The sequence below is a fragment of the Brienomyrus brachyistius genome, chromosome 22, assembly GCF_023856365.1.
Source record: "Brienomyrus brachyistius isolate T26 chromosome 22, BBRACH_0.4, whole genome shotgun sequence".
Lineage (NCBI taxonomy): Eukaryota > Metazoa > Chordata > Actinopteri > Osteoglossiformes > Mormyridae > Brienomyrus > Brienomyrus brachyistius.
The window spans coordinates 13786274-14049761 of NC_064554.1; the positions used below are offsets into that span (position 1 = coordinate 13786274).

General features: G+C 41.2%; 11 protein-coding genes across 30 annotated transcripts; 3 read left to right on the forward strand and 8 right to left on the reverse strand.

Moving 5' to 3' along the window:
* Positions 1–37864: 37864 nt before the first annotated feature.
* On the forward strand, positions 37865–61788 carry LOC125717923 (collagen alpha-1(I) chain-like). The gene is made up of 51 exons (XM_048991295.1): positions 37865–38094; positions 40051–40239; positions 40605–40627; positions 40863–40898; positions 41133–41234; positions 41636–41704; positions 41967–42011; positions 42218–42271; positions 42598–42651; positions 42997–43050; positions 44865–44918; positions 45005–45058; positions 45149–45193; positions 46010–46063; positions 46311–46355; positions 46635–46688; positions 47174–47272; positions 47361–47405; positions 47508–47606; positions 47756–47809; positions 48118–48225; positions 48560–48613; positions 48918–49016; positions 49412–49465; positions 49702–49800; positions 50058–50111; positions 50836–50889; positions 51131–51184; positions 51337–51390; positions 51982–52026; positions 52116–52214; positions 52583–52690; positions 52809–52916; positions 53239–53292; positions 53413–53466; positions 54382–54489; positions 54751–54804; positions 54942–54995; positions 55780–55941; positions 56105–56212; positions 56756–56863; positions 57495–57548; positions 57679–57786; positions 58156–58209; positions 58317–58424; positions 58777–58830; positions 59097–59204; positions 59290–59572; positions 59992–60182; positions 60287–60529; positions 61254–61788. The coding sequence occupies exons 1-51, from the start codon at positions 38013–38015 to the stop codon at positions 61398–61400; spliced, it is 4353 nt and encodes a 1450-aa protein (XP_048847252.1). The 5' UTR covers positions 37865–38012; the 3' UTR covers positions 61401–61788.
* A 4569-nt stretch (positions 61789–66357) lies between these two features.
* Positions 66358–85944, reverse strand: ifnphi1 (interferon phi 1). Of its 16 annotated transcripts, XM_048990483.1 has the most exons (7): positions 85890–85944; positions 84478–84549; positions 67618–67705; positions 67417–67494; positions 67158–67307; positions 66975–67052; positions 66358–66580 (listed from the first exon to the last, which is right to left on the reverse strand). In XM_048990483.1, the coding sequence occupies exons 3-7, from the start codon at positions 67618–67620 to the stop codon at positions 66488–66490; spliced, it is 402 nt and encodes a 133-aa protein (XP_048846440.1). In that variant the 5' UTR covers positions 67621–67705; positions 84478–84549; positions 85890–85944; the 3' UTR covers positions 66358–66487. The 16 variants fall into 16 exon arrangements, with proteins under 16 accessions (XP_048846440.1, XP_048846432.1, XP_048846435.1 ...); XM_048990475.1 differs by lacking the exons at positions 67618–67705; positions 84478–84549; positions 85890–85944 and adding exons at positions 81354–81441; positions 82757–82858; XM_048990478.1 differs by lacking the exons at positions 67417–67494; positions 67618–67705; positions 84478–84549; positions 85890–85944 and adding exons at positions 74276–74353; positions 81354–81441; positions 82757–82858.
* Positions 85945–85991: 47 nt separating this feature from the next.
* Positions 85992–105115, forward strand: LOC125717484 (rho GTPase-activating protein 27-like). Of its 2 annotated transcripts, XM_048990464.1 has the most exons (17): positions 85992–86218; positions 88787–89705; positions 93299–93604; positions 94867–95043; positions 96392–96505; positions 97734–97796; positions 98905–98972; positions 99107–99194; positions 99609–99710; positions 99977–100075; positions 100303–100396; positions 100820–100945; positions 101481–101579; positions 101865–101942; positions 102394–102528; positions 102658–102763; positions 103192–105115. In XM_048990464.1, the coding sequence occupies exons 2-17, from the start codon at positions 88854–88856 to the stop codon at positions 103364–103366; spliced, it is 2682 nt and encodes an 893-aa protein (XP_048846421.1). In that variant the 5' UTR covers positions 85992–86218; positions 88787–88853; the 3' UTR covers positions 103367–105115. The 2 variants fall into 2 exon arrangements, with proteins under 2 accessions (XP_048846421.1, XP_048846422.1); XM_048990465.1 differs by lacking the exon at positions 96392–96505.
* Positions 105116–106383: 1268 nt separating this feature from the next.
* On the reverse strand, positions 106384–123052 carry LOC125718447 (serine/threonine-protein kinase WNK4-like). The gene is made up of 17 exons (XM_048992303.1): positions 123041–123052; positions 122066–122311; positions 116810–116982; positions 115004–115224; positions 114342–114499; positions 114062–114150; positions 113054–113273; positions 112131–112485; positions 110872–110990; positions 110692–110765; positions 110352–110427; positions 110000–110116; positions 109488–109661; positions 108258–108695; positions 107452–107840; positions 106967–107166; positions 106384–106439 (listed from the first exon to the last, which is right to left on the reverse strand). Exons 1-17 carry the CDS (start codon positions 123050–123052, stop codon positions 106384–106386), a joined length of 3117 nt encoding a protein of 1038 aa, XP_048848260.1.
* An 889-nt stretch (positions 123053–123941) lies between these two features.
* On the reverse strand, positions 123942–138325 carry LOC125717487 (interferon a3-like). The gene is made up of 5 exons (XM_048990468.1): positions 138101–138325; positions 137935–138018; positions 137458–137610; positions 124577–124666; positions 123942–124161 (listed from the first exon to the last, which is right to left on the reverse strand). Exons 1-5 carry the CDS (start codon positions 138236–138238, stop codon positions 124063–124065), a joined length of 564 nt encoding a protein of 187 aa, XP_048846425.1. The 5' UTR covers positions 138239–138325; the 3' UTR covers positions 123942–124062.
* Positions 129531–134467, forward strand: LOC125717486 (protein LSM12 homolog A-like). The gene is made up of 5 exons (XM_048990467.1): positions 129531–129691; positions 130754–130887; positions 131260–131369; positions 131752–131878; positions 133251–134467. Exons 1-5 carry the CDS (start codon positions 129565–129567, stop codon positions 133341–133343), a joined length of 591 nt encoding a protein of 196 aa, XP_048846424.1. The 5' UTR covers positions 129531–129564; the 3' UTR covers positions 133344–134467.
* A 1064-nt stretch (positions 138326–139389) lies between the features above and the next one.
* On the reverse strand, positions 139390–144559 carry rdm1 (RAD52 motif containing 1). Its single transcript, XM_048990466.1, has 7 exons — positions 144325–144559; positions 143960–144139; positions 143295–143420; positions 142769–142931; positions 141270–141362; positions 140336–140415; positions 139390–139829 (listed from the first exon to the last, which is right to left on the reverse strand). Exons 1-7 carry the CDS (start codon positions 144427–144429, stop codon positions 139764–139766), a joined length of 813 nt encoding a protein of 270 aa, XP_048846423.1. The 5' UTR covers positions 144430–144559; the 3' UTR covers positions 139390–139763.
* Positions 144560–146511: 1952 nt separating this feature from the next.
* Positions 146512–153903, reverse strand: gh1 (growth hormone 1). The gene is made up of 5 exons (XM_048990487.1): positions 153816–153903; positions 148518–148657; positions 148266–148379; positions 147820–147981; positions 146512–146966 (listed from the first exon to the last, which is right to left on the reverse strand). Exons 2-5 carry the CDS (start codon positions 148617–148619, stop codon positions 146769–146771), a joined length of 576 nt encoding a protein of 191 aa, XP_048846444.1. The 5' UTR covers positions 148620–148657; positions 153816–153903; the 3' UTR covers positions 146512–146768.
* Positions 153904–155566: 1663 nt separating this feature from the next.
* Positions 155567–184016, reverse strand: scn4ab (sodium channel, voltage-gated, type IV, alpha, b). Its single transcript, XM_048990313.1, has 26 exons — positions 183731–184016; positions 180964–181276; positions 179777–179895; positions 179377–179466; positions 178289–178417; positions 176844–176935; positions 176486–176722; positions 176331–176394; positions 175952–176093; positions 175354–175554; positions 174981–175124; positions 174796–174904; positions 173739–173977; positions 173175–173348; positions 172606–172962; positions 170905–171348; positions 166218–166335; positions 165812–165966; positions 165426–165599; positions 163427–163549; positions 162772–163053; positions 162503–162556; positions 162162–162299; positions 161067–161171; positions 160386–160656; positions 155567–158919 (listed from the first exon to the last, which is right to left on the reverse strand). Exons 1-26 carry the CDS (start codon positions 183835–183837, stop codon positions 157793–157795), a joined length of 5508 nt encoding a protein of 1835 aa, XP_048846270.1. The 5' UTR covers positions 183838–184016; the 3' UTR covers positions 155567–157792.
* Positions 184017–196994: 12978 nt separating this feature from the next.
* Positions 196995–203276, reverse strand: myl4 (myosin, light chain 4, alkali; atrial, embryonic). Of its 3 annotated transcripts, XM_048990317.1 has the most exons (8): positions 202930–203276; positions 202322–202482; positions 200987–201251; positions 198836–198863; positions 198518–198667; positions 197958–198131; positions 197150–197227; positions 197001–197053 (listed from the first exon to the last, which is right to left on the reverse strand). In XM_048990317.1, the coding sequence occupies exons 3-8, from the start codon at positions 201095–201097 to the stop codon at positions 197025–197027; spliced, it is 570 nt and encodes a 189-aa protein (XP_048846274.1). In that variant the 5' UTR covers positions 201098–201251; positions 202322–202482; positions 202930–203276; the 3' UTR covers positions 197001–197024. The 3 variants fall into 3 exon arrangements, with proteins under 3 accessions (XP_048846273.1, XP_048846274.1, XP_048846275.1); XM_048990316.1 differs by lacking the exon at positions 202930–203276 and having other exon boundaries at positions 196995–197053; positions 202322–202833; XM_048990318.1 differs by lacking the exon at positions 202930–203276 and having other exon boundaries at positions 202284–202833.
* Positions 203277–207793: 4517 nt separating this feature from the next.
* Positions 207794–243110, reverse strand: kansl1b (KAT8 regulatory NSL complex subunit 1b). 2 transcript variants are annotated; one of them, XM_048990315.1, is made up of 16 exons: positions 243094–243110; positions 241402–241501; positions 228769–230149; positions 218185–218326; positions 217128–217217; positions 215788–215885; positions 215378–215555; positions 214930–215095; positions 213700–213888; positions 213023–213211; positions 212749–212900; positions 211845–211963; positions 211636–211693; positions 209505–209617; positions 209124–209376; positions 207794–208757 (listed from the first exon to the last, which is right to left on the reverse strand). In XM_048990315.1, the coding sequence occupies exons 3-16, from the start codon at positions 230061–230063 to the stop codon at positions 208539–208541; spliced, it is 3261 nt and encodes a 1086-aa protein (XP_048846272.1). In that variant the 5' UTR covers positions 230064–230149; positions 241402–241501; positions 243094–243110; the 3' UTR covers positions 207794–208538. The 2 variants fall into 2 exon arrangements, with proteins under 2 accessions (XP_048846272.1, XP_048846271.1); XM_048990314.1 differs by lacking the exons at positions 241402–241501; positions 243094–243110 and adding an exon at positions 238354–238869.
* Positions 243111–263488: the final 20378 nt, after the last annotated feature.

The following is a 263488-nucleotide window of genomic DNA, read 5'->3' on the forward strand; positions in this document are numbered from 1 at the left end:
GTTTTATTAAGGTTTTTTACTGTTCATAATGCTTCAAAAGTTGTTTTAATACTTTTTTTTTCCAGAATTTAAGACCCCTCCTGGGAACATTCTGCAATTTTGTATCATTGTGACAGTCACTAGTTACTTCAGACATACTGCGAGAACATAATTTGTAAATTAAAAGTATCAAAAAACATGCAAACTGTTTTAATCCTGAAAGAGGCTTTTCTTGCAGCCGCTCAGCTGAGCTGAAATGCCCTTGCAGGGCACAAAAAAACGTTTTTTTCCAATGCGAATTATTCTTCTTTTTTGGTAATAGTGGTGAAATGTCTTCGCTAAGAACAATCTTTCATCAAATGCGCTGCCAGGGCGCCATCGCTTCGTGATGCTCTTCTCCTGCTCCTCCTGAACTGAGGACTGACCCACACAGTTGTGTCCTTCGCATGTGTTTGTCTGAAGCATTCCTCCCCTCTGGGTGGCCAGAAAGACAATAGTGTACAGCGGGGGTGAAAAAAAATACCTTTTATCTCTGGGGATGGAACGAGAGTCGCTGGCTTGTGTGTCTCTCTGCTGGTGTGTGTGTCTCTCTGCTGGTGTGTGTGTCTCTCTGCTGGTGTGTGTGTCTCTCTGCTGGTGTGTGTGTCTGTTGGAATGATCTGTCCCGGTTTCTCAGGGCCGCCTCTGGTGCTGCGAGATGAGAGCGGAACCCTGGTAGGTCTTCAGATCCATGGTGCATCTGCCAGTTTGGACACCCATCCGAACCCTGGACTGTGTCTCCTCTACAATGAACTTTTGAAGAACATACTATAATATTAAGCTAATAATTATAATAATCATCTTCGATCCGTCCATGCATCCATCCATCCATCCATGCATCCATTCATCCATCCATCCATGCTTCCATCCATACCCACTTGTTTTATACACGGCTGATGTTGTATTGATCACAATTGTACGGCTTGTACTTAGGTAGCGTGATAAAGCAGAATATGTAACAACAGGATACACATTTAAACTTCACATACACAGCTCTGTTTGGGCAGAATTTCTTCTATAGGACTGAAACTTTTTGTTCAGCGAGAAATGTGATAGAAACCTGTTTATGCAATGGAAGTGGAACATTCAAGGAACACTTTATTTGTAGCATAAGCATTTAAATCTCTGAAAATGTGTTTATAAAATGTGCTCTGTTGTGCTGAAGTCTTCAGAGGGCTGTTCTCCAGAGTGCAGGCTTTTTTCCCCTCATAGCTGGGATTTTGTTTCATATCATAATGTTTTAATGAGGCTGCTTTTTTCTGTGAGCAAGGCCTCCGGAATGGTGGGTAGTTTTCTTGCCGTGCGCAACGACAGTTTCAAGTTTGATTCGGGCCCCAATAACTGTCTGCGTAGGGTAGCTTGTGCTTCTTGTGTTTGATATTTGCTGCATGTCGAGGGTCGAATCTGATAAATTGGTGTTTCCCTGTGTATGCAAGTTGCTGTGCGATGGATTTGTCTGCTGGTTCTGTTCAGTGCTGCCTACCTTAAGAACTGTGTGTTAAAACTGGGTAGATCAATTAGTTTTTCGTTGCACAAATCAGTGATTTTGGTTTTCCATGTTGTATGATCCATCCATCCATCCATCCATCCATTTTCCAAACCGCTTATCCTACTGGGTCGCGACGGGTCCGGAGCCTATCCCTGAAGCAATGGGCACGAGGCAGGGAACAACCCAGGATGGGGGGGCAGCCAATCGCAGGGCACACTCACACACCATTCACTCACACAGGCATTCCTATGGGCAATTTAGTAACTCCAATTAGCCTCAGCATGTTTTTGGACTGTGGGGGGAAACCGGAGTACCCGGAGGAAACCCCACGACGACATGGGGAGAACATGCAAACTCCACACACATGTGACCCAGGCGGAGACTGGAACCCGGGTCCCAGAGGTGTGAGGCAACAGTGCTAACCACTGCACCACCATGCCGCCCCATGCAGTGCTAACCACTGCACCACCATGCCGCCCCTGTTGTATGATTCTTTGGCATATTTTGATAGATTCTGGCCTTTCTGATTATGGGAACAATGTCATCTCTGCAGTGAGGAGCAGAGGACTGTTTGTTGATGGAAATAAAACCCGTTACTTTGCTTTCATTTCTGAGGTCTAGAATGCTTAAAAAAACTAAATGTTTCTTTATTTCTCATTCTCCTATCCCGATCTGACAATTTTTGTCCTCCTCTTGGCCTTATTCACTCTAAAGATCCTTTTATATTATGTTTTACCATATGAGGCAGCTTAAGAGGTTCCAGGTCTCTCCTGCTGTCCTCAAGACCTACTCGGCTGCCGTAGAGAGCATCCTGACCATGAGCATCATATCGTGGTTCGGGAGCCGCTCTGCCCTGGACCGGAAAGCCCTGCAGAAGGTGGGTAGAGCAGCTGCGTGCTGCATCAGGTCTGCCTGGCCCTCGCTACAAGACATTTACAACAGCCGCTGTAGGAGCAGAGCAACAAAAATCTCCATGGATCCCTCCCACCCTAATAACCCCTGTTTTGCCTGCTGAATTCAGGCTAACGCTTCCGCAGCCTATGTAGTAATAATAATCATAATTTCTGCGTGGCTAAAGCTGTGTGAATGGATGGCCAGTGTTGACTTTTTGCCAGCTCTGCTTATTAAAAGTGTTTACCTCGAAAGCTTGCTATGCAACGGACTCTGTCAGCGAAGCAGTATTGTAGTGTTGAAATTCAGAATAACAGACCTCATGACTTTCTAGCCTAGGTGGCATGCAAGCAGCTGAGGGGCAACACTGCTGATTTAACACGAAATTTATCTGTGAGTCAGGCATTTGTTTGTCTTTGATGGTATTTTACGGGGAAATCCCTTGGGGTTTCCCCACAGGTAGCTGACAGCCTCTTGTGCAGACTCTGCACTTTTAGGCTCCTCACCCCTAAGCCTGACTGACCATAAACTGAAAACATGCTTCGTTGCTGGTTACTCCTTACCCCCTGTATTGCTTATTACCTAGAAAGGCTTAAATTGGGGGCATTTATGAAAACATGTGACCAGCAAACTGTGTTCTGGACTTGTTTGATCTCTCATTGTATTATTTCGAGCCCGCAAGTTTAAATTATCTAAATTACCTATGTGTAAATGACCTACTGTAGCTCCCAGATCCGTTACAGCACAGACCGCCTTTCAGCCATTTTCATTTTATGGTCTATGCAGTATGACATGTGGTTTAATTACGCAATGAACAAATGCATTGTAGAAGACCTTTTATCAAACTTTTATCATCGACTGGAGATGTGTGTGTGTGTGTGTGTGTGTGTGTGTGTGTGTGTGTTTTTCCATAAGTGCAGACATATTAAATAAAAGTTGAATTATTTTTTCAGTGGCTGCACCATAAAGTTTATTTGCAGTGATAGTGGACTTTTAATATACGTTTAAATTAAATGCTTTATATATTTAAATTGAATATATATTTTCATAAGTCAGGTTTGCCAATTACTTTTCTTGTGTAGGTTTTTCACGCGGCACATTACATAATCAAGCTTTTTAAGTTGACTCATACTCAACAATCTTCAGGTTTTAATGAATGATTTCCTCATTTTGAGTTATGTCTATGCACATATTGTCTATATTTTATTCACAGGTTTACAATAAACAGGCCCAAAAATATTTTATTAATATATTAATATGGTCTTTCCTGTGCTTTTATAGGCTTCCTCCAGGTACTCCAGTTTCAATCATAGCTTACAGACATGCAGTGCAGTTGGGTGAACTGGAATGTACGTATTTTATGCAGTAGGATCTCATGTTGATGCATGTTGATGTGATAGATCAGGGTTCTGCAGTTTGTTTCATCATCCAGTCTGGGTGACGTTCCCCACCAAATGTCTTTCCAGGAAGGTCCTCGGCTGTGGGTTGGTGTGTGAGATCGAGAACAGAGGGGCTGCACTCTTTATGTCCTCTATAGAAAGTCGGGTAGAAATATTCCATTTTGTCACATTATTGTTCAAATCTTAGCCATTCCCAAACCAGCCAAGGCAACCCTTTCCCTGGTCGCAGTGCATCTCAAATGATTTTGGCTACTAGAGGATAAGAGCTGTTTGTCTGTGACTTCTCTCCTCGTGCTAAAGATAATAATTTTGCAGTGAGCAGGGTCTTCGTTAAGTAGTCATTTATTTAGTGTCTGCCATATTACTTTCAAAAGAGCAGTTTGCAATTATATGACACCAGGAGGCACAGGCAACGTGTTCATTGCTGTTTTCTACAACCTTGGTGGGGGGGCGGGGGCGTGGGGGGGGGGGGGGAATTTAAAGCTAGACTTTAGTGGATCTCTAGGAAACACCATCTCTTTGCTCATTTATACCCACCCCATGCTGCGTTTTGGCTCCTCATCAAAGAAGACCAGGACTCAGGATTATAAAGCTAAAATGTCCAGTACACCTACTGCAGTTGCTCCTTGATCTTCCCATTTATGAAACTTCCGTAGAAGAAAAGAGCATGTATAGTGGAAATGATGAGGGGCCCTATTTGACATGAACCCAAACTCATTAGTGCTTGTGTAAATAACCCCCCACCCCTTCCCCGTTAAAACAAACAGGTCTTTGAAGTAGCAGAGCATGTGAAAGTGTAGTATATTTTAAAATACACCATTTGAATGTTAAAATGACAGTTTTAAAACCCAGAACATAAAGTTTATTAAGTAGAATATTGTAGGATTCCAGCTCCAAGTCTGGAAGATGCAGCTCCAATCAGATATGTATAGTACCAACGTATGGTAACAAAACTGGCTAAAACTGTAGTTTGCTGCTTGTTGTGGTTTAATTAAATTCAACAACTTCATTCTGTTTGTCTGAAAAGTACAATGTCATCTTCTCTGACATCTTTTAACTAAGAGCAAAATTTAAATGTTTCAAGGAAATGGCTAAAATGACCATGAACGACTTGTCTAAGGCTGACGCAGTAGCCAAGGCTGAAAGTGTAGGGTGGCCACACACATACAGACACACACCGGGAAAAAATACAATTCATAAGTTCGCCTGAACTGCACTTGAGCCTTTTGCTTAGGAAGACGGAAGGTAAGAAGGGATTGTGGAAGAAAGTCAAAAAATCCTGAAGAAACCCCCATGAAAACAGAATGAGGATCTGTATCCTTTGCCATTACTTAGTGTGAGAGACTATTCTATGTCAGGTGTTTCTCATTATGAAAAAGTCTTGGATTTCTCTCCGTATTTCCACTCTCAGGCTGATTTTTCAAGGCAGACATTCCCAGACTTTCAGAATACGAGGAACTCGAGGACCTTGTTGGTATCGTCGTACGTAAAGCTGCATGTGACTGTCCGCTGCTGTCTGCCCTCACATACGTTCACTGGGCGCATTGAGGAGCTCGGGCTGGTCGGCCTGCTTCTCACGCCCCCCCCCCCCCCCCCCCCCCCATTCTTGTGTGCTGCTCTTCACCAGGCCTGTTTTGATGGCTTGGAAAAAATGCCCATCTGCGTTTGTCATTTAACTTCAACTCTCTTTGTAGAATACAGAAAATGGACCCAACACAAGGAGACTGAAAGAAATTAAATGAAATATTTTACTATTCAGTTATGTCTGTAGCGGTATCTTTACTAGTGAGACTGAATTAACTAAATCAATGTTTAAAAAATATATAAAATATGTTTACATTTTAATTATGACTATATGACTAATTATAGAAAATAATTCTGCCTGTGACAACAGAGATATGAGTTTTTATCATGTTTCAAATAGACATAACCAAGCAAATGAACTAGTCACATCTAAACACTAAGCCACTAGCTAACTAAATGACTAATTTTTGAATATGAACTTATTAATGAATTGCTGTGAACACTCTAAATGATTATTTGCTGCGACGCTAGTATGAATATTTACAAAGTTAATGAACAATTTCATGTATTTAAGGTTAAAGTGGCAGTTGCTTTTTTGTAGTTGTTTTGTTATATTCATGAAGTAAATCATTTGTGAAAGCCAGACATTCTGAAATTTCAGGTACAAGTTTGTGTCTGGCTCACCATTGTAACTGAAAATGTGACTCTCAGAACCATCTTTCACTACATACATTGATGAGGACGAAACACTGTGATGTGAGGGACCCGTCTAATGGCCTGAAACAGTTATGACCGACTCATAATTACAATTGTTCCTGTAGGGATGCATTTTCGAAACAACTGAAATGCAGTTTGCATGAGCCCCGATCTGTAGGTATGATATTCTTACATAATCATTATATTAAACTACAGATTTAAAGCAATAAATTAAGATAATTCACAATCAAAATGTGTTATATGTAGGGTACGTGCTTTTCCTTAAGATATGACATACACTACAAAAAGGAGACGATATCTTTGTGCCTTGCATTGTGTATTTTTCTCCCGTGAGTGCCATTGGGTGCTTCTCTGGCGGCCTACAAAGCGTGTCATTGCCCCCTCTCTGCTTGCGCCCTGGCAGGTCGGCAAATACAACACAAGGTGGAACAGCAGCCCACTGCAATCTGTGTGGGGCAAAATGGCACGGTCATTTTCCAGACCCTCTCATTTGGATTTTATTTCGGGAGCTTTACTGGGCCGGCTCCTCGCGCTGAGGCGCAGGGCATTTACATTGTGTTATTTTCAACTTCTTAACCACAGTCTAGGCCACGCAAAAGAGTGGAAAAAGGGAAAGAAAATGTTGTTTTTTCTTTGTAATTTAATGTCAAAATCAAGGCCTCTGACTGCTCCATCTGTACGGCAAGACCATACTCACACGTAACCCAGATTCAGCATGAGAATATGAGCTATATTTCAAGCGTAGAGGCAAAGGGTTAAGTTTCAGGAGCAGTTCTGCTGATGTTAAAAAATGCAATGGCTGCAGCTTCCAGAAAACTGGGGAGAGAGTGGCAGACGCACTTTATTGCTTTAGCAGCTTTTTTCAGTGTCTTTCTCATAGTATCTGTACTATTCATACTCGAGCTTACTTAGACATCCCTACTTCTATTATACATCTTTTTACGCTAAATATTTTTCTTCTGATGTGAGTATTTGATAGCTATCCATGTACAAATTACTCTGTATTCACGTGATATGCCACAGGCATGACATGGGAGGGGAAAAAAAATGCTAGTTATGGAAATCTATTTTTAAGGGTTTTTCTGTGATTTGCACAATTTAGCAGTCGGAGACCAGGCCAGATATCAGAGCTTTACTCTGATTTAATCTTGCAGTAATGAATCAAAGTAATGAAGCGTTTAAAATGTATTTATTTATTTTTTTTTTGTACAGACTCCACATTTTTCTAACTTTGATGTTCTGGGCTATGCCTTCAACATTTCTTCTAACATCAGCAGCGACAGAGAGCAAACGTAGATGTAGTTCTATGCTTAGAATGTCTCCCCAACCCTGCCCAGGAGATCTTAGGATGTCTGTTTATGTATGTACATGTTCTCTATCTTCCCCGAGTTCAGTAGGATGGTCTGTCATTCATTACCTAAAGTCCTTTATACAGATTCCTGGGTCGGCCCATCGGAATACCTGCCTCTAGCATATCAAAGCTTAGTACAACTATTCCAAATGGTAGTCTGTAGTACATAGGGCCCCTGGCCTGAAATCTGCGGATCTTACAAGATACGCCCAGCAAAAGAGATGACACCAGCTAAAAGGGCCATTTCACCATGGACCACTCTTGTATAAACTAATTTTTTATACAGTTGTAATGCTTAGAGAGACAGCTAATGAAATCATAAACACAATTTGAGGCAAAGCAATGTTTTGTCACCCTTTATGGTGGTCATACATTCTAGTAAAAATTATATTTCCTAATTCGTTCGACTTCAGATATTAAATATTACAGATTCCCTTCATTGCTTCTTCGTTTCTGGCATTGTTTACATTTAACAAAAAAGGAGATCTGAACATTTAGGCATTTTAAGGCACTATGGCGTAACGCACACTTGCAGGTTAACAATTATTGTGTTTTTGCAAGTTAGATTAAACCCTTAGGCAGTTGTAAGATTGGCTCCAGGCAGGATGACTAACACTATGGCATGGAACAGGGATAGGAGGGGTGGATAGGGACTTTATTTGGGGATGGGAGCGGAGGTGGGTTTGACAAAAGCAGCGGGTAGCAATGAAAACAAAAGACAGCTGTTTCGGCATCAGCACGGGGAAATACTACACAAGAAAACAAAATGGACGCTGGGTCAGTGCAGGGCTAAGGTTGGGGTGTGGGGCTGTGAATCAGCTTCAGGACAAGTTTACTGGGGACAAGAGCAAACAACACTCAATCTTACTGGATAACGAGCAGGTGAATAGAGTGGGATAGCTTAAGAGAGGCCCAGGGAAATACGATGTTCTAGCCAGGCTATTGGCTGTGAAGTCCTCCATTGTTCCTCAAAAGCATTTGCATGTCCATTTCACGTCTTGCTGAGTCAATTCACTTTCACTTTTTCTGGAAAATATTTCTGCGTTAGTTTGGCGCCCCATCCTGTGATGTTCCCTGCCTTGCGCCCATAGCCTCTGGCATACGTTCTTGACCCCCCACGACCCTGAATAGGACAAGCCGTTTCTGAAAATGGATGGATAGATGGATTTCTGTGCAAATCCTGAGATGTCTGGTCACCCTTTAAATTATGCTACTTTCATAATCATTATTCCCAAAATAGCCAGTGGTGGCCTAATGGTTAGGGAGGGACACTTGTAATTGAAAGCTTGCTGGTTCAAATTCCTGACCAGCAAAGTACCACTGAGGTACCCTGAGCAAGGTACTGTCCCAAGCACTGCTCTGGGGGCACTGAATTAGCTGCCCCCTGCTATGTCGCATATGGGTTAAATGCAGAGGACATATTTTGCTTTTGTGTACTATAGTATTTCATCATTTTTAAGTCTTTTGATTTATTAAATGATCACCATGGCAGAAGGCCAAATATGTCTCCTTCTACAGATTGTATCTCCTGGTGACAGTCTCCATAGCAACAGGTCAACTGGGTTTCCTTCTACAGACTGTATCTCATGGTGATGATCTCCATGGCAGCAGGCCGACTGGGTCTCCTTCCTCAGACTGTATCTCATCGTGACAGTCTCCATAGCAACAGATCGATTACTCGTAGGTCTTCTTCCACAGACTGTATCTCATGGTGATGGTATCCATGGCAGCAGGCCGACTGGGTCTCCTTCCACAGACTGTATCTCATGGTGACAGTCTCCATAGCAACAGCTGGAATGGTTTGGCTAGAGTCCCTTTGTTTACCTTTAAATATTTAACTCACATACAGCAGGCAACCATTGATCTAACCCACATGAGGGGACTCATATGGACCAATGCAAAGCTGGGGGGGTCTAATATTATATACATTTTTATTTTGATACCTGCTTTGTGTGCATGCTGCTGACAATTTGTTCGACATTATTATGTATTATGTGTGCGATCAAATTTTTGTAATGGTCTGAGGCAAATTAACCACAGACGTCATACTTTTTCACTCTCTAAATAAATTTTTCCCGAACTATATATTTTTTTTTCAGCCAGATGACAACTTGAAGTGAATAAGGACATTTTGTACTCAGGCACAATGTAATGTTTCATATCAAAGCTTTATTTTTAACACATGTGGACAGTCCCTGGACTCTCTTGGGTGTCCATTCATGTCGTCCATGAATTTCTGCGAGTGTCCGTGCATGCGTGCTACCGGCAGGTGCATTTTCGGCAGTCGTGGCAATGCGTCCTCAAGTCGTCCTCGTTGGGGCGGTCCTGGCATCCCTTTCCCCTGGGTTCCCCCTGCTGCAGGCCTCAGGCCGGACCTCCGGCAGGGCAGAGGCGAGTGCTGGAGGCGGTGCCGCCCATCGCACAATCCAGGCTGCAGATGGAGTTCTGGGAGCCTATTCCAAGCTCCTCATGGAGGAACCTCTTCTGGGGCAGTTTCCTACTGCTCCATCCAGCATCCGTCTCAGTTCGGTTCGGTTCGGATGCACTGCATGCTGACGCGTCGCAAATGGTCAAAACAAAAAAAAAAAACACTGCACCAGTTTGTGCCAATCCGGTCCGCGGGGCCACAGACAGTCCACATTTCTGCTCCCTCGTGGCTCCTGGTAGGACTGCCTGGCAAAAAACACGGGCCGGCCGTGGGTCTCTGGTTTGGGATTCGGGAAACACTGCACTAGACCGTCAACCTCTAGCAACCATGTGCCCAGAATTGTGTTACAGTCCCCCCAGTCAGAGTTATAGTCGTCACTTATTTTGGATGGCAAGAAACAAGTGTTGTGGAGAAAAGGATGCCTGTCCTACATTGTAAGTCTTTCATTATCAATTTTCATCTGTTTCGAAGCTTGTGGTTTGAGGTCAGGGATCCTTAATTATAGTAAAATGGCAGCAAATGAGTCCCTCACGATTAAAACTATACGTAATGTGTGCATCTCTGTGTGTTGCACATAAAATACTTACCTTTCAACTTCTGCTTTCAGATTTGTTTGCTTTTGACCCAAACAGCATCGATTCACAAAGACACTCGGTTTGCACATCCCCCTTTTCATCGGGACATACTGCGGGTGAATATTCAAGGTGTCGTTATAAACACTGCTGTCCACATTTTCTAAGTCTTAGACCCTTAAGATCAGCTGTATTAAATTCTTTAAAATTTGGGGAAAAAGATAGAAAGGGCCAAATATTGTGAATTTAGCAAAATTACTTTGCATTCTTAAAATACTGTAAAATGCTGTAAAATACTGTAAAATATATTGTAAGAAATGAATTTTAGGATGGGAAACGGCCTGATCAATTAAAATAGTCCTTAAAGTTTTTTGCGTCCAAACCATTTAACCCTAAACTGCAGGAAGCGCAAATGGCCCTTTGCTGTCTTCAGAAATACAGTCACTGCAATAAAAACACCTGAACTGAAGATAATATTTCTTTGGAATCAGCTCTGGATCTTCTTCTGGGGCCGGAATTTGTCTTTCATCCAGGTTTGTAAATATCAGTCAGAGCCTTGGAAGCAAGTATGGAAAATAATCCCACACTCAGAAACGTGAGGATGTTTCTTTACCACACTTTTATTAGACTTTTTTCTATTCTGCCATTTTCTCTGTTTTATTTTAAAAACCTGCATTATATGGTACTTTTATATTTGTCTCTTGGCTTTTATTCTTGTATGTTGTTGCTTTAAATAACTAATGCAGCACATCTAAAACTTAATGCATCAATCAATACCTGGACCTGCGAGTCAGATGGTTTGAACATTTGCCTTATTAAACTATATAAATGCATTATAAAATGTTTATACCGTGACCTATATATGAGTTTCCTTTTGTGATCCTGGTGGCCTAGAAGGTATTCGGACTTTTAGTTCTGAATGACATTTTAATTAATTAGCCAATTAGCTTAATGGAGTATTTAACAATTCTTACTGAGTAATAAGTTAGCGATGTGTTAAATTAACTTAATGGATAATAGTACCTATTTAGCTCTTAGAGTGAAAGCAATTGAAATAAATACTTCATTAAAATATAAGCATTAATTAACTGAAATTTTGAACAATTAATTTAATGACAATTCTCCTCTGTTGCACCATATTTAATAAGTTCACTTAAATAAATCAGAATTTTTAAGTTTAAAAAGCTAGAATGTGTTAGACTGCGGTGGGCAACGCCGGCCAACCGTAGCCCAGATAAAGTTACGGAAAACTGGAAGGGATTGGTTAGAATGTATGGTATGACAGTAAAAGCCTTCGACTTGGTAAGTGGTAACACAAATCCCTTATGTGCACTACGCTTGATCTTAGCCAAAAACGCCAAGAAGCGCTATATATAAACAGCAAAAATAACGTCAGAGTGTGCAATATTAAAGCTGCTGTCCACAGCTTATACCTACAGATCTGCAGAAGGCCTGGAGGAAAGATGAGGGGAAACGGAGACTGTCGCAGTAATGCAACGACTCCTACAGGGCTTTAGATAAACAAAGGCATTCAGAACTGGTACATCCATCATGGCCTGAAGGGCGTCTTTGCTCACACAACAGCTGTTATATCAGTTAAAGCATCTGGAGATTAACGTGGCACATGAAATGGTATTCTCTCTCTTTCCAGTATGAGGTGTCCACAGGAAGCCAAGTGTGCTGATGGGACCTGAGTTTGAAATTTTGAGGCTGGGTAGTAGGCGAGCGAGACAATGGCATGTGAAAAAGGAGTAAAGAAGTAAAAGAAAATAGTTTTACGGGCCTGATTCTTTTTTTTGGCAGGGGAACGGAGTACATTAGTAATAGGGAAAGATGCAGATATGGGATGGAAGGAATCCCATTTGGGTTGTATTGTATGGGTTTGCAATTGGAAGACACAGCAGTGTTTCTTGGGCCAGATGTAGCGGTGATTTGTTTCATTTGGGATATCAATATTGACCACCAATCTTCCTACTTTCAAAATCTGAAATTAAACAAAAAACTTAATTTTATCTTTTATTCATGGCTAAATATTTTCTTTTCTCACAATCAGAATTGGGAATCGGATCAATGCTTTCATGAAATGGATGGATGTCGGTTAACAATTTAATCGTGACATTATCATTAGCTGCGATTGCTGTCGTTAGGGAACCCTGCTATTTGTGGTGATGGATTCCTATTGGTGGGTGTGACGTAGACTTCAGACTCCACATTTAAAGGGGAGGCTCAAAGTTACATAAGATAGCTTAAAAAAACGAGGGGGGGGGTGGTATTATTAGAAACATCTGGGTCCGCGTCGTCAGCGTACGACTTAACAGACCGGAGCGGTAACAGGCTGTAATTTCCGTCAGCCGACTTTCTGCAGGTAATGGAAATTACAGACCTCTCCGAAAGGCGGTCTCCAAGCGTTCGAAGCTAAGTGTACATTTTTGCACGGTGATTAATGGCATATTAGAAATTCCAGAAGCTGCACATTCCTTTTGCTGTGGACTACGGCAAAGGCAGAAGGAATATTTTTCTTATATATCACTTGAAATTTTTGCATTACCATTTGTTTTGATGGTGTTTATCATTTATAAATCAAAAGAAAATTACACGCTAATTAGCGGAGCACCTTTGCACAGCCACTAATCCAGTCCCTGGTTATTGTATATTCTGTAGACCCAAATGGATTTGCTGTCAAACTGAAAATTACTCCGTGAATTGCAGTAAAGTGATAATCCTAGAAAATGTGTATAAAGGTGCAAATCACATCCCAGAAATGCAGTCGGATCTGGTCTCCTCAGCATCTGGTCATGTGGTCCAGCTACTGGAGAGCCGGGTATTTAGAGAGGGGAACGAAGCAGATGATTGAATGCGTAGATGAAGTCATGCAGACACATGGATCCACCCTCGAATGTCCCAAGCTGGATGCCCAGGTCCACCTGGTGATCCATGAGCACAGGATCTGATCGCACTAAGTGGAGTGCAAAAGATTAGGCTGAAATAGTATGGACTTTATCGAGAAATACGTTGATAATACAGAAGTTGTGGGAATAGACCACATAAAGAAAGGGTCCAAAGAAAGTAATATATGTCGAAATTTGAAAGATACGAGGCATGGAATATATATAACCATGAGAAAGATCTGAGCTGGTCAACCCTAAATCATGACTTGACACATCTAGGGAGAATCCATCCAACTGTGAAGGTCTGATGTTTTCAGGCAGGATCTAAGTGAGCAGTATCATATTCAGCTGTGAGTTTGATAAGAAGGCTATTTATGGAGATGAGGCCAGAACTAATTTTGTTTCAGGTGTAGACGACACCTGCGCTGCTCAAGCCGTCGTGACGTAATGAGCGGCCAGTTCTTCTGCATTGTATGACGCCATCATTTTTCACTATATTACCCAGAATGCACTATCCATGCATTTCTAATACACTCGGGATTAATGCCAGATGCATCTCATTGCAGCCTCATCAGTAAAACACACACGGTCAATAATGCATGTTCATTTGACAAAGGGCTTAAGAGTATAATCCGAGCTCCTGATAACACCTGCTGCAGCACTTTCAGGGTAGGCAGGCACCAGAGGAGCAGTGCTGAGGACCTGCTGAGAAGCAGCAAGCTGCAGTTGTAGGGCAATGCTGATCATTTCCTCAGAGAGAATGGCATCTCTCTGGCAGGTGACACCTACATCTGGATCTCCTTTCCTTTCGAGTGACTCATCAGGTAGCACTAAGCTCTCAGAGGGTTTCGGAATTTCATTGTTCTGCTTATGTTTGCATAGATCGTCTCTGGGTTCCCCAGATTTCTCTCACAAAGGAAAGCATGTGTGTGTGTGTGCGTGTGTGTGTGTGTGGGCGGGTACATCCATCCTTATGGGGACACAGTTTCCCCATAACGTGATAAATATCTGTTTTTTTCCCTTATGGGGAAAATGGTTTCCTGGTCCCCATAAGGGAAAACTCTATTTTATAAAAATCAGTGACTGCTATGAAAAAACTAAAAATGCAAAAACTCTTATATTTTGCTTGGTTACTTATGATTATGGTTAAGGTTGGGTGGGGGTTAAGGTTGTCATAGTTAGCGTTAGCATTTTTCCCATAGAAGTGACTGAGCGGGCCCTATAAGGACAGGTATACCCTACGTGTGTGTGTGTGTGCGCCTAATAGACGGTTCTCTGCAGTGTCCCATACCATCCCTTATGGGTCACAGATTAGCGTCTGTGTCAGTGTCAGCACAGTCGAGAGGGCGTACACTCATCACTTAGTTCCTCATCACCTCCATATCGAGTGTTTTAAGCACAAGTGTTTAGCAAAGGAAACTATATAATTATGATCAACTTTTGAAAACAATTAAAATTATTAAAAGGCTGTCTGAGTAATATTTCGAACAGGCTGCTGACCCCCCTAATGCGAAGCCCCCAGCTTGGATAATGGACTAAGTTTATTTAACACTTTGCCCCCTTCAAGTGAAACAAAGAATTTACAGGCATTTAAATGCCCCAACTATAAATTCTTACTCTTACTGACTGTTTAAAGTCCAGCTGGTTCTCTCTCTTTTGGGTGTTTCACTGACTTTAACCACTGGCAAACCAGACAGAAATCTATTTAGCTATAATTCAAATGGATTTAGGGAATGATTTCTTATTACGCTGAAAGAGTAATTACAAGGTCCCTAAAGGTTTTACTGAGGTGCGGGGAAGACAGGGTGCCAGTCAGTGCTGTCAGGGAGAAGACGGCCGCTGCTTAACACGCGGGTGGCAGAGGCTCTCCTGAGCACTTGTGATGTGGATTCTGAACTCCATCCCTACCCAGGCAGCTGAGTGGTCAAAACAGCAGTGAAAGTCTGACCTAAATGGAAAAGAATGCAACAGTGTCTTATACCCCCCCCCCCCCCCCATTTAATTCAAACAGTATGTGCTCCTGGTAACTTTCCACTTCCAAAAAAAAAATGAAATCAAATAAAAAAATAAATATATAAAAAACTGTTTTGTATATTACTGTATTTTAGGTAAATCCCCTCATTTCCGCTTTTCCTAATTTCCACTCTTTCCATCTCTGTTGTTCTTACTTCCTCATCCCTAAAGCTACAGCCATCACATTATATTATCTTGTATATCTCACTGCTACATTTCCTCTGAATTATTTTGCCATGCCCCCCCCCCCACCCCAAGCATGGAAAGCAAATAGACAAAAGCAAAAATAAATTAAGAAAAACTGAAGTAAAAATGACCTTTGTGAATCGTTATTATCAGCATTATTATAAGTCATTTCTTCCCTCCTGGTTTTTACATAAATTAAAAGTTTGCATGTACTACTAAAATGACTTACTGTTTTATTAGCAAAATAATCTTATTTTTGCATTATTTAAACTTCCGTTAGTTAGTTAGTTTAGTTGTGCTGGGTAGTGCTCTGCAGTTCGCGTCCTGTGCTTTGATTACCAGTGTTTACGCTCTTAGAAGGGCCAGTTAGCTAGTGGTAGAGATAACTGCACTTTATAATGCATTCCTGCATTTACACTAAGAGCTCTCTTGCGATAAAAAAAAAATAAAATTGTAAGAACAAATATGACACTATTATCAGTTGCAAGAATTTCTGGGGGTTCACTGGCGAAAGACTTTCAGAGACTTTATAAACTTTGCAAGAACATCAAAAATTATTAAATATATGGTGACCACACTACAGACAAAATAAACACTATTTCTGTTAATATCAACAGCCATAAACAGAGGAAAACGGTGTTATCCTTAAATATAGTTGCATGTATCTTCTGCAAGAATTCAGCGTATGTAATAATTCCTAAATGATGTCAAACAAAACATATATATATATATATATATATATATATATATATATATATATATATATATATATATATATATATATATATATATAGATAGATGGGCCCTTAATTTGCCATGTGACCTATTTTGCACTAGAATTACAACTGTATCTTAGTAGAAAAGACATCCTGACTTTGTATGGGGGGGTGGGACATATTTTTTCGCAGTAGAAATTGGCGACTACTGTGTATCACTCAGACAGGAAACTAAAATTGGCAAATTCAAAACAGATTTCAGATTGGTCCTCTTTACCCCAGTCTTCATATTCACCGATGTATGCAAAGTGGCCGCAGTTGCGGAGGAATGTTGACTCAGGAAGGAATTCAGAAACAGCAGCAATCAAACCTGATTTTAAGCGTAATCTGGGAGTCAGAACAATGAAACAGCAGCTGCCTCGTGAAATCATTCAGAAAAGTCGAACGCGCCTGTGATGAAACTACGATTTTCACGTGGTTTGCCTGAGAATGAAAGTGCTGTCTGTACTTCTAGGTCTGATCATTCAAGATTGTAGCAAATTCTTTTACGCATTTTCTGCACCCCTCTGTTCTGTAGAATAGCTAAAAAGTTCAGTTTAACAGTCTTCTTTTTAGCATATGAGAACTCCAGATATATTCTTTGGCTAGACAAATTTCTTACAAAGAAGAAAAAGAAGATGGCATCAGATTGAGACAGTTCATCTCCGTTCTCTTAACCTATTCGCTAAGCTAATTTTTTTCACGTCAGGCCTGGAAATCTCATTAGCTTCCTGCCGCGATGCTACGTTCAGTCGTAAGATCTCAGGGCTAGAGAGAAGCACTCGATAATGAGAAAGCACAAGAAAGAGAACCGTGGCCTGGGTGTGATTCTTTTCCAGAATTTATGTGTGCATCTTTCCGGTGACCCCTGGCATTCCTGCAAGCTGCGCAAGCAACTCCTCCAGGGGAGTCGGAGGTCGTTATGGAGACTTCTCAGCTTCCATTCCGGCCTTTGCTTCAGCTAAAAAGTTCACATGGAAAGAATTCAGCCCTAGAGGTGCAGTGCTGCGAAATGGTAAAATGTAACTACACCAGGTGACACGCAACTCGCTATACAAAAACTGTGCGAGTGTTCTAAACGTTCATTCTCTGTTGTTAGTCATGCAGTCAGCTGCCGAGTTGATTTTTATTCTCTCGATATGCTGAAAAAATCCGCCTTTAACTTTTATGGATATCAACAAATCAAAAGCGGGCCCATCTTCGGTATTGCACTGCATCACGATCCGTGATGTCACTAAGTACAGTCCACACTGACCAACCTGACTCCATGATTTGGCTGCCATCCAAGCAGTCCGTGAAATACAATGCTGCAAATAGTCCTATTTGCTATAAATTTATAATATAGAAATTATCTTTACGCCTCCCTCCAACTTGCTCTTTGTGGAGTAAGTTGACCACAATGCAAAGCAGAAGAAGCAGACAATCTTTCAAATTCCCTTTCGCGTGTGAAGACTGCATTCATACAATAGACAAAGTCTGAAATTAAAATGCAGTTGCTTAGCATATACTGCTCAGCGTTTGTTTCATTCGCATGTTGTTTGTTTACATCCATTAGTTGTTTATAAAAAAACAAAATCTGCAAAGAAATGCATCAAAAAGTAAATAACATTTTAATCACTATACAAAGCTTTTTCCAAAGTTCCCCTTTGTGCATGATACATATATTATAGCACTTATGCTTACACTGTAGTGGTCCGATATTTGAAGCCTAGCCACTAGTATTTTAGCCCTGATGCCAATCTTCCATCATAAAAGAATAAAGTCAAGTCTCAGGTACGCAGCCCCTGGTCGCTTCAATAACTAGAAATTCCCTTGGAATCCTGTTAGCCTGACATTCAATTTGCTTAGTTTATTTAAAAGCTATAAACCAAATTCATTTTTCCAACCTATACTGATGCACAAGGACAAACAGTAAAAAAAAGACATTGCTTGCAAATTTTGAAAAGTTCACGACTCCTCTGTAGTCATGGATACTGCACATCACATTCCTTCCTGGGATTTGTCGATTACGGCTTCAAAGCGCCATCCATTGCACAATGTACAAGACAAAAGAATAGTGTACTACTAAATCAGTTTACTGTGCTGGCTCACATACTTGTTTATTGTTTCCAAGAATAAAAAATATGATAGAAGAAGATGGCTGGGAGCTATGGCACAGGAACAGGCCAGAAAAACTGGAGTTAATTCACAGCCTAAGTATCCAGTTCCATAGCATCCACATGTCAGCGCCCTGCTGAACTTTCTCAGCTCGTGATTTGTGATCTTTTTTAATGTTTTTTTTTTAATCTTAAGTTTAAGAGTTAAGTTTTCTAGGTTCTCCTCCCACAGTTCAAAATTACTACCACGGTTAAAGTAACTCCGTGTCTATAAGTTACCCCTTTGCGTCTGTGTCCTCTGACCTCTGCCTCCTCTGCCTCGTCTGTCTCCTCTGCCTCGTCTGCCTCGTCTGTGTCCTCTGACCTCTGCCTCGTCTGCCTCCTCTTCCTCCTCTGCCTCCTCTGCCTCGTCTGTGCGTCTGTGTCCTCTGACCTCCTACGCTGCCTGGGACGGACTCCAGACTCACCACAAACCTGAACTGGGTGGAAGCGGTTGTAGAAGACAGATGGGTAGATGTTATATTAAGTTAATCTTAGCTTCCTCTATGTAATCTACTGGTTTGCATTTGTAAATGCAATTATAGTTACTGGTGGCCAAATTTACATATTATTTTCTGGGCGAACTCTAGCTGAAGTAAGCTATCGCCACATCATGGCGGTTGGGGGTGCAGGCCGGCTGTAATCTGGAATAACCACGTAAAAATTGTTGGAGTGAAGTGAAGCGTCTCGGATTTTAGTCGATTATATGGAAACCGCAACGGTATTGAGGAAAATGATGAACTAGCCAGTAAGCTAACTAATGCTAGCAAAATCAGCCAATGGTAAACCTCCTTATGTACTGATGATTATGATATGCTTGAGTAATCGGTGTTTGTAAAGGTTCATAATTTATTAGGTTTAGGGTAAGTACTGGAAGATGGATGGAGAGATATATCCAGAGTTGCCAATACTCAAGAAATCTTACGCCAAATCTATATTGTTTCATTATAAACCTAAAAGTAGCTATATTAAAAGCAGTGGGGTAGTTTGCAAACCCTACAGACTATTTGCAAGGTAATAAAACTGTTATACATATAAGTAAATGTGTATGCAGACTAGTATCGGACTGAAAATCTCACTCCAGCCAGCTGACCAAAGTTGGCAGCCCTGTGCACGTAGCATGGAGTTTGTCCATGTCAATGTTCACGAACAAATCAGCTGGGAGAAGATACAGCTACTTCTTTGGCTCCTTTGATGTGGATTCGCTCTTTCCAGGTCCACCAGACAAGCAGACGTGAGCGTGGCGCACGGTGTGAAGCACGATTCACCAGACGTGCTGTGCTAATTAGCGATGGTACTGTGTTATCATGCCATGCAGCACTGCCTGAATGGGAGGTGAATGAACATGCAGGATTTCGCGGGGTTAACAGAGTGAGTGCCACACTGCATAAGCGTTTGTGGTATCTATGTTTTCAAGGTTGCTTGTTAGTTTTGTCTGTACGTCATTATTTGAATTGTTCGGGTGAACTCCAATATTCCATAAATTATAAAAATAACTACTTATAATGTTGTGCAAGTACTCAGTACTCATTACTTAAAGTACCTAAAATGGAGGCCTGACTTTTCAGTGTTAGGCCTCTGGAATGTCTTTCTGAATATTGCCAAACATTAAAAAAAGGCAAAATAAAGAACAATTTTTTGCAAAGTTAGCCCCAAATACGTGTTACTTGCATGAAGATGGCATTGTTTAAAAAAAACGTTGGGATAGGCAACAGAACACACTGCGGATTGGTCCTGGCTGGGAAGGTGAAGTAGCCAATGGGAGTTCTGGCATACGCTGTAATTTCAGTAGGCACGTGCGGCTCTATTCCCTGATGTGTAGAGTCTGAATCAAAGAATGTGTCAGTGTAATCCTCCAGCAGTCAGAGTAGTACTTCTCTTATTTTGAAAATAACAGGGAAGTGATGTCACTGAGAATCCTATATTGTAGTGTACAACATGTCTAGAAGGAGGATAGTAATCTTTCTGGAGACCTCTGCTATTCTTGAAATGTTTAATTGAAGTTTAAAATTTCAGTTGCCTTATGTCATGTAACCAAACAACCTGTTAGGAGTCTGCATTTTGTACACATAATTCCTCAACATCCTGTCTGTCCTACATTTGCATGCAGACCTTCTAGTAAAAAACAAGCATAACATTTTAATAAATGTAAGAACTTTAAGATTCGTAGAGTTTCTAGTAAGACAAAAAGAGAAAAGACAATTGATTTGTTGAAAATTGAACTTTGCAGGTAAGTCACTTAATCCAAATCTTCTGTCTTTATTGTTTCCAAGTGACAATAATAATAATAATAATAATAATAATAATAATAATAATAATGAAAAATATCTGATGTTCAAATCTTTCTTTTCAGAAGCTCTGGTGTTAAAAAATAGTTTGCAGAAACTCTAAGGGCATTCTCACCATTTTGAGATGAGCATTTATATAACTTTACATCAGACCAGGAGCAGCCAAGGCTCCCTGCCCCCCCCCCCCCCCCCCCCCCCATTTGGGTGGAGGCTCCTGCTCCTATGCAGATTGTGCAGCCTGCAGTCAGGTACGATTCCTACTCTAAACTTGGGTCTTTGTCTCGCCTAAGCTGGACGGCTGACTGTTGTGTTTCTCTGCCCTGAATCTCACACACACACACACACACACACACACACACACACAGATTTGTAATTAAATCTTTGTGGGGATTTTCCATTCATTTCTATGGGGAGACTCTAATCACAACATGACAACCTTAAACTTGTTTGCCCAGCCCAGAGAAATGGTCCCCACAAGGGAAACATGAACTGGTTTTTATTTCACTGTGGGACACACACACACACATACACACACACACACATACACACACACACACACACACATACATACACACACACACACACCATACACACATACATACACAAACACACACATATACACACACACACACACACACACACACACCATACACACATACACACACATACACACACACACATGCGTGCACACTTTTCATTCTCAATCACACACATAAACATTTTAAAGGCTGGTAAAAAATGGTCTGCATTACCCATTTTTTCACAAATAATTCGTTTCCAAAATTTATGTATTTTCCAGTATGACACGTAAGATGGGTGGTTCACCTACTGGACAGCAGCAGTTCATGGCAGGAAAGTAGCAGCCTGTTTTCAGCTTAAAAAAACAATACAAACAGATCCATTGTGTCCCAGCTCTTAGCCCTCCTGCTGCACACCAGAGGACAATCAATGGCTATCAGAGTCAGCAGACACTCATAGGTAAGAAAAAATGGTATTTTAGGATGCTGTATTTTGGAGAGGAACTAAATAAGAATAAACTGAATTGAATAGATTGAAAACTTTTTATGCTCCACCAGAATAACTGTGTCATTCCAGCTACTCCTAGTCCTTTCGTCCACGTCAAATATTTTCGTGGGCTAAATGCGATCAGTCAGGCCTCTCCTCCCCTTCTCCTCTGCTTATGTTGTACCTGGCAGCGACTTACAGTTCCCTCTAATGACAGGGAAGAATTCACTCATAGTTTCCATTCCCTCTCTCTCCCGCTATCCTTCATACAGTGTCTTAACGGGAGGAGGAGTTGGCCAATGACAGGTAGCCAAGTTGCCAGGAAGCCTCTCTCTCTCCTCCTCAGTGACACAGAAGAATGAGAAGGTGAGAGGAGAGAGGAAATATCTGAGCTACTGTAGGTTTGCTAAAGTCAAAATGGTACCAGTGCCTATCCACAAATACAAATGCTCCACTGAAATGCTCCACTGAAAAACTGCACTGAAATGCCCCACTGAAATGCTCCACTGAAATGCCCCACTGAAATGCTCCACTGAAAAACTGCACTGAAATGCCCCACTGAAATGCTCCACTGAAATGCCCCACTGAAATGCCCCACTGAAATGCTCCACTGAAATGCTCCACTGAAATGCCCCACTGAAATGCTCCACTGAAAAACTGCACTGAAATGCTCCACCGAAATGCTCCACTGCTGACCCCACTCTTGCATTTTCCATCAATATTCATGACTAGGTTCCATCATTCTGCTTTTTTTCAGCAATCCCTTCTCTAACTTTCTCAACAAATCATGCCCTTGAGGCATCTGAAGTTACAGCAGAGACATTCACTGGTATTGTACTGTAGCAGATTTGGCTTACGGCCTTCCTTTGCTTGGTGGATGCTGTAGGAGATCCTTCTCGACCCATACGGAATGCAAGTCCTCACAGAGGTACAGTACCAGTTGTTTCCCCTCTGCCTCAATTTTCACCTTTGTGATCCAGGTTACTTGTGACACGTCTATTCAGATCTAATAGACGAAGTTTAACGGCACAATGTGTCTCTGCTTCTGGGCATGTGGGGTGACTTATTGCTCAGGGGTCTGTGTCCTTAACCCCCCCCCCCCCCCCCCCCCACATCGTCTGCCGTGTGACCTCACAAACCTGCAAGCTGCCCGCACACACCAGCAGAGGAGGCAACATGGGCAAATGCCACATCACTCTGCAATCCGTCCTTCTGAATTTTCTGGAATAGGTGAGACCTGTGTCTCACCCCCCCCCCCTTTTGTTCCTGTCAAACAACAATGTGTTAGTGTTTAATAACATATTCAATACCCCCCCCCCCCCCCCCCCCCCCGTCACCCTACCCCATAAAACCAAAATGGCTCCTTCTAAATGTGGATAGTGACTGTGGCGGGGGACAGTAACGGCAAACCCTCAAACAGGAAGAGGGTGAGGAGCACTTGGCTGCTGGAGGTTATGCTCAGTCTGGAGACAGCGCACAGACAGCCATAATAAAATGATTGCAGCTTGCAGTTGGTTGGTACACTGCTGCCGGCACCCGGATGGGGAGCATCCACCCTGTAATTGAACTTTTTTGCAGATGGGAGTTGGTCCTTTCATTTCAAACCACTGCTTTGTGCACGCTGTGGATGAGGCCAGCACTGCAAGGCTTTATTATAGGGACCCTTGGGTGCGGATTGCATGGCAAGGCTTTGCCGGTTCCCTAGTCCTGCCTTAGATGCTGCTTATTAGTGAAGCCTGTGTTTGTTTGTGGAATGGAGTTTGAGCTTGGATGAAGGTGGGTAGGTCTATGGGCACCTTGACTCAGCCTCTAGTGAAGATGGGGGGGGGGGGGGGGGTTTCGGTTTATCCCACACAAAAATCAGGTCATTAAGTTCACGCCAAACCCCATAAAGGTTCATAAATTCCCCAGGTTCTATTTAGCTGTGTCTACAAAGGATGTAGTTTTGAAATCTGAATCTGGGCAGAGCAGTGAGGGAGAAGAAATATCACCAGCTCCTGCTGGTTTCGATCAGGGTCCCGATGAAACACGTTGTGCTTTGTCTCTCCGGTGTCTTTAGCAATTCAGATAGACAATGAAAAGGAGTGAGGTTATTGTCAATCTCATGCCTCGTATTGAGTCGTCATTTTTTCCTTCCACTTAAAAAATTAATCATTGCTGAAAATTAAATCTTTATGCATTTTTATAAAAGTGCACAAATAATCCAGAAAAATCATCTCCACAAATGTAACATGAACTAGGTTTTCATCCCTCCTGACGTGAAATATCAGACACAGGAATTCAGCAATGACATCCCTACCTGGGTCGTGTAAATTGTAACTAGTGATATTAGATACAATATATTAGATACAATGTATGCAGTATTAAGCGATGTGTATTACTTCAAAGATACATTGTATCCAGTTATCAGTGCACTGAAGTGGCACAGCAGCTGGTGATGCTTTTGGCAAACCTCCAAATGTATCACGTATGTCAGTGATTTTCCAGTAAAGGCCTGTTTTTTATTAGCGTCTCCATTCTAGCTGGATGCAAACAAATGGCCTGCATGCCTGTGAGCGGCACCACCCTGGCTTCACTCCTACGCTCCTATAATTTCACATCGCAGGAGTAGTACTTTCCCACATCCAGCCCATTCATGTTGCCAGCCTGGAGTCTTTACAAAGGGGAATCCCTTTAAGTTGTCATCAGGACCCCAAATTGTTATGCATTGCTATTCCTAGACTGAAATTCGGCTATTCCAGCATTGGCTTAAGGTAATGAACTGGCTTACGTAGGCACAGATATAAAACCGCTCAAATCAAAGTAACGACCGAGCATCAGTCAATACTTAAACTTTATACATAAAACGAATGAATCTTATGTTGAAAAAAGTCAAATATAAAATCGGAATTGTCGATATCCATGGTATTGATTTAGAAAACCACCTATTTTGGCTAAGTGGTATGGAAGATGAATGGATGGATGGATCTATGGATGGACTGGTGATTTAGTGATCTCCTTTCTGACATACTTATGCTTTTAAAAAAAAAAAGGATTGTTTTTTAACAAATGGCTTAATTTAAACACAAACATGTAGCATGTTTGGATATCGTGTTTGTGTGACTCATTCAACACATCTGCATAGTTATTCATCAAACAATATAATCGTTTACAGTCCAAACTGGGGAATCTCATTCCATTAAATATGTCTCTTTCTCTTCAATTTTTTACTGCTTCACATATTAAGGAAATTCCGAGATATCTGAAATCTACATCGAAATCAAGTAATTTCACTGGTGGACTCACAGACAGCTACCATACGGTTCTTAGAGTCGATGAAATAGCACGTCTGAACTAAAGGAGCCAGAACTGGAAGTTACTTTGGACTGGAGTGCAGCAGCGGGGAGAGTAAACGCAAAAGGCCAAGCATCAGATACATCCAACAGGTCTCAGCTCTGAAAGAAGGATGAGTCTGACTGCAGCTTCCAGGTGCACAGAAGCAGATGAAGATGGATGGATCCATCTGCAGTCTTCCTGTTAGATCCCACTGCTTCTAAACTTCTTGAAAATTCCTTTCGGTGTTTTCGAACTGTATTCTTATATATAAAAACTTTCTCGTTATAATTTTTAATTTTGACTTTCAAATTGACTTACAGTCAAGCCTTTACTCACTGTGGGCTGTTGCATCCCGGCACAGCGAAGTCGCGCAGGTCACACTGCATCCTTGACGCAGGAAGGGCAGGAATTATGCTCCTTGATCAAAGTGTTACTATAATTTTTACTACAACTTTTTATGAAATAGTCTTACCTCATCTGTCTGGGCAAGTTGCTAAATGGTTTTCTCTGAGAAACATTTCAGCATTTCGCAGTGTGGTAAATATGTGTCATCGTTGGTTAAACATTAAGCTCCGCAGGAACTGGCAGTGTGACCAGCTCTGTGTCTCTCTATATGCTGCAACGTTGGAAGATCATGCAATATATTCTTATGCTGAAGATTTGCAGACACGCATTACCCAGGCACTTTGGTCAGAAGTCAGGTTTATTTGTTGACAGATTTTGCCGTAGGTCACCTGAAATTTTATCTTTTGCATTTTTGAATTAATTATCCATCCATCCATCCATCCATCCATCCATCCATCCATCCATCCATCCATCCATCCATTATCTAACAGCTTATCATATTCTAAAAGGTAAGCTAAAGCGTGCTAAGCTAAGCTAATTCTTACTGGACAGGTTCAAATTAACGCCCGCATTTTTCGTAGGGCAGACTAGACTGCTACAGTGCTTTACACTGAAGGAAAATAAATTACCAGCAGAACTTCCATAAAATATGATTGCAGATGCACTCTCCAGTTGCAGAGGACCATGGGATGCAGGATGCAAATTAATACCAGTAAAGGTTTTATCTTGTGCTAGTGTATAGAACAACTTAGCCTGTTATTTTGGCTGTGTTTTCCTCGGTCTACCTCAGAGAGTGTGTTTTAAACTGCCGATGTCCGTGCTGACATAGTTATATCTGTTGTGTTTTTGTGTGTGGTAACTGCCTGCTTGACCTCCCTTGCCACCATTGACTGAGTGTAAACTGCAAGCAGTGGAATAAACCTTCACGCCACAGAACGTATGCAGTGCTGCAAACTGCAAGCACTGGAATAAAACCACCACCCCACAGAGCGTATGCAGTGCTGCAAATGACAAGCACTGGAATAAAACCACCACCCCACAGAGCGTATGCAGTGCTGCAAATGACAAGCACTGGAATAAAACCCCCACCCCACAGAGCGTATGCAGTGCTGCAAACGACAAGCACTGGAATAAAACCCCCACCCCACAGAGCATATGCAGTGCTGCAACGACAAGCACTGGGATAAACCTCCATACCACAAAGTGTATGCAGTGCTGCAAACTGCAAGCACTGAGATGAACCTCTTGCAGTGCTGCCACCATCCGATGCAATGACCATCACTCTCAGGCCAGCTGGCAGCCCAGTACATTCCTCCCTCCTGTTAAAACCAGTTATACCTCTTTGTAATTAGCTCATGACCAAAAGTGGTTAAGCCTTGCACTACGTTTCTTGTGCTCTTTTGAATTTTCTGCACAGCACAATCTATAGTTATTTTGGCCTCTGATGCCATTCTTACTTATTTTACTTCAAACCTGTTTAGAACATTCTTTGTGCTTTAGGGAATGGCATTAAAGTAGATTATGTTAAAGAGGTATTTCTAACATTTTTAAACATAAAAATATCAATATAAATTTCTGTATATTCAGAATAAGTGAACAATTTTAGTTTTTCCCGTATTGCAAATAAAAGTTTGTTGCTGACAGTTTCATCAGTGTCACTCTTGTTCACTAACAGCTACAAAGCACTATCACACTGCATACACTTTTTTTTTCTTTTTTAGAAAGTTTTCAATTCAGGAATCTTTATTTGTAATTAATATTCTATTGTGCGTGAGCCAGGTAATGAACCGACTGCTAGCACTTAATTTATTGTCATTTTGGGCAGATCACGGTTTCGGTTCCAGCTTTGTGCGAATCCTCCTTGAGTAATGATTCGCAGCTGGCTCGCATTTCTGGGGCTAATTGGAAGAGTTTAAGATGAGCTGTCCCGAGGGGTTCGCATACAGGGGAATAGGTTTACCTCTGGGGATTTCAGTTTGCTACCAGCTGTATACGTTTTGTTTTGTTTTCTGTTTTGTTTTCTGTTTTGTTTTGTTTTGTTTTGTTTTGTTTTGTTTTGTTTTGTTTTGTTTTGTTTTGTTTCGTTTCGTTTCGTTTCGTTTCGTTTCCTCGTTGATTTTATTTGGCCATTCTTCCTTTTCTCTTTCTTCCTGATATTCATTTATCTACATCTGGGGTCTATATGGTGTTTTGGTCTGAGTTCATGGGGTATAAATCGCGCTTTGCTTCTGCTGGTTGGGTGTCTTCCTGGTAGGCATTTGCAGTATATCTGGAACAGGTGTGCTTGCACAAAGCCAGAAGAGCGTTCTGCGGAGCTGCTCTGGGATCAGATGCGATGGGATCACACAATGTTTCTCTTTTCATCTCCCTCAAAGGGATCCTGCAAAGTGTCTCATAATACATAATTTTATTGTGTATTAATAACAGGCATTTGGCGTCCCTATTTAGAAGCTTAGATATACTTTATCACATCCCAACCTGTAATTTGTCTGGAACATAAAACAAAACAAAAATGGCTGCTGCTCTAGGCCAAGAGCCTGTGCTTCCGTCATGCTGCCAAACTGCGAAGCTGCAGTCTTCGTAGCTGCATTATTATTAGTAATCTACAGCTGCCAAATGAAGTGCTTTTATTTAGTTATTTTCATGCTTAAAATTGCATTATTGAACCAGAGAACAGCTAAGACAATCTGGACATCGGAGAAAGATGGAAATTTGAGGCCCAGAAAGTAAAAATCCGTCAGAATATTACTCTACGTTACTAGCAATCAAATTCAGGTGAATGACGCCCAGCCCCAGGGACAATTGCGCCTTGCGCTCATGTTACACATATTTTTATTACTGTTGTCCACCTTTGTTCAAATGCAGAGGTGGACAGTTCAGGTCCAGAAAGTACAAATCCAGACCAAGATTTTGTTTCGACCAACGAACTGAGTACTCTCTGACTGAACCTTTATACTCAGCTGGTTGGGGTGAAACAAAATCTGGGTCTGGATTTATACTTTCTGGATCTGAAATTTCCACTTCTGGTCCCTTGCATTGTGGGAACAGTTCCAAGATCATTGTGACTGAATTAAATAAATAATGGTGCTGTCATGCCGATACTAAACTAACATTAGGGATTCCAAGGGGCATGTTAAAAATGTTATAAAAATGTATCGTAAATTCATGAGGGAATTGTTCAGTGTGGCACATCTCACCACCCCCCTCGACTGTTTTTATGCCACAGTGGGGAGGGGGGGAGGGGTCTCCCTCAGGCAGATGCTGACTGGTATGATACCTCCAGGGACTCCAGGCCAAACAAAGTTCCGCCTAAGTTTAACCATTCTTGTGCAGTGAAACATGACGAGTTTAAATATGTCTGAGTATAAAAGTTTATTTAGACTGCAGAACCTGTGTCCCAGTCAGGAGCCCCAAGCTTGCCCAGCTCAGAACGAAGCGTTTAGGCTTTGTTTGTTTTCTTGAATATGTGTTTCCATAATAATTATCCATTTTTACAGTATTTTCAAAGAACTTCGGTTAAGACTTGAGAATATAAGCCTTGAGCGGAAGTTCAAGATGTGTTGAAGCCATCTTCAGTCACTGCAACAGTCACCAAACTTTCTTTGCATATTCACTCACTGCAGCTACTTCATATATACTGATGGAGTGTCATGTGACACCGGTCACATGATGTGGTCACATGTTACCTTTTAGACTAGCACACAATACAAAGAGTGCATCCTGTCAAACATGTGAGACCTGGAATAATAAAAGGAAATAATATGTCATATAAATATCTTATAAAACTGACAAATCAAGAAACAACGCAAAGTTAACGCAATGGCAATTATGGTGAGCCATAAACCCTGTGATGTTTATCTTATACAACCATAAGACTGAATGTAATTTATGTTATTATTCTGTTCTGCTGTGCACAAGCCAGCTAATGAACTGACTGCTAGCCGATGTGATTTATTTAGTTCTACGGATTTTCAAAAATGCAAGTTCACAAAGAAATATTTGTAATTTGGCTAAACTTTATCTATGATTATGACTGACTATGACAAATGTACATGACATCTGTTAGCACTGGCAAATTATATAATTGAAAAAGGACTAGGAACCTTGGTTTCAATTATCGGCATATATCACCTCTTACTTTTCACCATCCTAACTGTTGCCCTCAGGCACTTCCCCCCCCCCCCACCAACACTTCAGAAAAGTTTGTCATTAAAATAAAAAAAACTTACTGTGCTCAGTACCAAAGTGCAAAACCTCCTAAAGGTGAAGTGTAACTGAGAACAGCACTGCCACTTAAAGGACAGAGCCCAGGGGCAGATGCTGGGGATTTAATGTGTGATTATTAGCCTTCAGTAGCGCTCCCGCGGCCCCCCCACCCCCATTTTTCCTCTGATACCCAAACCGCTTATTTCAGCGCACATGTGGCACCACGGACTTCAAACGTTCCAGTTCCGTTCATAAAACAGGCTTTAAAAGAAGCCTCTGAAACAGTCATTCTGTGTTCATTACCATATTCTTACAGGGCTGTAAAAACATAAAGCAGGGGCCGTCAGACAGTGAAAGTAGCGCCGCCCTGCTGTCCGCTCAGTGTAACAGCGCTTCAGTCTTTGTAAGACCACATATACCCACCCATCTTCCAACTGCATTCCGCTTGCGGGGCCATGCGGAGTGGGCAGGGGGCACCGAATCATATTCCGGGCACCGTAGGGCACAGGGCTGGGGCACACCTTGGATGGCACGCCAGGCTTCTGCAGAGCTCATACAAACACACACAATATGAGATGCAGACCCCAATTAGCCTGCCTGTATACATAATACACTCTGTTTAACAGTTTTTGAACACGGTGCTAACTCTGCTGTGTACAGTATGTATGTGGAGCAGTATCCCTCCCCCCCCCCAGGGACTGCTGTATTGTGCCCGAGATCCCGGCATCCTCCTCAGTAAGATATGCAACTGGAAGAGTCCATTCTTTAGAATGGGGGAGTGAATGATGAAGGAAAAAAAGATAAACAGATTCAGAGTGCTTTAAATTGCGTTTCAGGAAAGCTAGTACTCAAAACAACTAAGCTTTGTGCTGTTTATATGCATCAAAACAAAACAGGTCTTGATGAATTATAACATAATAAATCACAATTACAATCAACTCCAAACATTACCTAACCAGCTTATTGAACATAAAAGGAGATACAGATTGTCTCTGACATCTTTAATTGTCCTCAAATTGGCGAGCAGATCATCGCAGTCAATTGTTTTTTAATGCAGTGAAATCCTTCTTCATTCTCTGGGGAAAAATCTGCGTTCCGCACGCAGTACAAACGACACGCTGTCGTCTAATGTAGCTCCACCCAAACCACGAGGCTGAACTCTATGAGACACTGACCACAAAGCCCTGGATTCCAAAGGCTCTTGTTAAACCAGCAACACAGTAAATTACCAGTTCTATTTAAATACTGCCGTCCGTCCACTGGGCCCCGTGGCCCTGTCCACTTTGATGGTCCCTCATACAACTGCCTGTAGCCAGGGTCCGTCCTCTGCCTCTCTGCACGGAACAGTTGAAATTGAAGTGAAGAGTGCGAGCATGTGATTTCCATGAAGAGAAAGGAGGGTGCTGAGATATCGTTACATTCTGTTGGCACGGCGAACAGGAACATTTCGCAGAACTCCCCCCATCACCCTGCTGGGACGCCACGTATTGCAGTAACGGTGTATTTTCCACATTCAAGTCGGTAACAAAAAAAAACTTTTCCAAGACATTTCTGCTATGTTTATAATAGTCCCCACATAAATATGCATTGTCTGGTTTTTTTAGTCACTAATTAGAACCATAAGAGATTCATTCACACTAGATCTACATACACTTGTCAATATTCATGGAACGAACAGACGACACACCCTTACTTGGTAAAACTCTGTTATGGCAAAAAAAATTCCAGTTATGTTCCATTACTAATTCTGACAATCATCAAATAGCTCTCAGTCACCACTCCTACTGCAGCTTGTGCCACATTTTTTACTGCCTCTGTTTCTTTTGCAGTTTTCATGTTCATAAGGTCAAAGAAAGAAATGCAATGTCACCTTCATGACCTCCGGGTGCGGGCTTGCGATTGTACTCACCTGTACGCGCCATTCATCTGAAAATATACGACGCTGATGACGTTCAGCATATCTCAGCCCTAGAAAACGGCAGTGAACAGTGAAACAGCCGAGGATCTAGTGATTGAGCCATTTAAAAATACGGCTACAGGTAGCAGCATTTCATTAATTGCGCATTATGGAAGTCAAAGGCAGGACGATAGACAATGAAGTTCTGCAATCTCTGTTAAGTCACATTGCTTGTAGGCAATTTCTACCGCATTTTGGGACATATTAAGTACAATGTAATTGAAAAATCTCCCCTAATTACGGGTTACTAATTCGGGAGCAAAGTTATGTTTGCAGAGATGCTGCTTGTCCTTGTGCCCGAGGTTAATTTAGTTAGTTGTCAGTTCTGAAAGGTAGGGCGGAAAGGCCCTTTCAAATTACACAAGGCAAACAGTTATTAATAGATGTGTCTTTTTACGTTACTTCTATGTCAAATGTTTAATAACTTCATGTACTGTATTGGTCACCTTCCTGTCTATATTTGATATTTGTTTAGTACATTTGTCATATGGTGTCATATGGAGTTAGTGTCAAGACTGAGCTTGAATAATATATCTACCCAAAACACACACGCACACACACACACACACACACACACACACAAGGTCTCTCTGAATCACACCACACTAACATACTACTACTTGAGCAATTACCAATTAAAGCACTAAACCAAATGTAATTCACAATAGAAAGCAGCTATTGAGCTGCATACAAAGCGGAAGACAGGAAATTGAGCTGTTAAAATAGGAAGCCAAAGAACCAAACCATTTTTTCTCAAGCAGGTATTATAAAGCAGGGATTGAGGCCTGTAAGGTTCGCAGTTATAACCATCATAATCTAGGATTGCTTGGCACTTTGATCACATGTTTCCAGGATTGGGGAACTGACCTGTAGGGGGGGCAACAATGGGCAGGCGCGGTGTTGCAGGCTCAACCTGAGAACTGGTAAGCAGGGGTAATGTCGTAGTAGGTGGACATTAGTGTATAGCAGTGATAGCATGGCGGGGGGGGGGCAGCAGATGCCGTGAGGCAGGAGATGGATCGTGCAGGGGAGTAGCTGAGATAGATTGCAATACGGGTATCAAGCCAGCCAGAGAAGTGCAGACACTCTAACACGGTCACGGGGTAACGGGACGCGGATGTCAGGGGTGGATTCCCTGCACGGAGGGGGAAGCGTCAAATATGCACGGGGACTGGAAGTGGGACAAGTCGGAAATGAGCGTGAGTGGAGCAATCGGAAGCCAATGGAAGAGCAGCTCGGTGACAAGAATGCGTGGCTGAGGGCCAATCAGCGACAGGCGGACGGTAGCCGGCCCGGTCCCCAGCTGAGGGCCAGTCAGCGACAGGCGGACGGTAGCCGGCCCGGTCCCCAGCTGAGGCCAGACAGAAAGGCCTGCCGGGCCCCTCGTGCCCCCTGAAAAGAACCTGTTAGATATGCTTCATATTGAAAAAGAGCACCTCAAAATGTATCCAATGCAGCTATCAAACTCATTAAACTCAACCGCCCATATGAATAATATGCGATAGCATGGTCTGAAGCAGATGCAATCGTGTGTGATGGCAACAGTATTATCCATTCAGACATTAATCGACCATCTGCTTATCATGGTCAGGGTCACTGGCAAGCTGTTGTTATAATAATAATAATAATAATAATAATAATAATAATAATGGGGTTGCTGCACACTTTTGAGCAGGGATAACACTTTACTTATGTGTATCTATTTTTTTATACACCCATTAACATTTAGCTGCTTGATAAACGCACTTAAATGATTAGCATTGCTGCTGTGGGTGATGATATAGAATGTGATTCGGGCTGGACGAACCATTTAAGGCCCTGCATCACAACGAGCGCTATACTCACTGAAGCTTTCAACCTCGCATACGCTCTGGCTCTTAAAATGAAGAAACCAGCTGCTGAAATTGTTGCATGGCACCAAACGAATATTAACTGTAGCTTGCGGCGTTCTGAAAGGGCCAACACCTGTTTCCTTAAAGGGCACAGCTGATGGATAACTCAGGCTGATCTTTATTGCCCCTTTTTTTTCTTCATCGCGCATTTTCTTGACCACCGTTCTTGGTAACGCTCCAGTTGCAGCCCTGACAACAAATGTGTTACCCTGTATTTGAACAATACAGTATTATTTAATGAAAAATAAATGCAATATCTTTTATTTCAATATATTTTTTTAATTATTCAAAAGCTAACTAAAGGCACGTTCAGGATAACAATAATACTAATATTTTGATTCACCCATCTTCCAGTTATTATTTCTGGCCATGCCAGCCAGTGCAGGGCATAAGGCTAGAGTATACCCTGGCAACACCCAGTCCAGCGCAGGGCACAAGGCTACAGTATACCCTGGATACACCCTGTCCATCACAGGGCACAAGGCTAGAGTATACCCTGGATACACCTAGTCCGACCCTAGGCACAAGGCTAGAGTATACCCTGGATACACCCGGTCCGACCCTAGGCACAAGGCTAGAGTATACCCTGGATACACCCGGTCCGACCCTAGGCACAAGGCTAGAGTATACCCTGGATACACCCAGTCCAGCGCAGGGCACAAGGCTAGAGTATACCCTGGATACACCCAGTCCGACCCTAGGCACAAGGCTAGAGTATACCCTGGTTACACCCGGTCCGACCCTAGGCACAAGGCTAGAGTATACCCTGGATACACCCAGTCCGACCCTGGGCACAAGGCTAGAGTATACCCTGGATACACCCAGTCCGACCCTAGGCACAAGGTTAGAGTATACCCTGGATACACCCAGTCCGACCATGGGCACAAGGCTAGAGTATACCCTGGATACACCCAGTGCGACCCTGGGCACAAGGCTAGAGTATACCCTGGATACACCCTGTCCGACCCTGGGCACAAGGCTAGAGTATACCCTGGATACACCCAGTCCGACCCTGGGCATAAGGCTAGAATATACCTTGGATACATCCAGTCCAGCACAGGGCACAAGGCTAGAGTATACCCTGGATACACCCTGTCCGACCCTGGGCACAAGGCTAGAGTATACCTTGGATACATCCAGTCCAGCGCAGGGCACTAGGCTAGAGTATACCCTGGATACACCCTGTCCGACCCTGGGCACAAGGCTAGAGTATACCCTGGATACACCCAGTCCATCACAGGGCATAAGGCTAGAGTATACCCTGGATACATCCAGTCCATCGCAGGGCATAAGGCTAGAGTATACCCTGGATACACCCAGTCCGACCCTGGGCACAAGGCTAGAGTGTACCCTGGATACACCCAGTCCATCACAGGGCACAAAGCTAGAGTATACCCTGGCTACACCCAGTCCATCACAGGGCATAAGGCTAAAGTATACCCTGGATACATCCAGTCCATCGCAGGGCACAAGGCTAGAGTATACCCTGGATACACCCAGTCCGACCCTGGGCACAAGGCTAGAGTATACCCTGGATACACCCAGTCCAGCGCAGGGCACAAGGCTAGAGTATACCCTGGATACACCCTGTCCGACCCTGGGCACAAGGCTAGAGTATACCCTGGATACACCCAGTCCATCACAGGGCATAAGGCTAGAGTATACCCTGGATACATCCAGTCCATCGCAGGGCATAAGGCTAGAGTATACCCTGGATACACCCAGTCCGACCCTGGGCACAAGGCTAGAGTGTACCCTGGATACACCCAGTCCATCACAGGGCACAAAGCTAGAGTATACCCTGGCTACACCCAGTCCATCACAGGGCATAAGGCTAGAGTATACCCTGGATACATCCAGTCCATCGCAGGGCACAAGGCTAGAGTATACCCTGGACACATCCAGTCCATCGCAGGGCACAAGGCTAGAGTATACCCTGGATACACCCAGTCCAGCGCAGGGCACAAAGCTAGAGTGTACCCTGGCTACACCCAGTGCATCACAGGGCACAAGGCTAGAGTATACCCTGGATACACCCAGTCCGACCCTGGGCACAAGGCTAGAGTATACCCTGGATATATCCAGTCCAGCGCAGGGCACAAAGCTAGAGTATACCCTGGATACACCCAGTCCAATGCAGGGCACAAGGCTACTGTATACCCTGGATACACCCAGTCCAGCGCAGGGCACAAAGCTAGAGTATACCCTGGATACACCCAGTCCAATGCAGGGCATAAGGCTAGAGTATACCCTGGATACACCCAGCCCAATGCAGGGCACAAGGCTAGAGTATACCCTGGATACCCCCAGTCCAATGCAGGGCACAAGGCTAGAGTATACCCTGGATACACCCAGTCCAATGCAGGGCATAAGGCTAGAGTATACCCTGGATACACCCAGTCCAATGCAGGGCACAAGGCTAGAGTATATCCTGGATACACCCAGTCCATCGCAGGGCACCTGCATGCACATACCCATACACTATGAGCAATTTTAATGAGCAAGTGCCAAATAGCCTAACTGATTGCAATTGTTGGGGGATATACTCAGAGGAAGCTACTGCATGGGGAGAAGCTGCAGGTTCACACGGAAAGGAGGTGGGATGTGAACCCAGAGCCCTGGAGTCCTGAGGCAATAGTACCCCCTAGGCCTGCCTCATAAGGACCATATGTTTTAAATATGAAGATACTGGAAGCATTCGTTTCTGTGGAAACGAATCTGTGAAGCAAACTTTATATATCTGAAATAGGCCGACTCGACTTGTACATGCGTCGTCTCTGTCTTTATATTGAAAATGCAGTTCCCTATTAATATCTTAGGTATTCATATTATTCGCGAGTCTTTCGGTTTCCGTTACTTCTCTTCATGGATTGAAATATTTCATAGCGGTAAAGCACCAAGATTAAACGCGACGCTCCTTGTGCATCAGTGATCTCCGTCATCATGAAAGGTAGCGATGTCCCCAGATGACTTTCAGATGGACCTTCCAAGCCCAGTCCTACTGCCCGTCAATTTAATGACCACCGCGCGTCTTCATACAACCCTATATATATGTATTGATATACCGAAAATAAATAATCCACCGCTAGTCTAATTTCACTCAAGGGAATGTTTTTTTAATTCGAAATATAAACTATAAGCTAAAGAGGTACTGCGCCTTTTTCAGCTACCGAATTCCCCTTACTGCCATTCGCTCAAAAAAAATTAAAGACAGATATGTTGGACCTCATACAGGCATGCAGAGTTGAAAAATGAAGGAAAGAGGAAGAGAAAGGAGCACGGCAACGTGTCTGCATCCAATGGTTTCTGAGACGCTGCCAAATGTGCCCTTTATTTCCATTAAGGTGGAAACCGAGAAGCTCTCGATTTGGCGAAGTAGTTTCCTACGTGTTATTATAAACGTAGGATAATTCACGTTAACCCTTTACTTTTGTCCACGAGGCAGGGAAACTTCTGTAGACAGAACGCAAATGAACTCGTCACAAAGAATACATCGAATAATCTACATCTAACTAATGTTAATTTCACAAAAAAGTCAGTGATCCATGCCTCGCGAATTAATTTAATTCGTCACAGCTCACAATCTGAATTATTGTACCGATTGCTTTCTTTATATAATCGACAATGAACAGAAATTAATCTGGAATTAATCGATGGGAAATTGAATGGAAAATAATTCATTTCGCTAAACAAGTTATATTTTATACAGGTGTCCCAATCTCTTTCACTTGCTTCGGTTTCTTCACATCACTGTCGGTCCACCTGCAGTAAGGTACTTAAAGCTGGTCTGTATTAGTGGCAAGTAGTAATTTTAACGTAAATCAGCGCATTGAAATTCCGTCGTAGGATATTTTTGGACCGTTTTTATTTAATAATTTGGAAATAAATTTTAGAAAAGGTAAGTTTAAAGGCTTCGAAGTATTAAGTTGAACAAACCTCTCGGTCTGGCTAATGGAGATGCCGCATCACGTGGGAGATTTGGAAGAACAATCTGAGCTGCCGTAATGCTCCATAAGTGCACAAAATTACTACACAAACTCACCAGTAAAATTTATCTCTAACTGCCAATAATTTTGAAAATATTGATAGAATAGAAATAAGAAATTATATATTTTAAAAGTCTTAAATGTATTGCGGAATAAATCTTCAATGAAAGTGCACTTGAGAGTATATTTCCAGAATATAACTAACCATATTCGTAGTTTGGGTTTAATTATAACCCACAAATGTACAATATCTACCCAAAATATAAGCTAAATGCGCGTCCCCTTGCCAAAGGATTTTAGCAGTGGGTATAGGCCCAGTTGTCTGTCTAAACTTTTTTTTTTTTTTGGAATCTCCGCCTTTTTTCTTGACTTTTCATCCCAGTAAATAAATAAATAAGACAAACTTCAGAAACTGACGAATGAGGGGCTTTTCAGACACGTACACGCGTGTTATTAGGTCCACCCAGGACCTCCCCGAAAACTTGGGAATATAAAAGCCAGAGTTACTACTTAGTTTAGGCAGTAGGGAGTTTCTCCTGGGGTCTGGATTGGAGATACGGAAGACCGGACCCTGCCTTGTATGACTGGAGTCTAAAGGAACAAAAAAACTTTCCCCTCGCCTCAAAGAGTCTACATGTCTAATATTTAGACATGTTCAGCTTTGTGGATATTCGGCTAGCTCTCTTGCTGGCTTCAACGGTGCTTCTGGCAAGATGTCAAGGCGAGGATGATCGTAAGTAAAGCGTCCTAGGCTGTAATTGTAATGAAATAGTAAATTGTGATTTTCAGCTACCAGTGGCTAAATACTACCCAAACACACGTGAGACCAAGTGTTAAATCGCTGAACCACAGAGGGTGAAGTGTGCGGCTTGTCATTACCATGCAGGGAAAGCATTCATTTTCGAATGTACAGCATATAATATCCAAATACAGCTTCAGTCATTGTGTGTAATTTGACATTAGCATTAGTTTGTCAATGAAAATATTTTTGGGGGGAAAAGCCGGTATCGTTTGAAATGCTTATAATTTTATTTTCCGTTTGATGTCCCAATAAATGATATTTAACAAATGAAAAAAAAAACAACGAGAAACTTTAAAAATTCCCCGAAACGTTAGAAACAAGAAAATAAAAAAGTTTTGTGCAGCAACTTCGCGGTGATAGAATAGCATGTGATATAATTAATGCATTTCTAAAGCGCACGAGGAGTAAGGTTCACAAAAAAAGCACAGCACGAGGAACCGAAATGGATAGTGAAGAGTGCTTATCGGATAGAGATAAATAAATGAATGCAAAATTCAATTTGGCGCAATTATAATCTGAATTTGCTTAATGTTGAATTAACGCAAAGTTTTTTTATCACCCTATTTGAATGTTTGGTTATTTTTCATGTGTCCTTTATATATTTAAATATATTATCTAATATCTCATTTTTGGAAAGAAATATTTAGGCCTTAGGCAAACTCATTAATCAATTAGAAATTCCACAATAAGAAAAATATTTTTGAATTTAATTCCACTGCTTAGATACACAGATAGCAGTCAGAAACCGAACGAAGACGTTATGAAGCTCTCCTAAAATGGATTGCTCTCAGTGGAGTCTCTGGAGTATAAAAAGTATATATTTAAGATGCATTCAAGGAAATTGTTAAGGCATTACTTCATTCAAATACTTTGAGTCGGAACCGAGGAACATCACACGGACTTATATCGCCACCATGTGGTTTGATGTGGAGCTGCAAGGTGATTTATGTAAATACAGCCGCACCTGTGTCCCCGCCCTCATTTTTACGTTAACTAATGGGAAACATATGTAGAGTACAGACTTCTCTCCATGGAAAATCTGAGTTGCCAGGTTACCCGTTTTCAATTATTTCACAACTAAACCACAAAGGACGTGGAACTTTTTTCTGCAACTCAAGTATGCAGACGACTTATGGCGGTACACCATGCTGGACGGGAAGATTAGTTACACCAGGGAATACTTACACTGCAGATATTTTCACCCTGATGACTGCTTACTATTCCTCGCCGCACATCCATTTACATTTACAGCATTTGGCAGACGCCAAACATCCCCAACTGAATGATCATGAAATTCATTAACTGATGATTTATCTAGTAATAATTTCTATCATTAAATAATGTAATTGGTGATAAATTATCATGCTACTGGTAGATCCACAGACCACAGTATGTTAATTTGCATAATGCCGATATAAAATGTATCATTATTTCAAGTAATATTTTTGTTATATAAATATATTTGTTTGGAGCTACGCTGATACATGGATTACCTTTGAACAATATACCATCCATCCATCCATCCATCCATCTCCTAACCTCTTAGAAGACCACAGAATAGTAATTTGTAGGTTATATGTCACATATACACATGATGAAATATTAATATAGAGATTATATTTGACATTTATTCTAATTGGGAATGTTTTGCTCTGCTTTTCTTTTTAGCTGTTATGAAATGAACAAATTGTATGAATTTTGCAATATAATGTCGCCTGCTTCAGCGTCTGTAGTTCATGGTTTATAAGGCCTGTTCCCTTAAGCAACAAAAAAAACACAATGCAGAGCAGCATAGATGTCATAGATGCTTCACTGAAAATTAAGACGTTTGTCGACGGCGCTGATTAAAGGTCATTTACGGCCCTTCTTTGCACGCTCTGCCTCCAGGCCCAGCTGGTAGCTGCACGTTGGACGGCCAGTTGTACAACGACAAGGACGTATGGAAACCGGAGCCCTGCCAGATCTGCGTGTGCGACAGCGGCACCGTCATGTGCGATGACGTCATCTGTGAAGATACATCTGACTGCCCCAATCCGGAAATCCCCTTCGGGGAATGTTGCCCCATCTGCCCCGATGGTACATTTTGGATCGTTTTAACGTCTACATAGTTTTCCCACTATGGCCTCCAGGCAAAGTTATTGGTGCCCACAAATTGCTTGCAGTTTTTTAAGCAATGGGAACATAACCAGTATTCAGCTGGTTAGATTAAGTGGATGGCAGCCTAGGCCTTTAGCATGCATTAATAACCGAGAGAGAGAATTTAAATACAGAAATTAAATGCTAAACTGAATCAGAAAGTCATAAATGGACTTTAATTGTATCATAGATGCCAATGGCTCTGAACATTTCATTATATAAAATACCAAATGAATATCTCATCTGTCATATATGTGCTTTGCTGTAGCCTGACTTGTAAAGTACTGCATCATTGTCTGTTGCAGGCCCACAGGGACCTCAGATTCAGGTAATTTCTTTAATCTTTGAGGGACGTCTTACGTGCTATAGCACAAAAGGATATGTTACATACTGTGCGAAAATTAGCATGCGTAAGAAATACTAAAAGATCTTAGAATTTAATGGAGGTATAAAGAATGACTATTAGTGGGTTTTGCCCTGAGAAGGTCAGGAATGATTGATTTAACGAAATATGCCCACCTAACATCTTCTGAGTTATTGTCTTTCTTATTTCCCCAACTCAGGGCCCCAAAGGCGACCGAGGTGCCAAAGGGGACAGGGTGGGTTGTCATTCATTATTTATGCTGCTTTGCAGACTGGATGTCTATACTAACACTGCCGTATGAGCTGGTAAAAATTAGACTGAAGTCTTCAGAAGTGTCTTCGGTTGTTTTTTTGTGAGTTTGACACTCCATTCTGCTTGTGCAACGAATATCTCTGCGATCCTGTGATTGGTGTCTAGAACGTATATTTATTGCTGGTTTCCATTATATGATGTTTTTTGCATTTTGTAGGGTCTTCCTGGGCTGCCTGGTAATAACGGCATTCCTGGCGAACCCGGTCGTCGCGGCGAACCCGGCCCCCCCGGCCTCCCCGGACCTCCTGGCCTTGGTGGAGTAAGTAGACCCAGAAACCCCTTTCTCAGGTTCCCTACACCTGGAACGCAGGCGCAGAGACGTTATATTTCATGAAGCACGTGCCCAGCCGCTCAGAGGCCTGTGCGCCGCTTCAACACGGTTCAGCACCGTCAGTCTGGACAGCGGTCAGAGATTTATTGTGGTCTTTCAGCAATGGATAAGAACACGTCTCACACAAGAAATACTTTCTATTTGCATACTCTTCCATAGAACTTTATTGCCTTTTACGGAGCTAGAATTATTATCGTATGTATGAGTTGTTTTGATGTTATACTCGACGCCGTGATATTCCTGCAAAATCTCGGAGAAGACAGCTCACCACATTATGACTGACCTTACCAGACACTAACCCTGTGTTTTCTTTCTCTTCTTCACTACAGAACCTTGCTCCTCAAATGTCTTTTGGATATGATGAGAAATCTGCAGGAGTGTCTGTCCCAGGACCGATGGTGCGGATCTTGCCGCTGTGTCTCTCAGGAATGCAGATCAGGAAAACACCGCAGCCACAGTTTACCAAATATCTCTAGAACATCTTCAAAGACTTTCCAAACATCTAACCCACATGGGAGTCATACAGAAAACTTTTATGATCGTCTCCGGAAATATCAATTGCGTTTGAATAGATATCGATTTGTCAGTAGGTTGTAGATTGAACTACGGCTGATTGCTGATCTGAGAATGTGGAAAATAAACAGATCTCTTTTTTGACAGGGTCCAATGGGTCCCCGTGGTCCTCCTGGCCCCCCTGGTTCTAGCGTAAGTGCCCCCCCCTCCGAGAGTTTATCACTTTGCCTAAGTTTCCTAAGTTGTGTAAAGGTGACTTTCACTGTTGCCCACAATGAGTGGCATATCAGCAACGTGTAACTTTGGGCCGCGTGCCTGTCAGTCAGTTGTTTTTCCAGTCATTACTTCTACGAATTTCCGTGATTAACTGCGGGTCTCTGTTCTTCGTCTCTTTTTAGGGACCTCAAGGTTTTACCGGCCCCCCCGGTGAGCCCGGTGAAGCTGGCTCTCCTGTGAGTACCCCCTTCCCAGAAGACTCTCGTCCAGTCAGACATCACCAAGCTACTTGAGATGCCTGCATTCGCAAATAAGACACATCAAGCTGAATAAATCCCGCCAGGCTAAAACACGACCACAAAACAGATTGTGGCTGAGCAGACATAGGTTAGATGGGCTTAACCTTTGCCACATAACAACAGTCCAGCCATTTTTACAGTCCTTCCTGTCAACAGCTCCCCGATCTTGCTTCTGAGCATTGTACACAAACATAACCGCTGCCATGTCTGCACCACCATGCACACAAACACATATACGCTCACATTTTGCACATCTCTTGTAGGGTCCCATGGGTGCACGTGGGGCAGCTGGTCCACCAGGAAAGAACGGAGATGATGTAAGTAGCCAGTTTTTCCTACCAGTTCAAGCATATTAACATATATGAACTGATGTCACTGTGCAAGTAATAATTATTAGCAATAGCTAACAATAGGATCTGTTTAAGTGACAGCCCATTGCTAATTTGGTTAATAATTAGTCAAGTGCTAGAGAAGCAATGTTATTAAAGCAATTAAAAATGAAATATATGTAAATAGGTTCATTTAAATTATGATACATGCTACTTACCTAGCATTCCAGCCTGCACACTCTAAGCTTCCTCCATAAGGAGGAATGCTGTAGGCCATTTTCCATTATCTTTATAACTGTTTAACTGCCCCCCCCCCCCACCCCCAACCCTCAGGGTGAGTCTGGCAAGCCTGGCCGTCCTGGAGAGCGAGGTCCATCTGGCCCACAGGTGAGAAAAAATGTTTTTAAAGTCCTGTATCATGTGGCTGTTCGTCGGCATTTAGTACTTTGACTCTCGTCTTCTAACGAAACGGTTAATCCCATGATGAGTAAGATGATTATCACCCGTCATTAAGCCGGGCCCTTTAACGCAGAGCCCACCCACCCACCTAACCACAAATCGTTCAGTGCATTTATAAAAGTAGTTAACAAGCCAGATAAAGAAGACGTTTATACTTTTACAAGAACTGAAAACATCCAATCAGCTATACTGGGTCATTTCCTTTATTCCATTAAATAAACAAACTTTTTCAAAAGTGAGAAAAATGTCTCAAAAACAAAGGAGAAAAAATAGGCACAAAATCACTTTATCAAAAGGCAGCGAATATTTTTTCATCTGCGATAAAAATTTTATTTTAGGACGGTCCTCACAATACTTGGAATTATAAATATGAAAGATAATATAGATTAAATTAGATTATTTTTCATTTAATATATATTTTTATTGTTAATAGTTGTTATAATAAGCACTGCAGTGTCATCTATGATCTTTGAAAAGGACTTACTGGGATTTCACAGTGCCAGTACTGGTTCCTTGAAAACTAAATGAATTGTGAGAATATGTCAGTTAATGATCAGTTACTGAATGAAATGTTGATTGTATGTAAATATAATTGTTCGACATGTTGATTTTATGGAAATGGCTTTGGGATTTTATTGTCTTATATGCAGTACTCAGAAAGCAAAACAGATACATAATATGTAAGGTAAATGGATAATGATGAAATAAAACAAAGCAAATGTACTACAGATATGGAATAAAATTCTGCTTTTCATTTTTCATGATGCTCTTTAAAAATCTATTTTTGATAGATTTGGCAGGTGAGGACTGGGTATCCAGTAGATGATATTTCAAATTCTTGGAAGAACTGTTTTGCAATTCTTTGCGTAGGACGCGGTGAAGTTGGAGAACAGAAAATTGACAGCTTGCCAAAGAACATATTTTTTTCTAAATCTTTTATAATATCATGTGAGAAAAGTGGGAAGCTAGAGAAAGAGCCTTTGTGGTTTTATTGCATAATTTCTATAATTATAGCTATTTTCTAAATTACAGTAAAGGTTCATTGTTATTAACATTGTTACAATAAGTGGCAGTTTTATTGGATCAATTGATTTTTATCTGCACCGTATCTGTCTGTATTACTTCAATAATAAATACGAACTGAAAGTTCTTTAAAAGTCATTGGATGCATTTTATCCAATAAGACGTTACAGTACTCAGTCTGCTGTCATGTTACAATGGAGCCTGAATGTCATAATATCATGTGAAAGGCTTCCTGCAAGAAAGCATTTCTGGACAAAAAGCTGTAATGATTTCTGCACTCAGATGAACTGTTATGGTCAGCATGCGCAGGAGGGGAGGGCGACCAGTTAACACTGGATTTTTCCTTACTGGCTTTTTTTTGCCCTCCTTTGCTGTCTTCTGGCTTTTTTTTGCTGTGTAAGTTTATGTAAAACGGGGCAAATTTATCTGAAAGGGCTCTTCATAAAAATCAATCTGAATGCTTACGCATCAGCTTCACACCACCCTGTGGTGAAAATAGGAAATCATTTTAATTTAGAATTTAATAGTAATACGTGTTACACTCTTGTCCAAAGTGACAATTATTTTTTGAATAATTAATGCATCAAAACAGTGTAAGTACCTTGAGTGATGGTATCGCCGCATGTGTCAAGATAGAAGTCTGTCTCAATGCACAAAGTGCTGCCCTGCAGAAATATTATCACCTGATTCACAATGGAATCCTTTACTTCTCCCCTCAGGGTGCTCGTGGCTTCCCAGGAACCCCAGGTCTCCCTGGCATCAAGGGACACAGAGTAAGTGACTGGGGGCCCCATCCAGAGAGGAACCTGCAGCCAGCAATCCGACCACCTTGTAACGCTGCTCGCTTTGTGCCTTTTAGGGTTTCAGCGGTCTAGATGGAGCTAAGGGTGAGACTGGCCCTGCTGGACCCAAGGTATGTGGGGGGACCATGCAGCTTGTGTCGGCAGCCCTGTTTGCCATGTTCTGCTGTGTTGTGACGCTCTCACGTGCGAACCGTCCACAGGGCGAGCCTGGTGCAGCTGGCGAGAACGGAACTCCTGGCGCAATGGTGAGTGATGGACAGCGGTCCTGCTCAGATAACTTCAGGCTTGAGGGTATCTTACCTCCATCGTAGGGTGCCTCTCATAGTGGGCAGCCGGCTTAGATCCTCAGGGCGCTATGGTAACCAGCAGCCTGAGGTTAACCATGAGCAGTCACCTTGGCTGATGTCTGAGATGATGTCTGCTGGTCTTCAGCCTTTCCTAACTGGCTCAATCCTCTTGAATTATAGAGGAGAATTATGATGGAATTTATAGTCATTCCACAAATATTTAAAAAAGAATTCCAGCCGTCTAAACATTTACTACATTACTAACTGAATTAAACAATGGACTGGAATCCAATCAAGGGCTGCCCCCCCCCCCCGCTCTGCGCCCTGTGCTGCCTGGAGAAGCTCCCCCCCCCCCGGTCCCCCCTCCATGATCCTCTAGTGGCAATTTGGTTGAACGTCAGGCGGTGGGTGGGCCTTTATATGCTTAGACTGGCATCTCATCCGGCTGTTCCCCTTTCACGTGCCCCGTGCATTCTGGGATGGATTTCAAACTCAGTGCAGCTCTGTAGAGGATTAGCAGTTGGAGGATGGATGGATGGATGGATGGATGGATGGATGGATGGATGGATGGATGGATGAAAGATTTACTTATATACATAGGGATACAAATTGTACGATAATCATTGCAAATAATTACTAGTAGTTTCCTTTCTGTCAGAAACTAATAAAAATGCTAGTAGATTGGCCGGATTTTTCCGGGGAATTGCCATCTGACGGTGATGACTTGTGCAGCCTCTAATCACCCTAATCGCCTCCTTTTCCTTACTTTCCTAGGGTCCTCGTGGTCTCCCTGGTGAGAGAGGCCGTGCTGGTCCTCCTGGTACCGCTGTAAGTGCCACCATGATCCATGTTAATCCGTACGAAGCAGAGTAAACCTTCACGTTCTCGCTAATGATCTTAACGATGGCTGGGCTGCGAGGTCGCCGTCGTTGACCCCGTCTCAGTAGAAGTTTTCGATTGTGTGACAGAGAGGTGCAGGGAAATACGCGCGTATCAGGGTTGTCCTTGTAATTGTTTAGGTGACCTATAATTTTTTCCCTTTGCCTAATTTAACTGCTTTCCCCTTCTGCCGTAGGGTGCCCGCGGCAACGATGGGGCAGCTGGAGCCGCTGGTCCTCCTGTGAGTATTCCAGATAGACGCCTGACCTACTCATGACCAATCAGAAACGTCGCAGGAAATCCCATTAGAATTGCTCATTGGCGACGTCAATGTCTGCAAACCCCCATCAGACGGAAGGGTGACATTAAACATTAGAGAAGTAGAAGATGCGGAATCTGTATAGAATACAACCCTTCGGTTTAGATAATAACAATTGGAGAGGAACAGGACTGAGCAGGTTACAGCATGAAAGGTTTACCCGGGATTTCCGGCTAATGGTTTCACTTTTTTGTGCTTCAGGGACCAACTGGGCCTGCTGGTCCCCCTGGATTCCCCGGTGGTCCTGGAGTTAAGGTGAGTGGTTTCTCATCACAGCTACATCACACTGGAGATGGATTCTTGGAAAGCATTTCCAGTTTAAGTCACCCGGCGACCAATTAGTCAGTTACTTTTCAATTTACTATAGATTGACATAAACTTTATTGGGGGGGGGGGGGGGGGAATCCTTTGAAATATCAGGTTCTACTGAGACTTGAACTTAGATTGTCTTGAGCAGCGGTGGGCGATCTCCAGTGTGTGTGTAGGTTTTTGAGATAACCGTTAGGTCAGCGGTTCAAACCCACATGTGAGGACTCTTTAGCCAATCAGTCCTCTAATTAGTAATCTAATTGGGGGGTTTCCGGCGAAATCTCGTATATGCAACGGCCTTTTCTGGATGGGATTGCCCACTTCTGGTCTAGAGTGTTATACCATTACACCACAGAAGCACATGACTGCATAACACAGAGTGTCAAAACACAGTGGTTTCATTTTCACTTTGCTTATACTCCTGCCTGTAGGGTGAGTTAGGACCTCAGGGAGCCCGCGGTGCAGACGGACCCCAAGGAGCTCGCGGTGAGCCCGGCAACCCTGGACCCGCCGGAGCTGCTGGGCCTTCAGTGAGTCACAGTCTTTGCAAATATTGCAAGTCATTGTTCTGTATCCGGTGCGACTTAGACCTAAATCTGCTTTGCTTGTCATCGACAGGGAAATCCTGGTGCTGATGGTGCCTCTGGTGCTAAGGGCGCCCCTGTAAGTGTGATGCTCCTATGGTAGTGATCGCTTACGATTCGGCATTTTTTTTCTTATTGGGGAAGAAACGCATTAAATGAAAACTCGTTCTGGGTTCTGCAGGGCCCTGCTGGTATTGCTGGTGCTCCCGGCTTCCCTGGACCCCGTGGTCCTTCTGGGCCCCAGGGTGCTGCAGGAGTTCCTGGTCCAAAGGGTAACACTGTACGTAGCCGACGGTTCGCCTAGCTTCTTCTAAGTTTCGTCTTGGTGATTTAAAAAAAAAAAAAAAAAGATGCAAGTTTACTTGTTGAAATCATTCCAAATTCGTGTTAATATTCTGTCTTTCGTGCTGCTTGACCTTTCCATTGCAGGGCGAGGCTGGTGCTCCTGGTGTGAAGGGAGAGGCCGGTGCTAAAGGAGAGGGTGTAAGTAGGCGGCGTGCACTTACACCTACGTTATGATCGAAACACACTTAGCATCTGTCATAGCTTCTCGGAACCAGCGATTTCGACATTCAAGGCATTTGACAAAATCTCATTATAAAAACTGCCAAAAAAAGTCAAAATGTTCTAGAATGTTTCAGAGGACATATATGAAGGACATGTTGATGAGTTTCATTGTTTTTGTTCATTTCTTAATGTTTAATTTAACCATGTTGGTGATGCATGTATCTTGGTTAATGTGATGATGCCGTTCAGAGCCAATAGTGACCATTTGTTGTGTCCTTCTCAAGGGCCCCCCTGGAGTCCAGGGCCCGCCTGGCCCTTCTGGAGAGGAGGGAAAGCGAGGCCCCCGTGGGGAGGCTGGTGCCATTGGAGCTCGTGGACCCACTGGCGAGCGTGTATGTCTCTCCTTCTTTCCATTTTCTTTTCCCTCATGCTCATTCTCTGTAATTATTATCACTCTTGCATGCTTATGGTTTACCGTCTAGAACCAGACATGCCAGTTTCAAAATAGCTTTTCATAGCACATTTGTAACGCAACACTGCAATCATTTATATTTGTACTATTTATTTAAGTCACAACACAGCGTAAGATTAGCTCAGTTTCACTAGCGACCTGCCATAAAGCAGCTGATTGATATCATTTCCACGAGTATTCAAAATGAGCGGATTTAGTGAACGGATTCCAAAAGAGGTTTTTGCAGTATGAAGAAAATGTTCCTTCATCGGCAGGGTGCTCCTGGCGGCCGTGGTTTCCCTGGTGCTGATGGATCCGCTGGACCTAAGGTTTGTTAATTGCTTCCGTGAAAAAGGCACAGAGAATGGATGATTTACGTAGATTATCCTGTGTGGTAGGGCAGTGCCCCCTATTAGCCATTTTGAAGAATGGTTTGCCGTGAGCCAGCGAATTTGTTTTAGTTATTTTTGTCGTTAATTTGAGCCAGGGTACTTCAACTAGGATGCAATCCATTTAATTAATTTCTTTTGATTGCAATATGTACAAGTACTTACTTTTAATTTATGGTACTGATTTGCATAGCCTGCACACAGATTCTCCTCATCACTGATCCCATCTCTACCTGCCGTATAGGGTGTCCCCGGTGAGCGAGGACCTGCCGGACTTGTGGGCCCCAAGGGTGCCGCAGGTGAACCCGGTCGGAATGGTGAGCCTGGCATGCCAGGATCCAAGGTGAGGGACGTGTCTCTCTCAGATTTTGCCCTCCACTGGCTGTTATTTATAAGCTAGAGATTTATTTCTCTGCGATGCAAACTGTGTATGGAACTGTGACTCAGACACAAGGGGAATCAAAAGTTATATCGTCACGCGACGATATATCCATGTAATTAAAACCAGAAATATAAAGTACAAATATGCTGTAAGATATTTTTGCTGTCCAAATGAATTGATCTAAATTGAACATTTTAGCTACGGTCAGCAGCAAGAACTTTCAGTAGCATTTCATGAATTCTACGACCTGCAAACGCGGCCTTTGTCGTATGTCCATTTAGCTTTTCTTATGTCACTGTGGCCGCAGATCGTCGTATCTAATGTCGGCCTCCCTCTCCCGCCTCTCCTTACTCTAGGGTATGACTGGCAGCCCGGGCAGCCCTGGTCCTGATGGCAAGTCTGGTGCTCCTGTAAGTACCAGACATCTCACTCACTCCTTGGTTCTAGAGTCCTGATTGAATGTTGAAGAGCAACTACTGTAACTATAGTTAGAATGGTTTTCCTGTTACATGCATGTTATTTAGGACATGAGAGTCACTAAACGAATAACCAGTGGATACTGAAGTGGTTGAGGCTCCTTATAGAAGATGTAGCTATGAATCAAGTGTATTAAGGGTTCAGGGAAACTTGCTATTTCCACCTTAAGGGTCCTGCTGGGCAAGATGGCCGCCCTGGTCCTCCTGGCTCTGTTGGAGCTAGAGGTCAGCCTGGAGTCATGGGATTCCCTGGACCAAAGGGTGCTGCTGTAAGTAGCGAAGAAGTCGTATGAAATAAAAATGATGTGTATGAACCATTTAGTTGGAATGAAATACAGTTACGCTACTTGGGATGAAGACAGTCATGCGTAAGTGTATTAGACTTACGAGGAACAGGTGGTGGCCATTCTAATGTTACTACTGACTGACTGCTGTGCGAACTTACTGGGAGTCACTACATGTAGTTGCCACAAGGGGGCAGCATAGTAATCTGTTAGGCTGAGATGTAGCTTCCTCTCCTGTGCAGGGTGAGCCTGGCAAGCCTGGAGAAAAAGGTGTGATGGGACCGATTGGCGCTACTGTAAGTATTGGTGTCACACATGTGGCATTCTGATCACCTACCTATGCTGAAAATGCAGAATTAAGATCTGAACATGTAAGATATTTCACTGAGGAGAAAAGAAAGCGTACAAATCCAGAAAGTTCCAAAAAGCAGAACATGAATGCGCCGCACGTTGACCCCTACGTGAAATCCAAATGAATGAAGTGATATGTACGCACACAGACTTATTTAATGTCAATATTTTGTGAACGATACAGTATAACAGCTATTTACATAGCATTTACAATGAATTAGGTATTATAAGTAATTTAGAGATGATTTACGTATACAGGAGGATGTGTGTAGGTTATATGCAAGTACGACGCCATTTAATATAAGAGACTTCAGCACTCGTGGATTGTGGCATCTGCAGGGGGTCCTGGAATGATCATAAAGTCCATGACGACTGTATTTGCTTATTTTAAATATTTCAGTATCTGATTAGTTTTATTCAGAATTGCATGTTTTCGCACAGAGATATACATCTCGTACTGTTGCAGAATATAGCTTCGATATTTTTATCATATATGATATGATACGATATTTTATTTAATATTCATATCTCATATTTTCATAATAAGTAAAATATTCATAATATATCATATAAATATTTTAATCACAGGCATGAAAAGAAAACATTAAAAACTGTCTGTATTCATATTTCAGTATATTTTGTTTATGCATCAATTCCTTCTCAACGCAGGGGGCTCCTGGAAAAGATGGCGATGTTGGTGCTCCTGGTGCTCCTGGCCCTGTTGTAAGTTCTTCAGTGATGTCCTCAACATAACAGGCTCAAAAAAGTGAACATACCTGTAAAAAATAAAGCCTCTGTTCTCAAGTTAGAGGTATTTAGCATTGTAGCTTTGGTATTTATGGTAATCCGTGTTAAATGCTTTCGTTTCATTTGACAAGATTATGTAATCGTAGTAGAACATGTGACTCTGCTATATAAAGCCATTAAAAACATCTGTCTTTGTTGCCCATCCTCCATATTTTAGGGACCTGCTGGTGAGAGGGGTGAGCAGGGCCCTAGTGGTCCCCCTGGATTCCAGGTGAGCTATTTCCACCACATTATGTGATTTATTTAATACCACAGCTTATCTTGTCTAGTTAACAATGTGCAGGCATTTTTTGCATATACTCTCAATGTTCTCCCTCCATTTTGGCCTCAGGTGCTAATTGGTCCTTTTCCTGCCTTTCATAGGGTCTTCCTGGACCTCAAGGTGCCTCTGGTGAGCCCGGCAAGCCTGGTGAGCAGGTAAGGCTAGTGATGCACGGCTTTGCGTGAGGGTCATCTCACCGCTGAACGTCCTACTTCGGTTATATTCTGACAATGGACCTTGAATAATGAATAACTGAACTGAATTGAATTGCATTAAATGATTACAAGGCAAAGGGTGAGTATAGATTTAACGTCATCATTCAGGGAATAACAAATTACTCTTTGGTTACTCCCAAGCCTGATCTTGGATGGGTCATGTTTGAACTCCCTTAGCATGTTGTAAATACTGAGTAATAAGATCCAGCTTTTCGTTTATGACCTTTCTGATCTTGAAGAACAAAGCCTTTGTCAGTATGAATTGCAAAGGAAAACAATATTCTTCTTTGGATTCCATTATTATAGTTTTGCTAATAAAACCCAAATAAGTGCCCATTGTAACTTTATATCCAGTATGATTGGATTAGTCCCTGACTATTCTGCTGTACATTATGCAATACTTTGTAGATACAGATAAATGCTGATGAAGCTCTGAAGTTCATTAACAACCGCAGCAGTTGCAGGTCGGCCAGGAAGCATGTTAACCTAAGTTTATCATCTTGACTAATAACATTTCTGTCCATCTTACAGGGTACTCCTGGTGATGCAGGCGCCCCGGGAGTTGCTGGATCTAGGGTAGGAAGCTGTTTTTCACTGTCTCGCACCCTCCATACTGGGACTTCCTCCTGTGATCGCTGACCTTTCACTTCTCTTGACCATTGAAGGGTGATAGAGGTTTCCCTGGTGAGCGTGGTGCCCCTGGGGCTACTGGTCCTGTAGGTGCCCGTGGATCTCCCGGCTCCCCTGGTAACGATGGTGCCAAGGTAAGGAATGGAACAAATTAATCCAGAGATGAGCATCTTCAGATACATTGCACTGTTTGGGCAACTTTCAGATACACTGCACTGTTTGGGCAACTTTGAGTTCATGATGTTTCCCTATGGCTTCTTCAGCTGCCAGGAGAGAAATGCAGCCATGCAAGCATCTAGGGGCCTAAGGCTTCACTACCTTTTGTAGCATAATTTCAGAATGTCTTCTCAATGACACTATCATTGCAGTTACATTGTACAGAGAAAAGGGATTATGTCATTGTAATTTATTTCTCTTGAACCACATATTGGCAAGTATACGTATTGGTATTGTGAACTCTTCCTCTTGTCCTCATTTTGTGCCATTTCTCCCCCCTCCATAGGGTGAAACTGGTGCTCTAGGGGCTCCAGGAGCCCAAGGTCCTCCTGGTCTCCAGGGCATGCCTGGAGAGCGTGGCGCTGCTGGTCTGCCAGGCCTTAAGGGTGACAGAGTAAGGAGTTTCCTCAGAGCGTGCCTTCACAACCAACACGTCCAACGGGCAGCCATTTTGACACTCTTTCCTTCACGCTCAGGCCAATTTAACGTCATCATTTTGTCTTTCCTGTTAGGGTGATCACGGTGCCAAGGGCACAGATGGTGCCCCTGGTAAGGATGGCATTCGCGGTATGACCGGCCCCATTGGTCCTCCCGGCCCTGCTGGTGCTCCTGGCGACAAAGTAATTGCCCTGAAATAGAAGTTAAATTCCAAGAAGAAAAAAAGACATTTTCTTAATGTACCCCAAAATACTCTAAGGTTCCAAAATATCTGCTGGACCATAGGTATGCGTATTAAATGTAGAGATGAACTATCATCTGGACACACAATTAATTATATCTATACAAGTTTGAACATCTTTATAAAGGTTATTAATTTCTGTCTAGTCTTAATAATCTTATTACAATAGGTTGATTGTGAGTAGTCCTAAATAACGAATTAGTCATAGGATTAGTATTATAAAACTCGAACTAATCTGGTTCTTCCTCTACCTTTGTGTCCAGGGTGAGACTGGTCCTGCTGGTCCTCTTGGTCCTACTGGTGCCCGCGGTCCTCCTGTGAGTACCTGTCTCCGCTGTCATCACAAGCCTCGCGGGTTTGCATGCTTATGTCCGAGACCCAGTGTGTGACGTTGGATTCGTGACCCAACTGACCGACGGCACTTCCTTCTCCGCTAGGGTGAGCGTGGCGAGACTGGTGCTGTTGGACCTGCTGGATTCGCTGGACCTCCTGTGAGTGAGAGAAAAATAAAAAACAAATCATCTTGTTTCACATGTTTAGATGCGTTTCTGGAGACAGGTTACTGAAATGCGTAACTGCTTGCTGGATCACTAACGATACTTTGACACATTAACCCCCACGACCCTGTAGTGATCAAGGGTTTAAAGGTGAAAGGATGAACAAAATAATTAATGGAATGAGTCCATTAAGTGCTTTAAAACAGATTTACAAGTGAGCCGTACATGCTGCAGTACAGCAAACACGCAGCACGTTAAACTTACATCAATTCAAAACCCAGAGATCACTGTCTTTGATCAGACAACACATATGGTCATAAACGTACAATTTGTAAAATTCCATGCATCCATCATCCAGATGCTTATCCAGTACTGGGTCATAAGGGAACCTGGAGCCTTTACTGGTCAGCACAGGAATTCCAGAAACAAAATTCCATTCGGTTGCGGGGCTTATATAATCACACTCGATGGGCAACTTAGAGACACAAGTCTTTTGGCCTGTGGGAGGGAATCCAAGCAACAGGAGAACGTGCAAATTCTGATCACATACAGGGAGGAATCACACAGCGGCTTTGCTACAGTCTACTTTAAATCACCGGCCAGAGTGGCGCTTATAATTATGTTTATTAATTATGCATTTTCATATGGCAATTTTCACAACTATGTTGCCCTCACAAAAAGCACGCACAACGATCTGCTTTCGTAAACAGCTGCTTGTCAATATTTAATTGTAGTTATTTAATAATTCAGGGCTGAAACAATAGAAAAATAGAAAAACATTGTAGCTACTTTCCAGGTCAAGTGCTCTTGTTTGTGTTTGACTGCAAACAATGATAAATAAGATGTTTACAAGCAGTTTCTTATGAAGGAACCCAGAGTGACTCTTTCGATCTTCTCTGTCCCCCACAGGGTGCTGACGGTACACCTGGTGCTAAGGGAGAGACCGGTGACAGTGGTGCTAAAGGTGAAGCTGGTACACCCGGACCTCCTGGACCTACTGGTGCCCCTGGACCCCAGGTACTGTTTTCATACCTAATAATCAGAGGTGGAAAATCCAGGTTCAGAAGGTACAGATCCAAACCAAGATTTTGTTTCAGCCAACCAGTTGAATGTCCTGTGACTGTGACTTTTTATATGCAAGTAATTGGTTGAAACAAAATCTTGGTCTGGACTTTTACTCTCAGGACCTAGACTATCCACATCTGGTATTAATATTCTCCAATTTTTACACCCCTTAATAGAATTATGATCTATATTGCAAACGATTGATTCCAACAGGGTGCTGTTGGTTCTACTGGACCGAAAGGTACCCGTGGAGCTGCCGGACCTCCTGTAAGTATTCATCTTCCAGAAAAATATCAGACACAATGTAGCGTAACTGTGGGTTCGGTTAGTATTATGCACTTAATCATCAGTTGTACCAATCAGTGTGAATGGCGTGATGCAGATTCTTCTCTCTGACTCGGTAGGGTGCTACCGGATTCCCTGGTGCTGCTGGCAGAGTTGGACCTCCCGGCCCTTCTGTAAGTATGCTTTTCTTTTTCCCTGCTAGTTACACCCCAGCTGTACTCTTCCATTCGTAACTAAGCACCTGTCCGCCTCTAATACTTCATTTTCACACCATAAATACAGTTTGCAAAACTCAAAGTCTAACAAGAGGCTTGGTGACAGAAGAATTTATATCCGACCTGCATGACATACAGGCATTCAGTGTACAGTACTAGTTCTTAAATACTGCTGTATTGCTCCCATATGTTATAAGCCAATGGTTCTGAACCCTTTTTACACCGTGGACCCAATTTTCACCATGCCAGCTCGGTCGCGACCCTATATCAAGTATAGGTTTAATTAACGCTACGGTCAAGCGCTTAGTGCGCTCTGCAATTTACGCCAATCAATGCCTATGGCACAAATCTGATTGGATGCGCCAGCGAATTTTAAATTAAGCTTCTGTGGTTTGGCTTCTTGGATTGGTTGACTGGTCACCAGTTTAATAGAGGGTTTAATCTACAGGATTTTTGGTTGATTTAATGCACATATTTTGATTTAAATAGTAAAGCGTTTTGTTAGATAAATGCTTATTGTGTATTTATAACTGGTTATCCTCATAACAGGACTCACTTATCCATAATACCTAACTGGCTTCATTCCATAAACTCCCCAAAGAATCTGCCAAAGAATTTAACAGGCTTTGAATTACCATGGTTACATGTATAAGGAGCATGTAACTTACGAATAACAGAAGTAGCCGAGTACCAGCCCCATGTACTTCTCAGCATTTACTCCCCATTCCGTTGTGTGACTCAGGGTAACCCCGGCCCTCCTGGTCCTTCTGGGCCTCCTGGAAAGGAGGGACAGAAGGGTGTCCGCGGTGAAACTGGGCCTGCTGGTCGCACTGGTGAAGTCGGTGCCGCCGGTGCCCCCGGGACTCCCGGTGAGAAAGGTGCCCCCGGTGCTGATGGCCCCTCTGTGAGTCCCGTTTAATTCTGTCGTTTTGCCCACGATCGTTTAAACTGCATTTATTCGTATGAAATGTAGTTATTCTGTAAATTGACGGGCATAATAAATGTCTTTTATGTGTGTGAGACGAGTGGAACGGTGCCGTTTCACCCGTGCCGTGTGTCTGTCGCAGGGCTCTTCTGGCATTCCCGGGCCTCAGGGTATCGCTGGACAGCGGGGCATCGTCGGCCTCCCCGGACAGAGAGGCGAGCGCGGATTCCCCGGCCTCTCTGGCCCGTCCGTGAGTAGTCAGCCAAAATCAGCAATTACAGCTACTGAGGGGAGCTAAAAGTACCTTTGGCTACTAGAAGTAGCTAATTATTCAACGATTATTTAAATTGGTACAGTTGATCCCTGCCTGCCGATTGGTTGGCGCCTAGTCCTGGGTTATTTCCTACCTTGTGCCCATAGTTTCCAGGACAGGTTCCGGACCCCCACGACCCTGCATAGCACAAGCGGGTATAGAAGATGAATAAATAAATAAATTGATCACTTGCAGGCTATTCTATTTTTAGATCCCTTGCTATGCTGCTATTCTTGCTTTAGAATCAACCTGTTACATGCAATCTGGAGGAGAAGGAGCAGAATTATAAATATCTGGTAGCAAACGAGTGTTTTTGCATCCTTTACCCCAAATTGTAAGTATGGCATTAAAAGCAATATTGCTGAGGGATGATTTTTCCCCGTCTGTCGTTATATTTTACCCACTAAATGTTATGGTGAAACAGAACCAATCTCTGTCTAGGCTTGAGTCTAATCTGTGGTGTTGTGGCCCCAACATTAGGGAGAGCCTGGAAAGCAGGGACCCAACGGACCGTCTGGTGAACGTGGACCTCCCGGACCCATGGGCCCACCTGGGCAGTCTGGTGCTCCCGGTGAACCTGGCCGTGAGGTAAGTAAATGTGCAGATATCTGCTAAGGGGTAAAGGCCTTATCTCTCTCTGGCAGTAGCACCAGAACCACATTTGTTCGAATGCTAAAGTCTGACAAGGGAGCTGGGAGGAGCAGAAACATGGACCGACTGTGGGTCCTGGAGGACCGGAGTGGGAAACACTCCTATAGAGGGCTGTGTACTAACTATCCATTTAAGCTGCTGCTTATCAAAACAGAGACTTCAATTTATATCTGTATTGACTTTATTTAGCAGATACTTTGGTGAAAAGTGATCTACAAGTGAGGCACACATTACAAACATAAGTGCCATCAAGGAGTCAACTAGCCCTGGGTGCAGTTTGGCTGAGCTTTCAAAGTTTGCTCAGGTGCAGGTGTAATCAGCACTGGAGCAGGAACTACAGTACCCAACAACATCTATCAAAGCAAGAACCTAAAAAGACTACAATTAAATGACCAGAAAGTGCAACATTAATTTACCCTGAATGTATGATATTGCTTTCTGGCGTCAGATTTTAATTTGCTAAGTGATTCTGTAACATTGGCTCACATTCATGTGCTTTAAGGGCGACTAGCTGAAAGTGTCACAGCCAACCTTTTCCAAACCTGACTAAAGTCTCCCACGCTTACAGGGTACTCCTGGTAATGAGGGTCCTGCTGGTCGTGATGGTGCTGCCGGTGCCAAGGTAACATTTTCCTCCTAATCCGAGTCAATCCTATTTCCTGTTGCGAGTACTTACGGACTTTTTGGCAGATTGCTGTTGGCGCTGTTTCTCAGCAGGCGCCTCCCTTTTTTCCCGCTTTTCCACTTCACAGGGAGACCGTGGTGAGACTGGTTCTGCTGGTCCAAATGGTCCCCCTGGTCCTCCTGGGGCCCCTGGTCCTGTTGGCCCCGCTGGAAAGACCGGTGATCGTGGAGAGACTGTAAGTGTTGTAATCTGTCATGTGGCCCATTGTTTGATTCCAGATTAATGGATTCATTGCAACAGTGTGTCCATTTTATGATAATGGAATTGTTTTGACAAATATTGGTTATAGATTGCACGCAGAATACAAAATACAAAAATGTGCAAAGAGTATCTAAGAAGACCTATGTGACATTGATGAAAACAACTAACAAATTGTGTATTAATGTTACATTGATGAAAACAAATAATCTCTGAATGTTACATTGTTGAAAACAAATTGCCAATGAATGTTACATTCACAAAAACTAACAAATTGAATGTTAAATTGATGCATTTGACGCATTGATGCAACACTGACCTCTCCCTCTTCCTGTTCGTGCCTTAGGGACCTGCTGGCGTTGCTGGTGCCCTTGGCCCTCCAGGACCTCGTGGCCCTGCTGTAAGTGCATTTCGGTATCCTCTTAAAATACATGCAATACACATATATACTACATATAAGGTAGGTCTGGTAATCCACAATGAACAATTTTCACTCCTATAATCCAGGGCCCGCTTGGTGCTCGTGGTGACAAGGGTGAGACTGGAGAAGCTGGTGAGAGAGGCATGAAGGGCCACAGAGGCTTTACTGGTCTGCAGGGACCCCCTGGACCGTCTGTGAGTAAATGTTACATTGTATAGTGTTGTGTATTTGTTTATAACGATCTTTGTTATTATTATGACTTATGACATAACATATAGTGTGGTCCTTCCCAGCATTATAATTTTTTGTCATTTTCGGACAATATGGCAACATGTAAATGAACGGCGATTTCTTCTTATAACAGGTGCGGTGACCAGATCAGTAGAGGTGTCTGAATGTTAATAGTGTCAATAGTAAATGAACACGATTTGCCTACTTACAGGCTGGGTAGGACTGTACTGAACATACAGGGTAATTATGGAGTGTATTGTACTGCTTCAGTTCTGGCTGTAGTCTGATGAGATTCTGTGACATTTCTCACAACAGGGACCCTCTGGTGACCAAGGACCCGCTGGAGCTTCTGGCCCTGCTGGAGCCAGAGTACGTATGCAAACATGCTCACTTCTTACAGGGTATAATCACACCATTGCAGAACTGCACATATTGTAATTAAAGATTATGGTTATATTTGAAGCTTGATAACTTTGGACGTGAAAGTCAGAGAGACATGCCTGATAGCTACATTGTTAAAATTCACTGATAAACCATCTGAACATTAAAAATGCATCATGTCTGCCACTCCAGTGATTATCTATGATCTGGAGAATTCGATTTCTGAGAGGTACAAACCTGTATCCCCCTCCTAGGGTCCCGCTGGCAGTGCTGGCTCTCCTGGTAAAGATGGCATGAACGGTCTGCCCGGACCTATGGGACCTCCTGGACCTCGTGGTCGTACTGGTGAAATTGGACCTGCTGTAAGTCACCTAACTTGACCCCGTATTGAATTAAGACTTTTGCTATGGTTTTACTCTTCAACTTGTCTTCCTCCCACCACTTCAGGGTCCTCCTGGACCTCCTGGGCCCTCTGGACCTCCTGGAGCACCTGGTGGCGGATTCGACATGGGCTTTATTAGCCAGCCAGCCCAGGAGAAGGCACCAGATCCCTTCCGTCTCTACCGTGCTGATGATGCCAATGTGATGCGTGACCGCGACCTGGAAGTGGATACCACCCTCAAGTCCTTGAGCCAGCAGATTGAAAACATCCGCAGCCCTGATGGCACCAAGAAGAACCCTGCTCGCACCTGCCGTGACCTGAAGATGTGCCATCCTGACTGGAAGAGCGGTATGTAGCCAACTCGCAATGGTCTACTCTTACTTAACACTCATGGGAGATTTACTTGCACAAAAATGTTCAGAGCGCAGATGGATAAATGTTTGTTTCAGGGAGATAACCAATCAAATTGTAGCAGAGTCTGGATCCAAGCAACTAGAGGAGGTGGGACAAACCAATCAGATGTCTTGGTCCCTCCTCCTCTTGTTGCTTGGACCCACCTCCTCTACAATCTGATAGGTTATCTCTCTGGACCAATCACTGTTCCTCTACCCTCATAAAATTTTTGTCTAAGTAAAACTCCCACAAGCTTACTTACAGTAACAGAGTAATGTAACATATCATCAAAGTCTCACTGTTTCTGTAACTTTCTGTGCTCTAGAATGTGTACCCCCTGATTTGCACTAACAATTAGCTGCTTCCTTCCCTAGGTGAATACTGGATTGACCCTGACCAGGGCTGTCCTCAAGATGCCATTAAAGTGTACTGCAACATGGAGACTGGCGAGACCTGCGTCTACCCAACTGAGGCTGAGGTGCCCAAGAAGAACTGGTACACAAGCAAGAACGCCAAGGAGAAGAAGCACGTCTGGTTCGGCGAGGCAATGACTGATGGCTTCCAGGTGAATGGAGATTTCTGTAATATCTACCTTAAGGATGGACAATTAAATATTTTAATGAACTGTGATGTTCTAACACACTTTTCTTGCTCCTTCTCCTCTGACAGTTCGAGTACGGAGGCCAAGACTCCAACGTCGAGGATGTCAACATTCAGCTGACCTTCCTGCGCCTGATGTCCACTGAAGCCTCCCAGAACATCACATACCACTGCAAAAACAGCATTGCCTACATGGACCAGCAGGCTGGGAACCTGAAGAAGGCCCTCCTCCTGCAAGGATCTAACGAGATCGAGATCAGAGCTGAGGGCAATAGTCGCTTCACGTACAGCGTCGCTGAGGACGGCTGCACGGTGAGTCCTCACGTCCTCACTCAAAGCTGAAAGGCTTTGTAGTGTTTTTCTGTGATTAATCATAGACGTTCCTCTGCCAACAGTTTTGTGTGTCTAGTAATAGTAAACTGTAGTGGCTCTGTGTACAAAATGCTTAATTGGACCGTCACAACAATAGCCGGTAGCGAATCTCTTCAAGAAGAAGGTGCATTGTTTCATCTGAGGAAGTGGAGATAAAAAAAAACAAAGCAGGCAAGTCTAGTGTTTTAACAAAAGAAAACAAAGGAAAAGAAAAGCTTTGTGACAGAAAATCATTTCAGACCAAACCATGAGTTCTATACCATTAACATCCTGATTTACAATCAATCAAACAGGCTTGTATAATATGGCATCTACAGCCACCTAACAAGCTGAATAAATATGCATTTATCCATTATCCAGGGTGGCACCAGCACTGCATAAATGTTTTATATAGTTAACGTCATTGTCGAAAAGTGTCAGCCTTCGTACTTAATGTGAATATTTATGGTTTCTTATCAAGTTTTTTTAATTAATTGGTTAAAAACTAAAGTCCTGGGTCTGACAAGCAAAATATTGGAGAATCACATGATTCACAGCAAACATTCTGACTGTGATGCTGGGTGGCTTAAGTTAGATCCTATGTCCAAAATGGGTACTAAAACAGCCAAACAGTTATAGCCAATGGTACTTAAGCTAATCTTCATTTTTCTCTCTCCTCCTAAAGTCACACACTGGCACATGGGGCAAGACAGTCATTGACTACAAGACAACGAAAACATCGCGCCTGCCTGTTATTGACATCGCTCCTATGGACGTTGGTGCACCCAACCAGGAATTTGGCATTGAAATTGGCCCGGTTTGCTTCTTGTAAAAAAACAATTGTGGACTTGAAATTGTTTTTTTTTTTTCCTAGCAGTTGTCTCTCTAAAAACTTTCCTATGCATTAAGAAAACGTAAACTCCATTTGGCCACAAATGGTCCACTTGCTTAAAACTGCACTTATGAAGACGGTGTTTGTGTGTTGTCAGTTTTGGGGGAAATGGGACCACTATTTTTTTACCAACATCTTACATCAAAGATACCAAAGACTCATTCGTGTCGCCCGGAACAAGAAAATAATATATACGTGTAAAGTGTAAAATTCCCCTGGAGAAAAATAAACAGGTGATTTTTGCAGTTTTTCATACCAGTGTGGAAGGACAAAAAAAACCAAATGCTTTGTACCGTTTACAGGTATTAAATAAATTTGAAAAATGACAGTGAAGTGTCTTGTTGTTTTAACCAAAATAAGAGTGACCAAATATATATTTTAAATACAGTGAATAACAGTGAGACAGAGGTTTGTTTTCATTTTATAATCTTATGGCTACCTCAGATAAGAAATTCACATGACCCAGTGTAACTCCACGCTAGGCTATGTGCAATTTCTTCGTGGGGTCCTGTTAGTGGTGTATAATAGCCGGCTACCTTTTAATAAGATGTTGTCACAGACACTTACAGGACCTTTGGTGCTAAACAAAATGGCTTACTGTCCCAAGCGAAACAGATGTTTGTTTTCCTTGCGAAGTGTCGGTTTCAGCTCTACAGATGTTTTTTTTTTTCCGTAAACACGAAGCATACATTCTTGTCTGGTGTAGATTAAGCAGGTGGATTTGTTTTTAAAAAAATTCGGGCCCCCATCTTGCCACATTTTTGTTGCCCCTTTTGCTTTTAGCGAGACGTCATCGTCGTCCTTCTTGTCTTGCCTTTCTGCAAAGATTTTAAGAAGCAAGAGAAATTTGAATTTTAAAATGAGAGAAACAGACACACTTTCTTGGGGGTGGGTGGGATAAAGGGTTATCTGTGCCTATTTTGTATATGTATAATAATTTGAGATGTTTTTAATTATTTGAATGCTGAAATAAAGCATGTTAAATGATCGACTTAATTTTGTGAGATCTTGACTTTCCTGACTGACCTTCCACTGGATTTATTTGAAGCAAAATCTAATCTACATAGTTTAATTTAAAAAAAGGCTGAAGAAGGAATGCTTTCGGGGTGGTGGGGTACATTATTTATTTAAAACTGTATAACCAAATGTAAACAAAGCATTTTATTCAAAATAAACTTATCGGTTTTCACATGTCAATTTAAATCTAAAAACTAGCATCCCATTCTTGCTTATTCAGGACCAAAACTATGGATACCAAACAAGAATGTTGTGATTTATTTACATTTCTCACAGCATTTTAACAAGTTAATATTATGTGTTGGTAAATTTCTTTGACAACGCTAAACATCCTGCAGTGTTTTCAGATCGTAGTGTGATTTATGATTGTCAAGTAAATGAAACCTTGCATGAAACATACAAATGAAAGAAGGTCTTGGGCAGCGTTACAGTTTAACTTGCTGGTTTTTACTTGCAGGTGTGAATATTATATGGTAAAATGATATATACACACAAAATAATAAATGAATAAAAACACACTGTTCCTGAAAAAGGTTTATCAGGTTTTGTGTATGAGCTGTAAATCTTGATAAAAGCTGTGGCCAGTCTTATCCAGAAAGGGTCCACTTGCATGTGTGTGTTGGGGGGGGGGGGAGTTGTTTGTTTTGTAGTGGATGATGCAATAGCAATAGCCGTGCACCATACTCTGTAATACCTGGAATGTAGCAGAACGTATGTCAGAACGTATGTCAGGATGCTCTTCCTGGACTACAGATCTGCTTTCAACACCATCCGCCTGGGCAAGCTGATGGAGAAGCTGACAGACCTCGGCGTCCCAACTCCCACCTGTAATTGGATTCTGAACTTCCTGACAGATAGACCACAGGTGGTGAGAATGGGAGGACGCGTGTCTGCTGAGCTTACAGTCAGCACTGGATCCCCACAGGGGGGGCTGCCTCAGTCCAAAACTCTTCACCCTGTACACCTATGACTGTGTCTCCACCCAGGGCAACTCTGTCGTCATTAAATACGCTGATGACACCACTATCCTGGGGCTCATCAAGGGGGGGGGGGGGACCAGTTGGGGTACAGGACCCTGGTACATAACATTCTTGTCTATGGAGAGGAGAATGACCTCGTCCTCAATATAGACAAGACCAAAGAAATAATACTGGACTTCAGGAAGAACCCTCCCCCTCCACAGCCTCTTATCATCGAAGGGACTGAGGTGGAGAGGGCCGACAGCCACAGATTCCTGGGACTGCAGGTTACATCAGACCTGAGCTGGACTCCTAACACCACAGCCACAGTGAAAAAAGCCCAGCAAAGGCCTTATTTCATTAGGCTGCTCAGGAAAGCCGGCCTGAACCATCACCCTCTCACTCAGGCCTACAGAGGACTGATAGAGAGCATCCTCACCGCAGGCATCACTGTCTGGTACAGGAACACCACACAGGCCGAGAGGAAGGCTCTGCAAAGAGTCACGAAGACTGCAGAGAGGATCATAGGGATAAAACTCCCTTCCATGGACTCTATATACGCACAGGGCTGTCGGAGAAGAGCAGAGGGAATTATCTACAGTCAGACTGATGGCAAAACAAAACAGATGAACATGTAAAATAATAAACCTACACTACCTCACTTCACTGGTCTAAGTTACATGCAAATTATCGATTATGTCTCAGTGTTATAACATTTTGTTAACTATCTCTTTATAATGTACTGCAATTAAAAATTAAAATCATCACTGCAATTAAAATCATTATCTGTGAAATAGGATGAATGTGCAATATCCTATCTGCAACAGGATAAGATGTGCAATATTCTAAATGTGCAATATTATAAATGGGCAACATCTGCTTTCTATGCAGCTATGCAATAATTTGCAGTACTTATTGTATTTAAAGAGTTATTTCATAGTTTGTTCTCGATTAGTACTTATATTTAAATTTCTTTCCCTTGTGTAGATATTACCATCTTTTTCTGTAAATAAGTGTTCTGTTTAGGGCGTCCCTCTTGGTATATTCTGCCACAACATGTGGGGCAGTTCTGCAAACTGAGGTGAGTTTCCCAAACATGAGCATTATCCATTAATCATTTGGAGATAGAGTTGGACACCGGGATTGACTTAATGATGGGCTGGGCAGCTCAAGTACAATAAAATGCCCCATCCATTCGTCCATCCCTCCATCATCCATCCATCCATCCATCCACCCACCCGTCCATCCATCCATCCATCCATCTATCCACCCACTCGTCCATCCATCCATCCATCGATCCATTCATCCATCCATCCATCCATCCACCCGTCCATCCATCGATCCATCCATCCATCCACCCGTCCATCCATCCATCAATCCATCCATCCATCTATACACCCATCCATCCATCCATCCACCCACCCATCCATCCATCCATCCATCCATCCATCCACCCAACTATCCATCCATTTTCTGTGCATGCTTGTCTTCTTCGGGGGTACAAGCTGTATCCTGGAGACTACAGGCACAAAGCAGGGAACAACCCAGGATGAGGCACCAGCCTGTCAAAGGGGGAAGCTGGAGTGTGTGGAGGAAACCACAAGACAACACAAGGAGAACATGCAAACTCCACACACTGAACCATGATGGAGACTTGAACCCGGGTCTCAGGAGTGTGAGACAACAATGCTAACCACTGCCCCAAAATGCTGCCCAATTAGATGCTCTATATTTTGTTGTCATATGTTTTGTCAAGGGGCAGTAATTGGGGACCTACTTACAAGGACCTACTTACAAGGGGGGGGGGCATGGCTACCTCATAAATCTACCCCTAGTTCTATGGATAATTCTCATTGTCATTATTGATTAAATCTGTTGTAAGTTCTTCAAATAAATGATCAGCTACAATTCAATAATGATGTACGAACGAAACTATTACATAAGTATTGTCTTTGTTTTACTTCAGAAAATCTACTAATTGATTTATTAGAATTATTATTACCAATATCTATTATGTAGATAATGATTTTGTACACTATAGAGATGGTTAACAAAATGATAGAAAACTGAAACGTAATCAATAATTTGCTTGTAACTATGACCAAAGTTTGTGGTTAATACATTAAGAGTTGGTTCTTCATTAATCGAGTATAATTGTATATTATTGTTATATTTATTTGTGCATGCATTTCTCAATTGGGCACAGTCAAAACATTTTTTGCTCTTTCATGACCATCGCAGCATTTTATTGGTTATGTTGAATAAAATTGCAGTGAACAAAAATCGAGAGGATGTATTTGTCCCAGAATATAAACTAGACTCTTGAACTGCTATCACCTTATGTCAGTGGTGACCAGGGAAAGCCAGATTGTTAACTGACAGTTCTTTTGCTGGCAGTCGTTGCAAAATCGGACACGCAAAAAATACATATATACAATATCTTCAACCGTCTGTAATAAACATAAAAGGAACCAAGGAGTAATTCAGTATCACACCATTTGTTCATTCTTGGTCTTGTTTCAGTGCTTTGGCTATGTGGCATTTTCAGCAACACTGGTCTCTCCTACTGTGCCTGCAAATCTAATAATCATTTACTATGTCCTACCTTCATCTATATTTTTTGTTAATTTGAACAGAAAGATAAGTTATCTATTACTTATTTTTCAAAATATACACCTTTATAAATGTGTTTTACTATGCATTAGGAATGTCACAAAAAATATTAGGAATTTAAGTAAATTTCACTGAAAAATGAGGCATCATTAAAGATGATTTATTCCAGTAAATGTTAAAATACAAAAAGTAAAAAGCTGTCATATGAACAAACTGCATTATCACATAAACAGTACGTCATCATATAAATAAATGAATAAATAAATAAATGAATGAATGAATAAATAAATAAATAAATAAATCTTCCAGCGGCTTGTCCAGCACATCGCTGTGGATAACAATCAATAACCAAGATAAAATTCTTTTATATCATCCATGAATACGTCAGTTTATATCTTGATCGCTTTGCAATTGCTTTGATGTCCCCTGAGGTTTTCCTCACATTTTGATTGAAGAAGCAAGAAGGTCTAGATGTTCCAGGTGACGTTCCACTGCTTTTCTTACGAGTTCCCAAGACTGTGCGCTGTGCTTCTGAAAATGAAAGTAGGGATACAGTTTAAGGGCGAAATTCAAGTGCAACTGCATCTTGTAAGAGAGGAAAACATTTTCTTTATCCATAACCCAAACTACACACACTGCTGGGCCAAAAATGGGCCGAACCCAAAGCTGCAGAATATTAAGCGTTAGTGGCCTCAACCACTCAATTAGCAACTGTGCCACCGTGGACATTGTGTTGACCCAGTGCATTGTTAAAGCAAAAACTAAAGAAGAAGAGAACCACCAACAGCAAGATGGATGGACTCAGTCATCACAACAATGAATATGCCATTGGGAACCAAATGTCCAAGACAGAAATCAGGACAGTCTGCATGAGTGCCATGTAAATGGTCACTGGGACCCCCGACTCAACATAATATAATCTCACCATTTCCTTTAAAACAGTCTTGTGCAGCGTCCTGAAGTATGTCTTCAGTTTCCACTCATGCTTAGAGTTTGACGAAACCTGAAAACAAAAATAAATCTGTAAGCACAGTAACATTTCGGGGACGTGTACAAAGTTCGATTTACATTTTTTTAAATGTAGTCATTAACTATATAAGCAACTTACACATCTGTGCAGTTCGTGCGACTGCCGGTGAAGAACAACCTTGAAATGTTCCAGCTCTGTTTTGTTCCATGTGACCGTTTCCATATTGTCACTGAAAAGATCTCTTATTTTATCCATGGTGTGAGATAAGAAAGCAATTTTCCGATCCGTCTGTCAAGAAAATAAAGAAGCGCATGAGTTTCTAATAACGACGCAAATATGAAAACATATACAAATTCCTTTGGTTTATGAAGTTTTTTTTTTAAATATATAAACATACCTTTTCACTAAGTAGGGCCAACCGATAGGCTGTGCTGGGGAAGGGGACAGGCATTGTGTCTGTAGTATAATCTCCGCCCTGCAAAACAAGCAATCCAATAAACTGTACACATCTTTTCACATGGTGAATTACAGAGATATCTGCATTAAATCTTCATAAAATATACAAATGCATATACATATACACTCGGCGATAACTTACCATCCGCTTGAGCAGAGACAATGATTCGCTGTTGACATCTCTGAATCGGTGCCGAATCCACCCGCATCCCAAACAGACGCTTTGCAGACTACAAAATACAAACGTAAAGTAAATAGCTTTTCGTAGGTCCATGTTGTCGCTTTCAAACGATTATGTGGCTCCAGAGAGTTCGTCGCTGTTAATTGGCACTTCATGTTGTACTGCTGTCAGTCTTATACTGTTAGTTTGAAAAGCGAAAACGCAGCACGAAAATTCCAATGTACAAGATAAGGCGGCCAACAAGTGCAGCAAACTAAGTACAAAATGTAATGCTATGTTGCATTAAATACATGGAAATTTATGCGAAAGACACATTTAAGTATTGATGAGATATAATAAAGGGCATGGTGCAGTGGTTAGCACTGTTGCCTCACACCTCTGGGACCCGGGTTCGAATCTCCGCCTGGAGATTGTGGAGTTTGCATGTTCTCCCCATGTCGTCGTGGGGTTTCCTCCGGTTTCCCCCCACAGTCCAAAAACATGTTGAGGCTAATTGGACTTGCTGAATTGCCCGTAGGAATGCATGAATGGTGTGTGAATGTGCCCTGCGATGGGCTGGCCCCCCATCCTGGGTTGTTCCCAGCCTCGTGCCCATTGCTTCCGGGATAGGCTCCGGACCCCCCGCGACCCAATAGGATAAGCGGTTTGGAAAATGGATGGGTGGATGGAGATATAATAAAGAGACTTGGGAACAACCTGCTCCTGGAAGCAGGGAGTCGGAGCTACGACATCACGTGGCCGAAGACGTCAGATTGGACACAGGTTTCGTTCTGTCGACTCTGTGCAACAGTTACAACAGTGAGAGTGGGCTGGATTTTTGCCGTTTCAGTTACATAAAACACCTTTTGATTCACTATGGAAAATGGCTCCGAATTATTAACTCGAGAGCACGAATTACAACGAGATATTTTTTTCCACCAGGACACCTCCGTACATTTTCTTTTCGATTTCGTTTTCGAATTACAACTTCCGGTGTCGTTGGTGATGCAACGTGTTTCCCCAGGTGGGAAACACTGTAGTCTTATCCACCTATTGCATGTATGCAGCAATATTTATTGCATAATTATCATCTTTTTGATTTCTTTTTCATTTTCGAATTGCAACTTCCGGTGTCGTTGGTGATGCAACGTGTTTTCCCAGCTGGAAAACACCGTAGTCTTATCCACCTATTCTGCAGCACTGAAATTTGACATCATAATAACATTCAGCGTACCTGTAACAGGATGAAAATAAGTTACCCCATAATAGGTGTACCTGTATGCATGTCTGTGTATATATATATATATATATATATATATATATATATATATATATATATATATATATATATATATATATATATACACTGAACAAAAATATAAACGCAACACTTTTGTTTTTGCTCCCATTTTTCATGAGATGGACTTAAAGATCTACAATTCATTCCAGATACACAATATTACCATTTCTCTCAAACATTTCTCACAAATCAGTCTAAATGTGTGATAGTGAGCACTTCTGCTTTGCTGAGATAATCCATCCCACCTCACAGGTGTGCCACATCAAGATGCTGATCTGACATCATGGGTAGTGCACAGGTGTACCTTATACTGCCCACAATAAAAGGCCACCCTGGAATGTGCAGTTTTGTCTCACAGCAAAATGCCACAGATGCCACAAGCATTGAGGGAGCGTGCAATTGGCATGCGGACAGCAGGAATGTCAACCAGATCTGTTGCTCGTGCATTGAATGTTCATTTCTCAACCATAAGCCGTCTCCAAAGGCGTTTCAGAGAATATGGCAGTACATCCAACCGGCCTCACAACCGCAGACCATGTGTAACCACACCAGCCCAGGACCTCCACATCCAGCAGGTTCACCTCCAAGATCGTCTGAGACCAGCCACTCAGACAGATAATGCACGGCCCCATGTTGCAAGGATCTGTACACAGTTCTTGGAAGCTGAAAATGTCCCAGTTCTTGCATAGCCAGCATACTCACCGGACATGTCACCCGTTGAGCATGTTTGGGATGTGCTTGACCGGCGTATACGACAGCGTGTACCAGTTCCCACTAATATCCAACAACTTCGCACAGCCATTGAAGAGGAGTGGACCAACATTCCACAGGCCACAATTGACAATCTGATAAACTCTATGCGAAGAAGATGTGTTGCATTGCATGAGGCAAATGGTGGTCACACCAGATACTGACCGGTTCTGAGTCCCCAGACCCCCAATAAAGCAAAAAACTGCACATTCCAGGGTGGCCTTTTATTGTGGGCAGTATAAGGTACACCTGTGCACTACCCATGATGTCAGATCAGCATCTTGATGTGGCACACCTGTGAGGTGGGATGGATTATCTCAGCAAAGCAGAAGTGCTCACTATCACACATTTAGACTGATTTGTGAGAAATGTTTGAGAGAAATGGTAATATTGTGTATCTGGAATGAATTGTAGATCTTTAAGTCCATCTCATGAAAAATGGGAGCAGAAACAAGAGTGTTGCGTTTATATTTTTGTTCAGTATATATATAGAGTTGTTTTTTTACCTCGCCTCAATCCCATCGTCCTCCGCAAACCTTGCTACTGGTCCGTATAAGTTGTACATTTTCATTGTTAACACTACATTGTGAATTGAGCCTTCTGGTACAATTGGTATTATATATAGTGTAAATATGAAGAGCATACTTATGATTTTGCATGGCCCTTCCCAGTTTTCCTTGCATCCTTCCCAGTTTTCCTTGCGTCCTTCCCAGTTTGCTCGTTCCCCTGTGTTACGTAACTCCCGTACCCGCACCTTCACCATCCAGAAAACCTGGGTTATTTATACAGTACAAGGCAATATTATAATACAAAAAAAAACGCATTTAATTATATTTTTAAATAGTTCTTTAATATAGCAGAATAAAAACGTTTCTCTGCCTGCAAACATGTTAAAGACCGTCAAATTCTCGTGACTTTTGCTCTCATTTCTCAGTTAAAATTTGAGCAAATATCGCTGATTCAGACTGTAGAATAGCAAGTCAACTGTCAAGAATCAGAATGCTTTGAGTGCAACGCGACGCTTATTAGACAGTGACTTATGGGGAAACACGATAAACTAAGATTGATCAGTTACAGGATTGTTGTGTGTAATGAAAACTTCGGTGCATTACATTTGTATCCAGTAGGTGGGAGTAAAGCATTGAACTGCAAAAAGAGGTACTCCACGCAGCGTTTTAAGGTTCATCTGAAAGAGCAGCTCAAACAAAACCTTCCGGTGTCGTTGGTGATGCAACGTGTTTCCCCAGGTGGGAAACACTGTAGTCTTATCCACCTATTGCATGTACGCAGCAATATTTATTGCATAATTATCATCTAATCCAAACCTATACACAAGCCTAAAAGTTGGAACTTTGCGTATTTATGTCATATTTGGTGAAAAATCAATTTAACGTGCTTTGAATGTATTGCTGGGGCGGCATGGTGGTGCAGTGGTTAGCACTGTTGCCTCACGCCTCTGGGACCCGGGTTCGAGTCTCCGCCTGGGTTACACGTGTGTGGAGTTTGCATGTTCTCCGCATGTCGTCGTGGGGTTTCCACCGGGTCCCCCCACAGTCTAAAAACATGCTAAATTATCCGTAGGTATGGATGCATGTATACGTGAGTGAATGGTGTGTGAGTGTGCCCTGCGATTGGCTGGCCCCTATCCTGGGTTGTTCTCTGCCTCGTGCTTCTGGGATAGGCTCCGCACCCCCCGCAACCCAGTAGGATAAGCGGTTTGGAAAATGGATGGGTAGATGAATATATCGCTTGTGTGGTCGAATATGTTGCTAGCTGATCAGTCTATATCCGACCATTTCAAAAAGTACTGTATCATCAAAGTAATGCAGAATAGTACTACTACAATGGAAAAACCATTGTAAATTGGCCACCTATATACCACGGTTTACTACATAGAATTACAATGTATTTTACGTAATGTTTACCATAGTGTTGTAATAATGCAGCACTGAAATTAGACTTCATTATTACATTCAGTGTACCGTACCTGAAATATATGTCTGTTTTGGCTTAGTGAAGAAAACATTTTAGCAGTTTATCAGCCACATGCATCAAAGCAGTGAAACCATTTACCAATATAAGTGTTTCCATGGCAAAAACTGAAGGAAACATTTTTATCAAAACACATTCACCAGAAATAAAACTGTTCATATTAAACTGTGCCTTTATTTGAAATGGCGGAGAAATGCTACCCCATAATTACTGATTTCTCCCTGTTGCTAAGGTGAAATTCTCAGATTCCATCACCAGATACATTACAAGTGAAATGATCGGAGTCCAGTGTTTACAATGCCGTAACATTTTTGTATGCGAACTATATTATGCGTGCTTCTTGGTAATACCGTGAATACTACAGGAAATACCATAGTACAGTGACAGTAACAGTGAGAAGAAATCTGAATATCGTGAGGTTCTTTGGCGGTTGAAGAGTTTGACCGCTATATTTTGAAATACATAAACAACCTGCTGATTCATTATTGAAAGTGGCTCTGGAAATGGCGAGAGGCGATCCTCGAATGTTTGGACATGGTGTGAGTTGATGACTATATGGCAAAATATGAAATGAGTTATCATTATCATTATTATTAGTTCATCGGCTGGTTCAATGGGCCAATTCTTGCCTGCCACGAGGCTGGGTTTCCATTCCCTTATTGTAAATTTCTTTGGATACATTCATCTGCCAAATAAATACTTCGAATATAATAAATTTGAATATAATACGTTATATTCGTATTGTTTATCCTTATTGCACTGGTCTGGCTCGCATTGTTCCAAACATCTGTCATATGGAAATAATGCATCCTTGATACGTATTATTTACCTTGAATAATATTGCAATGAACCAAAATCATCAAAAGAAGGCGGAGTTGTCCCAGAATATGAACTTGACTCCCGAACTACAAACTGCTATCACCTTAGTTCAGTGGTGACCAGCGAAGGCCAGATTGTTAATCGACAGTTCTTTTGCTGGCAATTGCGGCAAAATTGCACACGCAAAATAAATTGTACAATTTCTTCAACCATCTGTAATAAACATAAAAGGAACCAAGGAGTAATTCAGTATCACACCATTTGTTCATTCTTGGTCTTGTTTCAGTGCTTTGGCTATGTGGCATTTTCAGCAACACTGGTCTCTCCTACTGTGCCTGCAAATCTAATAATCATTTACTATGTCCTACCTTCATCTATATTTTTTGTTAATTTGAACAGAAAGATAAGTTATCTATTACTTATTTTTCAAAATATACACCTTTATAAATGTGTTTTACTATGCATTAGGAATGTCACAAAAAATATTAGGAATTTAAGTAAATTTCACTGAAAAATGAGGCATCGTTAAAGATGATTTATTCCAGGAAATGTTAAAATACAAAAAGTAAAAAGCTGTCATATGAACAAACTGCATTATCACATAAACAGTACGTCATCATATAAATAAATGAATAAATAAATAAATGAATAAATAAATAAATGAATGAATAAATAAATGAATGAATAAATAAATAAATAAATAAATAAATCATTCTTCCAGCGGCTTGTCCAGCACATCGCTGTGGATAACAATAAATAACCAAGATAAAATTCTTTTATATCATCCATGAATACGTCAGTTTATATCTTGATCGCTTTGCAATTGCTTTGATGTCCTCTGAGGTTTTCCTCACATTTTGATTGAAGACGCAAGAAGGTCTAGATGTTCCAGGTGACGTTCCACTGCTTTTCTTACGAGTTCCCAAGACTGTGCACTGTGCTTCTGAGAATAAAAGTAGGGACACAGTTTAAGGGCGAAATTCAAGTGCAACTGCATCTTGTAAGAGAGGAAAACATTTTCTTTATCCATAACCCAAACTACACACACTGCTGGGCCAAAAATGGGCCGAACCCAAAGCTGCAGAATATTAAGCGTTAGTGGCCTCAACCACTCAATTAGCAACTGTGCCACCGTGGACATTGTGTTGACCCAGTGCATTGTTAAAGCAAAAACTAAAGAAGAAGAGAACCACCAACAGCAAGATGGATGGACTCAGTCATCACAACAATGAATATGCCATTGGGAACCAAATGTCCAAGACAGAAATCAGGACAGTCTGCATGAGTGCCATGTAAATGGTCACTGGGACCCCCGACTCAACATAATATAATCTCACCATTTCCTTTAAAACAGTCTTGTGCAGCGTCCTGAAGTATGTCTTCAGTTTCCACTCATGCTTAGAGTTTGACGAAACCTGAAAACAAAAATAAATCTGTAAGCACAGTAACATTTCGGGGACGTGTACAAAGTTCGATTTACATTTTTTTAAATGTAGTCATTAACTATATAAGCAACTTACACATCTGTGCAGTTCGTGCGACTGCCGGTGAAGAACAACCTTGAAATGTTCCAGCTCTGTTTTGTTCCATGTGACCGTTTCCATATTGTCACTGAAAAGATCTCTTATTTTATCCATGGTGTGAGATAAGAAAGCAATTTTCCGATCCGTCTGTCAAGAAAATAAAGAAGCGCATGAGTTTCTAATAACGACGCAAATATGAAAACATATACAAATTCCTTTGGTTTATGAAGTTTTTTTTTTAAATATATAAACATACCTTTTCACTAAGTAGGGCCAACCGATAGGCTGTGCTGGGGAAGGGGACAGGCATTGTGTCTGTAGTATAATCTCCGCCCTGCAAAACAAGCAATCCAATAAACTGTACACATCTTTTCACATGGTGAATTACAGAGATATCTGCATTAAATCTTCATAAAATATACAAATGCATATACATATACACTCGGCGATAACTTACCATCCGCTTGAGCAGAGACAATGATTCGCTGTTGACATCTCTGAATCGGTGCCGAATCCACCCGCATCCCAAACAGACGCTTTGCAGACTACAAAATACAAACGTAAAGTAAATAGCTTTTCGTAGGTCCATGTTGTCGCTTTCAAACGATTATGTGGCTCCAGAGAGTTCGTCGCTGTTAATTGGCACTTCATGTTGTACTGCTGTCAGTCTTATACTGTTAGTTTGAAAAGCGAAAACGCAGCACGAAAATTCCAATGTACAAGATAAGGCGGCCAACAAGTGCAGCAAACTAAGTACAAAATGTAATGCTATGTTGCATTAAATACATGGAAATTTATGCGAAAGACACATTTAAGTATTGATGAGATATAATAAAGGGCATGGTGCAGTGGTTAGCACTGTTGCCTCACACCTCTGGGACCCGGGTTCGAATCTCCGCCTGGAGATTGTGGAGTTTGCATGTTCTCCCCATGTCGTCGTGGGGTTTCCTCCGGTTTCCCCCCACAGTCCAAAAACATGTTGAGGCTAATTGGACTTGCTGAATTGCCCGTAGGAATGCATGAATGGTGTGTGAATGTGCCCTGCGATGGGCTGGCCCCCCATCCTGGGTTGTTCCCAGCCTCGTGCCCATTGCTTCCGGGATAGGCTCCGGACCCCCCGCGACCCAATAGGATAAGCGGTTTGGAAAATGGATGGATGGATGGAGATATAATAAAGAGACTTGGGAACAACCTGCTCCTGGAAGCAGGGAGTCGGAGCTACGACATCACGTGGCCGAAGACGTCAGATTGGACACAGGTTTCGTTCTGTCGACTCTGTGCAACAGTTACAACAGTGAGAGTGGGCTGGATTTTTGCCGTTTCAGTTACATAAAACACCTTTTGATTCACTATGGAAAATGGCTCCGAATTATTAACTCGAGAGCACGAATTACAACGAGATATTTTTTTCCACCAGGACACCTCCGTACATTTTCTTTTCGATTTCGTTTTCGAATTACAACTTCCGGTGTCGTTGGTGATGCAACGTGTTTCCCCAGGTGGGAAACACTGTAGTCTTATCCACCTATTGCATGTATGCAGCAATATTTATTGCATAATTATCATCTTTTTGATTTCTTTTTCATTTTCGAATTGCAACTTCCGGTGTCGTTGGTGATGCAACGTGTTTTCCCAGCTGGAAAACACCGTAGTCTTATCCACCTATTCTGCAGCACTGAAATTTGACATCATAATAACATTCAGCGTACCTGTAACAGGATGAAAATAAGTTACCCCATAATAGGTGTACCTGTATGCATGTCTGTGTGTATATATATATATATATATATATATATATATATATATATATATATATATATATATATATATATATATACACTGAACAAAAATATAAACGCAACACTTTTGTTTTTGCTCCCATTTTTCATGAGATGGACTTAAAGATCTACAATTCATTCCAGATACACAATATTACCATTTCTCTCAAACATTTCTCACAAATCAGTCTAAATGTGTGATAGTGAGCACTTCTGCTTTGCTGAGATAATCCATCCCACCTCACAGGTGTGCCACATCAAGATGCTGATCTGACATCATGGGTAGTGCACAGGTGTACCTTATACTGCCCACAATAAAAGGCCACCCTGGAATGTGCAGTTTTGTCTCACAGCAAAATGCCACAGATGCCACAAGCATTGAGGGAGCGTGCAATTGGCATGCGGACAGCAGGAATGTCAACCAGATCTGTTGCTCGTGCATTGAATGTTCATTTCTCAACCATAAGCCGTCTCCAAAGGCGTTTCAGAGAATATGGCAGTACATCCAACCGGCCTCACAACCGCAGACCACGTGTAACCACACCAGCCCAGGACCTCCACATCCAGCAGGTTCACCTCCAAGATCGTCTGAGACCAGCCACTCAGACAGATAATGCACGGCCCCATGTTGCAAGGATCTGTACACAGTTCTTGGAAGCTGAAAATGTCCCAGTTCTTGCATAGCCAGCATACTCACCGGACATGTCACCCGTTGAGCATGTTTGGGATGTGCTTGACCGGCGTATACGACAGCGTGTACCAGTTCCCACTAATATCCAACAACTTCGCACAGCCATTGAAGAGGAGTGGACCAACATTCCACAGGCCACAATTGACAATCTGATAAACTCTATGCGAAGAAGATGTGTTGCATTGCATGAGGCAAATGGTGGTCACACCAGATACTGACCGGTTCTGAGTCCCCAGACCCCCAATAAAGCAAAAAACTGCACATTCCAGGGTGGCCTTTTATTGTGGGCAGTATAAGGTACACCTGTGCACTACCCATGATGTCAGATCAGCATCTTGATGTGGCACACCTGTGAGGTGGGATGGATTATCTCAGCAAAGCAGAAGTGCTCACTATCACACATTTAGACTGATTTGTGAGAAATGTTTGAGAGAAATGGTAATATTGTGTATCTGGAATGAATTGTAGATCTTTAAGTCCATCTCATGAAAAATGGGAGCAGAAACAAGAGTGTTGCGTTTATATTTTTGTTCAGTATATATATAGAGTTGTTTTTTTACCTCGCCTCAATCCCATCGTCCTCCGCAAACCTTGCTACTGGTCCGTATAAGTTGTACATTTTCATTGTTAACACTACATTGTGAATTGAGCCTTCTGGTACAATTGGTATTATATATAGTGTAAATATGAAGAGCATACTTATGATTTTGCATGGCCCTTCCCAGTTTTCCTTGCATCCTTCCCAGTTTTCCTTGCGTCCTTCCCAGTTTGCTCGTTCCCCTGTGTTACGTAACTCCCGTACCCGCACCTTCACCATCCAGAAAACCTGGGTTATTTATACAGTACAAGGCAATATTATAATACAAAAAAAAACGCATTTAATTATATTTTTAAATAGTTCTTTAATATAGCAGAATAAAAACGTTTCTCTGCCTGCAAACATGTTAAAGACCGTCAAATTCTCGTGACTTTTGCTCTCATTTCTCAGTTAAAATTTGAGCAAATATCGCTGATTCAGACTGTAGAATAGCAAGTCAACTGTCAAGAATCAGAATGCTTTGAGTGTAACGCGACGCTTATTAGACAGTGACTTATGGGGAAACACGATAAACTAAGATTGATCAGTTACAGGATTGTTGTGTGTAATGAAAACTTCGGTGCATTACATTTGTATCCAGTAGGTGGGAGTAAAGCATTGAACTGCAAAAAGAGGTACACCACGCAGCGTTTTAAGGTTCATCTGAAAGAGCAGCTCAAACAAAACCTTCCGGTGTCGTTGGTGATGCAACGTGTTTCCCCAGGTGGGAAACACTGTAGTCTTATCCACCTATTGCATGTACGCAGCAATATTTATTGCATAATTATCATCTAATCCAAACCTATACACAAGCCTAAAAGTTGGAACTTTGCGTATTTATGTCATATTTGGTGAAAAATCAATTTAACGTGCTTTGAATGTATTGCTGGGGCGGCATGGTGGTGCAGTGGTTAGCACTGTTGCCTCACGCCTCTGGGACCCGGGTTCGAGTCTCCGCCTGGGTTACACGTGTGTGGAGTTTGCATGTTCTCCGCATGTCGTCGTGGGGTTTCCACCGGGTCCCCCCACAGTCTAAAAACATGCTAAATTATCCGTAGGTATGGATGCATGTATACGTGAGTGAATGGTGTGTGAGTGTGCCCTGCGATTGGCTGGCCCCTATCCTGGGTTGTTCTCTGCCTCGTGCTTCTGGGATAGGCTCCGCACCCCCCGCAACCCAGTAGGATAAGCGGTTTGGAAAATGGATGGGTAGATGAATATATCGCTTGTGTGGTCGAATATGTTGCTAGCTGATCAGTCTATATCCGACCATTTCAAAAAGTACTGTATCATCAAAGTAATGCAGAATAGTACTACTACAATGGAAAAACCATTGTAAATTGGCCACCTATATACCACGGTTTACTACATAGAATTACAATGTATTTTACGTAATGTTTACCATAGTGTTGTAATAATGCAGCACTGAAATTAGACTTCATTATTACATTCAGTGTACCGTACCTGAAATATATGTCTGTTTTGGCTTAGTGAAGAAAACATTTTAGCAGTTTATCAGCCACATGCATCAAAGCAGTGAAACCATTTACCAATATAAGTGTTTCCATGGCAAAAACTGAAGGAAACATTTTTATCAAAACACATTCACCAGAAATAAAACTGTTCATATTAAACTGTGCCTTTATTTGAAATGGCGGAGAAATGCTACCCCATAATTACTGATTTCTCCCTGTTGCTAAGGTGAAATTCTCAGATTCCATCACCAGATACATTACAAGTGAAATGATCGGAGTCCAGTGTTTACAATGCCGTAACATTTTTGTATGCGAACTATATTATGCGTGCTTCTTGGTAATACCGTGAATACTACAGGAAATACCATAGTACAGTGACAGTAACAGTGAGAAGAAATCTGAATATCGTGAGGTTCTTTGGCGGTTGAAGAGTTTGACCGCTATATTTTGAAATACATAAACAACCTGCTGATTCATTATTGAAAGTGGCTCTGGAAATGGCGAGAGGCGATCCTCGAATGTTTGGACATGGTGTGAGTTGATGACTATATGGCAAAATATGAAATGAGTTATCATTATCATTATTATTAGTTCATCGGCTGGTTCAATGGGCCAATTCTTGCCTGCCACGAGGCTGGGTTTCCATTCCCTTATTGTAAATTTCTTTGGATACATTCATCTGCCAAATAAATACTTCGAATATAATAAATTTGAATATAATACGTTATATTCGTATTGTTTATCCTTATTGCACTGGTCTGGCTCGCATTGTTCCAAACATCTGTCATATGGAAATAATGCATCCTTGATACGTATTATTTACCTTGAATAATATTGCAATGAACCAAAATCATCAAAAGAAGGCGGAGTTGTCCCAGAATATGAACTTGACTCCCGAACTACAAACTGCTATCACCTTAGTTCAGTGGTGACCAGCGAAGGCCAGATTGTTAATCGACAGTTCTTTTGCTGGCAATTGCGGCAAAATTGCACACGCAAAATAAATTGTACAATTTCTTCAACCATCTGTAATAAACATAAAAGGAACCAAGGAGTAATTCAGTATCACACCATTTGTTCATTCTTGGTCTTGTTTCAGTGCTTTGGCTATGTGGCATTTTCAGCAACACTGGTCTCTCCTACTGTGCCTGCAAATCTAATAATCATTTACTATGTCCTACCTTCATCTATATTTTTTGTTAATTTGAACAGAAAGATAAGTTATCTATTACTTATTTTTCAAAATATACACCTTTATAAATGTGTTTTACTATGCATTAGGAATGTCACAAAAAATATTAGGAATTTAAGTAAATTTCACTGAAAAATGAGGCATCGTTAAAGATGATTTATTCCAGGAAATGTTAAAATACAAAAAGTAAAAAGCTGTCATATGAACAAACTGCATTATCACATAAACAGTACGTCATCATATAAATAAATGAATAAATAAATAAATAAATAAATAAATAAATAAATAAATAAATGAATAAATAAATAAATGAATGAATAAATAAATAAATAAATAAATAAATAAATAAATAATTCTTCCAGCGGCTTGTCCAGCACATCGCTGTGGATAACAATAAATAACCAAGATAAAATTCTTTTATATCATCCATGAATACGTCAGTTTATATCTTGATCGCTTTGCAATTGCTTTGATGTCCTCTGAGGTTTTCCTCACATTTTGATTGAAGACGCAAGAAGGTCTAGATGTTCCAGGTGACGTTCCACTGCTTTTCTTACGAGTTCCCAAGACTGTGCACTGTGCTTCTGAGAATAAAAGTAGGGACACAGTTTAAGGGCGAAATTCAAGTGCAACTGCATCTTGTAAGAGAGGAAAACATTTTCTTTATCCATAACCCAAACTACACACACTGCTGGGCCAAAAATGGGCCGAACCCAAAGCTGCAGAATATTAAGCGTTAGTGGCCTCAACCACTCAATTAGCAACTGTGCCACCGTGGACATTGTGTTGACCCAGTGCATTGTTAAAGCAAAAACTAAAGAAGAAGAGAACCACCAACAGCAAGATGGATGGACTCAGTCATCACAACAATGAATATGCCATTGGGAACCAAATGTCCAAGACAGAAATCAGGACAGTCTGCATGAGTGCCATGTAAATGGTCACTGGGACCCCCGACTCAACATAATATAATCTCACCATTTCCTTTAAAACAGTCTTGTGCAGCGTCCTGAAGTATGTCTTCAGTTTCCACTCATGCTTAGAGTTTGACGAAACCTGAAAACAAAAATAAATCTGTAAGCACAGTAACATTTCGGGGACGTGTACAAAGTTCGATTTACATTTTTTTAAATGTAGTCATTAACTATATAAGCAACTTACACATCTGTGCAGTTCGTGCGACTGCCGGTGAAGAACAACCTTGAAATGTTCCAGCTCTGTTTTGTTCCATGTGACCGTTTCCATATTGTCACTGAAAAGATCTCTTATTTTATCCATGGTGTGAGATAAGAAAGCAATTTTCCGATCCGTCTGTCAAGAAAATAAAGAAGCGCATGAGTTTCTAATAACGACGCAAATATGAAAACATATACAAATTCCTTTGGTTTATGAAGTTTTTTTTTTAAATATATAAACATACCTTTTCACTAAGTAGGGCCAACCGATAGGCTGTGCTGGGGAAGGGGACAGGCATTGTGTCTGTAGTATAATCTCCGCCCTGCAAAACAAGCAATCCAATAAACTGTACACATCTTTTCACATGGTGAATTACAGAGATATCTGCATTAAATCTTCATAAAATATGCAAATGCATATACATATACACTCGGCGATAACTTACCATCCGCTTGAGCAGAGACAATGATTCGCTGTTGACATCTCTGAATCGGTGCCGAATCCACCCGCATCCCAAACAGACGCTTTGCAGACTACAAAATACAAACGTAAAGTAAATAGCTTTTCGTAGGTCCATGTTGTCGCTTTCAAACGATTATGTGGCTCCAGAGAGTTCGTCGCTGTTAATTGGCACTTCATGTTGTACTGCTGTCAGTCTTATACTGTTAGTTTGAAAAGCGAAAACGCAGCACGAAAATTCCAATGTACAAGATAAGGCGGCCAACAAGTGCAGCAAACTAAGTACAAAATGTAATGCTATGTTGCATTAAATACATGGAAATTTATGCGAAAGACACATTTAAGTATTGATGAGATATAATAAAGGGCATGGTGCAGTGGTTAGCACTGTTGCCTCACACCTCTGGGACCCGGGTTCGAATCTCCGCCTGGAGATTGTGGAGTTTGCATGTTCTCCCCATGTCGTCGTGGGGTTTCCTCCGGTTTCCCCCCACAGTCCAAAAACATGCTGAGGCTAATTGGACTTGCTGAATTGCCCGTAGGAATGCATGAATGGTGTGTGAATGTGCCCTGCGATGGGCTGGCCCCCCATCCTGGGTTGTTCCCAGCCTCGTGCCCATTGCTTCCGGGATAGGCTCCGGACCCCCCGCGACCCAATAGGATAAGCGGTTTGGAAAATGGATGGATGGATGGAGATATAATAAAGAGACTTGGGAACAACCTGCTCCTGGAAGCAGGGAGTCGGAGCTACGACATCACGTGGCCGAAGACGTCAGATTGGACACAGGTTTCGTTCTGTCGACTCTGTGCAACAGTTACAACAGTGAGAGTGGGCTGGATTTTTGCCGTTTCAGTTACATAAAACACCTTTTGATTCACTATGGAAAATGGCTCCGAATTATTAACTCGAGAGCACGAATTACAACGAGATATTTTTTTCCACCAGGACACCTCCGTACATTTTCTTTTCGATTTCGTTTTCGAATTACAACTTCCGGTGTCGTTGGTGATGCAACGTGTTTCCCCAGGTGGGAAACACTGTAGTCTTATCCACCTATTGCATGTATGCAGCAATATTTATTGCATAATTATCATCTTTTTGATTTCTTTTTCATTTTCGAATTGCAACTTCCGGTGTCGTTGGTGATGCAACGTGTTTTCCCAGCTGGAAAACACCGTAGTCTTATCCACCTATTCTGCAGCACTGAAATTTGACATCATAATAACATTCAGCGTACCTGTAACAGGATGAAAATAAGTTACCCCATAATAGGTGTACCTGTATGCATGTCTGTGTGTATGTATATATATATATATATATATATATATATATATATATATATATATATATATATATATATATATATATATATATAGTTGTTTTTTTACCTCGCCTCAATCCCATCGTCCTCCGCAAACCTTGCTACTGGTCCGTATAAGTTGTACATTTTCATTGTTAACACTACATTGTGAATTGAGCCTTCTGGTACAATTGGTATTATATATAGTGTAAATATGAAGAGCATACTTATGATTTTGCATGGCCCTTCCCAGTTTTCCTTGCATCCTTCCCAGTTTTCCTTGCGTCCTTCCCAGTTTGCTCGTTCCCCTGTGTTACGTAACTCCCGTACCCGCACCTTCACCATCCAGAAAACCTGGGTTATTTATACAGTACAAGGCAATATTATAATACAAAAAACAACGCATTTAATTATATTTTTAAATAGTTCTTTAATATAGCAAAATAAAAACGTTTCTCTGCCTGCAAACATGTCAAATTCTCGTGACTTTTGCTCTCATTTCTCAGTTAAAATTTGAGCAAATATCGCTGATTCAGACTGTAGAATAGCAAGTCAACTGTCAAGAATCAGAATGCTTTGAGTGTAACGCGACGCTTATTAGACAGTGACTTATGGGGAAACACGATAAACTAAGATTGATCAGTTACAGGATTGTTGTGTGTAATGAAAACTTCGGTGCATTACATTTGTATCCAGTAGGTGGGAGTAAAGCATTGAACTGCAAAAAGAGGTACTCCACGCAGCGTTTTAAGGTTCATCTGAAAGAGCAGCTCAAACAAAACCAGGGAATGAAATATACTTTCCCCTTTTTCAAATCCTTCGTATTGTTCATTTAATGCATTATTTAGGTTTTAATCTATAGATTACTGATCCATTATACAAATGTGTCTATTCAGACAAATTACCTCTAGTAGTATGATCTATTGCAGTAGGATTCTAGAAGAATGGTGATACAATGACTGTTATAACCAATACACACCCATGAATACTTCATGTTTGCTACCTTAAAATTAGCTTTTGCACACACTTCATCTAATACAAACACATTATGTAATAGTGAGTATAATACACATTTTATGAAAGCAATCCCCGGTGATCTCATTTATGCTCCTCTGACCCTAGAGCGCTGCATGGTCAGACACCTAAGTCCACGTATATTGCTAATCTTCTCCATCGTCACACAGCCAGTCGGGTTCTCGGTGGCCTGTACTCCGAAGCGGGGCTGCTGGCTTATCGGGGTAACTGGTCGGATTTAAGGTAGTCTGGGCAAAATGTAGGCGAACGAATATGAAGCCCATTTAGACTGTGGCACCTTAAATCCGACGAGTTACCCCAGTAAGCCAGTACAGGCCACAGGTCTGGTCAACAAGACCTTCTAGTCGCCCCCCCCCCCCGGATCGTGCTTTCCAGTCAGCTGCACCGAGACTCTGAAACACTCTTCCACTAGCTTTCTGAGTCCGTTGACTCTTTTAAAATGCATCTTGGGACTTTAAGAAGGTCTTTGAATAGAGCTCAGTAAATGCTGCCTGAGCCAGGTTTTCTAATATATTTTACATGCTTTTTCTTACTCATCTTTTTTCATATTTCCTTTGTTATGCTCATTTTTAATTTTTACGTACAGCACTTTGTGACTTGTGTCTGTGAAAAGTGCTTTATAAATAAATTTTACTTACTTACCTAATATCATGTATATACACACCCATACTACACAGAACAATGGATTTATTCTGCATTGAAGGCAACAGATTACTTGCAGCAGCGAACTAGCATGGCTAGTCGGTCGGCCTGAAATCCTCTGCAGACCCTCACTTTGGCACAGATGTGGAGTTCCTTCCCGGGCAGGAAATGAGGTAGATCCACGCAGCGTCTGTGTCCTTTTTGCTGTATGAGAGAGAGAGGCTGAGAGGGCAGTTCTGCAACAATGGGTGTGCCCAAATTAAGAATCTCTGCCGCCCCATCCATCAATGAAGGTGCAGTTCTCATCTAATCCGATGAACATTAAGAAGTTTTCTTAAAAACAGCGATAACAGTACCTAAAATGTTTTGCTAATGCATAGGAAATCATATACAAGGAAATGTGTGTGGATATTTCTATGCAACATCCTCTTCATTCTGCTTTGAAGTGATCAGCAGAGGTCCATGCAGACTGCAACATGTTTTAAGACCCGAGAGAGCTGGTGAAAGAGTGCGCTCATCTAGTTTACAAGCATCCCCTCCTCACTTTTTACACCATTTCGCATTGGGACACCAGTCCCAATACTAAAAACACAAGTACAGAGGACAGCAAAAAAAACCCCAGATATTGGCCTTTCCTTCACCCCAGATGCCAAGGATATATCGCCTGCCTCCTCGCTGAACGAGACCAGTTGAGTGACTCATTGAGTCCCAAGTTCATTCTTGGAAGGCAGGTCAGCAAGACCTGTCTTGCCAAGACCGCAAGTGAGGTGTTTGTGTTCTTGGTATTGAGATTCACTCCGGGATGCCAGCCCATGGCAGGTCATTCACTCAGTTTTGCACTATGGGCCACATGTAGGACAGCAGCTCACCTATCTGCATGTGTTCTTATGGCACTCGTCTCAGGCATTCGCATTGGGTTGTACTGATTGTTCAATCACTACAAAGTTTTAGCACGGCAGGGTGTGAATTGATTGCTGGAGTTTATTAATAGGGTCTGGGTTATCACTCCTGGCAATTGACAATATTTTCTCCTTGAGCTAACAGTAAATGTCCCTTCACTGAGCCCTTGGAGAATTTATCGGCAGGCTAAATTAGATAATATGCATGTATGGTCAAAGAAATTTGGAATGTCCTTTGAATCTGTTTATGAGAGCATTTGTGTTTTGTGTTGTGGTGAAAATGATAGCTGGCCAAAAGGAACTGGAAAGCTTGCTAATGTGCTTTGGGTTTAGTGTTCGCTTTGTATCATTTGGATGTCCTACACAATTTCTGTAAATTTGCCTTGTACATAATGTAGCCTTCCAGTATTTTCACTACACACAAACTAAGCCAGGAAACATGCTAAAACTGAAAATATTAATTTAATCCCATAGAACCAGAACCATGCAATCTTCCCTAATTAAGAGCAAGTGACAGTTTAAGCGTAATGATAATGACTGATTCCAATGATAATAATAATAATAATAATAATAATAGATGGAAATCTTGTTGGAAACCAGTATTGCACCAGTATCTGGCCTCAGAGCTACCTCATCTCCTCTCACCTTTGGCTTCTCCCCTTTGCTGATTCTTCCAGTCCCTCTGTTCGTTGTTCTGTGTCTGGTGGAACAGGAAATGCGTGCAGATAGAGGCAGGCGTGTTGAAACTGGTGAACACACAATTCTCGCGTACACAGAGTCACACCCAGCGGCTCCGGGCTTCTCACAGCGGAGCAAGAATCCTGCAGAGGAAACAAGCACCATAGGAAGCAGGAGAGGGACGGCGGGCCTTAGAGAAAAGGAAGAAAAGCGAAATAGAATGACCAGCTACTGCATTATGAGACTGTGACGGTGGAAGGAATGGAATGTTGGGTGATCATACCGTTTCTGTCCAGGTAAACATGGTTTCTGTTTTTTTAAGCTGTTGCCTGAAAAAGGCCACTGAACTATGTATTGCGTTAGGTACTCTGGACTCTGTTCCTTATATATCATCGGACTATTTTCCCTGAGTTTGGTTTGAATTGTTTTTCTGGGCAATGTTCTTTGGCGGGAAAGTTGTCCTTCCCTTTCTACGTATGTTGCCGGCTGAGATCGTTTGTGCCTGTTAAATGGGGAGTCAGTTAGGGGTGAGAGGCAAAGCTAATTTGTTCTTAGTCAAAAGGTGCCCTCGCATAGTCCGGAAGTGGCCGAGTGCTCATTCCTGTCGGCACCGTCTTGTCCGAGCCGTGTGCAGCCTTTCATACACACCAGGTGTATTTACATTGCCGATCTGCAATCTTTTCTAAACCAGACAGTACATGTTTTGGGTAAAGCGGAGAATAGTTAAAAGATCAAAAATTCCTGAAACTGCCCTCGGGAGGTGGGGCTAGAGAGCGACACTGTCGACATTCCAGTCTGGGGAAAAGTTAGACATAGAACTGCTGAAAATATCTGTTATAGAGTCGTCACACTAATAAGAAATGAATTCTGTTCGGCATCGAGGTGACATCCTTGGACTTTTTCGTAAAGAGATTTTTTTTCGTATTATTAAATGAAGAAAATGAAAATTAAATCTCAAGTGCAATTGCTGAATTAATGCTTCTGTATCTGTATGTATTTACATATACACATATATGTGGTAAGATTCTGAAATTAAACACATACTAGGTAAATTGACACACAACATACCACTGTTTTGTGTAGAAATATTGGGCTGTCGTGTCCGTTCCCCGAGGGGGGGGGGGGCTTTCTGTACAAACGGATGCAGAATCGGAAAAGGATGCAAAGTCTTTGTTTTTATAAAGTCTATATTATGTTTTTTTTTTTTTAAATCACGTTACTTTTATAGTTTCGCTTGCTGCTAAATTAACCGAAATATCCCAAAGAAAAACAAGGAATAATTTATAACTAATGTCTGTTATGTTACATTCTTGTGGCATCTCCCTAAAACAGCACATTTGTTGAATTGACTTCTGGTCAATGTTAAGGACCATAAGATGACTGAGGCTGAAACAGAGGAATTAGATTTTGATTATTTAGGCTACATGTGACCAGCCCGTGCTTGAAATAAATCTGGTACGACCAAGACTGCAGTGTATGTGAATTTTCTGAATATTGTTATTTGGTCATATAGTAAAAATCTCCCTCCGGTCTTTCAAGTAATATCTCGTGCTGTAGTGTTTGTCCTTTTAAAATATACCTCTGCAGCACAGCCCTAGACAACTGTTAACACTATAATAAAGTTTTTAAAAAGTGAATCTGTTTCTATAACTGTCCACCTCAGACCAGCACATGATACAAACTCTGGTCATTCTATGTCAAATGTGAGCTCATGCCACAGTTCTGCAGGAAACGCAACCATCAAACTAAAAAGAAATGAAAACTCCAAGCCAAGTGAGAAATGGTGGACTTACGTCATGGGGAGCCCTGAACATATATTATCATCACTTATTTCCAAACGAAGAATGTTATTTTATTAATTCTTGCCATATTAAAATACGTTTATCAAAACTGCTAACTTAACCAGGTTGAATGAAGAAATGTCTAGTTCCACTCAGCTGTTTTCAGGATTCCGTACACAGCACAACAACGTCACCTTACATTAATGCTATGTTAAATAATGCTATGTTAAATAATGCTATGTTATGTTAATGCTATTAAAGTCACTCTGGCAAAATAACAACGTCCAAAAGCGCCACTTTTTAGCTTAATATGCTTTGCTTTTTCAAAGCATCTGAAAATGACTCAGTTCTCCATTGTCTAACCAATACATGCTTCGTACTGTAATTGTTGCGAGTTTAGTGGTATTCTGAGTTTAAGCTCTTTTCTGGAAATTTTGCTATATCAGGGATTCTCCCTAGCTGGCATGGATGGTAGACTCACAGGATTACGATGTCCGTCACCATGCAAGTGAGCATACAAGATGCGCACTTCAGCACACAACTTAATCTTTCTTATTTGTCAGATTATGGGATTGTTTACAGGAGAGGATGTTATGAGGGATTATGAGACCGCATGAAACGGAGGGGTGGGGGAAAGGATTAAGTCAAGGTTAGGGGGCAGGGCTGACATTCAGCGTCCACTTCTCAAATGTCAGGAGCTCGGGGACGAGCGGCAGGGTGTGTAGATTATGGAGAATCGCACAATTCAAACTTTAGTTTAAAATGCTATTGACTTACATGGTGTGAAAATAACCCTTTTAGATATTCTTAGGCAAGTAATGTTTACCTGTTTACCTGAACATGCCCACTGCTGCAAGAGTAGAAACGCTTACAGGTACAGGCTGGGATGTATTGGTGAGAGACAGCATGAAACATTCCTGTTGTTCCTGTTTCCACAGTCGCCTCCAGGCTATGGGTGTGGGCTGAGACACCTGTCAGGGTTGCGATGTTTAAAGAAAGGAATGCTCAAGGTACAGAGCTGACCTGTTTTGCTTTGAACATTGACCACATTTTCTTTTTCCCCCCCCGTCACATTTTTTTCAGCTCCGCCCCCTTAGCCGTAACTGGCTTCGTGTGAGGGTCTTTGGGTTGGCAGGTCGCCACGACAACCATGACCAACAAAGGGCTGGTGCTGGTCGAGTTTGAATATGAGTACATGGGTCGTGACGGCGGCCTGGTGTCCATCAAACCCAATGAGCGCTATGTCCTCCTAGCCAAGACTAATGACCACTGGTGGCACGTTTGCAAGGACGAACATGCCAAGCCCTTCTACATCCCTGCCAAGTACGTCAAGGAGCTGCCATCACATCTACCATCTCCGCTGGACTTCATAGAGTCTATGAACCCTGAGTCGACCCAACACAGGGGCGAAAAAAGGGCCACAGATACAGCTGAAGACAAACATCACGAGGTTGCCATCAGGCTGCAGTCACCGTCCCAGTCCAAGAAGACGGAGAACCGGATGTCCACCTTCGGCATCCCCCTGGACATGCACAACCAAGAATTCCGACGGGGTGGACTTCCGGATTCCTTTCTTGCCCTACACTCTCAGGAACCCGCGACAAAATCAACCTCTAGTAAAAATACCACCCAGAACACGAAGACACAGACTCCTAGTGTTTTTGACTGTCAGCTTCCCACTGAAGATTTGCCACATTTTCCACTTTTACTTCGTGAGCCAAGCTTCCGTCCAGCAGATCCAATAAAAAGACAGATAAAGGCAAAGCCAGTAGCCCCCCCAGAGGTGCATGAATCGGTGAAAAAACTCAGTGGATCCCAGGAGGATCTGAAGGAGCCCTCATCTCTTCATCCCAAGCAACCACTGGAAACTGACAATATCTATGAATCCATATTGGATGTCGGTCTACAGGACAAGGAAACGCCAGTGTCCGGAATAGCTCCGGTTCCGATTCCAGGAGCAGCAGCTCAGTCCCTTCCAACATCTGCTCACACTCCGTCACAGGTACAAAAATATCCTACCATTCAGGTCACTCCCCAAATACATCTGTAAAAATAATACCATAACTTAACTGACACGCAATGAACTATAAAAAATTTACAGGGGTGAAAGTTTTCCAGTTGTATACTTCTTAAAATGCCATTGTGTGCTTTTATACCAACTGCTTCCTGACGAAATCGATTCAAAACTGCTTGCGTTACTTAAAAGCAATCAGCATGCTAAAATCATACTGAGTGAAACGAAATATATATTTTAACGGTCAAAAAAACATTGAAAAATGTATAAAACTTTAATTAATTCAGAATAACTTATAGAAAATACCTAAGCATTTAAAAACAGTAATGCAATATATAAATGCAATATATCTATAAAAGAAAATCTAATGTCGTGATATGAAAAAGTTCATATCTTTAAGATGATACAGGTTTCTATAACAGAGAAAAATTCAAACTAAATGAAGATGTATATTTTGAGTTTTTTACATTTATTAGATGTGAGGAAAATTAATTCCCAAATCTCAAATGTTTAAATACATTTGCTCATATGGCGGCAGGGTTAGGTAGTTAGGCGGCAACTTATTTGGTCATTTTTATCGGTACTTATTTTTTGTTTAAGTCACTAAAACAAGTCTGGGGCTCTCAAATACTGTGAAGCGGTGTGTAACCTGTGTGGGATACACTGAATGTGTAAATAGAGATTATTATCAGGACGGCAACTTGTGTCAGCAATTATCATTGTGTCATTGTTGCCGTTGTTGCATTATTCCTCTGCGGCTGCAAAATGGTTTCCACTAAGTCTTCATATGTGGTTCAGCAGAATATGTCGCTTAATGTAATACGTGCTGTCACAGAGGTGTCTGTTTATAATACCGCTAGCGCTGACACAAAGTACGTAAACGAGGGGTCACCGAGTTTAAAAATGTGAATCAGTAGGATATACTTTGCTGGATGATTGCTTTTCAAGGTCTTATATTAAGACTAAATGTAGTGCCCAATAATAACGTATTCACAATTTATTAAAGGACAGTGATCCATGTTTTTTTTTTTCCCCAGCAGCTGCTTGGCGTATGAACTTTAATTAATAGCGACGGCGCAAGACTTTTCAGCTTGAAAGACAGGTTTAGTAAGAAAAGTAAAAGTCTGAGTTTAGAATATAAAGACAGCTGGCATTTTATCAAATGCAAGATAACATCCTACATAAAATAATCATGTCGATGTAAACCTCGGTTTTTTTTATTTGTATAAATATACCTTTTTATATAGCACTCTCTTGATAAATGCCCTTTGTTATACTGTATCCTATAATGGGATTATAGCCAGAACTACTGGAATTCTATCACCCTCTAGAAATACTGCAGTGAGTAATATATTTATGTCATGTCTTTCCTGATGATGAAGGGCCAAAATATATTTGGTAACGTGAAGAATCACTTTCGGTACAATCGGTAATGGTTTTATAGATCGGCGGTGTCCTCAGATTTGCATACTCGTCCGATGGCCAAAGTTTAATATCGACCTATTTCCGATATGTTCATTGGCTACAAGCCCAGATATTAAGTCAACTGGCACGGGGCTCAACAAGGAGGTTTTTTGGTGTTTTATTTTGCCTTTTGTGCAAATATGTTTCTGTCATGACTTTGCAACATAGATTTCCGAACAATAATCGGGAAATGAGGACATTAAAACGTCTGAGAAGAACAGGTTAGGTTATAAAAACGCTGGAACACTGTCTTGCTGTTTTATTGTTATACAGCACTCATAAAGTAATAATAGTTCCTAACATGAATAGGATATAGTATTTACAGCCCGGTATGAGTAACAATGAGTGCAGCTACTCTATAATGCGTTTCTCAGAATTCTGTACAAAAGCACAAGAACTGGTCTCACCTCTCTGCCTTATATACGCAAATTTTTTTAAACGTGAACTATCTTCTGTTTGGACTTCAGGCCTTGGTTGTTGCGCTACCATACATATGTATGAATACATTATATGAGTCTCCGCCTCCCCATAAAAAAATATTTAAATAACAACAATAACTCAGGTAAAAAGTAAGACAGTAAGGACCAAATTTGACTCTTGTTGGTCGGGTTTATAGATTAATTCTTGAAGTATTCTTTCTAAACATTGGAACCTCTTTTGCATTTACAGATCCTGTACTTAATTGTGTTTTAGTTTATATTCCTGTTTCCTGTAGGTTTCTTGTATGTTTTGGTGTCAGATTATTGAGTATTTTAGGGGGCTCTGTAATGATGATAAATGGCAGGGACTGTGTTGTCTTAGCCTGTGCTAGATGGCTTATTTTCTGCTACCTGAGAGAAAGCCTGTTTATAAATTTAACCATGTTGAACTCACTCATCACACAGTTCTAGAATTCAAATGTAGTATTTCACCAGACAACATTTTCTAAAAGCAGTGTGACAAGCCATGCCAGTTTCCTGGTGTAAATACTACCAGCAGAAATGTTCTGTAGCAATGAATGGGCTTGCAGTTGATAATAGATTTACGCAGTTCATGACTGGCGATGTGATATTATTGTGCCTGTTTTCAATTACAATTCAGCTTAGCTCAAATAAATAGACGTGAAATGTTCTTACACAATCCACTTATGCGTTAAGCCAATGTTTATGATGTACTGCTGTACAGAATCTGAGAACTGGGAAAGTTTGTGAAAGATTAAGTTATTTAGCCATTTGGTTAACTACTCCAGCAGTTAACCCGGAAATACAGAGTTAATTTTTCTCAAAAAGTAATATTGCATAAAAGTAAGTACTACAATGGAGACACCAGAATTAAGGAGGAATACAAGTCGATTGATAGTTGGTGTCTGTTCCACAGACAATTAAAAACTTAATATAATTGCATGATATACAGGATCATGCATAATAATACAGGCAAATGGTGAGCTACGACGTTTTTGGTTTAAGTGAAGGGCAATTATTTTGACAAGTTTGGTAGGAGTAAGGAGACTCGGGGACTTCCTCATGGAAAGTATGTAGTACATAAGTCCCCATGCACAACACACAAACTATAAGCTTTGCAACATCAGGTTTTGCTGATTTGACTGGGACCTGCTTGGCGGAAACTGAAAAATATCAGATGCTATCTCATATTTTAATAACAAACCTTGTGCGTGGAACTTTAACCATCGTGACTCTCAGATCAGGCTGGGATCTGACATCCTGGAGCAAGACGGCCTACATTCCAATCATTCCATAGATCTTAATGACATTACAGATCAATAAAAGAGTTTATGGTCAGTAGAAAGTTACATTGCAACCAGACGGTCAGGTTCGTGTGCCTGTTGTCATTCAGCTGAGCTCTATCGCAGCACATGACTAAACACAAGATTAAGTGACGTTTGGGGACGGGAAGCTTGCTGTTCATGTGCAGTTCTGCAGGCCTACTCCTGCCTTGTCGTGCTTTGCCGTGCTGGGGAAAAAATGGGTTGCTACTGTATAACCAACAGATTATTTTGAAGACCTGATTAGGTCTATATTATGTTTACATCAGCGATCTTTAATGGCAAACTAATGTGACAGGAGAAATATTGAGTGTGGATCTCCGTTGATGGCAATAACCCGTATTTTCTTTTACAGACAGAGAATGACGTCCCCAGTGCCTTTCTTTATCCCAGTGTAAACGAACCCAAAAATAATCTTCCACAAGCAACGGTGAATTCATCTAACAACAACCAGGAGACAGATCAGGCCACCGGGGTTGGTGCTTGCAGTTCTCCCAAAGTACAGGAACCTGTACAGGAAGCTCCTTCTGCAACTACCGGCACTGCAACTAACCCAAAGCTGGAGCCGGACGATACCACTGGGCGCCATTATTCCCAGAACCCGCCGACAGGGAGCGCAGTCTGGCCTGTGAAGGCAGCGGAGCCCCAGGATGATGTCCCAGTAAGTCCTTCCTTCATTCCCTGAATGTTGGATAATAGCTGGTATACAGACAGTCGCCGGGTTAAAAACAACTAATAGGTCTGATTACGAACGGACTGCCATAAAGAGTAATATATAAATATTTCGGTTTATAATGTTTGTGACGCTTGTGAAAACATCGCTCGTCAGATCGATTTACGGTACAGCACCGTATGTAGTTACTTTTATTATCACTGTATAATAATAATTATAATAATAATAATAATTATTATGATAATAATAATATGTAGTGCGTCACATAGTTTCCGCCTTAGTTACACATTTGACTTGAAGACAGACCTATGGAATGGACCTAATTCCTAACGTTGAAACCGCCTGAACTTTAGCATTAAGGAAAGCGAAATACGTGAGAATGCATGTATCCCGTGAGAATGTCCAGTGTATCCCACACTGGACTGCAAATCCCTGCACGGGTTTAACAGAAAAAGGGTTTTTGCCTCTTCTAAACGTAGCCTGAGACCCGATCTTTAGACTTTATTATAATGCGAGCGTCAATTTAAGTAAAAATGTGTATCTAGAAATTCGACAAAGCCACCCTGCCTGAATAAATCTAGCTACATCTGAGAACAGGTGATTATGGCAGGGTGAAGGACTTGCAGCTCTACTCACCTGATATTGTGAAAACTCAGTAACTTAATATGCTGCCATGTCTACTGCAAATCATAAAAAATATAAACAAAAAAAAATTATGCTGCTGTAGAGTGAATTAGGCAGAATGAGTCAGAATAATTAAAGGGCTACTTTTAAATAGTCTTAGATGCAGAAGAAAAAGTATTGTAGACAGTTCGACTAAAACAATTCATAATCATATATCCAAGTAAAAAAACAAAACACAAATAAAAAAATAAAAAACAGAATAATGACTATAAAGTGGAATAATTTGCGTTGATAGATTTGCAGTGAACTTTTAGTAACACAATCATGAAAATAACTGCTGCAAAAAGAGAGGTTCAGACTCCAAATTAACTGGGGGTGGGGGGGGGGGACGTAAGCGCGACATGTGATGATAGATTAACCAATAGGCTTTCACTCTGCATTCCCACGTCTAAAATTTCTGTCCATCTATTAGCAAAGTGGTACCATCCAACAAGAAGCCCTGGCCATATATACCATTCAAACACTGGGCAATAATAGTTATAACATAAATATGAAGAATAGTTTTAGTTTATACAGGTACCTACAGTATCGTGACTTCTCCATGTCTGCTTTGGTTCATGCTGCAGCCTCCGCTCCCTGAAGAAGACTATCCTAATGACTGCCAGGACGGCTGGGGGCCGCTGGTCTTTCCTGAGGACTTCCAACCCACCATCCCTCGGGCCACTGTGGATTTTAACACGCTGTCAGGCAGGCGACACGCATATGGGAAGACAGCGCTCACAGGCGAGGCTAAGCAGGAGCAGGTAGCGAGTCCTGCTGCACGGGGCACACGCCGTAGCCATGACTCCTGGGCGGCTTTGGTTTTACTACGCTTATCTGAAGTGTTATACAAGTGAGGAAGGCGTGGTATCGGAAAGGAGGGCCGCCAGTATTCAGTGCCCTAAAGTGGTCAGGTTAAGGGCCTTGTTCATGGGCTCAATGGTAATGTTATGCAGGGCTGTGCTCTTCGTCATTCTGTTGTCAGTAGGCATACTGCCATACTGAGCTGCCATGCTGTGACGCCATCTCAGTCAAACAATGAAACTGTCCTCCCATTGGTTGAACTTCAACCAATCACATCACTGGCCCTATTGGTTTTTCACTTAGCCGTCAATCGAGACTCTTGCTTAAGTCCAGCCTGGAAAACTTGATCACACAATGGCGGGAAGTCAAGCTGGGTGGGCCAATTGTTTCTAACCCGTTTTTATATTTTGGCTCTCAGGCTCTCAGCCTTGTTGTTCCTGTCCTTTTTTAAGGCTGGAATACTGAAAAAGATACTGGGGAATGAAGGAAATGAATAAATTACCAGCTCCGCCCACTGACTTCAGCCAAACATTTAGATCAGGCTTCCCCAGTTCCAGGTGCTGGAGGGCCAGCCTGCAACACAGCAGATTTCCCTGCTCAAACACGCCTTATTCCGCTCAGCAGCTGACTGCCAGGTTTGTGTGGTGTGTTTGAGCAGGGAAATCTGCTGTGCTGCAGGCCGGCCTACCAGGGTGGCAGTGGGAGAGCCCTGATTTGGTGCGTGTTGCATACATCCCAGAGGAATATATAGTACAATTAAAAGAAAGAAAATGCATGAGGGATGCTCTGAAATAATTCCCCCATGGGGGGGGAATAAATAAATAAACAAACAAGTGAAGAAACAAACAAATAAATAAGTAAATCATCCATGAAAATATACCGTCCACCAGACCATCTCACCTAATGTGTTCTGTGCAATTGTTACTCGCATAAAGCTAAATCTGCCAACTACACCAGGGTACCCATCTCTCTTTGGACTGGACCGAAATTCAGACTGTGCAGTCATCCCCCACCCCCTTGTTCCAATAAACCTTCTCATCTCTCCCACCCCTGCACCCCTTGAAATATTTCTACCACTTGCCTACCACATGTATGTGTGTGTGCGTAGATGTGTGCTGTAAGACGTTATCACATTAATGATATCATGCTTTTTTAAAGTTAAGTGCAAGCTTCATAAAACACAGCGATGGCTGTCGTCACCAGGCACGTGCGTGTTCCCAGCAAATTTTAGATTATGGTTAAGTTCTGGTTCCTTTTGGCTATTGTGGTTTAATTTGGCCTGTGGTTGGTCCGTTACACCCTCCTCAGCTGCCTGCACCATCCGGCCAGCCGAAAATGGGCTTTACCGTCGAAGGCGGAGTCTCTGTCATGAAGAACTGGAGGCACAGTCTGTCTAACTTCAGCGGAAATCTGGATGATATAGTGAGTGGCCTGTAGGGGGCAGCAGCAGGTTGAAAAAAAACGATGCTGAAAAATTCACATTACTACTTAAGGCTGGGGCGGGCGAACGTATCTGCAAAGGGCCCGGCGTGTTTGCAGGTCCTTGGGATAACTTTGGAATGAAGCTGTTCAAACCCCAGCTGTGAAGACTCTTCAGCCAATCAGTCCTCTAATTAGTAATCTAATTAGGGAATTGCAGCGAAAAGCCGCGCACACAGCGGCCCTTTCTGGATAAGACTGCCAACCCCTGACTTAAGGAGAGTTGTGTAATCTTTCTGATTATCCCAAGAAATAACCATGACCTGGATGACTGAGAATGTTTACAGACAATCTTTCAGATTTTCTGCATAAAAAAAATGCTAGTGTTGTGAATGAACTGCGAAAGCATTACTGTCTTTACAAAATGTCCATAACAGTTTAAGTATGAATGAAGTTAAATGGCCCTCAGTCTGCTCATGAACAATCCCGGATGTGATACAGCTGTAAGCAGCTTGGCTCATGCTGGCCAAACGACTGCTGGTGTCGTCGTGCCTAAAAGAAGCATGAAGTACCGCCTTTGTGTGGACTGAGAGCTGAAAGGCTGGAGATCACCGGGGGGGGGGTTAGCAGCAGGGGCGTCATTAGGCCTATTTTATGGGGGATTTAAGCCCCATAAAATGTTTTTTACCCCCTTCAAGTAAATGTGTATTTACTGGCTTAAGTTATGAATAGCTTTTTATATTATATATGTTTGATTTTTTAATTTAGTTTTTATACTTATATTCAATTCAATTTTCATTTGAAATCCAGATTAGTTTTAATTAGTTTTCATTGTACTTTTGTTTGTTTTTGTTAGTTTTTAATATATTTCTGTTTAGTGATATATGTTAGTTTCAGTTTCAGCTTTGGTTTGGAACTCCTCAGAAATGGCCGGCCCAGTGGTTCCAGTTTGGTTATGCGGTCGCCAAGCATCCTTTACCGTATTTTATTTACATACCGTATTTTATTTGCACAAAGCAAACAGGTGACCAGCGATGCAGGCCACAGGATAGGGAAACAGCTGCTCGTTTCCATTTCCCTTGTAAATAAATTACACACAGCAACATCTTGGCCCATCCTGCAGGACGCTACCAGACGACAATGACCGCGGACTCGGACGGGCCTCTGGGCCGCGGTCGGTCCTTCCTGCGATTCCTGGCTTGCTGACCTGTCACTTCCTCTCTTTTGTCAGAGCTTTTCATCAGCTCCCAAGAGAAGAACCTCAGACTGCTCAGGTGAAGAAACACATCACCATGTAAGAGAATCCCCAAGATTCTGTGTTTGATCCATTATTCTGCTTATATTCCTATTTTTTGGCTCTTAGAAAATTTTGACATGTAATTGCTGTCACTGCTATTAAAATACACTGTCATACACTGCGAACTCAAGCTGCTACACCCACACGTTGGTGAACTCAGGTCTAATTCACCATCTCTGATTACAATAGACACTGAACATACATTTAATGCAGTTTTAGCAATATTGCACCTCACCCAATGTTGCACATTACCATTTATTGCACATTGCCCAATATTGCACATCACCATTTATTGCACATCACCCAATATTGCACATTGCCATATTTTGAACAATATATAATTCTTCTTAAATCCTGTATGTCCTTTGCACATTGGATTGCTTTCTTTTTTACTGCACTAAGTTTATGTTTAGACTGCGATCTCTGAGCTTTGTTTGTCTGAGCTGAGCTTTTTTCTCTGTCTATATACTTGTATTTGGTGGAGATGAAAATAAACTTCACTTTGACTGACTTTGAAGATGGTCACCTAATGCATTTGTTACAGAAGCAATTAAACCATATCTAGTATCTTGGTGCCAGAATATATGTTTACATACAGTACTGTGCACAAGTTTTAGGTAGTTAAAGAAATATTATCAGTATATTTATTAACAAGAAAAGCTCAATTTAACATTAAAATATGATGTCACAATGAAGGCTAAAAAGAATTTCTTCTGCTCTCCAAAAAGTTACTGATATCTAGTTGGATGGCTAGATGATCACCGCTTCAGTTCCCAAACCTCTCTCTTCAACCATTGCACGTCCTCATCAAATTTCAACACCATCTGATTGGATCTTCAAAAACACAAAAGTGCCCTAATTCTCGACAGATCCACCTCTGCAAACCTGGAAATTGTACACTTTAACCATAAACTTGAATATGAAAAATAGCTTCTAATTTTGTTGCAAGACCTTATGAACTTTTCGATATATCACTGACTAAGAGTTCAAACTTATATTTTAAACAATATCCCCACCTGGGAATGTATATATTTTTAATTTGAGACTAGCATTGCTGTGTATCTGACAGATTAACATATTGGATAATATTTGCTATTTTCTTTAGAGCCATGTTTTGGAGAAGGCAGGGATTGTCAACAAGACCAAGATCTCTGAAAATGGAAAAAGACTGAGGTATTTCTGATTTTTTTTGCTCTCCTTGCTACTCTTAGAAGCAACAGAGCTGAAGTGAACTGGTTTGTCAATGAAACATTTAGAATAGAACGTGATCCTTGACTATGAACTAACTGCATGTGCTTCATCTGCAGAAAAAGCTGGTCCCAATCCTGGACAGTACTCCACGGGGGCATCCTAACATTTCACAAGGACCCCAAGTCTACCCCAGCGGGAGCAATTGTAAAACAACTGATCTTACCTATCACTTGGTTCCTAAAAAAAAGAACCTATAATTACATGCCGCTACTGATCGTTAAACATATAGACAAGTTAATGCACAGATTTGTCTAATCGCAAAGTTTATTTGTTGTCAACTTAAAGCAGAGGTAGGCAACCCTGATCCTGGAGTGCTGGTGTCGAGCAGGTTTTCCATCCTACCTGATGAGTTACTCTGCCTGAGGTCAGTTTTGGCTCATCAGAGACCAGGTAGGATGGAAAACCTGCTGGATACCGGCACTCCAGGATCAGGATTGCCTACCCCTGACTCCCTGACTTAAAGTAAGATTGTTTGTTTAATAATTTAAAGGATGTTTACCTTTCTTACCTCAAGGCTCTGCCATCAGCGCTGTAAATCCTAATGTTCTGCATTCGTAGAATAAAAGCACTCAGATCATCCCAGAGTACACAGTCGAGCTACGGGGAGCTACTATCACCTGGGCGACCAAAGACAAATCCAGCAAGAAGAACGTTTTGGAGGTATGAGACTGTGATTTTCCGACTGAAAAACTCACGAGAAACGTCTCTGGAGAAATCCAACTTCTCACCAGAGAACTGCAAGTCCTAGAAAACAGAAAGGATGACGTGCTTCGTTTTACACCGAGTTATAAGCCATGGAAACTCCTTAGCACTGAAACTTTACTGTATAAGAACAATAAAAACAACTCATGGGTTATTGTCTGAGCTTGTGCATTAATTGTATATGTCTGGTTCTGAGAAAGTTGAATTTACTACTGTTTCCCCAGCTAAAAACAAGGCAGGGTTCCGAGTACCTTATGCAGTATGACACACTCAGTATCATCACTGATTGGTACGGCACCATTCTGGATACCATTCATCAGTTGGTGAGTCTCTAACCAAGTACTTTTAAACTTAACGTAGAAATATTCTTCCACTGGGCTACAAATTGGATTCCTGAACTTGCTTAGCCTTGTCAAACGTATATTTTTGGATTGATATATAAGCCAGTAACAGACTTGTGTAGATTGTATTATGTTTTGCGATGTAAAATCCAGCTTTTGCTCTAGCATGGACTCTCATGCATTGATCTAATATGCGACTTCTTCTCTAGGATCGGAACGATCAGAGTGATGAAGAGGAAGATGAACACGATGAGAAGGTGCCAGGTCACGGAGACAAAGACGACAAGGACAAGAAGAAGAGCTGTATGTTGAACTGGCTTCAAACGATCATCAATCAGTTTAATTTCATATCGAATATATTTTTGCGAACAAGTTGCGAAGGACTTTTGCGTTATATTTTCCAGAAAACAAAACAGTCATCTTCTGCTTGCAGCGTGTCTAGTGCTTCATACGACATTCCAGATTAGAAAGTTAAAATATCTAATTGAAATTGTTTGCAGTTTTATGGACATACAGTTTTGACTTATCGGAATAGCAGTAGTAGTATAGGGTTTGAAGATTCCGATATTTCGGCAATCACAACTACATGCATCTGACACAACATGCTAACAAAAAAGTAACAAGAAAGGCAGGGTACTCCGATTCTGGCTGTCATATACTGTAAAACGTCTGCTCCTGCACAGTTCCTGCAATTGTGCGACACGTTATGTACCACTTTGTTCACAGATGGCAGGCACAGCACGCCTGGCTCCGGTACCGACTCAGAGCAGGGCAGGGTGCGGAACAAACTGCGCAGGTTCCTGCAAAGGAGACCAACGCTGCAGTCTGTCAAAGAGAAAGGCTACATCCAAGGTAGCGCCCCCTGCTGACAGGTCCTCCTCTCTGCACTAAACAGCTGTACGGTGTCATTAAATCACATTACATATATTTCATTAGTTATCAGATTTTTTACTATATTCAGTGAAACCATGGTTGACATTGTAGATTGTATGTTGATAATACTTTATCTTAGAAACTTTATTTATTTATTTTTTCACTTCATGATTTTATTTACTTCTAGCATAACTCAACTGTTGTCTCACACCTCTGGGACGCGGGTTCGAGTCTCCGCCTGGGTCACATGTGTGTGGAGTTTGCATGTTCTCCCCATGTCGTCGTGGGGTTTCCTCTGAGTACTCCTGTGTTACAATTTTACTGATTTATACTACGCAAGACATGAAGAAACACTGTTCTCAAATATGCAAGAGTATATATAAGTATATATATATAAGTATATTTTTAAAGCTTATGCTGGGGTTGTTGTGTTGTAGCTGTAGGTCTGTAGGTCAAGCAAAAGAAACTCAGCTAAAAATTGTGCATAAACGTCTTATTTCTGGTTCACCCGCAGAGAATGTGTTTGGCTGTTCTCTGGAAAACTTGTGTGGCCGGGAGAAATCCACTGTTCCGTCCTTCGTGAATAAGTGCATCAAGTCTGTGGAGAAAAGAGGTCAGTCAGTCTTTTTTTAATGCATTTATTTGTTCTTATATGTTTTAGCAAGCCCTGCTATAAAGACTCGAAAGAAAGGTGTCTGTCTTTTTCCTTTTTGAAATAGAAATTTAGAAAATGATCAAATGAAACTTTGTTTCAATATATTGAAACAATTGATAGAAGCTTTGTTTCAATCAATCTGATTCAACTAGCCTTTATTTAATGTGTGATATAATGCTAGCATTTTTGTATCCATAATGTTTTTCCATCACTGAGTTACATTTAGAGTTGTCTTGGGAACAGGTCTGGATACCGACGGCATCTATCGAGTCAATGGTAACTTGGCTGTTATTCAGAAATTACGCTACAAAGTGGATCATGGTGAGAAGCACTTCAGCCCTCGAATGTTCACTTTACAATTAACTGTAATTTACATGTAATCTGAAATGTAACATTTAAATTTAATCGCATTTAAATGTATGGGCGGGTCCCTTGAAAGTGACTCTGAAAAGACCTCCAACAATCATTTTTATGGGCCCACATAACCATTGGTCTGCTGGGAAAGTGCGAGTCCAGTCATGACACTTGCTTTATCTGTACAAATTCTCGATCCAGAAAGTAAACAAAAAAAAACTGACAGTTGACTATAGATTGGCCATTTTGAACAAACTGTCGCAGAAATGAACTATACAGTACAAATGCAGGATCATCAGAATGTAAATGATACATCGTAACACTGCTTTTTATACTTTTGTCCCTTTTGCTTGAGAACTGCCATCATGCAGCAGTGCTTATCTGCTAATGTTCCTTGTTGTGCCTGTCCATCCCTCAGAGGAAGACCTGGACCTGGATGACGGACAGTGGGAGGAGATCCACGTCATCACCGGCGCCCTGAAACTCTTTTTCCGGGAGCTTCCAGAACCTCTTTTTCCTTTCAGTCACTTCAACAAATTCATAGTAGCCATCAGTGAGGGTTTCTCTTTACGTTGCCTAGGCCTGCCCTGTGTGGCTCCCCGTCCACATCATATCTCCAGTTTACCAGTTTAGTGTGGACTTGCTAAGGTGGGTTTTGTGTCTGTTTCTTTCCCCGCTACAGACAATACTGACTATTCCCTGAAGATGAGCAGCATTTGTGAGCTGGTGAGGTCTGTGCCACAGCCGAACTATGACACCATGAAAGTCCTCTTCGGCCACTTACACAAGTGAGTGCTTTGGTTCACAGGCGTTTTCATGGCCTTCATAGGCTGTGAGGACATCTACACACTGCTGAATATGCAGTTACATGTTCAACTTTGGGGAATGTATCAGTCCCTCTGGTGAGGTTTGTCCACAAATTCTTCCATGTAATTTACCCAGAGAAAGAGTCTAATTTTATTTTAGATACTGAAGAAATTGAATATCTGACAATTTTGTACTTCCTAGATAGATGGATGGATTGATGGATATAAACCATACAGTCATATATAAATACTTTATGTATCCCCTTGGGGATGTTTGCAGCATAATCATAAAGAATACTGGCCATATTTGTATATATGTGTATATATGTATATTTGCAAATACAATATTCCAGGCGTCTTACAGTTATTTATCGCTGAGTTTTTCGGTTGTTCCATATCTTGTTTAACAGAGTGATCCAGTTTGGAGAAAAGAACCGCATGTCAGCCCAGAGCCTGGCCATTGTCTTTGGACCTACGTTGCTCAGACCTGAGGTGGAATCAGCCAACCTCACCATGTACATGATCTTCCAGACGCAGATAGTGGAGTTCATGCTCAAAGAGACTGATAAGATCTTCCAGGCATGATAACTGGCGCGTCTGATGAAGGCGTCCCAAGGACAGATGCAGAGTGGGGGGGTTGCCGCTGTCCCATGTGCCTCCCTGAAAGCCATATGGACATATAATTCGTCTGTCTATGCTATGAAGAATGGGATGGGTTGTGGACAATAGCTACCTACAAATGCAACGTGTTCTGATTTTCCCGAGTTCAGCACGTCCCTAGGTCAGTGAGGGAGGGGCTTGCATCTCACTTCATTAACCAATCACAGTCTTCACTGCATTAATTAAAACTAGCGTTTTCTGGTAAGCGGCAAGGTGCACAGCTTCATAAAGTACCCATGTCATTGTGCATGCCCTTTGTTAAGGGACATATAGATGCAGAAAAGCTTCCATGCAAAGGCTGTACAGAGCAATGTAAGGGTGCAATTTATTTCATGATGATGATGACGACAACAACCAGCAGTTAAGCACCTTTCGCAAAGGCCCACAAACATGTGGTTAGTCCACCAGCCTTGACCTGCTGAGCCACACACTGTCCCTGGCTTGCTTACTGGAAGCCTTGAATTAAAAAATATGAAGCCTAACATGGTGACATCATACAACGAAGCCTGTGATTGGTTAAAGAAGTGAAACAGAAGCCCCTCCCCTGTTGACCCAGGAGGTGCATTGAAACTAGGGAAGATCAGCACGCCCTGCGAATGCATTCCCTGTTTTCTTGATATTTTTGTCTTCCCTCAGAAATGTAATATCTCATAGAAGATTATTATTAATGAAAGCTTGCGTGCAATACTATTTAGTTTTCTCTTCTGTAAGGTCGTAATGAATTGCATACAGATTAACTCATAGGAAATTGGTATTGTGCCAAGTACTTACAGCCAAAATGGAATTTCGTTTATGTTATGTGGCCATTTGACTTTTATGAGTAGTGTGCTAACAAAAGGGGGTTTCAGTGCTTATTGTATTACTTGAAGGAATTGTACATGTTTTTCAGGTAAACCATGTGACCATTACTGCAATCATTGTATTTGTTTGACATAAAATTTTTATTGTAATTTTCTGAAAAATCTGGTTATCTTCATATTATTAAACAGGGAATATAATATTTTGATTGACTTTTGTACAGCCATTAAACTGGATTATTTTACTTACATGATTACTGTGGCTTCCAGTGAACGGAGACACACATTTCAAATTAGCCTTATTAACCCTACAACTTAAAATTAAAGCATGTATTAAGAGAGTTAGTCAGTGTTGTATATGGAAGACTGTAAGAACAAGAATGCCTTAGACTTCATATGCAAATTGGGAAAAATTGTAATCCAATGTAATGTCAGAACTGAGATGCAGTAAAGATTACTGAGCTTCCAGGAGAAATTTCAGTACTTATGCATTTTGGACTAATTTCCCATTGAACTGGTTAATTAACTGAACAATGACATCAGTCAGAAAAATTAAGCGTAAGGACAAATGTGAGAAACAGATAATGTGAGACCTCAGTCGTAGGAGTCCCTGCTGTCAGTGGTCTTTTTTGAAACTCAGGGAAAATTAGTAGCAAATCCAATGAAACCACATGCATATCTGTCTACACCAAAACTCCTACTATACATTGTCATACAGCAAGTTGTGAAAGTTGACAATGAGTAAGGGTGGTGACAGTTCAAATATTTGTTGCTATATTGTATTCTGAGTTTAAGAATAAACCTCAAATGTACAGTTATTTTTGCTGCCTAAATCTACGGTTAAATACTAACACAATAAACTAGCTCTGTCATCTACTGTCGAATCAGTTTCTTGGTGTCACAAGTACGTACAAGGACCACTGAAATTTTTTTTATTAATTTAAAAACACACTGTTCCATTAGCACACAACAACCAATACAATAAGTTTTCTTAAGTGAGCTTTTGCATCTGTTTCTGACTAAACTGTGCATAGCAGTGGTGGACTGTTTGAGGGACGGGGGCGAAAAACTACAAAGGGCACCTACTGCAGGACATGCACACTCTCCCAGCTAACAGAATGGCACACTGCGTGGGGTGAAATAGTCATCATCCCCGATTATGGTTATTCAATGCCTTGTCAACTATAGAGGTAACCTAGATATAACAATTTCTTGTACATAAGAACACCAACAGGATACATTGTTTCATTTGATTATCTGACAAATACAGGATGCTGCATCTCATAGTGGGCTATCAGAGATCCCATCTCCATCCCAAGGGCACTTGATCATGTATGCTCACTTGGAAGGGTAACCCAGAGGGCACTTCATGGAGTTTTTCCACTAGAAAGGCACCCATAGCGCACCACAAGTTTACCCAGTTAAAAGGGCACCTTACAGTATATGGCACTGCATTGCATTTTCTCCACTGGAGGGTCATCCATTAGGATAATTCCCCACAGTCTCCCGCATGGACGGACACCCAGTATAGCACTGCATCGCATTTAATCCACTAGAAGGGCACCCTTTGGGACACTTAATCATGTGCAGGTGCCACAGAGGACACTTCATAATGGCACCTGTTTCCACTGGAAGGGCCCTCATAAGGGCCGTGTAGACCACTGTAAGGCCACAGTCTAGGGCACTTCATCACATTCTCTTGCTCTATAGGGAACATCATCCCACATTAAGGGAGCATCAAAGACGGCACAAAATCAGGTGAAGGGCCACTAATAGCAACATTTTTGTTATTAACAAGAGCACATTAGCAACATTTTTTCAGCCGTGGGGGGAGCAAAGAGGCACCCTGAGTCCACCAGTGGTCTGCAGTCCACTGACAGTAAAAAAAAACACTTAGGTCAGGAGTCCCCTTTTTGGACTGGTGAACCCCAACCTTCTGGGGAACAAGGGGGATGTTGTGTGATCAAAGGAGGGAGCCACACAAGTCGAGATGATCTAGGCGAAAGTTGCTCACTAGAAAAGGCAGAAGGGAAGTACAACAAACATTTAACACTGGAATTACAAAGGACAGGAATCTGTGTGTGTGACGAGGCGATCTGAACGATGTGGTTTAGCTTTGAGGTCCCACGCTCACCGTTTTGAAGGTCACTCCTTCGCTTGGCCTTTCTTGTTTTTCGGCGCAGTCCCTGATGATGTACCACCTTATCATGCCAAACAGTGGTATACAGTAGACAGTAATTAGCATATGTTTCATACATACAGGTGCCAGTCAACGCCCTTGTGGCAGTCCTGGTAAACTTCACTATCAGTGTTGGGGTAATGTAATCCATTACAGACAGAAGCGGAAAGTTCAGGTCCAGAAAGTACAAATCCAGACCAAGCTTTGTTTCAACCACCCAGTTAAGTTCTCTGGGACTGTGACCCTTTACGCTCAGCTGCTTGGTTGAAATAAATCCCTGGTCTGGATTTGTACTTTCAGGACCTGAGCTTTCCACCTTTGTCTTTAATGGATTACAACTTTCCCAACACTGTTTACTATCCAGGTTCACTCTGTCGCAGACAGTGAAATGTTATGAGTTTGCTAAGTCTGGACCCACTCAGAAGGTAATGGGTTGAGCAGTTGGGCTGCACTGTGATCCAAGGCTGCAAATCTCTCTTATCTCATAATTCTTTTTATGCAGTGTGTTCTGTAAAGGATGGTGGTAACTGAAACAAAAGAGATGCCTACCAGTGGGTGGTATAACATCAAGTCTCAGGAAGCTGTTTTTGAGGGATGAGATGTAGGCTTTTAACAAGCGCCTTTGGTGGTTGGATAGCATCATAGCGGGGGAAACAATGCCTGCTGGGGGCACCTTTCCCATACTCTGATAGAGTTCCTCAATCTCTTGTTTCTGGGTAGCTTGCAGTTCCTGAACCTCTAACTGGTGTCTGAAAACAGGCATTAAGATTGATAGAAAAAAAAAGTGAAATAGGTTGGGTTTCAGAAAACTTGTACAATACTAACGTACACTGCAGTCCATTTTTTTGATTTAGTTACTTGGACATTCTATTCTGTTAAAAAAAAGTGGCTCAAAGCACGTCCCAAAGCAATCCAACAGCTCCATCTAGTGGGGCCAAAAAATACAGCAAATGGTTCATTTGGTCATAACCACAGAAGACATATATATATATATACACACACCAATAAAAAGGAGTGGATTTCTAAGTACTCGCCTGCTCCGAAGTTCCTCCAGCTCCTCCCAGATCTCTTCGTCCTCAGTCTCTGTCTCATCACTGCTCTGGTAGGAGCTGCCAGGATAGTTTGTCCAAAGCTGCTGCAAGGTGACATTGTGCTGGACGCTTTCATCATAGCCGCCCTCTGCATGGCCCTCTCCTCTTCCTTCATCGCACCGGCTCCTCTGCTCTGACTCTGCTACGTCACCTTCATTTATTTGCTCTCCTGCTTCCGTCATCCCTCTCACTGTGGCGGAATATTCCAAATTGCTCCTGGATATCTGACCAGAGAGCATCACCCCAGTATTCAGGCTCGCCTCTGAATCCTGTTGCTCTTCTTCGCAGTTCTTCGTCTGACTGGCCCGGGACGCGGCGCTTTCAGGAATCACCTGTGGAAACATCATAAAAGTTGGTGGACTTCTAGCGTGTTTATGTTAAATAGGTATATAGGTACGTATCCTCAGACTTAGCGTAAAAGCATTTTGCAAAAGCAGACAAACCATATGCTATTGTAGTACATAACAGCCAGACAAACGTAAAATGATTGGCTCTTTGATCCACTGATAGTCTGAGAGTGTGAGTTTTGCCAACACTGGGTTTTGCTTCAAAATCTAGCCCTCGATTCCAAATCCAGGCCTTGTTTTCAGTTCTCCCAGGTAGATAATTTAATCATTACTCATTCTAATTGACTGGAGGCTTCACACCTCCCAGGTAAAGAAAGGCTTGAAAATGAGCAGGACTCCGACCTTGAGGACCTTGGTTTAATAGCCCTACAATAATATGACGCCACAACATTGTTTGCTCACCGAACGATGCTCGTTGATTGGAGAAGAACCAGAAGAACAGATTTTGGATGGGCAGCTCGAGTCACTCTCCGGGTCTTCAGTCAGGGCTGATGATGGAAGAGAATCTTCTTGTGGAGTAAAGTGAGATGAAGAAGGGATGGTGGCACTTGAGAAGACAGGTTTTATTGAGGAAAAGGCAGCTAGGTCAAAGGAACGTGGGGAAGGAGGTATGGAGACGGTCTCCATCAGGTTTGCTGGAATGTCTGTGGAGCCGCCAGTCTGGGAGTCCTGGACAGCAGTACGGAGGTGGGATTGGGTATCTAAGGGCTGTTGCTGGAGGTCTGCAAGCTGGCTTGGGGGACTCCTGGGGTAGCGGTGGGACTCCCCAGTTATCATGCGTGTGCCTCTACCCGTCACGACGTAACACTGCTGGGGCCGGACGTGGCCGGCCAGCCGGGGCTGAAAAGTGGGGGGCGATAACGGCCCCGACAGATGTGGGCTTGGATGGGTACTGGAGGGGGTATCTAGCGGGGTGGCATGGTTAGGCGGCGACTGACACAGCTGGGTATGCCCTGACAAAGGAGAACACACCATAGAAATAACATCAGAATAACTCTGTACAGACAAAAAGGATTTTAAGTATTTATATATAAATATACTTTATTTATTATAATTTATTTATATATAAATGTAATTTATTGTAGGCCTTGGAACCTGAAATACATTAGGCGACCTTTTTGGGTATCTCTTACCAGGCAAGGATGGAGAGAAGCTGGCTCGAACTGGAACATGACTGTGCAAATAAGGCTAGAGAACATAACAGCAGTCAGACACACAGTGCAGGATCTACCTGTGGCATTGAGACAGTAACCAATCTCAGGATATGTTTGATGTTTTATCTGCTTTTATGATCCATGTACTAGTTGGTATATAATTTCACCCACAATTATTCAAATCCGGATACTTCACAAGATTACAATACATTTATTGTTGTCCGGATATGCATAAATGTTACACTACATTTTGCAGGGCATTGTGGGATTTTTTCTACGTAATAGGATATGTTTTCTTTTCATGTTTGGATATCGCAACAAAACGGCTGAAACGATAAATATTGCAGTGTCCACCATTAAAAGGCCTTTCTAGGCATGCTAGTTAAATTCGGAATTCCCGCTTAAATGAGCGAGACTTGTCGAAATAATCCTGCTTCCTGGAATACCCCCCTGGAAAAGAGGAAAGACTTAAGGTTACCTGAAGGGCAGACAGAGCTCGGGACTCTTTCACAGGCAGCTTACGGGAGATGCCTGCTGGGTGATCCAGGCCGGAGGGCTTTCCTCTCATGAGGGCCTCGGCCTTCCTGATGATGTCACACAGGTTGAGGATGAACCCATCCCATTCTGCTGGGAGTATGAACTTATTGTTGACCTGTGAACCATGAAGGGGGAACATACAGCAACAAAGGGCTTGAAAAATTAGATACTGGGTGGTGAAAATAGTTAATCTGACAGTACATGCGCACTGTTGGTGATATTTGACATTATTTTTACTTAATTATATAAAAATCGGCAATTTTTTTTTTCTTAGGAGCTGTACAAAATCAACTTTTTTAACCTTCAACACTCAATGTCTGAAAGAAGACAAATTTATACTCAAACTGTGTACATTATTTGATACAATTTTATAATTATTTTAGTATATAACCATGGTAATATAGCAACATGTTGTTTTCAGGTTTCCGAATCCAGTCCCATGTGGCGGCTCACCATGACAGCGGCGATGTCCTCGGGACTGTCCCCGTCAAGGTCAAATTTAAAGGTCACCATTGTTCTGTTGTGAGTCTGTAACTGGCATTCTGCCACGCGGTCCTCTTTGTCCGACAGCTGTGGACCAAGAGAGACTCAGCCCTCCAGTGACAGTCACCTTTCATGCTCAGAATTTAGGTGGGAAATTAAGTGTTCATTTTCAATAGCAAAATGTTTAAAAATCAAACTGTTGTTAAAAACAAACAAAAAAAAAATCACATAACCCTGAACAGTATAAGCAGTTGAAAGATGGATGATTAGAAAGGAATTTATTAATTAGCTGTAACAGGCAGTATTATGGACGGATACCCACCCTGGTGATGCGTAGCTGAGGCAGGTTCCTTCTTCGGAAGGTCTTGACTTCCTTTAGGACTCCTTCATGCCCGTCACTGAGCATCGGGTTTCATTTCAGAATCAGAATCAGATATGTTATTATTTTAAAGACATCGAAACATACCACCTTTGTTAAGGACTGGAAATGTACCAGGTGGCTGTAAGTCATTTAATAATTCAAGTTACAGGCAGGTTTCGCTGCAGTTTAGTAGGGTATACACTCTATACTTATGCTAGGCCCGTGTGTGTGTGTGTGTGGGGGGGTTATGTGATCACTGAAAAATAAAAAATATATATATATAAATGATGATGACTGATACCTGTCAACGGGAGAGGAAAGACCACTGCTTGATCCAGACTGACTGTACTCAGTATTACGGGACTCTGCGACACTCTAGGGATTTACAAAATACGGTATGGAGAGATCGCAGCAATACAGCTCAATATAAAACAGAAACGTCCGACTAAGGAAACAAAACTGAAATAACAAAGACACCCACCAGGGGGTAGCAAAGGGCTGGGATTTGTAGCGTTTGCTTGGGTGGAGCGGGACTTGGTGGAGACTGTTGAGTGAGAATTCCTTCAGAAGAGCTCAGATAGCCGTCTGTCTCACATTCAGCTGCCATGAAAACAGACACAGTGACCACATCACTGATGGAAAAATAAAGAGCTGCTTTAACATTGTAAGTAATAATAATAATTAGTGTCGCTGCATTGCTTTATTTTGCACGACTAAGATGCTCTATGAACATGTCGGAATTTACCGCAGTTACCCATTGCCGCAGGTGCTTTCATCCATACATACAATCTCATTTCGTTTAATTCCTGCGAAAGGCGTTATGATTGGCTAAGGATTCTTTCGTTTTTTGAGCTAGACTGATACAACCACATCAAAGGAGTTTGCTATTTCCAGTACGTTAGCGGGTAATATAGGAAGACGGTTACACTCGGTATGCCACAAGTTAAACCACAACACGTTTAAAACAGAAACTGACGGGCAAATGCTAATTTGGTTACTTCTTTTCTCTTTCCAGTTTGTCTGACCTAATTTAATCATTTAATGATGCCAAAATTAAAAAAAAATTTATGGGATTTTTCTTTTTTTTTTTCATTTTCAGGCTGAATGAAATTTAATTTTCCATTTTTCTCTTACAGTCTAAAATAATAAAAGCACCTGTTTAACAGAATAGTTTATGCCCAAAAGTATGTGACATAGGAATTTGCCATATTATATATGTTTATATCTGTGTGTGTATATATATATATATATATATATATATATATATATATATATATATATATATATATATATATATATATATATATATATGTGTGTGTGTGTGTGTGTGTCTGCCGCCATATATGTTCGGTTCGGTGCTCATTACATCCCTGCTACAGTCCTGTTCAGGACTATAGTTAAGAGCATGTTCTGTCCCCGTAAACGAGCCTCCTCGCCCTTCGCCTCTCTCGCGACGCCTCGGTCCGTCTGGCGCCGTGATATAGTACCGTGTTGCCCGGCACCAGCGGTATTTCAGACTTTTGCTCGGCCTCACCCAGTGAACTCCGCTAAAAAGAGGCCTTGACTAACTTTGCCGGCGATAACTACCCCATCGCACAAAACACTAGGGAGCCTCCAGTCATGTTACTGTGTCTTCTGTTAATCACATTTCATTCTAGGGGAAAAAGTTAGGGCTCTGCTGCGATGTCTGTTTACACTCTGCTCCGCTGTGTAGCTGAAAATACCCAGTTATGCTCTTACAGGTGAGGGGGGAGCAGCTGAGGTACCGACTGGGTTCATGTGGACATGAATCAGGCTCCTTGGGTAACGAGCAGAGGAGCGGACACATGTGGGAGTCTGCAGACCTGTCAGAGAGGGGAGGGGTGGGACCAGACGTGGTGAGGATGGGCCAGACCAGAGACTGAGCGGGGCTCTCAGAAGCCGGACTGGGACACTTAGCGGCTGATATGTCTTGCTCCTGCTCTTCTTCCCTCTCCAGCATTGTCTTCCTCGGCCCACGCAGTTTGTTCCTCTGTCGCTTGATGGCCATCACCCGGTCACGGATGGATCTGGCCACGCGTTTGTAGTCGACCTCGGACACGAATCCTGAGACCACCTGTGCAGACGTGGCCCAGATGTTAGTAAGATCTCTGATCCAGGAGAAACAGGAGATGGTACTGCACCCTTAAATTCATTTACTGAGAAATAGATTCCTCTAATGAATTCTGGAGAAGATTCAATATCTACTTACACTTCTAATGTACTACATGTTCTATTTGTACCTGTGAGGGTACAATTATTTGTCAGTGGGGCTTGTACCCTCAATGGTCTGCCAAGAGTAGCCTAGCTATAAGTAGATGTACCTGTTAGTCTAAAGGTCTAAGGTGGACTTTGAGGAACATTTCTGTACCACTGAGGGTGTCATATAGTTTGTATCTTGGGGAACAAAACCAGGGCTGAACCCCTTTTTATGACAGTGTACCTCCAATACTTCAGTGTAGCTAAATAAACAAATAAATGTAATAAATGTTCCTGTCAAAATGTCCAGTTTCCAGTCTTTAAAATGTCAGTTCAACGTAACTAATTCCTACACCTCCTCCTATTGTCCGTTCTGCGCCGTCAGATGGCGCCACGCTCCTCCACCGAGGACCTTCTCACATGAGTGACTTCAGGGGAGACCTCACCATCTCTTGCGCTACTTGCTCAGGCACGTCCTTGTAGAGATCGAAGAGGAACTCGATGGCGTTGCTCTCGCGGTTCTTCCCATGCAGCTTCCGGGGGTCGTCCATGCGGAGCCACAGCTTAAGGCTGCACTTCAGCGTGTCGTCCTCCTCCGCCAGCTCCACATGCACGCCGGCGTGCTCCTGGAAGAACCGGTGCTCCAGAAGGTCCTGGATGGTGTACCTGGGTGGGGTGACATGACAAGGGTCATGAATGTGAGTAACAGGGCACACAGAGCAGGAACTGTGAGATACGTACAGTCATACATGAAAGGGTGAAACAAGACGTCATGCCCCCCCCCCATACAGAGTAATACTCATACTCATTAAAATTAGCCAAAACTACACTTCCTGATTATTTTTTCTTGTGTTGTGCTTTTCAAGTTTCCCTGACTTCTTCGGATATGAAGATAATCGTTGTCTGCTGTTGTATTGTCTTTATTAATTTTATATCTGATTTTTCTCATGTATTCAAACTTCATACTTGTACCTTAGATTCACTACATGGACAAAAGTATTGGGGCACATCCATAGGCAGAAATTATGAGGAAGGTGTGTGGGGGGGGTGTTGTAAAACCAACCTATACAACCCACTGGACCCCTTTAAATGGGTGGAGACTGCAACCCCTCCAATGCTCAACCCAAAGTTAAATGGTTTCAGGTATTTCATTCAGACCCATTGCCACAGGCGTATAAAATCAAGCACCCAGCCATGCGGCCAGGATTGCAGTCAGTTGTGAAAGAATGGGCTGAGAGTGGTACTGTAACAGGATGCCGCCTTTGCAGTAAGTCAGTTTGTGAAATTTCTTCCCAGGTAGATATTTCGTGGTCAACTGTAAGTGGTATTATTGCAAAGTGGAAGCACTTGGGAATAACAGAATCACAAAAGCATGGGGCTCAGAATCAACAAATGGACACTTTATAAAAGTGAACACTGTATAACACTGAGATGGCAATGCATGCAAAAATCACCTCTCAGTTTTGTTCATCCGTATGCATCCTTCAATGATCTCCTGAAGCTCAGGGACTTTAACTTTGAAAAAGCTGTCCGGCTTGATTCCCTAAGCACATCATTAACAAGAAAACACTGCATGGACAGCTGGACTGATACATGCTTTGATCCTAATAACATAAAACACATAAAACAGAAAATGCAGATGCATCTCTTTCTTGCTAACTTTCGGTTTGAAATTAATCTTCAGCTGTATAACAGAACGAACAGACCAACTTTTCCTCGGAAGTTCACACTCACGTTGGTGACCTTGCGGTAGATCTGGGCTGCATTCCGGCACTCAGAGTAGGGGTATTCTGACGTGGTCATCTCCAGGATGCACATGCCGAAGGCATAGATGTCCACTGCCTCGTCATACTTTTCCTCATACATTTCTGGGGCCATGAACTCAGGAGTTCCTTAATTGGGGGGGGGCGGCATAATTTCATAGCACAGCTAGAGCTACTGAGAAGAGATGCCCTGACGCAAATCTCTCCAAAGCATTTGGAATTCAAACATCAGTGGTCACTCAATTCAGTTGAAACCACCAAACTAATGTTGTATTACAATGTAGATCTTTCTGTACCAACTAAGTGTCCGCTAAGTATGATTTCACAGAGGTCTTTTGTAGTGATGGCCAAATCAAGTTTCATGAACCATTTGCTGTATTTTCTGACCCCACTAGATGGTGCTCTCTGTTCAAAAAAGGGCTCAAAGCAAACCAACAGTGCCATCTAGTGGGGTCAAAAAATACAGCAAATGGTTCATGAAGCTTCACTTGGCCGTCACTAGTATTTGTACCTTACTGTGCAAGGAGTTATGGAAGATGGATGGTTTTAAAGAGAGCCTTAAATGCAAATATTCACTCATTTTCTGAGTGCAGTATTTGCTGATTTGTGGCAGGGGGCATAGCGCGATCTTACCGATGACGCTCTTAGCAAAAGACGTGCTCTTGAGGGTGGCCAGTCCAAGGTCCCCGATCTTCACAGAGCCGGTGGGGCCGGTGATGAAGATGTTGTCGCACTTGAGGTCGCGGTGGATGATCGGGGGGCTGCGACTGTGCAGGAAGTGCAGGCCCCTCAGAATCTGGCAGCTCCAGCGCTGCAGGAGCTTCAACTTCATCTCCTTAAAGCGCTTCAGGTACCTTCAGGGTTCACCAGTTTATGCCAGTTAAAGGCCATATTTGGAATTCACCTAAAGAAACTCGGGCAGAACTACAGTGCTACACATTGGTAGTCTGTCGCTAACAGACAGAATCATGTCAAAGAGGACACTCTGATTGGACTTTGATTGCACTTAAGCATGGAGTCCTTGCTGTTTGACGATTCGTCAGTTTCCTATAATCAAGCATGTGTCACTAATATTAACATGTAGCAGCTGAAGAAGTCTTTGGGTCAAGGGAACAAACCAGTTAAAGCACAACAAGAACTGAACTATTCAACCAAGCACAGGGGCCTTTCAGTTTAAAAAAAAAAAAACGTCAGTGAAGCAACTCAAAGGCTCCGCCTTTTTGTGGATTATCGGGTCACCCTATGAGCAGGCGGATCGGAAATACAGTTAATAATAATAATAATAATAATAATAATAATACATTTTATTTAAAAGCGCCTTTCAAGACACTCAAGGGCACTGTACACAACAAATGATAAAACAAACATAAAAGCAGATAATTAACATAATCCTTAAAAAACAATCCAAAATAAGAAGACAGATTCAAAAAATGGTTATATGGAATAAGCAGTTTTAAACAAGTGAGTTTTGAGTCTAGATTTAAACAGAGGAAGAGAAGTAATGTTTGTAATGTCGGGAGGAAGCGAATTCCAGAGCCGGGGAGCAGAGCAGCAGAAAGCCCTGCTCCCCATAGTGGCAAGACGGTGGGAAGGGACAGAGAGAAGAAGAGAGGAAGAGGATCTGAGGCAGCGAGATGGAATGGCGACCTGAACCAAATCAGACAAATATGGAGGGGAGAGGTGGTGTATGGCCTTAAATGTATACAGAAGGATTTTGAAATTGATGCGATATTTAACTGGTAGCCAGTGAAGCTGCTGCAGAACAGGAGTGATGCGGTGGATAGAAGGGGTCCTGGTGATAATGCGAGCAGCAGAGTTCTGGACAAGTTGGAGCTTATTGATGGATTTTTGAGTAAGACCAAATAAGAGTGAATTACAGTAATCGATACGGGAAGTGACAAGACTATGGACAAGAATGGCGGTGGCGTGTGGGGTGAGAGAAGAACGGAGACGATTAATGTTGCGCAGATGAAAATATGCAGACCGAGTGATATTATTGATATGTGAATTAAAAGATAAAGTGCTATCTAGTATGACACCAAGGCTTTTCACATATGGGGACGGGGAAACCAAAGAGTCATCTATGGCAATGGGAAAACAATTAGTTTAGGATATTGTTGATTTGGAGCCTACTAGAAGAAACTCTGTTTTAGTACTATTAAGTTTAAGAAAGTTTGAAGAAAACCATGATTTAAGTTCAGCTAAACAGAGGCTAAGGGAAGGTGGAAGAAGAGTGGAATCAGGTTTAGTAGACAAATAAAGCTGGAGCAGTTCAGCAGCTCCAAAGGTTCTGCGGTTTAGTGTAACTCGGAAATGGACGAATTTCCCTGAAGGCCCCTAGACTGACATTGCTAGCACCCTAGGATAGCCGTTACATTAATCTGCCCCAGGTGTAACCGAGCAGTGAGACGGTGTCACGTGACGAGCAGAAGGACGGACGTTTTTAGGGTTCCTGAGGTCATGAGTTCGGTGACCAGGATGATGCACTTATGGCCGTTGACCGTGGACTTCCAGGAGTCGTGGAATCGTACGATATTGGGGTGCTGCAGACCCTTCAGCATCACAGCCTCCTCGCTGAAGCGCTGCCTCTCAGTTTTCGTCAGCTTCTGTGTCTGCCGTGAGAAAGGGGGGGGGGGGGTGGCCAGAAAGCCGTTGATACACACATCATGCTTGGGGGCTAAACTGTGTGTGGCGCAGTGAGCTAAACCTCTGGACCTGTGACCACAAGGTCGCTAGGTCGAGCCAGGCCTCGGCACGCCTGAGGGTCCCTGAGCAAGGCCCTTAACCCCCAGCTCCCTGGGAACTGCTATGGGTGGCTCGTGCTCATGGAGAGCACGATAAGGGATATGAAAAGAAGATTTTCCCCCAGGGATCAATAGAGTATCAATCAAACAGGGACAATTCTAGCATTTGATCTTCATTCTCCCCTGTCTACATTTTCCAAGAGGAAGGTTAGGAAATGTTTATGAAAATACAGGACAAATTGAAGTGTAATTATATTACAGTGGAACAGCGGACACTCATGTCTGTGTTTTTACACCTCTCTGGGTACGCTGGCTTCCCCACTACTGTCCAAAAACAGGCTGACTGGTGTTATCAAACTGCCCGTAGGTGTGTGTGAGTGAATGGTGTGTGAGTGTGCCCTGTGATGGGTTGGTGCCCCATCCTGGTTTGTTCCCTGCCTTGCACCCATAGCCTCCAGAATAGGCTCCAGACCCCCCCCCCCCACAACCCTGAATAGGACAAGCAGTTACAGAAAATGGATGGATGTATAATTCAGTTGAGGGTTCGCGTTCACAGCATGGACTGGGGGGGGGGGGGGGGGAACAGAGCACTGCGTTGTCAACGATGTTTCATTTCCGCAATGTTTCATCACCATCCCAGCCCTAATGGAGCAGTGGCTGATTAAGCCCAACCGCTCATAAACAGGGACAGCTGGGCAGATTCTAGAGAAGCAGACTGAGGAAGTGAGAGGCCTGCCTGGTAACACCATCGATAGCGGATTCACGCTTGCCAGCCTGTTGGTTTACCATTTTCACGTAGATGGTATCCCCCCGTCTTGTTGTACGTTGATTATAATACTCTGCCTTTATTTAGAACGGTACTCGTCTTTGACTTGTTCTTTCCATACGCTCAGTCTCACTTTCGAAACTAGTTACAAGTTACATAGTCATAACAGATGAATATTGTGTCACGCCATGTCACACAAAGGTTACATTCACCAAATACATCAGTCTCAGTAGAGTCCCTAAACCTGGAAAAGAAAACCCAATAACTTATCAAATGCTTTATGTTCTCCCCGTTTCAGAAATACATCACATATATGTAGCATGTTCTTTTATCCAGTGTAATAAAAGTGCAGTTGACAGAGCATCCGCACCAGCTGAGACACACTGGACTCCTTCGCTATGTATATACAGTGCCAGTCAAAAGTTTGGACGCGCCAAGCTGCTTACAAAGGAGAGTCATAGACTGTCGTATCATGTGACCTGGCCACCTGACCGCAAACACAGAAGAAATTTATGTTGAAGGAGTTTGACCAGAGAGTGAAGGAAAAGCAGCCAATGAGACCTCAGCATAGATGTGGGACCTCCTTCAGGACGGCTGAAAAAGCATCTCAGGAGGCCACCTCATGGAACTGATATAGAGACGACAGTACGGTCAGCGAGTCCTTGGAGCGATTGGGGTTAAGGGCCTTGTTCAAGGGCCCAATGGTGGGATCACTCTGCCGACTCAGGGATTTGAACCGGCAACCTTCTGAGTCCCAACCCACAGAGCTGCCCCCCCAACAAATGAATTTTTTTTTTTTATTCCATATAAGTTGTTTTATATTTTTGATGTCCTTATTCTAAAACGCAAAGAACAGTACAAATAAACCTTTCTGTGGGTAGGTGTGTCCAGTCTTTTGACTGGCACTGTTTAATTTCATAACAGCCTAGAGAGCATGTTCCTAAAGTGATAAATATGACAATACCTAGTGGCTTCCAGAGAAATGAATGGTTGGTATAAGAACTGATAAAAGTATTACAGCATCTTCTATTGTCAGTCATAAGGCATTATAGTGCCGTTATAATGCTTCATAAGCTCCAGTGAAGCTCTCATCTATAATGCACTATAGATTAGATGGCTAGTTTCCTTCTTTGACAAGCGTAGGATAAACGTAGGACGAACAAAGGGATGGTCACGCAAAAACAAAGTCATAAAGTGGATTCAGTGGTCATGGTGTATGTTGGCACCAACGGCATAGGAAAGGGCAGGAGGGGAGAGACGGAAAGCCCCAATAAATATTCAAAGTGGGGGCTGTAAAAGGCCTCTCATTTGCGGTCTGTACTTAAACGATAGGAGTATTAGAAACAAAATTCATGATTTGGAGGCTTTAATGTCATCAGACACTTACGACATTATAGGAATAACTGAAACATGGATGAGCGACAATGATGGTGAAGAATATAATATGGATGGTTATACGTTGTTCCATAGAGACCGGATAGGCAGGAAGGGAGGTGGTGTTGCAGTATATTTAAAGGAGAACTTGCAGGCAAGGGAGCTCACTGATAAACATAAAAGTACAGAAGCTGTATGGGTAAAACTAGATGATAAAAACTCAAATGGCCTAATTGTCGGTGTTTGTTATAGAGCATCTAATGTAGCTGCAGAGGAAAGCAGAATGTTATATGACGATATCAGGATTATGAGTAACAAAAATGATGTGGTGGTTATGGGTGATTTTAATTTACCTGGGATTCAGTGGGACACAGTCTCTGGCTCTTCTGTAAATGAACTTGAGATGGAGGAATTAGTGCACAATTGTTTTTTTACTCAGTTTGTTAATACCTCTACCAGGGGAGAAGCCCTTCTTTATCTTGTTTTCTCTAATAACCAGGATAGGATTGGAAAATTTGAGGTTTTAGAACCACTGGACGGTAGTGATCATAGCATGGTTAAATTTGAGGTTAATTTTAGTGTCCGAAGCGCAAAGTCCAAAACAAAAGTATACAGTGTTAGGAAGGCTAACTTTAATGGTATGAGACTGAAACTAGAAACTGTAAACTGGATGGAGTTAAATAGCATAACGGTTGAAGAGGCATGGGAATTTTTTAAAAGCACATTGTTGCAAGTACAAGAGGGCTTTATACCTGTTTCCAGCTAAACTAAATCTAGGAAACTACAACCAAGGTGGTTTACTAAGGAAATTAAGAATAAAGTCAGGAGGAAAAGGGCTCTGTTCCACAAATGGAAATTAACTAATGATTTAAAAACTAAGCAAGAGTATCCAAGTCTACAGCTTGAGTTAAAAACAACATTAGACTCTCCAAGAGGAATGTAGAAAGAAAAATTGCATTGGAGGATAAGTATGACAATAAAAGTTTCTTCCAATATTTTAAACTCCAAAGGAGCTCCAAAAGTTGAAATCACTAATTTACAGGTTAGTAAGGGCTTTATATAGATTATATAATTCCTTGGTAAGATTATATAGATTATATAATTTCTTGGTAAGATTATATAGATTATATAATTCCTTCCACTTAGAATATTGTGTGCAGGTTTGGTCACCATACCTTAATAAGGACATTGCTGCCTTGGAAAAGGTGCAACGTAGGGCTACGAGAATGATTCCTGGTCTTAGGGGGATGTCTTATGAGGAGAGGTTAGCTGAGCTGAATCTGTTGAGCCTCGAGCAAAGGAGACTAAGGGGGGACATGATCCAGGTATATAAGTCTCTAAACAGGTCTGGATGCTGTTCAGCCAAATGGCTACTTCAGTATTAGTTTAAATGCTAGAACTTGTGGCTATAGGTAGAAATTAGCGGGAGAACATTTTAAAATGAATTTGAGAAAACCCTTCTTTACACAGCGTGTAGTTAGAGTATGGAATAGTCTTCCTGTTAGTGTAGCACAAGCTAAAACCCTGGGTTCCTTTGAATCAGAGATGGATAAGATTTTAACAACTCTGAGCTATTAGTTAAGTTCTCCCCAAACGAGCCTGATGGGCCGAATGGCCTCCTCTCGTCTGTACATTTCTTATGTTCTTATCTTCTTACTCAAGTAGTTAGGCCATATAGGGGAACTCGTTATGGGAAAGAAAATGGATTTCAGACAGTTTGGCTCTAAGCCAAGCCTCATATCACTTACACATATATTTTAATTATAAACTGAATACCCCATGTATTAAGAAGTTTGACAGGTCTTGAGAAAAGACACTCCTGTGAGACACTTATTAGGAGGGAATCTGTAATAAATCAAAAAGTAATAGAGGCAGCAGTCATTTTTTATAAATGACCAAGACATGAGAAAGGAAAAGACTAAGACCAAGGTCACAGGTGAAGCAAAGTTCTAGTGTATAAAAGGGGAGGATCCCCCCCCCCCCCCAAGGTTTCAGCTTGGTTATCTGAAGTGTCTGTGCACAACAAATAAAGATCAGATAACTTTAACTTGCCTTTGGGGGGGGGGGGGGGGCTCAGCCTGACATCAGGGCGGAGGAGGGGAGGGGGAGGGGAGGGGGGGGGCACCGGGGGGCCCACCCCTCTTTTCTCAGGGGGCCCAGCCTGCCTATCTAAGCCCCTGGGTACTAGCATGGCTGCTACGATGAGCTAATCTTAATTCATACAGTATGAATTCAGTGTCTGTTTCATCTGGGTACATGTTGCTATGATAGTAGAGGAATATCAAGAATAAATTCGGCACCAGTCAAAAGTCTGGACAGACCTGCTGAAAATCATTTGTTTTTCAACAAGATAATGATCCCAAGCACACCTTGGTGTTATGCAGTAAATATTATCCTGTGAACAAGGGAGGAAATGGAGAGCTGAGACAGATAAGCTGCCCCCCCCCCACAATCCCCCGACATAAACCCTATACAGCTGCTTTGGAATGAGTTGGATCGTGGAGTAAGAGCAAGTCGCTGCGATATTTGTTATGTATTACGTCATTGCCTCAAGGCCTTTTGCTATAAAGCTAAAATAGAGACAAATGCATTAAAAGCAATTGTGTCCGCACTTTTGACTGGTGCTGTATATATGAAAACATACTTCTCTTACAAAATACTGCATTCATACTGAACATATAGATACCGTATCTTTTCCAGAAACATATTCTCAGTTTCACGAAAAGCAGTATATGTTTTTATTCCGATTATTAAAAATCAAAGCACCGGGTAATTTTGATTCTGGTGTAAGATTGCACCTTAAATCCATACCTGCAACTCACACCATGCCACCTCCACCGAAGTCTCTGTATCTAAGCCCCTATAAACAGTCTTGAACGACCCTCTGCCAATTTCGATGTTGAATTTAAGATACCTGCCATCAGGTGAGGTCGCCACTGCATTGGTCTCTAATTCATCCGTTTCTTCTTGTTCCCCGGCCGGCGATAAAACAGGATTTCTGCCGGTTATTTCGTCCTCCGAGTCTGAATTAATATCGGTTTTGTTCGCATCCGGCTCCTTCGCAGGCCATTTTTTTAGAAGGTGGAGGTGGTGAGGGCTTGGATGGAGTTTCACACTGATTCTTGTCCTCGGACATAAATCGGGAGAAGAAAGTGACTGGGATCCGTTATTTTCCTCTGTCATAGTTCCGGATTAAATATTTTCCTTTAAGGCAGGTGCGTGCAGCTCCATTGCGGTTATTTCATTTCATTTGAATACATTTCTACAGCTATCCTGCACTGGACGCGCGGTTGGAAGTTGAATGGATGGCTGGCCAGATGGATAATTCCTTATCAAGGGAGCAGAACGCCACCCTCTCCTTAGTAACACTTTATCAGGCAAGAACAGCTTGTTGACCAGTCAAGTTGTTAGTAGTGAAGTTCCTTAGGTTACCTTTTCCGAAACTTAATTATGATGTGTAATTGACCTGGTTTAAGTTTCCGATCTTTCTTGGTGAATAACGAAGGACGCTGGCAAAGAACGAGACTCGCGCGGGTTTAATTAAACTAAACCCTTCGTTATTTCAGAATTAACGCACAAACTTTAGTTGTACTTAGCTGGTTCCTCCCCAGCCGACGCGTGAGAAAAGCACAGACTGTCGATAATAGGAACATCGATCCCACGTTTTTCAATGGTGAAATATATCGCGGGGCTGGAGAATACCCAGGGCATCTTGGGGAACATGACACAGTGCCAGCCGTAAATACTTGCAATAATCTGTTATAAATAGCGTGTATTGTGTTGTACTTGTAATGCCATGTTCGTGTAAATATGTTGCTTCTGGTAATTATGGTGCTTGGTGGATGAGGGCTAACCTGGAGGATGTGATATGCAATAACACAGTTGATCGCTAGAGTTTTTGTGAGATTTACTCCACATCCAGTGGCCTGGCTAGATCTGATATTGCATTGGTTATAGAGGTGAAGAAACCGATCACCGAGATGTCCTAAGAGATTGACAATAGGTGCAATGAGAGCTGAGCTTAATATTATAAGAATCTATCTTAAGTGCTTAACTGCTTAGTGTTGCTAAGCTTTTGGAAAATTCACTACTAGTTAGCAGATTTTGGTAACCGTATTTATTTGTAACACACAGGAAGGGTCAGTATTGGGAATGAGCGATTTTATTATCTATTATTATGAACTATTATTGTATTTTAGGATCTTTTAGTATTAATGGGACTCCATATAGATTAATTGTTATGAAAACCAAAATATTTTATTGCCAACAATCATTTATTAGAAAATGTGCATGTTACCGGAACAGATGCCAATAGACAAATAAATAATTAAAACAATTTGCACGTGATAATATTAATGAAAAAAATACATTTTAAATAATCAAATAGATGCAACTTAAAATTCAGTATGTTGCATGTCTGGTTTCGCATTATATGTAGTTACTAATCCGAAAATAGGTTTAAAAAATACGTTAAAAAATATATAAATATCTCTTGTATAGCATATAATTGAAAATACAAATAAATAAAATAAATAAATAAATAGGCACATAATATCAAAATTCAATACGCTGCATATCTGGTTTCACATTATATGTTACTAATCCGAAAATAAGTTTTAAACATACGTATAAAATATAGATCTCTTGTATAGCGTATAATCGAAAATGCAAATAAATAAATAAATAAATAGATAGATAAATAGGCACATCATTTAAAATTCAGTATGCTGTATATTTGGCGTCACATTCCATGCACTCTGGAGTGTCCATTGGTCATGATTTATCTGTTGTAGAACGAAGAGTTCCCCCTATCGGCGATATTGACTGCTGCCGAAGAACTTGCTCAGATATTCTAGATGACGTAGCATCTCCATCCGCACAATTTCCCACGCGCAGCGGCTGTGTTCCTAGAAAAAACATCGCATACAAACCAAGGGTTTCACTTTAGATACATATGTGTCTTTATATATGTTTGCTTATTTATTTATTTAACAAAAAAACTTATATCTAATATACGTTATGTGATGCCCGGCCAGTCCGCTCCTCGTGTGTGCCACGCCCCCTGATTACCCACGTGTTCTTTCCCGATTGTACCCAGCTGTGTCCGATTATTTTCAATCAGTCCTGTGTATTTCAGTCCGTGTCTTACCTGAGTCCTTTGTCTGTCATTGATGTCAGTTGCCGTCCTATGTTCCCTGCCCCGGATCTCCTAATTAAACTCCCGTTCGTCCCGTATCCTGCCTGTTGCCTGATTTTTGATCACTCTCTGAGCCGTCCAAGCCGCGATCGCCCCTCGCTCGTCTCCTGGGCGTGACACGTTACCTTATCTTCCAGAATACCGTTCAGCTTTTCGAAATATATCTTCAGGTTGGCATACTTCGTTTCAGAAGAACCGGACAATTGTTCTCCAACCTTTTAAAGACAATAAAGGAAAATATTGATTGCGGTTGGTATTTAAACCTTTAGAAATTACTAGCAAGAAGCGTTATTTATTACTTACGCAAATTTGTAATTTTTTAACGGTCTGATGTATCATATTTTGAAAGAGATGAAGTTCACCACGGTCCCAAGTCGTAGAAGACAGGTTCTTCTCAAAAATATTTTCCACGCTCTTCAGAGCCTCGTAAGCCATGGACAATCGAGTGCTCTCATTCTGTAATACATATACCAGAAAACTGTAACGCAAACCAAGCAATGAATCTGGTAGTATCCGCGTATGTGCCCGTTTTTAGAGTTTTAGTGTCATGGTCCGTGACTGCTGTCTGCACACGGAACAATGAAACTCTTGGTTGAAAGAACGTTCACAGCGTCAAAGAAGAAAAGAAACTGCAAAACTACTGCTAATAATTGACCTAATAATAAATTGCTATAACTCACCGGTGTTTCATCAAAATTGTACACGGTGTCATCCAACATCTGTCCGGGATTCTCGTTGATGCACTCAGACGGAAATCTACCGCCCTGTGGGGTAAAACTCAATTGTTTTATACTGTAAAAGACAATAACCCCCCACCATGTATGCCCAAATAAACACGATGATTACCATTCTTTCCAGCAACTTTTTGGTCTCCTCATTCCGTATCCCCAGTATGTTTTTCGTCCGCGTGCATGACATGCGTCTGCAAGAGCTATAGTCTAATAATGACATAATCAGATAGACTCCCAGTAGTTTCATCATCTTGTTTTCAGCAAGTAGGCACAAAACTTAATCGAAATGCAAAGGGCTTGCTTACTTGCACTGTTCTTGCATAGTGTTCGGTGTACCTCCCGGGTTTATAAAGAGATAAGTTTCCAATATTATGAACTTCGAATTCCCCTTTGTGGTTTAAGTATAGCGAAAATTGGTTTTCATTCTACGATTGGTTTTCATTCAATTTTTCTCACCGAACACTTATTTTTCCTGAAATACAATTCATAAAAACTAAATTTCGGGCGCCCAGTGTTTTTACTTATTGTACTTACGTTTTATTGTATGAAGTAATGTTTTATATTTTAATACAATTGGCGCCTTAAGGCAAATAGCCATGACCTTTAAAACCATAATCAGTTAATGGTTGTGAATTAAAAATACATCCATAGATACATTGTGTAGATGCCCGATTGTCGTTAAAAAATGTTTATGTGATTTTGTAAATTTAAGTAATATCTTCTTGAAACAATCGGTCATTTAATAAGAGCTATTTGTCTATATCATGCTTCATTCTGATAACTTTCTAATCATTATAAAACAAAAACCCATCAATTGATTCAATACTTTCACTGTTTATAATTTCAGAACTTCAGCTAGAAACTACTCGTATTCTCATATAGGCTACATCCTTTCTGACAATCATTGATATGATATGTAAAACATGTAATTGTGAAATATAAAATATGTGTGTCTGTTTGTGCGTATATAAGTTGAGTAGATCTATATAGCGCTGTTTTATATCTTCAATATAACAAAATCACGAATTATAATATAATTATAATTACGAAATATTTATTCTCCCTGCAGCTCTGAATTTCCTTGCTATTGTTTTACTCACATCATATTGTAACCCAGGGACGTCAATAGGATTGAAAGACAAAGGGGGCTTATCCCCCAGAGTTGTAGGAAGGAATTAATGTGTATAGAGGGCTGAAATTTTTTTCACCAAACCTAAACGGGCTTTTTAAATTTTATTATCTCATGTACGGCAATTATGCTGTTATCTGGATTCCCTGCCTTTGGTTTCCTTAGTCTTTAGGATGTCTACCTTTTTTTTTAATTACAGTCTAAATGAGTCCATGGGTTTTTTTTAACAGCCTACATGTTGGGGTTGTGATCCTTAAAAACATGCCAGCAAATATATCTAACAATGCATTTAATAATATTAAATGTGAAACATAATATCTAAAGATATGTAGCTTCACGACTCTTCTTTCTTCTTGCTTGGCGTCTTTCCAAATAAAGTTTTTCATTGCTGCCTACCACTGTTTAACCATTTCTGTGTACAACTGAAGACAGACTACCAGCATTGAACAAAAGATACATAATGATGCGGTACAATCATTAGTTTATTCACTGGTAGTTTAGTTCCTAGAAAAATCTGACCGAACAAAAGAAGCATGAATATTTCTCAAAGATTTTTTTCTCCCAAATAAGGATATATCCTTATTTGAATTCAGGTTCCTGTATTTTGTAAATTCCTCGTGTTTTAACATGTTTTAATACACTTTTTTTCTAGATATATATTTTAAAATCTTGGTTGTTCATTTAGAATGGGAATGACAAACAGAATATTGGTTTCAAATAGTATAATTTTTATATTCACGAATGAAACATCAGCATAAAGTATCCAAATCCATAGTTGGGAAGGCATTTATGAGATACACATGGATCAAGGAATTTACATTCTTGTATTCTCTTACATTTAATATATTTGAAACGCAACAAACTGGAAGAACTGAGGAGGCGTACTAATTTGGTCTGTTCTCTTCGGTATGTACTTTCAAATATGTATTTTCTTACATATTTGAAAGTCCAAACAGTCAATCAAAATTTGTAAAAAAAAAAAAAAAAAAAAAAAAAAATTAAATCCCGACCCCCCGACCCACCCCCTCCAAAAAAAAGGACGAGAACCAATTTTTTTTTTTAAGTGGCCTAAGCTGCGACGTTATCGATTCTGTTTTCGGCACTGGAGAAATTAGGAAAATAGATTTACAATTTATTATTCCTGCATAAACATTCTCTTGCTCATTTCATTTCACTGACTTCGTTTCTAATTGCATTTTGGCTGTTCTTAATCTAAGAGAGAGAGAGAGCCTGTGTCGTGTGTGTTATTTGACGGGGCACATGGTAAACGACGGCGGAGAGAAGTAAACGTTTGAAAGTTGTAGTTTTTCCTTCCCCGCCAATCAGGAGTCAGGAGCCGCTTGTGTAGATCTTCAGATTCAGTCTTTATTGCAACAATGAAGTTACAACCAAGGCCGGACACTTAAAGTGTGGCCAATACGGTTTTACACCAATTTTATACATTTTCTTATTGTGTAACAATATCTCGTCACTTAAATTAAGCATCATCTCTTAGTTTTTTTTCAATACCCAGCCGTGAACTTTTGGTGAACTCAGGCGAATCCCTTCCTTCAGTAGCAAACCTTGGCAGCTTCTGCTTGTTGCACGTTGTCAGGCTAGAGGGTTAATAATATATTTGTCCTTCAATATAGTGATAAGCTGCAACACTAATAAAGCACATATTCATACATCAAAAGGTAACAAAATAGCTAACAGATACAGAAACATCTAAACTAACACAAGGTGCTAATTCATACTTGTTTTTCGTCACATTGTGCACAGCAGTAATTGGTCTGCATTCTATAAAGGTTACAAGGTCACTCTCTACATGGTTTACATAAGCTTCTTAAAAGAGTCCAATGATTATATTCTCTATGCGTTATGAAGTGCTAAATAATATTCCATAAAGCGTGGTAATATTTCACTAGTCAATGATGTCAATGCTCGTCGTTTGCATGTAAGGGTGGAAACGCCAGCAATCTGTCGAAGCATCTAACAAAAGTTCATCACATGCAAACGGAGAAATGCACAGTTTGCGACTGCTTAGCTCGTAATTTATCAGTGGTTATGCCTGGAGCCCACACACGGAGTTAACTAAATCATACGGATATCGATTAATGATTAAAAGTAATAATTACCCAGCTGATTGTTACATGTGAGTTCATAAATTAAATCTGAAATAAACACAGCATCATACGTCGTTTTGAAATTCACAGTTTCAGCTTTAGATCACCGTCAAATTCCCGCATTCAGTTTTCCACTTAAAAGCAGTGGCTTAGTCATACACGGTACGTAAGCTGCGTACGCGCCCCCTGTTACGAAAAAGTAAAAATTAAAATACATTGTATGTGAAATTCAGAAGTAACGGTTCGTTGCTGTTTCGTGCACACGGTTGACAACTAATTGTAGCAATGTACTGTAAGCAATTAAAAATTTCACAGCAAATAGACCATCAATTCACCGTATTTTCAATTTCACCATCATTCTGATGTTCAGTTTTCAGCAATTAAAAATAAAATCACTGTAATCACAACGAATTAGCTAAAATTTCTAGGGTTATGCACAATCTAATAAAATACGCAGGATACTGCTAAAAACCTGCTGTTCTTAAACGCGAAAATAGGTTGGGTTGTGCCGCATTTAACTAGATACGTACGCACCCCCTGTCGAAAATTCCTGGCTACTTAAAAGTGAACATTGTTTATTACATTTGTTTTACATCACCACAAAATCAGTGTTGCTGTTTCTTGTGCTGTAAAAATATATTTTGCATTTCCATAATAACATTATAATCTATAGTAGTGACTTGTTCAAAACAATGTTGTTGCAGTTTGCAACTCGAGAATATTAATTTATATACAGTACGTACAAGAAAATAAAGCAATGTTAATTAATTCTTCTATTAATTTGTTTCTTTTTGTCCTTTAAATAAAACGTTCCGATAAGAGTACCGTTAAAGTACCAGATCGATAAGCAGTTCCGGTTAAATAGTAGCAATTTTATCTTAATGATTCCCATCTCTATTACCTATAAAGTATTTGTGCCCTGTCAAGTAAAGTGCCACTATAATTTTATATATTGATATAGTTTTATTAGTTAATCGGCGTCATTGTATGAACGGCCCGTAAACGCTGGATGAGGAATGTAACGTGAAAGTGGCGGAAAATCCCATGGACTTTCACCTCGGGCGCTTCGACCACATGACACACGCGCCAGGGCACGCCGCTGTGCGTGTTGACGTCACGCCCGACGCTTCGCTCTCCTCGCCGAGAAAATGGCGGCTACTGCACCTGGGGAGTACCTTAGTGTCGGGAGCAACGTTTCATGTCTCACCTGCCTGGGTCAGCAGTTACAAGGGGAGGTCGTGGCTTTCGATTACCAGTCTAAGATGCTGATTCTGAGTATCCTTTTTTCTAGTTTAGGCCGACGCCGGGTTGTCGGCTCGCATGAATTTGAGATGGGACTTTCCAGCTAGCTGTGGCTAACAGTGCTCTGTGAGTGTAACCCTTAGACACGTTATGTGTGGCAGACCGGCATTACTCAGGTTTAGTTTATTCGGCTTCACGTACACCTTGATAAATTGCGGCTTGAATGCGTGTGGCAGGACATGAAGGAAAAGGGCGCTGTAGCTGTGGGCCTGTATGTTTTGTACGTGCTCCTGTAACAGGGACTTCTTAGTTTGCTACCTTCGTTTTAACCGTAAACTCGGGGCAATTTGTTGCTGTCATTGGAAAGGTTCGTTTCTCGTCATTCGAAAGTGCTCTGTCATCGTTCTGTATCGTCAGGTAGCCGGCTAAGGGTTCGTCATTTTTAACTGGACGAGATATTTGAAAAACTCAGACGAGAAATGCATACTTTGGCACAAGAGTTCATAACATCACGCCAAGCAATGTGTGTGATTTAAAGGGGAGGAAAGTAACTATGATGTTGGGGGAAGAAGTTGTCTTCGTACCAGTTACTTCTTGCTTGCGATAATAATGTCTGTGCTGCAACAAAGGGCATTAGTGTATAACAATTAAGCTCCTCGGGCAGAAATTCAGCCGTTATGTTTTATATATTATCGCCCCTTTATTAGATATGTGTGCAGTATCCAACTGCTGGTCGTGCGGCTTGCTGATAAATTGCACACTCGCTGACAATTGATTTAAGTAACACTGAGTTACATGCTTGTTAGGGTTATCACAGACTTCCACCAGGGCTCATTCTTATGCAAAACACTAAATTCTTGAATGGAACGAGCTGGCTGTCCTCTCAGTCGCCTATGGGATTGACCAGCTCTGTGTCCACATTACGCTTATTTATTGCATGTGATGTGACAGTTCAACTAAACGACTAAAGTTCCACCTATTTCAAGCTTCGTTTCCTGGTCGGAGTCACAGAGGATTGTCAGCTCTTTGGCCAAACACTCCACTAGCCCACCACTGCGGTTGCTTGCCTTGACTCTGCACCCTTCTCTCCTTCAGAATGTGCTCCCTCCAGCGGAAAGCCCAACCTAAGTGATATTGTCCTGATAAATTTAGCTTGTGTTTCAGAAGTGGATATAATCAATGACCGCTCTGAAACCCCTCCCCCTCTAGCCTCCTTGAATATTAATAAGGTAAGACCCACCCCCTTCTACCATCTGATTATAGTCTAGAAAGCAGACATTTTACGTGTTTAAATTACTATGAGCAATTTAATTGAAATTGAATGCAAGTAGTAGATTTTATCTTAATTGTTAACTGTTTTTATTAACACAGCATCTTCTAAGATCAGATTATGAAATACATTGCAACAAAACTTAACCCACTTTTCCCTGCTTTAAATGAACTAAAGTAAGTTTAATATTAAATGCAGAATTATAAGGTGTTCAGTCGTTTCTTTTTATTGAAATGCTATTGAATGGGAAGCTTAACACCACTTTGTACACAGCACAGATGCATGAATACACAATGGAGTTCTTTAAATGCGATGGTGATTCTGCCTACAGCTGTCCATTCGCGCACGGACGGAGAAGGAAGACAAGCTGTCTCTGGCATATGCAGTTAGCGCTGGCGTCTCTGTTGCGGGTCAGCAGCTTTTCCAAACCATACACAAAACGTGAGTGTGCAGCATCCCGCACCAGCGCTGTTTCTCTGCCTGTGTGCTCATGTGTGCTTGTATTCAACTGTGGGCTTGATGACATCATTATAAGGTGGATATGCTCCAATGCCGTGCTCAATATCTGAATGCCGCGTCAATGACCGAAACGCAATTTTTCCAGGCTATAGTTGGGATTGACTCGTTCGGTGTGTGTGCATCCATACGTTTAGATGTCTTATGTGTTAGAAAACAAATACAGTTAAGGATCATTCAGAATAAAGGATTCCGTGCTTGTGAATGCCTTACCGAAAATTCAAGGTGAATTTTCTCTGTGTTTGTATGAGTGAGTGAGAGGGACAGGAGGCGTGGTATTGCTGGTAATGTTATCCTCTCTTTCCAGTATCAAAGACTGTAAGTGGCAGGAGAGGAACATAATTGTGATGGATGATGTCATAATCACGCCGCCTTATCAGGCAGAAAACTGCAAAGGCAAAGGAGGCAGCGCTTTAAGTCATGTACGCAAAATAGTGAGTATGGCCGTTTTACTCCAACTTAGAAAATGGTCAATAATTAACTCATTTGTGCATTAACTGCTTTATCAATAACAAGTGAAAGCATCATTGTATATCTGCTTCATGCATTGAACACATCTGTAAGCTTTAATTTAGTAGGAAAGCTGCACTAGATCATTTAAATGCTGTTTATGGATTTGGTTTTAAAGTAGTTTAAGATCTATCGTGTTTTAAGACAACTGATACATGTGTTACAATTTGTAGTTTTGAATGACTTAACATTGACAGAAGAGCCGATTAATCTTTGTTTTTTTTCCCCCTTGGTTTTGACGTCATGTGAGATGAAATGCTTCTCATTGATTTGTTTCTTGTATTCTTTTACTGCCAGAGGTGTTGGGAAGGATTAAGGCTGTAGTGCTTTTTCTACATGTCACACCTCAGTTACCACCCTGCAGACCTGTTCTCACTGACAGGAATTGCTTCTTTGTTGCAGTGTCTGAACAGTGTTAAGCTCTGGCATACTGATGCTTAACAATTTGGACTGACTGATTTAGGCCCAGATAAATATATACCCTCTCGAAAAAGCAGAGAAATTATTACACTTGGCTACTGGACTGGGTCCCACCACTAATGGAGTACAGCCCGGCTGAAGAATGTTTCTGAAATTCTAATGGGCGCTAAACGGAACTGGGAGAAGTGGTTTTCTTATGGTGTTGTTTCTTGGGAAAAAAAAAGTAGTTATTCTGTGCAATTTTATATGTTTGTAAACCTACCACAAGTATGGATTGTGTAGAAATGAATATAGGTCTACATACATCAGGGATGGTCATTTATTTATTTAGAATGTCAGTCTCAGCTATAGTAAGTATATTGTACTGCCAACAAAAGGGAATTCATGCAAGTGCATAATCATTCCATTTGCAGCTTATTAAATGTGCACAATGTACGTTGACCTCAAAATCCTGCATAGGATCAAATGAGCAGCACTGTCCCCTCTTACCTCTAAGGTACAGAGCCTGTGACTTGTGACCTTTGAACTTTTTACATATACTTTACAAAATAATTCCATGATTAAAATGATTTTCCCTCTTACTTCTTGGTAGTAAATATTCGATGCTGGAGGCTCGCATTTAAAAAAAACAATGGGTTAGTGGAAATCAATGAAACGTGCTGTACGAATATAAAACAGGCACCAGTGTCATTCTAGACCCGTACTATTTTTGTTCTATTAAGAGGAAAAAGATATTCACTAATTACCCTAAAAAATCAGTGATCAGTGCTGGCTGATTTCTTTACCATTTTCTTGAGAAAGGCATCCTGAACTGTACGTGTGGTTGCTTCATCCAGCGATGTGGCTAACGTGCCTTCATCATCTTCATCATCGCAGGTTGAGAAGCATTTTAAAGATGTAGAAAGCCAGAAGTCAGTGCAACATTCGCAAGCTCAGACGGCACAGAAGGACTCCGCTTTGACGTCCTGAGCCGCTGGTTTGGTTGCTGGGAAGACAGCAACTGGCAGTTGTTATATATTTTCCAGTTGCCAGAAAAGGGTGGTTCTTCATCCTTTGCACCTGTGTGAGACCCCAAGGACCTTCCAGCTGCAAGAGGGGGGGGGGGAAAGATTGTACTTTCTGACAATTTTCCAGCTGTTCCCTTTCACTCTAGAAGATTCCATCCATCGTTTTTTTTCTCCCACGGCACTTATACCACTTTTTAATTTTAAGATTGAAGATGGAAACAGAGCATTCGTCAGATCTCGTCTTGTTTGCATCGTTATACTCTTGTACCCTTTAAATTTGACTGCAAAGACTGTGACTATTCCTCCCCAAAAATAACTATGAAAATAAACAAATGAAGAAAATTTAAAAAAGTAGAACTTGGAAAAGTCTTTCTATCTGTTTTCACCCATTTCAGAAGGATACCGATACATTTTAAGACCAGAGTAAATAAATGATTAATGAGAGAGTTTCTGCGGGTTTTACAAAAGTTGTAATGAATTTAAATTGTTTGTAGCCCTGTCGCTTTTTTTAATTTTCAAATTTTAAATTTGAAGGAATGGTGCCCTTAGGTGCTGATATCTTGTTGTACCTTTGAAAATACCTTAAATTGTGTAGTTGCCTAAATGTACATTGACCATTTCTATTGTAGCTCAGACTACAGAGAATGTGTAACTGGTCGTACGACTCTATTTTCTGTGGTACTTAATTTTTAATATTAAAATGCCCATTTTGTTGTACCACTTAACTGATGGGACCATTTCTTTTTGAAATTTGTCTACTGTCTCATCCCGTAATTTTTTTTAGTGCTCAGAATCACTACAACATTCCTTGCTCCTCTAGCCAATGACTGAAGTCATGTTCAGTGTTTTTTTTTTTTTTTTTTTAAGTCACTTTCTCTGATGGTCTTTCTGGACAAATTTAAACTTTCTTTAAAAAAAAAAAAAAAATGAAATTGTTTCCAACTTGGAGCTTGATCTTGAGCGACGTGATTGACACCTCTGTCATACTCAAGCAAGCATTGGGAATGTCTGTTGTAGATTCTTCTGAGTATTTTATTTTTCGATGGTAAATGAAAATAATAAAAAAAAATCGAGTCTTCACCCTTTTCCTTTGTCCTGTACGATGGATGAATAGATACGTTTGGATGCAGAGATGGGTTTACTATAGACTGGCATATTGACGACCGGGGTAGCCAGTTTCACAGCTGGGGGGGGACGGATGCTGATGGTGATGCGTGCATAGGGCTCCACATTGGTTAGGGCTGGTAGTGGAACAGCTTTACAGAACAATGATGGGTCTCATGTTGGCCGCGTGTATCTAAAAAGCTCTCAAGTTCCCCCCTTCCTAGAGTGGGCCAGTCCACTGTGCATAATACGAAGAAGGTGGCACGGCTGCACGGGAAGTCTAAACCATTAAGCAGGAAAAGGGAGTTACGGCGGCAATAATTTTGGCAATGAGCAAAACTTGAAACCCATTTGAAATCTGCAAAAACTTTTTTTTTTTTTCTCTGATGAAAGTGACTATAGCATCTGTATTGGACATGAACACGACAATCCTTCGACAAAAACAAGATGTTGTGATATACAGTGTTGGAATTTTTTGCAAAGCAATTAATATTACCTAATTAGCCTGGTCGGGAGCAAACAAACTTTGGGGGGCGGTTCAAATCTGCAATTTTACTATATGGCTACATGCCTGTATACAGTTGTAATTCTCTTCTCAAATCAACCTACTTTTTTATTTGTTATCGAAACCCAACATAGAAGGGTGACTACATTCAACACTAAAAAAAACAAAAGACAAACAGCTGATAAGAATGACTGATAAGCTGATAAGAGTTACAACATGTCTGCAGCAGATGGTGGCAGCGTTGACTCACACCCCCTGGGTAGGTGTTTGAACCCCACGGCGTCCCTGTGACTGGGTGAGAGGTGCGGCAGCATTAATCACATCTGATCATCCTGCATCGCCGCTGATTTTTCCCACGGCAGATGTGGAAACACCGACGGGGTAGATGAGAAGGAAGGAGGAGAGAGTTATGTTGATATGATTGCTGCCTTTGGGAAGGGTTCAATGTAGGGCCACGAGAATGATTCCTGGTCTTAGAGGAATGTCTTATGAGGAGAGGTTAGCTGAGCTGAATCTGTTGAGCCTCGAGCAAAGGAGACTAAGGGGGGATATGATGCAGGTATATAAGACTCTATCAGGTCTGGATGCTGTTAAGCCAAATGGCTACTTCAGCATTAGTTTAAATGTTAGAACTTATGACCATAAGTGGAAATTAGTGGGAGAACATTTTCAGCTGGATTAGAGGAAGCACTTCTTTACACAGCGTGTAGTTAGAGTATGGAATAGTCTTCCTGTTAGTGTAGCACAAGCTAAACCCTGGGTTCCTTTGAATCAGAGATGGATAAGATTTTAACAACTCTGAGCTATTAGTTAAGTTCTCCCCAAACGAGCTTGATGGGCCGAATGGCCTCCTCTCGTTTGTACGTTTCTTATGTTTTTATATCCTGTTTTTATTTTGTTCTCTGTTTTTGGTCGGTGTTCTGAATATTTACCCCACCTAAACTTATAGTCATATCTGTTGTTTTGTCCTAATTTGAGAGAATATCCCACAAGCGCATGCTTTAAGAATAAAATGTTACTGTATTAAAGTTAAAATCACACCAAAGTTGCGACTGGTCCGGAGCACGCCTGAGGAGTGAACTCCAGAAGGACATGTTCGTAGAGAGCTGACTGACGTGGAGATTTTGAATTCGAGGCAAGTCTGCGCAATCATTACATGTATATAACAATTTTATTATCTTGTAAACAGTCTGTAGGTTTTGCAAAGTACCCCAATGCTTTTCATGTAGCTAATTTTAGTTTTATCATGGAATAATACAGATTTGCTGTGAGATTTCATGTATATATCTTCTATATATAATAAACCTTTCGGTTTTCCAGGTATAAAGCTGAACTTTTTTTTTGTTGCTGTGGAGTGCTGTGGCTAACATGGAGGGTTAGGCTTAGGCTTAACCTTAAGCTTAGGCTTAGAGATACACAAACAGAAGGGTGTGTCATTTGCTGCCTGGCTGTAGGATTCAGATCCTATCTCTAATCAGGATATGCAGTTGGACGGCAGACATCCGCAACAGCTTCCTGTTGACCGTGTTTAGTATTACTTACACTTGGAACCCATGTTTTTATAACCCTTGTGCATTTACAGTTACGAACCAGATTACGGTGTATTTCATTAATTTTCATCAATACTCTCTTCAACAGCCAGTTATCATGAAAAACTCACATTATTTATTAGAAATTGCACACACAAAGTAGCAGACACTAGTACAAAAATAAGTTTTAAAAATACGTAAAAAATATGAATATCTCTTGTATAGTATATAATCGAAAATGCAAATAAATAAATAAATAAATAAATAAATAAATAGGCACATAATTTAAAATTCAATATGCTGCATATCTGGTTTCACATTATATGTTACTAATCCGAAAACAAGTTTTAAACATACATATAAAATATAAATCTCTTGTACAGCATATAATCGAAAATGCAAATAAATAAATAAATAAATAAATAAATAAATAAATAAATAGGCACATCATTTAAAATTCAGTATGCTGTATATTTGACGTCACATTCCATGCACTCTGGAGTGTCCATTTGTCATGATTTATCTGTTGTAGAGCGAAGAGTTCGCCCTATCGGCGATATTGACTGCTGCCGAAGAACTTGCTCAGATATTCTAGATGACGTAGCACCTCCATCCGCACAATTTCCCACACGCAGCGTCCGTGTTCCTAGAAAAAACATCGCATACAAACCAAGGGTTTCACTTTAGATACATATGTGTGTTTATATATGTTTGCTTATTTATTTATTTAACAAAAAAACTGATATCTAATATACGTTACCTTATCTTCCAGAATACCGTTCAGCTTTTCAAAATATTTCTTCAGGTTGGCATACTTCGTTTCAGAAGAACCGGACAATTGTTCTCCAACCTTTTAAAGGCAATAAAGGAAAATATTGATTGCAGTTGGTATTTCAACCTTTAGAAATTACTAGCAAGAAGTGTTACTTATTACTTACGCAAATTTGTAATTTTTTAACTGTCTGATGTATCATATTTTGAAAGAGATGAAGTTCATCACGGTCCCAAGTCGTAGAAGACAGGTTCTTCTCAAAAATATTTTCCACGCTCTTCAGAGCCTCGTAAGCCATGGACAATCGAGTGCTCTCATTCTGTAATACATATACCAGAAAACTGTAACGCAAACCAAGCAATGAATCTGGTAGTATCCGCGTATGTGCCCGTTTTTAGGGTTTTACTGTCGTCGTTCGTGACTGCTGTCTGCACGCGGAACAATGAAACTCTTGGTTGAAAGAACGTTCACAGCGTCAAAGAAGAAAAGAAACTGCAAAACTACTGCTAATAATTGACCTAATAATAATAATAAGGAAAGAAATTGCAAAACATTGTATAACTACTAATAACAATTGGTCTAATAATAATAATAATAATAATAATAATAATAATAATAATAATAATAAATTGCTATAACTCACCGGTGTTTCATCAAAATTGTACACGGTGTCATCCAACATCTGTCCGGGATTCTCGTTGATGCACTCAGACTGAAATCTGCCGCCCTGTGGGGTAAAAATCAATTGTTTTATACTGTAAAAGACAATAATCCCCCACCATTTGTGCCCAAATAAACACGATGATTACCATTCTTTCCAGAGACTTCTTGATCTCCTCATTCCGTATCCCCAGTATGTTTTTTGTCCGCGTGCATGACATGCATGTGCTGTAGCCGAAAATCAGATGCAGAATCAGACAAGCGCGGAATAATGTCATCATAATCATCTTCGTTTTCAATGAATACTGCTTAACCCAAATGTAACAGGTTTGCTCCTTTCATCTGCAGGACTGATTTACCTCTCGGCTTTATAAAGCGTAATGGGCCTATTCTTATAACGTAATGATTGATTCTTGCGGTATTTTTGACAAACTGAAATACAATAGAAATCGAAATCATTCGGTTTCCAAACGAAAAAAAAAAACCACACACTGACACAATGAATGGTGTTTATGGGTGTGTATGTGTGAGATAATGTAACTTACTTGCCATTGCCATTGCAGTAAACACTAAACTCTTGATTTATGCTTTTTGCCACGCAGTGAATCACTTCAACAAATCAGACTTAATCACATTAATCATCATTGAAAATGAAAAGTAGGTGATTCATATACAAAATTAATGTTATTCTATATGGAAAATAGTGTTAGTAGTAAATGGTTTCGATAGACATTCGGCTACTTTCGCTTTCGTACTTAAGGTACGTTGTTTGTTTTATATATCATCAGCATGAAGTCATTTTTAACTGTGCACCTGTAATTGTTAATGAAATTACAATTCGTGTTTTCCTGAATTGTGACTGATATAGTACTAAGTTAGATACCTCAGTACAAGCATGATAAAAGCGTCCGGATGAAAATCGCCGTGAAAGTGAATTCAGTACCTATTTGAAGAAAAAGTGTTAATACATGTTATCCCGTTCCAAAAACCTTAATATCATGACGTACAATTCCCCAATGTCGGCAGAAAACTCTTTTCTGATTATGCAGAACTTTTTACGATCTACGCGCCAACACGACGGAGTCACACAAATCTCAATTAAAACAATTTTATCGAAAACAGATGCCGTTCGCTCGCAGTATATCTCAGACGAGTCGACAATGGCCACATGGAAATCCCAACGACACTGTGCAGGGTGGATTCCCCATTTCCCATTTCCACTTCTGACGGGTTAACCACGTGCGGAGGTTTAACTGCGTCGTGCAAACAGCTGACAGTCATTCCCAATGGGGGAAAAGAACACTAAGGCGCTTTAACTCCAGAAGGTTTCATATTAGTGCCTAGTGATGCATGAATCAAATCGCTTCATTTTAGATTTCATTTTAAAATTAGGCAATGGATACGCAACAAATAAGATCAACGGAAAGAGAAAACAACATAGGAGGTACTGTTTATTAATATACTTCACAAACACAGGACAAAAAAATTACATTTGAATGTGTCAAGAAAGACAATGTTGACTGTGGTACATGTGACTAATTCTGTTCAGGCCAAGATGTTCACATTTCAATGGAAAACAAATGAGGTTCCCAGGTATAGATTTCATAAAAATGAACAGATTTCAACTTTAACAAACCAGCTGATAAACAAACTGGTCCTATAATACATATTTAAAATGTATACACATGGAGCTAATAAATTGCACAAGATCATATCATGCCAATATGTTAGAAATAAAATAAAATAATCTGCTCGTAACTGTCACTTTCAATTTTGATATAGATCATCTGTTGATCTGCTTCAGGACAAATCTCAGAAATTCAGAGTGAAATCAGGAAAGTCCTCGTCCTCATCCATGCCCCAGGACACGTCGTTAACCTAAAGATGGATGCAACAACAAATAATGTGCATTTTCTTGCTAAATATACATTATATATAATCCCTGACTAAGACTTTAGTAAATTGTTTATGCAGTAGGATACATTAATGTCCCTTCTAGGTAAAATATTTTGACACAAGTAAACATAAAAGGACCCTGTGACTGATCAGGTGGTTACTGGTTTGAATCCCATCCTTGGCAGAACAGTCACATGTCCATTGCGCCCTGAAACGAGGCCCTTAGCCCCCAAGAACGCTTTAGGGGTGCTGGACAGATGACCTGACCCTGTGCTCGGACCCCATGCTTTGCTCTGAACTGGATATATTTGTGTGTGTGTTTCAGAGGAGACACCTGGACTCAGACTTGTGCAAATGGCAAATAAAGAAGAACTTCATCAATGAAGCGTAAGGGCTAAATGTCAGTATGCATTATATCCAACACCGCAAATGTGAATTCTACAACAAAAATATGAAATATTCTCATTTGCATTACTAAACCACGATACCTTGATCATCCCTTCCAAATCTCCATCGGATGTGATGTCATCTGCATCTAACTTGCAATCGACCACAACCTTTCCATTTCCTAAAAGAGAGAAAATGTGAGAACCGTACCAGAAAGTAACAGTACCAAACTTTCTCAGTTCCGATCCCCCCCCCCCCCCCCCCACGCGCGCACACACACACACACACACACACATATAGGCTGTGAGAGATCTCATTTATCTGGACTAAGAATAGCAAAAATGCAATCAGACACGTATACTGTGCTGCGATAACAGCCCCACATGCATCACAAGCTGTCGTGCCAAACAGCCTAAATTAGCATCTCCCAAATCATCCATTTGCTTCTTTAATATTACTCGTGCTGCATGTAATCCTGTGTGCTTTGTTTAGTGGAACTTTCCATTAAGCACTACCTCCACCTCAAAACTCTGTTCTTACAAGGATTACATATTGCTGTGCTACTAGTTGTTGTGTCAAGCAACTTCCAGATCATTACTCACTTATCTGATGGTTCTCCTACTGCAAAGGGTATAATCATGTAATATTGTGAAAATATGCCATGCAAAATAAAATAAAATAGACTTGTCACAGCGGATGCAAGTCGCCGTGCTCACATCCAACAGGCTGAGCGGCAGCTTTAACGTTCAGCTTGAATGCCACATAAAACACATCTACAACGGGAAAGAGCTGTAGTGCGATTGATGGTACAAATCGATTTAACAAGAAATAGGAGTGATCTTTTTACAGAAATAAGTATCGAACATGGATCGGTCACATATGGCCGATACCCAATCCGTCTAATAGGTATCGGCGCCGATACTGATCCTGGGTATCGGATCGGTGCGTCTCTAGAAAAACCAGCATGCTCACTCTCTGCAAGACGAGTAAATCACACTGTAAGAACTGGGCTAATGTACACTGATGTCCACCGACCTAAAACTACCAGCAAAACCTTTCCGAAGGCGTCCATCATGGCTCGGTCCCGGGCCCTTTTCGGCAGCAGGCCCCTTTTCATGGCGACCTCCTCTGGGAACAAATAAATAAAACAAAACAGGGTCACGGAAATGTTACCTAAACCCTACAAACATTTCCGGGGAATTGGGAATTAATACAGTGAGGACCAGCTAGACTTTCTGGGCCACCTGACAAAATGTCACCTTGAGCACCTCTGGCCCCCCATCTACATTATATACTTTTATGTATTCTGGGGCCCCTGTGAAGTGCTGAGCCCCCTGAAACTGCCAGACTATTCATGCCCCAACTGCACCGCTGGTGAGGACCCAGTGTTCAAGCCTGTCTCCTGCACATTTGGACAGCTAAGTGGCGCTAACAGCTAACGGGAGACCAAGTAGGAAAGCTGGGTTGCTGCTGGAAGAGCAACACTGTGCTGTTAAAATGGTTCTGTCTATTGGATGAGATGTGAAACTGAGGTCCAGACTCTCTGAGGTCATAAAACATTCTTGGGCATCTTTCGAAAGAGTAGGGGAGGTACCCTGATTTCCCGGGATAAAACCGCCCACTGTGGCCCTATCAAATCTGACCTCCTAATCATCCCCTTATCTAATTGGTGAACTCTCTCCAGCTCCTTCACCACATTAGCTACTGTGTGGTGAGCGTACTGGTGCAGAATGGCTGCCGTCACATCACCCAAGTGGGGGCTACACAGTGGTGGTGGCTCCCCATTGGTTCAATGAAGCACTTTGAGTGCCGTGAAAAGCTCTTTGTAAATGTTACATTCATTCATTAAATGCATTATGTAATAACACCACATTATATAATAACGCGACAAAAAATGTAGCATTTTCATTAGATACATTTTGGCAAATTACCACTGTGACACTGAGTAGTTTATCATCTTGTACTTATGGTCATTCATTGATTAACAAGCATTTCTCAAAACCCTTGGTAATAAATACTTTATAGCCTCATTCATAAATTAACGAGTGATCCAACCCACACATTATTTTCTACGTCATTCTTTATTTGAACTTTTGCCTGCTATTTTGTCACAGGGGTACAGAATTCACCCAAAATGGATCCCAAATTGCTGATGTTGATTTTTTTTAGACAATTTAATAACGATGATAATAGCAATGATAGATAATGTTGAAGCATAAAATTATAATGCAAGCTAAAAATTTGTTACATTTTGTCGAGTTGTTACATGGCAGCGTACATCACATGACGTCGCTGCAAAGAACCATCACTCCCATTATCCAGACACTTGCGTTTTCACATTTTCGGCATTTTTAATGTAGCTGCAACGAATTTTCTTACGCCGATTAATCGAGCAGCAGGTAAAAACTGGCCGTCATAACAAGAAACGGAAACTGCTGGATGGCACTGCCATTGTGTGAGGAAACACCGTGCTGTCTCACACACACACACACACACACACACACACACACACACACACACACACACACACCCACCTGGGCTGCCCTCGAAGACCTCTTCGGCAATTCCAACACCTCGACAGGCCACTCCGTGGTGGGGGAAGTTGAGTCCCACCACGCAGCCGTACTTCAGTGCAGGCTTCTGCGAGTCCGCATTCACCTGCAGCTCCCCAGCGTCACTGCCAGAAATGTTTTTTAGCTGCCCACAGACAAGAGATTCACATTTTACATATTTTGTGGATGATTTTTATCTGAAGTGACAGACATTCGGGAAAACATGGGTCAATCAGTCAGCCAACGATTAGGGGTAAAGGTCTCGCTCAAGAGCCCGACGGCAAATCACTCTGCCAACCTTGAGATCAGAACTGGTAGCCTGCCAATCACAGCCATAGCATTCTAACCTAGACACACACTAAAGTATGGCACTATGAGCAAAGTGAACGGCAACCAAGACAGGAACTACAAGAAAGACTGGCATGAAAAACGATGAATGTCTGCGACAGGCATGTGAGGATTAATACAGGGCACACCATTCCAAGTAACCTCACACTTCCTTTGTTACCGTAATAACTTGACTGGTCCATCCATTAAAGCCAAGGTAATAACTGGCGAGCTCCTGGCATTTGCTGACGCTGAGCAATTTCACATCGTGAAATCTGGTTGAGCTCCGTCTGGTGCACAGCTGGACCTTCAAAAAAGGTTCCGTGTTAGAATTAAAAGATATTTGTTCGCTATTCTATAATTTCGGTTTTGAAAAACCCTTCTAGTGCTTTAGTATTTTATATCTAAGTATTTTAATATGTCGCAAGTCGATTCCTTTTCTACCCCATATCCACTGTGCGCCTGGAGCCTATATCTGGACAGTCAGTGCACACCAGGAGAAGCATAAACTAAAGATAAACCACAGTCAGACACCTAATCTAGCACCTCCTAGTGGAAAAAGAGAGATAGAACATGGACATTTTATATAAACGATCTGAGGACTAACCAGCTGTGATTTGTGCCTGGGACTGGTTTACCAAAGCCCCAGACACAAACTGCAATATGCATTTTATATGTCATTACTATTCGATAATTTGCAAACAATTTTTACATCAGAATTGAGGCTTGGTAGCTGCAAAGGAAATGTTAATTGCAGTTAGTCAGACATGAGTCAGTTTACAGGTCATCCATTTAATGATCGCTCATTATTTATTGCATATCTTCGGATATTACTTAACAGTGCACCTTCAAGGGTGATTTCTGAAACAGGCCCTTCGCATGCGTGGCCTTTTGCGCTCTAAAGGCCTGTACCGCCGAGTAGAATTTGACAATCGCGTAGAATCCCGGCAGTGCAACCGTAGCGTTCGGAGCCACTTTCAGCCAGTAGAGGGCGCCAAATTCCGAGAAAATATTCCAGAGCGACTCCTGCATAAGAAACAAAGCGAAAGACCTCAGCTATGAAAATATTAAATTGCCATCTGTATATGTGACACGATACAATACGACAAAGACTTACTAGCAGCGAGCTTTCAAAATGCGAAACGTTTGCTAATATTCGCTGGCATAACTCGCGTTACCAGAAATGTTCGTGTTCATTATGCCATACTCACGTAAATGTATGCTTCTGAAAAGGTTGGGAGAATTCCACATATAAACAATGTTTTGTTGTTTTCGGTGGGGACTCTAAATTCAATAACTTCTGCATCATAGTTCATAACCGTCTCTAACTAGAACGTTCCCGTAAGATTACTAGCCAACTAAACCATAAGCCGGACCTTTGCCTGGGCAGTTGAACATTTACCACTAAGCGATTCGAGTAAAGCGCGCAAAGCAAACTTCCTTTATGGCAACAACTTCCGTCGCTGACTGTTCAAAATAAAAGTCCCGAATGCTCCCTTATTTATTTATGTTTGCTTGTTTTTGAACATGTAACTTAATGAATCCTGATTTCTTTAAATTCTCTATAACATGGTAAAAACCCAAATTAAGACTATTTAGTATAGGATGATTCCATTGGAAATAACAGCATGTAAACATGTAAACGTCAGTGCACCAGGGAAAACGATAAAAAAAACCTGTTTACATAGTTGCAGATCTTTATCAAGCACTGATATGTCACTCATTTAAAATAGTGTTATTAAATTTGTCCTGAAGTATTAACTGTAAGTATTGCTAATATCACCATTTAAAAACATAATGCAGATGTTGGCTTAGTAATTAAGTAGTTAACACTACTGTACTGTTTACTGTACTGTATATTTCACACGTCAAATGCGAGGGGCTTGAATTTCACGTTCTCTGTATGTGTGTATAGTTTGCATTTTCTTGTCCAGTTTGACTAACGAAGTTTAATTAAGACAGGATCCTCCGAGAATAAAGTATATTCAAATTCAAGATTTCCAAATATGTATTCCACGAAGCTCATAGTATTTCAGTATTTTAGTATTAACTTAATACAATTTTGGCTTCGATCAAATGAGCATTTCCATATATTTCTCTTACATCTCTACTGTCCATATTGCCGTCGACAATATGTAAGCCTATATCGGGGACGAATCAGCATTGCATAATTTTCAAATATTCGATAAGGTGTATAACATTTTAAAAAATCTTAAAATACAATAATAAATGAGTTTATAATAAATATTATTTACCAGAAGCACAATAGTTGTTATTTAGCTGTTCGTTCTGAGGTTCACCTCCGCTGTTTTTGCGTTGGCTCTGTTTTCGTTTGTTTTCGGCGTTGCTCGTTTGTAGCGCGGCGCGATTTTGTGAGAAATGTAAGGAAAAATGATTGTGGCGAAGAAGCGAATAAGTACTGATCACCAGAGGACGTTCGACTTTTATTGCATGGAAATATTATGGATCCCATAGAGCCGATATTGAGCAAAAGTGATTTTTCGGCAGTGCTTGGTGTTTGTTGGCATGAATCCTGGAAACAAGTGGAAGAGAATCTGATTATGCTGCTGATGTTAATTTAAATGTACATACAGGGCGTCATGGTTGGCGTTAAAATGAAATCATGTTCTGTGAAAATCTTTTTTTTAAATAATAATAATAATAATAATAATAATAATAATAAATAAATAAATAAATAAAAAATTGTCTGTGCCGTGTCCTAGTAGAGACTTTTTGGCGAGTTAACCAGAATGTGAACTACTGTCCTGCCTTACCCGTTAAAGACAGATTCTGTAGATAGTAAGATAAATAATAGGAATACGTTCTGTTCGGCTACAGTTTATAATAATAATAATAGACGAGTAAAATTTCATTTTGAATGGAAATAAATTTATATTTTGATTAATATTCCATACACGTTTCGACGGGTTAAGCGAATATTCGAAAATGACTGCAGAAATCGACTAGTAATTCTACCTAAAATGCCCATCCCTAGTTCAGATATATATAAATATTAACATTAAATATTTATACTGCAGAAGACAACAGCTTTATTGAAAAAAGATTGCAGAAGAAAAAAATATTTTTGAGGAACATGTAAACAACCAGGTTAAAACAGATTACTAATTCAAGAAAATTGTACAATAAAACCTTTAAACAAAAGTCTAGCATTCATTTTAATTGGATGTAAATTATATTAACTAATTTTCTGTTAATTTTCTTTGGACAAAATGTTTCAACGGCATTTCAAACTCACTGTAATTTGCATAGTACTTTTAAAAGGTAAATACTTTTATATAAATCTGAAACATGCACTTTTAAACCATTTTTTCCTAACACGCACCAGAATATTTACTTTCACATCTTTATGCTCTTAATTTCTGTTGGAATGTGTTTATTACGAGCTAGATTGGTTTACTGTGGCACAGAATATGATGACATAATTTAAAACTAAAGAAAAAGTCCGTCTAAGATTTACATCTCTGACATAAGTAGAAAACTTGAATGTAATCCATGTGTTGCATTTTAGTTTGTATTCATACTGGTCAACCCCAAAACAAACAAATCAGAAAAGCTGTGATTGATTAAGCAGGAAACACAAAGTCTAAGTACCTACGTAATAAGATTATGCAACCTGGTTTGGCGGCTTGTAAACTTACAAAGTACAATTGCTCTCCCCGAAACGCCTACACTTTGTAACCTTCAGGTAGGTCTCCACTTTGTGCATGTCTTTCTTGAAGCAAGCCAGTAGCCCGTAATTCTTCATCCGTGCAGCATCAGTCCTCAGGATGACATCAAAGTTGTCATAGGGATCCATCAGCATTGACAAATGGATGCCGCCTTCACCCAAAGTCTGGAAGAACAGCATGCAAAGAAGGACAGACAGGTCATAACGAGGTTCACCTGAAAGATCTTTTTCATCAACAACTTCAAGCTATTCGAGTAATCCTAAATGTACTGGTGACCCTGGAGAAGCAATTGGAATCACATACAGAACAACAAGCAACAAGCATTGATTGCAGCTACAGGCTTATGTCCGATTTGTCTTAAAACAACAAAAGGAAATATCTTGCTTTGGACCTTTTTAGTTTGGCAGACAATACAGATTTAACAGGTTGTGATTCTCCTCAAAGATAAGAACTGATTTTCGCAAATAAACGTTGCACCTCAATAACACACAATCATGCGTCTGTTGTTTGCTCAATGCCTCTGTATGCTACCAAATGAATATCCAGATCACAGCAACCATGGTGGCTCAATGGGCAACACTTTTGCCTTACATCTACTTTGCTGAGGGGGTTTGCATTCCACTTGTGTGTATGTGTATGTGTGTGTGTGTGTGTGTGTGTGTATGTATGTGTGTGTGTGTGTGTGTGTGTGTGCATGTGTGTGTGTGTGTGCGTGTGTGTGTATGCGTGTGTGTGTGTGTGTGTGTGCGTGTGCACGTTTTCTCTGTTGCATGGCTTTCCTCTAGATACTCCAGTATTCTCCCAAAGTCATGCAATAAGGCAGAAAAAGGTGTGTGACCATATTTGTGAGTGTTTGCATGTATGCGCCCATGTTCAGCTCCTCTGTAACCCCGAGCAAAATAAGCGGTTAGGAGATGGACGAAATGCAATCCGCACATTAAACATTGTTCTGTAATGCTTTACCAGGGACTGTCCTACACAGAAAACACCATATACTGCTTCTTGATTTGTTCTTACTCTCATCAGTTCATCGATACCCCTGCTGAGGTCCTCCAGCTTCTCGTAAATGCGGTCAGAGGTTCCAAACATCAGACTGTTAGAAAAGGCTTCGCTGAAGGTCTTGAGGGGAAACACCCAGGACTCGATGAGGGCAGAGGAGATGCGCAGTAAATCCCCATCCTAACCAAAGCGAGTAATAAAACCATGAGAGAATCATTTTATCACATAACGTCAATGGCTGTGAAGGTGGATATGAATCTTTAATTGGCTGCGCTTTGTTTCTGCCTTAGGGATAATAGATATCTGTGGAATAGCAACTATGGGAAAAGTGCATTGTCATCCGACACAGTATAAGGCACAAGTAGACTTGTAACACTAATTTACTATTCATTTCCTGCTTTGTGGGTATTGCTATTCCCTTATCATGCTGCACACGACCAGAGACAACCTGCAGCATCACTTACGGATCTCATCTGCGTTTCATCCTTTCCCGTGGGGGCGGGAATGGAGTCAGAGTAGCACCCAGCAAGCGGAGAGTTATCGCCGCCCTGTCTTGTTCCAGGTAGCAGAGTGCGCTCCTGTGAAATGCAGCATTTAGGATTTCACGTTGTGTATGCAGTACATTGAGTGCACAGAACTATTAATAACTGCATGGATTTTATAATTGACATAGCTGGAAAAGTGAAGTGCGATAGCCTGATTGGCCTAGAACTTACAAATTCTTTGTAGATGTCAGCAGCCAGCTGGTGGAGGTGCTGTGCTCGGTTGACAGCATTGTTGAACAGATTGTACAACGGGATCGTTTCCACCGGAGTCATAGAAAGACTGACCAGAAGAACTGGCCACAGCAAGAACCCTGAGTGAACGATGAAGCAGAAGCACGTCAACACAAGCCGTTAGTGATCTGGGTCGAACTGCCATTGATTTGCCATCACCTCATTCATTCATCATATTTTTTCAAACATCTTAATTGCCTAGACTTCGACTTTCATCTTACGTCACTCTAAAAGGACTTACAAACTGACAATAACATCAGCGACTTACCTGCTACCATTTTACTCGGATAAAAAAAACTCGGAGTAACTTTCACCTGTCTCTGTGGGCAATATTTGTTGAGTTCCTCTTTTGTGTTCTGTATTTATACGGTGTCTCTCTATGTATGTATGCATCACAGGGGAAACCTGAGAATTTTGGCCTGTGTTCTGTGTAATGGCTATATTCCGTTTCATTGCATTAACCTGATTTATATGCATTTTTGCGATATATGATGCATATGTACAGATACTGGTAAACCCTTCCTTAGCGCCAAAGGTTAACAGCAGAACAACATGTTCGGGTCAAAACGAAGCACTTCTATCAAGAATCTAACACAAAGCCTGCAATTCTTCTAATGCTTTTGAAGTCTATTCTGCTAATGTCAGACACCAGACATTCTCTGTACACTTTAGTACCTAAATCCGTATATATTAAGGTATTAAATGAAATCCATTCAAAATCAGGCTCATGAAAAATAGTGTGGTGTGTTGGCTTAACGGCTAGCAGCGCTGTTTGCTGTATTTTAGCAGGTGTGTGTGACGTAGTATACAGTATAAGTCTAAGGCAGTGTTTAAAAGACGTTCCTGTTGGCGTAAAACTACGATTTTATGTTGTTCAAAGTGTGTTAGCTTAGCGCCTTCAAAAACCTGTCATACAATCATCTGAGTATTTTCAGCAACCATCCAATACACCCTGCGATGGGTTGGCGTCAAATCCTGTGTTATTCCCCGTCTTGCACCCGTAGCTTCCGTAGAAAATGGACTGATGGACGGATAAACAGACACATTGATGATTTGTTGATTCCTCCACTAGCAATTCATGTTTGGCTAATCAATACCTCACCCGGTAACTTAGCAATTTATAATTTAAATTTAACAAATTAATAGAATGGCTGGGGTGCCCCTAAGGAGAGGTTTGGGAACTGAAGTGGTGTTCATCTAGCCATCCAACAATGAATCAGTAACGTTTTGGACAACAGAGGAAATTCTCTCATACTAAATGTTCTACTGCTAAATGTTGTCTTTCTGAAGAAATATACACGTACTCTCCAGATAAATAGCTTTAAACATGTTCTTTGACTGTCTAAGTTGAACTTTTGTACAGTAGTGTAGGTGACATGCTTGTTTGGGTTTCCTTCTGTGGTCAAAGAAAACATACGAGTCTGAATCAGCACCTCTACATAGTCAAGTTTGTCTTCTTCTTGGGATCGACTTGATGTTCACAGTGACGATTGGAAACCAGAAGTTGAACCTTACATTCCTCCTCAGATGCAGTGCTATCCCTCCAAAGTCATCAGATATTTTTGAAAGCAATATTTAACTGAATAACAAATATATCGTAGACAAAAGCAATATACTGCTATAGCTGCAAGGGGACAACAGATCTTTCTCTGAAAATGTTATTTTTTTTTAAATGTGTTTCAACATTTCCGTTGTTTGTAGCTAAACACCATGGAAATTGAAAAAATAAAAAAAGAGGTGTCTACATATCCAGTTCACGGATTTACACGGCAATAACTCACATAAAGGTTACACTGTCAATAAACATGACAGCGATGAGATCATGTCTAATCTATATCCAGGGGAAAAGCGGGATTCAGTCAAATCTCAAGCCTCTGGAACATGTTGCCCGGCGTCTAATCCTATCAGATGTGAGAATCATCCATATTCACCGTTTGGGTGCAACAAGGAAACAAAATGTCAGGCGGGTGCCAGGAATAATCCTTGGCTGGAAAAAAAAACACAGAATCTGATATGTTTTGCAGCTCCTTTTCTTAGGGTAAAGGCCAAGCCTGTTACTGTCATAAATGATATTGTTTGCGGGTTCCATTTGAATTCAGATTGCATCATTTAGTCAAATATAAATGAAAAATAAATGAAAACCTAAGTTTATGGTAAAAGGATTGCAGACATTTTAGCAGGCATGGCCGTGTTGGAGATGTAATAGTTTTGTATACGTCAGCTGGTGGTTCAGACACGCTGTTGGAACATGGTGAGGGTAGAACGTGCGTGTGCTTGTGTTTTTCCAGCGGGAGTTATCATAGACGAAGTTCAAACTCTGCCGTTTATATCTTTAGACAGCCTAGTGTCTCCAAACTAAAAATAAATTCATCCTCAAGTAAATCTTTGTATTAGCAATTTGTATTTTTATAAGTTGTATAAGTGTTTTTTTTTTTTTTTTTGGTTTTGTTTAAAAATGTATGGCATTGGTCAAAACACTGGATTTTAACGGTACAAAATATTGCTTCTTGCTACATGTGTAAAATATTAGACTTTCATGTACTTTAAAAATTTTTGCAACGTGTTTCAAGGTACAAAAGATCAACTCAAGTTACAGGTTCTGGGCTCAATGTATAGCTTGGAACTTGGATTTAGACCTTTAAGATTATTATAAATGAATACTTCCGGATTCTCTGAAAATAACATGTAAATCATTTACATACTTCCTATTTCCTATCCTCCAGATTTCCTGCTTTTTTTCACGCAACCATTTTTTAGGGGCGTGGGATATAGTTACAGTTTTTCTATTTTTGATTGTTATATTTATAGTTTGTATTCTGGCTTTTCAGTTATACTTGAAGCTTTTATAAAACTTCAGAGGACAGAAATAGAGATGGTTTACTAGAGAATTCCTCACAGTGAAAAGCAGGTCAATGAAGTCCAGACCCTTCCGTCCGAACCAACACTGAAGGAACATTATCCACTAAGATATTCAAGGGACCTTGTCTCTAGATCCGGACATGAGAAGGAGACAGATCACCACAAGGTCAACATCAAAGGCAAGTGGGTGGTTTCTTAAATCTGATTCCGCTGCAGAGTGTCAGTGTGTGAAGATAGTGTTGCACATTAGAGGACGGTGTAGAGAAGTGCTGATGAGCTTGCATCTCACTGCCCATGGCATCTGCTGGCTCTGCTCCATATGTTTAAGGACCGGGGGGGCTTGGGGACAGGCATCGATACACCAACAGCGTACGCGTACATAAAAACCCAGTTCTGTCCAACTGAAATAGCACAGCTGTGGACAGATCGTACCTGTAATTAAAAAGGCATTTCCACAGTTAAAGACCAACAGCAATTACAGAAGCTAACCCTTAATAATAATTCCAAATTTTGACCAGCTTAAGGAATTTTTTTTTTGTGCACATTCAGCAAATGATTTTACGTGGACTCTAGTTCTTTTCATGCAGTATAACGTTATGCAGTATAATGTTCCTGGTAGTATCCTTTTAGGTGTGACAGAATTGCTATTTTAGAGGACTGTCATCCAACTCCGTATTAACATTTGAGACTTACTTCCGAGACTGATTCTAAAAAAAAAAAAAAGAAAGAAGAATTTAGGTCTGATGCAGGAACAGGTGTAAGGGGTATTTACTTTTCAACACAAATGTTTTGAGCCAGATCAAGTCCCTACTGGGAGCTGTTATTTCTTAACTCGCGTAAACACACCAATAAAACTGGATCTCTTTTGAGTGCTCTTACTATTTTGTGTGGATGGTATGGTGGCTTTGTGGATTGCACTATAGCCTCAGACCTCTGAGACTGATCTCAAGTACAAGTACAAATCATCATAAAATTCCCATCCTAAATCGAACAGTAGTTCACGGCAGAGTAATCAAATCCACACATTGAAACAGTAGGAGCATCACAGCAATTTGCCAGAGGATGCACTGAAGATATACAATCACTACTAAACAAAGTGCAAGACAATCTAAAACTAAAATGTGCCATATGTGCTGTGTATATGCTCTTGTTTATGCCACACAGTCATACTTAAGATCTTGAAGATTTTAATAGGGTAATGGGTCAAAACCAGGGGTCATGTGTGACTCACCAGGCTAAGTTTTTGTGCCTGTGATCAGAGGGTTGCTGGTCCAAGCCTGGCCTCAACAGAATAGTTAGTTGTTTGTAAGGCCTTGAACAAGGCCTTTAATTTCCAGCTCTCTGCCGGGCTCTGTAAGGTGACTGCCCCATCGCTGTGACCCCCCCCCCCCTCCTCCAAAGCCTGCTCTCACCTGCATGGAGAGCAAGATGGGACAGAGTGTAAAGAGAATTTCCCCCCACAGGGATCACTATACTATTCTATAAACCCAGCTGCTAGGAGAATACAGCAGACTGAACCAGGGTTATTTCATGAGTTTGTCATGCAGGAACCCAATCCGGGAGCTGAACGATTTCAAACACTCAAGTACCGGCAAGCTCGTTTACCATCAAGAACTGCCAACAAACAGATACATAAATGACCTATTCTTGGCAGACATCTACTGAAGCCTCCACTGGGAAATAGAGGCACAGGACTTTAAATAGACCACCCTAGTGGGGATAATTGTTACTTAATTGCAGTTTTGCATCAGCTGGCCAGTCCCCATGCATGTTCTATGGTCGTGGCATTAAACCAGAAACCCTAGCTGGTTTTTTGGGGTTACTTTTATTTCATTGATTTTTTTCTTCAAACCTATAATGCTGCCAAATTGCAAAGAAGTTCCAAGTTGACTAGGTGTGATCTTCATGGAACTGTTTCATTGGATGAAAATGCTTTGTTTTGGTTTTGCCGTGCATTAAAGTGATTTATGTTTGGTAAGGCCTCGCCACACAATCTCGTGAGGAGCTCAGGATACTGCTGCCTGATGACCTGTTAACCACTGAACACCAAAACCCATTTCTTTGGCTTACTGGTGTCTAAGTGATATCTGTTCTTTCATTTTAACTCAGTTAACATAAACCCAGGCACACATATAGACACCCACGTGTTAAGGACATTCGCATTTTACACATGGATGCCAGTGGTGAATGCCGCATGCCTCAGTGGAGCAAGTGTGAGCCACCTGCGTACAGAAATACCTCAGACATGCTTGAAATGCCTGTTCCACACAGAAGAAAATATCTGCCCATTGAAATTTTGCCCAAAGACCAATGAAATTGGGATTAGGAGTGAGACTCGTACTGATGGAGCCCTCCTCCCACCCAGAGTGGATCTCATACCTTCTGTTCAAGACCTCAGATGGAGATCTTGGAGTCTTTCTCAGAATGCTGTGTAACTTCCCCCATCTTCTGCTGCTTGGGTCCTCTCATGTTGCATCTCTTGGACAGCTGTTGGGACTCGGGCGGAGAGAGAAAACCCACAGGAGAAGCCCTGCCAAGCAATTTTTCTTGGTGAGACAGGATGTCATCTTCCGCAAGTATGCTGCTATATTGGTCTGTAGTATTACATAAAACAAAGAGGCAGTGAAGAGCCATCAGATGAATGACTGAAGTGCTGAAGCTGGACATCCTGTTGGCTGCTTAACAGAGATTTGATGGGTAGGTTGTTGAAAGGTTACTGCCTGTCCTTAAATTTACACTGTTTGGAAGGAACTTGAACCGAATCCCTTACATAAAGACCAGTAGACTATGCCAATGCCCGGGGGTTCTATAGTGGGCGGAGCCAGAGGTTAAGAGACCCTTAACCTGATTCTGCAACTGGTAATTTGATAGATTCCACCATGATGCTATATTTAAATTCCCAGTTGGGAAAAAAAACAACTTTGGAACCATTTGTACTACTGATTGGCATTACTTAGGTAGAGGTCAAAGACTCAAGATACCTACCTAATGCATATCCGAGACTTATATGGTTCAGAAAAGATAAATTAAATCCATGCTTTAAATAAAGTTAGCATATCTCTTGCACACAACTTTGTTTTTTTCTTATAAAGCAGAATCTCTCTTTTTTACTATGAATAAACCAAAATCTATGCACTGGGATTAACGCTTGCATGTTGGGTGTACGTACCCCTGCCTTGGGCCCTGAGATAAAATACAGCCCCTACTCCACCCCTCATGACCTTGTGGATGAAAGATAGATGGATTAACATACTTTATTCCTCAACTATCCCGAGGCATCTATGAAGGTGTAAGGGGATCTTTTCGAACGTATTCCCTTCTCTTGAAGTTGCATAATAAATTAAGAAAAATGCACATTGATAGTTTTGAAGTTACTGCATAACAAGAATGTTCCAAAAGCATGACAAAATGTATTAATTTGTAAAGTTAAAAACATGTTACTGTCACATCTGGTGCAAAATTTATTTCACACGCTACCTGTCACAGGCATGAGAATCCACCATGTTTGAATCCACTTCAAGATCGGCTCAGTCTGTAATCACCCACATCCCTGTCAATCTGAGTAATGTTACTAATGCTAATTTTGGGCAGTTTGGGCTTTAGGGCAGATCCAGTGTTCTTCTTTTATTAACTACCATCTGTATGATTTCTCATTACGATATTACAATAGTATAAAATATAGTATAATATTACAATTAATATAAACTTAGGGCCGGCATGGTGGTGCAGTGGTTAGCACTGTGGCCTCACACCTCTGGGACCTGGGTTCGAGTCTCCGCCTGGGTCACATGTGTGTGGAGTTTGCATGTTCTCCCCATGTCATCGTGGGGTTTCCTCTGGGTACTTCTGTTTCCCCCCACAGTCCAAAAACATGCTGAGGCTAATTGGACTTGCTAAATTACTCGTAGAAGTGCATGTGTGAGTGAATGGTGTGTGAGTGTGCCCTGCGATGGGCTGGCCCCCCATCCTGGGTTGTTCCCTGCCTTGTGCCCATTGCTTCTGGGATAGGCTCTGGACCCCCTGCGACCCAGTAGGATAAGCGGTTTGGAAAATGCATGGATGGATGGATATAAAATTAAGTATATTATAACAATAGCTTTTATCAACATAAAACCCAAGGCATACATTGCTTCATATTGATTGATCAAGGATTTTATTTAACAATTCAGAGTAGTAAATGGTACATTAGATAAAAGACTATGAAATGTAATAATTTCTGAACAAAGATGTATAACACAAAGAAAATATATACAACCAACTTTGACCAGTCAACCAGTTTGATTGAAGCACAAAATTGCATTTCATTTCACTAGTTAGAGATATTATGCATTATGTACTGATGATGCATGCTTGTGTTTTTATTTTGAAAAGTTCTTACTTCATTCTTAGTAATCACAATTGCATTCACAGTAACATTGAAATATTTAATTCCTTAATATATTAATGTGCCAGATGATTCTTTACATTTCAGTTTTAGTACTGCAGTACTTGCGAGCTTCCTTCAGAATAACATAAATTGTATATTTTTCTCTGCTGAAGTGTAAAATTCAGTGTTACTTATTTATGCATGTGAGGGTGGTACCGTCACTTGGGTGCGGTGGGTTTAAAAAGACAAAATCTCAGGTCTCCACAAATGCATGGGCATTTATACCCATATCAATGTCATTCTGTGAGTTTTTTTTATAACAATTAACTAGAGGGGTCACAAGTAACTTTATAACTTTGAGTTACTACTCAAGAGCAAATCATGAACAAATATAGGAACTTCATGAATTACATGAATCATCATAATTGATTAATGATGAACAAACATGAGATTAGTATGTAACTAACACTAAATTTCTGGTTAATTAATACATTCAGTACTAAATTTGTGCCCCCTCAAGTAAAGTGTAACTGTTTTTTTGTCTTGAAAATGACACAATATAATTAAACTAGCAAACTAAATAAAGTAAATAAGTAGCCTGGTGTCAAAAATGTGCATAACTGTAGAAGAACCAGCAGCAGTATATTCTCATCTCATATAAAATTATATAGCTGCTAATTTGCTAATAATATTTGTTTGAATATATATATTTATATATATACATAAGCTATAAAGACATATTAAGCGAGATCTCACAGTACTAATTAATGTAATACAAAGACAACAGTTTCTGTTAAAGATTAATAATAACAATTTCAATTAAAAACTTTCTGCAGCACATTAGAAAGTGCAGATATAAGACATTGGTTAAGACATTCTTAGACAATTTTGGATTCATTGCAACTTTGGATTAATGCAAGATATTACAAAAAATGGAACATCACTTATCTGTTTTTAAAACAGCACTACAGTTTGCCTGGAACTAATCATATTTAAAATGAATATCACTGAGGTACTGGAAGTCATTAAACTTGGGGTTCTTAAATGATTTCAGAAAATTATCATTATTTTCTGAAATTTATATACTTAGGTACAAGTCATTGTTATTCTTCATAATACAAATGTATGAAAAAGTGCTAGTAAAAATACTCTGGAGCAAAGAAACAAAAAAAAAAAAAACGCAAAGACAAAATAATTACAATTATAACAACTATAATGAGTTTAGTTTGAACAATGAACAATAACAAAGTATCAACATCAGAGGTGGAAAGTTCAGGTTCAGAGAATATAAATCCAGACCAAGATTTTGTTTCAACCGACCAGTTAAGTACTCTGTGAATGTGACTCTTTATATTCAATTGGTTGATCAAAATAAAATCTTGATCTGGATCTGTACTTTCTAAACCAGACTTTTCCACCTCTGATCAGCATACATTCCTGGGCAAAAACTGGACCAAAACCCAAACTGCACAACATTAAGCTTTTTTTTTGCCCAGTATTGTACATTATTACTAATCTGGCACGGTTGTGATGTTAGATCAATAATCCAACTCTAACAGTGATACATAAAAATATAACGCATACATTCACAGTATATTATTGAAAATATATGCAAGGTCTGTTCTTTATATGTATGTACAGCTTTGACAAACATCTTGGGGAGATGCTTCATTTGGTGGCAAATTTGGCGCCTATGATTTTTAAAGCCTTTTCTTATCAAGATGATCTACTTATTCACCACCAAACAATATCCAACATTGTTCTCTCTGGGAAAACTGTATTTAAACATTTTTAAAAATTCCACATATTTTTTGAACTTGTGTTTCCACACCTACTCTCAATAACATTACCTTAGAATGTTAGCTGTGTTTCTGTGTCAGATCCTCACTGCTTACCACTCCAAGTCTCAGAGGAGCTAATGTTCTCTCCATGGATACCAACATCTCTTGGCCAAAGCAGACCACAGTTGCTCATTCCTCTGTTTCAATCGCTACACAACAGACTCCTTTAGGTTGTCCAGGGATGCGAACATCTCTTCAGGAGGGGAAGGGGCAGCGTGCAGGACCACATCACTGATGAATTCCACTCGATTTAAAAGGAAATTTTCTACCGGTCTCTCTTTTTTTTTATTCATCGCCCATTTTGGCTTTGAGGGGACACGCTTGCCAGATGGATTCGCCGCGTACTTACGATATGCTCTTTGGATGACTGTTGCAGCCACCTCCTCCCGTTTACGTTTCAAAGTAGTGGTAATGGGTTCATAGACCACCGGCGAGGGGTTGTTCATCTTGAACTTCTCCTCCATACTCTCCCTGAGGGCACCCATTGCATCAGATTCTCCCAACACTTCCGTAGTAAGAGCTAGCAAGACATCTAAGCAATGTATTTTATCCCCAGAAACAATTGGAATATCCATTGTAATCAACTTTATTTTATTAGGCTTTGCAATCCTCAGAGGGTCTTTCAATGTGTCACAAAAGTCTGGCAGCCGGCTATAGTCCAGAAACTGGGTAGCATCGGGGTCGAATTTCTCCCAGGTCTCATAAAACATCTCAAAGTCATCCTCGCATAGGGGCTCACTGCTTTCTTCTGTAGCCACATTAAAATTCTCTAGGATAATGGCGATGTACATATTTACCACAACAAGGAATGACATGATGAGGTAGCCGCAGAAGAACACGATGCCCACAGCCGGATTCCCGCAATTGCCTCTGACAGAAGAGCCTGGATTCTCTATGTCTGGGTCACAATCTGGGGGCCCACTATTCATAATAGGGAGTAGGAGTCCATCCCAGCCTGCTGAAGTGGTTATCTCAAAAAGGCAGATGATACTGTTGCCAAAGGTCTCAAAATTGAACATGTCGTTAATGCCTGCTTCTTTCTTCACATATCCAAAGTTTGACATGCCAAAGATTGAGAAAATGAACATGATCAGGAAGAGAAGGAGGCCTATATTGAATAGAGCGGGAAGTGACATCATCAGAGCGAACAGCAGTGTCCGGATGCCTTTAGCGCCGCGGATAAGACGCAAGACACGACCAATTCTTGCCAGTCTGATGACGCGGAATAGGGTAGGTGATACAAAGTACTTCTCTATAAGGTCGGCCAACAAAAGACCTGTACAAAAAATGTATATTTTTAGTCAGCATAACAAAAATTAATCTGATGACAGCACATTCAGTGGCATTTAACTTTTGAAGCTAAAAATCTAATTCTATATGAAATTGCTGCTATCCATATATATGTTGCCAAAACTATTGGGACACCTGCCTTTTCACACACATGAACTTTAATGACACCCCATTCTTAATACATAGGCTTTAATATGGAGTTGGCCCACCCTTTGCAGCTATAACAGCTTCAACACTTCTGGGGAGGCTGTCCACAAGGTTCAGGAGTGTGTTTATGGCAATTTTTGACCATTCTTCCAGAAGAGCATTTGTAAGGTCAGGCACTGATGTTGGATGAGAAGACCTGGTTCACAGTCTTCACTCTAATTCATCCCAAAGTTGTTCTATCAGGTTGAGGTCAGGGCCCTGTGCAGGCCAGTCAAGATCCTAACACCAAACTTGCTCATCCATGTCCCTATGGACCTTGCATTGTGGACTGAGGCACAGTCATGCAGAAACAGAAAAGGGCCTTCTCCAAACTGTTCCCACAAAGTTGGAAGCATGACATTGTCTAAAATGGCTTTGAATCCTGCAGCATTAAGAGTTCCTTTCACTGGAACTAAGGAGTCAAGCCCAACCGTTGAAAAACAACCCCACACCATAAACCCCCTTCCACCAAACTTTACACTTCGCATAATGTAGTCAGGCAAGTACTGGTCTCCTTGCAACCGCCAAACCCAGACTGGTCCATTGGATTGCTAGACAGGGAAGCGTGATTCTTCACTCCAGAGAACACATCCCCACTGCTCTAGAGTCCAGTGGTGGCATGTTTTACACCACTGCATCTGACACTTTGCATTGAACTCGGTGATGTAAGGCTTGGAAGCAGCTGCTTGGCCACGGAAACCCATTCCATGAATTAGAATTTAGGAACCACACCACAACACAACAACAAAATGTGTTCTCTAGTTAATGCATTTAACTCATACGTGACAAGGTGACATAGCAGGGGGTAGCTAATTCAGCACCCAGGGAGCAGTGCTTGGGGGCGGTACCTTGTTCTGGATAGTGGTGCCTTGCTGATCAGGGATTTGAACCTGCAATCTTTCAATTACAAGTGCAAGTGGCCTATCACTTCGTGGTGGACTTGCTGTTGTTCCCAATTGCTTCCACTTTGTTATAATACCACTAACAGCTGACTGTGGAATGTTTAGTAGTGAGGAAATTTCACAACTGGACTTACTGCACAGGTGGCATCCTATCACGTTAACATACTTGAATTCACTGAGCTTGAGAGAGCGATCCATTCTTTCCAAAATATTTGTAGAAGCAGTTTGCATGCCTAGGTGCTTGATTTTATACACCTGTGGCTATGGAAGTGATTGAAACACCTGAATTCAATGACTTGGAGGGGTGTCCCAATACTTTTGCAAATATAGTGTATATATTTGTATTAATTACGCATTTACTTACCCACTACTGAGAGAATGACCACGACAAAATCAAAGATGTTCCATCCAACTGAAAAGAAGTATTGTCTGAGGGCAAACATTTTGAGGACACACTCTGCCGTGAAGATAACAATGAAGAACAGATTAATGTAGAACAAAATCATTTCCTTTTCTATACTTTGGTCGTCTGTCTCCACCATCATAGTGATCATGTTGAGGCAGATCATGACCATGATGAAGATGTCGAAGAACTGCTTGGTGACGAAGTCAAACACAAGGCCTTGTATGGGATTCTTCAGGGTCCCGGACAAACAGAGGAGAAAGAGACACAGAAAAAGAAAAGAGTAGAAAAGAAAAGGAAAAAAACAAAAAAAAAACATTTATGTAAATAAAAAAATACTTTATATCCAAAAATCAATAACTTTATGGTATATGATTATGAAGAACAGGAAAAGTCCAAAATTAAAGCAAAAAAGCACATTATGCAAGTACAAGCAGTGCAATGGTTTCTACATGCCCAGGCCTTGATAATAAAAAATACTAATTTCACTCTTATTATTGCTACTATCATTATTATTATTATTATTTCCTTTTACATCACTTTCACAATAAGAGCTCACAGTATCAATCAATATTCATTTGGTTCTCAGCTGACGTGATTATCAAGAGACTCATGTCACAGCTGATAAATAGCGTTACACACCAGAGGTCTTGGGATTGGCTTTTGCGGTTTTTTGGATCCAAGTTTCTTCATGGCATTGTAGTATTTCTTCTGTTCCTCAGTCATGAAGAGGTCCTGTCCTCCAAAGTATAAATCCACAAACAATTATTCTTCAAGTGTATGGGAAATGGTATGTTCTAGGATGGCAGGTCCCTTAATAACAGCTACAGCAATTGTAAAGTTCAAGTAAATTGTTACCTTAATGTGTACTTCAGAGATTCTGTGTATCTTGTCATAATAATATTGGCACATCAAAATTGGCATTAATGTAATATTTGCATACAAATATTGCAATAACATCTTACAAATACTGTATATAAGAAGAAAATGGGAAAACCAGATTATGAGATGTTTATATACATAACAGCATTTCCAATATGAACCAACAGGGGGAGATGCAGGGTAACCACCCTGAGGGTTTGGCTCTACAGTATATACTTCCAGCATCAAACATTGAAAGAGAGATACAGTTGTACTGTTCTAAACAGGTGAAACGTCACATTAAATATTTTTCTCAAACGTACAATTAATGGAACAAATATAAATCTTGAACTAGCAAACATCATGTTATATGTTTGTTTTCTTAAATGTTATGCTACGAGCGCCCTCTTCTTCTGAAAGTTTGTAAGTTACCATCAGTCTGTTAGCATCTGTCCTGTTTAATACCTGTCCTACTGTCTTGAAGAGGGAATGATACCATATCTGTGCAATATGGGATATACACAATGAACCCATCGGGTCATGACAGAACTAACAGGGGTGCTTACGAAATTCACTCATCACAATAGCTAGATGACAGAGCATCAATGTGTAATATGGTTTCTTAGCTTTAACTTACAGTATAGATATACGATCAAAGCAAGGCTGTGGAGAATTGAAAACCTAAGGGGACAAGGCTAAGAAAAACAATAATCATCTACATTGCTTCGTTTTCCAGAAAACTCTTATGTGAAACTCTAATAAATGTCTTAGTTACATATTCTTTCTCAGTACACCCCGGACAGGACCCCAGTCCATCGTCGTGCTCTCCAAAATTCACCGACATAATTGCACATTAAGGGCAGTGATGATACTTATCTTTGACTTTTGCTGGTTGAAGTTGTCAATGATAACACCAATGAAGAGATTGAGAGTGAAGAAAGATCCAAAGATAATGAAGATTACAAAGTACAGGTACATGTAGATATTGGCCTCATACGCAGGCTGATCTTCCATCTGACAAGATCATAAGAAGGAACATTCAGTTTCAAATATTAAAGCAAACAATTATTTTTTTGTTTTCAGTAACAATTCTAATTATACTTGCTTATTTAATTATTTTAACTTTTGCATGTTTGCATTGCAATCCAAATAACTGATCAAAAGTCTACAGTTGTCATCCTTCTTGTGTACCGAATTTTGAACTGGAAAATCAGTACCTCACGTGAATCGACTGCGGCATACATGATCTCCATCCAGCCTTTAAATGTTGCCTAAATAGAAAATTTTTTTAATAACAGTACAGTTAGTAGTCAGTAACTGTCCAATACCCAATGACATGGAAAATTCTGCATTTGTGAATTTACAAAAAACAACCTTAATTTTCCTGGTCAAAAGATTATACTGAGTAAAGAGTATATATATATTATATGTCTATAATTTGAACAATCAGAGTACAATCTGCCTTTCTATTCACTATTAAACTCACCACTTGCAAAAGAGACAGGTAGCCCATGCCCACATTGTCAAAGTTGACCTTCAAGTTGACCCAACGGACATCATTGTGCTGTTCCATCAGAGCAAAGCATTCAGTTCTGTTGTTGACGACGTCCAGATCGAAGAGCTCCTCTGAGGTAACGTTGACACAATAGTAGAATTTCCCAGCAAACAGGTTAACCCCCATGATGCTGAAGATGAGCCAGAAGATGAGGCACACAAGCAGGACATTGAAGATGGAGGGTATGGCCCCCACCAGGGCATTTACCACCACCTTTCACACAAAATAGGATATGCACACAATCAGAAAGTACATCTCAAATGAACCCTTTATTGCCCAACACTCAATATCAGCAAATTATACTGTCCACAATAACTTTATATATGTTCTTACATTTTTTAAATCTTTTCCAGCTATGAGCCTAAAACAACGTTATGTGAGCAAAGTTCCACACAGATGTCCAAGTGCTAGACCAAACTGATCGCATATTCCAGCCACTCTGAAAACGCAGAAGATGGCTAAGTGAGTATACTGAATATCTGTTTTTTTTGGGTCATGTGGCATGTTGTCTGCCATTTTCACCATTTATCACGGACCTCCAACATCTCTCTGTGGATCTATCAAAGGTTGTGAAAGCATCACTTACCCTCATTCCTTCAAACCTAGAGAGAGCTCTCAGCGGTCTCAGTGCCCTCAGGGTTCTCAAAGACTTGATTGGTCCCAGTTCAGAATATCCCAGTAAATTGGCTGTTAAGCTGATCAAAGAAACCTGCAATAAGAGTCCAATTAAAAAAAATCTAAATATGTGCTGCTGTACTGTCCCTGTAAGAAAATTCAAAAACCAAAATATCAAAGCAAACAATTATATTGAATGCATGAAAATACCAACCATATTTGTTTATTAAATTATTTTAACTTTTAATATTTGCATTGCAATCAAAATAACTGATCAAAAGTATACAGTTACGATTCTTCTTGTGTACCTAATTTTGAACTGGAAAATCAGTACCTCACGTGAATCGACTGCAACACACATGACGTCCATCCAGCCTTTTAATTTTTTGATGTAATATTGCATAACACTGAACAATCTTTTTTAAAGATTGATTTGTGGGCACTGCTTTGTATCTTTTGACATGACTTGCAACGACATCACCAACTTACCTGACAGATTCTTTTGGTAGATCTTTTTGGTTTTATTTGGCGGCACTTTATTTTAGGCAAATTTTCAACTTTGTATTTTAGAAGTACTGCAGTATCTACTACAAAATTTTCAAATATCACAATTTGAATTTTTTCCAACATCGTTAAGCCCTACTAGGGAACTCTTAGGCTGGGTTACACCAACATGGTTTAACTTTTAAACTGGATTCAATCAAGAAATCAAGATTTATATACGAATCCTGTTCCACCAAACCCGAAACCCCGTTTCAATTTAGTTTACAGTTAATTATGGTTAAATCTAAACCTTTGGTAATCTCAGTTTAATTTCCAGTTAAACCTAGATTAAATTCAAACCTGTATACTAAAACCTAGTATACAGCTGGATTAGCAGTCATATTTAAACTACCCCTTGAGGAGGACTACATTACGTCTGTTTCAGTTTTATTGATAATATAGCTACATTTCTTTGCTGGATGGGACTGGAGGAAAGAGTCCCATGTAGGAAAATTTGAGTTAGCTTAAACCCAATTGAATTGTTTTTAAATCAGCAGTGAGTTTTCCTAGCTAGACAGATTTACAAGAGAGTGTGTCATACACTTCAATGGAAAGTCTGGACCAGCTATCATGCACGGAACCGAGAGGAACTCTGCTGTACCTCCAGTTCTCCAGCTTAGCGTTTTTATGCTACAAGGAGTTTTCAGATGGTTGACGGGGATCTTTTTGGCGTTCACAAGCCAACACACCGCCGGAACATTTTTCCGGAATCAGAACCTCTTTCTAGAACCAGATACTTCTGTCAGATTCACACCGCAGGAATTGAGCCCTATTGTAGTTCCTTGGAGGCAATTCCAGAACCTTTTGTAGTACCTACTCCAGATTTGGTACTTTCCCTTCGAACACAAACTACTGGAGTGGCGCTCACAGCCATAGCTTGCTGACTGACTGGCGATTCACAGCCATAGCTTGCTGACTGACTGGCGATTCACAGCCATAGCTTGCTGACTGACTGGCGATTCACCGCCATAGCTTGCTGACTGACTGGCGATTCACAGCCATAGCTTGCTGACTGGCTGACTGCAAGCAACTTGTACGTTTTTTTGCTTGCATCTCCAAATTTCTGCATCTGAAAATCTGATCAATAACCGTTGTCTAATATCACTGGTGCTGGCAATGAAACTTGCCAGCACAAGATAACTTGTTAAAAAGCATGATAATGTTGCATAGTCTTTTTTTTTATTCTGCGGAAAATGAAAGACCGATCTCGCTGACCAGATTTAATAAGAATCATGAACATGGCTGGGTCATGCAAGTAAAATAAGAATGACAGGCTGTGTCCTGGTTTGATTGCGACTGATCAAATACAGCATTGCTATGAGATGTATTTCTGGGTGAAAAGCGCTTCAGTTTACAGGTTTTGCATTCTCACAAGGGAAACAGCACAAGAGCTTTAATATTAGCTTTAAAGAAAGAGTGACACTCACATCCACAATGAGAAAGTCCAGCCAGCACCAGGCATTTGTAAAGTAAACCTTATACCCATATGCCACCCATTTTAGAAGCATTTCCACAATGAAAATATAGGTGAAGACTTGATCCGCATACTCCAGAATGATTTTTATAACTCTGCGCTGTTCAATGTATATGTCTTCAAAAGCCTGCCAAGATATGAGCAAGAAAATAATGAAAATGTTAACATGAAAAGATGTAAAAAATACTGCATTTATGCCATTTAATATAATTCTGCTCCCAAAAAACTTTCAATGACAAAATAACGTAATTTTTTTTATGTTAGTCAATGTCAAAGTTCTTGGGGAAAAAAAATCTACTTTTGTGTGAGTCTTAGGTAGGACGGATATGTAACACATACCAAAGCTCCACTGCTTAGCAGGATCATAAATATAATGAAAGTTTCAAAGTAGTTGTGCTCCACGATAGTGAGGCAAGTTGTCCTGATGTTCCACCAGATCTTTCCTTTGCCTTGTGTGATATCCACCATTAGAAATGGGAAGCGGCTGAAACAGGCTGAAGCATGACAAGGAAGCGTGAGAAGATGCAGCTTCACACTGGCATGCCAGCGGTTTCACATGTTCTTTGGCGACATTACGATTAATCGCACAGCTATACAAAAAACACCACTGTTGGCCTTCACAACAGGCCGGACGCAACATATATTATTACAGGCAGTAATTACATTATTGGTGGCTACAATGAGGTCAGTGCTAAGAACACCCGGTGCTGTGTTGGTAGAAAATGCCATTCGCTTTTCGCATTACCATCCGTGAAGCAAGGTTCTGGGTCGATCATATCTGGCTCCTCCTCCTCTTCCTCCTCCTCCTCAGGCACCTTCTCCTCTGTGACACATTGAACTGCATTATCTGCCACTTCCTCCACCTAAAGGCCGGGGGGAGGGACAGAAGGGCCACATCATTTGGTTCTTCTTCTTGAGCAGCTTTGTTCGGGAACATAGTAGGCTATTGTAATTTCCAGTCACTGTGTTGCCACCTTGTTCACTGAAGTCCACACATCTCTAATGCAAATCACGCAGTGATGCATGATATTTAGGCATCTATTTCTTGAATATGCTGTTTGATACATCATGCATTATTTGGCTGTATTAAAATATAACTGTGACTTTCAAGTTTGCTACTTTGCTATATAATACTCAATACTCAAAGTAAGAATACTTGTATGTATTTGCTTAGTAGATAAAGCATATTATAACAGACCTTCAATCCCGCCTCTGCTCTGTGTGTGTCTGTGCATGCATGATTAGGTTTATATTACAATACAAATTAGGTTTGTATTACTACAAATGTCCCACACAACATAATAAAATCCAGTTTTTTGATATTGTGGGGACAATTTTTCAGCTCCTTGCAGCAATCTGTGAATGCCATCGAAAAAGTAAAAATGCCAAAAGTCTCGTATTTTGTTTGGTTACTTATGGTTAAGGTTAGAGCTGGGTGGGGGTTAAGGTCCTCGTATTGGGATTGAGAGTCCCCAAAAAAATTTCATTAGAAACATGTGTATGTGCGTGTGCGTGTAGAGTTTGCATGTTTTCCCCATGTCACAAAGGTTTGCTTGCATGGTCAACTAGCCTCTCTAAATTGGCAATAACGGACCTCAGTCTGAGTGTGAATTTGCCCTGTCACGGACTGTCATCCCATTCAGTCTGCACCCCAGCCTACGTTGCCTTGCATGGGCTCCAGGTCCCCCTATGACCCGAAACAGATAAGTGTTTCGAGGACAGATGGAGATCATGTTTTACTCATCCATATATTTTACTGGAGAGGCAGACAAAAAGCCTAATTCAGTAGGGGTGCAAAAGTAAAATCGTCTGGGATATTAAACCAAATGCTGGTACTAAATATTGGTAAATAAGTTGGCAAAATTCCGTTTCACTTTATTTTCTTTTCAGGTTTTAAATGCAAGCTTTCAACAAAATGTACAAAAGGCTAGCAAAATTTTTCAGAAAAACAATGTTAAACAATATCCAATGTAAATACGGTCATGTGTTGCTTAATTAGAGGGATATGTTCTGAAAAATGCGTTGTTATGTGAGTTTGTCGTTGTATGAACATCACAGAGTGTACTCACACAAACCTAGATGGTATTGCCTATACTATACACCTAGGCTACAGTAAACCTTTTTAAAGTAGAACGAGTACACTATAAAATAACGATTAAAAGTATAGTGAATACATAAACCAGTGACAAAATTGTTTATTATTGTTATCAAGTATTACGTATTGCACATGATTACATGTGCTATACGTCTATATGTCTGGCTGCGCAGTAGGTTTGTTTACACCAACATCACCACAGATATGTGAATAATGCTTTGTCTTACAACATCATGACAGCTACATCACTAGGTGACACACATTTTTCAGCTGCATTATAATTGTATAGGAGGTAAGCAGCGCATGACCGTATTATGAAATATATCACAGATAGTATGAAATGCAATGTTACAGGCCTTTGACATGTTTGGGGTTTCTTAGGCCAGAGGTGAAACGGAACTACCTGACATTCAGTCTCTCACGATAAATAACAAAATCCTCGAAGACACATATTAATGGCTGCATATAATTTATGCTCAGACAGCATTCATTAAAGAGTTAAGGGGGAACCAGAGACCACAGATTATTTTACTATTTTGTTTACATTGATTTTTCGCAGTATAGAGTGACAGCAGAGCCAAGTCGGCAATGCTATCTAGTTTCCAACAGTCTATGAACAGTCATATGATGTCTTCCTGGTTGAAGATTGCCTCAGCAGATGTCACCTATAATTTTAAATGAGCTTCTCCCAAAGTCCAATGATGTTTCAAGCAGTACATTACATTTTCCCATTATGAAAAACTTTTAACTTAAGAGAAAGCTAACCACTGTCCTACGCCATTTTTGTGAGGCACAGGTAACATTAAAGTCTATTATTTTAGGCATCTAACATTTAAAGACACTTTCTCCCCTTAAAATGAAGGGTTTAGAGAATGAATGCTGCAGCCTCTTTGGCAATAAAAAGGCAATTGTTCCACTAGTGAAGATTAAAATTCATCATTGCTAAGTCTGGCATGCAAAAGTGGCACATAGTTTATTGTGATTGCAGTATCTGAGGCAAAATTATTAAAGAATTTCTGATAAAAACTCAATGTCATCGAATGGGAAATGGATTCAGTCATTTTTTGAGAAACATAAATTGAACAGTAGCCAAAGACAATAGTCTTTCAGCACTCCCACCATACGCAGGGCATGTACCACTTAATGAGAGCATTCCTTCAGCGTCATCACCATATCAACTATACCTCCATAATCAGCATCACCCTCATCTCCCTCGGCCCGTGGCAGCTCCCATGGCATATCCGCCATTTTTCTACAGATTCCAGTTGCGGGATTCAAATTTTTTTTTATGAAAGTGTATATTATGTACTGTATACCTAGGGCTCAAATAGTGGTAAAAATCAAAACCATAGTTCCAGCCATTATGCAATATTGAACTGTCAGTATCTTATACTGTAACTAGCTAAAAACAGAATAACCTTTGACCTTTGGCCCTGCACCCAATGATAATAATAATAAGAATAAGAAGAAGAAAGAGGAGGAGGAGTAGGAGGAGAAGAAGAACAAGAAGATTACTAATATGAGTAGCAGCGGTATAATGCAACAGGGCCATCTTGCTGTACTGTGGCATAACAGTTGTAACGAATGAGAATTTTTTTACGACTTTACATGCACAACATCTAAATCTAGCAATGCAATGGTTCAGCACACTGACATGATTTAACAGCTAAGTACTATTGCTAGTGTACAGTATCGCTCAAAAGTCTTAGTCAGCCAAAGGAAAAGACACCGTATAATATGCTCATGTTTGGTGTAAAGCTGTGATACTAGGTCTCCTAAAGTCACCAAAGTATTTGCATTAATCATCTGGAGGCTACGGGTGCAAGACATGTAACAACCCAGGACCGGGTGCCAACCCATTGCAGGGCACACACAGACACATCTATGGGCAATTTGGTAACTCCAATCAACCTCAGCATGTTTTTGGACTGTGGGGGGGGGGGGGGGGGGGGGGACCGGAGTACCTGGAAGAAACCCCACGATGACAAGGGGAGAACGTGCAAACGGAGACTGGTGGAGTCTCAAATCTTGGTCCCAGTAGTGTTAGGCAACAGTGCTAACCACTGCGCCACTGTACCACCCCATTTCTCAAACTAATTTAATTAATTAATCAAGCAGGTTGCGAAGCGTAAGTAATATATGAAACGGCTGTGGTCCCCCCTGAGGAGAGGTTTTGGAACTGAAGCAGTGATCATCTAGCCATCCAACAACATATCAGTAACTTTTTGGGGAGCAGACGCTTTTTGTGTTACTCTCAATTTGCCTATGTTCTAATGTTAAGTTGTAGTTTTTGTTTGGAGTACATATACACTTACTACCCAGATACATTCTTTTTATTATTGTGATTGAGATTATGACTTTAACACAGTGCTGTATTTTTAACTGAAATTTTTGTAACTAGGACAAAGTATAATTACTTTATATCTCATTATATACAAATTCTATACGTTAATAACTTGTACTTGTAACTTGTACTTAAGAGGTACTCCTAGTACCACATAGGATTTGTTTTTGGCTCCAGAATTTCTCGAGAGTTTAACAAGTTACATGATTCAAGATACCTATCCGCACAGCACTGTTATGCTGAGGTGTGACCTTCCTGATAGCTTTAGCTAGTCAGCAGAGGTGGATAGTCCAGGTCCAGATAGTTAAAAATACAGACTGAAGTTTTGTTTCAATCAACAAGTTCAGTATAACGAGTCACAGAGTACTCAGTTGGTTGGTTGTAACAAAATCTTGGTCTACATTTTTACTTTCTGGGTCTGAATTATCCACCTCTGCTAGTCAGGTCATTCTCCTTTCTCATTAAGAAGGCTTGTTTACCCACAGGACTGTCACTGACTAAGCATTGTTTATCGCATCATTATCTGTGAACTCCAGTCCATGTGAATTTAAGAAAAATAATATTGTTAAAGGATGTAATCCAGCTGATTTCACCCAACACAAATTTTTCACAAGTAAAACTCTTCTGTTCTACACAGTAGTGAACTACAGTGCTAAAGGAATGTAATGTTTCATCATGCGGAAAAACAGAACAGCCTGCGAGGGCAGCAGAAAGAAAAAAAAACAACAAAAGAAATTCATTTCTGGTAGGAGACCAGCAACATTGTGAAAGCTAGTTACTTTCAACCAGGCTCTCATGCTACGTTTATGAAGACATGCTTGCTCAAAGTGGCAGAAATGTCATGACCCAAACAAGTGCTAGGGTTACGCTCTGATGATATCATATTTTCATGCATCGTGTTTGTTCATCACTAGTTGGTGAATAACTGTGAGGTGATTTACTGCCAGGTATCCAGAATGGTTATACTAGCAATCGCATTATGATTGGTCTCACCTTCTTTTTGATGATTCCAGTTTCATCATCTGAGGGGTAATCATAATCATCTGGGATATCAAGATCAGATTCACTCTTTGCAATGGGAATATTAACTGTCACCTTAGCATTGGTGACAAAGTCAATAGAAGAGACCCCATCAGTCAACGTGGATGAGGATTCCATCATTTGAAGACTGGTCTTGAGGTCTGCATCATTATTCATGTGGTTTAGCACAAGATTTTCCTTCTTTGAGTTGTCGTCCTCACCATCCGCTTCATTGGACTTGGCCTTCCTCCCCAGCATCCGCCTAATGAGTCCAATTATATAGACTTTAACGAAATTAATGCCTCTGGTTATCCTGTTGATGGCAATCTGGAGGTTGTTCTCTCCTTCTTCATCAGAGGCTGACAGATTGTCCCCACTGAATGAGCTCAGAAGCAAGGCAAGGAAAAGATTCAGCACCTAAGAAAGGGAAGCAAAATGCAAGCTTACAAAGTGCTCTATCAAACTACATTTTCTAAAATTATTAACCACGACCTATATCTGATTCCAGATGTAATTATGCAGCATTTTAAATACTGTATAATAAAGCAAATCTAGATGCAGCATCACACAACCTTTACTGTAGGTAACAAGTCACCCCTCTTCAAGAAACTGCAGAAATCCATGGCAGTTTAATGTCCCTAAATTGCAGTCTGAGTGGTATGCTTCAAATGACATGATTTTATAGACTGCAGAAAGTATATTAAGGAGGGTTCTTTTTCTGGTATGATTTTTTTTTTCTTATGATTAAAAAAATAGTCTAGATAGTCTAAATAATTCAAAAAGCTAAGTGGCAGAGCCTCAACATTTGTTAGCCAGATTCACAAATCAAGGGGACTGATTTCACCATGCTGTGACCGTTACTTTTTTGTCTTCTCACATTATATATAAATATCAGTTAGAAGTTCTATAACACTCACTAAAATTGATAGACATATTAAATAAACATAATTTAATTAGGAAATGAAAGAACGTCCTGATATTGGCAGACCGAGGCTAAATGTGTTGAAGTAATTCATTTTTTTTTAACATGTTCCAAGGCTCCTAGGGTAGCAGGAAGCCAGAAGATGAATAATGCACATACCTAGATTGCGACTTTTTACACGTATTTAATCATCAACAATCAGGAGTCCAATTTGCGCTTCGGTATATCAAAAAATATTAAAATGGGTGATCTAAACTCTAGCCCTCCCTCCTTCCAACAAACAAATAAGCCTCTTATGAAACTAAGCGATGAGCTTCAGTTTCTGCCAGCTTTGTATTTACCAATAAGAACAGCTATACCAGTGCACAGTGTGACTTATCTGCTAGGTTTCCTGATCTTGTGATTTCTCAGCTGTTTGTCAGAATGCCTGTGTGAGTGCACATGTGCCAAGGGTTTACTTGAGAGGGGTCTTCGCACATATACCAAGGTCAGAACCACTGTTTGCTGGCTCAAGTCATAAGATTTAAATAGATCTCTCCACAAATTTCCTAAATCGTAGCACACAATCTCACTTATGCTTAAAAGCCATGCATTGGACAACCTCTTTAAAATCTGTAGGCTTCACAGTCCTTTGTTCCATATTGTTAGGTATACTCACTATTCTGAATTCAGCCTAACTATGAATCAAAATGATAGAAAATAGTGAGCAACACATTTAATTCTGTTCTCTTTTTGTATTACGGTTCACTCACCACCAAGTTTCCAATGACCATGACCATCATGAAGACGACGAGGCACATGCCTTGGCCGGCCACCTCCATGCAGTCCCACATGGTCTCGATCCATTCACCACACAAGATGCGGAAGACAATGAGGAACGAATGGAAGAAGTCTGTCATGTGCCACCGGGGTAGTTCACAGTCATATGAGATCTTGCAGACACAGTCCCTGTAGTTTTTCCCAAAAAGTTGCATCCCCACCACAGCAAAGATGAAGACGATGATGGCTAAAACCAGAGTCAAGTTGCCCAGGGCGCCCACGGAGTTCCCAATGATCTTGATCAGCATGTTGAGGGTTGGCCAGGACTTGGCGAGCTTGAAGACTCGCAGCTGGGTTCATCGTGAAGCTCAGAGTCAAACTTCCTACACATGTCACTCTCATAACAATGCAATAACAACGAATATGTACATGCTAATTCAGCATTTTAGGAGAATGGAGTTAGGATTTCAGTATTCCCTGTCCAAATCTCAACAAAATATTATTTAAGATGAACAATGGTTGAGTTACCTATATCTCGAACTTAATGCGAAAAGAGTCTTACCAAACGGAAGGACCTCAACACAGACAGACCCTGAACATTGGCCAGTCCCAGTTCCACAAGACTGAGTGTGACAATGATGCTGTCAAAGATGTTCCATCCAACTTGAAAATAGTAGTAGGGATCCATGGCTATAAGCTTGAAGACCATCTCAGCTGTGAAGATCCCAGTGAAAACCTAGTGATAAAGGAAGAACCATTCCGAACAATATTCTGATAATATAAAAAAGACATTAGCAGTAACGTTGGAAGGAGATTGTGAGGGACCACATTTTCCCCAAGCCATCACTAGACCACCAGTTAACAGGACATCAGAGATGCACTGTTACATACATCTTTCCATGTTATAAAGGAAATTTGTTTTATATTTTCATTTATAGTTGTTTGCCCAACTTTCCAATGCTTAACAAGAATAAAAGAACTGGCAGTCTGTGAAATAAATGGAAAAGTGGTAAAAACCTGTGGTGTGTAAAACCTTTGACTGGTAGCGTATGTGAGAAGATGTATTATGTAAATAAGATATTACTCTCATCGTAATGGCATTGTGAGGGAGGGGTCAATGTCTTACCAGGTTTCCCACAGCCAACATTTCCGAAAAGCTTTCACTCATTGGATAGTGTTCCATGGCCATGAAGAGGGTGTTCAGCACAATACAGATTGTGATGCCTAAATCCACGAAAGGGTCCATGACGACGAAATACGTCCACTTTTTAAAAACAATCCACGGTGTACAGCAGTCCCACTTCAGGAAGATGTTGGCAAACTTGTACCACCCCGGGGGACATGGCCGCTGGCCGTCTTCAAGGTCTGGCAGAATAATTTGTTTTGGGTGAAGCTAAACACAGTGTCCACACATGAGCAAAAAAGCACCTTCAGAGGCCCCAATAGAGGCTAGTTATGCACTGCATGACAACACTGCCGATACAGCAGAACTTTACTGTATTGTGGGTACAGTATTGTGCACACAGGTGTTCGTCTGCACTCAAAATTACCATCATTTTGAAAATACAATATTAAATCTATTTAAAACAAAACTACGTAGTTCATTTGATATGAAAATCTTGGTAATAAATCTTCATATTAAAAGTCTTCTCTTTTGTCCTTCCAGATTTATTTTATAGCTTAATCCATGAACTAAGAAAATCTGACAACAATTGAAGTTAATACAGGTACAATCCACATTACAAATTGAAATCTGTTTTTCACATTTATTTATATTGATACTAGACTGATGTGAAAAGGGGTTTTAGTAAAAGAATTAGCATCTTTTTAAAGTATATGGTACATACTGAACTATATTTTGCACAGTTTGGATAAATTTTGAATACAAGGCAAATTGTTTCCAGATTGTATTAGCTGGCATAAACAGAAAAAAATATACAATTGTATACAATTGTAATGCTTGTTAATATACAATATAATAACAATATTTGTTATTAATGTTTATTAAAGCTGTTAAGATATGCTAGGGTGCTAAGATATACTTACATGCTGCTTAAAAATGTTCTATGAATTCATTATGAAAGTGCACTGAATGTTATTCAAATGCATTATAAAGGCATTGTGAAGATACAGTCAATGTAAAGTGTTAACAAATAAACTGCTAGCCATATTTCTTTGGTTACCTTCCAAGGAATTAGAGACATCACTCGCATCACTAGCTTTTCTGCTCTGTTTGCTTGGCTCCTCTAGGTGATCTCTGCTGAGTTTCTCGTCTTTTAAATCTGGCCTCCCCTTGAAAACAGAAAAACTGTCACAACATACTCCAGCACGTTTGGACCATGTGGTAGGTAAGGCCGCCGAGATCCACCTTTGCATCAGAGAGAGAGTCCATTGAGATGTCGTCTCTGCCTCCCAGGTTGCGTTTATCTATAGCAAGTTCCTGCTTAGATCCAAGACCCTCAACTTGATTCTCCGGCTTCGTCCTGCTGACCTTTTCTTTTGGTCCATGCTTCTGTCAATTAGGCCATAATTCATGCCTCTGTCAGTTATCCCCTAAACCAATTAAAAATGTTTTGCTTTGTTCTAGGGCAAAACTGTTGCTTTAAAACACCATTTATTGTAAGTATTATCAAGAAGTGGTAACAGCTGTAGCAGGAAATCCTAATGACTTTTTTAGAGGTAACTGTGTCACTGGACTATGTATTAGATGTCTGGATCACACATTTGTCAGCAAAGCTGACCTGGGCCTCTTGTTTTCTGAGTTGCTCCATGATTTTCTGGTATTCCTCTTCCTTTTGCTTAGCCTCAGCAATGGTAGCCTCATTCTGCTCTGCATAGGCCATAGCCACCACGGCAAGAATGAGGTTGACAAGATAGAAGGAACCCAGGAAGATGATGACCACAAAGAAGATCATATAGGTCTTGCCCGCAGCACGTAGCGTCTGCATAAAGGGAACATGAAACCATATAAATCTCCATCCTAGCAGAGTCAAAACTTAGTAAATATCATAACTAAAATAAAAATATTGCAGAATTGAATAAATGACCCTATTCCAATTGCAAGGGAACACTTCAAATCAATCACTCCATCCTTCCATCCATACGCTAATAATACAATCCAGTGCATGGTAACACTGGGCCTGGAGCCAGTCCCAGGTAGCACAGGAAACAGACAGAGGAACGTCCTGGAGAGGAGGGCCATCCAACAAAGACCAACACATTTCATCTTGTTGATTTTTAATTAAAATGACAGTTTTAGTGAAGTTTAGGATAAAATCTTTCTTAAATGTTACAGTATCGATAAACAGCAGACTTCGTAATAGTGTGTTTATCGTGTACCAGCTGAAACAGGTTCTCCCAGAAGTCCTGTGTCATCAGGCGGAAGAGGGCAAGGAAAGCCCAGCCAAAGGAGTCGTAGCTTGTATACCCATAGTTTGGGTTTCTGCCAGCTTTTATGCATATATACCCCTCAGGGCATTTTCTGTTAAGTCATAAATAAACAATCAGTGAATCAATTATGAGTCAAAGACAGTAACTCTCAAAAATACGCCCCAGAAAACAAAACAGAAATACTCATTTAATTTTTTTGTTTTCAGTCTTTCAGTCAGTAGTTTCATGACCTGAAGTTAATCTGTTTTTTAGTTGTGTATTAATATAAGCATATATATATAAGCATCAACTTTTCAGGCAGTTAATTTGTATATTTAAATAGACCCACCCAGCATCAGAGCTGTTTCCACAAATGAGCGCATCAAGTTGACCTTCTAAAAAGTATTGGTTATCTAGGGCAAACAGAAACAGACCAGTATCAGAAAGACCACTTCAAAATTCGCAGTATAGTTAATTTACCCAAGTAATATTACTGTGCCATACCTATGTCATCAATGTACTTGATGAAATCAAATTGTGTTGCATTCACGTCCTCAGTGGAGTTAAAGAGCCAGCTGCTGTTAGTCGCAGGAGGCCAGAGAATGCACTTGTGTCTCAGGTTACCCATGAAGAGCTGCAACCCAACGAGGGCAAAGACGGCGAGGCAGAACACTGTGAGGATCATCACATCCCCTAACTTCTTCACTGATTGGATGAGTGCACCCACAATAGTTTTTAAACCTGAGCGAGACACAGAGCACAGAACGATTACAATTCCTGTGCATTTTAAAATATCTGAACAGGCTTCCATAAGAAACCCACCATACATATCCCACAGCGGGTCATTTAAAGGGTAACATACCGGGAATTACAGTGATTGTTTTAAGTGCTCGGAGTACACGGAACGTTCTGAGTGCTGACACATTTCCAAGATCGACAAACTCTGTGACATACCTGCAGACAAAAATATTATATCAGTAAATTAACAGAACTCATTAATCTGTGCACAAAGTGGTCAACTTTAGAAATCAGTCCCTATACAGTAAAATACAAAAGGCGACAGCCTAACTTTTTAAAGAACAATTTAAATGTAAGTGGTCTGTCTATCTGGTTAAGGCATTTAAAACTGATTTTGAGCTTAGCAGACATATTGCACTATTGCACTTTTCATTATTTAAAAGGTTTTAAGAAAATAAAAATAACATTAAGTAACTTGTTATTGAATTTTGGTGACAACTTGTGACAAGCCTTACATTATGATATTTTTTATTGATAACTGGCATTGAGTATTAAACTATTGTTGAGCTATATGTTAAGTGAATGTTCTATACATGTTTGGCGCAGCACAATGAAGAAGGCTTGATCTTGTGGAGACTCTTCCAGAACACGACTGAAGAGGCCAAAAGCAAGCAGACAGGGCAGCAGGCTAAAAATATATCAGGCGTATCACTTTGCAAGGTGGACAAACATTTTCATAAAGCGGCACCATGTTTCCTGTTTAATCTGACACATGAGTCCCGGAGGTGTCAGTGGGGAGGAGAGAGGAAGTATACGGCTTATAAAAACTCCGTGGATGGTGGGGCTATAAAAGTGACATAATCCCTTTCTGACGTTTGACTCCCAAAATGTAAGAGGCTCTCCCTGTAGCTTGGACAGCACCCGCATCCGAGCGGATATATGCTACGTCTAGAACTGACAGTACAGACGGTCCCCTGGTTAGGAACGAGACCCATTCCCGAAGTCTGTCTTTAAGTGAATTTCTAGACAGGGCCGTAGTCAGCTATGAGGTCCGGAACTCTGTCATTTTTAAGAGCTAGAAATAAAAACTAAAGCTAAATATTCACTTGAATAGAAAATTAGGCTAAGTAACGTTCCACATTACTAATTATATAAAAAAAAAACAGCTTATGAAGGGGACGGAATCAATAATGTGATTGACGAGACCCTCTCCCCACCCGCGGGTCCCGCACCTCACTATTTTTCAAACTGTGACTAAGAACCTGTTTCTAGTCGGAAAAATAATAATACAGCACATAATAATAATAATAACAATAATAATAATAATAATAATAAACGTAACTACATACGGTACTTACTGTATCTCGAGCCGGCGAACCGTTGAAGCCGCGCGATGTTTTCACGAGCGCCACAGATAGCGCGTGTGTTCGTTATTACGAACCATTGCATTTAACCCGAATGTTTAATATATTCGTCTTTATGGCAATCCCTTTGTAAGTACGCGTTGCAAGCAAAGTCAGACGCTGTTAACCTGGGTACTGCCTGTATTTCCAGTGTCTTGATACTTACGCCATGGTGATGACCATGAAATCAAGCCAGTTCCATGGATCTCGTAGGAATGTGAAACTTCCGATGCAGAAGCCTCGTGACAAAATTTTGATAGTCGCCTCAAATGTATAAATACCGGTGAACACATACCTGCAGAAAGGGGAAAAACATGTAAAAGGTCAGGACCCCGCCGTGGTTCGTGTGAGTGTTCAAAGGCCACTAAATAAAACATTCAGCATCAAGTTGTTGTTTTTTTCCCTCAATGTTTATAACGTCATAAACATTATAATTTAGGATATAATAAAAAATATGCAGATATGAATAGATTCTAATGTGTTACATAAGCATCCACATATATCCATCAACGGTATGCTTGCAAAAGTAATAAACTAAAAATACTGATGAAATATGAGATCCGTATGGACATTATCACACCTCATCATGCACCCCCCTCATTTCATTGTTAACGTCAACATAAAATGCTCAGGTGGTTGTAATCATTTGAGAAAAAAACAGTGTACATGCAGAAAAATAATATAAAGAAACAATAACAGATATGTAGGGTGAAATCAATGAAGTATGTGTGGTCTATACAATAAACTACAAAGCGTTTGTATCGCTTCTTGGACAGATTTTAAACGTCAAGCATCGAAAGAAAACTAGAATTCACTGGAACACTTTGTATGCGAAATGTATGCAAATAAAAATTGACGAATAGAGACTGCTTGGTTTATTCCTTTCTATTTCTGTTAAGCATATCGTTTATTTATTTTATTTGACTTATTTACTTTCTTCCCCTTCCTATTATTTTTATTCCGCAGTACAAGCATATCGTTTGTGTGACTGTACGTGTATGTGCAACTATGTGAGCCTCAGCCAAAGCATGTCATTGTACAGATGTCTCAGCCATACTGTGCATGTGACGAATAAAGACTTTGCTGCATAAAATCCATAGCAGTTTTGAGTATACTAAGCAGTCTGGATGCTGGACATTTCCAAATGTATTTTGCATGACAAATGCGCAGCACTCTACAGTTATCCATAGAAAGCCCTCAGGCTGGCAGAACAAATCATGTCGATTCATTTCAATAAAGGCACGAAAAACTTACTCGACGGTCTTACTCCATGCTGGAGGGTTGCTCATCGTCATGAACACACAGTTTGACAGGATAGTTACCATGATGAACATGCTAAACAACTTAACGTGGAGTTAAGGATATCAAATGTTTCTTTGCTGTAGCCAAAACATGCACTTAAGCTAATCTCTGCTCGTCCTTGGTTTAAGCAATTGTTCTCAAAATAACGCATCGTCATTTAGCCGTAAAAAAATATTATGCGAAATTCTGAACAATTCTAAACATATATTAAAATATAACATGCCACTTAGATGACTTTTTGGTTGTCATTAACAAGAAAAAAAACTACTGCAGAAGATTTTTATATGGAACAGTACAGTAACTTATAAAATTTCATTACGGCTTTATTTGGAGTTGATTTGAAAAAGGATATGAATGTATGAGAACTCTGATAGCTGATCTCCTCACAATATTGAAAGGGCTCAAAATGTAACAGGCAGGTTCTGCATTAAACCTGAAGATTGTGTTTCCTTTGGAGATGACTATGAATGTCTGTAGGTGGAGAGAGATGGCAAATGTTACCACACTTTATTATTGTATTAAAGCAGTAAGCGGCAAAGCACAACCAGAAACTGCAAGGGTAAAACGTAGTTTATGTAACAAAAAGTAATTCTTTTAACAGAGGAGTGAGAAAAGGATTAGTATACATATGAATCATATGAATAACTATTAGGTGTCTTTTAGCCGCACAAGGACATTGACAAGTTCTAATACAGAATGGAAATTGTGGGGTAGAATTTCAGGAAACAAACTGTATCCTGTATACAAACTAACACATGACTAAAATATTATGATGAATGTATCAGTCATATCGATATAGCATTTCTCATATGTCCTATTTTGTTTGAGAGTCAAATGTCAACTGAAGGAATTGAATTATTGTGTATTGCAGGCAAAATTTGTTCATAAGAAACGTAATTTATTTCTAGATACATAAACCAAAACAGAAATATAGCTTATGGATTCTTTAATATTCAAAAAACTCGTCATGGCTGATGTCTATTGTAACTGCTTGCCCAGTACAAGGTTATAGGTTCTTCATTACCTGCAATTATGCATAAATTATCTGGGTAGGACACAAAAACATTGAAAATGTTGGTTTTAAATTACAAACGCTCCCGAGGTTACAATGGTCCGTGTTACAATATTTCAACTTTACGACGGATATGATCATTCAATTAATTACATGAGATATTCAACACTTCATTATAAAATAAGCTTTGTGTTAATGATTTTGCCCAACTGTAGGCTAATCTAAGTGTTCTAAGCATGTTTAAGGTAGGCTAGGCTAGGCTATGATATTTGTTACGATAGGTGTCCTGTATTAAAATTCATTCTCGCTTGACAATATTTTTGCCTTATAACAGGTTTATCGGATCGTAACCTGGGGAGCATCTGTACTAGCACGTGGTCTTAAAATGTTCAGGCCAAAAAGCACGTGTTTCTTAAAATTTCATTTATAGCGTTCATAAATATACTTTTGGAATATGCCACATTTGGTCTTAAAAATGGAGATTTTTGATTTGAATATTTTACGAGATTCTTAAGGACTGGACTGACTTTCTGTGCTTTGTAGAAAGGATCCAGATCTTCTAGAGGTGTGTTCATCATCTCTGGTGGTGGGTCTCCATAGATGAATGGCAGGACCTTGCCAGCTTCCAAATCACTGCTGGGCTTTGGTAGATCCTCCTCTGCTACCTCTACATCCTTGCTCTTCTCAGTTTTTTCCTCGAGGATCCGCCGCTCGATCTCTGCCAGCGACTCCGGGGTGAAACGACGGAACACATCACTGCTAGTGGAAGGGAGCAGTTTTGCCATCTTGGCATTCTGCAGTGCGAGGGATTCCACCACGTTGCAGTCTTTCAGCAAGGGGCTGAAGGGGAAGGAGAGGGAGAGAGAGGGAATGTGGGGGTCCACAGGTTAAGCCTTAGATCAAGAAGTATACCATCAGTTATGCCCCCCAGCTGTGGTGACAAATATTTGGCAACTTCCTTTTCAGAACCTTGCCAATATATATCACACGTACTCCTCTGTGGCGTGTGACTCGGTGGGCTAGGTCTCTGTGCTTGCGATTGGAAGGAGGTTTCCTTGCACCTCAACAAGAAAAAGGCATCAACATATTAACATTGTCTCTGTTTTTTCATTGCACTTATCTGCTTCATTTGGAAAAGGTCAGATACGACCTTCTGCCTAAACTGCGGAAACCCGGCCACCTCACAACGCGCTTTTCTGCATCACGGTGCATATTGAGATTTGGCCAATGCTGTTGAAGATGTAATGTCAAATACAGAGTCTAAATACGTGGTTGACTGGTAGATCAAATCACAACACTCAGTAAATAGCCAATATCGTATTCCTCACCTAAAAATCAAATTTTTGTTATAAAAAACATAGATGTAATTTAGGTTTTAATTAATAAAGTTTTATGGGTTTGTATTACATTATCTGTAGGTGATTTTCCTCATGATTGTTTATCACTGCATTCTTAATGATGCTCCAACAGCCACCTGGGCAAGGGCACTAGTGACCGCCCCCCCTCCGCACGAGTGAAACCCCACCCCGTTTCCATGGTCCATGTATGGGTGTATGTTTTCGAGTGAGATGACAAAAATTAAACAGTTAAAGAATTGTTATGTTCTCTTACAAAGGTCAAATGAAATATAATTTCATTATAATTTTTTACAAATGCCCTTACAAATGGATCTCATATTGTTATTACGTCACAGAACCAAATCACAAAGGCCCAGTATTTTCCATATGTAGAATTTTTAAAAATTCTTCTTGCCTTTGTGTATACTCAATATAACATTATAGCATGGTTACTGTAATAAAGCCATTTAGTGTTAGATTTACCATTTGAATATTAAACATAAGCCCTTTTTAAAATTCAGAACAAGCTAATATATTGACAGATAATCACGAATTAGCTGCACTGGAATAAACTGAGATATTAACCAGCCATTATTTTTCTTTCAAAAACAAACCACAGATTTCTTATCCACTGCAATCTGTCTTAATAAACGCTCTTGCTAGTGTATATACTGTAGTGTGAAATCCCATGTGAGCTTGCTAGATTTAATGACAAATTTTCAAACTCAATGAGTGTGCATTAAGCAAGACAGTAATACTGTAACAGTGCATTTAACAAGTATGAATCGTAATGACAGTTTCCTGGAGTTTATTTACGATGCATCTATAAGCAGAGATGATTTATGGGCCAGCCACTATCTTCTCCTGTCTAGCATCACTACTGCCAATGAAATTCGAGGACACATATATATTTGCCACTAAATGTTTGACTATTTAAGATGGTGAAAATATTCACGCACACGCTGCAGTTTTAAAATTCAAGAAGTTTCAAATGGTTACACAATTGCAGAAACTGGCAGACTGTCCATAGCATTCAGACACTGCAACAATAAGTCATATCAACAACACTGTTCTCTTACATACTGTGTAACTTAATAGCGACTAGCTAGCAAAGCCACCTTCTCATCTGGTGACAGTTACAGCCCAAATCAGTGACCATACAGTAGACCGTTGCGTAAATATGTTTGTTAGCTTTAAGGTAAAATTATTTCTTCCAATCATTGTGATACATGGTATTCCATATCTGTTAAATAACATTCTTCAGAAAACCTAGACGTTTATTTAAAATTTAAAAATGAAAGCACACGGCATGACCACATACGCAAAGGTTCAGTGAAGTCTGTAATATTTGGTTGCCCTTGACACAAGATCTAAGCTAAACATATAAGCCAAACACAGGCAAATAAAACGCATAAAAGGGCAAACTGCATAAAAAGCAATTAACTAAAGGATATTAGACATAACATAAACAGCATAAAATCTCAAATCTAATTTGTTTCTTTCTGAAAACTGACAATATCTGCTTTGGCTACAAGGAAATATAAAATATTGATGATGTAATACTGACCTAAGAACTAAACCGAAATACCACTGAAAAACAAAACTAAGGAAGAACAACAAACAACAACAAACAACAACAAACAACAACAACTGCCATCTAGTTCTACTGATAGAAAGAATATTTTTAATTAACATTTCTTCCACAAAAGTTGGGTCTGGGGATAACGTGGATAAACATCAAGAGACAGGACAAGAAAGGTGACACAGGAAATTATTGCTCTGAAAACAAAACAAATAATGTTGAGGTGGTAGATAGAAAGTGTGCATGAATTAAACAGACAATCCAAGACAGAATTGGAGATACTTCACTAAACCCAGCAGGAAAGCCCACCAAAGCAAAAAGCTAAGGGACTTCTTTCTCCTCCATAAACAGATTAAAAGGTACATTTTCACTTACAGTAACCGAGGACATATTTTAAGATCTTTGGTTTTCAAGATTCTCTTCACTTGTCTAACTCGGTTTCTGATCCAGATGTCTAGCAGCGATGTCTCTTTGGGATGCATCGCGCGGCTTCTCGGTCTTCCGACGCCGGTCGGTTACTTTGCGTTCAGTGCAAATGAGCCCGTTTTTCTCGAGCACTTGAGTTCCACACAGCTCAGTGTCCTGGCGCTAAATGAGGCGGTCTTTGTGTAAGAACATCTTGTACGGAACAGAATTCCTGAGCTTCTGACCCTGTCTAAGAAGCAGAGACTGAAAACAGAGCATGTCTGTTATCAGCAGAGTAAAGATGTCAAATTTTCTAAAGGGCCGACATAATCATAAAAAATGACATCAGAATGGATGAAGAGGAGGTGGTGAGACAGTGGAGTGATGCTGGGTGCACATCCTGCTTGTTTGAAGGGCATGGATTTGGGGTAGCATCTAAAAATGTCCTTCTCTGTTGTTACAGTCATTATGATTAATCTGCTAAACCAAATACTAAAACAAAATACATCCATTTTCACGTAATGCTTATGCAGAACAAGAAGCACAGAGTATCGGACGATAGTCACCGTGGGTGGGATGCCAGTGCTCTCGAGGTACAATTCTGAGAAACCAATTCACCTAAACTATATGTCTTTGGACAGTGATAGAACATAAAAAAACACTGAATGCCTGGAGAATGTCCATGCAGCCTCCACTATAAATACGCAGGAAACACATGAGGAATGTACCCTAGTTCATAATGTGCAATCTAACTAATGAAACGGACAGTTAATTAAAGCAGCTTCTCCTAAACACAAACAATAACGCCAATAGCACTGCAATCTTTGTAATAATTGCCAGAGGCTGTTCAATTAAGATAACGTATTAGGATATTGACTTATAACGTTTATTACATTTAAATGTACTACTACATTATTCGTGTAAGATGCTACCCAACGTAGAAATTGATGTTCAGAGAGCGGGGTCAATTGGGGTCGACCCTAGAGCTACTTGAGGTTAAGGATCTTGCTAGAGGGCCTAACATACAACAACTCTTCCAGCCGCGGGATTTGAACCAGTGACCTTCTGGTCAGTCGAGGCCCGCCCACACTTATCGCAGCTGTCGCCATTATAGCTCAGTAAGTGAAGGTCAATACACAACAAGCACGTGGAGGAAAGGAGCACCTGGTGCACGGCGTATAATGCAGGCCTTGGAGTGCATTAGCCTACGTATACCATCGTTACTAGGCATCTAGCTTACATGGTTGTACCCAAAGACATTATTTTCATGTTTACAAGCTGGAAACACATTTATCTGTAGAAATAGTTTTTGCTGCCAATGATCAAGCATTTCAGTTGTGCTTTCGTTATTTTTAAATGTTGTTAAATGTGTTCTGCTTCTAGAATTTTGAGTATTGTTTGTTAGAATTAAGCTTTATAATAGGTCTTGATTTACTGCTGTGATCCAGCTGGCTGGGACTATGCGTGCACAAAGAGAAAATTCATCAACGGCCTTTTTACCCATCAGATTCAACAGTGTAAAGGTATGAATTTAATTACATCACAGTTCTTCGATTCTGAGTAATAAATGATCTGTTCAATTAAAGCATTATGAAGATGAACACAAATACTTCCAAGGACAGTGATTCAATAGAAGAACAAGATCTCAATTGATTAAGAATGAGAATGTCCATGTTCTGGGCTAAATATAGTCCTCATTTTCTTCTTCCAGGAAAGCACATGAACATATCAACAATGTCTCTCTTTTTCCATTTTATCGCATTTTTTCAGTTTTGCTGCTGGTGGAGAATTTTTTGTCTATTGTGAAAGAACAGAACAGTCTTTCCTAAGAAATGACACCCACAGCTCAAAAAAAAACCCCCCACAACTGCAGACTTGTGTCCAACTCAGTTTGCATTTGTTTTTATGAATTATGGTTTCCTGTCATACTCCTAACATGTAACAGCCTCATGAAAACATATGAGAAAATAATTCAGCTTTTTTTGTGAGCATGGATTCCACAACAGCTGCCATCTTTCCAATGTCACTTCCTTTAGGGAAAACTGACGAGGAATAACAGGGTGTTTAAGGCTGTAGATTTGGGATGGACAGTCGGGACATGCCAGCCGTTACCGATGCTGAAACCAAATCTTTGCCCTTGTAAGTATTAATTGAAAATGAACTAACTAGTTCGAAATAATGCTTTATACTGAATCTGAATCTTTTGCACATACTTTTCCCTATAACTCTCGCATAAAGGAATGCATTACGGACAAAAACTAAGCTTTCTGTTGCTTGCTTAAGATTCCGTTAGATACAGGTTTCAGGCACCTGCCTTTTCATGTGTGTGTGGTTGTGGTTGACCTTCCATGACTGGGATTCTACTGATCCGGTATTAGCAGGGAATGCTTAGCCTGACCCTATCACCAGCATGACCTATGGTCCCTCACAGAGCCAGTCAGGAGGCTGGTGGTCATTCTCACGCCTGTCCACACACCCCCAGGGTCCCTCACACCAGTCAGGAGGCTGGTGGTCATTCTCACGCCTGTCCACACACCCCCAGGGTCCCTCACACCAGTCGGGAGGCTGGTGGTCATTCTCACGCCTGTCCACACACCCCCAGGGTCCCTCACACCAGTCGGGAGGCTGGTGGTCATTCTCACGCCTGTCCACACACCCCCAGGGTCTCTCACACCAGTCGGGAGGCTGGTGGTCATTCGCACGCCTGTCCACACACCGAGCCCAGCAATGGCACCGCAGGTGTGCGTCCGATTACTTATGGGGTTTGCAGACGATGGTGAGCAAGTCAGCGTGCTTTCCTCGTGTCACCCTTCACATGCTGCACGACAGAGTATGCGCTGTGCTGACACGCAATGGGCGATACACACGTGGACAAAATTGTTGGTACCCTTCAGTCAAAGAAAGAAAAACTCACAATGGTCACAGAAATAACTTTAATCTGACAAAAGTAATAATAAATAAAAATTCTATGAAATTTAACTAATAAAAGTCAGACATTGATTTTCAACCATGCTTCAACAGAATTAATAAAAAAAAAAACTCATGAAACAGGCCTGGACAAAAATGATGGTACCCCTAGAAAAGACTGAAAATAATGTGACCAAAGGGACATGTTAATCCAAGGTGTGTCCACTAATTAGCATCACAGGTGTCTACAATCTTGTAATCAGTCAGTGGACCTATATATAGGGCTCCAGGTAGTCACTGTGTTGTTTGGTGACATGGTGTGTACCACACTCAACATGGACCAGAGGAAGCGAAGGAAAGAGTTGTCTCAGGAGATTAGAAAGAAAATTATAGACAAGCATGTCAAAGGTAAAGGCTATAAGACCATCTCGAAGCAGCTTGATGTTCCTGTGACTACAGTTGCACATATTATTCAGAAATTTAAGATCCATGGGACTGTAGCCAACCTCTCTGGACGTGGCCGCAGGAGGAAAATTGATGACAAATCAAAGAGACGGATAATACAAATGGTAACAAAAGAGCCCAGAAAAACTTCTAAAGAGATCCAAGGTGAACTTCAAGCTCAAGGAACATCAGTGTCAGATCGCACCATCCGTCGTTGTTTGAGCCAAAGTGGACTTCATGGGAGACGACCAAGGAAGACACCATTGTTGAAAACAAGTCATAAAAAAGCCAGACTGGAATTTGCCAAACTACATGTGGACAAGCCACAAAGATTCTGGGAGAATGTCCTATGGACAGATGCGACAAAAATTGAACTTTTTGCCAAGGCACATCAGCTCTATGTTCACAGACGGAAAAATGAAGCATATCAAGAAAAGAACACTGTCCCTTCTGTGAAACATGGAGGAGGCTCTGTTATGTTCTGGGGCTGCTTTGCTGCATCTGGCACAGGGTGTCTTGAATCTGTGCAGGGTACAATGAAATCTCAAGACTATCAAGGGATTCTAGAGAGAAATGTGCTGGCCAGTGTCAGAAAGCTTGGTCTCAGTCGCAGGTCATGGGTCTTGCAACAGGACAATGACCCAAAACACACAGCTAAAAACACCCAAGAATGGCTACGAGGAAAACATTGGACTATTCTAAAGTGGCCTTCTATGAGCCCTGACCTCAATCCTATTGAGCATCTTTGGAAAGAGCTGAAACATGCCGTCTGGAAAAGGCACCCTTCAAACCTGAGACAACTGGAGCAGTTTGCTCATGAGGAGTGGGCCAAAATACCTGCTGAGAAGTGCAGAAGTCTCATTGACAGTTACAGGAATCGTTTGATTGCAGTGATTGCCTCAAAAGGTTGTGCAACAAAATATTAAGTTAGGGGTACCATCATTTTTGTCCAGGCCTGTTTCATGAGTTTTTTGTTTTTTTTTATTAATTCTGTTGAAGCATGGTTGAAAATCAATGTCTGACTTTTATTAGTTAAATTTCATAGAATTTTTATTTATTATTACTTTTGTCAGATTAAAGTTATTTCTGTGACCATTGTGAGTTTTTCTTTCATTGACTGAAGGGTACCAACAATTTTGTCCACGTGTGTAGGTGAACCTCAACTCAACACACTAAATTGGCTTCAATAACGGCAATAAAATGGCACACACATGCTTAGTCACTATAAAATCGAGATTTTCTAAAAATATAGAAAAAGATGGAAAGATCAGCTAAAATAACATTCACAGGTACTGGAGCAGCAGAACATGTCCTGCAGAATTGCGATTAGAGCTGTATCCTAGTAGGGCATAAATGTTTGGAAATGAATTTATTTATTTATTTTTTTTGGGCGGGGGGGGGGGGGGGGGGGTTGGGGGGATGACACTGATCATGACCGGAACTGTGGAAGGCAGGCAAGTGCATAGAGATTCAATGGCTGCGCAGCTGTTGCAAGCAATCACAGCCGGGCATTGAGTTACAGCCGGCCGATGACTCCGCTCATTCCTGCTCAGTCGCGGCCTCTCTCTGCCTCGCACTGCACTGACGCAGTGTAACACTCATTCCTGTTCACCCGCGGCCTCTCTCTGCCCCGCACTGCACTGACGCAGTGTAACTTGCAGTCCTCATCCCTTATCCCTGACCTTTCTCTTTTCTGCAAGAAATCCACAATGGTGTCGCTTCCTTCTACTCCCCCTAACTTCTCCATCCTCTAATCTGTCACCCCCACCCCCACACCCGTACAAACATGTTGATTCCAAATTTGCCTTCATATTACCCAGATAAGCTACATGCCTGATTATTTCAGCTCACCACTATCATGTCATTCTTGTCACCCATTAGCCAGACTGGTCTTTCTCTCCAATTCCAGCACAACTCAAAAACAGATTTCCTACGCATGGTTACTCTTAAACCTAAAAATAGATTCAAGATCCAAGATTCCACATGCCAGATTTTTTTTATTGTCACCTATCTTGCATGTCCACAAACATTCGCCGCACCTAGAAAAAGCATCGGCACATCACTGACACCTCTGACAATCAATCATGCATCCGAAATACAAACAATAACATGCTTAGAACCAATATAATTAAAGCTCTGTGAGGGAGTAAAACTTCCTATGGCGCCTTCAGACCAGGCAAACCGTCCACATGACTCGAGCTGTTAAGATATAGCTGTAGCTGCCAGCTAATATAGGGGAATTTTGATTCCAACATTTTATTTCCATACAGACCTGTACAAGTTTTTAGTCTGGGGAAAAAAAACCAAATAAGTGAAAAAACCGTAAGTGTACCCTAAAAGAACAATTTCCAAAGTGAGGAAAAAGCACTGAAGTGGCAGAGGCCATCGATAGTATCCACAAAGTTACACAACTTCACTCATTTTTAAAGGGCTGAGAGATCCCTCTGCCCTCAGCCCCATATCTTAGGAAACAACCATAGATTGATGTATTAATACTCTGATAATGTCTGGCAATATAAAGCCCATCGGACTTTACCTGAATATGACAATGTCTTAAAAGTAATTGTTGTGTCCACACCTGCATCACATACATAACAGTAAAATATTCACCAACAAGTATTTCATAGCCAAAATTTTGCGTATACTTATATAATTATAAGTTCCAACTGTGTATCTTCCAATCGTGTACAAGTGTTGGGTGCTAAACCCCAATTTTTTTTTGCAGGGATACTTCCTCATCCAGCTCTCGGATCCACAATTTGCGTGTCACTTTGGTCATAAATGTCCCCTAAATAGTGTCGTAAGTGCTGACACAAGGCAGCATTTTAATGAGTTAATCTTAACTGAACAACCACTGGCAGTTATTAAATGAAATGGCAGTTATGCTTGGGATATTATCTTCATTATTAGGCCAAATTGTCTTGGATACATTCAAATTCCGATACTTTAATGATCTGGCAATTTCATTATTAACACCCCCGCGTACATGTCGCTCTAGACCAAACCATCCGCTAAACAAATTTTACGTTAAATATATGTATAATTGATTTAATTCAAATTAGTAGAGAACTGGAATGTTTTTATAACCCTGTTCCATGGCTGTAGTACAAGACAACCTCTATTTCCACAACAGATACAGTGACAGGAATATATCACTATGCTAAACATTCACAATCCCATACAGAAAAGATACCGCAGGCATATCGTAAGTTCGATGATTGCTCTGATCCACCATGGATTTAGTGTCCATGATGGCTGACAGGTTGTAAAACAAATAAGAATATGCAGAGTTTTGTTACATGGGTCCTTCCTCATATTTCCCCTTACTCCAGGGGTGTAGCAGTGAGTATATACTGGTATAATGGATTTACCATATACCCACCGCGAAATTGTCAGAAATAAGTATCAGTCAGAGCAGAAGCCTGTATACGTACTTATACTGTGTAACAGTATCTCCATCCACCAAGACACCCCTACGACGGGCCTCGACTCCTTCAGTATACTCTCCTACGTGACTGCTGCCCTCTGAACATGTTCAGTTGTGCTGTCAAGTCAAGCACACGCACCGAATAGCTATGCGAGTCCCTCCTGCTTTCAGTGTCAGCCTGGGTTGGCTTGCTCGGCCAAAACATATCACTCAAAGAATATATCAGCTGAGCTCATTCCTGTTAGAACTTCCAAACATTGATCTGGTAAGATAAGACGACAAATACGATTTCATTAATAAAGAGATTTTTAGAGTCTTTATTTATATAAAAACAGCTACGCATTTGAGGAAAAACAAGGCTATTTATCCTTCTCTTGGTTACGCCAATTTTGCCTCTTCTTATACTGACAATATATTAGTTATCTTTGTGCATGTATGTATGTGCGTGTGTGTGTGCATGTTTAGTCCAGGTATGTTGTACATTGTGAGGATGAAATGTCTCCACAGCGTGATAAAAACCTGTTATTTTGATGGGGTGGGGCTCATTTGTTCAGTCCCTACAAGAAGAAATTCATTTTATAAAAATCTGTGACTGCAATCAAAATGCTAAAAATGCCAAATAGTTGTATTGTGTTTGGTTACTTATGGTCAAGGTTAGAGCTGCATAGGGGTCAAGGTCGTCATTTTTGGATTTTGGTTTTTTTATTGAAATGAATGGACAGTCCCCACAGAAATATGAGTACAGGTCTGTGTGTGTATGTGGATTAGGTTTACATTATATTGTGGAGAGCAAATGTCCCCACAATGTAATAAAAACCTGTTATTTTAATGTTGCGGAGACCATTTTTCAGGTCCCCACAAAGATCTGTGAATGCAATCAAAAAACAATGCCAAACGTCTCGTATTTTTGTGTCATTACTTATCGTTAAGGTTTGGACTGGGTACAGGTTAACTCAAAAGGTTGTCATATTGGGACTAGACTTCTTCCCATAGAAAAGAATGAAGAGTCCCCACAAAGGTATGATTACAAACGTGTGTGTGTGTGTTGTGATTTTTAACGGCAAAGAAAGACGTCATTCAAAGGCAGGTGGTGCTGCAGTTAGTAAATGATAAAGTTAATCCAACATGAGAAACAAAATATACGTTTGGCAAAAAGGCAAGGCAATAGAAAAGTGTCCAAAACACTTACAACATGATAAATGGTAACGTGGTAGCATGACAAAATGGAGCAGGAAAGATCTGTGCTCTCGTCCATTACAGTGCTCTTATTGTACAGTCCAGTACAGATGCCCCTACCCTCAGAAAAAAACAATTATCATACACCACACAAACGACAGCCAATCTTCAGGTCTTGACGTTGAGTCATTCATTTGCTAACAGTTCAACATGCTAACAAATTTGCAAACAATATGCTAACAACTCAATACGAACAACAATCCCTTTCAGAAAGAGAATAAATAATTTACCAGCATCCACAGACTGGCTAATCCTACTCTAATTAACACTCAGGTTGTCTACAGCCAAATTCAGTAAACACCAATTTGTAGTAACGGCAAAGTCCCCTGTTGATAGATAGCAGGAGGGGGGAAGGCGTATTGCTGACGTCTACTAAGACAAAAGGAGATCATGGTCTAATTGGCTAATGGTCGCTTCCGGAGGCGGGGGGAATATCCGAAGCATCTCTCATAGCATGTGCTGGCAAAGAAATCCAGGGGCAGCGGCTGTACAGGGCGGCATCACAGGGGCACTAACAGGGCACAATGAGGAAGGCATGACGACGTGCCGCGACTCTGAGGCTCGAAACCGTGTCATCACTAGCTATTAATAACCCGGTCCAGCCAAACCACTAGACAGGTGCAACGCTTCACGCCGCCACACTCAGGTAAACGGCGAGGGCGCATGCGCAAACAGGCGCACACAAACATTACCAACGCCGTCGCCGAACCCCAGTGAGAAGAATTAAATGAATTACATGGATTTCGGTAGCTTAGCTCGAGGGTAACTTTATCAGGCTGCCGTGTAATGAACAGCAGCAGTTGAAATACTGAAATCAGACTTGGCACACAGGATTTTGATATTTATATAGAAAATATTTAGATACAATGCTATAAATTTGAAAAACCTTTGCAGATTAACAACTAAAATACCCCACAGCGAAAGGGAATATCTATGTTCCCTTTAACACGATATAATTTAGCATAACAGAATGTTTAATGTTTTTGCTACAACATGACCACTGGAAAATACGTTTTTGTCTTTTTACGCGTTCAGTAATACGTATAGTAAAACACAAACGGGAATAACTGAGCAGTAGAATGCGCGAATCAACATGTTAAAATATAATACCCAAGTGGGATATTTATAAAGTTTAATTTAAAAACCATTAACTATTTTCATTTAAAGAACCAAATATACGTAAACGGCACTTTAAAATCCAATTCCAGCGAAATGCACCCTAACCATGCACTTAAATCATGAAAGAGAATGTAAAAACCTTCCAGATCCGAATTTAAGCCAATAAGTAGCACTCTGGAAATAAACTTAATGCAATTAATAACGTAGTTATGTTGATCACAGAGTGAACAAGGCAGTACTATTAGATCAGAACCCCCAAGACCAGAAGTTCCAGACTGAAACGCACAACGCCCGATTCTGCGACCATTCAAGCACCCCCCACCCCCCCCAAAAAAAGTCGACGAACAGCTTGATGACTTTTTACCTTGAACAGTAATAAAGTTATTTCCACAGAACCAAGTAAGAGCCCGGTGTTTTCTCTTCCTTCAAGCTATTGCTAAGGGGTTTTTCCCCCCTTCTCAAAGCCAACGCAGGCTGAAAAGCAGCTGTTGCTGACGAAGGTATGTCTTGAGTGAAATGTGAGAGCTGCTTCAGGTAGGATCATCACTTAGGCGGAACACAGTCCCGGACAAAAGTAACAAAGTTATTAGTAGGCGAAGACTAATGATTATTGATTATTTACTGTGGGATAGATCTATCTATCTATCTATCTATCTATCTATCTATCTATCTATCTATCTATCTATCTATCTATCTATCTATCTATCTATCTATCTATCTGCGGTGGTGTTAATGGTCTAATAAACACAAGTTCCACGGTGAAAGTGTCTATACATAAATTTCAGTTTATGGGCCGAATATTGCATAAATACGAACAATAAACTGTAAAGTGTTTTGTTATGATAATTTACAACGCTCGGCTTTGCAACGTAGAAATATTACAGACCTTGTGTACCTGCGTGTGAATTTTGCGTGTAAAAAATGAAATGCATGCAGAGAATAAGGGTATGCGGCGTGCATTCGGGCCTATTTCGCAAGCAAATTCCAGAATTTAATTGCAACTCAGCAAATGCGCGATCCCAATGAAGTTAAATCATAACGGTGAATATGACCCGTAAAGTTTGAGGAATCTCCCAATGCCGCGATCCGGATTATATTAGACCTAATGTATAGTGAAACACTACTTACTATATGAGATGTAACTAGTAGGATCAAAACTGCCTCTCTATAACGTTCTTTATGTAAACAAGGGAGTTATAATGTAATACACGGCACGTTTTCAACCAGTTATCCAACGCATCGTCTCTAAAGGAATTTAACACGATGGAAGTGGAAATTGAGCCGAATCAACCCCAGTGGCCTCAGTCTATGAAACAGTGCCAGACTTAACCAGTTTCTTATATGCCGTTAGATATGACTCAGTGCACAATGGCATATATTGTACAGTTAAACTCTGCTAGGGACTACAGATATACTACAGCCGGTGGCTGATAAAATCTGCACTGTGTCTACCGTAGGATGACCGCTAATTATAACTCATAATCCAATTGTCATCCATTTGACCCCAGTTTTTGGGCCCCTTTTAAAAAACAAGTCCATTTCTGTAAGAGCTTCTGTGCTTCCTTCCAGAATGAAACAAGCATGACTGACGATTAAAGACATTTTTACCGCATTCTGTAATGGGGGCACATACGTGTCGAGTTCAAAAACGTTACATTGTAACATTTTTGTTTTCGTCTATTCCTACAAATCAATGGGGCTCCTTTATTTCTGGGGAAAACATCGGCAGCGGGCAGCTTTGCCTAAAATGGCCATTTTCCTATAAGTAAAGCTTTGTATGTGGCTGTCTATACTGCCATTCTTATTAAGTGATTTTCTGTGCTGAGCGACCGGCGTGAACACGCTAAAGAACATGCTCAGAGTACACTGTTGTTGGCCTTTCTCCCCCTCCCCCCTCCTCCTCCCCTTTCTGCCTTTAAGTTTCTCTGCCCATAAACTGATCCAGGATCTTGCCTACTCGTGATTTCAATAAAGCAGCTGAGCAGAAATTCAATCCGAGGTGTAATCACTCGCTCTGATAATGTTGCCATATTCTAATATAATGAGCACACCACTTCTTGGAAGGGATGAGCTGCTCTGGAGGGGGGGGGGGTCACTCGCTTTAACTGACTACCACTCACGACAGCATAGTTCACCAACAGTATTGTGTTAAAGTAGTGAGTACATGTTAGCACCAGTGACTCACACGAGAAGCCGATAAACGGGTAATGTTTTTCAATTAAAGAAAAAAGTTCATCAAAAGAAACATTAAAAAATATTAGTTTTAACCCTTACAGCACAAAACCTTGTTAAACGTAAGAATTAGTTTTGCGGAAAATTTGACTTATAATATAATTATACATTTACATGTAATGTAATCATATCGATTAATGTAATTATAATGCAAATATGAATAATGTGACTGTAACTTTAGAAATCATGTTGCATGTCCATTCGCACGGTCTCGCCACCTAGAGGCGGTATTTTTCATAGGAATGTTATCCTGTCGGCTTTACCTAATCAAACCGCGGAAAGACACTGAAGCACTCGGCATGCAGGGGCGCTGCTACGTCACATTAGCGTCACATTAGCGTCACATCAGCGTCGCATCGGGGAGATGCACTGCGTATTTGTCTCAGAACTTGAGACAACATCTCGTCATAATTTCAACCCCATTTATATAAATTTTGCCAAACACACATACAGCGTCAAGCGGTCATATCGCACACACAGAGCTATCATTTTATAAATATACGCAAACACTCAGTTCGCTATATTTCTAATTATATTAATCTGCATGCTTTACAAGATGTACCTGTGACTTCTACAGTAGAGCCACAGCGCCCTCCTCAGGCAGAAACATGCTAGTACCACAAAACCCTATTGATCTTTGCCGAGTCAGTCTGAAACAACCGATTACGACTTAAATATACGTTGACATTATTTAAGGCACGTCATTTTTTAATTAATCATTTAATTAATGTAATTAATTTGCATAATTGTATCCCTTTTTCGAGACAATAATCAGGGTCAGAGTTAAGGGTATTACAAGATACAACGCAGGGATGGGATGCCTGTCCATTGCATGGAACACATACTCACAATATAGACGATTTAGTTTAGCAGCAAGTCTGGGCTACAGGAAGAAACAAGTATGCATGAGAATCCAGAAGAAATATGCAAAGATGGAGTGAACTGGCAAAGTTCCCCCAGAAAATACAAGAACTTCCAACAATCTAGGACCGAGGCAATAGGGCTGCTTACCGGGCCACCCATATATGCATAGAAGCTTTGGGGCAAATTGGGTTTAAAAGCTTCCTGTCTCATGGAAAAGGAGGCTGATTCTTAATTCTGGTAGATACCCAATGGTGAACTATCAGTAGGATCCATGGTGCGTGAAGAACGATACAAGAAATCCGCCCAAAAACGTATCAATTACTCCTTTCTCCTCAGTCTTCAAATGTCACGTGCTGTCTGCATCCCGGGTTTAAATCAAAGTTTCTGGTATGTTTTTTTTCTCCTTTTTTTATAGAGAGTCATGAAGATTGTAAAACATAAAACATTCGCTACACGAGCATCGTCAGTGAACTATCCACAAGTGTAAGTAGCGCCTATTATTGGCCATGTAATTCCAGATAAGTATTTCTAAATCATATGAAAATGGCGGACGCATGAAATCTACATGCACGGTTCAAGTCTGGATCAAACATACAGTCATGGTGGACCTTGAAACCGCATTCTGTAGTGTGAATTTATGAACTCAGCAATCTGGAAAGGAAATGCATGTTCCCTTTTAACAGGTGGCAGTATTGCTTGGTTTATCTCAATTATTTGTCATGTTGCGTGGAATTACGAAATAAAGCCAGCCTCAGTGCTTTAATATCAATTTAATTATTAAACCGATACTTCTGCCATTCAAATAACACATCAAAAATTAGAAATGACACCCGAACTGGCAAAGCAGGGACTACTTTGGCACGCTGACAAAATCAAGGTCCGTATCTTGTCTGGACGAAGTAAAAAAGTGAAAAAGCAAGTTGAGCTTGTTGCTTCAGGACTTGAAATTCAGTCAGGATGCTGAAATTAAATGATTACGCTATGAATTTATGTCCGTTTCTCAGTTCCCATCAGATGATATTTGTTATTTATCGTTCAGCCGGACATGATGTGCTTTACAAATGCTGCAAAAAAAACAAGCAAGCAAGCAAACAAGAAATTAATATCTGCATGTTTATGGCAAATAGGGCAACAGCTGCAGAAGGGGAGTTATCTGTCACCTTCATAACTGATGCATCCATTTCCATCTTCCTGCCCAGACAGCAACTGCTCCACTTCTTTTTCTAGCATCTTTTCACCTGTAGAAAAAAAAAATATTGTGGTGACCTGGGTAATCCGGGTCTAAGATACGCTGCCTGGCCAAAAAAAAAAAGTCGCACACTTTAATATTTCGTAGGACCGCCTTTAGCTTTTATTATGGTTCACGTTCCTCATGGTATTCTTTCCACGTGCTTAGACAGCGTCTCAACATTTTTTTCATCCAGATTTGCATTAATTTCTCATAAAGATCTTGAATTGATGACAGGTTGAACGACTCTGTAAAGTCTCCTTCAGCACATCTCGCACTTTCAAGACTCTGCGGTGGCCAATTCATGTGTGAAAATGACTGTTCATACTCCCTGAACCACTCTTTGACAATTCGAGGGTGATGAATCTTGGCATTATCGTGCTGGAATATGCCCATGCCGTTAGGAAAGAAGAAATCCACTGATGGGGTAACCTGGCCATTCGGTAGATTCACGTACTCAGCTGACTTCACTTTATTGCTGCGCAACGTTGCTGAGCTGCAATAATGATTCTATCATTAGCTGTTAAGTACTTGCCAATTTAAATTCAAACCGTGACCGTATTTTTTGGCCGGGCAGCGTATAATAATCCACTCAGGACGCCAGACTATAATTGATACAAGTGATATTCAGACACTGAGAACATGCAGATTCGTTGGTCCCCATTGTTTTCCCAAAAAAGAATTCAAACAACAAGATGTATATGTATGTCAGGTGGAGCTCGAGGCAGCAAAGCACCGACCCAGCGTGACGAGCACGTGACGGAGCTCCGCCCCCATAATGCTGCCGTTGCCCTCCTTGTCGAAGACGCGGAGCCCCTCGATGAAATCTTCCTGTGTGCCCCTTTCCTTTGACTTTGAGATGTGCTGAAACATGGGCAGGAAGGTCTCGAAATCCATCATCTTGCTGTTCATCTCTATGGGAACATGGTGGATAAGAAGTGCAGTGGAGAGAGTTTGATATCAGGGAGGACAGAACTTCATAATTGAAATACAATGGTTTGATTACAGGAGGGGTGAATGATGCCAAATTAAATATGGGGGAGGGGGGGAGTGTACGTGTTTAGCAGACTATGTAGAGTTTCTAGGCATCCAGACAAAGATTTTCAATAAAGTTTGAGCATCTGTGTTATGAATGAACTGGCATCCATCCAACTATCGACATGTTTTTGGACTGTGGGAGCAAACCAGAAAAATTAGGTTATATAATACATGATGAAAACTATCCATATGTGACAATGCATCCATCGGCGCTGTGATGTTTCTCAGATAGCTGAGCATGAGGGGGTTTCTCCACACTGACCTTCTGCTTTTGGCTTTCCCAGAACCTTCATGACCTCGGCGTTGGTGGGGTTCTGGCCCAGAGCCCGCATGACATCACCGCACTGCGCATACGATATTCTCATCTCGCACTTTGGGGTTCTGTCAAACAGCATGAAGGCCTCTTTGAACTCTGCGGACATAAAACACGCCAGTTGATTATGTGGCCGTAGTAATCAAAATAACTCGACTTGTGAGCACTAGTAATTTCAAAATTTATAAGGAATTCTTCACTAAATTTACGATCATACATATGAAAAAAAATAACTTAAAAAAATAAAATAAACATTACACAGCTCACCTTCGATTTGATCTGCATTAAATTCAATCTGAAATACAATAGAAATATACTATTGTTACATAATACCTCACAATAGTACAGATTGTTACTTATTAAGCAAGTAATGTGTTTATAAACAACATTCTATTAGGTAGATGAAAATAAATGGATATTTACCGAATACCATACCATACCATACCATAAACAACATGCTACATCACAGACATTAAAATTATGGCAGGTCTCATGAGAACCTTAAGATGTATACATGAGGCTACAGAACTGCTGAATTTGATGTTAGGACCTTCACTGTGATTAAACTGCATTTAACCACCACATCCATGGACCATAAATCCAAATCATCAAACATTTGTGTAAAATCACCCATCTGCCCACATTCTCTTTGGTGCGGGTGTAGCAATGTCTTCATCTCAGAATCAATTAATTCAATAGCTATGTTTTATATGACCCGCGACGGGAATGTTCCCCTTCCACACACCCGAGATTTTCTGCTATTTCAGCCTGTCGTATAAAAATGGAAACCACCTCAGATTAACATTCTTGGGTTATTGGCTCCAAAGCGGCTTATTGCTATTCTGGTGGAGGAGAATCACAGTGGGATAGCAAAGCTAGACGGTGGACTCATGTACTGGCTGGCAGAAAGGCAGCAAATGGTCCCAGTACAACTCAAGCCCGTTGGTGGGGCTAATTATAGTTCTCGGGGAATTGGTGTAAAAGCGATCTGCCCTGTCCGTCTCTGGTGGAAGAGTGGGGGGTGGAGGGGGCTAATTAGGGAATAACAGGAACGCAAAAGCAATTAGCTAAAGCGAGAGCCAAACTGAAGACTAGTCTAGTGTCCATTAGCAGACTCTTGTGGTACCACGTGTCTGTCAGCCGTCCAAAGCCTGGAAGCTCCCAAGAGGCAAATGCAATGTGGCGCTTATTCATGTCGCATGGAAAAGGGCGAGCAGTGTCCTGCCTCCAGGCCCCTTGGTGCAGACTTTTCATGGTCTCCCTTTGCTTGCGTGAGTTACTTCTGCTCACTCCGATTTCTCACTACATTTCCAACTGGCTGTTCAGGTAGATTGCTGACTCTGTTGGTCTTACTGTCTGAGCACCTTGGGATCAAACTGCCCGTGTTATTAATAATAGATGGACAGATGTCACATGAAGTGGTTCTGCTATAAATGGCAGACAGATGATTCTTTATTCTCCAGTGGTACATTTCTCACCTCGGATAGGGACAAATAACCATGACATTCTGCTTAAAAACTCCAAAAAATCTGAAATTATTTTCATATGTTTTTTTTCATATTTGGTTAAAGGTACAAATGTGCAATTTTTACTCAGGCTGATTGTTGGCTGATTGAATTACAACATTAAGACCATCTGATTTTCCCATGACCCTGAATGTGATTAATTACATTTTTTTTTGCCTGAATTTTTTTCTAGAACTTTTTGATTGGTATTTGTATTAGTAGAAAGAAAAAAAACTAAGTTAATTTTTAAGGTAATATTAAATAGACAATTATGATTATTAAATCACACAAAAATAATTAGTTAATTGTCTAATTTGTAACAATTGATTTTTCCAAATGGCATTCAATACAAATGTATACTGTTGTTTCACCTGCAAAAATAAAATATAACAATTTAGGTTACAAAATACACAGAAAAGTAATTCAGCAACAGCCTAAAGGGTAGCTTTTGAACTGCAGTGCACAAAGGATATCAGGCATGACATCTAGATCCTGATACAGCTCAATTAAATATCATTATTTAACAGATTTAACAGAAACAAGCACCTTCACACACAATGGATCCCCTGGAAAAGTTAATCATAGATAGTAACAAAAAAACATTAAAATATAAACAGAGAGGCTGTATCACCGAGCAGGATTTCTTGCCCATCTGGATAAAGCGTCGGATTTAAGGTACCCCAGTTTAATATAACTTTATCCCCTTTCACTTCCATTTAGGGCAGACTGCCTTAAATCTGACAAGTTATCTGGCTATACAAGAAATCCAGCTTGGTGATACAGCCCCCTGGACCACCCATAAAGGGGGACACAAAAGGAACATGCAGAGGAGTAGGCAAGTAGTTAGATTAACAGAGAGTTAGAAACGTGGACGCATTGACTAGCTGCGTACGAGGCGTGGGCGGGGACTCACGGTGATGTCCTTCGGGTCAAAGTCGGACTCCTTAGCTTTGTCAGGCTCAGGTGACGGGGCTGGGGCAGGCTTAGGTGCCTCCTTCTTGGGCTCTGGCTTTTTTGGGGCCATCTCTGAGCAGGATGTTCTCCGTTTCAAGAAGGCTGGGGCAGGTGATACAGCCGGGGGGTTCCACTGACCCAAGAACGTCCGTCAGCAGTTTTATACCCTGTCCGACTCATTCCACAGGGGTGTGTGGAAGACCAGCCCACAGAACCTGGGCACACTATAAAAGGAGAGACAGATTTAATTATAAAGGGCACCGATAGTCTGATCCACATTTAAGTTTATCATCCTGTCACATCAGTTCCATCTTTGCATCCAGGAGCAGCGACTGATCTATCGATTAGCTAATATTGAAATAAGACATTAACAAACGGAAAAGACGGTGCTCTAATAAAAGAGACAATACACAGGGGAATGTAAAGGAGGCGGAGAAAAGCGGCTGAGATCTTTTAATAGATACTTATGTTAAATCTAAAGGCCACTCACACCACTCACTTAAGTCCTTATAAGAAACGGCATCTTGGCGTTTCTGCTGCTTTTAATTTGCGGGCTCTGTCTCTCCGGACTGGGGAGGGAACGAATTCCTCGTCATGGAGGCACATTTTTCTCGCTCAGGGGTGGGTTTATGTGAGGAACGACCTTTCCAGCGTCATTATCCGTAGTCTGTATTGTTAAAGCCACAGGATAAAGCTGCTTTGCCGACTTCAGCCTTGCGCTTGGATCTGCTGAATGAACTTAAAGCAGGAAAGACGCCGCACTCAGCCAGAGACACGGGGAAGTAACCCAAGAACAGGCAGAACACCGGCAGACTGCATAGACTGCATAGAGTCTGTGCCATGCACGCTCGTCTGTTTGTTAGGAACAAACTGAACCATGAATCATCTGACCATACGGCCATGAAGCTCCACAGGCCGCACCGGCTGCGGCCACCTGCTCACGCCTGACTTCTGCGGGTAACTGAATCAGAGGCACTTTGAATGCAACTGCAAGTCCGTTTGTCAACTGAACACAGGCTGTACCACTAAAATTCTCCTCAGAATAAAATAATAAAACAACGCGCCAACCACTGCGCCACCATGCGACCCCTTTATAGCATTTCAGCCGTAGGTGGATAATACAGTATAAGAACTCACGCCACTTTTTTATTCTGCTATTATTTCTACCCCACTAAGGTTAAAAAAGGAACTCTCTGAAACAATATTAAATTGCCCTTCTTGCAGTCTATCACATGGGGTTTGTATCGTTAAATTACCCAGTGTGTGTGAGCGCGCGTCCTGTGCAGGTTCTCACCTGCCACCCAGAACTTCCTCCGCTTCCTCTCCTTCCTCCGCTTTCTCTCCTTCCTCTGCTTCCTCCGCTTTCTCTCCTTCCTCTGCTTCCCCCGCTTCCTCTCCTTACTTCGCTTCCTCTCCTTCCTCAGGTTCCTACGCTTCCTGGCATCGGCTCCGTTGCTGCGTTGGATAAGCGCTTATCGGAAATGCTTCCATGTAAAGGTTTGTGTCACATTGCTCTTAATCTGATGGTATCCACTCTGTCTCAATGACGCCTATAAACTACATATCCCAGTACACTGTACAACCCATGAATAGCAGGCAGATGGGGGTGATTGGCAGGATTAATTAGCAGCTCTCACGCATTCGTTGTGACACTCGCGCTTTCAGACTCTCACGCTCACGCAAGAAAGTTAATGGCAAATCTATATTATTTCTTTGTAAACTTAAAATTAGCTACACCAAGAGCGTTGGGATCGTTTGCAAACCCTACATGGTATTTACAATGTAATAAAAGTGTCACATAGATGTGAATGCGTGTGCAGACTTATGATTTGAAAATCTCACTCCAGTCAGCTGACTGAAGTAGACAACCTTGTTGACTGGACCGGTGAAGTGTGAACGTACTCGTTTATCACTCTGTATGCATTGCAAACACGCAATAAACTCGCATTCCACGTCTATGGGCGAACGGCAGCAGCCGGCGGTCTTGGGGCTGGAATTTGCCAGTGAATCGGAGAATTTGCGCCTCCCCCGGAATTCTCAGAGCTCTTGGTGCCTGGCAAGAAAATCTCTATAATTAATAAACGAAAGTCACAATATTCATAATCACTGTCAATCCTCTCGCGTCAAGAAATTAGAATTCGAAATGAAAAGAAAGTTATTTTCATAAAATATCCCTTTAAGGGGAACCATTATTTTAAGTTGAGATATCGATAACTTCTTGTCGAGGATTATGATTCCATATGCAACGTATAATTAACGACAAAGTACTTTAAGGAAATACGTCATAAATTGTCAAAAAATGCTGGAATTTTAAAGGGTTGTATATTAACGTTAGCAATAGTTGTAAATAAACAGCATGTATAACGGGGGAAACTGTGGGAAAGCATTAATCTTAATTTACATATTGTGCTCATTCTACCGCGTGCCGGGACCTGCTTATTTTGGACCTTCTCCAAAAATTCTTATGCAATTCCTGACTGACAGTGTGTTCCTGGTACTTGTATTCACACACATTGTTCTTGGACTCAATATCGTAATTGCCACTAGAGGGCACCCTCTATCCCAGCTATTCATCACACACTGGCTACATTACAGTTTGGCTTCACAATCCCTAGGTCCTCATAGCAACAAACAATGGAGGTTTTGTTTGTCAGGATACAAATGAAGAAAAAAATGTCGTGATTAAAATCCATAAGGAGCCATTGGCATTCACCAGAAACTTGAGATTTGCAGGCATTACTTTTCATGTTAAATAACTAAGTCATCATTTGCTAAATGGGTTTCAAATTATTGACTTGTGGCAGCAATCCTCAACCTTTGGGTTGCGACCCAAATTTGGGTCACGGCAAATTCTGAAAGGGTTGTGAAGTTGGAAATGTAAGCGTTTTAAAATGGGCATGTTGCAATGCTGATCCACGATCAGATTTCCCAGCCCCAATCCTAGAATGAACCAATATAAACGGCTCTTGGGTCTGCTAATGTTTAGCGCAAACCTAATGAACAGTCAACCAATCCAAGAAGCCAAACATCAGATTTTTGATTTGTGCCATTGGCATTGATTGGCGAGCGCACTAACTGCAGAGCGCACTAATCGCTTGACCGTAGCGTTAATTAAACCTATACTTGATATAGGGTCGGACTGAGCTGGCATGGTGAAAATTGGGTCGCGGTGCAAAACAGGCTGAGAACCACTGACCCTTGGGACTGAATCTGCCGTTACCATTTAATATTGACCAGGAATCATGAATTCCAAACCACGTGGATAAACCCAACAATGATAGTGAGAGAGAGATCAACCAGGCCAGTCCCTCCCCCATCGCCTCCTCAGCAATGTGTCACCCTCCAGCAGCAGCGACGTGCATCGCTCTCCCCCCAGCTCTTCCTGCTACAGGCTGGAGTCTGTTATTGCTTACCTGCTTACGCTTCTTCAGCTGGTGTGTCAAGCCAATAGTCATGTCCTTCTCTGCAGTGTCCGCATACCAGAATATACCACAGTATATAATTTCTGTATATGCACCAGAATCACTGATGTCATACAGGCAAAACAGTACGAGGGACAACTGAGACCTGAATGCCTGCACTATTTATGTACATACTTCAGTCAATATAATACTCATCAAAGCAAACCTTAACACTGCATCAGATTAAGGCACATTTGCCTATATTTTGAATTTGACCTTGAAGGATAAATCTAGCATTCAAAAAGACCAGATAGTCAGGACCCCAAACAAACGGTGACGTGCGTTTGAGGAGCTTGCATCTGAAATAACGTAGAAAGGAGTTATCTGACAATTTTTTGGTAACTGAAGTCGATTTTTTCCCCCTACCTTTTCCTCCAATTAGCGAACATTTACTGAGCTGTTTCCAAGTTGTATTAACTTGGCCTGCCTGTGAAATCCCCTAGAATTTTAACACGTTTAAGATGATGGAAATCTCAGAAAAGCTACTTCATTTGTTTCCACTACGCCATGAATGAAGGAGACACACGGCAGGCATATGAGGACCAAACACACCCTGTTTGTACCACACAAGAGGGGGGCTAGAGGCAAAGAAGTTACTGGAGTTTCTCCCGCATCAATGTCTTGGGGAGGGCGTGGGGTCCGTTCTTCACTTGTGATGTAATGGCCCAGTTCACAGAGAACGTAATAGCACCCACACCGAACATCTGGGGGCGTTTCTTTCTTCCCCTGACTTTGTTTACAACGAGACGGATGCACATTTTTTAAGCAAATTGCTTTGGGAAAACAGCGGAAAAGATGGCATGTTCCAAGATGGCAAACGGCAGATGAAATAATAAAAAATTAAGAGCAGTCTTTCAATTTACTTGAATACGTCGAGTCACTATTATCAAAACCAATCACTGAGCCAACTCACTTATGAAAAGACTCGATGCAGCGATAGATCATTCACTAAAATTTCATTTGGAACATTTTATGTACGTAGCAGCTGCAGAACATTACTGCAATTAAAAAAATAAAACAGAACTTTAAATGTGATCTTTGGTTGTAGCACCTAGATCCATGTATGTCAAACCACAAGCCACAAATGTTACAATGATCCCGACTTTTGCATGAACGTCTAATCATCATCTTCGCCATAACGAACAGTCCTACGCAACAATGCTGTACATTACCACATCTTCAGATGGTTCACACAACTGAGGTAATTGATGGGAACGGTATGTGAACCATAACATTTAGCAATTAGCAGAACACCCTTCATTGGCAATAACCTCAACTAAATGCTCTGTAGCTCCACAATGTACTTTGTTGCTGAGCAGTGGCTTCCTCTGTGCTGACATCATCAACACCACTCGTGTTCAGTCTTTTTTCTTGCGATAGACTCATGAACACAGACATTCAGTTCAAGACATGCCTGCAGATCCTTAGCATCACGTTAAGGTCCTTTGAGGATTCTATGGTAGCACTGATCCTTGCGGAATGCCCAACTATTGAGAACAGCAATGGATGTCTTCAAAACACTCTCATTGAGATCTTTTGATCAAGTTAAATTGCACTCGATTAGAATTCTGCAGTGAATAGCAGGACAAGCGTAAAACCCACTCCCTCTTATCAAAGTGTCATTACCGTAGAGCAGGTTCCATCCCCCCACTCAGTAATTCTTATCCATAGCCAAGTTCGGCAAATTTTAGCATCCCAGTCAAGTTGGCAAATTGATCCCTTGGCATCGTGGCGCTTATGGAATTTGGTCCGTATAGTTCTGACAATCAATCACCTCAATCGTTCAAAACATTTGCATGACAAACATATGGCAAATGTAAGTATGTAACGTGTATGATTTGTTATGAGTCATGACTTAAATGAAGATCATCAATTCACGCAGGGTTCATATACCTTACCTCACAACTGAACAGGATGTTAAGCTGAGGTGAGAGACTTCACTTGACAAGGCGATAAGAAGCAAGTTTCACAACATCTAAAAATAGAAGTGTGGAAGATTTTCGGGAGGCCAACTTCTTAGCAAAGCTAAACATTCTTTATGCTAGTAGCAGAGATTAGCCTTTCCTGCATTCCCCCCCCCCCCGTCTTCTAACATCACTCCATTCACATCAGCCATGGGAATCAAAATGTTTGCAAGAGCGACGGTATAAAATGTACACTAGTTGCTGTAATCTGATCAGACGTAATCTGATGTAATGTGCAATCGGATCTTAACATTAATGACACCTCATCTCGATGCTGAGAGTTTAGCACAGGCTGACTTGAAGTCACCAAGCACAAGAACACAACACATTTGTTCAGCACAGTTGGCTTTTAATATGAGAATCTGAAATGTTCCTCATCCTCTTAAATCTCACCTTAAGCAAAGCCAAATAATGTAATTCATGGACCTGTATTGCTTTGTTCCAATGTACCGCTTGTTTATCAATAGCCCTTGGAGCAAGAACACACTACAAAGCAAAAGGCACCTCTGCTCCCAACGAATTACCATGAGCTTCCCTCTCTGAACTACACAAGTACCCCCCACCCCCGGCCATCAAAGTATGCATTAATGCATAAGAAGGGGGCAAACTCAGGCAGTTGTTCACATGAATGGTTTTAATGGGACTATTTACAAAAAAAAAAACAAAAAAACAAAACAAAAAAAAGCTATTTGCTTCTCTTCTGTAATAACTGCCGTGACAAGTTGTGTGATTAAAAAACAATACAGTGATACAGAATTGGATGGAAAAACAGCATAACAATGTATCATTTATTTATATATACATACATAGGTGTATATATAAATAAACATCAATATACAATTAAAATTGAGATTGCATAGCAATTTCCAAATAAAAATGGGAATAGTGCTGTGAATTTAGTTGGTCTGCAAATCAATGACAGTAACGTTGGGTGACAAAAGAGTAATAATAGCACAGCTAAGTAGTCTTTTACCTTCTGAGTGATCGGTAAGGGGAAATATATTATATCATCCCAGCAGGAAAGCAGAAGCCAGAGAATCCTGCGAGAGAGTAAATGCCTGCTTGACATGAAGCCCGAGGTCTGACCGGTGTTCAGTACGGAACAGCATATATTCATCTTCATCTTTTTAAGTGAATACTTATAAAATGTGTTAATTAGTGCATCTAGCCAAAGACACTAAAGTCACAGAGGGGAGAGAGGATGTCGCCACTGAAGAATCGCAAAATTCCTACTTCGACACACAAGCCGACAGTCTTGTTGTCATCCACTCATCTGCACGTACAGAAACATTGCACTTACAATACACCCAGACACCCAAAAGAGGGCGCTCAGTTGCCCCATTAACGAATGTACGTAATTAATTTTTGTTTTAAAAACACAAAAGCTTTGGTTTGGGCTAAAGATTTATTTCTCTCGAATTCGGCATGATTAGGTCTAACAGCAGCAATCTGAGTAAGACAAGTGCTCCAGCCCGTGAGATTGACCCAGCCCAGCCTTCCAGTCACTGAAGGGGAGGGATTGTGGGGGTGGGGGGGCACACACACTGAGACTGGGAATCCAAAATCAAGCAGAGCAGACAGGACCCCCCCCGTTAGCCACATCGACGTCATGCTGCAGCATAAGTGCTCTAAACTGTCTCGCTATGACCCCCCCCCACCCACCTCTCAAGAAGGACGGGTTTATCAGTAAGGCGGGGGGTGAGGATGGTATTTCATCACTTCACTTAAAACTTAATGGGTTCAAAAAAAAAAAAAAAAAAAAAAACACAAACTAATTGAAAATGTCTCCTGATAACTATCCCTTAATTTGACAGTATTCTGGGTTTTACACCTAAGATGAGGGGGGGGGGAAGAAAAGAAAAGACAAAACAAAAATGGTGCCACATTTGTCTGAAATTGCTGTTTAACCACCTATCTAGTCCTGTACTGATGCATTATGGGTTTGTAGTTTTTGTGACAAACTTGAAAACAGGATCTATACTCTGTATGTTCACTAAAAACCGTGAAAAAATTGACTGATGTTTGAATATCAAACAACAGGGACCCTTCTCAGTGCAGCTCCTTTTCCATATAAACGCCGCGCCGTTTATCGATGGGCGAATCTCAGCTGGACAGGACCCTCCTCATCCGGGAGGGGCGACGGAGGCTCATTCTCGGATTCTGACTTGGAGGAACTAGTCTTGCAGCTCAAGATGCGTCGCAGTCCTCGACACGGCTGCTCTTCTGTCGGACTGCCCAGCTCCGCAGGCTCTACTACTGGGTCACTCTCCAGGGGGAAATTCCTTCGTTCCCATGGCTGCACCGGCTGGAAAACCCATAAATAAGGAAGTGCGACATTAATCTATAATATCCAAAGTGTTTCAGATGACTGTAAGCACAGAACTGTACTATAACATATTTATACTCTACTCTTGCTGGCATATCCTCAAAATGTAGGACATCATAGATGAGGCAGCCTGTAATGCTATCCTATGCCCCAATTAAATGCCATCATGAACCATTGAGTGTTATCTCGCCTTTATTTGGTTCAAAGGTCAATAACAATATGGAGCATCTTATAGGAAAAGTCTTAACAGTGGAGGACCTGGAGAAAGAGGAGAATTTAGGCTAGAGATAGAGAGAGACAGAGAGAGAGACACATGAGTGAGATGAGAGATGGATGGAATTTTACCTGTTCATCGAAGGTGAAGTCTGGCGTGGAGCAGCGAGTGTCCTCGCTGGACAACAGCCGGTGTGAGTCCCGGGAGCCAGGCATATGAGGGTTGGAGATCAGGTCAGGGCTGGCGGGGCTGCTGGGGGAGGCTGTCAAGCTGTAATCCTGCAGCACGTGAAAGTGTCCCATGTCGGGAGACGACGGCTGCGGCGTGGAGGGATTGGTGCCGCCCAGCAGTGGGGTCGTGCGTCCGTCCAGTGACTTGTAGGACCTGGGGGGGGGTAGGCGCAGACACGGAGTACCTCAGAGGGCATTCTGCACGAAAACGGACATGAAGCTTCTCGGGAAGCGGGCAGACGGCAGTCAGACCACTGGCTAAGCAGGGAGGCTAAAGCTAACCTGCTTCCCCTTCTCTTAGCGGCTGCACTGGCTGTCCAGGTCCACCGGGAGCGCTCCGCGTCTTCATACTGCAGGTGGAGCTGGGAAAAGGCTGCATCCGTCAGGTCCTCAATCTGTGGTGATGGAGAGTGGACACAGTCAGCATGGCAAGGCCCCCCCCCACTGCACAGGCCTGGCAGACACTGCTGATGGCCATTTACACTATTAATAAATCTGACATCTGAAAGACAGCAGGATTTGCTCATAACGGTTTATTTAACGATGCATAGAAATAAGCATGAATATACAACAGTAATACATTCGATGGCCTAAAACCGATTCAATGAGCTAAATGCGAAAAAAAAATACAACTAATGTTCAACATTTACAAATGAGAACAGGTGTGTATTACATTTCCATATTTATAAGGAATATTCTTACAATAATGCATAGAAAGATGAAATCTCAGTGTTTATATTTGGCTGGTTTAACAGAGACCAGACAACAGAGGCAGATCCCGTAAAAAGAAAAATGCTAAAAACACATGTTTTCTCTGGCCTACCCCCCCCATCCATGCAGGCAACATTTATCTCCCCTGACTGATTCCTGCTGAGGCGCGCTCCATATTAAGGGAGGCACGACCAGCCACACGGCTCACATGTACAAAGATGGGCATTCAGAAAGTGATGATCTGTAACACTGAGCGAGGGCTGCAAGTGGATTCTGGGACCGCCGGGACGTAATAACGGACAGAGAGCAGCCCCTGTGCAACACGGCCCGCAATATCAGATTCTATGTTGTTTTTAACTGCCTGTTGCTGCTCCGTATGGTATCCATGTCAAACACGACTTGAATGTATCACCTTTCATCGCTGTCTAGACGAGCTGCATGCAGGAAGTGGGCAAACAGGAGTCAGTAGCCCCTCAGGAAGCTTTGCCATGTGGCTGCGTCTTAAGACTTAAGAGTAACAGGGCTGTGCATGAGTTACCCAGCCCAACGCAGCAGACTGAAGAGTAACAGGGCTGTGCATGAATTACCCAGCCCAACGCAGCAGACTGAAGAGTAACAGGGCTGTGCATGAGTTACCCAGCCCAACGCAGCAGACTGAAGAGTAACAGGGCTGTGCCCGAGTTACCCAGCCCAAGGCAGCAGACTGAAGAGTAACAGGGCTGTGCATGAGTTACCCAGCCCAAGGCAGCAGACTGAAGAGTAACAGGGCTGTGCATGAATTACCCAGCCCAAGGCAGCAGACTGAAGAGTAACAGGGCTGTGCCCGAGTTACCCAGCCCAAGGCAGCAGACTGAAGAGTAACAGGGCTGTGCATGAATTACCCAGCCCAAGGCAGCAGACTGAAGAGTAACAGGGCTGTGCCCGAGTTACCCAGCCCAAGGCAGCAGACTGAAGAGTAACAGGGCTGTGCATGAATTACCCAGCCCAAGGCAGCAGACTGAAGAGTAACAGGGCTGTGCCCGAGTTACCCAGCCCAAGGCAGCAGACTGAAGAGTAACAGGGCTGTGCACAAGTTACCCAGCTTAACGCAGCAGACTGAAGAGTAACAGGGCTGTGCATGAGTTACCCAGCCTAAGGCAGCAGACTGAAGAGTAACAGGGCTGTGCATGAGTTACCCAGCCCAAGGCAGCAGACTGAAGAGTAACAGGGCTGTGCACAAGTTACCCAGCTTAACACAGCAGACTGAAGAGTAACAGGGCTGTGCATGAGTTACCCAGCCTAAGGCAGCAGGAAGCAATTATTACATCACAAACCTAAAGCAGTGATATTTCTGCTCCTAAAAATTGATCTGCCTTTCTATCTATCTGCCCAGCATGCTAACTCTTAAAAAAAAAATCAATAATGGTTGATAGATCTATAAAATGTACCCATCTGTGTTGGCCGGGGGGGGGGGGGGGGGGGGGGGGGGGGGGAGTCCTTTCACTACAAGACTGATTCCACTCGTATTTATTTAAATGTGCATAAAATCATTTTTTCTTGTTTCTAACTGGTGATTGTTATTCAACATGAAAACAGACATACGAATGACCACAAAATAATCAACTGCACGTAAAGACAAGGGGTACCACTACAGGTACACACAGAAGGCCCGAGGGTGGAACTCGGCATTCGAAATTTGTGGAATTCGGGGGTCCGTTCATACCTCCATGCTGTCATCCTCTTCGGCAATGGGCTGTGCCGAAATATCGACCTTCCGCCAACTAAAAATAGGAAAAAAAAATTTTAAGTACTGACAGGTTAGCCGAGGAAGACTTGGAAGGAGCATGACGGGAATCATTACCCAAAGTGAACAGTCATTCTGAAAGACTGGAAAGGATGTAAGCGCGGTGGTTTCAGATGCCGCCTCCTTACCTGGGTGTTAAGATCTCTTTATACTGCAGCTTTTCCACACGAGTGGTGGCAGCGACTGACATGGGGATGACGATGTTGTTGATGTCGAAGGAGCTTTCTCCCCTACGCCTCCGGATGGGCTGCAGGTGGAGATGTGAGGGACCACTGTTAGCCAAGGCCTGCTTCGACGGGGGCCGATGCAGGCTGACGCCAGCACGTACGTCCCACGACTCGACGGTAAGCATTCGAACAAAAACCACAAGGAGATTTATTCATGAATCGGTTTCATCCAGGTACCCTAGACTGTTGCGCAAGTCATTTTTCTTGGTGAATACGCTGTATGTAGGAGCTTAAATACATACAAATGCACATGAAAGTGTCGACTAGGGACATTTTAGGGTATGGAAACAAAAACCAAGAATATGAGCCTGAAAGAATGTGTATAACTGTCAGGTAAAGACCGTATAAGTATAAATTTGTGCATGTTATAGTGTGAGGTTTGGGAATGTATGGGGTAAGCAGTGTGGTGCTCATAAGGAGGAGAGCGTTAAGTGGAAAGCAGATGAAGGGCCATATATATGGGAAAATATAGATACAAATTCATATATACAGAATATCCCCATGAGCATCTGCTTAAACATGAATTGCTATCTCGTTCTCACTGGGCTGTATGGAAAACGATCATCCTCAGAGCCGAGGTAAACAGGAAGCGCCGTGACATTTTAAGCATCGGCAGCACTGCGAAGGAAATTTTTAGTAATAAATCAGACAGAATGCAACCATGAATTAAAGCACGTCTTTTATCCTGCAGCTAATCTGGTACCCGGTTACCCTGCAGTATTTGCTTTACACATGCTAGATGAACATTCTGCATGTCGGGCTGGGCTGGACAGCAGGCTCCTTGTACTCATGCCGTGCCGCTTACCGGGGTGCCGCTGGTACTTTGGCTGAGGGCGAAGGGCGTCGGGCTCTCCGACGAGGCGGAGAACTGCCTGACCAAGGGGCTGTGGATGGGCGTGTGCAGGCCGGCCAAGGACGAGCAGGGGCTCCCCGACTCCGCAAAGACCCCAGGGGCGGCTAGGCACCAAGCAACATTCAGAGAGTTGACTTTCAAAGCCTGCTATTTATGATTTAAACAGAGCGCCAGTCAGCCACGTTCCCCTGCTTTCATCCGCTGCCAAACCCGCAGGCCCACTCACCATCCCCCCGGTCCAGGGAGAGCTCCCGGGGCCTCTTGTGGCCGTGGCTCCGCTCGTAGGCGCCGTGTGAGAAAGCCTGGCTGCGATCGGCCTTGCAGAAAGGCCGGCCCTGCTGCTTAGGTCCCCTCTGGATGCTGTCCAGGTGCTGCCGTGGAGGCTTCTCCAGCCGGACCTTATGGTGCGGGAGCCCTGGGGAGCAGAGGGACACGGGTGGTGACCCTAACTTCTCAATGACAAGCGCGATATGGTGTCGATTGGCCAGGGGTCAGGGGCATAAGAGGGGCCAACCTGATTAGCCAATGATATGTCTTGGATTAATGAGTGACAGGGTATGGGGCGCTGGGGCGGCCAATCAACTTTCAGCTAGGCCAATGCCCCTGCGGCCCAAGCCCCGTATTTGGCAGAATAAAACAGATCCACAAAGATGTGTGGTTTAGCTTTTTAATTGCTTGTTTCATGTCTTCAGTTTTTACACCTTGCTTTGTTCTAAATCAAAAAACACCAAAAATGGTATTACAGAGGTTGAGAGAGGCCCAGTTATGACTGATAGACCGCAACAGATATTTCTAAATTTGAAGCACTTCGGAAAAATGTCCCACTGCTTTATTGCCATTTAAAAATACAAGAGAACGCTCACAGGCAGGTGCTGAGCTCCCCAAGGAAGGGTGGTTACTCACTGACTGGGGTGTTGAGCAAGCCGGTCATCTTATGCTTGTCTTTGGGGTAGGAAGCTGAATCTGGCAGGCGGCAGCTGGGGGGCAGCTTGTGTTTGAGCGAGAGTTTCTTCAAGGGCTTCATCTTGTCGAGCGGCTTGTTCTGCCAGTGAGACTTCATGACACGCTGGAGATGCAGGTTCATAGACACGTCTGGTCAAGGCAGAGGGGCGTGCAGAGTCAAACATCTGGCCTCGAAAGGGGCAGATAAGACAGCCAAACAAGGACGCTGCCAAAATCATCTGAGGAAAGAACGCGCTCGGCTCCGTTTCGGAGAAATCGGTGACTGTACTCGGTGACTGTAAATATAACAATATTTTCCACATTCAGATAAACATGAGGAATAGGGAATTGAAGCCTTGATTTGCTTCAAGTTCACGTTAGAAACAAAACAAACAAATCTATCACTTCAACGGTGTTTTCATTAGACAAAGATTCAGCAAACATTAGATTCAATTATATTACTAGCCTTCTTCCCAAGCTTCTCCTGCGTTCCCCGTGAAGTGAAACACCATGAGACACATTCATGGCATCATGCACAGCAGACAGTTTTCCCTCCTTGACACCCATTTTTGTAGTGGTGGCATTCTGGTGTTGCAATATACCCACAAGTTCATTAAGAGTATCGACTTCTCTCTCTACTATGGGCGTTCCTCATAAAACTCACATTTCATTTTCAAAGCTTCCAGGTATTATAGGAACTACAAGATCGGATGCATTTTCCAAAAGGCAGGGACAGGGTGTGGATTCCCAGTGGGGGGTGTGGTTAGTTGAAATCAGGTGATGTACCCACCTGTGCCCTATTGACAATCAATAGACAAGAATGGGTTGACCCCCGCCATTTGTGGCCCTGTTCTCCCCCTAATGACAAACTGACCATCTTTTCCTCATCCTACTCCTTACACCAAACTTATCTCCAGACCCCTGCAAATAAGCTCCTACCCCCCCCCCCCCCCCCCCCCCCCGCTGTACCATGTGGCTATCTGTAAGTTTAAATACTACCTCACTGACATTCCCATATGGTGGTAAATCAGATCCACCAACCAACATCCGCAATTTGGCATTATCGCTGTAATGATTAATGCAAAATGTATAATTTAATATGCTAAAAAATTAATAATGAGTAATTACTCCGGTGAGCAGATAACAGTATTGTTTGGGCACTTGCCCCAAGTTTAATAGGGGTAACATTACCGTCAGAAAAAGACAAAATGGGGTGAACACAGGGGTCAAAGTGGGACAGCCGCTCCAGTAGGGGGAGCTTGTACTGGAAGTCGGCGAAGGGGCTGAGGGAGTTCCCACACATCACACACGGCGGGTTGATGCCACAGCCAGCCTCGAGTCTGCTGGGCCGCTGCACCTGCAGGTAGGAGAACTCAGGATTCAGGGACATCGCGGGAGCGACCTGGACGGGCAGCAGTCACGGGTAAAACCTTCACTTACCAGGGTGAGTATTGTTAGTAATAACATCACACACAACACGGCTGACAAAGAAACAAAAACACGCTTTCAGAAAACATCTGTACGCGTATGAATAAATGTGATCTGTGACGGCAGCCTCAATGAATCCCCCTGCGCTTTCACATCGACCTTCGCGAGGAATCTGCCTGCGTCGCATCCCCTCCATGCTGGCCCCTCCCACCTTGTGTGCGAGGCTGGCTGCGGGCCGGACGAGGCGTCGCTTCCTGCAGCCGAGCACGGGCCTCGTGCGAGCCGCCACGCAGGACGCGTCCTGGGAGGCGGCCAGAGGCAGGAGCTGCTGCTTTTTGCCGAGTAGCTCCTCTGCGTCCGAGTTGTCTGGCGATTCGGCATCCGGGACACTGGGGGGAGGGGGGGCAACATGCTGATAATCAGTACTGGTGGTGACCATGGAGACAGACACTGCTGATGTGTGTTTTTTTTTTTTTTTTAATTCACACCACATACGGTCATTATAAATCTGAAATCCGATCTGTACTTAGACCTAGCAGCACTCGGCAATTTTTGACAGTAACCCCCCCCCCACTCACCACATACACACACAACCTCTCATTCAGGTGAGACCATCCATACCTGTTGACCATCCCATTAACTGGCCTCTCAGATGCGCATGCTTTTGACAGGGGACCGTGAGCCAAGCCCAAGAATCCTGCTCCGCTAGACCCGGGAACCTACAGGGAGACGAGGCGACTTGTCACAGATCAGCTGATGCACCATCTAACAGATTACACCCACTACATGAAAAACCTGACACCCCTGGTCCTAAAAAGACAACTGCTACTGTTCTGGACTGCCTTGCCCTCTGGGATCTGGACTGACACTAACATACAGAATGTGTCCAGTGGGACGCTGAGCCGCTATTTGCTGCATTGTGTTACAGGCTCAGGAGCCCTTCAACATCTCAGAACCACACCCAGACATTTCAGACCAAATTTCACGATCTGTCTACCAGACCTAACTGCTCCTAGGAGCTCATTTTGAATTCGATATTAGACCAAGCTTCAAGTCTGTGTGCTCGCTCAACTTACAATCAATCCTTATAAAAGACATGATTTCCATTATTGTGAACATAACTGAGTAACCAAAAAATGTCTTCTGCTGAGAAACCTTATTAAATTTTTTCCCCCCGTCTAATCGCTTCCAAAATTCCTGCACAAGTATTCCTCCTCGTTTTAGATACGAGATGAATTAACCTTCGTTTACCCTCGTACATTGTATTTAATATGAAATAATACCGTATAACTGGAATGAAATGAAATGAATCCCTTCATGAAGCTCTTCATGAACATAGAGAACACAGAATGTGACTGGAAACATGGCAGCGAAAGGTGAGCACTGCAGGACACGTTAACGCCTTGATGCCCTGCAGAGTAAGGGGATGCGACCGACAGCGGCATCTTTTTTTAGACACAGCAGTGTGTATGTAAACCCGTATGCGTGGACGCACAGGCACGCATATATAGCTTATCTGCCACAGCATGGGATACTGGATTGGGAGCTGAACCACTGACCCACAGACAGCAAGCCTGGCCATTCTGTACCTAACGACCACATGCTTTATGAATCTAAAGAACTGACCTAGAACACCTAAGCAAAAAATATTGCAGAATGGGTGTTATTTTTTAAGTATTAAACTGGCGAATGTCTTACAAAAGGCAACGACGATGGCATTGAGAATATTGCTGTAAGACCTGCAGTGATTGCTGTTAACCAATGGGTGATAAAATGTCAGCCTGGTAGAATTACAGAAAACCGGCCAGATCGAAAGCCCTGAATGGAGAGTAACATATTCAACACTTCAGGAGTCTCACAGATGCAACATTCCACTCTCTCCCCTCCAGTGTACCCATATCTTGAAAAGCTCATATTGAAGAAGATGAATAAGGGCAAAGGTCGATCTGAAAGGTCCTTACTCGTGTGACTGGGCAAGACACTGGCTCCGACTTCATGCCATCCTCCGTGGACACATCACAGGCAACAGCGTCCCCAAGTGTCACCGTGCCCTGCAGGAAACAATGTGACAATACCAGTCAAACAAAATCTATAAATCCTCTCTATGACTATAGTGCAGGGGTGGCCAATCTTATCTGCCGAGGGCCAGTGTGTACGCAGGTTTGCGGGATAAACTTCAGGTCGACGGTTCAAACCCAGATGTGAGGACTCATCAGCCAATCAGTCCTCTAATTAGTAATCTAATTTGGCCACATACCCAACAGCTCTTTCTGAATAAGACTACCCATCCCAGCTACAGAGCCTGACCTCCAGCTCAGAACGTTAACGCCACATCAGAATGAGTCAGGTGACCTTCGCGATTACGGCTGAGCCTGTTGGTGTTCCCAGATGATGAAGACAAAGGCTTTTTTCCCTCCCCAAGTGGCACTACCATAGTTATCCGCAACTGAATATTTATGTCATGGCTTAAAAAAATTAGGGCTTCCCAGTCTTCCATTGTTTCTCAATACAATGAAATACACAAAAGTAATTTGAAGGTTAGGAGAACAGGAGAGTCAAGTTCTACTACAGGAAAGCCAGGTTTTTACTAGACATGTGACTGAAATTTCTTCTCTGGGGATACAATAGTATATTATGAACTAAATCAGCCTAAAAATTGCAACAGACCTTTAAACTTAAAATAATATGCTGATAGGCCACCCTTCAACTAAACAAAGAAACCCGGGTGTGACGAGGTGCAGGATCTGAGAGCGCTGCTGGTTATACAACTTGCAAAGATCCGATTATCTACCTTCATGTAGGTTTAAATGAAGGAAGGCAGAGTAAAACCGCAGTGCAGAAACAGTGCCGTAACTGAAGGTGAAAAATGCAAATACAGAACCTGAATAACTGGTTTCCCGTCACACAACAGCGAGACGTCTAGCCACCCCGTGAAGCCTCACGTAATGCTGAGCTATTGATCTCACCACAACCGGTGAGACCCTCAGTTGCCTTGGTGACCTGTGTCCCTGCACTGACCTTGTTGGAGCGAATCTGCCGATAGATGTCAGTCTGTTGACGGATGCGGTACTCCAAGTCGGAAACCTGGGCCTGCAGCCAGTTCCAGTGGCAAATGATGGACGCCCGCTCCAAAGCGTATCGCCCTTCGGCCCGCCTCCACCTGAAAAGGAAACCCCATGCATGTCAACCCTTTATTGGAATATTTAAAGTGTGCTTTGAAGAAAACATAAAATGGCCAGGAAACAGTGCAACAGCTCGCTCAGTCTTCAAGTCGACACACTGCAGATCTCTTAAATTAAACATGACCCTAGACGTCATTCATGGTTTGACTTGTACCCATCTCCCTTCAGCTACGTTTGACTCAATATGAGCGGCTAAGCCTGAGAGATTGCGAGATCCCCACCGTGTCTCTACTCCCTCCTCCGATCGAGCGTAAAAGGCTTAGAGAGAACAAGTCTGAGTAGAAATGGGATTACAAAAGCTGGATCGGCGTTCATTCTGCATATGCAGAAGGCTGGGTCCAACTGACACAAAGTTTCCTTGAATCACAGCGGCAAAGTGAGACATCCAGTACCCCCCACCCCCCGCCTTATATAATGCACAAACACCAGACACCAACATAGAGTGCTCTCAATCTTATTCACACCCCTGAGGATTCATAAATGTAACTAAAAAAAAAACCTGAGCTAAATCTTCTTATCATAAATTCAAAAACAAAAACACCACACAGGGCAAATGAATACGGTCCTTTTAGACGTGCCTGAATCATTACTATTCTCTAATATTAACGCACATAAAAAGGGGAGACAAAAGCATGAACACAGCAGATCTGAGAGTTCACCACAGGCTTATGGAAGCATGTAAACCACCTGCAAGGATCTGCAATCTCTCTGGAATACGATAAAAATGGAATGAACCAACACTGAAATTCACTGTCAGCAAGATGAAAGGCAGAGTATTGCAGGGAAGGTTACTGACCTCCGCAGACAGGGATGGAGAGTAACAAAAATTCATAAAAATGGAAAATGTACCGCTCTCCCCTGTTGAGTCAATTATCTGAGAAAGCTATGGAAACAGACAATATGACCAAGCCTCCTGCGGACAAAATGACAGGCAAGGAAGCTGAAGAACACCGAGGGCCTACTGCCGGGGAGTTCCAGTCATAAAGGTGGGAGAAATTAACCAATCTGGCATTAAACATCAAGGATGATAAAGTGATCTGTGTTGGGGGAAGGAAGACACGTGGGGGCTTTAAGAAATCACTAGACACCTTAAACTGGCTAATCTAAAAACGCACGTGACATGTACACCCATGTTCAGAAGAACTGGTTTTGTAGTTTGACAAACCAGCATCAGGAAGCTGTGTAAACAAAGCTAGCCGCACTAGCCCAAAACATGCATGTGTTGACAAAAACCATTCACATGAATGCATGTTAGATTTATGGCTGCGAGAACCTCTGCCACTATGTGAAAGGCCAGCCATCTCCTGCCCCTGAAGGAGGCCGTGTTGCCTGAATAAATTTAAACAGAAACAACAGAAACTTCATCTTAAAGGTAAGCAACACATTTCAGTTTCAATGTCTTTTTAAAAGCAATTTAGATTGTATTTTAAAAAGAAATGGAGGACAGGCACACAGACGACTGAAGAATAAATACATGAAGGACCAAAACACAGTAGGCTTCGGGGATCTGGAAGAGAAAAAAAAACCCTACAGACAACACTAAATGATTTTTTTTGTTGTTTTGTTTTCATTTTTTACCGTCAGTTGGAGATCTAGCAATGTACCCATTCAAAACAAAGACAGTGGAAAGAGCAGCAACCAGAGACACAGGTACTAAAACAAAAGGTCTAGACGAACCACTGCAAACTACACTAGATTAAATGCAAGGGATGCCTTCTCATATTTATCTGTTCATTGTGTATGTATGTTGCGTTAAATAACAAATATACATAAATATACATGTTGCATTACATAAATATATAGAGCATACAAAAAATCCAAATTACATTTTTCTTCAAGGTTGCAAATCACTTCATGACAAGTTTCCAACATTGCAGAGCACGAGAGCATAGAACACAGTGACAAATGATGTTCGAATGTTTGGTGTCTGTGGAAAATATTTCATCTTAGTGGTAGCTGTGATGTTTTTATGAACCACGATGGCCCCCAAAGCCACTTATTTAGCAGCACATTTTTAACACAAATGAAGACAGAACTTTTTTAAGCAGACCCAGGGCTACAAAATAAATCTCAGCTAACAAAATACTGCAAATGTCTGTGCCAAAGTTCCTGGAGATGTTAGGAGAAGGGAAAAAATCTGCAAAAATCAGCTGAACTTGCCAGTGTATTCCTGCACCTCAGAATTAATGATTAGAAAGTGCAACACTTATAAAAACTGGCCCTTCCTGGTTGGCTCTGGCGATGTTTCACGTGACAATTTCATTGGGCATCTACCAACTGAGCACTCATTGGCCCAGCTTGGCGGGCTCAGCCCTAAGTGTGGAGTCAGATTTTGCAAGTATAACTTAGCTACTTCAGACAATTCATCCGAGGAGCTTCCGAGAGCATTCATAATTATTATTAAGGATTAATAATAATAATAATAAAAGTGAAAAATCAAAAGTCAAACCTCTTCTCAGCAGAGAGGGCTGCATTGTCGAAACAGGCTACTTCTTTAAATACTATCTGCAAAGTGAAGCTGATAGAACAGCTGACGTGAAAACAGACAGGATGTCGACACTCGGGCATGCACATGGCGGGCATGCACGTGGCAGGAATGCACGTGGCGGGAATGCCGCGGACACTGGCACGTGGCCTGACGCCAGCACCTGTCTGAGACGCCACAAAGCCCCACTGCCCCTGCCGCGCCTCTCCGTCAACATCTCTCCCAGGCTGCTGCTCAGCACGCGGCTCGCCGGCCGCCCTCCATCTTCCCCGGGGCTGACGGGCAATGCGATGGCCTACTTTACTGGCAAAGTGCCGCGGGGCGGGGTGGGGGGCGCCACGACACACACATATACACCCGCCCGCCGGCGTGAGAGTTTAATGAGAGCCAGATTTTTACCCCACGTTTTTTTTGTGGCGGTTATATATCACAATCCAAGGAAACATTGTGCTCAGTGGAGTTTGGAAACACTGGACATTCTGTTGTGGTTAGATCCTTACTGATTATATTATCCTGCAGCAACAGACAAGCGGGGATTACAGAACACTGCAGACATTACATAAAGCAATGCGTGGTTCAATTTCAGTGATTCTTTAGATTTAGTAATAATTAAAAAAAAAAAACAACAAAAAAATGTGAAAAATCAAGGGACGACAAGTGCAGTATTATAGTCTAGATGAAGAACCAAGACATCATGCAACTGCGGCCCCCACGGCTGATAAAACCTTAAATGCAGTATCCATAAGAATCCTTTCCAACCTCCACAAAACAATTAGAAATATACCGTTCCTCACCATATGTGACTTTTTCCCCCCACCCACAAGTACACAGAGCAGAAAGCAGACTGGCTTTTCATTAAAACAGCCCTGGATCCTGGCGCTTTTCCACCATGGTTATATGCGCGCCGATGTGGAACGAACCGTACAGTTTGTACATTAAGCTCGCTGACACTGAGCATGGCCAGAGAAACACCAGGTCGTGGCAAGAGGTGGGAGCCTGGCGGCAGCTGGCGGAGGTAGGTGGCACACTCAGGGTGCACATGAAAATAGTTTACAGGCGCCATACTGATTGGATGCTATACAACATATAATAATGAAAGATACATGCATATTTCTTCAGGAAAAGCAGGGAGGCATATAACCACACATCTCCCATGAAGAAAATGTAGGATCTACCTGGAATGAAGCTTTGGTTTAGCACAGTAAAGAGAGGAAATCAAACAGAATCTAGAAATATTTTCAATATTTGCACGACACTGTTCATTATGTTCAGGTCCACTTAGCAGTGCATCTTATTATATCAAATAACCAACACTGCAGCAGGGGAAAAGACAAGTTGTCATTCTGGAAAGAACACTTAAGTAACTGCATATCATTCAAAATGATCAATATTCTTGCGCTCATGAGTTAGTTTAAAACTTGATTGCTTTGAATCAACAGCTCAATCAAGTCTAATTAAAATGTTCGGCTGGAACAAAATACGGAAAGAACAGTGGGTCACCGGGACCGTGGCTGATAACCACTGAGCAGCCACAAACTCTAATTGCTGCTGCTTGCAAAATTATACTCATCTCACTGTGTGATGTCAGGCCCAGTGTGATCTCATCAGGGGACAGGCTCGGTTCTGAATGGGGAACACTCCCTCACTGAGAGGCTGTTTTCACGATGTTTCCTCTCAGAACCTTCAGCACCACTGTACAACATATTCAATGTAGCACAAGCACACAGCAAACTGTTAAATCATGTAATGGTGCATTAAGAATGTACGCATGATTTCTGTTCTTACATAGGTCGCAATTTTCAACTCTGTTTACCCTGAACAACATGACAGTAACATTTCATATGTTTAACAATGGCCTTTAAATGGATTATTAGGAACATATGCACGCATGTATGCAGGATAGTCCTGAAATAACACCAATGGCTAAAACAGATTTTGCTTACTTGTGACTTAAGTAAGAGTAAATATTAAAAAGACAAACAAACAAACCAAGTATTCTTGAAGAGGGCGGAACAATTTAGAAATAAATCGATAGTGTTGTGCTCTGGAACAAGACGAACAATTACCTGCTATACAACTTACAGTAATAATGTTTTGATAAAATATCTGCTAACCAACTAAAAACAAGCAAATTCGGATTCCTGCCATTACACTACTCACTTGGCTTGGAATAAACATACCATCATATCTCACTGTGAACCCTTTTCAGCGCACCTGCTGCTCCATTTATAACTCTGTTTTTTATCAAGGTCATGTGGAGTACAGGAGTACCTGTACCCTGTTACTACCAGGGGGTTTTGTAATCAGATAGGTGGCGCAGAGATGATCATTTATACCCAGTTTAAAATGGGATAATTTACACTCTAGTGAGGACATGCACATAATATGCACATAGCATCATGGGTCAGATGAAGCTTCCTATTCAAAAAAAATAACCCAAAAAAAATAAAACTACCCAAAATAAACCAATATTAGCTAACGAAGAGTCACAATTTGGCCGCGGCGTAATAAGCTACTTTGGTGTTACTGGGATGGTTTTAAATTAAGCAGAGACACTTGGACAGCTGGCACCAGCTGAAAATAGCTACGTGAATATACTGCAGAGAGCGAAAGTTACCCGTTTGCCACTAACAGCATTAAATACAAATTAATTACAGAAACAATAAAACCACTCTACGGTAACCTCTAAAATCAAGACATGTATTCCAAGAACAACCTGAAACAGGCCAAAGATTCAAACCATACAGAACCAGTTTAAAAATCGGATTGAGTACGATAAAAAAAAACTCTTGCGTAAAAAATAAATAAATAAATAAATAAAACGTAAACATCTCAACACTGACTGCTACTTTCTGCTACTTATTATTGGGGAGATCTTACGAGTTGTGTTGCTCCAGTTTGGGTGTGACAAGTGAGGCACAGCCCTGCCCCCAGAACGCAGGGCATTATTCATGTTATTTTACACTCTGTATACACCATTTTACCCTCCCTTGCTTCTCCTGTGTGCTGAGGCACAAAGTTGGTTTGGCCAATTGATGGACCTACCCCATAAGACTGACAACAGCCATGACGGGGATTTAGCCCTGAACAGAAAGCAATGAAACTGAAAGTGATTTTTTTTTTTGGCCGGGCGGGGGGGGGGGGGTTAATGATATTTAATTAAAATCAATGCATACAAAAATGGCTAGAATGGTCTTCTGAAGCGGAGAAAGGTTATGATAAAACAATGTACATCACAATGCAGTGACTATCTATGGGAAACCGATATTGCAACTCCCTGCATAAACTCAAACTATCATTTTCCTTTCCAGAGCAACACGTATGCATCTACTGATTAACATTCTATTTGTATAATAGCACAGATTTTGTCTAAAGAGGGCACTTAGAGGTGTACATCATATGAAGTGCTACTTATGACAGACAGAAAATTGAATGTACCTTTAATGGACAACTTGAAAATTGGAAATGTCCAATAAAATCTCTTCACTGGGTTTATACAGACCCTAATTAGTGAAAATTAAGCATTCTCCAGAAGTATGGAGATAACTGAGAAAATCCATGTTGACAATTTGACGAGAGTCCTAGAAAAGACTGTGGAGGTTGGAGTCCTTAGCTAAAGGGCATTATGCATTTCAACTTCTGGGAATAACATTAAGATTGAGCAGGGGGCAGTGTGGCTTCTCAACGTCAGGTATGGCTCTGATTTCAACCCTGGTTCAAGTGGACTTCCTCTCCACACTCAAAAACCAGTGGTTTAAGCATCCTAAATCGTACACAGCGGAGTTGCTGGTGTGCCCTGCTGGTGTGGACCATCATCCCATGCAGGGTGTATCCTCCCCTTGAGGCTTCCTGGGACAGGCTCTGAAACACCCACAGCTCCGCACTGGATGAATATGCGAATGGATAGAAACTAGTGCCCAATTAGCTTGATGGAAATGTCGCAAAACAAAATCCAAAGTTTACCAGCAAGAACAACAAAAAATGAGGCAGATACTTCAAGCAAAACCTGAAAAACCAAATTAACCGACTTTGTCATCATGTCTCATATTTTACTTCAATAAACATTTTAACTGAGCCCCACAACCTCAAAAAATAAAGCCATCATTCAGAAGGTACGAAAGGTTTTTTTTTTTGCCAAATTACTGTCTGTGAAGCGACAAAATGGAGATATTGACCTGCATGCACAACAGAATGAAAAAATACAGTACAGGATCTATCGAGAGCTCAAATTTACAGATAAATCGGCAGCGGCAAACAAGGTGAAGATAATGTCATCAAAAGGCCTCAATGGACTTTCAGTCCTCAACACACTCAAGTCTGCAGCAGCTGAAGCAACAGACTGAGACAGATCCCTCCGAAAAAAAAGGTCGGTGCCAAAAACTGCGGAAACACGATCAGGAAAGAGTACAGAGGACAGAGAACACTAAGACGGAAAACAAGATGGATAAACCCTACTAGAAAATGTGCTATTGTTTCCACACAGCCCCGCCTCGCCTCACTCACACTCCTTGAGTACTACAGAGCAGGCCAGCGGGCTCGGCGATGCAATGCACGACCCGCAGCAACAGGAAGTGCGCACACACAGAGCAAGCTACTTCCTGAATCTGTACTTCAAAGAGAAGGGGAGGACCCGCCTTGCTATAAGGGGGGCATTGCTACAGAAAGCTGAGGCCCCAGTTGCACACAGACGGCTCCCGACGGCGCCAGCTTCAGGCCGGGGCAGGAGAGCTGCACAGCAGGGTTTGCTCTTTACCACCATTCAACCTCCCGCCCCCAAAAGGTTCAGTGGTTACCAATCCGGTTAGTAGTGTTTACAGACACGATAACAAGATCAACGGCAGCAGAAGGGAGAGAAGACATTCTGTTCACACAGTCAGTGTCATTATGAGTAACTGGGTGGTGAAATTTGTGCAATTACTATTTTCTTTTTTGTTTTTAAATCAGGATTAGAGGAAAAATCCAAGTTTGCAAGTGTAAGTAGTGAAGATTGCAGTAAAGTTCTGAATTATACACAGAGAACCAGGAAATGGACAAAAAGAAAGCACACCAAATGTACAGACATACGAAAGCGGTGACCAGCTCAGTGTAATTATGCCCTGGTCTTTCATAACTGAAGGCTATACAATAAAAACCACCTGACATGAGCAGAAATGCAAAAGAAATATGCCTCTATGCAGTACTGTGCCACCTATCTAGATGAAAATTGATAACTGGGGGGGAATAAAATAAAATATCCAGGCAGCTAGTGTCCTGACTCCTAATAAGAGCAGTATAACGTAACTTTGTGCTATGATACTTGTTACTAAAATCTTCACACCAAGCCTGGTAGGGCATGTAAAAATATCCGATTCACAGGCCAAAAGAAGAATTTAGGCCAGTGCTCCTCCCCAGGGTGCTAATCCGATGCACAGAATGAGCGTGTGAAATGAGAAGATGCTCGGGTCGGGGATTTCAATTTTAATAGCCAAAAAAAGAAGAAAAAAGAAAAAAAAGGGGCTTTCCTGTAATGTCATTTTATTTGTAACAGGTACAGACCTCACTGAAGAGACATGAAAACACCTCACCAGCTTCTGTAGCTAACAGGGAAGCACACGCAGCAGCCATGTGCTGCCATGGATGACCAGACAATGACTTGTTGCGCAACACGGGGCGAACATACAAGCTTCACATGCACGCAGAAAGCGGGGGCTACGTCTAAACCCCTACCCCCTGGAGGTGTAAACCAACTGGGGTACCCACTGAGCCTGCATACTGCCCTTCTTTGGGGTTTCTATCCTCATAAACAGACTAGAACAAAGCGAAACTAAGATCCAATGAAAGGAAATACCAAACCGGTGATAGCTGCGTTTTGGCTAATTTTGCTTCACATTAAAGTGCATCGTCCACACCCCCGCAAATATACACAGCTTGTAATCTGCATGTCATTCCTGGCCATTCAAGTTATTGGCATCTAAAGTATACGTAACAATTCATGGCGTGCTGCAAATCTGCATGAAATCAGCATGTCTGCATGCAATAAACCGAAGAGTACACATGAAAGGGTCCAGAACGAGACTGCTGCTAAAACGAGACATGCTTGTGCATCAATCCCTAATTTAGATTTTCTTAAATGTCCTAGAAAGCCTGTGGGATTCTGCCACATTTGCAAGAAATACATGTGGTGAAGTTTGGTATTTCATATGCCACATCTCAGTGTCTCTGTTAAACACCTAGAGACGATTTAGGGACAACCAAACATCATTTGTGTACAGAAAAACTACTAAAAACACACTCTGCTTTCAAGCAACATCTAAAATGCCATCTGTTATATATGAACCCTGAAGTGTTCAAACACATTACCATCTGAGTCATACGCTAAATTACAACGGACAGGAAAGATTAAAATACAAATATTCAATAACTTGACAAGCACTGTAGTATACTTTCCACCTAAGGCTACAGTCAATATGACACTTTATATAAAACACTTCATTTACACAGTATTTTGTTTGCTTAGCTAACATTTATCAAGAACAATAAAATGATCCATTTTCATAGCTAAATGTTATTTTTCTGGAGAAGCACAATTAATTAGCGGTGATCCAGCTGATTCTCAACACGGCCAGGCTGAAAGTCACACTGTGTAAGCATCCAAAGCAAATAAATGTAACTTTATCTACCAAGATGGGCATGGAAACATGTTTCATGCTAACCGCTAACCCGAAATTCACTGAACATGCTTGAGCATTCAGCTGTTCTCAGCTCCAATATCTCTACTTCTGTGTTTCAGGTAAGCAGTGTTTCTGAACACAGACACACATTCACATACTGCATTTCCCAGCCATTCACTCGCTGTGTTCTAAGGTTCACAGCAGAAAGGCAAACAAAATTCAACCCAGGTCAGATCATTTGTGCATGCAGCTGAAAGACCTGCATGATTAATGATGAGCTGTGTATATTGTGCATGCAAATTCAACAATTTCCTTAGTCCACCTTACTGAGCCAGGACTATCGGACTATCAGCAGCTATGACAATATCAGCAAGCTTTTTAAGTTCTGAAACAGTCGAGGTTGCTACTGCACAACACAGCCCAACTGCACCTGTCTTGATCTCATCTATTATCATCTATGATCTCATCTATTACCATCTATCATGCAACACCTTCTAGTAACCTTTACCACACTACTCTAAAAAAGCTTCAAATTCTGAGAGAAAAAAAAAAAAAAAGAATGCTAGACATGAAAACTGTTTAAAATGAAATGACGCAGCCTACAGACTGCATACATGGACTGTTCACCTTACATTTGTTGTTCAGGTCCTTGTAATGCCTTTGAAAAAGTTACATCACCCAAGTTGGCCCAGTAAAAATAAACAGTTGAATAAATGAGTCAAGAGTGCCAAGTAGATTTTGTTTTTGCAAAATTCCAAGGTTTCTAGGGTTAAAAGCACCCAAAATATTTCAATTGGAAGGAACTAAAAATGCACGCTTTTTTTTTTTTTGGGGGGGGGGGGGGCTACATCATATTATTCATTTACAGCATTTCCTGGTTGCATAAAGTGTTGTGCCAGCTTCATACTGTACTTGCCACTCAATGGCCTACAGTCAAGGGGAGCAATTCAGCTATTTAACATGGCAACAAACAAAGGGGTTAACCACTAATTACACTACGTTTCCTTTTAGGCAAAATTAAATCCACTCCCATTTTATTCATTCAACTTCAAGTACAATAACTGGACAAGACTGTCTGAGGTCCTTCTGTCGTCTACACTTCAGAACATCCCAATATATCAGTTCAGTGCCTGAGGTCTTAAATAAAGTCTCACTGTGTTTGTTTCAAATGACAACCAGGGCACCTATTGCTTAAAGCTCCTTGACCACCTTTGAGAGTTTGCTTAACGGGGAGGATCACAGTAAGTCTCCTCTGCCCGGCCCGAGCCCTCTCGCCGGTACTCACAGTGGGACGTGTCGCTGTTCGACGTCCACCTTGGTCAGCTCCTCCTCCTCCACGTCCGTCTCTCCGCCCGAACTACTCTCGGTCACGTCCGAGTCGAAGGCGTCCTCGGCGGCATGCAGCAGGGTGCTGCTGCTCAGGACGAAGCGCTCAAGCTCGCCAGAAACTGAGCCATTCTTCAGGAACAAGCCAAGGCCATCTGCTGGCCAGCGCTGCGCCACCTCCTGGCGGGAAGAGGCGTGGCTACGGTTACGCGGGCCGTCGGACTTGTTTAATGCGGTCTGCAAGAAGCCGCCCAGCTGCTGCTGGACATGCCGCTCCACCTGCTTGGCCTGCACCACCTGCAGCCGCTTGCGCAGGCGGTGCAGCCGCCCCTTGATCTCATTCTGGCGGTTCTGGCTCAGCAGGGTTCTGTCCGATATCTCGAGGTCCAGACTGCGTGGGGGGAGAGGGAATGCGTTGGGCATGGTTGGTCCGTCGCAAGCCGCTTCCCCTTCAGCTGCGGCAAGCGACGGCTGGTGTTTGGGCGACCTCTCTGTTGGGGGCTCCTGGGCCGCGTCTGCGCAGGGCGAGGGCGGATCGGTTTGCCCTGGGTCATCGCCCGTAGAAAAGTCTGTGGGTCGCTGCTCCACTCCTCCCTTGTGCAAGATGCAAACCGCCAGATCGCTCTTACGAACCTCTGTCGCGGACGGCAGAGGGGCGTCAGGGCTGACGGGGGCTCTACTCCCATTCACTAAAGAAGCACCGTCCTGTTCAGTGCTTGGGGTGGCCAGCTTTTTGGTCAGACCATTGACGGGGACCTGGGGGGCGGCAGATTGGACGCCGGCGCTCATGAAGCCCTTCGGCTGGTCGGCCGAGCGCTCCAGGGTCTGCTTTCTGCGCAAGAAGTCGTCGCCGCTGAAATAGGGGGACTGCAAGATGCCTTGGCTCTTAAGGACCGACTGCTTGATGAGGACGCCTTGAATCTTGAGGGAGTCTTTTGAGGAAGCAACAGAAGTCATGTCAGAGCACAGGTAAGAGGTCACTAGTGGCTGCAGCTTGCCCAGGGCCGCAGGCACGGTCTCGGCATGTGGCGGCTCCTCCTTGCCGCCGCCCCGGAAGTCCCGGGGGCACTCTTCGCCGGCGGGGAGGGACGGACGGCGCTTGACGGTGCCATTGCTGGCGACGAGGATGTTGTTGGCGTTGCTGTTGTTCTCCACGCTGCCCGGAGACAGCGTGGAGGATGGGGGGGCCAGTTTGAAGCGCATGTGGTGAGCTTCGGCCGGCGCGTCGGTGAGCGCGGGTGCCATCGCAGCCATGCAGTGCGGGGAGATGGGCGCAGTGGCCTCTCTCAGTGCTGAGGCCAGCACCACACCACCCACCTACTGCCCCACCAGAAGACAGCCTGCCAAGAGACGGGGGCAAAAAAAGAAATGATCGTTAACCAACAGGAACCCAAAACATCTAGGATTGTATTCTTTGTGTGCAATTCCACAACTGACCAATTAACACAAAGGTAAGGGGTGGAACAATTTCTTTTTAAAATCAATAATGAAATTGTTCAACTGGACAAACTACAAAGACAGCTAATGAGCATCCTAACACAAGTATCCTCCCGTGGTTCAGCTCCACCAGGGAAATCAGGGACCTGACGACAAATCGCAATGGGGTGCCGTGGGTATATGAGAACTAATCATGTTCGGCTTGACTAGTCGTGTGGCTCACTGTTCAAGCTCTGCATCTGCGCATATAAAAAAATAACCCCCCCCCCACCACCACCACACTGTACTTAGCTAATCAAGGCAAATTTAACAAGGGTAAGTAAGGCCAAGGACAGCGCTGGGGCATAGGACGAAAACAGGGCATCTCATATTTAATATCATCAACAAAGAAGCATAAAAGGATTAGGAGAGATGAGAGATGGGGTGAATTGTGATAAATTAACACCAGAGAAAAACATCCAGGAACATATGCTCCCAATTCCTATTGAGAGAGCTAAACTTTTTACCACCGAAACCCACAGTGTCATTTTCCCTCGTGTTAAGGACTAAATCTCCACTTGAGCATTATCTTCAATGAGATGAACAGGCAATCGCACGGAAAAAAACATCATGCTGGAAGCCGCATGATAAATGCAGCGCTAAATGCGCCACAAAAAGAATTGTGGGAAATGAAGTTCTCATTCTGCAAAAAGACACTCCAGCACTTTGATATTTCTCTAAAAGTAACCTTTAGCACAAACAGAAATGAAGTAGTGCTGGTGCCAATCAATGGCTTTGCCTTTTACACCAAATTGGAGTTACTCGATTAAAAATCACACTGACCCATTTTCATGGCAATTTACAGAAAAAATCCTTCAAATTGCAAAACAGTGTTGGCTAATCACACTTAGCAGCCTAGCTTACATAGACACCCCCCGAAGTTGGGTATTTTACTACAGAAATTACGTTTAATTAACATGCTGAAGGGCCCCTACTGGGACATAAACAGATACCCCTGGGTCATGAGCTCATACCCCAAACAGCTACACCATCACCTATAGAAAAAAACTAATGATTTACCGAGCCTAAGAGAAAGGGTCCTATGTTCAATCATAACTCCTCTTGGAGTTCCCCTTTAATGTTCGCGTTCTCTTATAAAATTGACTCTTGGTTCCCTAAACTAGCAGAGACAGCTCTGCACAATAGTGCTCTCATCTTCATGGAGCTGTGGAAGCTCCATAAAGCCCAAAGCCACCAAGCCACTGCAGTGCACACAGAAACTGTGTAAACGGTCGACAGTACAGCGGAAATCGTGGAATATTCAACAGCTGGAGTCTGAAATGACAATGTTTTCTGGCATACATGAATGAAATCTTCGACGACAGGCATTTTGGTCTGTAAATACAAGACTGTTCAGTGGTATGTCTGTACTAGGATGCAATGGTGCATAAAATTCAAAAACCTGTTTTGGGTTCATGGTTCAGTACAATTTTGGTACGACATGGATATCTGAATTGGTTTCAAAATTATTACTGAAACTGCACGTACAAACAATAAGGGACTGCAAAGCAAAGACAATGTAATAACATCTAAGATTTATCTACACCTTGCAAAAAGCTACATAACAAACAGAGGTGGAGATTTCACGGCCAGAGAGTACAAATTCAGACCATGACTTTGTTTCAACCAACCAGTTGAGTACTCTGTGACTATACCCAACAGGTTGGTTGAAACAAAATCATGGTCTGGATCTGTACTCTATGGACCTGAAATCTCCACTTCTGATAATAAAAATCATAGTGAATTATATCCTTTGTTCTCTATTGCAGAGTATAACTGTATGGTCATATAGCTGCAGCAATAAACACCCCTACAGCCATAGTAATATTCTTTATTCAGATTGGTATTTCCTGGAGAAAAAAAAAACACGTTAAATGCCACCGGGAGACTAACTTGCAGAGGCAGTTTCTGCCTTGCTGCAGTCGTATATATTCGGATGATGTTCTCAGATCAGTTAGCATGTTCAATGTGTTTCCAGCAACATAGAGTTCAGTATAACAGAGCTGACGTGGGTTTGGTCATATCAACTACTCCCACTCCAGTGTTGATGCTATTTATTGGGAAACCAAAATGTTCACAGACTGCCATTTATGAGTAACTAGCTTTAGCCGTAACCAACTTAAAGCCGCAATTAGCATAATATTTCCAATGTTTAACATTGACCTGTGAATTTAAGTACCACCCGTATCAAGAAATGTATTGATTTGTTTCATTGTGTGGGGCGAATCAAAAATTATGTAAATGACCGGCGCATGATGAGTAAGTGTATCATGAAGGCCCTAGTGTCTACTGATTATGAAGGGCCACCAGGATCTTGAAGTTGTTTTGTGGGCAATTTTGTAAAAATAACCTTCCACCTCAGTTCCTTGGATTCAAGCAGTTTCAACTCTAAAAAGGAAGTTCGGGCTTCTTGTAAGATTTTCATGACCCACAGTTAATGTGTCATTTTCTGTGAACAAATGCAAACCCTCCTGCCTGTGGCACTGGAGGGGGGGCTCTTACAGTCGTGGTGGACAGCGCAATAATAATAATTTAAAAAAAGGCAGAGTTAATTACAATGCACAGCACTTCCTCCACAATCCCAACCTCCTACAGCGAGAGCTTGCAGTCAGAGGGAAAAGGAAACCTCTCACCTCACCCTCAACTGGCCCTTCCTGTATAGTCAGTGGGAAAGTAGCACCAAGCTAAAGGTTAGCATTGCCCTCTGCTCACAGTTTAAATGATAAAATCTGGACTGTGTTACTCATACATCCGATGCTTTGACATCATAGGAAACAGCAAGCTTTCAAATTGCACTTCCATAATTACAATGTAACTTTTTGTACTTTTACTACCAAAATATAGTGTATTCTGTCAGACAAGTGACAAAACACAGTGTCTTCCAGTTTGAGCACAGTCGCTATAACACCAAAGCAGAACATCTTTCTTTGCTGGGTGATGTAAAACACATGCACAGCATAAAGTGATACATGTAGAATTATAGGAAATAATTTAAACTGAGCTGGTACTTTGGTAACACTAGCTTATATCATATTTTCAAGAGGCAGTTTTAAATCTTGACTTTCAGATGACATATCTAGCACTCGCATGGGAAATTTGCAATGGTTCAATAATAAAAGCCAAGAGCACCCACTGTATTCATCATGTTTACTTTTCAACATATTACTCAACTGGTTCAACATGCAGTGCAGAGTGTCACTGTATTCCAACTGACCAAGAGCTACACTATAACCGTTAATCGTTTTATGTAATTTCTATGCAAGGGCTTATTTTGAAGTTTGCACGCCACGCAAATATTCTTCTAGTGACAAACTTTTGGGATAACCTTCTCTGAACATCTGAACATTTCTTTGTCTGGACTAGCACAGGTCAGAAACTCCAATCCAAACGTAAGGATAATCGGCACTAGCAGATCAGTTAAGATGCTATGATTGATCATAAAAATTGCGGGACAGCCAAACTGCGATTCATTGTTTTTGGACACTGTGCATTGCTGTTATGAAGTATATTTAACCATGAGTCATCTTAAATACTGAAATCACATCTGATTCAGCTACATTTGGTTAAGAAAGAGCTGAACTGGGGGTGCCTACGATGCCCCCAGGGGCGCTGGAGCGCAAAAAAGGGGCCCCAGGGAGAAACACCATGATTTTCTCAGGACTTCAAATGACAGTCAAAAGCTAAGCTCACAAGAATCAATGGCTGTTAGCTTTTTACTGAGGATAATCCAGACAATGGTAAATGTACATGGCTAATGGATAATAAGTAATACCAAGACAGGGATTTATCAAGATGGATGGTTACATTTAGGCAGTAAATTTTAACACAGCATCAACAAAATGAGCAACGTAAAGACGGCAAGAATATCATGTGTGCGGCCGACACTGGCATCTAGTTTCTGGAATGAAACAAACAGCTGAAAGAAAGCTACTGTGAAATTCATGGAATAAAGTTCTTAGGAGCAAGAAAAAAGAGCAAAACTCCAATGGCAGACTGGCACAAAAGTCTTATCAGGTCCATCGAGATATTTTGTTCTACCTGCATTTTTTATCCATCAAAAATTTTTTATATTCATTACTGCTGGGAACAAAAGTATACTCAGTATTAGGAAAAAAACTCCTAACAGGCTGTCTGGAAATACAAATAAGTAACCATCTCCATGACTTTTCTTAAAGCAATACTTTGCTAATTACAAACAGCCAAGCAAGCTGTTGTTCTCTGTCAGACTTCAAGGTCCTTTAAGATTGTAAATTTAATCTCTTTAAAGGGAGAAAGAGAAAATGGTCTGGGCTAGGCGGGAATATTTGTCTTATAATTGTGCTGATCGTGAAATTCTAGCATAGGTGGGGGTAAAGCTGCTATCTGATGTGCGATGGACCTGAAAGCGATGGCGCATGCAGCATAGCGATGAAGGGAGCTGGACTCGTGACCATGAAACAGCTCGGTCAAGGTATAGGGGCGGCCTTGTTGTTAAACTCATAGGATTAAAAGCAGATTACAGGGGGCCAAACATATGCAATACAACTACAATATCATAAGCTGGAAGATCACGATGTGTAAAGCTTCTGCTAAATAGGTAATAATAATAAAGTAATAATAATCACACATATCCCATATCCAGTAATGAAGCACATCAAATTCAGAACATTATGGGAGTACATTCTGCAACAAAAGTAGACGCAACACATTGTGAAGGCTATATCATGAAAAACAAACTCTCTGCAAAAGGAAATAAATGTCTAGAAGGCTGTCACTCACTTGTCACAAAAAGTCCTAATGAAATAATATAAGCAATATTCTAAAAATAATTTTTGAATGATTTTTAAAATGTCTACTGGCATTTTTGATATCCTACCAAATCCCTGCACTGAAACCATCAACTTAAAGCGCAAAAATTAAAAACAGAGCATCCTGCCCCAACCTTAGATTATGCCACCTAATTTCACATCTGCCTGCAAAAACAACTAGGATCAGCCTCTGAAATATACTTTTTCTCCCACTCACACCCAACCCTCAAATCCGCAATAAGGTCCTACAGATGCTGATGCATTTTATGTTTAACCTTATAAAGAAACTAAGGGAAAACCTTTTAAAAGCCTGAAACATAGTCAACATACAACAATACATTCTCTTTATACCTTGGCTAAAAAAATAATTTCGGCTTGCATTATGGAAAAGAGTATTAACTGTCCCCTATGAATGAAAAGAAAGTCTGCAGGCATTTGCAGTAACAATGCCTTTTCTTGTCTACTGTAGCAAGACTCTTCAACAGGCTAACCATGACAGCACCAACAGGTGGCCATGTCTGCTCCTACACAAGACTGCAGTCATTTTTGAGATTGTTCAAGACCCAAGAATGAAGTAGAATGACTATGCGTGTCTGCCGAGAATTCCGAGATAATTATTACAACGGATAGTGCAGTCAAAGACTTCAGTCGCAGGGCTGCAATTTTAAGATGTTCACTAGATGATCTATAAGGTGCACTGTTACAGTATTCAGTGGTCTAAATGTTAATACACGTTGAAATGAATAGTAACAGCAGCATTAGCCATGTATTAAAAAACAAGTCATTTTAAACCAGTATTGTAACTGGAATTGCACATTATTACATACATTTATCATAGAGTCTGTTCTCTATGGTCTCCATTCTGCTCTGTAAATCCTTCTTCTTTATAAGCCCAAAATGGATGGATTCAGGTAGAGTTCGGGGCAAGCAGCAGGGCATGTGGGTGTTGGACCAACAAACAGGACTGAATTTCAGTATGATGACCCAGCACTATCACCAAAAAACGCCCAGGCTTCGGTTTAAGAGGGAAATCTCACCATGGCCTTAGACAATGCCTTTCACACATCACCAAAATTGCTGGGCAGAGCCATAGCTGATGGTGTGACTCGTGGGAGAAAAAAAACATTATGCATACAATATCACACGTTGAATAGTATGCTGGAGCATTAATTTTAACCAGAATCTAGCTATTACTTCTGCTCAAATATGTACAAAACTTAAACATTTGCAAGTAGAACATAATTATGATTTCCCCCAGAGTAAAGTATAGCATAGTGATATTTATTTCATAGCATAAGACAAGAAATTCGCAAAAATGAGAATTAAAACTTTGGAAAATATTCTGAAAGATCAATCTGCACTAACCAGATCTCACGCATCATAAAACAAAATTATACAAATAACCATTATGAAGTCGTCTCTCTTCTGCTCTGCTTACCAGTTAAAGGGCCTGTATAATCAGAAACATTGCCGACTGAGGGGCTGGAAGACTAAAGATTTCACTTCAAACAGCTCATACCCTCACCTACACCAAGGACAGGACCATCTGTGCCTAGGACACTGAGGACAGGACAGTGACATTCATCCTTTTCTGTGAATCCCCAGAACTTGCTCAATCAAAATGTTAAGACATGCAACAGGCTGCATAAACCGATACTTGTCGAAAAGCATAAGTGCACTGAGCCTCATCTCACTGACAAATCACTTTATGGCAAGATCATGGCCAAAGGCCTAATCCTGTCGGAATTCAGTCAAAATATGCGCGATAGCAAAGGCTAGCAACTAGTGCAGCAGACCAGCATAGCTTCTAAACCTGAATGACACTGCCTTTTGGAAACTCAGTCACAATTAGCGGAAATTGTCCCTAAACAAAAACGATCCAATTCAATACAGGAAAAGGAATTACTGCTTTCCCTTATATGGATTTTCTCATTATTACAGATATATCAGACTACATGTTGACTGCGTGAAATTAATTACATTTCTTATACTAAGAATAACAGTATCTATGTGTTACACAATGTGGTAAGCACAAATATCAGATATGAATAGCAAAGAATTCAAAATGTTTGAAATAACAGGAACCTACAATTCCTAACCAGCAGAAAATGCACAAACTGACAGGACAAAACTATCGTTTACAGTTAATTTATATAACACACACACGGCAGTATCACGTTGTAAAGAATGTACACTAGAGAAATCCTCAACTACAATTATGCAATTCACTTTGTCACATATTAATAAAACTCTTTCCTTTGAAACGCCGGATTAACAAACCCCATTTATAATGAGATTTCTAAACACTGCTCGCCAAACGCTTTTATTTCCTGCACAACTGAGGCATTGATACAGCCGGGTATATTTAAAGACGGTTTAATGAATTCCCCAGTAACAAACGGGACGTGTTTTATACGGCCGTACTTCTGTTTGCCAGGCGAAAAGCCTCCAGCCTTGGGCGTGTTGAGGTGACTGATAAGACACTTCAACCAAAATTCATTTGTAAATGTGACGAAAACGTGGCGCCTCAAAGTCTTTGCGCCATTATGATCATCGGCGGTAATCAGTACGACTGAAAACTGGACAACTTGTCTTTCATTTGCGGAATTGGCTCAATTCATTGAGGTCCAGCCCTTTCCAGAAGGTTTGTCAGGGCGACTATCCCATTTAAAATACAACGAGCAGCACACGATCAACTTTAAAACCTAAGGAGATGCAGGCAATTACACCCTACAGTACCAAAGGAAATCGACTAGGTAGTTAGCTGCCTGCCTTTATGCTCATATATAAAAATTACTTTCGCCATGTTGCGTGTGTTAACGCAAAGACGAGCATTAGGGCTAAATACTCATTTTAACGTTTTCAAGGACAATGCTTTTTGGAAACACTGTGCGTCCAAGCCAACAACACCCGAACGCTCGGCACAGAAAAATATCAGGCGCAAAAGCTTTTTTTAAAAAAAGCAGGGACCATTTTACTTTGAATAAGTTTCCCAGCGTTGCACCAATTAGCATAAATGTAAGAACCTGACAGTGGGACTAAACGGCAGGGAAAGCGGTCTAGTTTAAAACTGGACACTGCTAGCTAGTTAATAGCAAACTAGCCAGCTACAGAATAACCCTTAAGGCCAAGCAAGAAACGACGTAGGCGGCTATGTTGGCTCAATAAGTCAAAGAACAGCCTGTTTTACGATTAAGATTAATTTTCTCGGCATTTTAAGTTTTTCCCATATATGTAGAGCCTGCTCGGTTTAAAGTAACAAAGAAAAAGGAGGAACATACCACGTGATGAGTAACAGAGTCCGAGGAAATTTAACAAATCCCCGCAGTTTGGACGAAAATAAAAGCATACACAAAAAATAAAAATGTAACGCAATAAAGGCGCAAACCACTCGCCAGTAGGATCCGTATACAATAGCTCCGATTTCAGCAGCAGCCGTTGTTGCTCTTCGAGTCGCGAAATGGGCGAAACAACGAGTAAGAAATCGAGTTAGATGGCTAGCTAGCTTTACAAAAGACACGGAAAACAGGGTGCTTTCCAGTCCAGACGCGATCGTATTTCAACAGCTTTATTTTCTTTTATTTTCGATTTTTCGAAAGTCTCGTCTCCCGAGCCGATCTGGTGCCCTTTTTTCCCGGTTTGCGTGGGTTGTTTTTTTGTTGTTCCTGGGGGAGCGACGCTCGGAAAATGGCGGCTCGCTCCTCTCCCTCGGATTTCGAGACTGACAAACACGGAGCAGGAGCACAGTAGCGCCACGGCGGGAGACATTCCTCATGCTCGCCGCTAGAGCGAGGCGGGGACGGAGGGAGGGCGCGGGCACGACGCGAAGCCACTCGCTACGTCGCCGGCAGGGGGAGCCCGCGGTTTGTAGGCCGGACGTAAAAGACGCTCGATTTGACAGCGTCCGCCATAGTACTCCGACATCGATCGTTCTGCGCATGAAAGCGCTCGTCGGAGACTTTTTTTTTTTTTTACTTTTGCCTTTTGTTTCATCAGTAAACCTGACGTGCACGCTACTGCGCCGGAAAGGAGTGTCTCATTATCATATCATAAGGCCCCATCATAAGCAACCGGCTTAAATTTTCTTAACTAGCGTTGCAAGACTACGAATTAAAAAGATCTGCGCAATAAAATAACTTTAAAATCAGACTTATTCGGGTTAATTCCTACCAGTTTATTCGAGGAAGGCCTGGCTAACCACGCTGCGTATGTAAGTGTCCTTAGATTCCCAACTAATAGGGATGTGTCAATAGGTGAAAAGAAAGGAGACTTCTACCGGTAGGGGGAGCTCGACATCAGAGCTCTTACTGCAGTGCCCCACTGCTGTCATTGCGGGAGCAGCACGATGCGCCATCTGGTTGCAGAATGCCACTATATATGTCCTGACAGTCTGACATAGTTTTTTCCCGTATATAACAGGCTCAACACTAGTTTATCCAGTTAAAGAAGTTGCTATTTGTTTTTATTGCATAACATTATTTAATAAAGCCATAGCTTTGCTAGATTATGGTGGTAGGAACATCAAGGAGTATAAATGCTGATTTATTGGAAGACAACTGTATTAAATACCTTCCTTTTCTGTACACACTCCTTTGTATATGTACAATGTGATTCTCTTTCTTTACATATCCTATTGGTAAATCGAGTCAATAGACATCTTATCTGATCTCTAAAAGAAATGGTGTACCACACTGAAGTTTAATGTACTCTTATGTAAAGAAATATTTATTTGGTTTATTTAGGTAATATTAACAGCATAATGTTTTCATGATTTATTAGTTGAAAAAAACCTAATCAAAATACAAACCTTTCAGGATATTGAATTGAATTACCCTATTCAAATGCTACACTGATGACTAGAATCCACATGCATAATTAACCTACATTTTTAATTTTCTCTGTAAAGAAAAAATATCACCCAATGAATCATTCAGTAAAAGGATCAAATATTTAACGGTAAGGTCATGCTTTTTAAAAGTGCTACAATATGTCCTATGTTACAGAATCTGACACTTTAACCTGTAAAAATTCCTAGTTTGAGTTTGTATTTAGACAGCAGCACATCTCACATATGACTGATTTCTGCTGCAATCAAGTCTAAGAAGCTATTAAGTTAGTATAGTTCTGCTTTGGCTCCTTTATTATAAAGGTGCACTGCAGAGTTTCAAATAATTGGAGGAAAATAAATCTAATGGCATTTTCACAAGTTTAACAGGCATAGTAGATTTTTGATGTTGGCTGATGAGGTTTATCGGAAATTCAAAAAATTCAAGCTGGATCAGCCTCTAGTGTTTTCAGTAACATCACAGCTCTGTGCAGTGCAACTAATACCCTGTAATGATCTACTCTATATAAATAATGTAAAAATATAAACACCATCTGTGCATGTGTTTTATTGAGTGTTTTGCTAAAAAGATACTGTTCTCTTTATGAAAGTTTTTATACCGAATGGACACTGTTCACATTAATATTTGAAATATCTTAATGGATGAAAAACACTTGAGAGTCCACTGCCCATCTATTAGTTGCTCAGAAGCCTGCATTCCCTGTAATGCTCTGCGAAGATTTTGACATTTTCAGGATGAAAAAAGGCTACTCTTGAATTTGACGATTTCATGGACACTTACTAAATGTCTCCAAATTAAGGGCAGTGGCATCTCTACTCATTTAATGTTTCTCAGTGCCCCAGATACCCTCAGCGAAGCCATTTTAGGTATTCATCGGTGGTCTTGTAATGGAGCTACAGCCGTAAAATTTGTGCCGGCTGTCTGACCAATGACTTTCATTAAAAAACCTGAAAGGCATCTTTTTTCCTGTTCATATTACCCTGCCGTTTAAGGATTAGCACTAGACCTCAGTCAGATTTTTATTGTATAACGGAAAGCTGAGCTGTGATATTAACTTAAATTGAGCCCTATTTTTGCAAGCCATAAAAAATAAAACCACTTACCCAGGAAGTGGTTCCAGACACTATCAATGCAACCTTAAGATGCTAATCAATTTCACCATAGCAATAATACTTGAGGGATTTGATTACATTTGAATGTAACTAATTATTAAAGTATTAATAATACATATACTACTACAATGCTACGTTTACATCATACTTCTTCATAGCACAATATGACTTCTCTTTGGTACTAATGTATGTGTACAGTTTATTAAACTGTGACTGCTGTCATCTATGGATATTTTGCAAATTATCCAAAAAAGTGTGAATTTGTGAAAGTGCATGATCTGTCGTGCCTCAGTTGTACTCATTCAAGTGAAACTGTGATTAACCACATAGAGAAGAACCCTTTACCGGTAAATTTCAACGAGACTCATACCTGTATAATCTAGCAGCCATTGTCTACTGGTTTAAGACCTAATCCAAAACCAATCCAAAAATGCGTGTTGCAGTCTTCCACAGAAATCACTCCTGCATGCCTAAGGAAAAAGGCAGTATTAGTAAGTTTGTATATTAACATCATTTATTCAACTTCCTAATGAAACTGTATTGCATACCAGAGAAGTTATAGCCATTGATTGCTAGGTACTATTAGATTACAGTCAGCTGTGCTACATCCCAAAACGGTGTACTGGTGTAGGACCAGCAAAGAACAATCAAGTCAAATTTTCCGCATAATTATTCTAAATTCCCTGTTCCAATGTACTCAGTATTGCTGTAGCCTAGCTACAAGCGATAGCTGTGAATGGAAACGATCACACAAAATAAGTTCAAGTAAATTTCTGCCAAAATCAAGATTTCAAAGACATGTTTTATTTGTTAAATATGATACAGTAACTGGTATATTTAGATATTACATAACGATATTTAGCAAACTGTCATTTTAGATATAGGAAATAACGTTTATTTTTTATTGCTGCACAAGCTTTTAGCTTTATTTGTTTTCAATCATAATACCAAAGTTTTCGTATTTTTCACGTTCAGTTGTACCTCAAGAGACTATGATGAAGATGACACATACTACCAATTAAAATGTACAGGACGATATTAACGGATAATCTGTCCAGTTTGTAAACCCACATATATGGAAGTGAACATCATCGGACAAAAATCAGGTATGAATCGCGACTGCTGCTTAAGCAGTCGGATGTGTCGGATTTTAACGCTTTTTCTTCCATTAATGTTAACTTTAATCTCGATTAACGATTATTTAATCTTGATTTAACGGTCTATATATTTTGAGATTATATTTACTTTAAAAAATAACGTTAACATTGACAAAAAATATCTCCGACACAAGAAATATCGCGGCCAATTTCCGGCAAATGAGTAAAATATACATTGATTACATTCATGACTAGTTCATTTTCTCGATAAATGGATAACTAATAAACATTTCCCCGAATTAAACTCGACACACTTGGCCTTGTGCCTTTCATCACAACTTGATATATCATCCAACCACTGAATGTGCACAGAAATCGTCTTACTTAAGGCAACTTAAGCATTATTTGACGACCTGACCCATCTTCAACTCCGAACACCTTTCGGAAAAAGACAAGCCACCAAACATTATTTGTAAAATAAGTTTCAATAGCCTAGCTAAAGTGTAACTGTAGTTAGCATTTCTGCAGATTGTTATAGCCAGCTAGCTGTGTACGGCCTTTGTACCAGCCCGCTGCCGTCTGTATTTAACGAGTTAATCAATGCAAAAATGCTTTTTGACAGCGAGGTATTAGGAATGAATATGCATTATATTTTAACCTGGCTTCTCCTACAGTTCAATTTACATTAGCTGCGAGTTAAAGATAACTGTGTATTATCTGAATGAACTGCCTACCTTATTTGCCATACATACTCTATCGAACTACTACGTTGGCCTGTTGACTCCAAGCCACGGCAAAGTGTTCAGGGAAATTTATTTCAGCCACATAATATTTTAACGCTTGAACACGGCTTCCCTTCTTTTCTTCAGTCGTTATCGTGCATAACATTAGATTTTACGGCGGCCACATCCATAATAATATCTCTTTTTCTAGAATGTCAAAGTGTGAAATCTATGTTCACTTACCTGCACAGACCAACCAGTCTTGAAACAGAATCGCTCGCCTGCCTTTCGCTGGGATTGGCCAGTGCCGGCGGACGGCGCAGCTCATTGGGTGTTGGGCTTGTCAATCGTCGCGGGGAGGCGTTGCAACAAAAGTCCTCATTGAAGTTTGCAAGAGTTGTTTTCGCTCAGTTACCAGGAGCCCGTGGCTGGGCAAGTCAGAACTCTGTGTGTGGCAAAGGCGAGAGTTTATTAAATAGTTTTCCCTTTTTTATCTCTTGAAATAGCATGAACAAAATAAAGCATCGAAGCTGGTTAACAAAGCACGTAGACGTGTCAACAGCTATCATAAAACATAATACTCGAACAGTGACCAAAACTATCGACAATAATAGTATAATTCCTATTCCCAGATGGCGCAAATGTATGTCAGTGCTTCTGACTGTCTGCGGATTGTTATGCCATTATCAGCATACACCATTACACACAGTAACAAGGCATTCATCCAGTTTCCAACTGCTTATGCTGGTCTGGGAGTCCGTGCCAGGCAGCACAGGACACAAAGCTGGGATGCTTCCTGTGTGACATGGCAGTCTGTTGCAAGACGCAGAAAATCCTACATTTTACACAATTGAAAAATGGCAATTATCCTGACATGGCTTTTGACTCCATGGGAAATCATAGAGGAGGGAGGGTATGCCAGTACCCACAGTAGCCACAATTCCACCAAAAATACCAGACATGCTAATTACTAAAATAAGTACTAAACATTTACATTGTTTTGCGAATGACTACCAGTGTGATGCAGGTATTCTTACCCTGAAAGCTGAAGTAGAAGGTAGCATTTGCCTGCACTATCCCAAGGCTGTGATAGTTTATTTTTCAATTTGCAATTGCAATGTAACGCGAGTCACCTAGTCCTTGCTGTGTTGTTATTCGGCAACCCTCTGCCAAAAACAATTAAAATTCAATTTGTTAATTCTCGCAGAAATCAGATAAAGGTAAAGCAGCGTGACTTAATTTATGTTATTTTCCCAAGTGTACTAAGAATTATAAGCATCTCCCTGACTCTGTCCTAGAATAGTAGTCACACAGGTATATAGCTTGAGACATACGATGTACAGTAGTGTTCCATAATACACATGACACAGTCATGGATTGAACGTGTCGGGCCTTCTCGTTATGCAGACGCTCTGACGCGGTCCGGCCTTAACGATTTCGTTCCATGTCAATGTCACTTAAATCTTCACCCCAGCATAGTTCCAATGCATTGAACATGTCAGCTACGAGCCGCGAACGTTAGCCGACCATGTCATATATGCCAGACCTTGACACGCACTGTTTTTTTATGAGATAGTCAACGATATTTGCTTGACATGGGGGGGAATCGTCAGCTACATAAATGCAGATAAGCATTCAAAACATGCATCGCCAAATCTACCGGATGTTTTTTTTTTCTTCTTCAAAAACTGGAGAATTATCATGGAAATAGTTTTAAACATGCTTTAACAGAACACATGCGAAAGAAATGACTTGTTGGGAAAGCCAGATGTTCTGGTTTTTTCAATCTTTTAACATGGAACAGTGACTGTATCATGAAATGTCATTGAATGTCACCCTCTTGTTTTTGTTATTTTTGTTTGAAAAAAGACAGAACTATTGTGGCTTCCCTGTGGAATGTGTGTTTTGGATTCTATAAGTGATGTTCTCTAGGGGTTTGTAATGCACAGACGGCAGGGTTCCGTTAAGACGCAAAAATTATATTATTTAAATGAAGATGTATAACAGGGAGTTATGCCAGAGCTGCGGGACATGGGTGGTATAGTATATGTAATTATCATGGCACATCAACAGCGCAAAGTAAACAGTGTCTAAATGAATGAAAATGAATAAATAACATCAAAATATTCTGCTGCATGCTAGCTGTAGGAACCAGGAAACTCTTTTATGAAGGGCAAGTGATGGACATTAATACATAATGTGTTTTACTTAAATCTTACTCCCAGGAATGAAACTGCGCTTATCTGGCTACATTTTGAACATACTTTCTGCTGATCTGTGAACACCGATCCAAACCTTTGACATTTGTCCTTTCAAAATCTCTGACACTTGTATAATTCTTATGATGACTGCTTTCCTGCGACAGAGATATTTTGTCTATACCATCTTCCTAATTTCACAAACAGGTAGAGACACTCTCTCGGGGTGTGGGTTCACTAGGAATTTGCACCATTCTTCATTTTAATAAATATCTGGCAACTGATAAGATACTGTGCAATAGATGAGGTTGAGTTAGGTGAATTCTGTCTTTATTAAGGTCAAATGCTTCTTATTCGTAATGATTATGCAGTGTGAGCCTCCACACTGCATCCAGTCGTCACCCTCCTTGTATCTGCTGCCTTTATTTTTATTTGCTGACACGCTAATCACAGTCTGTTGCCCCCCCCCCATGCTGATTTCGCTAAACCTCATATTCTATAACAAAATAAAGTCCATGTTCCTTCCACCTTTCCCCGGGATATGTGGCTCTTTTCAGTGTCCACCCCGAAGCCAATGTTACGCTATTATAATACTGACAAATAACCATTATAATCATTACGCTGTAGCTAGAACATTGAATTTGTGTAATGATCCCATTTGCTCAGGACCACAAAGCACTTCCATGAGGAGGAATCTGCATTGTGGTGTGCTGAAGCGGTAGTGTTTGAGTAGAAGGTAATCTCTGTAGATCAGCATTACCCAATCCGGTCCCCAGGGACTCACAGTCCGTCCCTGTTTTTGCTCCCTCGGAGCTCCCTGCCAGACAGTCCACATTTTTGCTCCCTCCTACAGTCTGTGGGTCTAGAACTACTGGATTGGGAATCACTGCTTAGATCATACCTGAAAGAGATCATACTTAAAAGACTGCTTCTTCTGAGTGCACTGTGAGAATGAATAAGACTGAATGTATAAATAAAATGCGTTACCACAACAGAAGACGTAGCTGCCTAACCTTCTAATTTCCCTTCTTTATCGTAAATGAATAATAATTAACTTTGAGAAAAGCTTAAAAACTAACCATTTATAATGTACTGGCCTCCTAATCACCCCCTATATCTAACTGATAAATTCTCTCCTTCCCCTTCACCACCTTAGTTATTGTGTGGTGAGCGTACTGGTGCAGAATGGCTGCCGTCGCATCACCCAGGTGGGGGCTACACAGTGGTGGGGGTTGAAGTGGCTCCCCATTGGTTCTGTAAAGCACTTTGGGTCTCTTGAAAGTGGCATATAAATGTAATATTCGCTCATTTAATTCATTAAATCTTGTACTATTGGAAAAAGGGGAATCTGATATTTATGGTGAAATAAGGAAGGTAGTGTTCTTTCCAGGTTGGTCTTTGTGTTCAGATTTGTCTTGTGGGAATTATGCAAGAAACTGACAGTTCTTTCAGAAATGCTAAGTCCATTATCTTCTGCAGAGAGCTCCTTTACTCCCAGCTCACCGTGACCTTACATTGGATCAGTGGTTATTGAAAACGGATGGAGGCATTGAAATGGTTAGATGCAAAAAAAAAAGCAGATGGATCTGCTGGTCTGATGAAGTACCTTTAATGTATCTGCATGGAAATGTACCAAGACTATGTAAATCATAACATTAAGATGATTATTTGTCTCAGATAAAGCTGTCAGCAGTGGTTGAAGAATTACAAATAATGATGTGAATCATTTATGATTCAGGGTTCTGATGATAAATAGACCATCTAGTTGTTCCACATTAGTATAACCTAGTGTTTCCCAATCCAGTCCTCGGTCCACATTTTTGCTCCCTCTGAGCTCCTTGCCAGACCTCCTAGGGAGCAAAAATGTGGACTGTCTGTGGATCGCTGAAGACTGGATTGGTAAACACTGGTAAAATGTATAGGTTAGCTGTTGAGGGCTGGATCCTAAACATGTCTATTTGTCCTTCCAGCAATCACTGGTGCCCGAATTATATCCCATTATCCATAGTAGATGTGCCAGGTTATAAAAGCTTCATCCTTCACATTCATGTCCCTCATGATCTGGTATATTTTCTGCCTTTTGTTGTTTTAAATATTGTGCTGTAGCTTAGTTCACAGAGGAATCTTCATAATCTTTCTTTTCAAAATCAAATTAAGTACTTAAGAAGGTCCAAGCCTCATGATTACTCTTAGAGATCATTAAAAATGCCATTTCCACAATCATTTTTATTGCATTTGCAACTGGACTAACAGAATCATTAGCATTATTATTATTACTATTTAAATGGCTTTATATAACTCACCATATAAAGCTGGAATTGAAGTGATTCTAGATTCTAGAAGCGGTATTCTAGAGGAATCAAATGCATGTGACAGACTGTATCTGAAATAATTTCACCAAGCCAAGCAACTTACATGAAACCGTTTCCCATTCCAGGACTCTAACATATGTATGCAATCATATGTTTAGGTGAACAGTAAACATGATAACTGAGAATCAGACACGGTAACAGAATGAAAACAATCCTTCACTGAAGAAATCAGCAACCCCTTTTGAATGAGTGAAAACCCCTTTTCCAATAAAAAGATTCAAAAATAATCTTCCACGATTGTTTACTGGAATCAATGGTATATACATTGCCAAAGTGGGGTAGTCTGTGTGTGATGTATGACTCTCTGTCATATGCCACATCGAAGGCATGTAAAGTGGACTCTGACCAGTTTATTCAGAATCTGGATTTCTGTACCCTGGGGTATTTTTATAAACCAGAAACTGGCAGTTCCTTCGGTTTGAGGTAAACGCTGAGTATTATTCCTCGAATATCTTTTCTTTTTGACAATGTATGTGTGGGTGATTTAAGCAGACATGAGTCCTAAATTGCAGTGAAAGCTCAGTCCATATATAAAGGGTAAAAGCCAGTAACTTCTCTCTTATCCTCTCTGTTTTTGCAGTATAAATAAACGTACTTAAGGCTACATGTCGACATAATATAAAAACCATCTGTGTCTTGCTTTTATTATAAAAGTATACATATCTATCTATCTATCTATCTATCTATCTATCTATCTATCTATCTATCTATCTATCTATCTATCTATCTATCTATCTATCTATCTGTCTGTCTGTCTGTCTCTCTGTCTGTCTGTATATCTATCTGTCTGTCTGTCTCTCTGTCTGTCTGTCTGTCTGTCTGTCTATACCCACACACACAAGCACACACAGACTTGCTACAACATACTGATTATATATCTTTGTGGGGACCGTCCATTCATGTTTATGAGCTAAACCCTAACAATGACAGCCTTAACCCCCCCACCCAGGCCTAACCTTAACTATAAGCCGCCAAATAAAATGCAAGACTTTTGGCATATTTAGTCTTTTTATTGCTGTCATTCAGATTTTTATAAAATTAAATTTCCCTTTGAGGGCACTGAAAAAAATCGCCCCCACAGCATCAAAATGACAGGTTTTTATTTTTTATTTTTACCACATTGTGGGGACATTTCTGTGTAAATGACGTTAGAAAGCCAGTGTCACCCAATATGAATCACATCTAACAAAAAAGAACTTTGAGCTAAATCATTTCAAAAAGCTTTTGTGGTCTGTGTTCTGTGCCATTTATAACAGTTTGGTATGAATTCTTATCTACAGGCTTGTTTGGAGCCTCTTCCAGGACTATTTTATTTTGGGATGAGTTTGTAAACGTATTTGTATATTTCTTGTGTTTGCTGGCATACTTGAATGACAGACGTATGAGGAGAGAATCCTGACAGGATTCTTCTCAGCCGGATGCCATTAAATCCTTACATTCCCCCCCCCTTTGAAGGTGGTGCCATTCTTCTCAAAGTACCACTGTGTTAAAACAAACATAAATCATCTGGTGAGATCCTGATCTGCGATTCTTTCAGATTGTTTTCAGAGGTGACTGTGAACTCTTGATAAAAGATTTCCCCCCTATTCCTACAACTCTATGCTAACATTCATACTTTTTAGTCTTTTATAAAATCAGTTTAATTTCAAAACCAAATACTGATCCAGAAAAAATGTGTTTTAAAAATAGTATGTTTGATGACGCCACATTCTTGACTCATTTCTAATATTTTTATATTTAAATAGTTCTAAAAATACTAGTATTACTTTCAATTTAATATTTACATTAAAAAGTACGTATATGACATACCAGCAGTTAATTGATGATTTAGAATACACAAGCTAAACATTTGGCAAGCCTGCCCCCTGGTGGTCATAAAACTGGACGGGCTCAGATAATACGTGGAGCCTACGAGTGGCAGTGTTGCATCACCAAAAATGTTGGCGCAGCACTGGCCAAATAATAGCCCACGAGGCCAGTCTGAAGTTTCAAACAAAAGAAGCGCACATTAAATAATGACGATAAACAATAATGAAACTCACCCACTCCAGCTAACATAAGGAAAGTAATTCATTCATTAGGCAAAGGATTTATTTCTGTTTTGCTTGTCACTCCACCTGACTATTGTTTACCATTTATCCTTTCGTCTGTCTTCCATTACTGCCTATTTAAAATGAGGTTGCTTTTGTGATCCTGGGTTTAAATGCCCCTCAAGCCTGTTTCTTCTTCTAAGTAACATCTGATTGGAGCAGTCAAGCTGTCCTTAATTTACAGCTGTTTTCAGCATGCCATCGAAACACAAGTGCACGACACGCCCCCTATTTGAGGCCGGCTCTGCAGATGCCTCTCGGACATCACAGCACTACATGCAGTGATATCTCTCCACGCAGCACTGCACGCAGTGAGATCTCTCCACACAGCACTGCATGCAGTGAGATCTCTCCACACAGCAGGTCGAGCTCAGGCTTTGTATAACTGCCACAAAAGCCTCCCCTGGCAACCAGTCTCACCCTCTTTCGCTGCCATAAATCGTGAGACAAAGAGCAGTCCCGCCTTCGCACACATACACACAATGAAATTTTGGCTACCGGGCTGTGTCCTTTGTTCTTTGGCACAGTCCTCTGCCCGCAATTTCTTTCCACAACTGAGCTGAGCACAACTGAGGACGCTAGATGTCAAACAACACATAGGGGCTGAATTACAGATCATTTGGAACAAATGAACGTTACATTTATATAGCACTTTTCAAGATATCTACAGTGCTTTACAAAAACAATGGGGAGCCAATTCAACCACCATTGTGTAGCCCTGGATGATGCGATGGCAGCCAGTCTGCACCAGTACGCTCACCATACAGCACCTTACGTGGTGAAGGGGCAGGAGAGGATTCACCAGTTAGATATAGGGGACGATTAGGACACCTGGGGACCATCCCGGCTCTTTCGAAAGATGCCCAGGGATCTTTAATGACCTCAGCTTTAGATGTCAAAGCTCCTGGTGGTGGGTCCACATCGCATCGAATTTAATCTTTTAAGGTGGAGGACCAGGTTGGTGTAGATGCACTGTAGGAGTGTGGGAATGTACTCTTGGATCCTAATTTCTATAAAAAGATATTCCGAAACCTCTGTTGGGCTTTCAGGGAATAAAAATGCAGGCAAAGAATTAAACCACAAAGTATCCTTCAGTGTGAAATGGCCTACAAATGCTTGGCATTTAAACTGGCCCTTAGCACCGTTTGTGGAAAGATTCATAACTTTGGAAATTCACTCTGCTCCTCATGGATGAATATTTGTCCTGCTTCCCTTGATTTATTGAGAAAATTGATTTTATTTTGAAATTTAAAGGTAGGGTTAGCAGGCTAGAGCCAAACTTAGACTGAGTGGCCAACTTATTGTACACCTAGGTAATACTGGGTAGGTCCCAGTTTTATCCTCAGAATCAATTCAACGGTAGACAGCCCTTTCTGTACAGCCTTGGATGTACCAAACTGTTGTTTCTGCACTTGCGGCCTTCCTGTTAGCTTTAATAGGCCTCACCATTCTCCCCTGACCTCTGTCATTATCAAGGTATTTTCAGCAACAGAGCTGCCACTGATCGTATGTTTTTTTTTCATTATTCTGTCGTTCCCTGCGAGCTTGAGACGCCACAGTGTGTGAGAAGCGCGATATCCGGCTCCAACAATCACACCATAATCAGAACTGCTTAGGCAGACAATAAGTAAATCTCTTGACCCTGTCTGTGCACTGCATATATTTTATTGCAGCCACGTGATTTACAGTGTACATGGAGATTATGCAAGATTGTTATAAGCAAGTTGAATCCATTGTGACATTGTTCCTTATTTTGAAAACACATATACATTTTAATGACATACATTTTATATTATGTTTTGTAATGTATCCAATGATATAGTGAAGCAGGATCATCGGCTAATGGCGGCTATGGAATGTACACAGAGGAAGACTTTTCATATGTTTTTTGTTTCCCTTCCTTCCCCAGCTACAGACCAGCCAAGGCATGGCGATGGCAGGCCGACAATGTAAACACTAACTTGGAGAATGTTTGAGGAAGAAGGCACCATTTTCAAATGATATGAAAATGTAACCATAGAAGATGCCCTGGAATGTTCTAGACCAAAAAAAAAGTAATTCTCTTAAGCCACAGTTTATCAAATCTTCCAGTATTGCTTATGGATTTATTGTTGGCCTAATGTAAAATTCTCATTTTATGGATTTTTTGAGGAAGTATGATTCGGAAATATGGATTGTTAATGTGGGTTATATTACTGTACATAGAGTAAGTTTAGGTAATGTTTGGTTTTAATGCATGTAGCTGTTTTAATGGAAAAAATACATATTCTATAGCTCACAGTTGCCCAGTTCCGGTGCTGGAGGGCCAGTTTGCAACACAGTTTGCCGATTTCCCTGCTCAGACACATGTACTAAACCTGCAATTAGCTGATTAAAATGTTTCTGAGCAGGAAAATACACAAGATGTGCTGGATTATAGCCCCCCAGGACAGGAATCGGGGAACCTGCTATAGATTAAAAAGCACTGATTTGAACACATTTCAGAATATTGATGGTAGCGTCACGGTTCACTGAGGTCATGTGTGTTTCCTGTGAGAAATGAGACTCACAGTGTGATTTGTAACAAGTACTAACTACACAGTTTCAGTGTGTCGATTCTAAGGTCAGTCATCTATCAATACAGCTATGGTTGGTACTCCACTATTAACAAAAGTCAACACCCGGCGGGTAAGACTACACAAGCATGCTTTGTCTCCTACAAGTATTTTTTACTTAAATATCACAAAAATGCTCATGTACTTTTTCACGTCGGAAACTGGAATCTGTCATCTTGAAAACTGTCAAATTATTCAAAGGGGACGAGAATGGCGAATTACTTTACCTGAGGATGAGGAATAAAGGGAGGAATAAAGCTAAAATTTCATGTTTATGTTATTTTTTTTTCTATTACAGATATGCAATACAGAGAATGATAGTGAGAATATTAGTGCAAAAATCAGACTGAAACGTTTCACTTTGGTCTGGACTAAGAGAAAGGACCTGAAGTCAGCTCCCCAGAAGCTGCTCAGATGTCAAAAATCTGAGCACTATTTTATATTCCTTTGTCAACATTATATCGGCATTTATATTTCTCGGTAACTAAACTAGTTATCCCATACCACCCCAGTTCTATCAGTACAGAGTTTGCCTGTGCCATATATCTCCATTCTTTTCATTGTTAGGCAAATTATTTTTGATGCTAATGTGTATAAGTACCACTGCCTTGTGCCCTATGCTGCTTGGGAGGTTGGGTGGATGGGTAGGTAGGTAGATGGATTATTTATTGCTATGGCAAAAGAATAGATGAGGACAGTGTATTATTACTGCCTGAAGGGGGTGCACTTGGGTGGGAAAATGTTCCAGAAGTCAATAGTGGATCATTTGAGGGAGACTGTATGCAGAGTCTTTAATAAATTTAAACCTCTTTCAGGTGTAATTATATATTGTTAGCCAGTGATTAGAGGCACATTTCTTATCACAAGTATTTGTAATGTACTAAAATGTAACGAGTCCCAAGATCGGTTACATTTTACTTGCGAGGGTATAAAAGCGTAATTCAGTTATTAGTGAAGTACAAATCATGAACAAATATTGTAGCTACTTCAGATAAAAGATGCATCATGAGATCAGTATTTTACTTATGTTATTTGCTGTTCGTTCCTTCAGTGGCTCCTTAATAGCTCCTTCAGTAGTTCACAAAGGTTTACAGAATTAACAGATATAGTAACAAATACAGTAATTGCTTGAGATTAAAGTTGTGTCAAGATTTATTAATAACGAACAAACTTACAAAATACAGAAGTAGAGCACAATACAACCCCCCCATCCCCCAAGTAAAATGTTACCCAAAGATTCAAGCACAGCAAATCTATTACTGGGAGAATGAAATGTTACAACGTAATCCGCAGCTGATACCCCAAAGGGCAGGAGCTAAACACAGCTAACCCACAGAAGATTAGAAGTCCGGACCAGCGGGCCAAAAGAGAAGGTCAAAAGCGCAAAGAGAAGCAGCACCATCAGCTCTGCTAAGGGTTCAGCAGAGTAAACACACCTGACAGAGGTTCCTCTTTGAAGAAGTCCATGGTGTAATTACAAACATGTGCATCTTATACTGAGGTGAGGCAGTATGCGGTCTGTCTGTCTGTCTGGCTGGCTGTCTGTCTGGCTGTCTATCTGGCTGGCTGGCTGTCTCTCTGTCTGTCTGGCTGGCTGGCTGTCTGTCTGTCTGGCTGTCTGTCTGTCTGGCTGGCTTGCTGTCTGTCTGTCTGTCTGTCTGGCTGGCTGTCTGGCTGGCTGTCTGTCTGTCTGTCTGGCTGGCCAGGGCTACAAGGAGTGCAGACTTACACACAAAAGATGTCTTACTGTTTCATTCATTCCTTCCAGCGAAAAACGTTCAAACCCGTCGTTAAAGTTCATAGGTAACAGCCAGATTTATATATTGTTTCATAAAATTGCTAAAATAAACCCTTTAATGAAAGAGCAGATTGTCCTTATAGCATATTTATGGCAGTAGAACTGCTTGTGAATTTTATGTGGTAGTAGATGGTGACGTTAATTACGCATTGATGAGCCATGTCCTGCGCACTGAATGCTGCGTATGTATGTATGTATGGACGGCAGGACGCTCTTTCTGGAACCCTGCAAACTTGGCATGTTTACTTGAAGACGAGCTGCCTCATCTAATCTCCCCCACTGTGACAGGCATGGAGCCCGATTATCTTCGAGCCACTTGCAGTAAGGGAGACAGTTGGCGTCTCTCTTAATTTAGCAAGAGGAAGCCTGTCTAACAAGATGACCTGGCCAGCTAACTGACATTCTACTACAGTTTCAATGGTCGAGGGGGGCACCTGTAAATCATTTAATTTAAATATCATAATATAGGGGGGCGGCATGGTGGTGCAGTGGTTAGCACTGTTGCCTCAGACCTCTGGGACCCAGGTTCGAGTCTCCCCCTGGGTCACATGTGTATGGAGTTTGCATGTTCTCCCTATGTCGTCGTGGGGTTTCCTCCGGGTACTCCGGTTTCCCCCCACAGTCCAAAAACATGCTGAGGTGAATCGGACTTGCTAAATTACCCGTAGAAGTGCATGTGTGAATGAATGGTGTGTGAGTGTGCCCTGTGATGGGCTGGCCCCCCATCCTGGGTTGTTCCCTGCCTCGTGCCCATTGCTTCCGGGATAGGCTCCGGACCCCCCGCCACCCAGTAGGATAAGCGGTTTGGAAAATGGATGGATGGAATATAGGGATGTTATTTTTTTACCTTGTGGCATTTTTCCCCCTCCCCAAAAAGGAAAGCGCATTTTTTTGTGAATTTGTGACTGAGGTCAATAAATTAAAAATGCTAAAAGACTCTTGTATTTTGTTTGGTTAGTTTGAAGTTTCAGCTGCATGTATGCGTGGCCCAGTGGCCAATCCTCACTGATCACACATTCCTGCAGTTAGAGCAGAGTGCGGATGCTGAATTAGCAGGGCAATAGCACAGCTGTCCATCAAATATTGCACACCACACAACATAATTGGAAACATCAGAGTTCAAAACACTTGTTCTATAGGGGTCCATTACTGCCAAGGACTACTGAGCCATTCTGGGGGACCGTGTACACCCAGTGATTCAAACATTGCACCCTGAAGGTGGTGCTGTGTATCAGGATGTTAATGCACCGATACGCACAGTAAGCCTGCTGACAGAGTGGTTTGATGAACAGTCACAAGATCTGAATATTATTTGAAGGAGTGAGTGAGGAAACATTTTCCTCCACCAGCATCTCATAGTGGCCTGGCTACTGTTCTGCAAGAGGAACGCTCAAAATCCCTCTGGCCACTGAGCAGGACCTGTATCTGTCCTTGTCAAGAGGAACCGATGTTGTATCGACCATAAACCATACTAACAAATTATTGTGGTTTAAAACCAGGTGTTTCAGTTTAATTATCCAACCCATGTACATACCTAATTGGTGTGTGTGTGTGAGGGGTCATTTACGTATTACATTGTGGGGACTAGATGTTATAAAATGCTACAACAAAAACCTGTTATTGTGATGTTGTGGAGACCACCGCTGAGGAAACTCAACTTTATAAAAATCTGTGACTGCAAAGAAACAGGAAAAAATGCTACAAGTCTTATATTTTGTTTAGCTACTTATGGTTAAGGTTGTCCCTGTTGGGATAACATAGAAATGAATGGATGGTCCCCACAAAGACATGAATACAAACGCGTGTGTGTTAATGGGACAAAGGCATAAACTTTACAAAGCAGGGAGGTACAAAATACACAGCAAGTTTGGTATCAGCACAAAGGAAACACTGGGGGAATCAGAATGCTCATGGGGGTTTTACTTACACAGAAATGTTCTGGGGGCAGAAGGACAGATGATTGGTTCGTGAAGATAACCAATCAGATTGTAGAGGAGGTGGGTTCAAGCAACTAGAGTAGGCGGGACCAACCAATCAATTGCTTGGACCCACCTCCTCTACAATCTGATTGGTTATCTTTCAGAACCAATCATTGTTCTTTCTGCTCTCAAAACGTTTATGCAAGTAAAACTCCCTCAAGCATATAAAACAGGCGTCAAGTCATGTAAAATGTAAAGAGTTATGGGGGGGGGGGGTTCAGAGATAAGTGTGGATGATCTGGAACATGAAAGAAAATCATAGGTAACTGAAAATAAGGCACAGGTGAAAGGAAATGAGTAGGTCTCCCTCCCTTCCCAGATGCAGTTTTAACTTTTTTTTTGCTGCAAAATGCTATTAGGCATCCCTGCAGAGTTACCACCCCCATAGGCTCACAGCTTAACTGCTGATATCGTATCATTAATCTACAGAGTTATGCATTAAATGCAGAGAGGTGTGTCATTTGCATCCAGCAAAGCTATTATTAGAAGCCCACTAAAAAAAAAAAACAAAAAAAAAAACAGATGGTGCCGAAGTTGATGTCATGCCTTCTCAACAAAATCCAATCAGTGCAAAGCATTCAGCCTGGTGTATAACTCATTAATCTGAGATTATCGTACAGAAGTTGTTATGGCTGAGATTCCTGTCTGGTGCTCAGACCCAAGTCAATGCAGTGAGAGCTCTCAGAGTCCTCAGGACGGAGTGTCTGTCACTATCAGATGATCGTATGAGGAAGCGGCAGTTCAGTTCCCCACAAAAACAGCCCTCTGTCCATAATCAATGTTAAATTTTTCGATGCAGTTAGGAGTAGCGGAACAAACCTAAGGTAGCTGTTTCGTTTGATGATATTTTGATGGATTGTCATGCCAGTGGTTTGACATTTATATCACAAACTGCATAATATCTAAGTGTGCAGGTAATATTTACATAATCTGTATCCCACGCCATCCCCAGGAAATGCCGGGCATTTTGTTCCTCTAACCAGGTGAGCAACCCTATTTGAAAAAGCTAAGATACCGAGACGAGACTGTAAAACACTCTTTATGAGTGGGGATGCTCTTAGCTTGGCCTAAACTGCATCATAATGTCTACCACTGCAATCACTTTGGGCTTTTCGGGGCTCCTTCTGCAGCTGTAAGCCTAAGACGTGCGCCGCCACCCACCTGAAAACAAACAATAAGGTCCGTTTGAAAACGAAAATTAAATCAACAAGGAAACGAATTTTACTTGGTCTGGAATGGACATTTTCATCGGTGCAAGACAATGATCAGAAAAGCATTGACATTATAGGTCAATAGGTAATAGAATATATTTATCATGGAAAAAAGGTGAAAGCATCTGAAAGTGCCTTTTATTTATGACCTTGCAGAAGAACATATGAGATAAGTACTCAGCACTTATGACAGACATACAAGCCAGTGAACTCAGTAAACACTGGTATTACCTCAGTTTCAGGATAACAGAAGCAAAATCAGATCGAGCCAAAAAGACATGCCAATAAATTTAAAATGAATATATCAATTGTCCAGGTAGGTGCAGTGGTGCAGTTGATAGCACTGCTGCCTCCCATCTCTGCGACCAAGGTTCGAGTGACCAACGTGACTCCGTGTGTGGATTTGCATGTTCTTCCTGTGTCATTATGCCGTTTCCCAATGTAGTCCATAGGTGTGAGAGCCGATCAAACAGATCAGCTCAGGTGCATGAAACAAAACTCACGGTACGGTGCTTATGTTGTCTTCTGATGACCATCTGAGGAAGCACCGGCTGAATCCCTCACACAGATAGCTCTCTGTCATGCACACCCGTGATCCATGTTACTATTTCAGAGGCACAGCTACACCCCTACTTACGAACAATCGAAAAAAAGGAGACAAGCGAAAACAATGTTTAGCATTTATCAGCAAGCCAATGATGGACCGCATATACAGCAGTGGTCCCATACGATTATAATGGAGCAGGAAAATACATGTGTGAGTGAATGGTGTGTGATTGCGCCCTGTGAAGGGTTGGTGCCCCATCCTGGTTCTTCCCTGCCTTGAGTCTGTACCCTCTGGAATAGGACCCCCAGCGATTCTGAATAGGGCAAGAAGTTACAGAAAATGGATGGATGGATAGATAAAATTTCTAAAATGGAATTGGAATTTCTAGGCCAAAAAAGGAAGAGAGGGCCGTTACCCTTGTATGATATGATATGAGGCTTATGTAGATCACAAGAAGATTTGAGAACATTGACTCAGAATAAGGGCACCTGTGGTCTTACATTAATTCTGTCATCCTTTCATTTATCAATTGCTCATCCATTACTGGAATTAGTGCACGTTGTATTAAAGGAATGGAATTTACAGATCCCGCGACCCAATAGGACAAGCGGTTTGGAATATGGATGGATGGATGGAATTTACAGATCATGCTGTAAAATACTACATTAAATTTAAAATACCTGTACATATTTCATTAACTATTTATCGAAAGAATGTACTTAAATTTTAGGTAACAGGAACATGCAGCTGGTCCAAGACCTTCCTTTACTTGACGTGCTCAGATTCCTTGGACAGGCAGCAGACTTACTGCCATTTTAAATATGAGATAAGAGAACGATTCATACACAACGTCATTATAAATGTTTTATTACTTAGACTGTGAGCAGAAGGTTTCTCAGTGTGAACACAAGAAATCTAAATGTGCAGACAAGAGTTCAGAGAACAAAGTAGAATATGCCTGCTTCACATAACTCTGCGCATTAAAGTTTTGAGGCAAATCCATTATTAAAAGAGGGCGATACAGGCTGACGCGCCAATCTTTTGAGCTTTCAAACCTTCTTTTGTGTTGCTTTTGTAGTTGTCTCTTGACGTCTTTCTTTTGAGCAGACTGCTATTTTCTTTTCATGAATCATGAAATAAGCATTTTGCTCCCCCCCCTGTTGTGTTTATCACAGCTGGTTGCTCCCAGGGTCACAGTTTACCAGTTACTGTCCTCTGTAAACTAAGGATTCATTTGAAGCAAAGGACCTGTAAATCATTTAATTTAAATATCAGAAAATAAGGTTTCTTTTCTTCCAGGTGAAGTAAAATGCGTCAGCTGGTAGTTGGTAATCTGGGACACAAGGAGCAATTGCCACTGTGATCACAAGAAGACAGATAAATCCCAGAGTTCATTCATTTTTTTTCAATGAAAAAAAATGGAACAGAAAAATGCAGTAAAGTAAATAAATAAATAAAAATCTCTCTTCAAAGGAACAGGTAATACGAAAAAAAAAAAACACTGGAATGAAGCTTTGATGTAAAAAAAAAAGTCATGTAAACATTAACACGGCCTCAGGCGAAAACGGAAAAAAAATATTCTGCTGCATATTTGCCTTATAAATGAGAAATTGTTCCTCTGCCGGGCACGTGCAGCAGCCCCCTCAGTATGGAGAGAGCGGACCCGCCCTTCTTGGCCGTCAGTAGTTATGTTGTTTTCCCATCATGCCCAGTTTAAATAAGGTTTGACGGATTTGAAACTCTTATTGGATCTAAATGATGCCAGTGGTTTATTAATCTTCATGCCATTTACAGTCAGTCCTCGGCTTAAGTCCAACAACTCATAATTACAAACGGATTGCCATAAAGACTAATATATTAAAAATTCGGGTTAAATGCTTTAGTTAGTAATAACGAACGCACGCGCTATTTGTGACGCTCGTGAAAACATCGCGCGACTTCAGCGGTTCGCCGGCTCGAGATGCAGTACAGTACTGTATGTAGTTACTTTTATTATTATTGTAGAGTTATTATTATTATTATTATTAGTATTATTATTATATTCAGACTTACCTACAAATTCGACATAAAGACAGAATTAGATCTCGTTTGTAACCGGTGGACTGTCGGTAGCCTATATTTGTTTATTTTTTCGTTTATTTATCTTTTGTTCAACAAACCTTTCTTCATTGTCAACAATTTACAATGCTGCAGCCTTCACTTTGATTCCTAATCATTCAACAAAGGACTGACTTAAACTGGGCTGTTTATAAACGGTATTTAACTGTTTATGTAACAACACACATCTTACCACGTGAATGCTGCCCGAGACAGCACACATATGATGAAAGGACATTGATTCCATATCAGACAAAAAGGTTGAAACAACGTTTATCTTCAGTCTCTCACTTTATATCAACACTGAATCGAGGTTTTTCCACCATCAGTTTTTCAGTATTGAAAATCTGACCAAAACACAGTTCGGTTTCAACGTTGATAGTTTAACACTGGCCATAATTCAGCGCATTTATATATAATTCAAAGTTGAAACAATAACATGGTGCTATATGCTGTGCTTTTCAGATACCATGTTAAAAGGTTTTAACATCAATATTAAAAATACTACTGCCGTTAAAACTACTCAAACTGTCGAACAGTCATAGCTGATCCTATACTTTAGGTAATACACTACAGTAAAATTTTATAGGGCATGTTAAAAGATGTTGCTCGAGACACCATACAGCACCCCAAAGTGCCAATACGATTTGGGCTGGACTATAATACTATCAGGACTGGTTCTGTTCTGTTTGTTGCTTCCCTGTTTGACTACTTATCCCCCAGGATACTTGTTTCAGTGTTGTTTCCTCTTTGGACCTTTGTTCTTATTGTTCCTGTATGTATTGGTATTGTATGGTTTTGTAATCCCAGTTCCTATTGGTTCTCCTAGCATTTGGATCTTTGTGGCTAATGATTATGATTCTCCCCTGTGTCTTGTTACTTTATAGTTCCCAGTGGGTTAGGGTTAGTTTGTGAATGGTTCCCACCTGTCCCTTGTCTAGTCTTGTTATCTGTGTGTGTACTACCTGCCCGTGTTTGTTGTAGATTTTAGGTGTTTTCCTGCTTGTGTTCCTTGTATTTTTCCTTGTGTATTTTCCTGGCCTTATGTGGGCATTTCACGACGCAGCATTTCTAAATTAGCTGGACTAACTTAAGGTAGATGTCATGATTGCCCAATAGGAATGCTCCTTACATAAAACTCTTATTGGGCAATCATGACTTGCGGCTTTTTTTTTTTTTTGCCTTTCCTGTTTTATTCTTGAATAATTCATTATTTTTATTACGGCGAAAAGTAGAACGTCAGAAACTAACAATACAATTACAGGAACAGGACAAAAATCAGACTGCATAGGGACAGTAGGGAATGAAAAAAGAGAGATATTATTATTATTACTATTATTGATAATAAATAATAATAGCAAATTGCATACATCTTACATATACATAGTTATATGTATAAATAAGCATCAAGTCACGTATCAAATAAATGATCAAACTATTACAGCGCAACACAAGACAAATAACCACGGCCCCTGTCTTGACATGGATACCTGTCTTATAAGCTTAATTTTATTTTTTTTTCCCTGGAAAAAATGTAAGGAAAGATAGAACAGAAGAAAGATTGTTATTATTAATTTTTTCCTAAGTAACACAACAACAGAATCACTAGACATTATTATGCAGTCAGTAGATTGTTGAGGTTGCATACTATACTCTTCATGACTTCTAGCTTAAGGTAACCCAGCTAACTGAGATTTTGTTTTTCTACTTGCCTTGGTTTTCACCCCTCATGGACCCTTTGCTTGACCCTTTGCTTCCTGTTCGTTAGTCTTTTTAATAAAATCCCTTTCCTGGAACAATCCGCACTGTGGTTCACCTCCCCCCATGACGCCCCTTCACAACAGATATAGATAAAGAGACGTGTAACTCATGCTTTAAAGCAGCTTTCAGAAGTCAGGCCCGCAGCTCATTGTCTCCATTCCATCTCCACTCCACCACAAAAGTACCACGCATACAAGTGACTACAAAAAAAATATATATTTTAATACACAATATCATAAGCACATGATTCATATTTCATTAAGCATCTTGACATATGCTGATACCCCTTTGGTTTCAATACAAAGTCCAGTAAATACAATATTGGTTCAGTTTCTGACATTTGGGGGGAAAAAAAGAAGAAAAACAGAATATTGCAAGTTAGTCCCACAAAACAAAGAAAGGCAACGTTAATTAAATCTGTCTTAGTCACTAAAGACAATCTGAAGGTATTGTGTTCTGGAGGAAATGAGATATATTCATATGCACTCTTCTGAGGTGTATAAAAGTTTTGTGTCATGAATATTAAAATATTAAAATCAACACTATTACTTTCTCCAATGAAGAACGCCAATGAAACAATCACAATCATGAAATATGTTAAAATATTTATAAATATAGATATATGCTAAAATATGCATTCGCATTATATCATTGTTTATAAGACACTTTTATGCAAAGCAACCTACATAGCTTACAATTTGACACGTTACGCATTAATGCATTTTATATTTTACTATAGCATTTAAACATTAGTACCAAACAGCAGAACCTCTCCTGGAACTTCAGCCAGCTATCCTGTGGTCATCACCAAATTGTCTAAGATGTACTATAACTGCTGCACTTATGGAGTAAACACTCAGTGGAAAAATAAACATTCAGCATGTGCGATTTGGCACTAATCTTTCAACCCTTAACAGTTAAAATGGAAGTGAGTTCAAATATATTCCTTATTTTAAACAATACTTTTCCAAAACTTACATACAACTTGTACATATTTTGCGCAAACTGTAAAAAAGCTTTCCACAGCTTTATCTTAATTAAAAACAAAGGAAAGGGAATTTAAAGGATTGTCTCCAGAAAGCAGGCTGGCTAATGAAGAAATGTTTTTTCACAATGACGCTGTGAAGACCTATTATAGGTATGAATGGACACTGACGCAGTCACAGTCATCGACAATAAAAACCAAAGGGCTTTTTATACTCTGGCTAACAGCATGTGGTAAACTGCAGTTTTTCCCAGTCCGGTCCTCGGTGACCCATGGACAGTCTTCGGCGGGAGCAAAAATGTGGACTGTCTAGCAGGGAGCTTGGAAGGAGCAAAAATGTGGACTGTCTAGCAGGGAGCTTGGAAGGAGCAAAAACATAGACCGACTGTGGGTCCCCTAGGACTGGATTGGGATTCTCTGGGGTAGAGTATCAGCACAGTTTGTAATGAACTTTTAAAATGTCCAGAATAAACAATAATTACTCATAATTTCATCAAAAAACCGTTACACTATGGCTCAGTGGAAAAGGGTAATTCACAAGAGTGAATGAATGCAATTCAATATAAAATGTATTTTATGTAATATCTGTTGAATACTGTTACTGTATTTTTTTTTTTTAATAAACGGAAATCAAAATTACAATCTATTGTCAGGTTAATGTACAAGTACGCCAGTGACATGTTACCTAACGCATCTACCGTAGCCAGCTAAGGTGAGAAAAATTGCAACATTACAAAGCAAAACAGACAGAAAAGGTAAGCTGCAAAACCTTAAAACATATGATACAATGACATTCATAACATACACTCTTCTTTAGGAAAAACAATGACAGTGTGCTAGAAATGGCCACGATGACTGTGTTCTTATTTCCCTGAATGTATTCAGTAATTCGGCAGTAACTGTATGGCACAATCACATTTTTTCCCTCGCTTTCCAGTATATACATTTCTTTTTTATTTCTGTCGGTGGTTTCCCTATTCTATATTGTGTGAAAAGTAAAGCAACA

Excerpts from the sequence above, each read along its gene's own strand:
- LOC125717923 (XM_048991295.1), top strand. The coding sequence starts at position 38,013 with ATGTTCAGCTTTGTGGATATTCGGCTAGCTCTCTTGCTGGCTTCAACG. Across the intron at positions 51,391-51,981 it reads CCGGCAAGCCTGGTGAGCAG|GGTACTCCTGGTGATGCAGG; the intron begins GTAAGGCTAGTG and ends TCCATCTTACAG. Across the intron at positions 55,942-56,104 it reads CCGGTGCTGATGGCCCCTCT|GGCTCTTCTGGCATTCCCGG; the intron begins GTGAGTCCCGTT and ends TGTCTGTCGCAG.
- ifnphi1 (XM_048990475.1), bottom strand. The coding sequence starts at position 82,821 with ATGAAAATGTACAACTTATACGGACCAGTAGCAAGGTTTGCGGAGGAC. Across the intron at positions 81,442-82,756 it reads GACGATGGGATTGAGGCGAG|TCTGCAAAGCGTCTGTTTGG; the intron begins GTAAAAAAACAA and ends TGTATTTTGTAG. Across the intron at positions 67,053-67,157 it reads CGCACGAACTGCACAGATGT|GTTTCGTCAAACTCTAAGCA; the intron begins GTAAGTTGCTTA and ends TTTTGTTTTCAG.
- LOC125717484 (XM_048990464.1), top strand. The coding sequence starts at position 88,854 with ATGACCAACAAAGGGCTGGTGCTGGTCGAGTTTGAATATGAGTACATG. Across the intron at positions 89,706-93,298 it reads CTGCTCACACTCCGTCACAG|ACAGAGAATGACGTCCCCAG; the intron begins GTACAAAAATAT and ends TTTCTTTTACAG. Across the intron at positions 102,529-102,657 it reads CAAATTCATAGTAGCCATCA|ACAATACTGACTATTCCCTG; the intron begins GTGAGGGTTTCT and ends TCCCCGCTACAG.
- LOC125718447 (XM_048992303.1), bottom strand. Across the intron at positions 114,151-114,341 it reads TCTACCGCAAGGTCACCAAC|GGAATCAAGCCGGACAGCTT; the intron begins GTGAGTGTGAAC and ends TGATGTGCTTAG. Across the intron at positions 108,696-109,487 it reads GAGCTCTGTCTGCCCTTCAG|CCCCGGCTGGCCGGCCACGT; the intron begins GTAACCTTAAGT and ends CCCACTTTTCAG.
- LOC125717486 (XM_048990467.1), top strand. The coding sequence starts at position 129,565 with ATGGCGGCTACTGCACCTGGGGAGTACCTTAGTGTCGGGAGCAACGTT. Across the intron at positions 131,370-131,751 it reads TTCCAAACCATACACAAAAC|TATCAAAGACTGTAAGTGGC; the intron begins GTGAGTGTGCAG and ends CTCTCTTTCCAG. Across the intron at positions 131,879-133,250 it reads TAAGTCATGTACGCAAAATA|GTTGAGAAGCATTTTAAAGA; the intron begins GTGAGTATGGCC and ends TCATCATCGCAG.
- LOC125717487 (XM_048990468.1), bottom strand. The coding sequence starts at position 138,238 with ATGATTATGATGACATTATTCCGCGCTTGTCTGATTCTGCATCTGATT. Across the intron at positions 137,611-137,934 it reads ACAATTTTGATGAAACACCG|AATGAGAGCACTCGATTGTC; the intron begins GTGAGTTATAGC and ends TATGTATTACAG. Across the intron at positions 124,667-137,457 it reads TTAAAAAATTACAAATTTGC|GTTGGAGAACAATTGTCCGG; the intron begins GTAAGTAATAAG and ends TGTCTTTAAAAG.
- rdm1 (XM_048990466.1), bottom strand. The coding sequence starts at position 144,429 with ATGAACTATGATGCAGAAGTTATTGAATTTAGAGTCCCCACCGAAAAC. Across the intron at positions 142,932-143,294 it reads GGACCAGTCAAGTTATTACG|CTAAAAAACATTTCTGGCAG; the intron begins GTAACAAAGGAA and ends GTCTGTGGGCAG. Across the intron at positions 140,416-141,269 it reads GGTTTTGCTGGTAGTTTTAG|GAAATGGAAAGGTTGTGGTC; the intron begins GTCGGTGGACAT and ends TCTCTCTTTTAG.
- gh1 (XM_048990487.1), bottom strand. The coding sequence starts at position 148,619 with ATGACTCCGGTGGAAACGATCCCGTTGTACAATCTGTTCAACAATGCT. Across the intron at positions 148,380-148,517 it reads CTGACATCTACAAAGAATTT|GAGCGCACTCTGCTACCTGG; the intron begins GTAAGTTCTAGG and ends TGCATTTCACAG. Across the intron at positions 147,982-148,265 it reads ATGAAACGCAGATGAGATCC|GATGGGGATTTACTGCGCAT; the intron begins GTAAGTGATGCT and ends CGCTTTGGTTAG.
- scn4ab (XM_048990313.1), bottom strand. The coding sequence starts at position 183,837 with ATGCATCCCAAAGAGACATCGCTGCTAGACATCTGGATCAGAAACCGA. Across the intron at positions 165,967-166,217 it reads AGAACCTTGCTTCACGGATG|CCTGTTTCAGCCGCTTCCCA; the intron begins GTAATGCGAAAA and ends GTCATGCTTCAG. Across the intron at positions 160,657-161,066 it reads AGCCAATCCCAAGACCTCTG|AATCCCATACAAGGCCTTGT; the intron begins GTGTGTAACGCT and ends GGGACCCTGAAG.
- myl4 (XM_048990316.1), bottom strand. The coding sequence starts at position 201,097 with ATGGCCCCAAAAAAGCCAGAGCCCAAGAAGGAGGCACCTAAGCCTGCC. Across the intron at positions 198,668-198,835 it reads TAATGCAGATCAAATCGAAG|AGTTCAAAGAGGCCTTCATG; the intron begins GTGAGCTGTGTA and ends TTATGTCCGCAG. Across the intron at positions 197,228-197,957 it reads TCACGTGCTCGTCACGCTGG|GTGAAAAGATGCTAGAAAAA; the intron begins GTCGGTGCTTTG and ends TTTTTTCTACAG.
- kansl1b (XM_048990315.1), bottom strand. The coding sequence starts at position 230,063 with ATGGCTGCGATGGCACCCGCGCTCACCGACGCGCCGGCCGAAGCTCAC. Across the intron at positions 213,212-213,699 it reads CTTGCTCAACACCCCAGTCA|GGCTCCCGCACCATAAGGTC; the intron begins GTGAGTAACCAC and ends TCTGCTCCCCAG. Across the intron at positions 211,694-211,844 it reads AAAGAGATCTTAACACCCAG|TTGGCGGAAGGTCGATATTT; the intron begins GTAAGGAGGCGG and ends TCCTATTTTTAG.